General features: G+C 44.0%; 1 protein-coding gene and 2 long non-coding RNA genes across 7 annotated transcripts; 1 reads left to right on the top strand and 2 right to left on the bottom strand.

Moving 5' to 3' along the window:
- The first annotated feature begins 91,462 nt into the window (after positions 1-91,462).
- Positions 91,463-211,407, top strand: HMGA2 (high mobility group AT-hook 2). Of its 4 annotated transcripts, XM_084759881.1 has the most exons (6): positions 91,476-91,623; positions 91,756-92,704; positions 95,353-95,439; positions 105,948-105,998; positions 198,697-198,729; positions 208,309-211,407. In XM_084759881.1, the coding sequence occupies exons 2-6, from the start codon at positions 92,594-92,596 to the stop codon at positions 208,351-208,353; spliced, it is 327 nt and encodes a 108-aa protein (XP_084616007.1). In that variant the 5' UTR covers positions 91,476-91,623; positions 91,756-92,593; the 3' UTR covers positions 208,354-211,407. The 4 variants fall into 4 exon arrangements, with proteins under 4 accessions (XP_084616006.1, XP_084616004.1, XP_084616005.1 ...); XM_084759880.1 differs by lacking the exons at positions 198,697-198,729; positions 208,309-211,407 and adding an exon at positions 111,877-112,043 and having other exon boundaries at positions 91,463-91,623; positions 92,369-92,704; XM_084759878.1 differs by lacking the exons at positions 198,697-198,729; positions 208,309-211,407 and adding an exon at positions 111,877-112,043 and having other exon boundaries at positions 91,463-91,623.
- Positions 134,375-141,276, bottom strand: LOC311584061. 2 transcript variants are annotated; one of them, XR_014774774.1, is made up of 5 exons: positions 140,835-141,276; positions 137,678-137,940; positions 137,332-137,463; positions 137,151-137,221; positions 134,375-135,579 (listed from the first exon to the last, which is right to left on the bottom strand). It is a non-coding gene; the product is annotated as an uncharacterized lncRNA (long non-coding RNA). The 2 variants fall into 2 exon arrangements; XR_014774775.1 differs by having other exon boundaries at positions 134,375-135,483; positions 137,678-137,903.
- On the bottom strand, positions 202,615-208,420 carry LOC311585095. The gene is made up of 3 exons (XR_014775097.1): positions 208,290-208,420; positions 206,290-206,419; positions 202,615-202,859 (listed from the first exon to the last, which is right to left on the bottom strand). It is a non-coding gene; the product is annotated as an uncharacterized lncRNA (long non-coding RNA).
- Positions 211,408-246,744: the final 35,337 nt, after the last annotated feature.

Below are 246,744 nucleotides of genomic sequence, written 5' to 3'. Positions count from 1 at the left end.
GACAGTGTTTCCGGCCAGTCTCGGGGTTATGAAGCCCATATACCCACTATTTAGTTTTTATTTAAAGCCATCAGCACAAATTCCTACTTGAGGATGGGTGGAAGTAAGCCCCACACCCGCGTGAAACATGTTCAGATCCCTTCCTGCCTTCACCCTCTGTTTCAAGATCCCAGAAGCCTCCACCGTGTGGAAGTGGGGTATAGGAAGTGAATGCACCTCCTCGCCAGCACCAGCTGCTGGGTGACCTCAATGTGTTCTGTTTGTGTGTGACTCACGAGAAGTTGGGAAGAGACACACGTTTTTACCTCATGTGCATCTTCACCCTCAGCTTAAACGGAAACACAGCAGGAACCGTGCCACGTGATCAGCACCTGAACCCGTAACTCATCTTTGGGTTCATATGAAATCTGCCCTTATCTAGTTCAGAGCTCCAGGCAAGTTCACCCAGAGGTCCACCAGTCTCAGCACACCTCTCAGCAAACTTGACCCGAATTTGAGATTTGGATTTAGAAGCTCAGCGTTTTCATTCAGGTGTGCTGCCCCATCCTCTGCTATCTGAGCCGCAATCTGAAATCCCATCAGGCTTCACTTCGGAACATACGGAATAAAGATAGAGGGTTCTGTGCCTCAGACCGGCCACACATTCACTCCGGCATTTCTTATCCTCAGCAGGCCCAGCTAGACCAAAAAGGAAACTGTTTTCATTTTTTTCTGGGGTGTGTGGGGGGGGGGGGAGGAGAAAGAAAGAAAAAGGGAGAGAGAGAGAGAGAGGGAAAGATCGGATATTAGTCTCAGTTGCTAGAGCACAAACTAGTCAGGAGCCTATCAATTTCCTGACAGGCCATTACATATGCTGAGGGGCCTCTGCATGAAGTGTTTGCCTTTCTGACGTCATCAGATATGTGTGCTGGTTCGCTGCACAGTGGTGGCTCGCTGCAATCCCTCCTGACTACATAATGTACTCAGAGTTTGAACTGTTATATATGTCAGAGAGTGCAGACTGTAGCGAAGTTTCAAAATGGTCTGATAACATAATTTTTATTCTGAGTGTCTTAACACAGCATTGAAGCCCTTTAAAGCTTATATATCTAGAACATTCAAGAAAAGTATTAGAAAGAGCAGTAAAGCACTGTGTGTCTTATACATAAGACTCAGGGTTTTGTATCACTGATTTTCTTTCTTTGTGATAGTGGTCCCATTAAGAGAACTGATTTCCATTGCACTTTCTCATCTCTAGCAAAATGGCATTATTTTTGAGGGGACCTATATTCGGTTAGTGTGCTCAGTGTAGGTACGGGTATAGTCTAAGATGGACTGGAGGAAACCAACATAAAATACAGAAACTTGCATTCGTCTTAACAATGGGAGAGAGTCCCTTTCCTTTGGGGAGAAACACGGAAGGAGGCTTTCCTTGGGTAAAGGCTCTGAGAGACATCTGGCTGCAGAACACTGGGGCTTTTTAGGGGAGTCTACTGTACAGTTGCTTTCCGACCTATTTCTAAATCCTTGGAAACAGATTAGCTTTGCAGCATAGCCTTATTTATTCAGACATATTAGAAATCAAAGTGGGCTTGAACTGGTAAAAATGTCTGAATTGAAGATTATTTGTACAGAAATGCATCTGGATTCCTTTTAAGGGCGTACAGTCACTGAAACATGGCTAATAAAGTTTCGAGGCCAAAGCCTTTGAAGGAAACTCTTTCATGAACTGAAGAGGCAGCTGAGAATAAATTATAATCAGCAAGCCCTTGTTTCTAATACGTGGGGTCTTGAAACCCATTTGTTCCTGTAAGCTTTCTCTCTCAAGTCTAGTTTTCGCTATGGATTTTTTTTTCTGGGTACACTTCTTGTTCCTAGATAGTATTTTAGCTCATGGGCTCCTTGAGGAAATGAGGGTTGGGGGTGGGGTGGGGAGCACATCCTGGCCCAGCTGCTGCTTCCGAGGCTGGTTCAACTCTCGAAGCAAGCATCACTCTTTTCTCTGCCGTTGTGTCCACAGCCCAGGCAGATAGAGAATTTCCCCAAGCCCTGTCTCCTCTCTTCTTCAGTGGACTCATCCCGTCCACACCCTAACAGTATCAAGTGGGGAAAAAAGTCCTGTTTTGTTCTTCTGAGAGGACGAATGGGCCCACAGTTTCACAACCATCTCGCTGCCTTATTTCTGTGCGCCCATTGCCTTGATACAAAGTATTAGCAAGGCTAATCGCTGATTTCGTGTTGCCCCCTATGGGCGCAATTCCTCAGCACCTTTATCCTCTTCACCAGCCTCCTGTCAGTCAGTCCATCTCTGGAATGCTGGGAGACTGACTCTCTGACCTCACCATTCCTCTGCACTCTTGCCCCTATGGCTCACTGGCCACACTCTGGGAGCGGACTCAGTACTGGCCCTCAGCTATTTTCAATGTGGTCCCCAGCTTCTCCGCTGAGTGAACCTTGTGCTTGGGCAAATTGGATGATTTGCAGTTTTCAAAACACTCCATAGGCTTAAAAAAAAAAAAAAAGCCCTTGGATCATTCTCGTGCCATTCTGTCAGACTGGCATGCCACCCTGCCCCCCCCCAATTCTCCTCTCAAATTCCTACCAACTTTTCAGAATCTAAAACAAATACAATAGCCTCCATTTGTGTGTGTGTGTGTGTGTGTGTGTGTGTGTGTAACAACTACTTATGAGCATATATTTAGAAGCGCTAACCGTCCTTATAAGTTCATGATCAACTATGTCATCAATGTGTATGAGATATACAGAGATATTGGGTATATGAATTAATATATATTGTACTCACGAAACACTTTATACTTTTTCACCCATATCATCTCACTTAATCCTTGTACCAAATTTATGGGATGGACACTACCATCAGCTAGCAGGCGGAGGTTGTAAGTCTCAGGGGTGGGTGGATTGGTCATTGTTGCCCAGCTGAAAAGTGACAGAGGCCGAGTTCACACCTTAGACTTGTAATAACAATTCCAGGGCACTTTGAGACCATATCACAATGACCTCCATTCTAGTGGGACAGTGATGTCACTGGAGTAATTTCTGCAGCAGATGGGGGAAGAGGCCGGGCTGAGGGTCACTAGAGGGTTCTGAGCAGAGCAGAAGGCTGATCAAAGGACTGCTGAGGGAAGATTAATCTGGTGGCGCAGTGGCCTGGACCAGGGCAGGAAAGTCCTGCTGGGAGAACCATCTTACTCCTCTGGACTCCTGTGGCTCTTTGTTTACGCTCCTGGCGGAGTGTTGATCTGGTGTTGCAAGCTGACTATTTATTTATTTACACTCCCTGCTGCAGAGTTGGCAAGACTTAAGGTGATCTTAATCGCCTTACCATTTCTTAACCAGCTTCATACAACTGTATCTTAAGCATGTCCGTTGGGTTGTAAGCCTGGAGCAGGAACAACGTCAGTTTTGAAATTTTCAGGCTCAGCCGTGTGTTTGACACACTGGGAGTGATGTTTAAAATTCAGTGATTGAACTAATGAGAGGAAGGGAGTCTGCTGACGACACACCGGGCCAAGGACATGGTTAAATAGCGCAATACTGGGCTGCTTTGAAGTCGTATGCAGCTCTTCATGGGATGAAGCAGATTATATGAACATAAAGGTAAGAAGGCTGTGATCTATATACTGTGGACACATAGGATACGTATGTATCATATATGCAATATATATGGAATAAAGTGTGCGTGGTGTGGTGCCCACTGTTCATTTACAAATATTATCATTGGTTGCCTCTGGAAAAAGTACTTGGGTAGAGAAGACCCAAGTGTTAGGTTAGAGTTTGTATCCAGGGTTATTTTGTAGAGACTAGAAAGTCCATTTTCCATGGACTTTTATGACTTGTTTGTCCAGAGAACTTGGGAAACCTAAGGTTTGTATTGTTAAAGGTCCAGACTGCAGTTGCCCAACGAGAAATGGAAAGCGCCATTTACTTGTCTCCTCCACACTAAAGGTTTTCATTCTGTTTAATTCTGGAAAGGCTTTCTAGCTTATACCAAGATCTACCTTTCAGCCCTGCTTCCTTGCCCGGACTGCCCACATCCGCTGCCCGCACTCCTGTTGCCCGCACCCCTGTTGCCCACACCCGCCGCCCGCACCCCTGTTGCCCATACCCCTGTTGTCCGCACCTCTGCTTCACAGGCCTCATACCCAGTCTTCTTGACCCCTGCCCCTTTGATGTCTTCTTTTCTAAGAATTTTAACTGCTGAGCCTCCAGGTTTGACTCTGCTTGGAAGTCTCCCAGGGTCCAGCCCTGGCAGCGTCAGGAAGCTTAGTGACGCTGTCAGGGCCTTTCCCAGGCAGCTCACGCCTGTTGTATCCAATCCCCTCAGCTATGTCTTTTTTAATTCAAAAGAAAGAACGCTGGTGTCACATCTGGTTCATTCTTCTTATCATCTCCCTGGTTTGGTGACCCCTATCAAAAACAACAACAACAACAACAATAACGACATTATTTTTCGAGGCCAGCCTGGTCTACAAAGTGAGTTCCAGGGCAGCCATAGCTACATAGAGAAACCCTGTACCCAGGAGAAAAAAAGAAAAAAAAAAGCATTTTATTTTTCAGAAGTCATTTAATTATTTTAGTGATAGATCTGTGCTCTCTATCCATGAGAATATAGGTTTGGGGAATTACAGTGTTTTATATATCTCTCTGTCTTTTTAAATTATAAATACTCAGATCCTAATTAGAATTAAGATCTCCTTTACTGGCCAGTCCTCTCAGATAAATGTTATTCCCCTGTAAAGTGAGTTTTCTACCCACTGATTCACCACCAAATCCCTTCCTCAATGGCGTTAAATACCATTTATGTTCAGTTCTCCTAACGTTTCAAACGTGATCAACAGTCCAGCTTCCTAAGAACATAGCGTATAGAATCTTGTCTTATATAATCAGGTCAACTGCTTCATTCAAACCTCAGTGTCTGGATAAGCCTTCGGGGACCCAAGGAGACCACAGCTACTAAATGCCTTCTATAGTGAAAAACCACCAATCCCCCCCCTACCCCAACCCCCACTTCTCTCAACTTCTTTTCGAGCGTAGTGGAGGCTTCGAAGGTCAAGTGTGAGACTAACGTCCCTTCTTCAGACGCTGTTGGAAGTAAGGTGCAAGAAGCATGCCTACTGTGTGCTCCACGGTCGCTGTTCCTGCCCTTACCCTATGCTGCCCCATCATTTCTGATGTGCTCCTGGTCACACACATGATGCAGAGAACCAAAGAGTGAGCAGTGAAGAAAGCACTGACAAGAAGTCACCCAGACCATCTTAGAACTGGGCCTAGAGAGATGGCTAAGAGCATGCAGGGCTCTTGCAGAGTTCCCAGCACGCACGTGGTGGCTCACCACCGTCTACACCCCCAGCTGCAGGAAATGTGCCTTCTTCTGACCCTCCAAAGTCACGGAGTATGCACATGGTACACAGACATACACGAAGGCAAAACACATATAAAATAAAATGGATGGATTTAATACAAAATTTTAAATAAAGATTAAAAAAAAAAAAACTCTGACAGGATTGGAGAAGTTCGCAGTGTATGTTTGTATTGCCCCTGGCCTCACAAAGAACCCACTTTCTAGCAACTTCACTCTCTACGCCCCCAGATTTGAAGCAAGCCACAGTCTTAGTGTTTTATAGTTACCACTTCCTTAAGAACCTACTGAGAACACAGGGGAGGCACCTCTTTTTGAAAAACACTAACAATTTCAAGGCATCACACCCTCTCTGTTTCTCTCCCACAGTCCTTTCTGAGCTCCAGGCACAAAATGAATCTTCCAGACCAAAGTCTGGAGTAAAGAATTTCTACGTGGAGTCCATAGATGCCTCTCACACAGACAAGGGCAGAGGAGGAGGTGGAAGGTGGTGGCAAAATGGGAAAGGAGATGTCGGTGGGATGAGCATAGACATACATGTGTAAGGTCTACAGTACCCTTAAACTTAGCCACCCCCAAACCTTGCCATTCTCTCCTGTGAAATGGGTACAGTTGGTATGGGATGGTGTAATAAAGGGGGCGCCTATGCAACGCTCTACAAATGCTACTGTTAATCTCACGTGGTTTCTGTTTAGAGGCATGGAGAGGATTCTAGCTATGTAGGTCACGTCTACTCTCATGAATAAGATGCTAGATCACCGAATGCCTATTTGTGCTTTGAACTCTTTCTCACGGTAGCAACTCACGCCATCGAGCATCTGCAAAAAGAGGGAGAGGATGGGTACACGGTAAAGAGGGAATGCTACCTCAACATTCTCAGACTTGTTTCTCTGAAATAGCTAAGCCAGGCCTGGGGGTGATTAATATCGAACATACAACATAAATTATAGTGTAAGGGGGCACATCTGTTCCCGGGGCTCAAGTCCTAGGTATTTTGTGAACTGTATTTGAACTCCACTGTTAAAACATACACACAAGGTTGGAAAGATGGCTCAGTGGTTAAAGGCACTGTCTACTCTTCCAGAGGACCTGGGTTTGTTTCCTAACACACAGGTGGCGACTCACAACTGCCTGTGACTCCAGTCACAAGGAATCCAACTCCCTTTGTGCACACACATACTACACTAGCGGGTCACACACATGGTACACAGATGTACACGCAGGACCAACACCCGTACACATCAAGATGTTAAGCACAAAAAGCCACATATACCATCAGCTGCATGCCTGTTGTTGTTTAGTCACCTGGAAGAAAGGTCCTGTGGCTTAGCCCACAAACCTAAACTGAACCAAGGTAACCACTTCATGACCCGAAAAATACCGCCTTAAATTACAAGTGTGCCAACGCTACCTCCTTAGCCAGGCCGTGTCGCAATATTGTAAACGCAGTTGATATAGTACAGAAGTGTTAATAATGAAGTAGGACAAATGTCAAGGTGATCTGGGATGTGGCTGAAGTCTTGAGGTTTATAGGTACTGGTGGTTAACAGTGCTTTGTGACAGGCCGTGCAATATATGATCCCACCGCTGCTTGTAACAAGACTGTCATTATTGTGATGAATAGCCTGGTTAAAACAGCCAACCCCACAGCCCCTCACTTAGCCCTGCTCCATCTTTATTATAGCCTGACTTCCATCGTGCCCAGATGAGCTTATTACCCACTCCGTTAAATCTCCAAGGGGGGGCACACAGAACCTTTACGATGATGCAATAGTGATTCAAGGAGACTCCAGCATTTACTATCAGTTTTTTATACTGGAGAACCACAGTCCCTTGGATTATATAAAGATTTTATTTCATGTTCTATTCAGACAGACCTGCCTGTAGCAGTGGCATATAGTCTTACAACCTTGGAAAGGCAGACATGTGTACGCGCGCTTATTGTTTGTGAGTGTGCACACAAATCACAGACATGTCAAGCTGTTGGATGAAAACTTGTGTCTCTGAATCTCCCTTTAGTGCCAGTGATGGAATCTGAAACAACTCTAAAAGTATTTGAGTAGACTGCTGAAAGCACCACATCGATTGTGGAGCTCATTTTCTGAAATATCTCAGGGCACCTGAGTTGTTTCCCTGGGCAAACAGTTATTTGATTTCTAACTGGAGCTGATCTTCATTAACGAGGAAAGGATGTTCATCTCCTTGGATGAAACAGACAAAGGTGCAGAGTCCTGCTAAGACTTTCCTGGTCCGATGCTCATCTCTCCAGATGCACGCTCCCCTAGTGGTACCCAGGGAGGGGAGGAGGGGGGCGCAGGACTGCTTAGCGCTTTAACAGGATTTGTCTACTCTTGGCTAGTCTTTGGGAATCTTCACTTTGCTGAGAGCCCCAGGGTTTTGTGGGACAGGGTGTGATGAACAGAGATGCTCAACCAGAGGACGTGCTAAGTAACCTCAATTCCTTAGTGTCTGGTCCACATGTTGCTCTGCTGCTTCTTTGATTGGTTGACACGTCTCTGAGATCAAGGAAGAGCGTTTGAAGAATGAAAGGTCTCCTTCTAGGGCATGCCTCACTGCCTTGTGAATGAAGGGGGCAGTTAATGGACGGAAGAGGTAGGCTGCATTTTAAATCACTGTTCATTTAGGTGGAACTGTTAGCCTAAGAACCAAAACATTAAATTACCAGGTATGTTTTTCAGTGTGTTTTTCTATCTTAGAGTTCCGCCCCCACCCCCACCCCCCAAGGCAATCCCCCAAATGAAGGGTATGTTTGTTTGGCCAGGCTTTTGTTTTTCAATATTTTTCTATACAACTCCTCTCCTGGAAAGACTTTTTGTGGAGTTCTAAAAAGAAAACATATACAGCAAGTTTTACAGAAGATCTGATCCCACTTTGAACACTCACATCGCCTTGCTGAAGTTACTCGAAACTGTCCTCTCGTCCTGCAGTTTTCTATTTTATGAACTTATTCTCAGATGAGTGGCTTTGTTTCCCGCTAGGTACACAGTACTGCAAGAGGATAAACGTCCAAGGGAGAGAGGGCGGCAGCACAGGAGAGTGGCCCACTGTAACGTGAGATGAGCCTCTCCCTCCCGTTCCCATAATTTAGTAAGGTTTTGGTTTTCGAAGCATTTGCACCCTTAATTTTGGAACTCATTATTTCAAACTCCAATAATCCTAAGAATGAAAACTGAAACTTCAGGATTTTTTATGGTTTTAACTTGATCATTCCCTTTCACCTCCAAAAGGGCAAGAATGTGCCCCCGAGTAAGCCATATTTATGGAAAAGCTTGATAAAAAAAAAAGGTGAATGTTTTGTGTAGGCAGTGATGGCCACAGTGGCACAATCTTTCCTGCCTTCAAGTTTTATTATAAGAAACGTTTGTACCACCACCGCCTCCCCCCCCCCGCCCCCCGGAAATGCCGGCCTTATTTTTCTAAGGCTCCTTTCATTTATTTTTTCAGTCAAAAGGAGGGAAGCAATTTGCAAGGAGTTCAGGGTTGTGATGATGTACAGGAGCTCAAGTCTTAGAGTTCACAACTGAACTACAAGTGCAAGCATTCAGAGTCCCTCTCTGTAGGAGTGCAGAGGAAGCTGCGACTTACAAAAGAGACACCATGTCCTTGCCCCTCAGACCCACTGACGTACAACAGGGAATTCAAAATATGCATGGCATGGTAAAAGAATCAATAAAAATTTAAATGTATATGTTACATATGAAGAGATGAAGGTAGCGGGAATAAAATAACCTAAACAACCAATTTTATATAGATTAAATATGAGAGACAATTAAGCACTCTCCTTTTGAGGGGACAACCAGAATATTCTAAAACAGAAACGCACAGAAACAAACGTGTGTGGGTTGAGGCTGCAGAAGTTTGGCTTATCTTGGAAGTTTAGGAAAGATCAAGTTTGTGATGTGCACACATGCCTCAAATTCCTGCGTGTTCAAAAATGGCATTGAGAGCAGTAAGAGGATGCTCCTTCGTTGTTTCACCCCAAACTGGGTAGTCTACCTTTCCCCCAGAAACTCTTTAAGGCAGATAAGGACTTTAGGCATCTCTTTCCTTTCTGTCCTTCCAGGTTTGTCTCCTCTTTCCCTCTGCTCCTCCTATGTCAGGTTTGCCCTTCCTATAGCCAGGCTTTCTGTCATGCATGGCTCCAGCTAGAACAATATGGAAAAGAGGGGAACAAAGAGACAAAAGCGTCAACCAGTAGGCAGGAACAGAAAGCAAAGATTAAGATGACTGTGCTAGGACAGCAGAGAGAAAGTGGGAGAATGTGAGCCGTTAAATATACCAGGCTTATAAATCAGGTGAGCTTTTCAGAGGACAGATGGGAGAGAAAGGGAGGGAACCCGGTCAACAAAGAGGGAAGCCTCTGCTAGCCAGCCGTTAGGCAGCTACCTATCCTTAGGACTAGGCTCAAAGGCCAGATTTATGGGCTCAGAGTTCCCGGGCCACACTAGCCTCAGGACATGTCTTGTTTGAAAACAGTAGCATTTACTAGGATGGTAAGAGAACGCCTAGTCCCCCCTCTAAAGACCACCAGGGTGACTCTTAGGACCACTTGGCTTTCTTCACCCTTTTCACACAAACTCAACTCAAATCCAGGAGTCCAGGGTTTGAGAATACAATTTGGGTTGTATAGCTACAATCTTTCTAGAGCTCCCAGCCTGGTTCCAGGACATGACACCTGAGTTCAGAAGGCTGAACCATATGCTTCTTTTGAGATGTTTTCAGGGGACATAATTTGCACCTGCTATCTGAGCACATCCATCGCTGTCAAAAGAGATGGCTGATGAATGTCAAAGTCATCCTGAAGTTGCAACTGTGACATCTTTAAGATGCCCAATATCCTATTTGCCCCTTTCAGTTAATAAATGTGGGCCAGAAAAGCTCACAAGACAGCTGAAGACATCACCTCAAATCTGGGGAGTCGCCGGCTAGAATCGTCCCATGGTTGTCTAAAATTTCAAGCACCGATGCTCTACTGGTTATACAGCAAAGAGAGCACACACAATTCTCTGCCCAAGGACTCTCTTGTTTGTGGGCGTGCATTTATGTAACTTTTAGAAACTGTGGTTCCTGGATTCTTATGGCTCACTGAGTCTAAGTTGGGTCCCTGTGGACATCTAGTAGGAAGTAAGCAGTTCACATCCAACATCCAACTAACGTCTTAAGACAGTTCTTCAAGACTGTATTTACTCAACTTCTCAAAAAGCAAAAAAATAAAAGCATACAACGAAAAGCGAGTCCAGGCAATTAAGAAATGGCTCACTGGGTAAGACTGCTTGCTGTGTTAGCGTGAAGATCTGAGTTCAAATCCCCCATACTAACTCCCACAAAAATCCAGACATAAGTATGCATTCCTATAGCCCAGTATTAGCTGGTGAAAACTGATGGCTCCTGGAAATTCACTGGCAGAACCATAGAGAAAGACATCTTCTGGCTTCCCCATATATAAACACAAGCACACTCGTGTGACTGCAACAGACACACGCACATGCACACACACACCCACACACGTGCAAAAAGGTACACTCTCAGTCTTTAGTCACTTTTGGAAGAAGCTATCAAACTCAGCAATAAGCAATCTAGAAAGCCATTATCCATTACATAAATGTGAAGAAGGATTTTTTTTTTTAAGTAACAATTACCTATTTAAAAAATGTAATTTGAGCAGCAGACAGATGGCTCAGTGGTTGAAAATGCGTATGTTTTTGCAGAGGACCAGAGTTCAGTTTCTAACACCCACATCAGGCAGCTCACAACTGCCTGTAATTCCAGATGCAAGGGAATCTGATGCCTCTGCCCTCCACAGAGCAACTGTTCCTCCCAACACACACACACACACACACACACACACACACACACACACACACACACACACACACTAAATTCTCTTTTCAAAAGTATGCCTTTACTTTTACTGTAATATTTTTTATAATCAAGACAGCTTATCAAGTAGGAATTATGAAAATGAAATTCAGAGGCTTATATATGGCCGACTAGTCAAACAAAAGGATGAATTCTAGAAATACTTTACCAAAGGAAGAATAGAACGCAATCTCAATGGGGTATACTTCGCATTTCCTTTCTTTCTTTTTCTTAAAATTTATTATTATTATTATTATTATTATTATTATTATTATTATTATTATTATTATTATTATTATTTCCATGTAGAACTGCGCAGTAAACAGGCAGAAGGACCTTGCTTCAGCCTTCATCGCCAGTTAGTTCAGAATATCCCGACACATACGGCAAGATAACAAGGACTGAGTTCAATCTGTCATCTTCGTGTCTCCCACTCCAAACTAAAGTTCCGTTTCTTTACACTAAATCTTTTGACTTGCCTTGACTCCCGTGTTCAAACAATAAATAGTTCCCCGGGGCCTATTCCTACCCAGCGTCCTCTCCGGGGTTGTACACTGAACTCCTTTAACACTTGGGGAGAGAGGTGTGTTAAGGTGGGCTCCCCATGCTTCCCTCTGAGAGGCGATAGCGCCCCCTGCTCTCTTTTCCTGGGGCTGACTCTTGCTCTAACGCTAAAGGCAGTCTGTGAATACTGCCTGGCAAATGCACATCCCCAAGAAGCATTCTGACTCTGAAGATCCAACTGATTTTCACTTCTTATTAGGAGGAACATTTTTAGCTAAATTAGTGCCCCAGAAAGAGAGTTTCTTCCGTGCCTCGAGGAATTTTAACAAGTGTTGCTGTTGTTGTTTTATTATGTAGAGTTAAAAACCTATACCTGGATTACTGATGAACTTATGTTGTTCTTTATAAACTTTTTTTTTTTTTTTTTTTTTTTTTTAGTTCTTCCTTCCTTTTTACCATCCTTCACCCCCCTCCAAGTCCAGCTCACCTTAGAGGAAGGCTCCGGCTACTCAAGAAGAGTAGCTGTCGATGTAAAATCTGACCTTCTATTTCTTTTAGAGCCCTCATTAGTTTGTTTGCTTTTGTTTGTTTGTTTGTTTGTTTTTCTTTGTCAACATTGGAGAGATGACTCAGTAGTTAAAATCTCTGGAAACTCTTGCAATGGGGCCCAGGTTCAATTCCCAGTTCCTCCAGGGCAGTACACACTAGCCTGTAACTCCAGTTCTAGGGGACCTAGTGCCCCCTTCTGGCTTCTCACACACCAGGCATGCTCTTGATACGTAGACATTCATGCAAGCAGATCACCCCCCAACACACACACACACACACACACATACACATTAAAAAAAAATATTTTAAGAGTTAAAAACGGTTTTCTTTGTTACTAAAGTTTTACTTAAAACACAAAGGTTGGGGGAGGGTGCTGTATTTCTGTTTGTCAGCAAAATATCAACTGACCAGCTTGAGTTAATAATATACTCACGACTACTAAAGTTGGAATGTGATTTACATGTAACTAAGTAACTGCACGGGTGTTTTTTTTTTTTTTTTGGTAAACAAAAATAAAATCTTAACTTCCCCTCTCTCTAGTGAAATATCTTTTTTAAAAAATATCTTTCCAGATATTTATCTTGTTGTTTTATTTTATATGTAGGTGTGCACCTTAGTCTATGTTATGTTTACCAGGTGTGTGGGTGTACACGGGGAGGCCAGAAGAGGGCGCCAGGTCTGCAGGAGCTGGGGTTAGTGCAGGCAGTTGTGAACGGCTGACCTGGCCGCTGGGAACCCAACTTAGGTCCCACAAAGGATCAGTTAGTACTCTTAACCGCTGAGCCATCTTTCCAGCACGTAGATGAAAGAAATATGTTTTAAAATTTCTGATTAATGATTATATCCCTTGACTGTAAAAGAATAACAGTTAGTCTTAATAAGCCAGGGCACACATTCAACTGAATTTCCCTAAGGGTTCCAAATAGAACAGACTGAAATATATTTAAACACCGGTAGGGTCAATTTTCAGACTTGGGTGTCATTCAATTCAACTTTATTTCTGTGCGAGAAAAATTGAATCAGAAATAAAACCCAACCCCCTCCCCCAATCTCCAAATCCTTTCTCTTTAAATACCCCAAAGGAATAATCGTGTTAATAATTCTTATAAAGCTGTGGTTTTCTGACAGGGACAATTAGTTTACACTATTCAGGGTTATTTATCCCCACTGACTATACTATTGTTTAACTTGTCAGTCCCAGGAGACTGCAACAGCCACAAAGAGCTAATAAAACAATCAGTATCAAAATATTTGGTGGAACAATTTGTCCGTATTCACATAATATCCTGTCACCTCTATGCTTTGCCTATTATGCGAATCAAATGTGCCATTCCTGAGATTGAATTCCCTGGCACCATTTAACTGCTCCCGATATGGCAACTTTTACTTGGTATTTTTAGGCAAAGAGCTGTCAGGCTAATCTGAGGACACCTGGGGACCACCGATAAACCGCCACAGGCTCCTAGCGTGTTAGATTCCTTGTGATTTGGTAGAAATTGTTAGCACTGGGCGTGAGATGTGGCTGAGCTAAAAGCGTTCTAGACTTTTATGAATTTATGAGGAGGTGGCGCGGGATCCCTTCCCCTGCATCTTCCAGGAGCAGCCCCAGCACCCTCGGGCGGGGGTGGGTGGGGTGGGGGGGTGGAGCGCCCCATCCTTCTTAGCTCCGGTCATCCCTTGCCTCTTCTCCGCGAGCCTCCTGAAATGGAAATGAGGCTTTCTGTAGCCTACAGGATAGCTGGGATCGTAGGCTGTACGGAGGCACCCAGAGTGGGGCGGAGCCACTCAGCCTAGGGTGTCCCTATGCTGTCTCCGGGTGACACGTGGAGAGGAACACGGAACCCGCCGCTGGCCTGCTCCAGTGTGCCTGGGTGACACTGCTAGTGTCTCCTCCACCTGGTGCAGGACCAAAGCAGACCCTGAGCTCTGCACAAGGGACGGGGAGGGACACAGAGCTATTTTAAGCACTCAACCAGGCAGCTCACCCGAGGACTACCAATGTACTGCGCCAATTCATATACAGTACTGTGTGTATTTAGGGTTGATGACTTCCCGTCTTAATATATCTCTCTCTCTCTCTCTCTCTCTCTCTCTCTCTCTCTCTCTCTCTCTCTCTCTCTCTCTCTCTCTCTCTCTCTCCTCTCCTCTCCCCAGCAGCTACTAGGTTTTTTACTTCAGAGTGGAAATTAGCTGATAACTGCTCTGGAAGAGAGTTCTACTTTTTTTTTTTTTTTTTAAATATCTACTTCAAATCACACATGACAGTCATACAAATTGGTGTTTTAAATCTTGTCTTCTGGGACGGTATCCCCAAATTCAAAATTTTGTAAATTCCCATCAGTTGAGACAACTAAGTGCGGTAATTTAGGATGGGAAATTAACGACCGAGCTAATGTTGAAGAGGAACAGAAAGGACTGGGTTTACGGCTATAACAGACAAGAACAAAGCCCCGGGAGGAATGTCACAGACTTCTTAGATCTTGCTAGCTATCCTTTCTGGGCAAGGATCCAGTGTTTGACACTACAGAGAGAGGGGCAAACCTGTGCAGCAGATCCCAAGAGTGAGCAACACGTGCAAGGGGGCCGGTCCAAGGAGCATCATTTATTTAGTTAGTGAACGGGGTGTCTGTTTTTTTCATCCAATGAATATTTGAACCACCTGTTTCTGGTGAAAAAGGCAACAAAGAAATCCTCTGATTTCTAGAATGCACACAGGCACAGGGTCCCTGCCCTCAGAGCTCATCCAGTCTGGTAACAGGCAAGAAAAGGGAATTTTCACCAATAAGTGATGGCAAGGGGTAGAAAGCCTTGATTCCTCCAGACAGGGTAGAAAGAAAGCCTGGGAGATTCCAGTAGAAAGGAGATTATTTCCAGCTGAAGGGCTGTTCCAAATTAAGCCAAGTCTGGCCGAACTTCAACTGTTTTGGGTCCCACGTAAGGGAAGTTCATGGAAGGTTGCTCTTCTATCAAATGCCTCCTTGGTATAGAATAAGTATATTGCTTCTAGACCTTTCTGTATGCTTCCTTTCACCAGCTTAAAGCTGTCCCTTTGCTCCCTTTATAATCTCTGAAATGCTCGTTTTTAGGAGTCAATTTATTTTTTAACCAAAATATTTAACAATTCACTTTCTCATCCCTCCCTTTCCCCCTCCCTCCCTCTTTCCTTCTTTCTTTTTTTTTCTTTCTTTCTCTCTTGTTGTGTCCACATACAAACACATGTGTGTGTATGTGTGTGTGTGTGTGTGTGTGTGTGTGTGTGTGTGTAGACTGTCAGATGTGAGTCAGTTTCTACTTCACTGTATGGGTCTCGGATTGAACTCATGTTTTCAGGGTTGCCCGACAGCCCCCTTACCAGCTGAGCCAACTTGCAGGCCCTTAGGCTTGATTTCTGTAAGTGAGGTTGAGCTGAGACGTTCCAGTAAGGAGAAAGTAAGGGTTATGAGCTAAATACACTTTACTTATGACTTCTCCAAAAAGCATCTGGGTGGTCTACAACCAGAGACACCCTATGCAAAATTAATTGGTCAAATCAAAATAGAAGCCCATGAAAGAAAAAAAAAATGGGAATTTGAAATGAGCCAAATCTTCAGGTTGCCATGATGGGTGAGATTTGGTTTCAGGTTTGGGTCTGAGATTCCCAGCAGCCAAGAGAAAAAGGCGAAGAGAAAAAAGGGTCTACGTGATGACAGTCTGAGCGGTGGAAAGAGTCAAGAATGCTCGTCTTGAAATGAAATGAAATTACAGAAGGGGTTCACAATATAGAGCACCTATAAATGGCACGGGGATGTAAAAGGCAATGCCCTAACTTTACTCTTATAGAAAAGTGAAAGGTGCATAATAGCCCTGGTTCGTCTAATAACTCCCCGTAAAAAACAAGATTCGAGTGAAAACGAGTTTTTGCAGACTATTCCTGATTTTAGGCATCTACTTTGAACAACAAATAGCACTGGCACCAGGCAGCCTTCCTTCAAGATAGTCTCTTCAGTGGGGTCTTGATAAGACCCAATTACACTTTTAATTTTAAATCAAGCAGGAGGAGCCCAGTGTGTTGGTATTGCTTTTAGATTATCGAGGACAGCTTTTCGGGCACTGAAGGCTGAAACTGCCAGCTTTCTCCACAGCGGCAAAATCAAATCAATGTTTTTATAGAGGAGGAGCAGCCTAGATTACCTGAGAGGCCGTCTTGAGGGTGAACCAAAACGTTCCTTAGGAAGTTGATGTGAATGAGCTCCAGGGCTTGAACAAATGTTTAACTGAGTCCCAGGAGCTCCGGGCGTACAGTTTAGGCATGGGGAAAAATTTTCAAAGCTGCTGTTTCCTGGTCACCCGCAGTGGCTGGCTGGTGGAAGGCCTGAGCAGCACTCCCACAGGCACCTATGACTGAACAGGCTGCCTTTCCCTTTATACTCCAGGGGGAGCTTATGGCAAAATGGAGTCAAATGCTGATGTTTGTGTCCACAGTTATATACTACAGACATGTGGTTTTTGAGGACATTTCTACTTTATATTAATGAATCAAGGAGAACCAAGGTTTCATTTGTCTTCGTATTTACTGTGACAGAGGACAGCTGAAAGAGAAAGCATCCCATTTTATGCTCCTAGGACCATGTGATATTTTTGTTTGGATTGACTGTAATGGGGATGTTGGAATGAAGAATGTACCATTTCAACCATTTAAAAAATTTTAGTCATTTTATTTTTGTACATATACATTTATATTATTACACATATATACAATAGATTACCTATGGCAAGAAGAACCGTGACACAATCAGGAATTATATAAATGTTACATTCTTAGTGTTCTGGCTATTTGTATTTGACAGCCTTGAAGAAGAAATCTTTCCTCTCTTGGTGCATCTAAATTTCTGAATGTAAATCAGTCTTCATCACATATTGTCATTATCAACTTAGAACACCTACCTAGACCTAAAAACATCTTAACCCCTAAACAACTAAACTTCATTGTAAAACTAAGCTACCTGGTCTTCAACTCCCTCAGAGACTTGAGAAGGAGTAAACTTGATTATCTGAGTATGCTGGGAGTGCAGGTTAGTAGCTTTCCAAATGAAAAGATGACAGAGACAGTTTTCTACCTGAATAGTTACCCAAAACTCTCTATAACTTTGGAGCATCTTCTTCAGCCTTCTGGTCTAATACAGAATTCTGCCTAAAAAAAAAAAAGGGCAAGTGTGGATGCAGGCAGAGTCTACTGCCAAACTCTGCCAAGACAGGGTAAGCAAGTCCTCAATGGCTCCTGCCTCACAAATATGTCTGTTAACCATTTTTTTTTTAATTTAAAGAAGAATTTGTTGTTTTGGCTTACAATTTGAAAGGCCACAGTTCACTTTGGTGGGGAAGAAACAATAGCAGCAACCTGAGGTGGTTGGGCGTGGCCTCTGGTGAGGAATCAGCCACTGGTTAAGAAGGCATATTTTTATTCCTTTAATTGCACATCTGTGTGGGGGTGTGTGCATGTGACTGTGGGTGCCCTCAGCAGGCCAGAGGTGTCAGATTCCCTGGAACTACTGAACAAAGAGTTACAGATAGTTGTGAGTTCCCTGACCTGAGTGTTGGAAGCCAAATACAGGTCTTCTGCATGGGCAGTAGGTACCTTTTTTTTTTTTTTTAATTAATTTTGACAGGATTTCTTTGTGTAACAGTCCTGGCTGTCATGGAACTCTCTTTGTAGACCAGGCTGACCTTGAACTCTCAGAGATCTGCCTGCCTCTGCCTCCCAAGTGCTGGGGTTAAAGGCATGAGTCACCACGCCTGGCACGGTAGGCACTCTTAACTGTTGAGTCATCTCTGCAGCTCCTGGGATCAAGCACTTTTAAGTATCTGGGCCTTGTGGTATTTCCATTCATGGTATTAACCAGACCTCACCTGCCCATTCCCCCCAAATCTTCATCTTCCTCAGCAGAAATTCTATTCATCAAGTACAAGTCCCCCTTTAAGCTTCACCCATCCCTGGAAGACTCCATCTTACCCGATGTCTCTATGAATTTGACCATTCTTGATAGCTCACGTGAATAGCAGTGTTTGTCTTTCAGCCACTGGCTTATTTCACTTAGCACATTGTCTCCATGGAGATTGTTCTTAAAGAAACATTACTAACAGTCTATATTAAGATCATGCACTGTGGCCCATGACCAGTTCTTATCCAAAAAAAAAAAAAAAAGAAGAAGAGTTGGTGAAATTTACAGGCCTATTTCACTATTCTTGGCAGGTTTGTCCACATAATAAGAAGGAAGCATTGGACCCATATAAAGGATTTAGAATATTTATGCGAAATAGTTAAATTTATGATCTGTGAGGTGCAGGGAGCGGTTGATAGGCACTGAGTAAAAACAGGCTCCTCCCCAAGCCTAGTGAGGAGACTCTCAAGGAGATGGCTGACAGACTGAAACTGGCAGAAAGACAATTTGATATTTGCTTCCTTTATCGAAGGAACAAGATGAAGTTCAAGCAATTTTCAAAGGCCAACAGAGCAAAACTGGGGCTTCTTTCTTTGAAGTACCCTGAAGTGAATAGCCATACTAGATTAAGCCTCTTGTACCTCCAATTCAGAAAGACAGAGCTCTACCGGCAGAACCCCAAGGAGCCCTCCCAAAATGACAACCCCAACGCCTGGCTCCCTGAAGTGTTGGAAGGCTTGGAAAGGCTCACACTTCTTCTAGCTACCAAAGCAGAGATGGCAGGTCACAGGATTCCTGACTCCCTAGCGTTGGCTCTGTTTTTGTTAAATGCTTTTCAACTTGCTTGTTGGGAGAGGGGGCTGTTGAGTTTTTATGCCTATAAAATGGGAGATTAATAGTAAAGCTGGCTACTCATAGGAAAAAGAGGAGGAGGAGGAGGAGAAAGAAAAGAAGAAGAAGAAGAAAAAGAAGAAGAAGAAAAGCTCCTATGAAAGGAATTGTTTGAAAGAAATAACTTGGTGAAACTGCCTCCTGTTAATCAGAACAGGCCATATATAATATGTCATTTATTGCTGTGAACAAATACATACTAAACCCAACAGCTTGAAACAGCCATTTCCGTTCACTCACAGTTTGAGAGTTGGAAATGTAGGGGTGCCTCCTCACTGACCTACTTTTAGAAGTGACTTTTGCCCCCTGTTGGGTCAAGCAAGGTTACTGGGTGGTTGGGGAGTTCTCAGTGGGGAGAGCAGCAGTGGTTTTGCTGCTGTTTTTAACTCTCCTCTTTCACATTTACATTAGCAAATTGCTTTAATCTAGAGTTATAATTAGCTGCATGGTGACCAGGAGCCTTGTAGTACCGACCGCAAGAGAAATCAAAGATGGATGAAAGGGTCCACCATCCTTCTGTGACCGGTGCCTCTTTTTCCTTCTTGTCTTTGACAAAGATACAATGGCTGTAGCTCCATCACAGATACAATGGCTGTAGCTCCATCACAGTCTATGAGGCAATCTTGATCCCCTAGAAAATGTTAAAAAAAAAAAGAAAGAAAGAAAGAAGAAAAGAAAGAAAGGAAAAGAAAAGAAAAGAAAAAAGTCTCCAAGGACTGGGGAGCTATCCTATGAGTTCTGGATTGCCTCTGTGAAAAGGAAAACAGCCAATCAGATGATTTTCATCTTGTTTAAGACACTGCATCCGACTGCCCGATATTAGCATCTGAGAGCAATTCAAATGCTGTTTCTCCCTCCCACACTCTCTGGCCTATAAAATTATAAATATGAGAAACATGGAACAATGAGGAAAAGTAATCATTTCCATGTAGCCAGGCCTAGTGTTTTTTTTTTATTTTTGTTTTTTGTTTTTGTTTGTGTGTGTGTGTGTGTGTGTGTGTGTGTGTGTGTGTGTGTGTGTGTGTGTGTGCTGTGCACACATGTGTAGTCTCAGCACTTTGGAGGTAGAGACAAATGAGACCATGAGCTGATGGCCAGCCTGGGGCTACATGGAAAGACCTTGTTTCTTAGTTAGGGTTTCGGTTGTTGCAGTGAAACAGCATGACCAAAAGCAAGTTGGAGAGGAAAGGGTTTATTTGGCTCACACTTTCACGTCCATGTTCATCATCAGGATAGGAACTCAAACAGGGCAGGTACCTGGAGGCAGGAGCTGATGCAGAGGCCACGGAGGGGTGGTTATTGGCTTGCCCAGCCTACTTTCTTAGAGAACCCAGGTCAGAGAGGCAGCACCCACAATGGGCCGGGCCCTCCCCCATCAATCAAGGAAAATGCCCTACAGGCTTGCCTACAGTTGGGTCTTATAGAGGCTTTTGTTTTGTTTTTCAAGATAAGTTTTTTTGTGTATCCTTGGCTGTCCTGGACTCGTTTTGCAGACCAGGCTGGCCTCGAACTCACAGAGATCAACCTGCCTCTGCCTGCTTGAGTTCTGGGATTATAGGCATGCCCCACCACACCCGGCAAGGCATTTTCTTTCTTTTTTCTTTTTGAAGATTTATTTATTTATTATTTGTTACGTATACAATGTTTTGCCTGAATGTGCACCTACATGTGCCAGAAGAGGGCACCAGATCTCATTATAGATGGTTATGATCCACCATGTGGTTGCTGGGAATTGAACTCTGGACCTTTGGAAGAACAGCCATGCTCTTAACCTCTTGGGGTATTTATTTGTTTAGGTTTTTCAAGACAGGGTTTCTCTGTTTAGCCTTGGCTGTCCTAAACTCAGTTTGTAGACTCGAACTCACAGAGATCCACCTGCCTCTGCTCCCAGAGTGTTAGGATTACAGGTGTGCACTACCACCGCCTGGCTGCATTTTCTTAATGCCTCCTCTCAGATGATTTTATCTTCTGTGAAGTAGACAAAACTATCCAGCACACCTAGTTTTGTTTTTTGTTTTTTAAAGAAGAAAAAAAGAAAGAAAGAAAGAAAGAAAGAGTAGTTAAAGACAAAGAGAGCTTTCAGTGTGGTATTAATCCTCAAATACAGCATTAATTAGAAAGAGACTCTCAAGTATCTAAAACTCCTTTAATAACATGCTGATTGAGTACTTTCTACATTGATAAAAGACAAATAAATAAATAATTACAACCTGAAGTGATAATGCTAAACTTAAAAATATATCTCATAGTGCAGGGGGACAGACTGAAGTATGGTCTCTTCACAGCACCTTTTATTTCAGTGAGAGTTTTGTGGGTTGGGTTGGTTCTAGAATGATGTGTGGGAGATTATAAGCTAAGGAAGAAGCAACAGAAAATTCCTAGAAGTTGGACTACCAGACCCCACAGCATGGAGGTGAGTACAACATGGCAAGCCCCAAGAGTCTGGGGTTTCAGGGGAAAAGGCCCAGGGTAGCAGAACTGTTACAGTTGCTGCAAGGGTGAATGAAGGAGGAAGCAGTGAGGTTAGAAAAGCTAGGGACCAAAGAGACTGCTACAAGCTGGGACACAGTGATCAGATGAGAAAAGTGTCTCAGTCACTGTTCTATTGCTTGACCATGGCAACACTTAGTTAGGGCTGGCTTCCAGCTTCAGAGGTTTGATCCATTGTCATGGTGGGAAGCATGGTGGCATGCAGGCTAGGAGAGGTAACCGAGAGTTCTTCATCTGGATCCACAGGCAGCAGGAAAAGACAGTAAGCAACTGGGCCTGGCTTGGGCTTATGGAACCTCAAAGCCCACCCCCAGTGACACACTTCCTCCAACAAGGCCACACCTCCTAATCTGTACCAAGTAGTGCCACTCCCCGATGCCTAGGCATTCAAACATATGAGCCTACGGGAGCCAATCTTACTCAAACCACCACAAAAGTGTTTTTGACAAAGATGACGTTTGAGAAAGGGGCTGAGGACATAAAAGAGCGAATTGTGTGGACATGGGAGGAAAGCACTCCCCAGAAAAGAGGAACAAACATATGGAGGGCCATCAGAAACATCCACGTTTTGTTGCTGTAACAAAATGCCTGAGCAAGACAACTGCAAACAAGGAAATTTTTACTTTGACTCATATTTTTCCCCCTGAAGTGTCGGTCAGTGCTTAGTCAAGTCTGTTGCTTTCAGTCCTGTGATGTGTAGAGGAATGTTAATTCAGAACATGGCTGCTCTGGCAAGACCAAAGACCTTCTAGGTTTGTGTGATCCAGTTGGGATACAAACACGCCTTTAATCCAGGAGACAGAGGCAAACAGATCTGCGTTCAAGGCCAGCCTGGTATAGAGCAAGTTCCAGGTAAAGAAAAGCTTAGGTTCAGGTATGAGGTACACACCTTTAATCCCAAACAAAGGTAAAATTAGTTTGTAGACGAACTTACTCATGTTTGAAAGTGATGTCTAATTGAGTGACAGAAAAGGTGATGAATCAGAGAAGATTTGACAGAATAGGATACGCCTAACTCTTGCAAGAACAGAGAGGAAAGGGAAGCTACTTAAGAGGCAGTTTTACAGAGAGAGGAGGCAGTGTTACCAGGTCAGTAATAGAGAGATGAGCTGCAGAGAAAGAACTCAGGTGAAGATGGAATGAACCAGAAAATGAGAAGCCAGAAGATTAGAGCAGATTGATGAGTTAGTTTAAGGTCAAGCAGAGCAATTCTGGGCTGAGAGAGAAGCCAGATTGAATAAGTTAGCTTGGAGAGGAGTTTGAGCCAGAACAGTTGAGTTGAACCAGCCAGCCCAGAGCTCAGAAAGAACAACTAAGGGTGAGCTTATTAAGCAGTAAGTCTCAGAGGCTGAAAACATTCTAGGCCTAGGTTAGATTGTACAGAGGCTAGAAACTTCCAGGACTAGGTCTAGGTTAGCAGAAGGAGGCAGTGAGCCTCCCAGACAACAACTGAGCCAGGAGAATAAAAGTTACATTTACAGTGATCTTGGTAAAATCACATGTCATGGAACCCTTGGTCATCTCACCACGATACAGAAGCAAGAAAAGAAGAAGATGCCACGCCTCAAAACTTAGGCTGCACGTACCCAACCTCACCTGTTGAAGGTTCTACTAAGTCCTGATGGCACCACATGCTGGGACTGACCATTTAGCACATGACTTTGGGGGGGGGCTCCAGATGCGAGCTATAGCCAGAGACCAGTGTGGTAACCAGGAAAGAAAAAAAGGAGACAGATCGGGGGGGGGGGGGGGGGGGTGAACTGTGCTGTCCTTAGGAGGATCTGGCTGCAGGTAAAGTACAGCTGAGAAACGCTGATAACGTCAGTTCCACATTTGGGGCTTAACTCTAGGCACCCTTTGATGTTATAAATGTGCAAAGCTGCAGGAAAACAGTTGTCCGGGCCCTTGAGTGACAGCTGACAGACCCTTCCCTCATGCCTGGCTGGCTGCCTCTGAGCATGGGCATGCTATAAGCCGAGCAGCTTCTTCTTTTTTGCTTCCTTATTTGAACATTCCGTGGTTGCCCCAACGCAACGCCACTCTAGCTATGAGGCTCAGCTGCTGTAGAAGCCACGATGGTTCCTGCTTTAGAAGGTCTTATTTTAGCCACGACTGCTGCTGGCACCTTTCATCTGCTTTGGACGACTCCACCCCAGGTAAACCAAAGCTCAGTGAACTCTGGACGACCCTACCCTTTTTTTTTTCACTTAGGGAGGGAAGGTAAACACCTGCCCCGCCCACTGGCTAATCTAAGAGTGGGCAACTGGTAGAATTGGAAGCCAGGTACAATCTGAACACAAGTGCGTCTAGCTCCTTTCTAGCCACGTATACAGGCTATTTCTGCAAGAGGCTTCCCTCCTGAGTTGCAACCTTAGACCACAGTAAGGCTTCCTTCCAAACGGCCTTGTCCTTCTCCGTGTCTTTCTTACTGGTAGAGCTGCCTGAGTGCCTTGCACAAAGAACAGACCCCAAACCCTCCAGCCCTGAAAGCAGCAGTTGAGGAAGCTGTTGTAAGCCTCCAGAGCCATAGGAGGAGCTGAGGTCCTTAATGCCCAAAGGTCGGAGCCAGAAAAGCAAAGAGCCACTGAGTAGTAAGGGCCCGGTGCCCACGGTCTGAGCCAGAACACTGAGATGGCTCACGAGCTCCAGAGAGTGACCAAGGACAGAATCTGCAGGAAGCCAGGACTATGGATGGTCAAAGTGTGGAGGGAAGAGATGGTTGGAAGCTGAGGTACTGAAAAGGAGAGGTTGGTAAGCAAGCAACGAAGGCAGGAGCAGGGGTTGTAAGAGACACAACCTCCAATTCTTAGAATTGGGTTAATTTGCCAACGGTCCCAACACCGGAAGCTCAGGCTGTCACTCTAGCCAGTGAATGTTAGGACTTTTAAGCCAGAGATATTTTTTTTCCTCTGCCTTAAACTCCTGGAGCATTAAGCCTCCAGCTTTCTGAGGCTTGAAGCTGAGATGGTGAAAATTGTCAGTTGGGCAGGTGCTGGAATCAACTCAGAGGTGAGCCACTGGACAGTCCTACCAGGATGTTTTATCACAGCAGCAGGTAGAATGAGCATGCAGATCAGTAAGCCTCTATTTTATAAACTCGGAGCTATGAAGCCTGGAGAGTCGGAATCTCTGGAACTAGGACTGTCAATGCTCAGCGCCTTGGCCACTTGCCGATTCATGATTTCTGTCTGCCAAGATCAAAAGAACCCAGAAATGACCATTTGTGACACTAGAAAGTCCTGACTCCGAAAGGACAGAGGGGCAGGGGAGAAAGACACGGATCCTGACCATTAAAGGGAATGGCATGACGTTGAAGATGCTAGGTCTATGGGGAGAAATCCTGCCTGATGGAAAGGTTTCTAGGTAGGGCACAAGTAGAGGCACCGTCAAAAACAGGAGGAGCAACCCATAATGAAAGCTTGGTGGCGCATTGAGTCTGGTATGTCAAAGAAAATGTCAGAAGTGGAGCCCAGTACTGAGATGTTCCCCAGCACAGTTTGGTCATCCAATCATTGGTTTAGTTAGCTAATACTATGCTAGACCGTGAGTTCAGAGAAAAGACAGGGCTCTCTCAGAAAGCAACAGAGCAAAAAACTGAAAAGTGGTACAAATGAAACAGTGCAAAGAGAATGTGGGTGGACCAATTCTGGGGACAGCCTCTCGGAGACTGCCTTCAAGCTGACAGCTAAGGGAGAAGCCACCCATGCAGAGTGTGTGGAGGAGAAACCAGAACACACAGTGCTCAGGGGCAAATACCCAGGAGAAATTTAGAAAGGTCAGCAGATGGGCATAATACAGATGGAAGAGGCCAAAGACACAGAGAGTTTTGAAATGAAATGTGATAGGATCCACTTATGGTTGAGTAGGATCTCCTTAGCTGTGTCTGTGTGTGTGGCATGGGGTGGGGGGATGGGGGGGAGGGGGGAGCGCAGGGGAAGTGTGGATAGAGTGGGAAGAGGGGAATGGGGGAATGGCAAGAATGCGATGGTGGAGCTGATAAGGGCCAGGAAAACCAGTAAGCAAAGGCTAGCCCAACCTTCCTGGTGAAAGCAATGGTGTGGCTATGGCAGGACACAGAAGATGGAACTGGGTGAGTCCTAGGTGTAGGTTAGAGGTTATGATAAATAGGATGAGGGACCCTGAGCTGAGAAAAGAAGATAACAAAGTGGGTTTTTGTTTTGTTTTGTTTTGTTAAAAAAAAAAAACCTAATAGTTTAGCAATATGAATATTTTGAGATAGCAAGTTGGGGTAAAGGCTACATGATAACACCATGGGAAAGCTCCCTTTTCGATGTATTTTTCATTGCATTTATTTCCTTTTTTTTTTTTTTTACCGAATTGCATGCCTCATACAACCTATAAAGATAACCGTTAAAAAGAAAAGGAAGTACCAGCTCCTCTTTACTCCATGGTTGGGTGTTGCCGAACAGAAAAGGAAATGGTGGTGGAGATAGAAGGCTTCTGATTTTTAAAAAAGAGCATGCAGTTTACTTTCAAAGCTTCCGTGGTTACAATTTCACAACCATCATCCGCATGCTTCCTTTCTAACTTTAATTCCAATTCGTTGCCGTAAGGGCAGTCTGTGTTGTGTGTGCACCTGCGCGGAGGCTGGTGGACAGTGTCCTGTGTCCTCCTCTTCCGGTCTCTACCTTTTCAAGCACTTAACCCACTGAACCAATCCCCTGGCACCAATACATACCATACATACCATTACAATAGTATCTATGATAAGGATGTATTTGCTGCTACAGATCAGCCACTTTTCATCAAATAAAGTTAATCTGAAACAAACTGTATTATGAGCAATTGTCTGCAGCATCATACAAGAAATGAACTGGTCCTGTGTTAGTGGGTTCCTTTTTTCCGAACCCAGAGGTAGGTGGATGAGGAGAAAGAAAAATGTGACCTACATCAGGAATTTGAGAGGGATGAGAAAGGAAGGAGGAGGGGAGAGAAGGGAGAGGAAGAAAGAAGAGCCATTTACACCAGGTCTTGGGTTCAAAACCCCTGAACTTTAAACAAAAGGACCACTATGAGTGCCCCCCCCAGCACAGCAATCTTGTAGCAGATGTCCCTTGGGGCTACCATCACATCCATCAGTGCAAAAACCTTTACCTGTGGCTGCCTAAGGACACAGACTTGAGTTCTAGCCTAGCCAAGGCGGGGGACATCCTTTGAGTTTGAGATCACAGAAGGCAATTTTGTGAGACTCCCTCTATCAAGTGTCAATCACCCTCTTATTTAACGTCTTTTTGTTTTTACTGTGTCAATTTGCTCTATTCAGTATTTCCTTCCTTCACTTCAACACTCTGTTCCTTACCACGTCTTAGGAAATTCAAATTACTATGCACCCCAAGATCACATCCTGAACAAAAAGAACGAAATAAAATGTAAGTGGGGGTTGACCTAGGTAACCTTTAAAACTCCTTCCTGCTCGTCACAGGCTGTCTCTCCAAGGTCTCAAATCTCTTCTATGCTACTTTCACTCCTAGGTCAACAAATATTTGGTCCGTTTGAACAGATGTCTTTGTAACTGACATGAGAAGCCCATGAGAAGTGAGTTAGGGAGAAGGAGAAGTCGTCTCTCTCTCTCTCTCTCTCTCTCTCTCTCTCTCTCTCTCTCTCTCTCTCTCTCTCTCTCTCTCTCTCTCTCTCTCTCTCTCTCTCTCTCTCTCTCTCTCTCTCTCTCTCTCGGAAGCCTTTAGCATGGAATCTCCATCTAATGTGCCTCTGGGATGATAATGATTTATGTCCAGAAAAGCTGGAGGAAGACTGGAGGAGACACAAGCTCCCTGGGCCTCGCCGGCCAGCAGCCTCAGCTCTCTCCAGGCTGGACCAGAGGAACCAAGCTGGGTCCCTCTGTGCTACACACCGTGCTCAGGTCGAACCACAGAGGTCGATCTGATTAGGGCCCAGGCACGCCTAGCGGTGATTTGCAGCCCGGCTGTGACGGCGTGATGCCCATTGGCTTCAGGCCGGCGTCGTACAGTCTGAGAGGGCGGAGCCTGGAGGGGTGGGACCTAGTGGGGATTTGGCCACCGCCCCCACCCTTAGAGATCCCTTCTTTGGGGGTCCCTAATTTGGCGGGGTTTTTGTCCTTTTGAGAAGAGAGGGTAACAACTTCGTAGCTGTCGCTGCTCTCCATCGCCGCTTCCGAGAGGTCGGGACGCTCAGCGGTCCTGGTTAGAGACCGGGAGCTACAGACAGTCATGCCTCGGCCAGGTTCGCCTTTAGCAGCACGGAGCAGACACGCTTCAGGGTCCCCTCTCTTAGCGCACCCCTACCCAGCACACTACCATCTCGCCATCCTCTCCACCTTATGCATGGTCCTCTCATGCGCACCACCTTCACTTTCACGGAGGCTCCCTAGGTCTTATCCCTCCTGAAGCCTCGCGCCCCAGCCTCCTCCTCACCCCACCCCAGGTGGCACCTTCCCTGCGTTCCGTAGGGACCATCACTCCCGAAATCTTCTGGCTAACACTGAGGGACCGTTCCCGCGGCGCGCTCCCCCTCAGAGATCACCCACATGCGCTCATTCGCATTCCGCCCCAGCCGCCGCCCGCACTGCGCGGTGGCCCCTCACGCCGCGGATCGTGGGAACCCGGAGGGGCCCTTTCGTCCCTGTCCTTCCTAGGTCATCCATCTCCCACCCAGTCTGCTGCCTAGACTTCAAAGGCGCCCCTGTCGGCGCGGGCCTTTTGACCCCTTGCGCAGCTCAGACGGCTGGGGCGCTCGGCGCGGGGGAGGTCAGTTGGCGCATCCTGGCATGCTCGGTCTCGCAGGCAGATGCGTGGGTACCGACATGGCCTTTGGTGTAGCCACAGGACAGCCCCTGACAAAGCTGTGCTATGCTCCATGCTCTGGCCACCTAGACTTGTTACACCGCAACCCCAGCCCAGTAACCGCTACCCCCCCCCCCACCACACCCCGCAAGCTCCTTAACTCGTTTCTTCCGGAAGGAAATCTGGATCAGGACTGACTCCTTTCCAATCAGAATAAGAAAAATCATTCCTAGCCCTTACCCTTCTCTCCTAAAATAAAAATAAAAATAAAATAAAGAATCTCCCCCTGGAGCTTAAGCCACACTTCCTTCTTTTTTCCCTCCCTCCCATTCGGACATCCCTAATTGACAGGCTCTAATCCTCGGATCGGAACTACTTCTGCCTGGAAGATTTGGCCGGCTTTTCCTTTTCTCTCAGCATTCCTGAAAAGCCAATTCGTTCTGAGCTGCATTGATGGAGGGCTGGGGGAGGAGGGGTACTTCCAACTCTGGCACCACCTGGGTGGTCGCCATAACCCAGCGGTTCCCTGTCGGCTGTGTATTCTTCTCCACTCTATAAAGACTGGTTCGCGGGAACCGTTAAAGTTTAAGTCTCTTCGCCGTCGATGCGGGGGAGTACATGCATTGGTTTATATTTATATATACTCAGCCACAGTAGGATACTACTTTGAGGGTGATGTTGTGATCCCTGTGCATCGAAAACTGTAGCTCTTCAGTTATCTTGGGTTCAGCTTTATGCATGCAGCTTTCTAAACTCTGTTTCACACACTGAAAAATGTTAGGACTGAGCTCCACAACTCTGCGTTTTGATTGGCTGTGGTTTTCTGCAGGTAAAACAGGTGTGTGTGTGTGTGTGTGTGTGTGTGTGTGTGTGTGTGTGAGAGAGAGAGAGAGAGAGAGAGAGAGAGAGAGAGAGAGAGAGAGAGAGAGAGAGAGAGAGAGAGAGAGAGATTGGGGGGGTGGAGGGCAGCGTCTCAGCATCATTACGTGTTCTTTGAAAGAAATAGATTAAATGTATGTCTTCAACACTAAAGGCAGATATTACATATTACATGTCTAAGTGAGAACACCGAAGCCCTGAGACCGCCACTAAACGACTCAGGCACACAATGTTCTCCACCGGAATGCCTGCCTTCTTTAATACATTTTCTCTGAGTAAGCGTTACTGTTCTTTCCCATACAAGTCAGAGCTGTGAACACAGATAAAACTGGACACCAATCTCAAAACGGGTAGGTCCGTGTGGTTCTTTTGGGACCCGGGATGGTTCTGGCCAGATGAGTTGTGGCCCTGTTGTTGTCTGGCTTCCTGTCTCTTCTTGTGATTTCTCCCTCTCTCCCAGGCATTTCCTCTAACGCCATCTCCTTGAGATGACAAGCTTAAGGCTCTTAAGAGCCCAATGAAGTTACCTGATCTTGGAATTTCAGCTTTCAGAACCTTTAGCCAAATAACACTCTTTTCTTTATAAAATAACCCAGCCTGGGGCATTTTGTTTTTGATGCTGTGAAGGAGAAAAGACCAACCCAGTAATTTAGGGTCTTCCCCACTTACTGCTTAGAAATTGCTTCCCAGGAGGGCATGGTGCTGTATGCCTTTAATCTCAGCTCTTAGGAAGCAGAATCAGGCAGATCCCTAAGAGTTTGGGGCTACCCTGGGCTACATAGTGTGTTCCAGAATAACCAAAGCTAGAGACCCTGTCTAAAAACAAACAAAACAACAAAAAATAAGTTATTAGAATTGTATCTCATTTCAAGTATGAACAGAAATTATACAACAAGATTAAATTTTTAGAAAAATTGGAGACGACATGGAACACAAACTAAAATGAAGAATAATTCAGGACAATATTCGTGAACTTAAAATACCGTCCTGTAAACCGTTCACAAGCTAGACCATTTATTTCATTCAACAGTGAATTTCTACTTATTTCTTCTGAGGCAATATTTGTCTTTATTGTGTCTATTTATTCGCCTCCAAGCAAATAGTTCTTACTCGCCTCCCCTGTCCCTATTGGAAATGGTGACGTAATTACAACTCTTACAGTGGGGCTCTCCTGGCTTTCATATGAAATTGTGTCCCTTGATTTTGCCCCTAGCAGTGGAATTTGCTGAGGTGGGTCTTCATCTGTTGCCCTTTTCTCCTCAGGTGCTGTAAGAAGACTGCCACCTCCTCCCACTTTGGAATAGGAAATAATATGCTATTTTAATTTAGTTTTTCCTAATCACAAATCCAAATCTTTGAAACTGTAATTATTCAATAGACTATCACAGGGCGGGGGGGGGGGGGGGCGGGAGGTGGTGGTGGTGGTGGGTGTGTGGTAAACCTGTGTTCCCTTTCAGGGTTTTCTTTCCATTTTGGCCAATTTTCTAAATTGCCACCTAATTTCCTACAAAGGAAATCTCATTGTGTCAACCCAACCCCTTTCAAGTAGGACAGGCTTGCAGAAGTCTAGACTAACCTCTGGTTTATTGTCTTACCTAAGCATAACGTGTCTTGTGTCTCTTTCTCCTCTACTCTATGCTGAATTCATTCTGATTGTGTAATGCATATTAGAGATTATGAGCGTGCGATCTTTTTAGCTTCATGTCACCTTTCCTCCTATCACCTGCTTACCCCGTATCTTCACTTTTGTGTCTTCCCTACTGAGCCTTGTGATGACAAAGCCGTTTTCCCTCGTTCATTTCGTATCTCTAGTCCCTACCCTAGAGCTGGCTCAACAGCTGGAGCCCACATCCTGGGTTTGCAACTCACTAACTAGCTGTCCAATTAAATGATTTATCCCCCAGGGGTTTTCAATGTCTTCATTTGTAAGTGGGTAATAAAATTGTGGGGAAATATTGAGAATTAGATTTTTTAAAAATGCATATAAAGCTCTCAGAATCAAGTGTGAAGTAGAGCAAAATGTACAGTATTGTACCGTGTTGCTATTAAAATTAGTTGGTATTCTTAAAAGTTGCATAGTGGGTAAAGAAGCTTGCTGCCCAAGGACCGGAGGCCCACCCCCAGGACACACATGGTGTTTGTGGGAGACAACAAGTGTTCCTGTGAGATAGATGTTTTCTAGCTTGAGGTTACACATGAGAGTTGAAATGACTTTGCCCTTTGAGATGGCAGGATTCACTCAGCTTCAAGCACTTTGAAATGATATTATTGATAGCTCATCTTCGTCTCCAAGGCAGGTGCCCTCTTCTCATAGCTTATCCGCGTTTTAGCAAAGAGCTGTGGCTCATAATAGCTGCCATTCAAGTGAGACGTTCAGACAAGAAAGCATATTTATCTCTCCGGCTGTTGCCGTATTACAGAAAGAGTCACTTGCATATAAGCTGCTGCTTGGGTCCAGGCAATAAAACCATCTAGCTACAGAGTGTTTTACCTCATTTTAAAATACATGTTACTTTATATACAAATCTCTGGTTGGGGGATAGTAGAATTTATGGCACTTTCTGGAGGTCCCACAATTCACTCAAAATCAAAGGCAAATTGAAATGTCAACCTAGATAGAAGAAATGAGGTGTTGGAACTCCTTGGAGTAAAAACAAAGTCTCTAAGTCCAAAGGTTTAGCATTTTCCCCTCTTCATAACTAAGTGGCTATTAAGTCATCACAAGGTTCTGAGAACTGATTGTATTTCAAAACCCTATGAAAATAATAGGGAAGATTTATATAGAATCACAAATTGAATTTATTTGTGGGCATAAGGGATAACTGGTGTACTAGTCAAAACCAAAATTAAACCATCCATTCCATAAGACTTTGAAGACAGAGTACATTGTACAAGCAGATATACCCTGTCGCCTGGGGACCAGTCTAGGGAAGTCCCCATTGCACATCTCAGACCTCTTGTTCCAAAACTATGTGAGCTATGTGGAAAGTGTAGCGGGTACAGGAGGGAGGACACAGTTGACAAGCTTTTGCTCTCAAGAGGCCCAATGACTGTAGTAGGGGCTGATATGCTTTGATAGGTCCTCAAACAAAATAGAGTGAACGCTTTGAACAAAGGACACCTACACAGGGTTGAAACAAAAAGCCCTGTCTAACAAGGTTCTGGTGAAACACTACCTGAACAATTCCGCATTATCAGCAGTTGAACACGCTCTCTAAAATTACAGCCTATCATTTTCTACACTCTGGCCACTGGAAGTCTTAAGTTCTCCTCTCGTCACTAAGCCATCCTCTGTGGTTACTTGGCCCCCAAAGCCCGAGGTGACACCATTCAGTCATGACAGAAAAGTGGCACTGAGGTGAGCCAGACTGGCCTTCGAACAACACACATGGCGCCTGCTTCCCTCTCCCTCTCCTTGTTCAGGAGGCTGGCTATCTTACCTTCTTTATAGTATCTATAAAGCCATTGTCAGCAGGCCATACCAGGAATTCCTTCAGTTACTCTCTCACAAACCAGTGCAGGAGAACCCAGTATGTGTGAGAGACCATCTCACACAGCAGCTAACAGCCTGTGTGAGAGCATCTTGCTTCCTCCTGAAAGCAAGGAGGCATTCTGATTTTGATGCAGAACAAGAGGCTTTCTTGACATCTGAGTGGCCTATGGTTGGGGCAGTGTTCTGTCAGAGGTTCTATGATTTATGTTTGGAGGGTCTTCTCCTATGTCGCCTTCATGCTTTTTGTGATGGCTTGAATTGTCTTAAATGCTGGCTTCCTAGAGACAGGCTAGAGGCGTGCTCCTCTCTAGTGAGGCACAGTACTGTCTATGTTGGACGGCCCAACCCTCACTTTCTTATCCTCTCTTCCTTGTCCTTATGTAAAATGATGTCAGGCCTTGGAGTCTATTACAGATTTCTGCAATCCTTTGCTAGGGTGAGAGAGAGAGAGAGAGAGAGAGAGAGAGAGAGAGAGAGAGAGAGAGAGAGAGAGAGAGAGAGAAAGAGTTTTCATGTGTGCTGTGAAATCCTGTTTTAAATCTTTAAGGTAAGAATTTTAATGAGAAACAACTGTCAAAGGAACTCATTTTCTGAACTTATGTCACAATTTTATTGTGAAAAATGACTACTTGCTAAAGCCCCGCTTTGACTGAGGTTGGCCAAAGGAGGCCTGTTTTTGAGTACCTGAAAAGAACTGAAAAAACATGTGAAGACCCTTAAAGAGAAAGGACACGCTCTCTGTAGTGGAGAAACAGGAGAACTCCCGGCGGCCTCCCACTGGACCAGTGTTTTCCCAGCTCTGTAGCACTCTTGTACATTTGCCAAGGTGGCAGCGACACATGACTCTTAGCTGGGAGGCATGCCAGCTATCAGAAGCCCCCAACGCTCAGGAGGAAAAAGGGAGCCGGTGCTCAGAGACCACCCTGGGTTATATTTGGTGGGGGCTGGGGGGGGGGGGAGACGCTTGCTGGTACTGCACTGCCATCAATTTCCCCAGGCAGATGCAGCTCACACTGGAATGCCTTGTTGAGAATTCCATCAACTCCCGAGCACGAGAAGGAAACCTTAATATTACCACGAAGGTAAGTCCAGCCCTCTCTCTTTGGCCCCATGTGTCACCTGATTTTTCAGGTTCTTTTGTCCCTGAACCCATCTTACCCGAAACACTTTGTTTATTCTCTGTGGACAGAAACCCATAATTCTTACCCATTATATCGATTCTCCCCCTGTTCAGGAACCCCCTTCCTTCCCCTTCACTCCTGCTTACCTCACTGTCCCTCCACCTCCAGAGAGTCACTTCACACCCATGGGCCAGACTGACTAATGTCCCTGGTCCCCAAGGTGTGTGTTTGGTCTGACTCTGGCTGACCGGTGAGATTCTGAGTCATGATCCCTCCCCGCCTTTCCCCCCCTTTTTTCAAAAAATAAATTTATGCATATTGTTAGTCCTTAGTCTGAACCTGAAGAAAAAATGTTTTTAAGCCTCTTATGGTCTGGAATATTCCTGAGGTAGGAGGGAGAGACTGGGTTTCTTTTACCAGACGCAAACCTCTCTCTAATCCCTGACCCTTGAGAGGGAGGGATGGTTTGAATTCTATTTGTTATGGAATTTTAATGCAGTCTGTCTCAACCTGGATGGTCTCATCAGAGGAAGCAGCACACTCTGGCCGCTGAGGAGGGAATGCACTGTCCCCTGTCACCCATCTCTGTGCCTGGGGAACTCAGCAGCTTCCTTATCAGAAAACCCTGAAGAGCTTGCAGTTTGGCAATGGGGGGGGAGGGGTTGATGATGGATTTAAGGTTGTAGACAAGTCAAGTATTGCGTTTTCCTGAGGAGGGAGGGACAATAGCGTTCGCTTCGGGCCACCTTAGTGCCTGCCACAGCTTTACCCAACTTAGTTCTCCACTGTTTGTGAAGGATCCAGAAGAGTAAGTGGTTCTCTGTTGCTGAAAAGCAGCTAGCGGGGCTTGATGACACTCATCTTCAGTCTTAGTGGCCTGAAGGTGGGAGGATCTCTGTGAGTTCAAGTCTAGCCTGGTCTACATAGAGAGTTTCAGAACAAACAGGACTACACAGAGAGAAACTTTGTCCCAAAACATACAAACAAACCAACACACACACACACACACACACACTCACACACACACACACACACACACACATATACACAAGAAAAAGAACTAGAAAGAGAGAGAGAGAGAGAGAGAGAGAGAGAAAAGAAGAAGAAGAAGAAGAAGACAAAGAAGACGAAGAAGAAGAAGGAGGAGGAGGAGGAGGGAGGGAGGAAGAAGGAAGGAAGGAAGGAAGGAAGGAAGGAAGGAAGGAATAGAACATTTGTTGAGAGCTATAGTCCCTAACACTAGGATGGGTTCCTAAGGAAGTGTCTGTGACTACGTCTCTGCTAGTTCTTCAGGCATTCCTGAAGCTGCCAAGTCACACTCAAGATACTCGTCCTGTTCATGAATGTTAATCAGAGATGTGAACTGTAACAGTGTATCTACCAAGGGAGACTTGGGATCGGATCTGAGGACCCTGCACACTGCTCCCTGCCCCCTCCACCTCCTCCCTTCTTATATCTTACTCCACTGAACCAAAAGAAGCCAGTGATCAGAAAGCATCCAAATGTGATTTTTTAAAAAAAAATTCTTCCTTGGAGTTCTGGAGTGTACATTACACATAGACACTCACAAGCATACATATTCTTACATTGCAATGGGTCCAACTATTGCTCATGCTAGGCTGAGATTCAAAACAGTGTTCTCTTGCGTTAGATCAGCGGTTCCCAGCCTTCCTGATGCTGCAGCCCTTTAATTCCTCATGTTGTGGTGACCCCAACCATAATATTATTTCTGTTGCTACTACATAGATGTGATCTAGCTACTGTTATGAACTGTCATGTAAGTATCCGTGTTTTCCAATGGCCTTAGGTGACCCCAGTTAAAGAGTTGTTTGATCCCTGAAGGGGGTCACAGCCCACAGTTTGAGAACCACTGTTCTGCACAGTGAGTGTCTAGTTTGGTTCGCTTGCCTTGTTGACTGGGCAGTTTAGGGTGAGTGGAAGTGCTTGTCCCAGTAGAAGACGGATGAGAAAGAGAGCTGGAGGGACAGCAGAGGCAGCAGATCAGGAGGAGCATCTTTTCTCCATCCTCCTGTGCTACCTTCCGCCCTTGCTGGGTGGCACACCTGCTCTGTCCAGGTGAGTACAGGGCCTTAGAATAAGCCTAACTGCAAAGGCGGGAGAAGGGAAAAAGTTACAAGATGATGTTGACAGCAGTATTGTCACTTCATGTAGACAGGGCAGCCTGCTCATTGCATGAATGCTCCTGATAAGCTTTACCTTAATCCAGGTATCTGCTTTAACTTCCTTGCGTATACTTACTAAATTAGCCAGGTCACCTAAAAAATAGATTTTGAAACCACATGTTCCAAGAGTAATGTCAGAAATGAGACCCAGGTGTTTTGTTTTGTTTCACTAATAGACAAAAAAAAAAAAAAAAAAAAAAAAAAGAGTAAATTATCAGACAGATGCTTCAAAGAAGTCACAGTGAATATCTCTCTTCTTTCTTGTTCTCTGGGGACACTTGCTGTTGGAGCCCGGAGAATAAGCCAAGAAGAAACCACTAAGCCACATGAAGACAGCCCTGTGTGGGTTCCAGTGGGCAGAGCTGGCAATGGTCTTCCCTATCTGTTCATATCAGTCATTGGTGACCTTGAAGTGGGTGCAGCCCCCCCCCCTCTTGCCAACGTCATCCCCAGCATTTGAGTGGCTCACCCTGCTGAGCTCTGCCCAAACTACCCACTTATGAGAAAGAAGGAAAGGGCGATGGCATCAAATCACCAGGTTCTGTGTGTTTTCTTACGTACTTGCCCTGTGATATAAACTTGGTTTCTTCTCCTTCTCTGGGGCTTTGCTGTTGGTTATTCAAATATCATCATAGAAATATCCATGTATCGTAAAACCACCTAAGGCAGTGAAAGTGGAAGTTCCCTCTAAAATGAGGGTTAGGAACTAAGAAGAAAATAGCAGTAAGGACAATGGAGCGGCCATTAGAAATGCAGCCACGGGCAGCTGCAATGCACCGTCTACTGGCTGCACTTGAACTGGGACAGACAGGGACATGCTCTCTCTAAATAGAGACAGCTGCATTCAAAAGATCAGAAACGGAGGCAGATGAAGGAAGAATTGAACAGACAAAGAAAGTGGTACAAATGAATTCTCAGATGCAAGATGAGGCTGGTCTTTGTACCATAGATCATAAGAGGCTAATTAGATTTGGCTTAATTTACTGCTATCACCAAACCCCCTAGTCTCATCTGTGATGAAAAATTCTCTTGTTTCTGGCTAGCTGGCTCTGATGCCACTTCCTCAAAGAACTACTTAGACACGTCCTCCTCAGGTGGAGCTAGAGGAAGCTCCCTGCAATGTTTCCCTTGTGGTTCTGTTGCAAACTAGCCTCTTTTACAGGAGCTTTGCTTCTAAACTCAACACGAGGCATCGGGTGCGAATGGCCGAGCTAGTTCAGGCGAGTCCCAAGAGCTACCTGGCAGCCCTTCATTCTTTGGCCAACATTTCCCTGCTGTTGGAACTGACCACGGATTCTTTGGCTGAAAGCTGAGATGGTAGTCAGCTTACACTTCAGAGACAAATGGATAAAAAACAGGACCTTATTTTCAGGGCCAAGGCTTTAGCTTAGTGGCAGAGAACACAGCTAGAGTATGCAAAGCCCTAAGTTCAGTCTCCCAGAAATCCCCCCCCCCATTTTTTTCACAGCTGGAATGATACTGCTATTGACAAGACGCTCATGTTCTGAGGAGGGAAACGACCTGGAGGAAAGGAATTTGTGCTCACTCTGGGGCACATAGACTCTAATTAAGTGGAGTGGTTTGAGGTGTGGCTCACATTATGTAATTGCATTTTCTTCTTAAAAATTAGGTTATTTGTGCAGGGCTTACGTAATTCAATTTGTTTCGACTAAAGACATAGACAACACCACTGGTGAGCCCGCCTTTTGAAGCTGAACGGAGAGCATTTGACATCTTCCCTGGGAGAGCCTTTTGAAGGCGGGTACTAGAGTTCTTGAGGTGGCTCCACTTAATCATCGCTTCTTCAAAAGTTTCCCACAGAATGTAGCTGGGCTGGGAGCCTCTTCTCTTTTCATATCTCTCCTCAGAACAGATCTGAACACATGTCCTTTAGTGCAAATCCCAGGTCTGATCAAACTATGGACACGGGCGTGGGGGGTGGGAGAGTGGGGGGGCAGCGATAACCCCCATCACGCTAAATCCTCACTTCTGTGCTTCCAGCCAAAACTCACATTTGGCAACTCATTCCTGTCGTTGGGCTTTAAGGTTGCAAATAGCTAAACATTCAGAAAGCGGAACTGGAGCTGTCCACCAAGTCATCACACAGAGTGAGGCGTGAGCAGCTTGTCTTTCTTCGCTGGAGGTTACTGTGCCTTTCTTTCCTTCTCCCCTTCTCTGCCTGTAAGAGTCTTGCTGTCGAGCCTCGAACCTGCAGTCTTCCCACCTCAGCCTCTCTCAGTGGTACATTACTGACATGCGTTAGCATAGCCAGCTGCAAAGCTTCTGTTATATATGTTTGTATCTGGCCAGGCGTACCACGTAGTCTGCATCTGCACCATAACATCCTAGAGAACTGTCGATTTGGGAGCCTACAAGATGCCTCAGCGGACCCTCAGTTTGATCCCGGAGACCCGCACAGTGGTAGGAGATAACAGACTCCCACAAGGAGTCTCCGAACTCTCTACCTGTGCTGTGGCACACACATGCACGCAAGATAATAAACACACACAAAACAGCTAGGAGTTGTTTGATCTTACGATTATTTGCAAAATCTCTATGCCCTTTCTACTCTCTTTTGTTGTTGCTACTAAGATTTGTTCTTCGTGTCATCAGATTCCCATTACTCACCGATTTTACCCTTCCTAGACGACACGATTTTGCAACAGATGAGACACCTTGATGACAGCTCTGTGACCCACCACTAGTGACAGTGTTTTGATTTTTTTTTACATGTAATTTATTTAAGATAGGGTCGTAGATAGCCCACGCTGGCCTGTAACTCGCTATGTAGCCAAGGATGCATGGAACTGATCTTCCTGCCCCTGCCTCCCCAGTGGATTATAGACATGTGCCACCACCCTCAGCTCCCTGAAAGGATTTTAAACTAGTTGAAACACCACTGTTTCTGATGGTGCTTTTTTTTCTTTTTTCTTTCTTTCTTTTTCTTTTTCTATTTTTTTACATTGTTCCTTCTTCCCTTCTTCTTCCCTGTAATTCCCTTTAACTAATCCTTTGAGACTCAGTATCACTAGCTACCAGCACCTGTCCCCAAGTGTCACCTGCTATTTTAGTTTCCTTTCTGTTGCCATGATAAAAAACACTCCCAACCAAAAGCGCCTTGAGGAGGAACGGGCTCACTAGCCTTAAGATGCCAGGCCCCAGGCCATCTCTGAGGAAAGTCAGGGCAAGAACTTGAAGCAGAAACTGTAGAGAAACAGTGCTCGCTGACTCACTCAGACCCACGCTCGGCTTGCTTCCATATCCAGCCCAAGAAAACCTGCCCAGAGACTGGGCCCTATCAACTAACGTCAATCCAAGCCCTACCACACGTGTTCCCACAGGCCAATCTGATTTGGGCAATCACTCAGTTGAGACTTTTATCTGATGACTCTGGACCGTGTCAGGTTGACAGCTGAAGCTAACGGGCACACTCACTCAGTGCCCTGACTCTTGAGTGTTGCTGTCATCGCACTGTGTCCAGTTATCTTTCCATCTCATCCTTAAGTGTTTCAAAGGAAAACTACTGGTGTATTTATCTTCATACGCTTAAGCCTTTTCAGTGTGTCAGAACTAAGGAAGCACTAGTTCATACACAGTGGGTGCTCAGACATGCTCGCTAAGTAAACACAAGGCGCCTGCTATGTAGGCAACCCCTCCGCCCTCCTCCGCTGTGAACTTCTTTCCCTCCGTTCTTCCAGCTGGTCATCCCTTTGTTCCACAGGGAAAATCCTGTTTTCATCAGGAGTGCTTTGGATTTTGCCAAGTCCTCCCTCATACCTTCCTATCAGTTCCCTGGGCAAACACTATCTTCTTCTCTTCATCAGAAAGCCAACCAAGTCTCTTCTCTGACCATCAATAATCCTCTTATGGTCCTCAACTGGTGAGCAGCGATATTAGTGAGTATATGCGATGCACGGTTCACCGAACTGGGAAGACCATTTGGGCACTCAGGACTGAGGCGCTTTGAGGGCATTACATAGAGGAGTTTTACCCTGAATTCTTTCCAGAAGCTAATTGGGGCCACGGAGCCCACAGAGCCCACAGGTGTTCCATGTTCTCTACAGCTCAGATTCCTACGTAAACACTCCGCTACTTTCTCCAGTGAGGCGAGCTCCTGGGTGGTCCCAGGGCTGCCTTCAAAGTGGGGAATGCATTGGCCTTCTCGCTCTCGTTACCAATCATCTGAAGACCGAGTTAGAACACACAACTGGACTTTATTCTGGACTCGGTGGTGACAGAGCCCATGAATTCTCACTCGAGGGAGAGCCTGCATGACCATATCAGGCCCCAACCGTAACTGAGCCAAACACAGAGGAAGGAAACGTAGAAGCAGGTAAGTTCAGTGGGAGGCTCAGCAGCTTTTGCTAAGCATCGAGCGTAATTGTTACTTAGCAAGATGGGTGCAATTGGCAGTTTCCCTCAGGAGTACGGAAACACCAAAGAAATGGTCATTTCTTTAAAATCCCAGCTTTTGTGGCTTAGGCTGTAGGTTTTTTCCTAAATGGTAAACAGTTGGCAAAAGTCTGTAACAGAGTATCCTTTGTGCCCTCAGTCTAGAGTGTCAGCGCTTCTTACGTGCCAGCTCCCTGCTAAGTGCTTTGTGAACTGTAAGTGACACCACCTTCTACCAGTCTGGAAAAGAAAATATTAGCTGCACTTTACAGAGAAGGTATGGTAGGCTCAAGAAAATTAAGAAACCATGCCAGTTGTGGAAGAATCACTAAGGTGCTTAAATCAACCAAACCCACGTGTTCCGAATCCCCTGTGCCTTATACCTGGCCATGTGTTTCTTTGTTTCCAAAATCAGCTCCACCTGGTATTTGAGGTTGGGCACTGCCCACACTTCCTGATCCATCTCTCTGCATCTTCTTTTCTGCCTGTGACTAGGGACCATCCACTTACCTTACAGTATCCTTACCTCATCAACCACAGCGAGTCTACTCTTCCTTAAGTGATAGCTTCGTCCTTAACAGCATACTACATGAAGGTGGTAGTTAGGATGCACTTTGGTGCCTTCCTTTTACCTGGATTTGGGATTGGCAAAAGGAGAGTACAGTAGGGAGTGATGGGGGATGATTTTTATTTAGTCAGATCTAACTAAAGTATGAAGTGCCTGAGTCCTTGGGGTCAGGAAGACAGGAACAGGTGTCTTAGCTCTTCCTGCTTCCTGTTGAAGCTCTTCACTTCATAGCAGATTCTGTCAACCAGGGGTTGGCTGAATCCACACCACCACTTGATTTTTACGAATGGGGTTTTAATCGAACACAGCCGTGCTGCGGTCCCTGTGTGTGGTTGTGCGCACAAACACAACAGAGGTGAGTGGCTGCTATGAAAGCCTTGCAGCTCACAAAACCTAAAATGCTTTCTGTTCTTTTGCAAAACTTGTCTGTTGACCCCCGCCCTACGGCACCTATCCCCGATGCAATACAGTAAGGACGTTCTGTATCTAGACATGTATTTGGAGGAATACTTATGTCTGGGCTCTTACAACTTTTCATGGTAAAGACTTAAAACCGGAGCAGCAACATCTATCTTTCTTTCTCTAAAGCAGAGCTTACGAGTAACAAACGAACAGGGCGACAGATGTCAGTGGGCTGCAGCCAGTACGTTAAAGACAGGCATGTCTGCTCCACCGATTCTGACTATGCTGACGTACAAGTATAGTAAATTTTACTTGAAGCACATTAGTTCAGTCTTGAATAGTCTCTGAAGACACTGGGAAGTGAATGCATGGAAACGGGCCCCCCGCCTGATTATACGCACATCAACAAGTATAGGAAAGAAACCTAGTCACGTAATTGTACCACTTTGCTTGTCGGTGTTTGTAAAATACTATAAGTGTCTTCTGTGAAAACTCCCTCTGCTTCATGGAAGCTTATAATTTTGTGGATATTTTATTAATTTATTTATTGACCTTCTGCACACGGCCACATGAAACAGAAGTGGGGATGTGGTCTCCTCCCTGGAGGACAGCGTTGCTTGGACCCCATGCCTCAGGACCTGTTATAATGTTTTGATTATTTTAAAAAGAACTTCCATGTGATTAAGATGCGTGCCTGAAAATTTTATGTATAACGTCAGGGGCCCCAAACCTTGGGACTTACAGTCACTTATTCCTCTTGGCATCCCTGGGAATTTTGACTGCATTTTACAGAGAGGATACACCATTTGAAATGACAGGTTTATAAGCCCTGGTATTCTCTGTAGGTCTTCATTTGGCTCAGTCACTAGTCACCTGGTCTTTCAACTTGAGCCAAAATTTCTCTGAATACAAGAAGGATTTCAAAAGTAGATATTTAATGACATCCAATCCCAGCCGTACTGTTCAGAATTATCATATATATATATATATATACATGCATATTTTGAAATGTCCATTTGGTATATTTTCAAGCCATCTATAATAGGAAATGCACTGAATATAAATTATTTTTCTGCTGAGTTTAAAAATCACAACAAACATCTGTGAGTCACAGAATAGAAATACATATGAAGATTTTTAATTGGTTTGCACATTTAAAAAAAATACCTATGATTTCAAAATGAAAAGAGATCCTACCTGCTAAGGAGGAACATTAATTTAGGGGGAAGGCTTTGTTTCATGAATGCACAGAGGGACTAATTGTAGACACCCCTCGGCAGGAAATAGGATCTGCCATTTTGACACTGTTCTGATGAAATTAAGATGGTCCCCATAGGCTCAGAGGGAGTGACACTATTGGGAGGTGTGGCCTTGTTGGAGGAAGTGTGTTACTGTGGGGGCGGGCCTTGAGGTCTCCTATGCTCACGGCACATACACAGTCTCCTTCTAATGCCTGCCAGTCTGGATGTAGTACTCTCAGCTCCTTGTCTAGCACCATGTCTTCCTGCATGCCACCATGACAACAATGGATTAAACCTCTGAACTCTAAGCCAGTCCCAGTGAAACTCTTTCCTTTATAAGAGTTGTCATGGTCATGGCATCTCTTCACAGTAATAAAATCCTAACTAAGACAGGATGTTTCCTTATCGTTCTCATCAGCTAAGATAGGAATATTTTGTCTTCTTCATGAAAAATGAAACAAATATTCAGCATACCTTTTAAAGCACTTTGTCTTTTTTTTCCACCTAGATGTGTACAGTAAAACGTTTTAAACTAGGTACTTTGTTATTTATTGATAGGTGACTTCACTAGCCATCAGCTTACCCAAACAATAGAGAGTTCTTAGAGACAAGGAAATTCTTGGGAGGCAATTTATAAGATTTTAGAATTGTTTAAAAGAATGCTTTGTTTATATGTTATACTTTCTGGCAATTCATGATTATAAAATGTATTTAACACAATAGCAATTTGACAAAAGATTAATGGGTACAACGACCCATTTGTTCATTTAATGAATCATTTTTTTTTTCCCCTAACAACTTACTAATGTAACAGAGATTTATGTTTGGGCAAAGGTAGCTGATAAGCAACTTACTCTGGAAAAAGAAAATTCTTTCGGCTTTAAAAAACTGAAGTGTGGGGAGCTGGAGAGATGGCTTAGTGGTTAAGAACACTGGCTGCTCCTCCCAGAGGACCCAGGGTCAATTCCCGGCACCCACACTGTAGCACAGAGCAGTCTGTAATTCTCGTCCCTGAGGATCCAATGCCCTCTGCTGGCTTCCTGGAACACCACACTCATCTGGTATTCAGACTTTGTAAAATAAAAATAAAGGGAGGTTTTAAAAATTGGGACTGAACACAATAAGTGGGTAAAATATTTAATACTGTAAAAAATAGATAAAATATTATACAGGGAAATTAAATGGCACAGGTCCACTTGAGTATAAGAGGGTGTGTGTGTGTGTATGTATGTGTGTGTGTGTGTGTTTGTTCACACGTGTGTATAAGTCGGTTTGAATGCACATATGTATGTGGAGGCCACAGAGGTCAATGTTGGACATTCCCCAATCACTTCTACCCTAGTTTTTGGGACATGATCTCTTACTGAGCCTGGAGCTCACTGGTGTGGCTAGACTGGCTGATCAGAAACCACCAGGGTCCTTCTGTCTTTGCTTCCCCTGCCCTGGGGATTACAGGTACTTTCTACCTGATGGTCCAGTGTTTGTGTGACAAGTACTCCTTCCATCTCCCTAGCCCCACGCTCGGTACTTTTTAATGCAGGTACACACTCTCGCAGGACACAAAGAAGGCAAGAGGTATGCATGCACCAAAGATGAAAGGTCTGCCCCCCCATCTGGCCATCTGTCCCCAGATATGGTAACAAAGAGTAGAAACAGATATCAGCAATGCCCATGGGTGCTGCTCTGAGCACACACCTTAGAAATCCAAAAGGGAGCCAGAGACTGCATGCGGATCCCTTTGGAACTGAGGGAGCATCACTCCTCTGGTACTCACAGTGGCGGCAGCTGAAACTAATGAGGAGAAGGCGGTAGAAAGGACCAGCTGAGTAACAAAAAACACAACTGTCACTGCCAAAACACTGATCTATGTTTTCGTTTCCTTTCTTTCTTTCTTTCTTTCTTTCTTTCTTTCTTTCTTTCTTTCTTTCTTTGTGCTTTGTTTTGTTTTTCTCTTAATTAGACATGGATACCAACCAAAGAAAAGCCTTTACAGGAAGCTCTCAAAGATGCTGGCCTACATGTAGACACCAGGGTTTTAAATGGATCGTGATGCACTTTAAACTTCAAAAAGACACTGATTACTTTTACATTTCAAGTACCTGTGCAGAGTCCTCCCAAAATCATTTCTCCAGCCTGCACTTCTAGCAGAGGAAGTTAGTGCCGGGTTCACAAGCATTCCCTTTGCTTTGAGTCTTCTTTTCTTTTGTTTCCTTTTTTTTTTTTCCCCCAGAATGAATCCCATGCCTTTCTTTGCATCAGGCCTCTGGGATCAGGAAAAGGCTTTTTCATCTCCATGATTTAGGTAGCAATATGGACATGTGGCAGCAAGGACTTGAGTAAACCTCTTCCCCTCTCTCTTGCCTCCTGTTTGGAATGGAGGCCCTATTTCAGGTGGAGGCCACCAGTTAGCATTTCTAACGGGCATTGAGCTTAGCACTTTCAAGACCTCTGTTGGTGATTAAACCAAATATTTTAAAAGACATTCTTTAAACAAAAGCACGGTCTGCATTCACGAAGCTTTTTTTTTTTTTTTTTTTTTTTTTGGTAAGATCTCTCCTCTCAAGCCATCTGCTTGCCATCTTATATGTTTTTTTTTTTTTAAATATTATTCTGTCAAATATATACTCTGTCAGCACAGGTAAGAGAACAGTTGAAAAATCTGAACACACAAATCTATGAGTCCAGATGACAGGAATTCTAGGGTCTGGAGGGAATTGGTGAATGGAGCCTTCCTTGCAAGTAATTCTCTCAAGCGGAGCCATTTCACAGAACAGTTTCATCAGGCCACTCTCCTGAGAGCAACTATGCAGGTATTTTAAGAATAGCAATTCACATTTTTACAGGTTCCACTGATGCAAACCTTGCAGACTGTCTTAGGTAGAGTTCTTACTGCTTGTTATAAAGACCATGGTCAAAAGCAAAGCTTTACGTCATCTTAGAACCCTCAGGCCACTAAGGGAAGTCAGGATAAGAGCTCAAATTAGGAACTCGAAGGCAGGAACTGAAGAGGAGGCACTGTTGACTGGCTTGCTCCTCATGGCTTGCTCAGTTTGTTTTCTTATACATCCTAGAACCACCAGTTCAGGGATAATGCCATTCCAGTGGGCGCCCCCCCCATAATTAGTCATTCATTAATTGGGAAGATGCCTTGCAGCCTTGCTCACAGTTCAACCATAGGGACCTTTTCTCAATTGAAGTTTCTTTTTCCCAAATGCCTCTAACTTGTATAAAGTTGAAAAACAAACAGACAGACACCTAACCAGGAGAGAATGACAGTTTTTCTTCTATAAATAGGGTACTTTTAATCTTACCCTAAGCATAAAAATAAAAGGCAGCATAGCACTAGAAAAAAGCAAAGAAAACAAACAAGCAAAAAGCTTGTGAGATAGTCCAAATGTTTCTACAGATTATGGAAGATGTTTGTAATGAAAAGGAGACGCATCAGGGCACCAGAATAGTGCCAACTGTGACTCTGGCTGCCACCTGTCTATAAACATGCCATGGACCAAACCTGAAAAAAAGGGCCAGGAAGCTGCCCCCTATTTTTGGCTACTGAGATGTTGTAGACTCCTGTCGTATGAGTACAACAAGGCCGTGTCATCTCGAAATCAAAGTAGTTGTGATTACCTCCACAAGACCTCTGTGCTCCCTGTAGAAGGAGCTGGGGAGGATCATGTGGGATTAGATGCAGCTGACAAGAAGTAGGGTAAAGAAGAGAAGGGTTAGTAGTTGGCACACCACCTTCTGCCAGCTGCCTGAAATCCTGTAATCCCCAGCTAAATGTGGTCTCGGGGTGCTAAGTGGGCCTGTGGGAGATGCAACTGTCTTTGAGTCATCCCTGCCCCTGTAATCATTCATCCATGCTCCCGTGAGTAGCACCAATAAATGTGTTGATTCAGCAAGCTAGATTTGTGTGCAGTTGTTTCTTTGGTCTGTTGGTGTCCTGGGTTAAGTAGGCATTTCTGGGTCTTTCCTTAGGAGGAAACATGCAACATGGGATAAGTTTCTAGTGGCTCTAACTCTTTAGCTCGGTGAATAACACACACACACACACACACACACACACACACACACACACAGAGAGAGAGAGAGAGAGAGAGAGAGAGATACACATGCGCGCGCACACACACACACACACACACACACACACACACACACACACACACACACACACACCTCCAACAGCATATGGCTGGCTCCGTTCAATAGCCCAATGTCACAGATTCCCCCCCCCACCCCCCCCACCCCCCCACCCCCCCCCCGCTCTTAACTGCCAGCCTCCAAACACATCTAAACATTTCTACTGGCAGTAAATGACCTCATCACAAAGATGTCTCCAGGGAATTTGTGTCCTTCAAATAGCCTTTTCCCCATTGCTTTCACATGCCGTTTCGGGGGAGGCTCCATGTCCGTCAAGGCAACAGCTCTAGGTTTGTCTTCTTGGAAGTTAGCTCGCAGAATATTCTGGAAATGTAGCTTATTCGCCTCCTAATTTATATGTTGTCAAGCCGAGGCTTCAAGGTACTGTATTTGGTGCTCTGACAGCACACCTGAATGAGCTCTGGGGATAAAAGGCGTCCAAAGAGACTTGGTGAGAGCAGAACAGCTGACAGAGTTTTACTCATAAAATCCATATTTTCCGAATGGGATCAAGATGGCCAGTTTTGCAGTATGGCTGAAACACGTATGCATCTGATTTCAGAGCAAGAAGGCCTTGCCTTTCCTCAACGTCTCCTTAGGTGATCACATGCACGCATGCACTTCTGCTCTCCTCCCTAGAATAGCTACAACTTATAATCTTTCTTCTGATAGAAAGTTATGCCAACCCCTCCCCTCTCCCCAGCATTCTCTTTAGATTTTTACTTTGGCTACCCAAGTGTGGAAAATGACAGAATTGAAAGAGCTATGGACCCTGCTGAGTGCTGGGGTTGTGGGGGGGCGGGAGGGCTCTATCCTTCCAGACCTTAGGCTCTGCAAAGCCCTCTCCCTCCCCTTCCAATGAGGGAAGCAAAGCCTTCTCCAGCTCCTATGGGAGACCAACAGAGGCACCTGGAAAGTGGGAGGGTGCGGTGTCTGCCCTCGGTTTACAGTTCAAGGCGTGGAGTCCAGATGAGACTTGCTTCAATTCCCAGAACACAGTCACTCGGCCCACCTCATCTTTTGCCAATATCTGCCTTCTAGAGTCTGTCCTGTGATGTTGGGTTTGCCTAGAGGAGCCACACAGGCTAAGGCTAATCTCTATTCTTCAAGCATATTCAGATCCTAGATAACAGTCCCCTGCCCCATCGGAATGCCCTCTCCTCCAGGGCAGGTAGACTTTGCTCCTACATGTAGACTATTGGTGTAGCCTCGATTTCCCACAAACCCCTGGACCAGTCAGGTTTTGCCACACAGGCTGCAAACAAGATGGAAGTGTTGTCTCAGCGTAGAATTCTAGGTCGGTGCTCCATATCTGGCAAGGTGTTCCATAAGACTTCAGACCCGGGCTGAGTCCATCTTGTGGCTCTTCCAGATGTAGCTTCTATATCAAGGTCACTGTGCTGACAACCAATTCTAAGCAGCAGGATGGAGGAGATGGAGATGTGTGGTGGCAGGGCACCTACGCGCTGTCTCAAGGAAAATCTCTCCACAAAGAGCCATTTCTGCCATCGTCCACCCAAGCTTAACTGCACCAGCCCTCAATTCTCTTTCCTTGTTGCCACCCTTCCAGAGACACATAGAAGTGGGATAGAGGTAGAGACAGTTCTGTGTGGGTTCTGTGAACTGACACATATATGCCTCTGTCCCTGTGGCATCACCGTGCCCAATGGGAGATCCAGCATGTCCTCCAGTACATGTAGGGGGGGAGGATACCCCAGTCATTGCCTTCAAAGCCTTGCGCATAAGGGTCCTTGCCAAATCTGGGATAACAGACTTGCCATCTGATGCACAGGTCTCCTGTGCGTATTGGACAGCTATTTCTTTCTATGACCCTGTCCCCTTCCTAAGACTGTAGTCTTGCCTTCTTCCCAGGGCCAGCCCTTTCTGCCCCTGTAAGGCTCCCAAACACACCATCTGAGCTCTCCAAATCCAGATCGGTCCAATGCCATAGCTTAGGTTTTGTTGAGATAAGGATCACGGCCAAAAGCAATCCGGGATGTGTCTTGGTTACTTCTCTATTGCTGCGATAAGACATCATGACCGAGCAACTTACTGGGAAAAGGTTTTACTTGGGGTTTATGGTTTCAGAGGGTTAGAGTCCATAACCATCATGTCAAAGAGTATGGCGGCAGGCGGGGAGGCACGACACTGGAACAAGCTAAGAGTTCACAGCATGAGTTGGCAAAGTGGGGGGGGGGGATGCAGAAGAGACAGAGACAGACACAGACACAGAGAGAGACAGAGAGACAAATTGACTGGGGATGGCTGAGTCTTTGGAAACCTCAAAGCCCACCCTCAGGGACACACCTCCTTCAACAATGCCACACCTCCTAATCCTTCCCAAACAGTTTCACCAACTAACTAGAGACCAAGCATTCAAATACATGAGCCTATGGGGAGCCATTCTCTTTCAAAGAACCACAAGAGGAAAGGGGATGGGATTTGTTGTTGTTGTTGTTATTGTTGTTGTTTGTTTTTAATCCCACATTTCCAGGTAATAGTCCATCAGCTAGGGAAATCAAAGCAGGACCTCAAGACAGGAATCTAGAAGCAGGAACTGATGCACAAACCATTAAAGGCTTATTACCCCCCACCCCTGCTTGCCCAGGGGTGATACTATACATAGTGGCCTAGACTTGTTCCATCAATTATAAGTCAAGAAATGGCCCTGTAGTCTTTCCTACAGGCAATCCAAGGGAGGCAGTTTCTCAGCTGAAGTTCCTCCTCCCAGATAACTTGTCTCACGTTGACTGAAAAAAAAGCCACTAGGGCATGATAGTTCAGAGGCCTTAAAGAAAGTACTTTTGTGAGCTATGATAGAAGGAAATTCGGGACCAAGTTTTGTACATTGTTATGAGTTTCTTGTCTTATTTACTCTTACCTAGGTATAGTTTATAACACTATCTCAGACCACACGGGCCATTTTCACCATCAATTATTTTTCTCATGGTATCAAAAACTGACTCTGAGGAGGTTAACTAGTTAGGGGGTCTGTTCCCTCATGCATAGAACGTCCTACACAAGTTCAGCCCAGACCAGTACAGAGGCTCCATAGTGACATCAGGGACTCGGTTCCCCTTTGTCTCTCCACTCTGCCACCCTGACTCATGTCCATCATCAGTAACCCAATACGTCTGCTAGAGTTCCAGCCATTACCTTTAGATCCAGGCAGGAAGAAGGGGTCAGGGCAAAAGTTAGTAGGATGCTGTTTCCCAAATCAGTCTTCACCTTTCAAATAGCTGTGTTTAAAAATACTGGCAAAGAATTCCCTTTATAGTTCATTGTCTAAACCTTTCCACAAGAGGGCTGGAAGGTATAGTCTTAGCTAAATACATTGTTATGCCAAAAGCCCTGGTTTTATTATTAAGGAAGAGGGGAAAATGGACACGGAGTGGCCACACAGTATCTGTTGCATGTCCTAACTTAGGCCAGTGCCTGTGTTTTAGAGGGTTAGGATTTTGCAGTTAAGCAAAGTGCCTAATTTTCTTCAGATTGAGTTATCTCAGCTTGTGACAATATGCTTGGCTTCTTATTACTCTCCAGAGCTAAGGTATCATTAGCTGAGATCTCAGCATCTCCGCTGCTGAGATGGATCTTTCACTGGTTCTATGTGGGCTGTCGACTTGAGAAGATGCTCTGCTTCTGGCCACTTCCTTCTGTTGCTGTTGCAGCCTCAGGGAGCCCATTTCTCAGTTCAGCACATCAAGAGATGTGGTTTTTAATGAAAAAAAAAAAAACCAATACAAACAAACAAAACAACAGCCAGCCCCAGGCTGGAGAGCTGCCCTCAGACCCAGGCTCCTCCAACTTTCAGTTCCCAGAACTCAGGTTGAGTGATTACAGCTCCATCCAAGTGCCATGCCTTGGAGGGCACCTGGCCACATGGACACAGACACACAGGCACACAGACACACATGTACACACATGTACACACATACACACACAATTAAAAATAAAAATATGAATAGCATTTCATTAAACTCTCAAAGAAATTTAAAAAGGAAGTTATTTTTGTTTAACTCCTTTTCTTGTCAAATTCTATCAGTCTGATTGCTTCCCCAACTCTTTATGCAGGTAATGAAGTTCAGAGGCCTTAAAGAAAGTGTTTTTGCCTATCTTTTGTGGACTATGACAGAAGGAAATTCTGGCCCAAGTTTTGAATCTCGTTTTGAGTTTCTTGTTTTATTTACTCTTACCTAGGTACAGTTTATAACACTGTCTCACACCACGTGGACCATTTTCACCATCAATTATTTTTCTGATGGTGTCACAAACTGACTCTGACTTGCTGGGAACAGCTCTGATGAGGAGGTTAACTAGTTAGGGGGTCTGTTCCCTCATGCATAGAATGTCCTACACAACAAGTTCAGCCCAGATCAACACAGGGCCTCCATGATGTCATCAGGGACTTGGTGGCCCTCTGTCTTTCCACCCTGTCACCCTGACACTGAAAACTTGAGTAACTTTTCAGAAAATACACGAAGCCAAAAACATAAGAAAAAAGGCAAAAACTTCAATACTGTTTGTAGGACAAGTTTGCCCAGTCAGTCTTCTGGTATTCATAGAGACCTTTGGGGTTGTCTTTGTCAATGATGGCATCATTTCTTAATTTAGACACTGTAGGTAGGCGCCCCCTACCTGAGTGCGATGATTTTCTCAGCAAAATTTTAGCTGGGAGGTGGTGGCACAAGCCTTTAATCCCAGCACTAGGAGGCAAAAGCAGATGGTTTTCTGTGAGTTCGAGTCCAGTTTGGTGTACAGAGCTAATTCCAGGACAGCCAAGACTACACAGAGAAACCCTATCTCAAAAAATAATTTTTAAAAAACCTGAATAATTATGCCATTAATGTTGTTTCTGATTTTGAGGCTTCAAACTATAAAAGCAATGGCATTGCAGGGCACAGCAGCAAAGTGTTATTTGGCCCCTAAACTAGTAGTAAATCTCAGAGAAGTTAGTCACCATCCCTAATTTTAGTGTTCATATTCTCTCCTCGTCTTTCACAAAATTCTCTTTTGAGGTCTTTTCTCCCACTGTAGGGACTATGACCCTCTGCAACCTGGAAAATAGGAACACTCTGCTGAGGGTAAAAGGCCCAGCAATCTCCCTGAGGGAAAGGAAAATTCCTTACATTCCTTCTTCATTAGTCTCTCTCTCTCTCTCTCTCTCTCTCTCTCTCTCTCTCTCTCTCTCTCTCTCTCTCTCTGTGTGTGTGTGTGTGTGTGTGTGTTTGTCTCTTTGTCTCTATCATTTCTCTCTCTCTCCCTCTCTCTCTCTCTCTCTCTCTGTCTGTCTCTATCATCTCTCTCTTCCTCTCTCTTTCCTGGGTTTATCGGTATTTCTTAGGTAGGATCTCCCCCCTTACAAGCTTAGATCCCAATTGTGAGACTAGCTACTTATTGCTTGTGAGCATTTGGGTGTAAGGAAGCGTCTGCTTCCTTATCTATTACATGGTGTCAGTAAGCCCAGTTCTGCAGGGTTGTTTGGGTGGATGATGTAGATAAAATAAGAGGTAGCTGGTATAGGTCACCCTGGAGGATGCAGCAAGTCAGATGAGCTGGTAATTATTTTTTTTCCTCTGTTATATTGCTCATGCATGAGGTGGAGGTGGTTTGTTGCATGCCACCTCATAATAGTCAGAACATAGAAACCCCTGGATCTACCCTGGTAAGCTGCAGTTAGCTGTGCGTGGGGAAGGCAGTTCCTGTTCCGATGTTAGCCAAAGTCTCACAGTGAACTCCGAGGAAGTAGAACTCCAAGACCCCCTCTGTGTCCCACAACCCTGTGTGATCTGGACCCCTCCATTGTGGGTGACACTTTAGAATGGGATGGGACAGTTGCCCCTGGGGTGGCATTACAGTCACCTCTGCAGAAGTCAAGGGAGGAATGCCCCATCCCTGACTTTATTGAAGATATTAGCTGCCATCAGATGCCCGGGTGCAAGGATCTTGAAGGTTGGTGTCTTAGCCAGGGTTACCATTGCTGTGATGAAACACAGTGACCAGAAATGAAGTTGAGGAGGAAACGGCTTATACAGTTACACTTCCACATTGCTGTTCATCATCAAAGGAAGTCAGGATAGGAACTCAAACAGAATAGGAACCTGGAGGCAGAGGCCATGGAGGGATGCTACTTACTGGCTTGCTTCACATCCTTTGCTCGGCCCTGCTTTCTTATAGAACCCAGGACCGCCAGCCTAAGGACAGCACCACCCACAATGGGCTGGGCCCTCCCGATCAATCATTAATTAAGAAAAAAGTCCTACAGTTGGATCTGATAGAGGCATTTTCTAAATTGAGATTCCTTTCTTTCAAGATGACTTGAGCTCATGTGTCAGATTGACTAAGACTAGCCAGCTTTGGGAGCAAACATTGAGCCCTGATCAACAGCCAGCAGAACCTTGGTTGTGTACTGTCGACTCTCTGGATTCTAACAGTGAGGCTGGAAGAGAGCAGAGAGCGTGGCTTCCTAGCATAGTAGCACAGCTGCGCCCTTAACTCCAGCCTTGTGAAACTGCAGCCACTCAAAGACTTCTGACCTACAGAATTGGTAACATAATGCGTTCCTGTAGCTCACTGTGGAAATTTGTTCCATTGTCACAGAAGACTAATTCCTATTTTTCTCTCCTAGGCTCTGCTGGACCCAAGGTCAAGCAGTAGGAAGTTCAGTTTTTCCAATTCTTGTCCTTATCACTGTTTTAGCTAGGATCTTGCTATGTAGCCCAGACTGGTCTGAAAATCTCAACCTTCCCGTGTCAGGCTCCTAAGTGTTGACGTGGGCACAGGACACCGTACCTGGTGCAAATTCAGGTGCTTTATAGTGTTCCAGGTTTGAGCTTAGGGACCAGAGAAAATTCACTGGTAAAGAGGAACCAAGAATTCTTATCTTTTCCATCTAGGCAATAAATAGTTCCCTTGTGGAATTTGGTGCTGCCAGAAGGGATGTAGGTCCCTGGTGCTTTGCCTGCATTGTGTGAGATCAGAAACATTTCAGATTTCAGAGTTTGTCAGACTTTCAAACACACGCAGAAAGCGGAGCATCGGAAACTTTAATTTGAGATTTAGAACAGTTGGGATTTCAGACTTTGGGTAGTGGGGCTGCTTAACTAATACTAACGATGCTTAATAACTCCTGCAGTGCTTGAGACAGATAAGCAGAGAGCATGCTGGGTATCCGCAGAGCCCTTGTGCTGGTTATACGGGAAAGTTTGGTTAGTGCAGATGGAAACCACACTGCCAGGCTCAAATAGAGATGTGTGAAAACCCAGGACAGGGTCAGGCACGAGGGAGGTCAAAGTTACAAAGAGGACCTCTCCACTCAACACCTCCTCTGGATGTTTAGCATTTTGCCTTTGTGTCTCATTTCCTTGAAAGCTCACTTTCCCGCAACCCCCGTGATGTCTGCACCACACACAGCTCCAGCACAGAGGACCGGGGCTCTCTCCTTGTACTGTCCTCATTTCTGAGATACGATGACACCGCTTGGTTTTCCCTACATCTGCTCCAGAGAAACAAAAATGGAGAAACCCTGGGATGCTCAAATTCAATACCACCCTTTGAGAGGTGAGAGGTCATTACTTTCTTTTGTACTGTCACTCACGTTTATTCAAGGTGACTGTGCAAATGCAAAATTTGACCTCCGGGGTTCTACTTTTTCTTTCCTGGAGATTACTTTCCTTTCCTCTACATTTCTCCCTGTATCCTTTCTCAGGCCCAAGCATCCCAAACTGCCCCAGTTGCTTTAGTGGCCTAATTGTGCAAGGGGGGGGGGGAACATATTTAAAAGTCATTATTCTCATCATCAATTAAATGTAGCCCAGAGATGTTTAAAAACTTGGGTGAGGCATTTTTCCCCCCTGAGAGCATTTATGATGTGGGCTGCCAAGGAATGTGCAGCTGGGGGGAACTTCGCTCTCTAATCTCCGACTTGCAATTGAAGACGAATCAAGGGTGGGTACCTGTGGAGAGAAACCAACCCGATCTCCCAGGAAGCAGGCGCACTGGAGAGGGAGAGACATTTGGGTTGGACGTGGTGCATCTATTAATCTCGGTGAGCGTCCTCTCTATTTGGAAATGACCTAGCTCACCTTGGCCTGCACACGCTGTTCTTTACAGCTCCGAAGAGAGAATCCTTAGCACCACTGAGCCAGTGAATGCTTAAGAGCAGGCTTGGGAGTCTGGAGAGCCTGGTATGTTCTGTCTGTAAGTCTCCTTTATGTAAAGCAGTGGTTGCTAATGCCATCTGTGGCCCCCATGTTGTGGTAACCCCCAACCGTAAAATTATTATTTTTGTTGTTGTTGTTGTTGAGGATTCATCACTGCAATCCCGCTACTGTTATGAACTGTAATGTAAATAGTTTTGGAGAGAGAAGGTTACCAAAGGGGGCCCGACCCACAGGTTGAGAACTGCTGGTGTAAATACAGCCATCGTAGCTGATTGCAGACTGTTAGTGAAGCCAGTGGCTGCAGAAATGGGAGGCCATGGGCAATGGCACACCGTCACGTGACATATGACAGAAGCAATGACATAGGTCTCAGGAGGGAAGGTAAGCAATCACACAACGAAGTAAAATGACCCGGAAGTGATGATGAGCTTTGAAATAGAAGACTTAATGCCAAGTTCCAGTGTGAACAAGGCAGGAGTGCGTGCATCTCAGAAGGAGATATAGAGTTTACAGTCCTTCCCCCCCCCCTTTAATTTATACCATTCCCCTGGGAAGCAATATTATTTGTGATTTACTATTTTGACTGAGAATGGGGTTGGGGCAGTTTCACTTGGCCTTTCTTGGGTCTCTTTGATACTCTGACCGCACAGGCCCAGCAAATGAAGGTTGGGATCAGTCAGCTGATACACACACACACACACACACACACACACACACACACACACACACTGCAGGGTCTTCTTCTTGGGACTTGGGTTGGTTAGTCTTTGGGTACCAGGATCAGACACCAACTCAGACTCAAAAGCATTTACAACATGGCTGCTGCTGTCCTCCTGATATCTATCATCCATCTCTCATTTCCTTTGTTTCTATGGATTGAGCAGCATCCTCGTTGGCTGCCCATCTATTTTGCCACAGGGACTTTGTTCCTATGGACAGTTTTTGTGGTTCTTTGAACAGGAGACCCTTCTTCTTGTCTGAATGACATTGCTTTTCCTTCTGCTCATTGTGTCTATCTGGGCATGTTGTTGTCTTCACTGCTGTTGAGAAGGGCATCTCTACCATTGGCTCAACCTACAGGGAATGGTCACTTCTTAGGGACCCTGTTAACGCCCTCATCAGCATGTCCTTTGATGCTAGGAAAAGATGTTTCACCCCCGACCTCCTGTGGACCAGTTGTTTTCTAGCCAGACATATACCAACTCTGGCATGTCAATTTCTCTTAAGTTTTTAAGCTCCTACTCACACCACCATGGAAGTTCTGGTCTGTCTACACACGTCTAACTTAGTGAGCTCCTTTGAGTTTTCTTAGAGTCATCTTAGTCCCAGGATCCCCGCCAAAGTGTTAAATCCTGCATACTGCATAAACAGCTAAGGAGTCAGCCGCAAGATCCACCATCTCAGAAGGAGATGGCCCTATCATGATCAGCATCAGTACTTTGGATAATAGCAGTCTTGAGCTGCCCTGAGCCAGAAAGGCCCAGCCAAACTGCTAAGTGCACAGACAACTTAGTTAACAATAGATGATGCAGAACAAAAAATGTTTCTCTTTATCGGCTGACCTGGAACCGGATGCCATGTTCTCACAAGATGTCTGTTAGCACAGCACTTCTTTCTAGAGTCTTGGTTTTGTTTGTTTGTTTTGTTTTTAGTGTCATTGCCATGTGCGATGGCTTGATAGGTTTAATCCCAGCCCTTAGAAGGCAGAGGCAGGTAAATCTCTGTGAATTCCAGGCACTATAAAGTAAAACGTCGTAGAGCAGACAGTTAATCAAATAACATAATTCATGACAGATACTTAAAAAATAAACTGTCAATCTGTATTTGTTGTATCAGTTACAAACAGATTATAAGGAAGTCTAGAATTTTACAAAGTTCAACAAATGGTTCATTAACAATCAGAGTGAACGCAGGGCTAGCTTGATGGTAGAGCCACACAGGCTAGCTGATCCAAATACCACGTCTAACATCTTTGTTCTGTTAAAAATGTCACCTTTTTTCTTAGAAACTGTTGCCTTCCCTCTTAGCTGGATATTCTTATGTAGATTTAGTTACTCAGGAGGATCACTTGAATTTGGGATCAGCAATAACAATACAGCAAGAACCCAGGTCATTAAAAACAAAACAAAAAAAAAGAGTAAGCCAGGCTTGGTGGCTCATGCCTTTAATCCCAGCTGAGGAGACAGAGGCATGCGGATCTCAGAGTTCTAGGCCAGCTTGGTCTACAGAGTGAGTTTCAGGACATTCAGGGGGTAGGCAGAGAAACCCTGTGTCAAACAAACAAATAATAACAAAATAGGTAAATTAATAAATAAACCAACAAATAAATACACAAATAAAATTATACTTCAGTTCTTATTATGTAAGCATATTTCATTGTGCCTCATTTAAATCCATTTCTATCAAACACAAAATCATGAGTTAAATAGTTTTATGTGTAAATAAAGGACTTGAGGATTTCTTAAGAGTCGCTCTTTTTCTCTCAAAAAAAGAATTTTTTCCCACAATACAGACTTTGTGTTCCAAGCAGATGTGTATCGTGAGCCTATTCAAAGCACATAGTCATTAGCCTGTATTGTCTGCAGAGCTGCTTATCAGAAGCCTGTGGCCAGGATCAATGCAGTTAGCGTCGCATCTGTTAGTTCTGGCTTTCTAGACATTTCTATTTTCTTTGCTTAGTTTGCAGGAGAGGGATCGCTTGAAACTCAGTCAGCACCCTAGTCCTAGGAAGTTTTGAGAAAACGCGAGATTTTCACTAGTTAAGGAAAAGCAGATACTTTTTGCCACGTGTGGGTTCACGGGCGAGCTAAGCAGAGAAACAGAATGCAGAGATGAGTGGCTTGCTCTGAGCCTGGACCAGGATGCAGAGATGGGTGGCTTGCTCTGAGCCCGGACCAGGATGCAGAGATGGGTGGCTTGCTCTGAGCCCGGACCAGGATGCAGAGATGGGTGGCTTGCTCTGAGCCTGGACCAGGATGCAGAGATGGGTGGCTTGCTCTGAGCCTGGACCAGTCCTCCTCAGTGAATCCATCTCTTTCTTCCAAGTGAATCTCTAGACTGCCAGGCACTTTCTTCCAAGTGAATCTCTAGACTGCCAGGCACGCAGATCTTCAAATATAAGAGCCAAGCACAGCGCAACACCAAATGTCCAGAATGTTCAGCCTCACAGCTGGTTCCCATTAACCGAACCTGCGATCCTTCCCAAATAGTTTGAATAATTGAGTAGATCTAATTGACAATTAAAGCCTGCGATGTCTTTAACATTGGGTAACTTTATGGAGTTCCCACTTGTCAGCTTCACAACCAAAATAATGGCTACATTATAAATCTATATTATTTATAGCCCAGAGCATCAGGATTGGATGGGTCCTCGGCTACAGTGAACAGAAACAGAGCTAAGCATAGAGTTAGACTCTTTCCCTGTCATCTTTCCCCTGAGAGAGGAGACATGTCTGGATATTTCACAGAAATATGCTCTAAGTGGTAATTTATATAAGAGATTATAGTTGAAAGTAGATTTGCCCTGAGATCAGAATCACGAATAACTGCAGGGATCATTATTTTATCCCTCTTCCCATAATTTTTGGCCTGTTAAATTTAAAAGAATGGGTTTGCAGTCTGTTCTTTAATCAATGGGATCATTACCTATTGCACCAGATTCTATTCTGAAGACAGAAGTTGCAATTTCCTTAGAAGATTCTATCTGCTTCCTGTTGTTCCTTGAAGCATGGCAGCCATATCAGCTCTGCAATCATCTCTGATAATTAGAGAAACAACAAATGCCCCAGAGGGAGCATTTTCTAGTGATTATATCATAGATACATAATAATATCTTTATAAGCTAAGGAGAAAACCATTCTCAGAAGCATGTTGTTCAGGTCAGTGATTTTAAAAGAATTCCATAGGGTGACTAGGCCCCTCTGTCAGGACAAAAGCTGTGGTGTAAATTCCATTATGATTCTTTTTTCTCAGTCACTTGGAACCTTTTCAAAAAGTCTCTTTCCAGGTGTCCCTGGTGGCTGCTTCTCCAATGTGATTTTTTTTCTTAAGTGAAAGGAAAATTTGTTTCGCCATCCAAGAAGGAAATAGTGTTTCAACCACTTTTTAAAGAAAAAACCTTTAACTATAAGTACTTCAAAACAGAAATGTTCAAATACTGCAACTTTTATATAAAATCTGTGGCACTCAGTGGCTGCTGGGTTTTGTCAGATCCATTACAAACAAACCATATCCAGAACCCCAAGCAAACGTATCTAGAACTTTACAAAGTTTAACAAATGGTTGGCTTATTAAAAATAAGAGTAAAGGCAGAGCTAGCTTCAGGCAGCTACCAGTTGACTGCGCTTGGCTATAAACACTCCACTGAAGTTTAGGACACTGTGGTTTGTCTACACAACCAGTCAGAGTCACAATTAAGCACCAAGCTTCTGTTGTGATGTCGTGAAGGCTTGGGCACAGCTGCAAGCTGACTTCTTAGGCTTGGCTTCTGTCCTTCATGATGACTCTACTGAGGAGGATCTTCATGAAGGTGACCTCAATGGTCACCAAGGATCTATAGAAGCCTGGCTCGCCCTCATCTCCTGAACATCCTCACTTGGTCCAGAGCACCTGAGAATGGAGAATACCACAGCTTCTACACATGAACGACTTCCTAGGTTGTTCACATGAGTACAGATGCGGGACAAAAAAACAAAAAACCCAAATACCTCAAAACCAAAAACAAACAAACAAAAAACCAACAACAACCAAACTTGCTAAGGTAGGCACAAGATGTATTTAACTATGCTGTTTCAAGTGAGTAGTTACCTGAAATATCTGGAAAACTAGAAAAGGTCACACATTGTAGGGGGAAAATTGGTGCCACATAATTACAGGAAAAGTAAGCCAAAAAGCAGATTTAAAAGTTGTCAAAGTTCAATGAAGTTCTGATCACCTGAGTTTGTTTAAGAGAGTTTTAAAGCTAAAAGTGTGCTGGTAACTGGTATGAAACTTCATAAGCAGCGAAGATGATTGGATGTGTTATGAAGTTGTGTTGTGTTTTAACTAGGTTGGTTTACCTGCAAAATAAATAGATAGAGAGATGATGGATAAGTAGATAGATAAATAGGTAGAGCCAGGTGTGGTGGTGCACGCCTTTAATCCGAGCATTTGTGAGGCAGAGGCAGGTGGATCTTTGTGAGTTCGAGGCCAGCCTGGTCTACAAGTGAGTCCAGGACAGCCAAGGCTACACAGAGAAAACCCTGTCTCAAAAAACCAAAATAAATGAATAAACAAACAAGTAAGCAAACAAATAGAAAGAAAGATAGGTAGATGAATAAATAAAAACTAATAAAAGCAGTTTTAACAAGCTGGATACAGGGCTGAGGAGATGGCTCAGCCATTAACAGCTAAGCTCACAACCACAAGGAAAAGACGTGGCTAGTGTAGCGCCTGTGCCTGGAGTGTGAAGGTGGTTAGCTGATCCTGGCCAAAGGGCTTTCTCAGACACCAACCCCCTTCTTCGTTGTTGCCCTGCCATAGATGTGAACCTTCCAGTTCAAGAGAATTTTCTGTTCAACAATGGCAGAAAAGCTCAACAGGATGCCTCCAGGCTAGTCTACATAAGAAAGGCAGCAAGAGGTTGGATGTGTTAGCTTTTCAGTTCTATTGAGTAGTGTCTTAGGTGTGGTTTCTATGACCATGACCAAAAAGCAGGCTTGGGACGAAAGGGTTTATTTGACTTACACTTCCACATCATTATTCATCATGGAATGAAGTCAGGACAGGAACTCAAGCAGGGCAGCATCCTGGATGCAGGAGCTGATGCAGAGGCCATGGAGGAGTGATGCTCACTGGCTTGCTCCTCATGCCTTGCTCAGCCTGCTTTCTTAGAGAACCCAGGACCACCAGCCCAGGGATGACACCACTGACAGTGGGCTGCGTCCTTCCCCATCAATCACTAATTAAGAGAATGCCTTCCCAGCCTGCCTCCAGCCAGATGGTATAGAGGCGTTTTCTGAATTGAGACTCCCTCCTTTCAGATAACTCTAGCTCGTGCCAAGTTCACAGAAGGCCCAGCATCTAGCTTAGCCAGCACAACCGGAACTACTCAGCAGGCCACAAGAGACACTGGAAAACATGTCTCCGTTCCAGAAGGTTGTGTGGCCAGCTAAGAGACGGGACATCTCTTTGACTAAGAGAAGAACGGTGCTTGTAAAACTAGTCCTTTCAGCCACATCAGTTAATGCTGTAGCAGTAACTGAAGTAAGGAGCGATAACAGGGAGCCAGTTTCAGACTAGAATCCTTGAGCTGAGTTAAGCAAAAATGTGATTACTGTGGGCTGCCTCTTTTCTTCTTCTTCTTCTTCTTCTTCTTCTTCTTCTTCTTCTTCTTCTTCTTCTTCCTCTTCCTCTTCCTCTTCCTCTTCTTCCTCTTCTTCCTCTTCTTCCTCTTCTTCTTCCTTCTTCTTCCTTCTTCTTCCTTCCTTCCTCCTCCTCCTCCTCCTCTTCCTCCTCCTCCTCCTCCTCTTCCTCCTCCTCCTCCTCCTCCTCCTCCTCCTCCTCCTCCTTCTTCTTCTTCTTCTTCTTCTTCTTCTGTTTTTGTTTGCATTGTTGTTTGTTTGTTTCGAGACAGGGTTTCCCTGTGTAGCCTTGGCTATCCTGGACTCACTTTGTAGACCAGGCTGGCCTTAAACTCACAGTGATCCGCCTGCCTCTGCCTCCCGAGTGCTGGGATTACAGGCGTGCGCCACCAGGCCCTGCTGCACTGCCTCCTTTTACACACTACTTTCAGTGGACTTACCGGAGGCCTTGAGTGTTCGACTTCTTGAATGTTAAGATCTAGAGTGAAGACTACAGCTTCACACTTCAAAACAAAGTGGGTATTTACCAACTGGCACTCAATTCAGATTGCGTGCTTAATAATCTAAGGGTTAAAAATGTCTCCATATTGCCAGAGACATAGCTCGCTAAGGAGAGAGCTTGTTTCATTCACACAAGGCCATGGGTTTGATCACACAATCAGCCTACAATTCAAAAACAAAACTACATCAAATCAAGAATTTACCACATTTGCTATTTTATCATCTCCTATACTTATGCTTAAATATTTCTGATCTCCTGAAACGGTCCGATTCCTTAGAAAATATGTGTAACGTCATCCTTGCTATTTAGGACTTGGCTCCACGGTGCATTGCTCAAATACTTTAACAACCTAAAGTCCCATTTCTCTCTCCATCTGTCTTTTTTTCAGCAGGAAAGCAAAAGGTTTTGTTCATCTAAGCGTAAAGATAGATAGGGTGACATTTCAGAACACGGGTGATATCAAGGAAACCGAAGATGGGTGATTTGAATCCATTTGGAGACAAAATGCGGGCTGTGGTTAGGAGAATGAGACCCGCCTTTTACCTGAGCTGTGGTGGGAGGAAATGTGACTTCTCTGAGGTTCAAAGTTGGCTGTTTGTTATAAAGTATAGGAATTTTCTTCAAAGAATTAATGAGCTAAGACATGTGTGTTTTGCATACAGCAAGACTTAATAAAAGCTGGTGATGTTTTAAAGACTAAAATTGTCAATTTCTCTCCAACTATTCATAATTTGATGCCCAACCCTCAGATTTTTTTTAAATAAAAAATTTCCTTGATTGATTTAAAGTTTTCAGTTGAGCTGACATAAATAAAATGTGTGTGTGTGTATGTGTGTGTGTATTTTTTTCAGTCAGGATTGTGGCTTATGTTTTAAGGCCAGCATGCAGGAGTCTGAAGCAGGAGGATCACCACATCTAGGCCAACCTATGCTACACAGCTGGCCTGGACCACAGAGTGAGGAGAAAAAAAAAAAAAGAAAGAAAAAAACAAAAGTCATGATGTATTTTTGCTTATATTTAAATGCTTTTTAAGTATGAATAGTGGCAAAGCAAGTTAAGTAAGGGATGGGTATGTGGGATCACCCTGAGAAAGATGTTCATTCACAGAATTGTGATTCAGATTTTTTTTAGAATCACATAGTCATGATTTTTCTCTGGGCTGCTAAGACTATGTATAGCCTGCAGAGACCGCACTATTGTCTTGAGCTGCTGTGCAAACGTCCGTGTCCCCACATACACTTCTTTATTGAAAAGATCTTGCCATTTGCTTAGAAATTGAGTCTTTTAGTAACTCATCAGTGGTCTAGGAAGTACAAAATAGTTGTCAATAAATGAGAAGCCTGTGCACGGAGATTGCTTTTTAGCTTTTGTTTCCCAAGTCCCGCGTGGACTTCCCTCACGGCAGTGCAGGAATACATTATCTGAAAATGTCTTAGCTGAGATAACACAAAACTCTAAAGAATGACCATATCACAGCGGAAAAAATGGGAAAATGTGAATTCTTACATCATTGTTTGCATTTCATATAAACATCAACATTGCGGCTTCCAAAGAAAATATGTAGACTATTAATTCTGACACAAGGAACTATTGTTAATGAGCCAAGCATGTTAGATATTTGTTTTACAGTTTAGTTAAATAAGAAGCCCTACTGCATGAATTTTGTGGTACTACTGGGTCCTGTTCTGCTTTTTTTTTTTTTAATGTAGGCACAAGTCTCTCTGCATTCAATGGGAGTATACATTAATTAAGCATAATAAACATAGTTCAAATAAGGTTCCTATTTTATGTGTCCCCCCCCCCCAGTGCTAGTGTTTAGATCAGTAAAGAATGACATAGTTTTATAAAAGGGCCCCATTCTGTGTTTCTAGTAGTACATACCTGTAATGTCGGCATAGCCAATAATTCGAGCAAGCATTTTTGCACTGAGATCACATCAATGCCAGATGAGTAAAAGCTCATAAAAGCTCATGTCCGTTTGCTGGTGAGGCAGAGTGTTTGGATGAAGCAGAAGTGTGGGTATCTGAAGTGGTAGATGCTGGGGAACACCCCGTAGTTGCATGCGTTGTATCTTAGTTGCCCTGGTAACTGTAATCGTCATCCAACATCTCCCATCTTTGTGACTGATGACAAAACGTGGTCACTGAGTTATCCTCCGGAAGCATTCGATTTCCAAAGGTCTTCTCTGTGTACAAAGTCAATAGCGGAGATTTCAAAACTGCATAGTTAGGTGGGGGTCTGCGCTTCAGAATGCAAATGCATTTCACTAAAACATGTATTAAAAATATCAGTTGTAAAAGGGCATGTGCGAAGAGCTATTAGCAGTGGTTAAATTGTACCCTCCGCGCTGCTCACAGAAAACACTCATCTTTAAAAGCTGCTCACAGATCCCAGTCTCCATCCTAAATCAGGGTAAAATATGATACTGTTCATTTGGAGACTTTCTGACGGTTAAATGAAATCTACCATTTTATTTTTTGTTTAGAATTAAAGCAATGGCATTTGGAAGATTTGTTTTTCAAGCTGACCATTGGATTGTAGTCTTTGAGCTGACTGAGTCAGACAAGTGTGGTGACACTGCCTTCAATGCCAGCATCTGGGGCGCAGGGGCAGAGGTAGGAGAATCTCTGTGAGTTCAAGGCCATCCTGATCTATATAGCAAGTTCTGGGGTAGCCAGGACTTTATAGAGAGGCCCTGTCTCAACCATTCCCATTACCCCAACACCCGGATTGAATAATTTTTCCTCTTGATCATCCTCTAAACTGTGCCTCTTGTGTAACCAAGGCCCAGTTGCAGAGCACGTGTTTCCCTTCCTTCCTTCCTTTCTTCCTTCCTTCCTTCCTTCATTCCTTCCTTCCTTCCTTCCTTCCTTCCTCCTTAGCCCCTCCCTCCCTTTTCCCCGCTTCTCCTTTCCACTCCTCACTTCTCTTTGATTCCTCCATTTCTCCCTCCCTCCTGTCGCTTTCCTTTCCTTCTCTTTTCTTTCTTTGATACTTTTTTCTTCTTTTCTTTTTTTCATACAGTGTTTCCTCGTGTAACTGAGGCTCCACCACACTTATATACAGCAAGACTCTTAACTATAAAATGTTTTTTACTAAAACCATCTATATTGTTTTTCTTCTTGTCATCATTTTTAATTTTTTAATAAAACATTTGAGGAGCTGCACATTTTCCTCTGTCAAGTTTCTAAATGGCTGTAAATGTGGTATGAGCACTTAAGGAGAATAATCTCTTGTTTTATTTTATTTACTTAGCTTTTTTCTTAAACAATTACTTTTTAAAAAATAATTTCACAGAGAAGTACTGTATTTACATCATTTCTACCCTATGTGCCTGTGTGTGTGTGTGTGTGTGTGTGTGTGTGCGCGCATAAGTAATAAACTCTCTGAGTTCATTTAGTCTGCTCATATGCATATGTGCTTGGGACTATGTGTTTGGGATTGGATAATTTGTCGGGGGCTCATTCATGAGAAAACTCTCCCTCCCTTAGCAGCCAATAAGAACCTGTAGTTCTTCATCTGGGGATAGGGCTTTGTGAGACTTCTCCCATCCACACTGGGATACGAAGTGTAGCTGACCATGTTATGGAAACTTCATGAGCGTCACTCCACATCATACATGGAGGGTGCTATCTCATGTCAGACATCCTGGTCCTCTGGCTCTTACCATCTTCCTAACCCCCTACTCCACGATGTTCCTTGAACCGTACGTAGTTGTATCAATCCAGGATCGACACCCCACAGTCAGGTTTTTTTTTAACACTGCAACTAGCTCTTTACAAAACTTAGTAGACTTCACCCTACACAGCCAGATTATGAACACAATAGCACGTGTGTGCTCCTTCGTTAGACTGCAAGTCATGAGTTCATTCTAGAGCTCAAGGTTCGTGGCTTGTTGGCTACGTGCTGCCTCGGCATTGGAGTAGCTTTACTGGTGTGAGTGCTTTTGTCAGGAAGCAGTCTCCAAATGATCCATCCAAGTCTTGATGTTAGCCGTACTCTCTATCTGCAGCAAGTGTTTCTGAGTTCTTGGAGTCTTATTCAAATCACTGAAGACTTGCACACACACACAGGAACACAGCAAGGGTTTTGAGTCAGAAGCAAAGCAGAGATACAAAGTAGCAGTAAGGAACAGTGGATAGAGTGATATTTTTTTTCAAGAGCCCTGGCTTGTTTCCAGCTCCCCCGTCATCCACCTGGCCCAACCCCCAACCCTACCCCGCTTCATCTTATGAGTCGACCAAGAGTTGGTAGCTCAGGATGAAGTGTGGATGGTTTTCAGTTTTGACTGATAGGTGTGGGTTATGTGAGCCTCTGTTCACTGTGCATGCATGATCCTATACATGCATTTGTGATCCCACACAGGCATTCATGATCATAGACAGGCATATGATGGTAAGTAGAGAATTTTCCTTAAAAGTTTACTCAAAGGACAGTGTGGGTGTATAGACCTAGACCAGGCTAAGGGTAGATACAATGTCTCTAGTTGGTATTATGGTCCACAGTGTGTCAGACAATTAAATCGGAGTTGTTAGAGAGCTATTAGGGTAGAGTGACCCTAATAGCTATTAGGGTTGGTTTCTTTGTCTAGAGAGATGTGTATATGCATAGATCAGTGGGGTGTGTGTGTGTGTGTGTGTGTGTGTGTGTGTGTGTGTGTGTGTGTGTGTGTGTGTGTGTCCCTGGTTGCTAAGCTACCCCTACAAACTACTGCCTGTTTCACTAATTCCTGTGACTCCCCAGACCGGGAAATAGGAATATCCAGATGTAAATAGGGGTCTCCAAATGAAGTTAAACTGGGTAGAAGGAATGCCCTAAATGTAATGACTGGCGTCTAACAGAACAAAGAAAGGAAAGTTTGATGTACATGAACATAAAGTCAGTGTGAAGACGGAGAGGAAGATAGAATGAAGAGAAGACGAAGCCAGCAGCCAGCAGGGCTGCATGGGGAGCACAGCACAGGTTTTTCCTCAGATCAGAAGAAACCGTAGGCTTCTTGACCTGTGATTTCTCATCTTTGGGGGTAGGTATGAGAAGAGATTTTCATTGCTCTGAGCCACACAGCCCCCAGACAACTGATACACAGTGGGAACATCCTGTGTGGCACTCCTGACAGTTCCTTTGTCCCCAGTGCTGTCAGAATATGTTAGTTACGGCTACAGAAGATGGAATATAGCTGCTGTTTCAGCAGCTGCTTCCTCACAGAGATGGGTACCCCTGCACTCATCTACTGGCTTCAGCTGGTGGATACTTCTGGCCAGGGTTGCCTTGAACGTCTCATGTTTAGGGATGAAAGGCTCAGCTTACCACCAGTGCCCTCCCCCCCCCCCCAAAAAATAGATTTCCTTGAGAAGGTATGTCAGCCCTAACAATGTACAGTTTAAAAGCAATTTAAGATGAAATCCTTCACTCGGCGACAATATAAGCTAGATGCCAGCATTTTGCTTTTCCCAAGAGTGGCATTTGATTTCCTGAGCCGCTGGAATCTTTGCGTGCACGATATGAAATGACTTACAGTAAGCATAGAAGGAACAGAGAGAGGAAGAAACTAAGAAAATAGAATCGAAATAAAGGAAAAAGGAAAGGGAGAAAGGAGGATGGGAGAAGAAGAGGAAGCAGTGGCTGATAGGGAAAACAGACTGGTAAGAAGGGAGGGGCCAGGCAGATGATTATTTGGCATGTGGAAAGCGTCACATGAACTGTTAGAATCAGACTGCTTCTGGGGAAAGTGTTTGCAGCGTTGTTAAATGCTTCTCCTGTCTTCTTAACCACATAAAGGTATACGCTCATTGACAAGGGAGACCCACAGCCTGGCCTCTGTGAAACAGCTGAAAGTAGTCTTTACCCCTGCAGTCCACACCCAGCCCTGGGCAGCGAGGCCAACAGAGATTGAGTGCACCCCAAGTTTCTCTCACGCACAGTTGAGATGCATGCTGTCTGTGTTCCCATTGCAGAGAGTGAGGGAGCCACAGCCTCCTCCATCAAGAAAGTTTTTGACTGGCCAGAGATAGTCTTCATAAGGATATTTATGCTAACCTCTCTTTTTTTTCCTCTTGTTTTAGGGGGGACAGGGCTTCAGTAAGACAGAATTTCCTCTTCTTCCTTCTCAGGAGGGGGAAGGGCGAGCCACAGGGACAGGATGTCTGGCTCCATGCCAGGACGTCCTGCAATTGAATAGTCTGCAGATGAGCAAAAGGATGGCATTTACGAACAAACAAAAGGAAAATAGAAATCCTCCAGGCAGCAGATATGTGTAATTTCGTCTAGTTTTCTGTTTCAACTTTTAAGGGAATCCAAGATCTTAGACAATAGCGACCCTGAAATCGGCTAGCTGCTACACTAAATCTCCCTCGATTAGGCTCATAACAAAAGCATTATTTATAAACATATGGTGCAACTTGATGGGTTTAAATGAAGGTGGATCCAATTTGCTATCTCTGTCGACAAGGTCCCAGGAGTGGTGGAAACTGGCTCCTCCTCGAGCCGGCTTGCATTCTCAGAGAATCCTCCAGACTGTGGATTCCACAGAGTAACCAGGCTCTCGTTGTTGACTTGTGTTCATCTCTTCCTTGTCTGTCAGTTTCCGGCTTTATGGAACAGTACCATTCAGCAGTGTACTAGTGCTGGCAAAGTCATACATGCTTAAGGAACGGCGTTTGCCACAGCCTCATTGGTAACGCTCTGTATCTCGTCATCTGGTGTAGGATTCTAACGCTAACGATGCCTAAACCTCAGGCTCAACCATATCAATTCCCACAAAAGCCCTTCAGCCTTTGTCTAGAGATACATTAGTTCTCCTCACCACAGCGAAATAGCCAACACAGGCTATCAGCAAGGAGAAAAGCTCTCTTTTCTTCACAAACTGGAAGCTCAGTGGCAGGTTACCAGCGTCAGCGTAGATATGGTGGGGCTTTGTGGCGAAGGACTGAAGGAGCGCATGTGTAGGAGTGAGTGCTGAGGTGAGCAGTCACAGCTCACTCCAAGAAGCAGAGTTGATGGGGGGGGGGGCTTTGTCCTTTTAATGCAACCTTCTTCAGAGACCTCAAGAGGCCACAGGATACCTGCTAGCCAAAGAGCATGGCCCCTGGCACTTGAAGACCTCCCACTGGAGCCCACACCCCAAAAGTTCCTGATGTACCACCACTCTGTGAACCAAGCCTTCAATCATAGCGAAGCCTGGATGATATACGTAAACCACACCCAAACCGTAGCAGTTACACTGTGCTTTTACTGGCTTCGGAACCCTCCCTGGCCAAACACCAACTCTCTCTCCTTCCTCTCCCTGATCCTTTCACACCGTCTTCCAGATGGAATTACTGAGGTCGCCACATGGTGTTCTGTGTCCCTCTTTGGCCAGCCATTCCTTTGTTTGGACAAACTGCTCTTTTTTTTTTTTTTTTTTTTCCTCCCTGCCTCTTATTTCATAGCTTCTCACCGTGTTCTGAGTTAATTGTCTGTTGAGTCTTGCTCCTCCTTGATAGTAAGCCTTGTTGGCAAAAGGGCTCCGTACCCGTTCCCGCCTCATTATCAGCACCAAGGGCACTATTGTGTTCACAGCGCACCCTTTGGAGTCATTGTTTGCCTGGATATGTGGACAGAAATGGTGAATAGATTACAAATCAGAAGGTGAACATTACGCGATGTGAATAATGGCATAACTGGGGGAAATCAACTTGAATAACATGTAATTAGCATGTTAAGGGGGAAAAAAGGACCATCTTTTGAGTCATTTTATATCTTTACCATGTGTTAGAATTTAAACTGGGACTATCTGTGTGCGGTACAGAGTTCCAAGCGAAGTCATATTGGTAGGAGACTTGTTTCTTTTGTAAAATGATACTATGTCTCATCCATATTAATATAATTTTATGGTATCTTCTGGAAATGGGAGCTTGAAGAAATGTATATCTTAAGACAAAGATTGCAGCCACCAGAGAAATTTGATCCTGGAAATACTGATGCCAAATCACAGAGAATTCACTGGCCTACACTGTCAAGTCGTTCAAGCACCTGGGCAGAACCCGTCCACCCCCACCCTCGTGACTGTTCATTGGAGCACAGGAGGAATGCTGACACCATGGACATATTTGATGGGAAGACTTATTCAGGAAGGAAAATACTGAAAAGTATAAAACAGCATAGGTGCCTCGGAGAATGGTTGAACTAAATATAAAGATAATGCCGTTACACTGAGTGCATCTTTAATAAGTAAGCCAGCAGCTGCTTGCTTTTCACAAACAGTGTTTTATCAATTAGGTTGAGTGTAAGGCAAATGCGGGCTACAGAGATGGCACAGTGCTCACCACACAAGCATGGGGGGGGGAGGCCTGGAGTTGATCCCCAGAATGCACATAGAAAAGATGGATGAAGTGCACATGCTTGTAATGCTGGCATGGGATGTAGAGACAAGAGGGTCTCTGGGCCTCACTTAATCAGCAGACTCCAGGCCAATGGGAGCCCCCTGTCACAAAACAAAAGGAAGGGCAGAAAAGATAGCTCAGTGCTTACGGGTGCTGGCTGATCTTCCAGAAGACCCACATTCAACTGTCAGCACCCATGTAGTGGCTCACAACTGTTAGGCATGAGTGTGGTGCACAAACACACATGCATATAAAACACCCAAACACAGAAACAACAACAACAAACAAACAAACAAATAAAACAAATAAGCCACATGGAAGGCAGCTTCTCAGGAATACTAGGCATTGACTTGTAGCCTTTGTAGGCACCTATAGACAAATGCTCATGTGGCTTTGTAGGGACCCACACATATACACACACATACATATGCACGCGTACATTCACACACACCAGTATGTTGGATTATATAACTGCATAACCTAATGCTTTTTTAGTGTTCAAAGAATGTATTATTCTTTCAATTTCTTTCTTTCTGATGACACTATGTGGACCTTTGGGCCTAGGAAACTCTCTGCTTTTTATTCCCAGTCTGGCTACCTATAGTTATAACTAGGTCCTCATTTTCTGTTCTGTCACAGAAAGGTAGATATGTAGTTTAAGCCAAAGTCTTGAATTTGTCATCCCATATGGTCAGATTTGCTCTGGCGATAATCCCATGACCAAACCCGGTTTTGAGGGCGTCCAAATACCTTGATTATTTCAAGCCAATTACCGATCATCCCTGAGGTTGGATGGGCCTAGTTCCATCCGGATAGATTTCTGAGCCATAAAAAAGGTAGAGAGGGACTGGCGGTGGCGGTGGCGGTGGCGGTGGCGGCACACATCTTTAATCCCAGAACGCAAGCAGCAGAAGCAGGCAGATCTCTTGAGCTCAAGGCTACACAGAGAAACCCTGTCTCAAAAGTCAAAACCAAACAGACAAACAAATGAAGGCAGAGAAAGAGAGGAGTGTTGCTGAGTTGGTGTGGGTTTTAGAAGCCTTCAAGCCCACTGCCAGTGACACACCCCCTTTAACAAGCCCTCGGCTCCTAATCCTTCGCAGCAGACTCCTTACACTTGGGGGACTGAGCATGCGCACATATGAGCATATGGAGGCCAGTCACATTCAGACTCCCACAGATAATCACCACACACAGGCTAATGCTGAAGCATTTAACATAAGCAAAAAGCAGTTCATAGATTTTTGGCCTCAAGCTCCATTTTGGAGGGTGAGTAAGTCTTTTGCTTACCTTTGGTTTCTTTCTTTTCTTTCTTTCTTTCTTTCATTCTTTTAAAAATAATTTATTCAGATTACATCCTGATTGTTATTCCCCTCACTTGTATCTTCCCATTTCCCTCCCCCCTCTTTTATCCTCCCCTAGGCCTGTGACAGAAGGGGACCCCCTCCCCCACCATATGATCACAGCCTATCAGGTCTCATCTGGATAGCCTGCTTCCCCTTCCTCTGAGTGCCACCAAGCCTTCCCACCAAGGGGAAGTGGTCAAATAGGGGGCACCAGAGTTCATGTCAGAGGCAGTCCCTGCTTTCCCCACAACTGTGGAGAACGAGCTGTCCATTGGCTAGATCTGAATAGGGGGTCAAAGTTTACTGCACGCACAGTCCTTGGTTGGTACAGCAACCCGTGCAGATTTCTTACTTTCAAATTGTGTATATGCCTGTGTCTCTGGGTATAGGTGTGTTAATGTGGTTACAAGTGCTCTTGGAGGCCAGAGAAGGCCATCCCTTGAAGCTGTTGTTACACATGGTTGGAAGCCGCCAGACACGGGTGCTGGGAATTGAACTCAGGTCCTCTGCAAGAGCAAAGCATGCTCTTAATCTCTGAGTCATCTCTCCAGTGAGTCATGTGAGGAGCCCCACGAAGGATCACATCTCTAGGAAGGAGCTCACAGTTCTGACAAGAGTTAGGGATGAGAATTCATTGAAGATGGCTTCTATTTTTTTTTTTTAATCTTAAATATTGATGAGACTTTAACTTCACATATGGAATAGTTAGTTTTCTGTTGCTGTGATAAAACACATGACCAAGGTTACTTAGAGGAAAAAGTATGTATTTTGGCTTATGGTTACAAAGTACCTTTAACTGTTTAAATTTAGCTAAATTTACTTAAACTTTCTCCCTATTAAACAGAAAGTGAAACTAAGTTGTAAATAGTCTGGCAATATCCCAGGTAAACTATGTTTGTGTCTTTTTTTTACATATATATGAATATGTATGTATTTACTTATTTTGTGCATATGTGTGCTGTGAAGCACACACATACCAGTCAGAGGACAATTTTCAGGAGTCAGTTCTCTCCTTCAGGGTGTGGATTCTGGAGACGGACTCAGGTCAACAGGCTTGGTGGCAAGTGCTTTTTACCTGCTGAGCAGTCTTGCAGCCCAACACAAACGTCTTTGAAATAAGTTGTGATGGAGGCATCTTGTGCTCTTGAGCTGCACTTGGTAAGGATTTCCTTAAAATTGAGCGGCATGACATAAAAGACATGAAACCTATTGCTGTCCATATGTGTGCCTTTGCTGAACGGTAATATTAGCATTCTAAGAGTTCATATTCATGAGCCCGAGATTGCATACAAAGCCATAGGTAATAAAAATGTATAACATCCAGGATCTGAGTTAGTAGCTCTTCTTGATGCCCAGTTTTGATGTAGGAAACATTTACAATATGGTCAGACCAAGCGGCGGCTTGGAGGACACATTACCCCACCCCTACAATCATGCTGAACTCCCGAAGCCATACCAGGCAAGCGGCTCACTACCAGAGCGGGCAGCGGGAGGAACGCAGACCCTGCTTACATTCAGCTCGCCTCTCCTCAGGGCTCCTCTCTAGAGGGGCTGTGCCTACCACTGTTTGAATAAGTCATTCTAGTGCACCAATTTTCCAACATAAAACAGTATACTACCCTTAGGAGTAGCTAAACCTCTGGTTTGGAATGACTTTCTTGTATAAACCATGTATAAAATCCATTCTTATATTCTGAGGTAGAACATGTCAGTTCAGTTGGTTAATGTGGCAGCTTCTACTCTGTGTCTGGCTGAGTGGCTGAGAAGTAGCTCCTCCAATCCCTGCTTTCTTGTGTGGTGCATTTTCTCTCTTGCCACTCTTAGTATTGGGCTTCTACCAAAAAAAAAAAAAGTTTAAAAGAATCATTTTTGTCCCTAAAAAGTTAATGATTTTTCAGATGTGCATTTTCTTCAACTCCACATAGAGCTTAAGATAGACCTGGTTATTAAATGCTCCTAAGGCCTATAGGCCAGTGGCCTGGAGGCCAGCTTGTGAGATTATTGGAAGTGAGGAAACCTTTCAAAGTTATAAGAAGTTAAGTCATTTGGTGAGCAGACTTGAAAGGGATGGGGAGACCTTGGCCCCACCCTCTCTCACGCTCTTTCCCCCTCTGCCTCTGGGAGGTGAACAGAACTCTTCCATTACATATGCCCACCTTGATTTGTTATGGCATGGTTAGCCCAAAGGTATGGGGCCATGTGACTATGGGCTAAAATATCCGAAATAGTGTGCCAAAATACGTAATTTTTCTTTATAAGTGCAGGAACTCTGTGATTTTTTGCGACAGCCATGGGAAGCTGACTAACACAACTAGAAAAAAAAAATCTAGGAGGAATTTTCACACATGTGCTCAAGGATAGATCAAAACGTCTCCATTAAAATTACTAGCTGTGAATCAATAACAACCTAGCGTTCTTCAGGAGGGAGAAATCTAACTCATCTATGGTATAACCATGGCACAAATTATCATATAGCTGGTAAAAAAAACATTCAGAAAGAGGCTGGAGAGATGACTCACAGTAAAACACTTGGTGTGCCAGTATGCAGACCAGAATTTAGACGCCAGAACTCACATAAAACCTGAATGGGTTTGGTGGTCGACCAGTAATCCCAGCATGGGAGGCAGATACATCCCTGTCTGAACAAATTCATTGGCCAGACTAGATGAAACAATGAGCTCCAGATTCAGCAAAGACCCCTCCACTATATACATATATGTATACATATACATATACATATTTATAATATACACATATATACATACACATACATAAACAGACATAGACGTGTGTGTGTGTGTGTGTGTGTGTGTGTGTGTGATGAAGAGTGACTGGGACACCCAATGTCAACCTCTGGCATCCACATGAGCACATACATGTGTGCACATGTACCCACAACCTGCATGTGTGCACCCCCATGTCAACAAGCATACAGCCACACATGTATACCACACACACACATAAAATGCATGGAGATGTCTTTGGGACATGTAAATTATCTTAGTCAGTGTTTCAGTGTTGTGAAGAGACACCTGACCACAGCAACTCTTATAAAGGAGAACATTTAATTAGAGCTTGCTTATAGTTTCAAAGGCTTAGTCCACTGTCATTATGACTGAAAGGATGGAAGAATGTAGGCAGGCAGACATGGTGCTGGAGAAGTAGCTGAGAGTTCTCCATCCAGACCCGCATGTTGGAGCATGTGTCATACATGTTGCAGTGCATGTCAGGACTTCATTCCCTTTTTAGTATTGCGTACTATCCCATGTCATGAATGGACAAATATATTTTATTTGTCCAGTTACCGGATTGCAAACATTTATATTTGTGCTTTTTCCATGTTTTAGCTATTATGTTTATGTGGATGTATGTTTACTTTTTCTGTATATGTATATATGTAAATGATATGATGAAATATGAATAGACGTGTTGGGTGACGGGACTCTAGTAGGCTTAGCATGACAAACATGTCCCTGGAAGGCTTTTCCCTTCCTTATTCCCTCTTCTTTGCTAACCATCATTAGACAACGTTCCTAAACCTAGCCACCAAGGTCTATTCCCTTATTTGACTACTTCCTCCAACTGAGGAAGGCTGGCCAAGGTCCAGCTTTCAAAGTATTGAAATCTAGCGATCAAAAGTCCCATTTTGGCCACTTTTTAAAACCCCCAAGACAGGGTTTTTCTCTGTAGCTTTGGCTTTCCTGGACTCAATTTGTAGACCAGGTTGGCCTTTAATTCACAGGATCTACCTCCGTCTGCCTCCCTGAGTGCTGGGATTAAAGGTGCCACCATGCCTGCCTGCCTATTTTCGGCCATCTTAATTAACATGCACAATCAAAATTAACCAACTCATCCTAATACGGGGTTTACCCTTTTATCTTTATAACTTCTCACTTGCTTATTGGCCACATCTATCTCCTCCTCTCTATCCAGAGGAGTCCTTTGCTCCCCCATATCCCTTCCCCCTCTCCTTTGCCCATCTTCTCCTCTCTCTTTTAGTTCCCTTCCCTTTCTCTCTTCTCCTCTATCTCCTGTCTTTGTCCTCTGCCAATTCTCTCTGTTCTTCTGGGGCAAAAAAGCCTCCTTTGTGCTGAGAACTTGGTCTTGGGGTATTGTGAGAAGACTCCAAGGTCCCTACAGTTAAGTCATGTAGAAATTGTACTCTTAAGGTTCGAATGACCAGTCCCGTCAGACTGTTTTCTCAAGCAACTGTATCACATCTCAAAAACCACAAGCAATGTGTCACTGTCCCAGGTTTCCTGCATCCTCACCAGTGCTTCTGTCATCTGCATTTATGACCATAGCATCCTAGTGGGAGTAAAGTCATCTCCCTATGCTCCGGAGGGTAAGCACCTGAACCAAGGATGCTTCCCTCAGAGAGCATTATAAGCAACCACAAAAATCCAAAGGTATCAGCTGCTGGCATTCGGTCCTCCCTCTGTGGGGGCTAGGCTGGGCATTCATTCTGATTTTATTTCATGTGTCTTCATTCCAGGACTGAGATTGCTTCTTTCATGGTGGAGGGTCCGCTCTCAAATGACAAGCGGAAACACTCTGTGGCCAGCATCTGGCACGTGACGCTTCTGCTTCCAAATTGTTGTCCAAAACGTTCCTGTCACCGAATTCAACTGAAATATAGCCATTAAGTAAACTTGGCACATGCAGAATCGAAGAGCAAGAGAGTGTGGTTTTATGAAGGAAGGAAGTGAGTTATTGGGAATCATCAGTTTGCCTCCCTTCTCAGTTCTGCCTCAACTCCACCTTATTTCCTATTTACCATCACTGTAAATCCATTATTGCACTCAGACTTCAGGGCATCTCCAAATCTCAGAAATTCCATCCCTTCCTCCAAGTAGTGTCTTCTCCCATGTTCTCCATTTGTGAGAACATATTGGAATTTGAAATTATTAGAAATCAAAATGATTAAGAATTAAGCACACTGGATGCCGTCAAAGCTGTTCTTTTCTATCAAATATTGCTACTTGCTACCCAGAATTCACTGGTTTTCCTCTTTGTATACAAATCACTGAGTCTAGGAGCAGCAAAGCATCTGCGGAACAAGTGTGAGAAGTGGCATTCATAGTCCCAGAGCCCTGAGAGATGCTGAATAGGCCCGGTGCCCACTTGTGATCCCAGCATGCAGAGGTAGAGTCAAGGGGTCCCCAGGGCAAGCTCGCTGACTAGACTAGCAGACACAGTCTCTCTAGCTCCACGATAGGTGAGAGAAGTATGGGAGTATAGGGAAATAGAAGGATCCAGAGAGTCCTAGAAGCCTACAAGAAGACCATCATGATGGGCGGATCTGGACCCAGGGGCGTCTGCTCAAGCTACTGTACCAACCAAGGACAATACATGCAGTAAATATTGAACCCCTCCTCAGATCTAGCCAAGGGACAGGACATTCTCCACAGTCGTATGGAGAACACGGACTGACTCTGACATGAACTCTGGTGCCCCATATTTGACCACTTCCCCTTGGTGGGGAGGCCTGGTGGCACTCAGAGAAAGAATAGGCAGGCTACCAAGATGAGACTTGATAGACTGTGACCATTTGGTGGGGGAGGGGGTCTCCTTCTGTCACAGACCTAGGGGAGGGGAATAGGGTGAAAGAGGGAGGGAAGGAGGAATGGGGGGGGGACAAGCAAGGGGATAAAATTTTAAATGTAATCTGAATAAATTAATAAAAAAGGAAACAATAAAGACAAGATGGACAGAGAGAGAGAGAGAGAGAAGTCCTCAATATAAAACATGGAAAGCCATTAAGGGAATTATGCAGGACCCATAGATCTGACTTCCACAGGCTTGCACACATGTGCACATGTACACACAGGTGTACCCCAAACATGTGAACACTTACACACACAGCATGTGGATATACATATGAAGACAAATTCCAGTGACTGACTCTGAGTCACATGGCACACGGCTGTCATCCCAACTCTTATAAGGCTGAGGGAGGGGTACCACAGGTGAAAGCTAGCCTGGGCTACAGGGAGTCCAAGATCTTTCTGACTTGCATAGTCAGACTCTGTCTCAGCAAATGAACAAGTCCCAAGTGATCTTAATTTAGAGTAGTAAAACATTTTAGTTTACATTTTCTTCTTGCAGCCTCTCATCTGGAGCTGACACTGACCTTGGGAGAAGTCGGCTGTGGATTCTGAACGCCTCCAATTTCTTCTTTTGCTCCCGCTTTGTCTGGCACATGGTTCTTGAACCTGATGGGTAGTGGCCATATTTTAAAGATGAGGTGATGATGCAAGTGAAAGCAGGAGCCTAAGAATCTGGGCACAGCATGGAAGGAGCAAGACAGACACATGGGACACTCAAGGACTCCTGCCCCACTAGGAGGCCACTGAATGTCCCATTCGTGTTGATAAAACATCACTGCCTTTAAGTTTCCTACCACGTAATTTAGAAATTCTGTAGTATGGCATCTAACACTCCTTCAGGTTTCTATTCTTTGGTCTCTTATCAACTACCCACTCAAGATGGTAGTTGATAAGAGCCCTCGTGACTGGGCTCCCTGTCCCTGGGGAGATGCGAACACACGTACACACCCCTTAGCTCAGATATGGTGCCAAACTATAGTGTGGCTTGGTGAACCCATGAGTTTAATTGGGGTTATTTATAGGCACATGGATGAGAGGTTATCCACAGGACCACAGGCAACTAGCTTACAGGTGACTATACCACTAAAGAGCAGGCTCTCCCACAAGTTCTTAATGGCTTACATATCCCTAGGAAGAAAGAGGACTGCCTGCATCTCCTGGGTCCTTCCGTAGTTAGGGAATTTTCCTGGGCCAGCCCAGTCTTAAGGATTTCTTCTAAGTAATCCCAACCCAATCTAATTTCAAGACATCCACAGCCAAATCATGTCTTGAGAACATTTTCCCCACACTCATCCTTCTATGCTTTGTCCTGTCCTACACTAAGAGCAGTGGTTCTCAGCCTCTCTAATGCCTCGGCCCTATAATACACAGTTCCTCGTATTCTGATGACAACCTCCCCGGCAGCCATAACATTACTTTCATTGCTACTTCCTAACTGCAAGGTTGCTACTGTTGTGAAATTCTAATGTCAATATTTTTAGAGCTAGAGGTTTGCCAAAGGGGTCGCGACTCGCAGGTTGAGAACCTCGGATTCCGAGGCTCTTGCCAGTGGTCTCAGTCACCCAGTGGAAGAATACTTCTCACTCTGTTCCTTCTCTGGAACCTCGGCTCTGCCACTGGTCACCTGTTCTGCCAGCCTGGGGCTCCTAATATCATGGCTCCTCCTCAAGGAGCGTCTACTTCTTCAGCTCTGTGGTGACAATAGCTCCTCGACATGACTCGCATATAGGCACCTTCAACACCTCTCTTTTGTGAGATCTCTATACTTGCTCGTTGCGTTTTGGTGCTGCATGGGGGCCATCTGCAGTGAATTGCTTCCAGCTGCCACCCGTCTTGCCAAAGTAAAACTCTCTGCTGTGTGGTTTTGGGTTTGCATTTCAGTAACTTTTTTTTTTTCTCATAATCCTCCGTTCGCTTGAAATCCCATTGCTCCATCTCTGTGTCTAGCTGTCTTTCAAGACCCTCTTGAGGACCATTACCCACAAAGAGACTACCATGTCCCCCACACTCAACACATACTTGACAATGTTTTTTCTTTTCTTTTTCTGCTTTACCTTATACTGGCTTGTATACATGTGACATTTGACCACCTGGTCAACTCTTTGAAGTCGGAACCCACGTCTAGGTCTGACGAGTTTTCATTTCCCTTTTTCCATTTTTGCTCCATCCAACCTTTGGCTGTTCTCCAAGGCTTGACAGCAAATGGACGCTCAATCATTCGTTGTTATCAGGACTTCCTGTTTACTGCTTGGGGCTACTTCCTAAAACTAGGATATGTTCCGGTTGTGATGGACACTTTTCTACAAATACACACATTTTTTTTTTCAGCAGTAACACTCACCTCTGTTATGTGCAGTTGCCTCCTGGTATCTGAAAAAAACAAACAAACAACTTTTTCTGGAACTTTCTGCAGATGGTAAAATCTGCTGATGCTCAGGTCCCTTATAAAATGGTGTATAAGACCTATAAACACCTTCTAATATGCTTGAAGCATCTCTCTATTGCTTATAATAACAACATCTGACACAATGTAGCCACTTTGTGAGCACTTGTATACTTATTATACTGCATTGCTTAAGGAATTAGTGTCAAGAAGAAAGTCTTTTCATATTCTGGGCAGATAAGAAAATTCATATTAGTTTTTGATTGAATGTCAGGATATGAAACTCTTAGTGTGGAGGCCTAACTGTCTCTGGTAGAGGGTTTTATTAGTTACTGTTCTGTTGCTGTGGTAAAACACCATGCCCAAGGCCACATGCAGAAGAGTATATTTGAGATCATGGTTCCAGAGGAATAATAGTTTGTTACAGTGGGGAGGCACGGCAGCCAGCAGCAGACATGTGACAGGAACAGAAAGCTAAGCACTAACATCTTTAGCCTCGGTAAGTAGAGAGAACAAACTGGAAGCAGGTTGAGGTCATGAACTCTCAAAGCCTGCCTCCACTGATACACTTCCACCAGCTTCACCTTCCCAGACTCCACAAACAGTGCCACCAGCTAGGAGCTAAGTATTCAAATACCCAAGCCTACAGGGGCCATTTCTCATTCAAACCATGATGATTTTATTTAAAGATTTTCAGGTGATACATTTGATTTTCTTTTTTTTAATTTATTATGTATACAGTATGATCAAATCACATTATAGATGGTTGTGAGCCATCATGTGGTTGCTGGGAATTGAACTCAGGACCTCTGGAAGAGCAGCAGGACCTCTTAACCACTGAGCCATCTCTCTAGCCCCTTGATTTTCTTTTAATACTTCCCTTAGGTGTTAAAAAGGAAAACCCATGTGTGCTCCCACATTCTCCTGCATCTGAGGGTACAGACCTGAAATCCCAACACCTTAGAAGGCTGAGATAAGAGGATTGCAGGCTCAAAGCATCCTTGGACTACAGCATGTAGCCAGCTGTGCCGGTAAAGGGACCGTCTCAAAATAAATGTCAGAGACTAGAAAGATGGGTAAATGGGTCCCTAGTTAAATGATTTGTTTCTACCATCGTTGTCTTATTCATGGTGTCTCTTCATAGCAGCAGAACAGTAGCCAAGATAAAAATTGGTACCAGGAGTCGGGTATTTCTGCGGCAGGCGCCTGACCATGGTGTTGTTTGGAGCACTATGAAAAACTTTGGGACTTTGAACTAGAAAAGCAGTCGAACACATTAAGCAGAGCTTCCTGGGTGGGCATGTGGATAATGTTGAGGGTGATGTGGACTATTGGGGTCTGGCTCAAGAGGTTTCAGAGGGGAAGAACATTAGAAAGAGGCCCAGACAATATTCTTGTGATATTTGACAAAGAATGCGGCTGCTTTGGGCCCTCGTCCTGAAAATCTGCCTGAGGCTAAATTGAAGAGTTTTGGATTGGTGGCATTGGTAGAGGAGATTTCAAGACAGCCTAATACTGACTATGCTATGTGATTGTTGGTGGTCACTCTTATGTAGATCTACAAAAGGAGCAAACAGGTCAAGAAAAACTGCAAAATGTACAGTCTGAAGGGAAAAGGAGCACCGGAAAGTGTTTTGTTGTAGCCAAGTCCTGTGCTCAAAGCAATAAAAAGCTTAAAGAAAAGCCTGATGCTAAATAGAATAAAGGGAGCGGTGATTTCAGGGTAAGACTCCATCTTGTAAAAAGGAATTAAAGGAAATATTAAGAACAACAGAAAGGTGTCAATGAAGGACAGGGCCAAGATTCAGCCCTAGCAAATGGATGAAATCGGGAGCTTTGGCCACAGAGTTCTGGCTTTAGAGTCAAGGATATAAAGAAAGGGCTGTGGCATCTCCCTCCATAGCTAAGGAAAACCACTGGACCCAGGCCCAGAGAGGCCACTGTGTGACGCTTTGAGGAGGGTGAAGCCTGGGTTGTGTTGGATACCCCAAGATGTTGGAGATGGCAGAATCACAAGATGCTTGCCAAGGAAATCTGGAGACAGAATGTGGAACTAGCTCAAGAGACAGAACTGTGTGGCAGTCAACAAGGCTGTAATGGGTTGGAGATCTTAAGGTGTGGAGCATCAAGCATGGAGATGCAGAAATTGGAGTTTTCCCTGCTGGCTTTTGATCTTGCTTTGGTCCAGTATTTCCTCACTGTGCTCCCTTTCCTCCCATTTGGAATGGTGATGTATATTCCATGGCACTGTATATTAGAACAATGTGATCTGCTTTTTTTTTTTTTTTTTAATTTTGATTTTACAGGAGTTACAGTTAAGGGATTGCTCTGAGTCTCCTAACTTCTGACTTGCAAAAACAGTGCTGAGACTGTAAAAAGCTATGAGGACTTTTAAAGGTGGCCTAAATGCATTTTTGCATTATGGAGGCCTGGGAGTGGAATGTGGTGGTTTGAATGAGACTGGCCTCATAGGCTCATAGGCTCATATATTCAAATGCTTAGTCACCAGGGAGAGGATCTTTTTGATAGGATTAGAAGGTTTAGGAGGCGTGGCCTTGTTGGAGGAAGTGTGTCACTGGCTTTTCAAAAGCCCATGCCAGACCTAGTTACTGCTCAGGTACCTGCCTGTATGCTACTATGCTCTCCATCATAATCACTGACTAAGGCTCCGAAACTGTAGGCATTTTCTAAGCATTGCCTTGGTCACGGTGCCTCCTCACAGCATTAGTACAGTGAGGAAGATAAGCACTGGTAGTCATAATTGACTGAAATGTAAGCAAAAATTATACTCTTCGGACTACAAAAGGATCAAATACGTGTACCTCTAGGTAACAGAATATTATTCAGTGTTAAGCCATAAAAAGACATAGAAGATTCTTAAATGCCTCTGACTAAGTAATAGAAGAAAAATAAGAAAATGTAGAAAAATCAAAGCTGAGGAGACTTACGGTTGCCATAGGTTACTGGGGAGAGAGGGCTAACAAGGCAGACCACAGAGAATTTTAGGACAGTGAATCTGCTCTTCAGGAGATTATAGTGATAGGAACATCCTTACATATTTGGAAGAAGAAAAACAGCAGCAACAGGATACACACGAGTGTCACGGGCACAAGAGCTGGCTTTGTGTAAACCCTGTTGCTAATGAGTCATTAATTCATTAATATAGGTTCATGGCTGCTAATACATTTAGCATTGGAACCAATGTCCCTAGGTGAGAAGATTGTATGTACGTAGAAGGACAGAGAGGCTTTTCTGCTCAATTCTACTATAATCACAAGACTTTTCTAAAATAAAATGTATGCGTTAAAGGGGAAAAGAAAAGAAAAGAAAAGCTATGTCATAACTTATGCCAAGCACGCGGTGACTGAAAGAAAGGAAAAGAAAAGAGAATCTACGTTGTAACTCATGCCAAGCACTCAGTGACTGGGCCTATCAGTTACCAGTTACATTTCGTTGTACCTGCCGGAGACTGGAGACTCCAAGAGAATTTAGAAGCGCCTCAAACAAGATCAAAGTACTTGCCCATAAATTCAGTGTAGAGGTCAAGCTGGTCAGGGCCGGGGACAGGGACCCCGTAAGTAAACAGAACCGCATCGTCTTTCTCCATTTCCTCTCCACTAATCTTCCCGCCCCCCCTCTCCCCCGCCCCTCCCCCGTGTAGCAGCTTCATTGTTTCAGGGATGGTTTCTGGAGCGTTAGTTATCTTGTTTGCATTCCTAACTGGAAACGGAAAGATGAGACAGGACGAGGCGAGGACCCTCCCAGCTGACCCGTCTGTTTGAAGGGCTTTTGCAGAAGTGCCTCTCAAAGACTTCTGCCTCTGTCGCTCCCCCACCCCCACCCCCAGGACCTCAAAGAAGCAGGAGACACAGCTTTACAGCTCTGCCGCTCTTTGGCTCTTTGTTCGTATCTCCACCGCAGCACCATGGGCGTTCTTTTTGGTAAACTCTATAGACATACGTAGAAATACATAGTAGGGTCTGGTTTTCTATCTTCTGGGTAATCATTGAGATAGTTTTCAGGTCTCTTTTCCACCCAGTGCTGGCATGCCAACTTCCCTCATGCTAGGAAACCAATAATATATACTACATTCTTTTTCTTTTTCTCTTTCCTCCTTTCTTTCTTTCTTTCTTTCTTTCTTTTTTAGACTTTATTACGGTTGGTTGAAAGAGTCTTGACTCTTAATTTGAGCGCTGGTAGAGTTAGTGATCCTTTCTGCCTCTAGGACATCTGAAAATTTGAAAATTATACCAGGATGCTGATAAAAAAGAGACCACCTTTGAAGTCAGTGTCAGCACGAAGCAATGTGCAACAACCAAGTCATATTTCCTTACCTCGCCACAAGGATGTCATAAACACTTCTATTAAATGCTTACTTAATTCCAGGTGCTGTGTTCTAAACGTTCTGTTTTATATGTAAATTACAACATATACGATGGGGCCATTAGAAGCAGTGTTGTAGATGAATATTTATTAATATGAAGAACATGGCCAGCATGTTATCAAGATGAAAACAGGCTCTGGAATCAGAAGCACAGTATGAACATGTATGTGTTCACCTAATTCTAGAAGGGCTAACATATGTTTTAGGGTTATCTCAGAGTGATTAGAATAATGTTTTTTCCCCTTTTATTTTCCTGTCACCTCTATTTTCATCAATGCATCTTCCATTAAATCTGTGATAAAAAAAAAACCAAATAAATAAAAGAACAAGAAGAAAAATTAATCAAAGCCAGGTGCAACAGAGCATGACTGGGGAATAAAAAAATAAGACTTGGAGGCTATCCTGTGCCACACAGTGTGACCCTGGGTCAAAAATAAACAACAGCAAATTATTAAAAAGAGATTCTTCTAGAAATGACATGACATTGGGTTTACAAAGGATAAGACTGACAGCTAGATTGGGGACACTGGTAAGGAAGCGATCCCAGTGTGACTACAGAGTCCCTAACTGTGGAGCACACAGAGCAAGGGCCATCTAGAAGGCAGAGCTACAGGGGGATGGAATGGAGACTCAGACAGATTCCTGGCCATGTGGAAATCCCAGATTAAAGCAATATGAGATTTTTTTTAACCTTATTTCCCTTTGGGACTGCCAATTGGGATGGTGTGTCTATCAAATATAGTTTTTAAGAGACATAGTCAAGATTCCGTACCTAATAATCCATCCAAAAACATAGTTCTTATACAAAAAGTATATGTGTGCATATGCACGTGAGTGAGTGAGTGTGTGTGTGTGTGTGTGTGTGTGTGTGTGTGTGTGTGTGTAGTGAGGCAGAGCTCATCACTTCTCTATGTCCCAATTCCTATCATCCTGCTGTGGTTTTTAAATGCAGGGCTTGGCTTCCTCCTGTCTTTCTCCCCATGCCCCCTTCCATGATCTCTGCAGCTTGCTGGGACATTTGGCCTCAGGCTTCTGAGGCGTATTGAGAAGAGGAGGGAAGATTGGGGTCAAGTAAGGCGGCACTGTTCTTCCAGTCTTGTTTTCCCTAGAGTCACACAGTCTTGGTTTTACTGCCTTTTATTTAGTATAATAGTGGGTGAGATCCACACTTGGGGAGGGGAGGGGGTTGTTGATTAGGTTGTTGATGTGGCTTTTTTGTTTGTTTGTTTGTTTGTTTTGGAGACAGGCTCTCACTGTATAGTGCTGCCTGTCCTAAAACTCACCCTGTTATAATATATAAATAAAGGCCAGGCTGGCCTTAAACTCACAAAGGCCTCCCTGCCTCCTCCTCCCAGGTGCTGGGATTAAAAGCCTGTGGCACTCACTGTGCTTTAAAAGTCCCATAGATGAGGATGAGCTGGAATTTCTGCATGCTTGGTTCATAGACAATAGACTCTGAGATAGGGACCTGTAATATCTTATTTAAGTGAAAAGAGACGTGCAGATGAGGCCAGAAGGGGCAGAGAGCAAATCAAGATGACCTATTTTCTTGCTGGTCACAGCTTCCCTATGGGCTCAAAGGGAGGAGGGCACTATAGCAGGGAATATAGCCCAAGATAGAAGCCCCAGTGAACAGTTGATGGAAGAGACCAAACTGCTCTGTTTTACTTCTCCATTTTGGTACAACAACAACAACAACAACAAAAACTACAAAACACAGTGCCCTACATATTAGTGACTAGTGCATGGTTTCCTAAGTCTGAAGTCAGTTTACCCAATGGCTGAGGTCCCTGTGACATCAACATGCTGGTCCAGCAGAGTTCTTGTCAAGGCCATGGGGAAAATGTTGGCCCACTTTCAAACTCACTCTTGCTTTCAGAAGAACTGACTACTTCCTGCTTGGAGAACCCTTGTTGGGGAACAATGACTGGTGTTTCCCAAAACTGCCCCCAGCTCCTAACTACCACATAGCCCCTCTGTCCTCAGAGGGCAATAGGTTTGCAATAACATGTCACGTCTGCTTTGCACTTCAAATATCTACTTTCATTTGTTAAGATGGGACAGAAAAATCTATTTTCCTTCTATGACTTTTGCCAATAGCATGCTAGGCACCCAATAAATAGATTTTGAATGAAATATGAAAGACAGAAAATAAACAGTAGGGAGTATTTACCACAATGCACTTTGAGTGTTTTAAAAAAGATTCTCAATGTCCTTAGTCATCAGAGAAATGCAAATCAAAATGACTCTGAGATTCCATCTTACACCCATCAGAATAGCCAAGATAAAAAAACTCAACAGACAGCACATGCTGATGAGGATGTGGAGAAAGGGGAACACTCCTTCATTACAGGTGGGAGTACAAACCTGTACAACCACTTTGGAAATCAATCTGGTGCTTTCTCAGAAAACTGGGAATAGGGCTTCCTCAAGACCCAGCTAGTCCACTCCTTGGAATATACCTAGAAGATGCTCCAGCACACAACAAGGACATATGTTCAACCATGTTCATAGCGGCCTTATTCATAATAGCCAGAACCTGGAAACAACCTAAATGTCCCTTAGTTGAAGAATGGATAAAGAAACTGTGGTACATTTACACTATGGAATACTACTCAGCTATTAAAAACAAGGAAATCCTGAAATTTGCAGACAAATGGATGGAACTAGGAATGATCATACTGAGTGAGTTAACCCAGAATCAGAAAGACTCACATAAGTATATACCCACTAACCCAAAAGGGATGTTCCATGAAAATATCCACTTACCAGGAGATTGGGATAGATGTGGGGACCTCCTATTGGGACTCTAGATGAGAGAAATATGGAAGAATGGGGAAATAGAAGGATACAGAGGGTCCTAGAAACCTACAAGAAGAACATCATGACAGGAGGATCTGGACCCAAGGGGGTCTGCTCAAACTCCTGCACCAACCAAGGACAATACATGTAGTAAACATTGAACTCCTACGCAGATCTAACCAATGGTCAGGACAGTCTCCACAGTTGTGTGGAGAGCGGGGACTGACTCTGGCATGAACTCTGGTGCCCCCTATTTGACCACTTCCCCATGGTGGGGAGGCCTGGTGGCACACAGAGAAAGAATAGGCAGGCTACCAAGATAAGACTTGATAGGCTGTGACCATATGGTGGGGGAGGAGATCTCCTTCTGTCACAGACCTAGAGGAGGGAAATAGGGTGAAAGAGGGAGGGAGAGAGGAACGGGAGGATACAAGTAGGGGACAAATATTGAGAAATAATCTGAATAAATTAACAAAACAAACAAACAAACAAAGATTCTTTAATTCTGTATAAATTATATCTCTGAATCCCAGAAGAATAATAGGCGAAAGCTCTGCAAAGCCAAAACAATATGAATTCAGTTCACTAAAAACCAACATTTGTTCAATAAACACACTTATTTTGCTTGGTAATTCTCCTACTTCAGGAACAGGGACTATGTCCAAATAGTGGGGACTTTCACCTCCAACAAAAGCCTAACTTGGTAGCAGCTAGGCTTTCACTGTGACACCAGGGGAATGGGCAGAGGTACTTTTTTCTACATTTCACCAGATACTAAGCATAAAGAAACACAACTGGGGTTGAGCCATGCAAATGAATTCGTTGTAAACATTTGACATGATTTTCAGCAAAATTATAATGTAAGCTCCTAAAGGCAGGAATACATACATTTAGTAAATATTATCTTTAATTTGTGACCCTATACAGAGTTACTTTCAAAATACCTAGTTATAATAATCCCATATATTAAAATGCATCCATAATGAATTCAGTTACCTATGAGGAAAAAATCTATAATGTATTCTTTTGTCATGTGAATATATTAAATTGTAAACAAAATATGTTAGGTAAGTCTTCAGATTTTTTTTAAGCCTTCAGAATTTTGACCACTTCATCACCAATGACTCTTCCTTTAAGAATATTGAAGATGTTTTATTGCAGGATACTTTTTTATCCTGTGTGGTATATTTTATAAAACTGTAATTTTATTAAAATCACCATTGTCTTAGTAATAAAGTAATAATGATCACCAAAGTTTTTTTTATGAACCACATAACATCTAGATAAAATGAGGAAGACAAAAATATAAGTGACACATTGAGAGTGCTCCTGTCTTCGGGGACTATGCATGCAATTTTCACATATCCATGACACAGTTTGAAAACAAGACACCACACACATCTCACAGAGAGTTGGGAGGACCTGATCATTCATTTTATAAAGAGTGCAGACATACAGAGTGTGGAAAGGACTGACTAACCATCACACAGATAGTCAAGATAGGGTTTAAAGGAATCCTGATCTCAAACTCTCTAACTCGGGTGCATTTAAAAGTGTCTCATTGTAACCCGTGATAGCAAGGACTGCTCATACATTTTAGATGTACATATCAAGTGTACCACTAAAATTGAAATTATTTTGCTTACTATACCATAGCAGAGTACTAAGGCAACATGAATTCTGAGTATCCTAATCTTTCTTTTTCCACCCCCACCTCCCCAGTTTTTTGAGACAGGTTTTCCCTGTAGCCTTGGCTGGCCTGGAGCTTGCTCTGTAGACCAGGCTAGCTTTGAGATCTGTCTGCCTTTGCTTCCTGAGTGCTGGCATTAAAGGTTTACAACCCCTCCTCCCTGCACTCCAATTTCTAAAGCCTGGGGCAGAAGATCTTAGAACAATTCTATGTTTTTGCAGAGAATTAAATGAGAAGGATTTGGTCCCTAATTTTCTTTATCATTGTTGTTGTTGTTGTTGTTGTTGTTGTTTGAGACAGGGTTTCATTTGTGTAGCCTTGGCTGTCCTGGACTCGCTTTGTAGACCAGGCTGGCCTCGAACTCACAGAGATTGGCCTGCCTCTGCCTCCCTGAGTGCTGAGATTATAGGTGAGCATCACTGGGAGCCCAGCTGCTTTCTGTTTATTTTTAAACCACATTCTGGGTCCACTCATTTGATTTTACTAACCATCAATGTGCTTAACTGATCTAAACACCAATCTATGTCATGAGTCACAGATCAGTAGAAAGCTTGTTGGTATATGCACCTATGTGTTAATGATATATACGCCTATGAGCTAATGATATATACACCTATATGCTAATGATATATATACCGATATGCTAATGATATATATGCCTATGTAGTAATGATATATACTCCTATGTGCAAATGATATATATGCCTATGTGTTAATGTTCAATTTGATAGCTGGTTAAGAAAAGAAAAGGAACAATTTAATGTGAACAGCAACCTTCTGGAAGATTCTCATATTAGAATAGGAAAAGCTTAACCTAGAATTGATGAGTACCACAGATCAATATAAAAGAGAGTGAATGATTGAGAAACTTAAATTCGGGGGAAAAACCTTTTCAAATGTGAATGGAAAAAATGTTTCTTTAAGAAGAAAATATAACCATTGTGCTTAATTAAAAGATTACCATATAAAAATACTACTTCAATAATGAAAGTCTTCATAATTTAAAAAATAAAAACAAAATTTTATGCTTTGTCTGCAAAAAAGCATACAGTAATTTGAAAGGATTATGGGTTCCAAAGGATGACCATATAATAGGCTCACCTTGATAAAACCTAGTATAAAATTTGTGTCTATCCTTCATCTACAAATTCAAAAGGGTCACTTCTGAGAACAAATGGAACGAAACGAACTGACTGGATTACTCAATTTTTATGTGTTTCTCTTAGATTCTAGGTTAATGGAAAAAAATCACACAGACACATACAAACAACAACAGCAAAAACAAAGAAAAAACCATACACACACACACACACACACACACACACACACACACCCCACAACACCCCCAGAAGTTGGAATTTTCTGCTTGCTAGACTCTGTGCATTAAACAAACAAACAAACAAACAAACAAAATCAAAAATCCAAGGAGATAATGGATTTCCTAGTATAAAATTAGCTGACTGAAATCCTGGGTAACTTTTGCCTAAATCCATCCCCAGAACTTTATCTGTCCTTCTGGCAAAATGTAACCAAATAAGAATCAAACCAGAAGCCCATGTTATGGATATTATGGACATATGTAAAAATACATGCAGGAAAGTTAAGTATGTGAACACACACACACACACACGCACACACGCACACACACACACACACACCATGCAAACCTGGCAGCTAGGGAATGTGGGTGCACTTGTTAGAAGGTGAAATTTCAGTCCGTTTGACGAAGGTACCATCTTTCAGCCAAGCCCTGACAAAACCTCTGGTGCCTGTTAGACCACTCCCTCGCGATTCAGTTGCTGGGCTCCAGCTGGAGGTATGGGGGGTGGGGGGTGGGCTCTTCCTCCCCATCAGAGCTAAGCGTTCCCAGACCCACCACCAGCCCTGGGTTCCTGCAGAGCACTCAACGTACACAGAAGAGTCCCGACATTGCAAAGAGCAGCTGCAAATGGATTTAAAATGGCAACGCCGACCAATCAGCATTGTCGCGCCCAAGCAGACATTTACACGTGCCTCAAATACGGCGGAACCTGGTGGCAGAGCTTAGCTCCCCGCTTTAGGGCTGCAAAGTAGGCATTTTTATTCTACGGTGGTCTATATCTTTGTAGGAAAATTTCTTTACTGGGTGAACAGTTTTTATTTTGGAGTCAGTCCAAAACAATTTTTGGGCGCGATGTGTGAAAATCTGAACCTAAGTCCCACCCCCAACCCCCTTTTCCAGTTTTGTATTTTTCAAGGATGAGGAAGAAGTACATTTTAGAACATTCTCCAACGTTTAAAAACTGACTGTGGCCACAATGGTGTTCACATAAACAGAAACAGCCCTGGCTATCAAATTAGGACTTAGCAGAAAGGAAATCTGAAGGGAGAAGGTTAAATGAAGGTAAAAAAGGAAGAACTAGGCAATTAGTGCCGTTGTGAGGTAAGGCATCTGTGGGGTCCTTATCCTTTATGGGAGTCCGAAGACGGTTGTGCAGCGCCAGCTTCTCCAGTAGTCAGTGCCGGAGGAATGAAACGCTCTATGAAGAAGCTGGCACATTCGGTGTTCCTGGGTGCGGTGTGTAAGTGTGTGTATTTGTTGTGAATGTGCTTGCTGGCCCATCCATGTGCCTAGAAATGTGCGCAAGCATGCGTTTGTTTGCGTGTGTGTTTACCAGTGCACTGTGTGTGCACGTGCATCTGCGTGCAAGTATGCGTGTGGTCACACTTGTGGGCACATGTATCTTTGAGCTCGGCGTGTTTGTGCGCCTGGCCCGTGCGCTCTGTGGTAAGGGCACCTCTGAACATAGCAGGGCTGTATGCGGGCGTGCTGCCACTCCTTGGCCGCCCTTTCCGCGGGGCTGAAATAGAAGGCGGCGGTAGTTGGCCCCGAATGCTTCCGGAAACCTCTGGCTCCACTCTGTGGAAGCGCAGGTAGAAGCCAAGCTACATAGAGGGGTTCTGAGGTACTTATTTTCTCTTGCCTTCTCGGGACAACCGCCTTGGTGTGGCCACCGGTGGCGAGCCGGCTGGAGAGCCAAGGCCCTGTCTCTTTAACCCCACCGCCGGCGGGAGCACGTGAGCCAGGGCTGCGGGTGCCACCCGGGCGCCGCCACCGCCGCCGCCGCCGCCGCCGCGGCCGCCGAGGCAGTTGTGTTTCGAACGCTGCCTCTCTGGCCGGCGGCCAGGCTTCTTGCTCGGCGGTCCGCCTAGACTGCCCCCTCCTCTTGCTTCTCCAGCAGCCCCCTCCCCTTTATCCGCCCAGGATCAGAGGTGGGCACTCCCCGCCTCCCGCCACCCCCTCTGCAAGTGGGAGCTCGAGAGCGTACGTACACACACACACACACACACACACACACACACACACACACACACACACACTCATCCCTCTTGAATCTTGGGCAGGAACTCAGAAAACTTTCAGCCTGGGCAGTGCGCACCGGGCGCAGAACTCAAGAGGCCAGCAGCTTGTCCCTCAGCGTCTCTGCAGTGCCGCCGTCGCCTGGCCCCGCCGCCCGAGGAGGCGCAGTGCCACCCACTGCTCTATTCCTTGCTGGAGCTGAGCAGAGCGCCCTACCCAATCCCGGCAGAACCTTTCCATCCTCTCCTTGCTCTCCGACGACACAAGTCTGTCTCTCCGTCTCTGGCCCTCTGTCTCTCTTTGTCTCTCGGTCTCTCAGTCTGCTCTTTCTGTCTCCCAGCCCACCCCCCTTCTCTCTCACTCTCTGTGTGGTGGGGGAGAGGAGGAGGAATTCTTTCCCCGCCTAACATTTCAAGGGACACAATTTACTCCAAGTCTCTTCCCTTTCCAAGCCGCTGCCGAGCGTTCTCAGTACCCACAACTCCCGATCCTTAGAGGAGAGAGGAGCCCTCTCCACCTTCAACTCTCCTTTGCTTCCCGCCCCCTCTCACTACCTCCACCTCCACCTCCGCCACCCACCGCCCGCAGCGCCTCCTCCTCCTCCACCTCCTTCTCCTCCTCCTCCTCTTCTCCTCCTCCCTTCTCTCTTTTTGGCAGCCGCTGGACGTCCGGTGTTGATGGTGGCAGCGGCGGCAGCCTAAGCAGCAGCAGCCCTCGGCGCGCGCGCCAGCTCGCCAGCTCTCGCCGCCCTGCCCTCTTCAGCCTTCTTCATCCAGTCTCCCGAAAGGTGCCGGGCGGATCCAGAGCGGCGGAGGCCAAGCGGTGGTAGCGGCGGTAGAGGCGGCAGCGGCGGAGGCAGCGGTAGCGGCGGCAGGAGGCAGGATGAGCGCACGCGGTGAAGGCGCCGGGCAGCCGTCCACTTCAGCCCAGGGACAACCTGCCGCCCCAGTGCCTGAGAAGCGAGGACGCGGCCGACCCAGGAAGCAGCAGCAAGTCAGTACGCCAGCTCGGAGGGGCCACTCAGCCCACCCGCGATGCCTCTGCCCCGGGGCCCCGCGACACTCCAGGCGACCGGAGCGCGGGAGTGCAGCGGCCGCGGCGGCGGCGCTAGCTTGCCCGCCAGCCACTCGGGTGTAGGTGGGCGGGAGACCGATTCGCCCCGGCGAGCGCTCGGCGAAGGCTCCACGGTGCCCGCGCCCCACGGCACCGGGAGATGGGGGGCCGGGGACTAGTCGCAGCCACGCGGCGGGGTGGTGGGGTCGTTCCAAGCGCAAACCCAGACTTTCGCTATTGTGCGCAGTCCCAGAGTGGCGCGGCATGGCTTAGGGGACAGCGAGCCTCTGGGGTCCCACAGACTAGAAGCATTGCTTTGTCAGCCGCTTTTGCGACTGTGCAGCTAGAAGGCTTGCGGGGGGACTGGGGCATTTAGGAGGGTGGGGATTCGGTAGGTCGGAGGCTCAGAGACCAGCGGCACTCTCCAGCTTCCCGGGACTGCCGGCGGGCGGGAGGCTGCTGTGCCGCGGCCGCCCCCTCGGTGCCCTCCCTACACTTTATGGCCCAAGGCTCGCGCCCTCCCGACAAAGAACGCGTGCGGAGGCGACTGCCTGCCGGATGCTCCTAGGGGATCTTTAAAAGTCTGCCTAACTGCAGCCGCCGGAGCGGGCGGGGAAGGGAGCCCGGGGTATCCCAGGCCCCCGCGGGACCGGCAAAGAGAGTCCTAGAGAGTGCACGGTAGCTAGGGTCACTTCCCCGCCTGGAGCCCTGTCCCCTTTTGGCTCCTGAATCTCGCGCCTCCGAGCTGCAGAAGTTTAGTATCCTTCTGGGCGAAAGGCTGGGGGCTGGGAGGGGACGGTCAAGGGGCACCCAGGACGCCGCGGAATGGAGGGTTTTGTCTGCGGATGCAACCAATTAAGCGTGCAGCCGGCTTTTGCTGAGCTGAGCGCTGCGCCCAGAGCTGGGGGCTCAGGGCGAGCAGGCGGGGGTGGGGGTGGGGGGGTGTTGTTCATCAGCAATTTCCAAACTCAGGGACGCGACTATTGAGTACAGTTAAACTCCGCGCTTCCTAGCCTTTAAAAAAAAAAAAAACTTTCTTCTTTTGCCTTAACTCTCTTTCTTCAAGGAAATAGACTGATTAGAAAAGTCCAAAATCTCCCAGAGCGTTAGGAGGGCAATCGAAGGATGTTTGCCGGAGTGTTTTTAGAAAAAACGAGGGGTGTACCCTTTTGAAATCATCAAAGGAAACAAACCAATCTAGAGGCCTCCACGTTTCCCGCTCTGCCCTTAGCGACACTTTACAGTGCATTTGGATCCTGTTTTACACCTCCCAAGAAGTCTCCGCTCTACCCCTTTACTTCCCACCAGCCACCCAGCTTTTTCGAATTCTACTAATCACATCTCCCACCCATCACCCACTCCCAAGTCCAAAAGAAAACGCTGCGGGATCCGGAGGTGGCCTGGAGTTTTTACCTTTGAATTAACGCCGAGTTCACAAAGAAAAATGTGTTTCCGATGTGTTTGCTCTAAGTGTCCACTGGCACTAGTACCTATCCAATGGAAGTTTCTAAGACACCACCACCACCACCACCACCCTACCCCCACTTACAGGCGCGCACGCTCTAGAATGCGAACTTCCATTAAGAATGTTCCTGAGTTGTAATTAGTCTCATTTAATCACCCAATTTGAATGAAACGAGAGTAGGATTCACTGGTCGCTGGTGCGGTGTGTAGCACCGCATTCTCTTAACTGCCTAAGTATTGGCTACTTAGCCTAGCACTCAAACATTAATATATCTGGTGACCTCCTGGTTGTTTCAGCTTCTCCTCCCTACTACTCACTCTTTTCCATTTCCCCCACCGAAGTTTCTTTTTTAAAAAAGTTTTTTGAAGACAACATGTTTATTTTTGTTTATTTTTTTTTTAAAGACATTTAAAATTTGACTGGAGACCATGCCTGGCACTCCAAAAGGAAGCAGAGAACTGAAGCAATTATCTAGACAATTCAAGCAAAACTTCCCACCCCCAGAGTTACCGTACTTATTCGGAAACTTTAGGGGTGTGGAATTATTCTGAGCTGAAGAATTTGGATAATCGCTCCAATATTTCACTCAGAATATATGGGTTGAATCCTAAACCACCTGGAACACAGGTACATGGAAGTGGTTGCAAGCCATTCTTGTTTCCTTTCTTTCTTTCTTTCTTTCTTTTTTTTTCTTTTCTTTTTTTGTCTCCATCTATCTTTCCAGCTCTCCTCAACGATTTCTGTTGTTTGAAATCCTAGTGGAATGGGGAGTGGTAGTTATAGAAAATGTTTATTATTTCTGTGAGTTGCCAAGTGCACAGCCATGTAAACTTTGTACCTTAAAAACATGACTTTCCAGGACATGCAACTTTCCCCAGGCTTTGGCATCATTTTGATTTTGAAATATAACCCAGTTTTCACATGTAAAGCAGTTTCCTCCTTGAACACTGGATTCAAGCTATGGTCATAGCCGCCTTTTTGTAAACGTCACTGTCTATGCGTGAACTGAGCGCCTTCCAGCAGGCTGCTTAAACAGCACATACAGAAAACACAGCCTGAGTCAGGGTCAATTTCTTTCAGCCGGTCGAGCCACAACAGCTTTTCTTTTCCTCTCTACAATTAGGAGCCAACCTGTGAGCCCTCTCCTAAGAGACCCAGGGGAAGACCCAAAGGCAGCAAAAACAAGAGTCCCTCTAAAGCAGCTCAGAAGGTGAGAATTTTCAAGTCAAGTTCTCCTAATGTTCCCAATGACCTCCATATGATTTTTTTTCCCATCCTAAATCTACACACAAGTAACTCAAGACATATTTCCTATATTTGTTAGACGGGTCTTAACCGCTTTTGTTTTCTTGTGATGGATGCTTAGCTTAAAAGCTTCGTGAAGATAACGGCGATTTTAGACAAACAAAAAACCATTGAAAATAGTAAGAGCCTTGGGGGGGGGATGAGGGGGGTGAGGGGGGGAGTGGGGGAAGGGCTCAGTGGGAGTAGAAGTGATATCATTACTATTTACCCCCATGGTGTACTAGTTCAGAATAAATCAAAGCTAGAGATTTTGACAGGTGGTGATGTTCTGGAAAAAAAATAATTAAGATTAATTTACTCAGTACTTATTTATATGGTGACTAGAAGCCAAGGTACCCTATTAAAGTTAAGAATGTGTCAAGTAGATGCTAATTAAAAAGAAATCCAATTATGGGTTACTGAAAAGAGATCTATGAATTTACAGCTTTAACTCTGGTGATAAAGAATACCTATTCGCATCAAATCTGCAAGATAATTTGTCATAATCACGAGAATCTTTACCCCAAAGTGCTAGACAACGAGAAGTTTTAAAAATAAATATTTGTTTTATTTAATATTGGGGGTATAATATAACCCAACCAAGTGTGATAATCATTTTTAAAAAAAAACAACAGATTTTAAAGTTGCACCTTTAAAATCGTTATTGTGTTGTTTCTGTGTAGTAGCATAGAGGAAGTATTTCACAGTAAATGCCTATATAGAGTAGTGGTGCAGAATATATGTCACTCTTTGGTCTTATAAGCTGGAAATAGTTTGTATCTTATTTTTAAGTGTGTGTTGCAATTGAAAGTTATAGTTCAAATATTAGATAAATCTCTACATATCTTTTCAGAGGATTTAAATATACAGCATTTGTGTAAAATGACTCTTTGCTCACCTTTGGTGAGGGGGACCAATATTCTGTGTGTATTTTCCTGTGAGTGAGAAAAGAACACTGATCACATTATATGGGGGTGGTTCTAAGTGGTCAGTCCTGCCATGGATACTAGTGATGTATAAAATCCACTTAGGATGTAATTATGACTTCTATCTGTTTTATTTTAACAGTTTTGAACAGAACTGAAAGAGTAGATTTCTCTATTATTTGAATTAACTGAATTTTTAAAATATATTTTATTAATTTATTCATATTACATCTCAGTTGTAATCCCATCCCTTGTATCCTCCCATTTCTCCCTCCCTCCCTCCCATTTTCCCCCTTCTCCCCTTCCCTATGACTGTGACTGAGGGGGACCTCCTCCCCCTGTATATACTCATAGGGTATCAAGTCTCTTCTTGGTAGCCTGCTATCCAATTAACTGAATTTTAAAGTTCAGCTAATATTTAACCAATTAGTCCTCAAGTATCTCTAAATAACCTTGTTATTTAAGTAATGATACATAATGTGGTGTTCTTAATATGAATGCTTTCTCTTTCTTCTATTTATAAATGACTTGAAATGGACTTTTTTTTAAACAATGAGATATTCTACGTTGTGTTTCTGTGGCACTTACTTTTGCTCTCAGGGACAGCACAAGAATGTTTTGGTAGCTACTAGCAGATAGTTAAGATATTATATAATCACTCTGAAAATGCCTTATAATATTACTTAAGGAATCTTTAAAACTCACCATAAATTAATGATTTGGAAGCTAATATTAGAAAGGAAGGTGGAGCATCTTCTTAATGTTACAGTGTAACAGTCCCCCTTGACTGAATGAGTAGCAATGGTCCCATCCAAGAGAGGTGGAGCACCTTCTTGATGTTACTGTTTAACAGTCTCCCTTGACTGAATGAGTAGGAATGGTCCCATCAAATGGAGGTGGGGCATCTTCTTGGTGACTATGTAACTCTCTAACTGGCGGGAATTGGCAGGATGGTCCCATCATGGCCTCTTCACTTTAAAAAGTGTATGATTGACAAAAGGAATGTTAAGACTTGTGCCTGATTTAACATATAAAGGGAAAAGAAACCCCAGAAAAAGCTGATCACATGATTTCCAAGCATGTTTGGTTTTCAGTGACTTTGGCCATAAGCCTCTACAGCTGGCCCTAGTAGGCTGCCCTCTTCCTGTAATTCTTGTACATATACAGACTGTGTAATTACTAAAACACAATTACTTCTCACCAAAGAAAACCTTTTCCTGAAATGTTTCATTCTTCAAGGCATACCTACTTCACACAAATGTCTTCCTATTTTAGTAAAAATGAATACATACATTAGTCTAGAATATGACCATTATTTTTCTTCAGCTCTATTTTCACTTGGGGAAAGTGATAATGAGGTCATTGATAAGTCATTCCTGGAATGGATAAAATTAAGGTGATAAAATTAAGGTGCTTCACTTTCGTACGTTTTTATTGAGGATGTTCCTATGCCTTTATACACATGACTATCAACTGTGTATTGTAATCTAACAAGGCATGCACTCATTATGATCAATTTTGAACTGAAAACCTTTTTAGAAAGAGTTATACAGTTCAAAAGACACAAGATGAAAATACCTCACCAGACTGAGCTGAGCACATGTGAAAAATCTGCTCTGTGATTAATGAAGTATTCTTTTGTGCTCTTGGAATTATAACACACACACACACACACACACACACACAGACACACACAGAGAGAGAGAGAGAGAGAGAAAGAGAGAGAGAGAGAGAGAGAGAGAGAGAGAGAGAGAGAGAGAGAGAGAGAAAGAGAGGGCACTAGTAAGTACTTGAGAGAAACAAACTCTCAAATAAAGGAGATGCAGTGTACACTGAGCCCTGGTGATGCTGTTTAAATTTTCTTGCTGCTGTAAACTTTTTTTTTCTTTTAAACTAAGTTTATGCTTGGACCGAGCAACTGGCCTTGGGGTGTTTCAAAACAAAATTGCTGTTGAAAAAATTAACAGTGAGAAACTTGACAATACATGCAGAATGTTGTAAGACCAGGTGGATGAACAATTGCTAAGTTAGCTATTCTTTAAATTTCAATAGAAAGTTTATTCTGTGTCATATACACAAGAAACAAATTAATAAAATTATTCTTCCATCAAAACTAATTCTATGGATATAACCCTTGTGTGTCCATTATAGTCATTGCCAGGAACTCCCCCACTCTGAATGTAACCTTAATAAAAAGAAATAAGAAGTTGGTGCCTTCTGCAGTAAATGATTTGTCTGCATGTGTACTCGTGTGTCGTTACCATGTGTCATTACCATAATATTTGTTTGTTTTCAGGACCAGGGTTACCTCCTAATCTTTGTGGTCGTGTTCTGCTTTCAGTTTGTGGTTGAACTTCCTGGAGATGCTTTTTCTTTTCACAGTTCTTATGCGTGGAGGGAAGGAAGGTAGCATCTCCTTTACATTGTGTTTAGGGTTTTGTTGTTTTCTTTTTAATCAGGAGAGAATGCTGAGGGCAGGGCTGTCACTAAAAATCTCTGCCTCAGGTCACAAGTCAAATTGGTCTTCAGGCTTCAAAGCAGGTCCCATTCAGGGGCTTCTCGCGATGATACGTGTCCCTCGGAGGGTGAGCTAATCTTACCAGAAGGATTCCAGACATGAGGTAGCCCTGTTTCATAATGTTAGCAACTTGGCTCCCCTTTTGTTGTGTATGCCTCCTTTTACTTGAGGCGTAATGGCCAGACCAGAGAACAGAGTACAGAATGCAAGCTGCATCTGGGTAAAGAATGTACACTTCAAGTAATACATGCAGAATAACCATTTAATTCTGCCTTTATACCCAATGTAAATAAGCCCCAGCTAACTGGGTACCCTGTAGACTGAGTCCATGCCATTTGCATTCCTGAGAGTGATTGCCCCCGCCCAATAAATTATTACTAATATCAACCACAGACACTTTAGGATTGGAGAATGAAGGTGGGTCTTACCATTCCATATTAACTGCAGAGGCTAGTCTAGTCACTGTGAGGAGCACGGAAAAGCGTGGAAAAGAGGGGGCAAAGGCACCTTTGATGATTCAGTCAAAGATGACACTGAGGGTGACCATAAAGTTCCAGCCTGTCCTTCCTACAACATTAATATGAATTAATGTGCTCCCTCTGTGTTTTTAATGGGCAGGTAAGTTCTAGTGTAAGATTGACCCCAGCAGAGTGCGCGTAGAGTGGATCAAATGAAGGAAAGTGCACCTGTTGTCTCTGCCATCTTGATATTTGGAGCTGATTTACTTCAACAGCGAACCCAGGGAAGAGAAAGCCTTAATGCTGCTGTAAATCTCATAAGCTAGTGCCACGAAGTCATCCCAGATCATACGGATAGGGAGATTCAGACACATCACTGTTATTTTATGCAGTAACTTTGCTCCAGGGATGCCAACAGTCATTTCTCTGAGAACCGCCAACCCTCTTAACTCTTCCAAGACTGCCATTTGTTTAATGACGTTTTAATGTATTCATTTATTTTAATGCGTATCTGTGTGCCTGGTGTCCTCACAGGTCAGAAGAGGGCATTGGACCCCCCCGACCCCCCGGAACTGTTGTTAGGATGGTTGTGAACCACCATGTGGGTGCTGGGATCAGAAGAAGAGCCAGTGCTCTTAACCCCTGAGCCACTATTTCGGCCCAACCCCCACCCATTCCTTCAGCTGGCTTGGCTCTCAGCAGATCATTTTGTGAAGGAGCCTGAATGCTTCCAGTTGGGTTTCTGTTGCATTTCAGTTCTTTGTTGAAAATAGGTGGGCGATGAAGAACATTCTATGCCAGTTAGGTCATTCAAACCTGTCTTGTCTTGTGAGCTGGCTTTTTAACAGTCGTCTCCAGAGTTCACCTTAGGACCACGCGGCTTACTTGAGGGCAGAAGCTGAAATTCAGAACTCCAAAGCTGCAGTTCTTGGTCGAGCACCTGTTGCTCGGCTAACCAGGAGAAAAGGATGAGCATTCAACCATCAATATTTATAAACCGGGTTATATTTATTTATATAGCTTCAACACCCTGAACAAGTCTGAATGGCATATTCTGTTGTTTGTTTGTTTGTTTATCTTTTAGGCCTGGGGATGAAATCTAGGCAAAAGAAGTAGAGAGACAATTGAGAGTAGCAAAGTCTCCAGCTTTGAACATGAGAACTCTTCTTACAGTTTTGGCTTTGGTTTTAGCTTACTGTGTATGTATGTGGAAGCAGGTGTGCAAAATAATGACTGGGGGGCTCACAGAAGTGTTTCCTTGAGTAAATGAGTGTTAGCTGCAATGGATGATGGGGTTTTTCTTATCCATACCACTGAAAATATATTATGTGACCAAACTGTAGCATCTTTCCAAGACTGAAAATGGTTGCGCTTAGCCTTGGGGAACCGCAGAACTGGTTATAAAAAAGATGAAAGGAGAATTTATCCAGTGTTTAGTCCAAATGATTGATCCAGTTGAATTCAATTCTAATGGATGTTGGTTCACGTTGCTTATAAACTTACTTTAAGGAAAAGCTTGAAGAAATAGTTTACTTTCCCAGATTTTTTGACTAGATGTCCTTATGGCTTACAAACTCTTGGAGTTCAAGCGTGGTTTTTAGTCTTTCACATACCGCTGTGTGTGTGTGTGTGTTTTGTTTTGTAATTTTCCTAGTTCTTTTTCTGCGTTCAAACACGTACGGGTTTGAAGTAGGGATTCCTGGATTGTATGTAACATTCACTATAGCATAAAAAAATACGATGAGAACATTTGGAACTGTAAAAATTGAATAGCTATCCACATGCCTGAGCTTGACATGAAGTTAGACTTGAATTCGCCTCTTGGTTCCCAGCCACTGGCTTTACTCATGTCCTAATAGGAATGTAGGAATATTGAAAATAATGTGCTTTAACTACTTATTTATCCTAAGGTGCTTTCTTTCTTTTTCCTTTTTTTAAAATTTGTTTCCTTGGCCTTTTCTCTTTTTTTCTTTTTAAGTTCTTTCTTCTCACACCTTGCCTGTGGCCATTTTGTTTTGTATCTGAGACCATCTCTCTACGAAGAAAACAGCTCTCCTGTTGTGACATCAGGTTGAGTCAAGTTCTGCTCCCTGAGGAGGTTCAGCACGTCACTGGGTCTGCCATGAAGCGGGAAACTGGGGAAGGGAATGGCTGCCCTAGCTAAAGAGAAGTGTTTTTGTAATATTGCTGTGGAGACCTACAGACTCAGGGGGTACTCTTTGGAAGGGCATTGTTTCCAAGCAGTAGTTATGTTCCATTTGAGTGCCTATTCAACACTGTAGTCTTGCTGGGCCCTTCACAAATAGATTCACTATTTAATCCTCACTGAGGTCTTCACAAATGGATAAAACTGATTCCACATTGTAACCTGCCACATGTCCAGTGTTCAACCCCTCTGAAGCTGGCCCTTCCACTTCTTAGGATTCCTCAGTGTGTAGACAATACCAACCACGAAGCTGATGTCTATCATCTTCTTTAATTACTTAAAATACACACTGAAGTAAATGTGTGAGAAACTTGAAATGTGGCTGCCTCCAAGATGCGAAGGCAGAGAAATGTGTGTCTTGGGCCACTCACTAATGCTCAGAGACTTTGGGCCCCAGAATAATTGACAAGGTTTGGGGGTTGCAGTGGTCCAAATGTTTCCATACTTGTTAAATGAAAGGGCTACAAGAGATGGTTTTAAAATTGTACCAAGCTCCTGAGGTTTGATGGAAAAGGAAGACAACAACAACAATAACAATGACACACACACATACACACACAGACACACAAAACACTTCTCACCTTCCCATCCTTTCCCTCTCCTCACTGTCTCTCTTCTTCCTCTCCTCTCCCCCCTTTATCTCTCTCTCTTTTCTTCCTTTCACAATCTGGTAGTGAAAACTGCTTCTACTACATCAGCATCAACCGTAATCACCATCTTCAAATTCGACCGAGATGTCCAGAAGATACATTTTCTTGTTTTAATTTTTTTTTTGAATATAGAAGTAATGACAAACGTGGAGTACTCAGCACTTCTTAAAGAGAATACATCTTCCACTTAGCGTCACCCCGCACTTTTCACGAACTGGCTTCTGAACATCTAAAATTTAGGAATACAGTTGTGAATTTTGTGCTTGACGGAGGCGTAAAGAGTACAGTGGGGACCATCAAGGGAGAAAGCGCCTCGAGATCTGAGGGATGCGGATGCTAGTGTAATGGGGCTGCTGAGTCTGAAGTTTTGCTTGTCTCAAGTGCAGAAAGCCTCCTGGTTCTGACCGCTTTCCTCCTTAAAAAGCAGAAAACACCTAGTACTAGTTATGTCTCTGTTATACATGTATATGAAGGACAGACCCCCAAACCCAGCAAAGGCAAGGCAAATACGCCGTTTTACAACATTGTATATGTTGATGTTTTAAAATGGCTACCCGCAATGTTTTAATTGTCTTCGTTGAAAGACAGCACCCCAAAGGACGCTAGAGACACATACACAAGACTGTTAAAGCCACAATTTTCCAGTACCTGAAAATGCTGGGAGCTACTCTGGCTTACAAACTAAAATCCCAGCTTGTTTTGCAGCCTTTGTGGAGTTGGGTCAGAATGCTTCATTAGTGTGGGCTTTAAAGAGCAAGCAAGCCTCCCAGCTAGAGGCCACACAGAGCAGCTAGCATGCTTCTTCTAGATGTCATCTCAGAAGAGAGTTTCAGCTTACATTGGACACCAGCCTCAAAGACCAGGGGAGCAAGTTTACTTTTTAACAAGTCAGAGTGATGATCGTGATCTCGCGCCCCTTTCGTTAATGGCATGAATTTTATTTCTCAATGGGCTTTTTGTAAATGGGATACTTGGTTAGAAGTTATCTTATTTGCAAGGCTTTCGCTCCCTCCTCTCCCTTTGAGAGATCTGTTTTCTCGGACTTTAAAATGCAGGCAGACCCTTCTTTTGAAAACTCCTTCTCTTCAGTAGATTTTAGATACAGCTGGGTCACCTCACACAACCCCTAGGATGTAAGAATTGTACAGAAATACCTGGTAGAGCACTGTTACCTTCAAGGGTAGTAGCAGCCTCCGCTCTTCTCCAAGGACCACCCCAGTTCCCATGAGAAAGACTTCCTGTGTTTCATGTTCCTGGCAAACTGTGCCCTCCGACAGCTGCTTCCAAACATGAACTCAGATGCTGCTCTCTCCCAGGGAACTGTGAACCTTTGCAACTCTACACCAGGCAGGCATTTCTTTAGATTTTTTTTTTCTCTAAAGGAGGCGAGTCGAATATACTTGAATATTTTTGCCTTGACTCAACGGCCTGTGGAATTGGACTAACTTAAAGGAAAACTTTGCCTTAAGCCTTCTGCCCTGTTAGGTATGCACACATTTTTTGAGCATCTTGTTTAGGGTGGGCACTTTCAAGTACCTTGATGTTCCTCCCTCCCCCCACCCCCCAAAAGCAGAACTTACCTGCGCTTTACTGAGGAAATCAGTAAATTAAGGCTTCTGGAGGTCCTGTCCCAAGTCATAAAGCTAGACAAGCAGAGAAGGGTCTTGGACCCTCAGCTTTATAAATCGTGATACCTTCATCCCTCTAGGGGACAATTTGGAAAGGCTTTGTGGTTTTCTGAGTGTCTCCAGCTTTCGCTTACCTTAAAACCCATGCTCTCGTGACTAAAGGTGAAGTGGCACACTACTCTTGACCATAACGGAATCCTTCGTTGGTCCCAAACAAAGCCAGAAGCCATTGACAGAGCCAACCCTGACAGCTAGGCAGAGATCTTAAGAGCTACTGGATTTCAGTTAATTTTCAGAAATGAGCAAAGTCAGTGGCTCTGCGCACAGAGCCCTCTCGAGCGTGGCTAAGAGGGTAGCAGAGGTCTCAGAGGTCAAACAGAGCTGGATTTGAACCTCACGCCTATCACTCACTGGTGTTATGTGCGCCCTAACTAGGATTTTGTTGCTCATCTGCAAACTAAGTGGAATAATGATGCTCCTGTTACAGGGCTGCTCTAAAGATAAGAGTAATGTGTGTACCTAACGAAAGCTAGGGTATTTGAAGTGCTGACTAAATCAGAGCTGATGTTGTGATCATATAGAGCTTGCGCTAATTACAGGCCTGGATTAACCCATGGCTGGATAGCGTATTGTTTATCTTATATCATATAATATTATATCTATCTATCTTTCTATTCATCTATTAATCTATCTTTCATCTGTTTATCTATCTGTCTATCTGCTTATCTATTTATCTATCTATCATCTGTCTGTTCATCTATCTACTATGTATTTTCTATCTATCCATCTATCTTGTCACTTATATTCATCTATTTTTATTAGCTAAGTTGAAGGGAAGGAAGGTTTTATTTGGCAGTACAGGCTTTTAATATCTCATTTTAATATCACAGTATCAAGCCCCACTGACCACAGTACAAGTTGCTCTGATTCAGTCTGCCTGGATTTTTACATTGAGGGGTCTTAGGATGATTCTTAAACGTGGAACAATATGCCCTCAGCTTTCTTTTTTCAGGAAAGTATAAACATGTGCTTTTTATAGAGGGTAGATGTGGTGTATGTGTATATATACATATATACATACATACATACATACATACATACATATTGGTGTATTGATGTGCTTAGGGAAGGGAGTGAGGATGACTAAGGCTAATTAATTACTTTATGAATGTTAAAATTGGAATCAAAATAGAAATAACCAATATCAGAAAAATCTATGCAGTATAGCAATGAAACAAACTCTTAAGACAACAGGAAATAGATTCATGTCAAACTCACATTGAGGGTGCAGCTACTGTCAATGGTGCCTTTTAAAATTAATAATTATGTTTATGCAGCTATGGTTTAAATCTCTGGGACACACATTGGTGATTTTTACTGGTGTTTTTTTTTCCTCTCTTTTTATCTCCCTCCCTCCCTTACCCCCTCTCTAATTTTTCCTGCTTTAGACAACTGATTGACAGGCGATTGTTTGGGGCATAGAACAGGAAATTGGCCATTCAGAAGTTGGCAGATATTTATTGATTCATATTAAAGTGTTTATGTAATATTTTTCACATTCAGACTTGCTTTCCAAAGTAACACAGAGAGAACTCTTATTATTTAAAATGAATATGTTAATATTAATTTTTTAACTAGTTGCAAAAGGAGAGTCCTGATCATTGAAGGAATGTTCATTCTGTAAAATATTAATTTGCATAAATTATGGCATGTGGGAATATTTCTTTTGTATGATCAGAAACAAAGGCGAAATGGGTTTAACAAAAGCGTATTCATACATTTCTGAGGCGGTCACTCTACGGGAGTCTTTTATGGGTGAGGGGTTGCGTAGATACGTCTTTATGTCATGCCGTGAGCAGTGAAGAAGAGCAGCCACTAAACCCCACAGAAGGTGAAGTGTACAGAAAGAGAGAGAGAGAGATTGCCAAGACATTCTTGATAACCTCATTTGCAGTCCAGAATGTTCTAACTGGAAATGCATTCCTTGGTACAGCGCTCGTAAATGATGTCCGGCAGGAGACTACATGACTTCCTTTTTCCTTTTGCAGAAAGCAGAGACCATTGGAGAAAAACGGCCAAGAGGCAGACCTAGGAAATGGGTGAGTGACAAGACATAATTTCTATTCTTAAACAGCAAAGAATGTCTTTTTAAAAATTAAAATGAAAACAAAAAGGTTTATTTCATGCGTGTCATGAATTGATAACTTTTGGCTTGATGAGTCTTTGGAAGACTGGGTCACGAGACCTACAATCACTTCTTTACCATCTGGCTCCGGACTCTACAGCTTATTTTCCCAGGACATGACTCCTTCCTTCTGTCTCTTTCTGCACACGAACGGAGTCTCCACTCTTTTGTAAAGAGTAAGAACTGGATGATTTGTTTATCGGTCAACTAACTAGAGTTAAAGGAATCCTGAACTCTCAGGGGTTGATTACAATGGTGATAACATTCAGATGAGTCATGAATAAGATTATTTTTTTTTTTAATGTTTTTCTCTTTCTAGTTCCCTCTCTGGCTCTTCTTTTGGACTAGTCTCATTTTCTAGATGGTCTGTATCTTCTTTGTCACATTGGTTTCTTCAGGAAACAGGTGTCATTTCCAGTGTTCCCAGCAAACCTTAATCGTCATCCTACATAGTGACAACAGAGGCGCTGGCGCCAGGCGCAGACCCACGCTCTCCTGGAATGCCTTTCCCATTGGCGTCTCCACGGAGGCAAAAGAAAGCTGTTTCTCAAGAAGGTGGCTGGCATTGTCTGGCCCCAGGCTGTCTGGGTTGCAACTTTGTCTCTCCTCCCCCCAAAGCTCTTCCCTGGTTTGCTCCTGCTCCCTCTGCTTTTAAACGTTCTCCTTTCCAGTTCTTTTGGGGGGGAGGGGGTATTTCCCCTCTTGGTCTGCTGTTCCTTTCCCCTCAAGCTTGACATCACTTTCTATTTATCCTTTGGTATTGCCTTTCACTTAATTTATTCATCTTGTATCTTCCCTCTCTGCTCCACGTGTGCTAGGATTAGATTTCTTAGCACAAGGAAATAGGGGTGATCTTTAGATTAAAGATGTTTTAGTGTTGCAGTGCATGTGACCTGAAAGCCAACACATTTTATCCAGCCTGTTTCCCAATAAGTGACTTCTCTCCAAAACTCGTCTACACGGCCATCCTCCTGTCTCTGCCCCATTACCTTAAACAATGGCATCACACTGCCCCCTAGGCTGCCTCTTCCTTCACCAGAGAATCTTTCACTCCAGTTTGGAGACTCCCCCTACCCCCACATTTCTATACTGAACCCCTGAAATATGCAAAGCAATTGTTTTCACTTTAATCCACAGTAAGCCTTCAAATACTTGAGGACAATAAACACATCCCCTTTGCTCTCTTTTCCGGTATGACTATCTCCAACCCCCCCCCACCCCACATAAAGGAACATTCTTATTATTTGGTTCCCTTTATTTCTGAGCACATTTTTTTTCTGTCTTTTTTGTTTGTTTGTTTGTTTTAATCTTCTGAAATGCGTTCCCTGGAGCTAAATATCACATCCCAGGTGGGTGCGGGTTCCATAGGCAATGGGTCTACCTCTCTTGGAAATGTGGTTCCCTATTGCTGCTCAGTCAGCTTCCCTTGGACACACTAGTGTGAAACAGCAACTATTTCATCAAGTCTACCTGTTCTTTGGCTCAAGAGTATGGCTAGGGCGGAGCTAGAAGCATCTACCTGGAGCCGTCGGAAGCCTCCGCTAACGAGAATCCCCACATTAGCAACATCTTTAGAAGTCCAGGCCTTCTAACAGCTCGCAAGGTACTCGCGTGGTCTCTTTAGTTTGAAGCTCTTTGGCCTTCTTGTCTTCACCCCTGGTTCTGCAACTGGGAAGGAGTCACAAACTTACTCCAGGAAATCAGAGAGAGTCGCCATGCTCTTTTCAAGGCAGTGAAGGGGGGGGGAGGTGGGGGGGCAGTGCTGACTATGTTGCTAGTACAAACAGACTAAACACAGGCCTGCTATTGCCCTATTTCCCGAGCCCCCAGGCTCTGAAAGCACGCCCCCATCCTGTTGATGAGTGAACAAGAAAGGCCTGCATGCTTTTTCTAGTAGTCAATAGGAGATATTTGAGGCCATAGGGTTAGTAAGACTAAAATGAAGTAAGTTGTAAGCTGATGAAAGTTAACCAGGCAGATGCTCTGCTTCTTGGATCCACTACCTTTGAGGTACCCTCTAAGGTTCTTAGTCATGTCTGCTCTTCTCAGAAACTTTCTGTGGTCCCCAAATTGGTTGGTGAATTGATTACAGCCCTACCCCAGTACTTCAGAGCCACCGCCCCGCCTCCCTGCCCCCAGTTTATGCCCACTACCTCAACGGCTCGTGAAGCTGTTTCTACCAAATACAGACCACTTAAAGAGGTTGTATAGTTTGTTTATACTTAAGGGGTTCTTGTTTATTTGGAGGGTACCTGGTTTCTAGACATCTGATCATCATGCTGGGTAAGAGGTGCCTGGGAAACAGCAACCATGGAGACCCTTGCTTCCTGGAAACAGCTGTGGGACCTCCATTGACTTACCTGGCTGCTCCTACTTTTCGCTGATTGTGAGACATTAACCATGTGTGTGGTGCATGGTAGCAAGTCCTTGATTTGATCCTCAAAGAAAAGTGTCTCAACTTAGGAGAGAAAATAAAAGGAAATGGTATATATTTTTTTCTAGACAGCGTGTTTCCTCTTTGCTTGTAAATCTTCTCTTGGTGACCGTGTGATCAGTCACAGTGGTGGCATCATTTGCTGGGAAGTTTGTATGGAGAAATAAATCACCGCATGTTCCATAGGAAACAGGCTTTGTGCTAAGTGCGAGTCTTCCCAGCGGTTGCACTGCGTGATTTCCTTGAGTTGGAGATGTATTTTTGAACTGACTGGATTTACTTGGCATTTGGTTTAGAGGCCAAATTGTTCTCTTTACTCTAGTAGCTTGTTTTGTTTTAAAGCTCTTTCGTTTTGTTTTTAAAATGTGTCCCATAAGTCTTTAAAAAAAAACAAAAAACTAAAAACAAAAGCAAAAGCAAAAAGTTTACTTAAGTAACAAAATGCTTAACTTGAAGGGAATTCAAAGGTCTATTTTTCCAGTGTAATTTGTCTATTCAAGACAGACTGCCCTTCATGTAATATCTATAGACAAAAATGTCACAAAAATTGTCTGTGCTTTCACAATGATAAGGGAAAACATTCTAATTCTCCAAGTGTGCAAGGTCTGCAGAGAGTTAGAGTTGATGAGCCTCTTTTTCTTTTCTTTTCTTTTCTTTTTACTAGTATAATAAAATATTTATTAAAATGTAACAAAGTACGGTAATATTAAACAGTGTTAACTCAACCAGAGGAAAGACTTAAAGACTCAACCACTTTTCTAGTTTTCTGGAATCTCCCAAAACTCATCATCCCTAGTGTCAGAATTTAGGAAGCCCCGTTGCTGACAATCACCCATATCACTTTCTTCACTATTTTCTTGTATGATATTATGTTCAGTTCCATCTAAGGCTTTGCTAATGCCACACTTTTTGAATGATCGTACAACAATTTCCTCCTTCACTGACTGCCATGATGCTTTAACCCACTCACAAACCTGAGTGACAGTGGGGTCTCCCTGGATGGGGAGGCCTGGCGGCACTCAGAGGAAGGATAGCAAGTTACCAAGTAGAGACTTGATAATCTTAGAGCATATATAGGGGGAGGAGGTCTCCCTCAATCACAGACATAGGGGAGAGAAGAAGGGGGGAAGTGGGAGGGAGGGAAGAATGGGAGGAAACAGGGGAAGGGCTAACAATCAAGATGTAATATGAACAAATTAATAAAAAAAATGGTAAAAAAAAAAACAGATTTAAAGAGGTGAAGACTCATCTAGCTACGATTTCTGGGAGTCTTACCAGGCAGTTGCAACCTCTCGATGTTTCAATCAATAAACCATTTAAAGTCTTTGTGAGAGAAGAGTGGAACAAATGGATGGCTGCTGGGAATCATGATTTGACTCTTTTTCTTTTTTTAAATCAATGAGAGCAAAACACCTTACCGGATTATTAAGATAAGAGCAGGAAGAAAGAAAGAAAGAAAGAAAGAAAGAAAGAAAGAAAGAAAGAAAGAAAGAAAATACAATATGCTTGTGCACACACACCAGTTACCATTGTGTGTAATCAAGGAATAGGGAAGGGGAAATTCAAGAATAGAGAAAACTACACTGTAGCAGCCAGGATGTAGTGGAAACAAATTGAGTCTCTCTAATTGAGAATGTCTTTTTGTCAAGGTGTTTTGTTTTGTTTTGTTTTGTTTCGTTTTTTAGCAGACACCTCCTGTCTGCTGCTGGAACACATCAATCCTGTCTCCAGCCTCCGTTTCCCCACTGGGCAGGTGTGTCTGCTTCACAGAGTGTTGCCTACAAACTACAATCTCATGTGCTTCATGACAACCCCTGCTGGTCACAATAGGCTCCCATTAGTTTCCTATTGGTTTCTGCCTCTTAATCTTAACCTTTACCCCCACAACAGCCCTGCCCACCACTTTCAAATTAATGCGACTGTTGTTCTCAGTCTCGAGTCCTTCTTTGGGTTTCTCATCCACTTTGAAAAGCGCTGGAGTCTCCTTAGCTGCCGCTTCACAAAAGAGGTATCAGGTACACACTTTGTCTCACTGATCTTACAGGTCCATGTGACTTGCCTGGAAAAGAGCCTTTAGTGTAACTGGGATCAGGAGTTGGCTGTTTAGTCAAAAGCTGGTTCACCAAAAACCATGTAGATCTGAAGAGAGCTTGGTCTCAGTCCAGCCTCTTAGGAAGGGTGGGGGAGGGGCCAGCCATGCCACGAGCATCTTAACTAGAGATAGTTAGGAATACTGCTACTGTCTACTTCCTCCATTCGTCTACTCCCCCCACTGGTTTGGTTAGATTTCAGATCTATTATTTTGATAGGAGTTTTCTGGATTTTTTCAGTCTCATCTGTGCATGTAAGAGGTGAGAGGTAAAGAAAGGAGCCTAAATTTCCTTCGTAGCTAAGAGCCAAGGACCAGGAGGTGGATGGTTTGTGCTCAAGTTTTGACCCACCACTTAACTATATCATCTTGAGCAAATTACATGATTGTCCCAAGGCCCCATTTCTCATCTGGAAAAGGCAGAATTCTCAGAATTCTCGTGAGTGTTAAACGGGGAAATGTGCGCAAAGGCTCAATGAAACTCCTAACACGTAGAGCTTCGTAGATGTTAGAGATTAAGCTTAATTCCATTGTATGTTTTCCTCTTCATGCCAACTCTAAACTGCACCTTAGTCCGCCATAGCCACCAGCAGTTACGCATGAAGTACAGCGAGAGGCCCGCACTACAGTGACCACAGTTCTTCGAGTGGTACCACATTTTCAATGTGTCTCTGTTGCATATTGTCACGTTTAGGAATTGCTTATTAGTAATATCAAAGTGAGTTTTATGTCTGCTCACATGAGGGGAAAACTTTACATTGATGCTAAAAGCATGTTTATTTATAGTACAAGTTTGATGCAATGCCTTCTTTAATTTGAAAGGTGCTTTTTAACGCTGTTTTCCTTAATATGTACTTAGAGAAACTCAGTGGTCCTCAGACCATTGGTCAGTCATCATCCCGTTGGTTAGTCAGTGCTCCTAGGCGCTGAGTTCAGGTAGTAGCTGCATTTCTCCCCTTTGCCTTGAAGAGGAGGTCATCATGTTTTCTGTGAGGGGACAGATAATGTTTGGTAAACACCTGAGAGTGTGGGGCTCAGGCTCAGGAGCACAATAAAATAGTAACGATGTTCTCTTCATTCACAAAGTACTCCATCCAGATGTTTCCCCGGGAAAGCCTCTAGGGCTTCTGGGAGAAAAGAAGCAAGGGCTAAGAACAAGGAATAAGTGGGTGAGGGCAAGCAGTGCCCTTAAGTGTTTTGTTTTTCAAACATTTTCCAACAGAAAAAAATATACCTTAATAGAAATTCATGCTTTTTTTCCTCCCAAAGGAAAAAAATTACTCTGGAGATCATGGAATTGACCCAGAAGTTGACCCAAGGACCAGGTGCCGACTTAGATGGCCACTGGAAAGCCACTAACAGGCCCAGCTGTTTCCTTGGCTGTTGGTTTTCTTTATTTGGCAGCGTGGCGTGTACAGGATGTTAAGTTAAAAATATACATTTCCATTTCACCTCCTTCCAGGGCCACTTGCTTTTATTAAAAATGGGCTTGTGGTACACAGGAAAATGATGCGATTGTGTTTGTGCGCCACACGTATGAGGAGGCTAGATGGAGGAGAAGGGCATTTTAGTCTTTTCCTGCTCTGCAGTGATCTAGAAACGTAAGAGAGGACGTGAGGACTGGCCAGGAGATGCTAACTCAGAGTAAATTTGGATCTCCTCAGACCAATTGAAAGTGTTTTCTTTCAAGGATTCTAAGCGTCCATGCGCTGAAGAACCTGGAAATCTATTTGGAAGCAAAGCACTGCGTGTCTGCTTCCATCTCTTCTCTCTCCAGATGGCTCTTCCCTTTTGAAAAACTTGTACCCACTGTGACTTAACACTTGCCTTGTTCACAATGAAATATAACCTCAGAGTGTGAGAAGGCACATCCAGGAATGCAGAGTGCAGGTAATCTGAAGTTTGTTCTGAGGTCAGAGGGGGAAGAGATATAACTGTGATATAATATAAAACAAAAACCAAAAAAATTGCCAGCCAAATGGAATTTGTAAAAGCAAGAGCATTTTTCCCTTAAAAACTTGCAATAATAACACACTTTTTAAAAAACCTGTGAAACGTCCATACTGCCCAGCTATTGCACAAGAAAATTCCATATCTGCCATAGAGACAGTTGCACGTCCACATTTTACTGCCACTCTACTTAAAATGGCACGGAGGCGGCATGAGCCTAGTTGTCCGTCAATGGGTGAGTGGGTAATGAAAATGTGCTACATTTACGCAGGAAGAAAAATGAAACCAGAGAGTTTGGAGGAGTCTGGATGGACTCGTAAAGCATAATATTAAGTGAGGTGACCCAAACTTAGAAAGAAAATGACATAGTCTCCCTCATATGCAGACCCTAGCCTGTGATGTATAGATGTATATGTAAACAGATGAAAGTGTGGGCATAGTGTAGTGCCCACCTTAGCATCACCTAAGCTATTGGGTGATGGAGATGGAGAGGATGCAGGCAAAAGAACACAGCCATGAAAGGAGGACCTAAAGCTTATATTTCAGTATCATTCCATCTCTGTCATAGTGTCTTCTATTGTGTTGGGAAAGTGAACAAAAATGCAGTTGATAATAAGGTATGAAACCCACGTGACACCCCATGGCTTCAGGAGTGTCTAACAATGCGCATGTTCCCTGAAATGGACAGCGTTTGAAAGAGGGCAAGTGTTTGAGTGACACCCTTCACCTAGCTGCTCCAAGTTTTATTTCTGAGTTCATTATAATAAGGTGATCTTATTTAGTTATAAAAAAAAAAATAAAGACAGCAGTGTCATCTATGTTCTTAGTAATTAAAATGCATAAAGGTCATGGCCAAGCATGATGGCACAGGCCTTTAATTCCAGCATGTGGGGAGCCAGGGCATGCAGCTCTCCGTGAGTTCCAGGACAGCCAGGCCTACATAGGGACATGCTAGCTCAAGAAAAGAGAAAAAAAAGTACCATGTTGATTCTATTTATGCACTGTGATCACTTTCACTGTTTTGTGTAGAGCCCCGTATGACACCACACACACACACACACACACACACACACACACACACACAGGCACGCACTTCAGCATTTTATGACATTAAATCAAGCTTCTGTTCTGCATTCCAGTCTGACGTTAGGACCGCTGCACTCTGTGATCTAAATTCCTTTGGGCGGGTTCTTTATGTATTCCTGCGTTTTCTCACGCTTAAGGGCCCTGTATCTCATCTTGAGTAAGGAGCTCTACCCATGCATTACTAGCTGTAAGACGGAGCACCCCCTGTTAATACAGCCAGCTCTGTCAGCCAGGGATAGGCGACTGAGTTTGAGGATACTGGGGCCTTTGGGCTCCTCCTCTGCCTTGTTTTTCCTGTTGTCACCCTTTGACATTTTACCATTAGCACCTCTACCAGATGGGAGCAAGGACAGGGGCCCACTCTGTAAAAAGCTCGGTGAGGAGGAACCTGGAAATCGTGTCTAACAGAAGGTCTTCAGATTAGCTGAGTGTCCCGTGTCCCGAACACTGTCCGCAGCACTGCTGAGTACAGCCACGACAGTGCAGTTTGTTTTGCACACAGCCTTTGTCCATTCTCATACTAAATAGGATTGTACAGCTTCAGCAGGAAGCTTCTTTTCAGGACTCTATAGCAAACCCCCTCATGGGCATTTCCTCAACATTGACCGGTAGCAACAGATCACACTTGCTCTAAGGCGTTCTGTCCGTATTTAAACTCAGACAATTGCCCAGAATTTGTTACGATGCTAGATTCGGGTTGTGAAATAACAGTTCTCTAAATTCAGGCAGCATGCAGCTGTCCTCTGATGTTGAAAAAAAGGTCTTATTTGGTTGTTTAAAAGTTATAAAACTTTCATCCTTTAGCCATGTAATAATTTTTTGTTTTTGTTTTCGTGTTTTTGAAGACAGGGTTTTTCTGTATAGCACTGGCTGTCCTGGAACACACTCTGTAGGGCATCAACAGTCTGTGACAAGCTCTATGGGGGAAGGAAAGCGGAGTTAGAAAGGCCACAATAATTGTATGTAGGCAAAAAAACCTTCAATACAGATTGATCTCAGTGTTACTGCTTGTGCTCGCTGCGTGTGGTTTATGCTTATGGAGTTACATTTTAAGTTATCGGGTCTTAAGGAAGCGTCACTGTCTACTTGAGTGTGTCTGGATACACACCCTTTGTGTTTCAAAATGAGTTTGTTGCAGGTCAGAGGCACAGCATACCTAGCTTCTGACCCTTAGCACTGGAGACAGGAGAGCACCGAGCGGAGTCTGCGTGGCTTAGACTATCTTAGGCTGCATGGGTTCAGATAGCCACATCATCAAGGCATTGCTGCCAGCCCCCAGGCCCATGCGTGCAAGGCAGAGCTTGTCCAAGGGGTGTTTAGAAGAAGGAAGTGAGACTACAGCAAAAGCCTGTCCAACAGGCACGCATGTGTTGCACTGTAGTTCCCGATATCAACTCCATTTCAGGCCTACAGCAGTGTCTGACTAATATATAGTGACTAGACTACACTCTTTCTTTAGTGTATATGAACTTTATATTATAAAGCAAATTCTTTGAATATTTGTTTTCCAGGAGTGAATGTTAGATTGAGATTTCATTCCTTGGCTTTTTGCTTTCTTTTAAACCTGATAGTTTGTGTTTTTTTTTTTTTTTAAAGAAATTACACTAAGTTTAGGCATACAGCCTCTAGTCATTAAAACAATGCCTCCAAATAGTTCACATGCCAGCTCATGCCTTGCCACTTCTTAAATTGGTGGGACCTCCACTTCACAGGCCCCAAAGGGATTCTGACACTTTGCCTCATGTCACTACCTCTGTCTCTTCCCTTGGGAAATGACACCCTGCTTTTTAAGGTGGATGTGAGCATGGTCCCTCGAGAGGACTTTTTTTTGACCCAGTGTTGGCTCATCCCTCAAATAGATGAGCTCGCTCGTGGTCTAACCCTCACTAGTTTTCCAAGGTAGTTGCTCACGCTGTTGACAGAAACTCATTTGAATGCCCTGTTTGTGTTCCCTTCCCCTTCCCCTTGAATGTTACTATTAGCATGGAAATTAAAAAAAGAGGAGGGGGGAGGCGGGGTAATTGGTCAATAATGCTTTTTTAAAAATTCTCCCAAGGGTACCCTGCAGAATTTACATCAACATAGGGAGGCACTGGACTTACTACCAGTGTTTCATGGGGAGGTCTTCGAAGCCAGAAAACTGTTTTTACTTACTAACTAGCCTTCCAGTGCTAGCTTGTGGGAGTGTATATGTGTGTGTGTATACGTTAAAATGTAGAATCTGTGTAGATAGTGGGTGAACTGCACAAAACTATTTGAAACCTGCAGTTTTAGAAACAACAAAATGGCACACTTGTCTAATAACCTTCATGATTATTGAGTCATTACTTTTGATAGAGATCAGCTGGGACCATTCTTAAATGTCACTTCCCCTAGGGATGAACGGATACAGCAGGCAGTTGCCCACTTGCACTGTAGAAGGTCCTTAGGGGTCCTTAGAAATGAAAGAATTAATTCCTGCTATGCCTATTTGTCTCATACAATTTTCTGGCACCTATGATAGAACAACTAGTGTGCACATTGATGTGTTAATAGAAGGCTCAGTGCACACAAGTTGTGAAGACTGAGAGGGTGTGTATACAGAATCACAGTAAGAGGAATTCTCCTGTGGCGGTCTTCCTTATGCTTTCTGTTGCAGTGATAAAACATCATGACCAAAATCACTCAGGGAGAAAAGGGTTTCTTTCATCTTCTAGCTTGTGGTCCATCATTCAGGGAGACCAGGCAGGAACTCAGAGCAGGAACTGAAGTGGAGACTCGGGTATTTGGTTTGTGTGTATGAGGGTTTTGCCTGTACTTCTCTCTGTGTACCACTTGTGAGCCTGGTACCTGCAGAGGCCAGCAGAGGGCATCAGATCCCCCGGAGCTGGAGTTGTGCGCCACCATGTGGGTGCTAGGAATCAAACCCAGATCTTCTGCAAGAACAGCCAGTGAGTGCTCTTAACTGCCGAGCCACCTCTTTAGTCCCGTCCATTGAACTTATGAGGTATTAATTCTTAGTCCACTTCCATCTGTTTTTGTTGTTGGAAGGTTAAAGTCCTGACATTGGAGGTGTTATTTGTATGTGGAGTTGGGTAATGTTTAGAAAGAGCCAAGTGACGTAAGCGAGAGCAAAGAGGTAGAGAGATGAAGGCTGGACACGCAGAGGAAGGCTTGAAGAGTTTCACCAACTGTCAAGGTCTAACAGAACATGCGATTGGAGCTTACGGGAAGTGGAAGGCAACTTCGCTTGGCCCACTAAGGGTTGTTTAGAGTGATAGTGGCCACGCAATTATAGGGACTCCAGACAGCAAAAGGTATAGCCGTGTTTGCAGAGGTATACTCAAGTGGGAAGGTTAGGAAAGGAGGTTGGCCTGCTGACGAGAAGACGAGCAGTAGCTGGGTGGTGGCGGCGCTCGCCTTTAATCCCAGCTTTTGGGAGGCAGAGGCAGGTGCATCTCTGTGAGTTCGAGGCCAGCCTGATCAGGAAAAAAAAAAAAAAAGAGGTAAAGCTGACCCCTTCACCTGAAGCACACAGACTGAAATTGGGGAGCAAAGAAAGCGAGCATCCTAGTGCTCAAGGAGTTATCTACATGCGCGATTGCTTTTCCATTTTAAATCGATTAAATATACTGCCAGGGCTCACAAAACAAGCCTCCTTCCTCTATGTGTGTCTTTGGTTTTGTTGTTCAACTTAGTTTCGTTTCACATTAACTATGACCCTGAACATATACACGTTTGGGTATGCTACATAGTGTCCAGTGGTCCAGTGTCCCTGAAGATGCTCTGCACGCTCCCATATCCTAGGAGAACCGTTATCATGGGGCGGCTGTCCTTGAGAGAGTCACTCACAAGGGCTGCTCTTCTGAGGTCTTTTCTCCATGGTTGCCCATGACCTTAGACATTGAATCACTTAATTGTTTCTGGCCTCCCAAGCCAGCGATTCGGAGCAGGCAGGGTGGTAGGGTGATGCTATGTCTGGGGCCTGAGCCTGCATCCTCACCACACATGGGGCCCACCCTTCCTGCTCTGAGCAATTCAATGCATACTGCTTGGCACATAGTGAACACTCAATAAATTGAGTTGTTTTTCTGTCTCTTTTGGGAGCTGAAGGAGAAACATTCAAATCTGAGAACGGCACCCCCACCCCCACCCCCGCCAGCTCCCCAGAGCCTTAGGTTCCCTGACTGAAATTCACAGAGAAAGCTGGGGACAAACGTGTGTGGATGTGGTCCAGTCAGTCAGCCCAGGAAAGGTCATCATCCTGGCTTTGTAACTGGGCTGACTTGAGTTCAAGGATCTTAATTCAGTTTTTGTCAGGATGAATGAATTGTAACTTAGGGCAGCGTTTCTAAGCTAGGTACAATATCATGGCAGCTCGAAATGCTTTTTTTTTTATGAAAAGTAGCTGATGGGGTATCATTCCTGAGTCACCCCATGTTTTGCCTGAATTGTTTGTTTTATCCACTGCCGACACCCCACAAAAACCAGCAGAATATCCCTTGACATTTCTCCCAGTTCCTAGCTGAGGAAAGCATGGGGTTAGAAGAGCATCTTCTGATAATTTCACCCATGTATATTTGTTAAAATCAAATGGTTTTCTTGCCCTTTCTTCCTCCTCTCTCTTTACTCCAAGATCCAACCGGATTAATCTTGTCTTCCTGAGCTAACTAGAGACTCACTCCTATGCCATTGTAAGAAATGACTTTTATATTTGTCTAGTTCCCTTCACTGGTGGCTTTTTTCTCTTTCCTAGTTTTCTTTCCAGCACTAGGGATCAGCTCAAAGCCTCGACTACTACTGAACAATGCTCTAGCCCATATAGACTGTAGTCACACTAGCTCAACAAGGCTGCTGCTGTTAACCCAGGGTCACACTCTGAGTCCCCAGTTTTATGTATAATTATGTTTAATAACTGATTATGTCATAAACAGTTTTTAATCACACATAGGTTTAGAAATCTATCATCAGAAGTATTATGTTTTAAGACAGTTGCTTGAGATGCATCATGTATCTTTTAAATATACCAGAACATGGCTGCTTGTAGACACCTCGGCAGGTGGATCCTGCCTGTTTCCAGCCTTCGGCTGTACGGGTGCTCTCGCAGCTCCGTTTGTTATGAATAGCTGGCTAGCCCATTGCAGAGTCACAGGCGGGCTTGGCACACAGCTTCTGCCTTGCCTGGACTTTATCGCATGAAGAGTTCTGCCAATTTGAGAGGCCAAGAAGGGGGCCTGGTATAGGAGTGCAGCACACTTGCCTTCCCTGAGGCCCCACACACCTTGCCTAGTGTTCCTGAGTCCCGGTTTGTCTTTTGAGATGTTTTCAAATATGTCTTCAGAGTCCTGAAGTTGTGGGTAAATACATTTAGTCCCCTTCAGAACTACAAGCTGGGGATGCAGTCCCAAAGTTAAACATGTGCATAGCATGTACATAGCCTTGGGTTTGACTTCCATCCCTGAACACAAAATAAACAAATATATAAATAAATAAAAATTAAGCCAGAAGTTATTTGTTTTATGTAGTTTTTTTTATATGTCTACGAAAGCAGATATTCATTGGGCAAGCTATTTTGTTAATTGTACTTTGATCATCTATCCCATTCTCTAGCATGGACTGCATGCAGTAAAAACCTCACTGCTGTGACAGTGTTAGGAATACCCACACTAGATAGCATGCGCGCGCGCGCGCACACATACACACACACACACAGAGAGAGAGAGAGAGAGACAGAGACAGAGACAGAGACAGAGACACAGAGAGAGACAGAGACAGAGAGACAGAGAGACAGAGAGACAGAGAGAGAGACAGAGACAGAGACAGAGAGACAGAGAGAGACAGAGACACAGAGAGAGAGAGACACAGAGAGAGAGAGAGACAGAGAGAGAGAGATACACAAAGAAAGAAAGAAAGAGCAAAACCCAGTGAAAGCCTGTCTCTGGCTAAGTATCTCTACTTTGAGAAAAACTGGATTCACAAATGGTCGCATCTGGGATCTCCATAGTTAGCTAGATGACAGTGATTATATTTGAATATAATGACCAATGAGCCAACTATAAAAGTGACTGCTACAGGGGCCTTTTAGAGAATATCTTGTAGCATTTGGGCCCCCCCCCTTTTGGAACCTAAGTCCCCACTCTGTAGTGTCCTACAAGAGTGACTTCCCTCTCTTTGGGCTAATACATTTCCTACTGGCACTTTAAAAGAAAATATTTCTTAATTACAAGTGATGGACTATTTTGTTTTTATCTTACTTAAATAAAAGCTCGCTTTTAAACTAGCCAGAAACAGTTTCAGAGAATCTTAGAATTATAGGGGAAAACAAAAGCAAAACCAACATCATAAATAACAAAAATTACAAGGGAGTGCCAGAACAGGACACTGTTATTTCCATAGTGGCTTCTTTGGCTCTTACCTTGCTCATGTCAATGTGTGCAGACTGCTGCTATGGATATGGCTAGTGGCAGATAAAAATGCAGCTGTGTTCCTGTGTCCTGCCGTCTGTCACTGAGGCCCACATGGTGCCAAACCCCGGACTGTGAAAGCATTCATATGTTTTGTTGTGATTGGTGCTCAGTCTCCCCAGATACAAGTAAGCCTGGATTTGCTCTGTAGCGTATGGAGTCCCAGCCTTTCATGTTCCGCAGGTGACAAAACCTAAGCAGAGGGCAATTATTGGTCCAGCTCCAGGTCACAAGCCTCGTTATCCCGACAGGAACCAGGTTTCCTGACTTCCAATCCATTGCTTTTCCCTCTAACAAACGGCTTCATCTGCTGGCCCGACTTTCCTTGGTTTTCCATTAGTGGTGTTGGCGCCCTGGCTCTCCTGCTCCCCACCCCGCCCCCAATCCTGTATAAGGTTTTCTGAGGGTTGATGTAACAAAGTACCACATGCCTGGATGCCTTCGCACAGTAGAAACTTCCTCTCTCACCTTTCTGGGAAGTAGAAATTGTACATCTGGGTATTTACAGGGTCATCTTGCTCTCCCAGAAGCCAGTCTAGCACTCTCTCTCTCTCTCTCTCTCTCTCTCTCTCTCTCTCTCTCTCTCTCTCTCTCTCTCTCTCTGTGAATGCCTGTTTCTGTCCCCCATACTCCCCCCTTCCCCCCCTCCTGTTTCAAAAGAGATCTCACCTGAATTGGCAGTGCTTCCCCCTTTGGAGCCCCCCAAGTGCTGGGATTACAGGTGTGAGGCATCATGCTCTAGAAGTTTCTAGTTGAGAATCATTTCCACGCCCTTTCCTCAGCCCTTGGGGTCACCCACTGTCATGAATGCTTCTTGGCTTCTAGACACATGACTCTGCAATATGTTGCCACACGATGTCCTTCAGGAATGTGTCACTGTAGAGAGGTTAACCACAGCCTAACTTGACTGCATTGTACAGAGACCCTATTTCTGAATAAGGCTTCATCCCTGTCGATGTAAAACGGCTTGGAACGTCAACACATCTTTTTGGGGAAGCGATTTAATCTGTAACAGCCCTGCTTGGCTTCAAGCTCATTGTAGAATAAGGCAGGTATCGCTAACACATGAGGAAATGTTCAAGGGGATTCATTAAACCTAGAGCATCGTGGCCAACGTTTGTAGTGTGTTATAAGTACACACTGGGAAAATTTATAGGCTGTTTGGAGTGTGATTTTTGGATTAATTTTTTCTTTTGAGCCATTTCCTGGGTCCAGTTTTAAAAGTAGGGAGCAAATAGACTTGAAAGCATCTAATTCCCATTTTCAGTGAAGCTCGTAAACTTATGCATTTTTCAAGGGGGAAAAAAAAAGATATCTAAATACAATAGCACGGAGCACCAGGAGTATGTGTATTGGTTTTCAAGTCTCTTTCTCACTTGCTTGCATATGTGAAGCCTCTAGTTAAGACAAAAGCCAGAACTTCAGTTGGCTGTTTACTTGCTTCTGTAGTCAGAAAGTGTAGAACAAAATGCTTGCGTCAAGTATTTCATGGTGAATGCCTACGGATTTACTAAGCATTAAAAGTAAAGAAATCCTACCTACCCACCCGCCACTCTTAACTACATCCATTTCCTTAAATTTCACTGGTTAGATACAATTCTTTGTGCTCATAATTATTCTCTTTAATGTTATGCATCAGCTTAGGAAGAAATATATATTTGTATATATATCCTTAATTTGAATCTTTAAAAAATATTTTAAGACTATGTAATAGGAGTAAATTGCCTTGTCCTTTCTCCCCCCCCCCAACCACTAAGTTTTATATATGTGATTCAAATCTCCCTTTAAATTAATGTGGTTTAGCTTCAACCATACCCTTCCCATAAGGCTAGTCCCATTTCCTATAATCTTACAGGCCTAGGAGAACAATATTTTCCCTTCTGTCATCTTGATAATTACGTGCGCTGTGCTCAGTGGTGGCCTATTAACTCACATGAATACTGTGGGCTTGCAAAATAGCCTCAGATTTCCATACCCTGGAACTGTGAGAATTTTCTGTAATGGTGCTTTAGCAATAATGATGGAGGTGCAGGCATTTCCTGGGGATTAATGACCAGCTGGGAAGAACCAGTTGGCCCTTGGCTCTGCCTCCCAGCCAGCCATTAATTCCAAGGAAATGTCTTTTGCTGAGGTCGTTATTGCTATTATAAGCTTAAAATGGAAAAACATAGCAGACATATGAGTTATTTTTATGGTTTGATGCCGTGTCCAATAGTATGTACCAATTCGAGAGATGCGTATGTATATATGTGTACAAGTGTAGGTCAGGTCATTTGACTCATCCCCCAGTGATCTATGTATTTTATGACTGATTTTATAGTTCTCAGTCATTCTTTCCCACAAAGAGAAAGAAAGAAAGAGAAGGGAGTGGGGGGGAACAGAGAGAGGGAGAGAGAGAAAGAGGAAGGAAGGAAGGAAAGAAAGGAATTAGGAAAGCAAACAAGCAGTCTGGTTTGGTAATTCCTGCCTTTGTCCGAGCTTTCAAAGTATAGTACCCAGTGGCCCATTTACTCTTATCTTCTGCAAATAATATTTAGGTTTCACATATGAAGGGACTAAGACATTATTTTCTGGGTAGATTTGTGCGTGCGTGCGTGCGTGCGTGCGTGCGTGCGTGCGTGCGTGCGTGTGTAATTGTTTTTCTTCTAGAACAAAGTCCTCCATGAATGAAAAGGGTGGAAAACACAACACCCACCCCACAATAATCTCTCCGAGCCTCTTCGTCTTTTCCCTGATATTTAACAGCATTCTTATGCTTATCCTTTACATGTTGGATCCACAAGGGCGTTATCCAGCCCAGCAATCCAACATTCCAGGGGTTAAAGAAAGTATATTAAATATTGCGGTGAGGGGGACCCTTTAATGCAAAGCCACCTGAGGCCCAGGCCAGAGTCCGAACACTGTCCTCCTGCTCCTCTGGGTTTTTGTCCACGTAATTAGCCACCACGGGCCAAGTCATTTGAGGCTAGATTACTAAAGGACTCTCTAGAAATATTCATTATGGCCATAGAGGGGAGATCTTGACAGCTCTAGAATATTGGTCCCCTTGGTCTTAAGGAGAAATGGGAATGGCATTGCCTAGCTGTGATGCTGGAGACCATTTTAAACCCTTTTATCCGTCAGTGGCTCGACATTTATCAAGCATCAACTACAGGCTGCACCTTTTGGAAGACTTGAAAATAAAAAGTCACAGTGCACAGGTTGCACCAAAAGAAATGCAGGTGAAGCTGTGTGCTCAGGCTGAAGCCCCTGTCCCTCCTCTCTGTCCCCTGTCAGCCTCAGCCTCCAGGACAAGCACCCATCAAAATCACCCATTTCACCACAAAAAGGTTTTCTCTTTCTTTGCTTTCTTTCTTTCTTTTCTTTTGTTTTGTTTTGTTTTTGTTTTGTTTTTTTTCTGAAACAGGGTTTCTCTGTGTGACCATAGCTATCCTAGGTCTCGCTCGTAGACCAGGCTGGCCTCCAACTCACAGAGATCCATTTTTGCTCACCATTGGCCAGCACACATTTTTCTAATGTGAGTGCATAAGTGGTGTTTTCAGTTCATCTACAAATGGTTCTGATTCCCTTAGTCAGTGGTGGGCAGCCTTATAGAAGAGGCAGGGATGCACACTAATGCCTTGCCCGTGGCATTACCAGTCTTCTGCTGTAATGATTATTTTGGATCATATTTTGTATTTGATGCCTTCTGTGAATAGAGGGTGTGTGTGTGTGTGTGTGTGTGTGTGTGTGTGTGTGTGTGTGTGTGTGTTTACTATCTAGGTAAACAGTAGCTACTTCATATACATTTGTTGAATAGAAGAGGAAAGAATGTACTGGGCTACTCCAATCTCACAAACATGACCTTTTTTTTTAAATTATTTATTTAGTATGTATACAGTATTCTGCCTGCATGTACACCTGCAGGCCAGAAGAGGGCACCAGATCTCATAGATGGTTGTGAGCCACCATGTGGTTGCTGGGAATTGAACTCAGCACATTAGGAAGGGCAGCCAACACTCTTAACCTCTGAGCCATCTCTCTAGCCCCCCAAAACAACTTCTTAAAACCATGCAATTGAAGGTCTTAACACTGTAGTTCTGCAGTGTTGTGTTGCTAGTGGCTGTATCTCCTGGCTCCTAACACTTAGAGGCTGAAATGTAAGTGACACTAATGCCACTCGTTTGCAGCAGATGTTAGAAACAAACTTTCCTTCCTTCTTTCTTTCTTTCTTTCTTTCTTTCTTTCTTTCTTTCTTTTGTTGTTGTTGTTTTGATTTGTTTTGTTTTTGTTTTGAGACAGGGTCTCTCTGAGTTAGCCTTGGCTGTCCTGGACATGCTTTGTAGACCAGGCTGGCCTCGAACTCACAGTGATGCACCTGCCTCTGCCTCCCGAGTGCTAGGATTAAGGGCGTGTGCCACCATGCCTGGCAGAAGCACACTCTTTAAAGACAGAGATATAGGCTTTGCGCTTAGGCGTTGCTCAAGAGCGCAGGCTTAAGATGAAGCTGTGGAGGATGGAGTGTTAGTAACATGGCGGCAGAACTGGGAGGAGATGCGTCGTTTTCAGCAATTCATTAGTCAGTGACTGAGTAGAGGAAAGGGGGCGTTTACAGAAAAGAATATTTGCTGGCCATAGTGGCGAAAACAGAGCTCCCATCTGGCAATCTTGTAATGTGGACATAGTTATTGTATTTTGTTCATTGCTCTATGTATGTAGCTCACTGTGAAAATACATTTTTTTTCAAAATACTGTATTTAGTATCTATCTATGTACCATCCATGTGTATATCTATCTATATGATTTAAGCATCCTGTGTATCTGTTGTGATTTTTAATATTTATTTTATGTGTATGGGCATTTTATCTGTGTACTACATGTGTGACTGCTAGAAGAGAGTGTCACAGCCCCTGGAACTGGAATTACATGTAGTTGTGAGCCAGCCAGCGGGTGCTGGGAATCGAACCTGGGCCCTCTGAAAGAACAGCAAGTGCTCTTAACCCCTAAGCCATCTCTCTAGTAACCAAGATCTTAAAGAGTAAAAACAGTAAAGAAATATGCGACTTTTTCTCTGAATAAACCATACTTTAAAAACTAACATGCCAGCATAGGTTTTGAAAAAGAATCAGCTTATACACAAGCATTTTCCCAGCTCCACAATACACGATTTCAAAATTTAAGGAGTATTAACACAAATAATGCATTGGGTTTAATTTTCTATTTGCAGAATTTCACAGCAAACATGTAGATTTATGCTGTAAAAAGAAAAAGTGAAAATTTTTGAAAATTTTGAAAATACTATTTTAAATTAATAGGTATGATGTATACACAAAGGAAACTAGCTGTTAGAAATCTGGAAGGTTGAGAAAAAAATAAGGGAAACATCTGTACTAAACGTATGGCAAAGATATTACACCTAGTCCTTAACTAAGGGGCTACAATCCTGTAGAAAAATAATAGACATGGAGTGTTAGGTCAACACTCACATACCAGCTGCATATCCATGGAGCTTAGGGGAAGGAGCCAAGATGAAGATTTAAAACCTGGGGTCACTAGGGGAAGAGCCAAAGCTGTGGTTGAGGGTAGAGATCCCAGGAGACTGTTGAGAACAAAAGCAAGTAGACCGTGGAGAGGAAAGGTACCACGAATGCGGAGGAGATGAGGAAGCTTGCAGGTTGCCACTGATGAGGGCCACCATGTTCCGCGGTGACCTCACTGTCCATGCCCTCCCCATCCGTGCCCAGCTCATGACGGTGGCTTGGTTCTTACTTTCATCAGCAGTTGAGGCCAGGCTCCCTATTGAGGTTGATCGTATGAGTCGGCAACCCGGCTAAACCGGCAAACGAACCTGGAGAGAGTCCTGTGGGGGCCAGATCATTAAGTCACAGTTAGTGACATCCCATTTGCCATCTGGAAAAGATAAAGTTTTGTTGTGCAATTATCTTTATGGGATGGAGTGTTTCTGTTGGTTTACTAAAGTCATTAAGCCAAAACAGGGCACAAGTGCAAGCCTCGGTCTCCCATGTCGTCCGCACCTTCCTCCTTGCAGTATGGAGTGAGCATCTGTGAGGAGGAGTAACATGTCCTGAGTGTGTTTAAACTAACCGCTCTGACTTCAAGGAACATTGGACTTCAAATAGTTATGTATTTGAAACTTCCTTTGCACGGATCAGCTGTTAAGAAAAGTCAGTTGTAATTTGGGATTCGTTCAGAAGAAAGGACCTGGAAGGTTTTCACACGAACAGGTAAAGATTAGGACTGTGAGGCTGTGTGCCCTGCCAGTCTCCATGACTTCCTGCAGGGCTCTTTTCCCCGACTCCAATGGGTTCTGAACTCTGCACGGAGCAGGTGGTATGAGGGCCAGTTTAAACCTTCCGTGAACTGTAGTATTTCTAGGTGAGTTGGCTTGCCACAGAAACTGAACTCGGGGCCCTATTTTAGCAATCTAGGAAAGGCACCCCACTCAGTTCTGCAAAACCGGGGTTTTGTTTTTTTTTTTTTTTGCAGAAAATAAGACCTTTACTTCTCTAGACAGATAGCAGTCGATGCAAATGTGGCCAAGGAAACAAATAGTTCCCCACAGTGGGGCTCTGCCATCTCTAAGCACTTCTAGAGCATTATGCATGTGCAGTAAACATTTATGACCGTGTTTGGGTCCAAGCTGCACGAGGGATTCTCTGCTACTGGTGATGGATGAATATGCCATGTAGGAACCCTAATATCTAAGGTATCCGTAGTATACCATAGGGCCCCCTTCCATTGTATCTCCTAGCTCCCAACTTACTAACCAGGCTTAGGTGCTGTGGGCTCCTGGACTCCTAATTCATATGACACCCCAGAGAGAAGGTAAGTACTATTCAGGAAAGGCAGACGTAAGTAAGGGGCTTTGAGACGTTTGCAGAATGCCACATAGCAGCCAAGTCAGTAATTCTTGGTCCAGCTGTCAATTTAATTGAGTAGTGTTATACAGATAAAAACCACACAGCCAGAAACAGAATTATGACTAACAAGAAAACAGTAGTGAGTTTTTCTTAACGCAGAGAATATTTAATACAGTAGGGAAATGGTTTGAATTCATGACCAGTATTAATGTTGCGGTGTTGCTATAATCCTCTTTCTCCAAGAGCATACTACAAATTCTCTCTTGTGCTTCCATTTAGCATGCGTGGTAGGCTTACCTTTGGGTCACAGTGCAGTCAGAATAAACTGCAGCATGAAATTATATGATCTCTAGTTCTTAATTTTATTGGCCCATGACTAGAAATATCTTGATACATTTTATGTTCACTAGCTCATTTACACATTAATATATTTCTGATATCATGAGACCGAGCTTTTACACTATATGTAAAGTCCTCTAGTAATTTAGCATATATTTACTAAAAATCACCTGAGGATACGCTCCGGGTTATATCTGTTCTCTCTGTGATGTTTGTGTACCTATTTGAAGTTTTTTAAAAAATGAGATAATTATTATCTTTCTTCACCTCTCCCACCTCATGTTCCTCACCACAAATTTTAGGCAGTATTCCAAGTCTATATTAATGCAAGCAGCCATATTTCTTTTCAGTCGTGATGATTCGCAAAATAACACACACGTAGCTGAGATGTAGCCAATGCGTACCAACATGCCATTGTGTGCTCTCCACCGATTGGACACAGATTGTTTCTGGGGTGAGTTAGAGAGGGATGAGGAAGAGGATGGGAGTTCTGGTTGGTTCTTTGGTTTCTAAATTCTGCGCAACATAGAGAAAACAGTTTGCATGGAAAGAAGTAGAAAGAAAACGAGAGTTAACTCTCTACAGATTCAGGCTCTGCCCTTCTCGTTAACTGATATTTCTGAATGTAGCCAATGACATGGAGCTGCCCTGTTTCTGTGACCAGAAGAGGTCAAAGCCACTGTAGCACTGAGGAGCTCTTTACTCGCAGTTTGCTCAGCCGTGAACATCTTTGCTTTTGGATAGACACAAGGGCAACACATGCCTTGTTAGGAAGGGGACCATCTAGGAATTGAGTCTGTGAGGGAGAGAGGCAGGAGGCAGGTGGAGAGGCCTCTGAGCAGGAGTCCTCCGAATTGGCCGGCAAGACTTCCCTGAGCGTGTGTTTACAGTGCCTAAGCTACGGAAGTAATGACTGTACAAAAGACGGGAGAACGGAGAAGGCGGAAGCCCCACCCTCAAGATACTGACAAACCGCTGGACCCAGAACACACGAACCAGCCAGAGAACACTGCTGCCAAGTTCAAGTAGTGCAACCGTGGAGAACGTAAGTGCTGTGGGGACAGAGTCAAGGCGAGAGCCACTAGTTGACTCTGTAAGGATGGCTGGAGAATAGGAAGTTTGCATGCGGTTCCGAAGAAAAATGAAAAAGATATTACTCAATATATTGTAAACAAAGGGGCCCTCAAGAGCTGGCACACAGTCTCTCTGCCTCATATGGTCCTGCGGTTCCTTTTTTTTTTTTTTTTCCTTGTTAGACTGTGTCCACAGCAGAGCTCAACAAGAGCATGAATGGCTAGGCTTGTGTACCACGTTGCTAAAAAGACACAACTTTGCTTCTATCTTCCTACACTGCTCACAAAGGAGCCTTTGCATCCGAGAAGGGGCAGATACCAAGTCACCTCCTGTAGTTGGCCGCACAAAGAAAGGGGGTAAATTTTGCTGAATGCTACTGGAAACGCAAGAATCTCTTGTATCAGTCAAGTCCCCGGAGGAAAGACTAGTGGGTAGATGGCTGAGTTTTGTAAGCCTGGAGCCTCCTTTTTCCCCCAAAAAGCACAGATAAGTGCCTGATCTTGCAGGATCCTGTTTCTGACCCCTTTGTTTCGCCTTCAGATTAAAAAAAAAATACCAATTTCGTTTGTCCTTTGAGTTCAGAACATGTCAGAGTTTCTCTGAGTGGTAGATGGTTTTTCAGTGCATAGGGAGAAAGAAAGCTGAGTCTCGTTCCTGGCAGCTGTCCAGCGAAGATCCAAGAGGGGTCAAGTTACTTCCCAGTGGTGTCTGAACATGAAACTGGAAAGAGGTAACTGAGGCGCAGAGCTATATACCCTTTGGGCCCAAAGCATCATTTACCTTAGTGATAGAGAAAAAGTGAAAATGAGAGTTTATTTTTCTAGATACTATAGAGATCATTTCTTTCTTCTCCTGAGTTCTCCAGTTCGGATCATCTCAAAGGATAAGTTAAACAGTCAACAATGAGATGTCAGAGTAACCTAGGACCTATTTATTTCTGCCAAACGCTTGCTCTGAAATCCCCACTAGACTCAGTAAGAATGCTCATCTCAATTTTAGTAAGTTGTCAGTTCAGTGGCTAGCATCCTTTATTGGTTATTAACTCCGTTTTGTTTTGATCTTCAAGTAAAAACAAATCTGTCATAATTTTACCTAGGCTGGCCTTGAACTTGTGACCACCCAAACTTTGGCTTTCAGAGCTGAGCTTATGAGTGTGGCTACCACACATGGCTGTTAGTTGTACTCTTGATATAAAAACAGAACCATGACATTTTGAGGTGGAAACTAGATTAAGAACTGTGACAAAATATAGGCATTGTCATGACTTCCCTGGCACTGCAAGTTGACAGCGCATAGGCATTTGTGCAAGGCTAATGGAATTCCATTGGTTTTTTTGTACTGTGTGCTTTAAGAGATTGGCTTTCCTAAACTCCTACATCTCTTTGATCACTGAGGCAAAACCTATTTCTGAAAAATACTCAGAGAGAGAACTTGGTGAGACTGTAGGTAGGGGCAGTTTTCCAAGGATTCAACTCACTCCATTCAACACTAGGTTGTGATTAATTTTGTGTGTGTGTGTGTGTGTGTGTGTGTGTGTGTGTGTGTGTGTGTGTAAGACAACTTGGGCCACATCATTCAATATAGGGGAGTACCATTCCCATCACCGTCACCCTGCACCTTCATAGTCAAAACTGGAGAGGGAAGATGGTAGGTCATTGACTCAGAGAGATGACAGTCATGACTAGAACATGAAAGATCTCTTAGTACACTTCAGGGATCTTACTCAAGAGCTGGGTGGACTCCTAAAGCCCCTCCTGCTAGCTGCATGGATTTCCAGTCAGCTCTGAAATCATAGCTCATGTTTGCTCTTGCTGTTTGCTAAGGTTCGATGCTCAAGAGGATGTTGTCTAGTGTTGATTATCGTCCATTGGATCAACCCTCAGAGCCTGCAGGGAAACACCTTCACTTGCCATGCTTTTTCCCACAGGAAAGACCTAGAGATTTGGTGCCTTCTTTCTACACTTATAAAGTAATGGAGGAATACAATTTTCATTTCATTCAGGCTCGTGCTATTTTGAGCATTCTCTCCCAGTGCTGGCAATATAAATTGGCCCTCTTAATATTCTCAGTCTATATGTACCAAAATCCTACCAGATAGAAAGAAGTCTTGTAGTAGTCTATAATGTGCCTTTAAGACATTTTTATTGATGGTTTTATAAAAGAAGAAACAGAATATCAGAAAATTTAAGTGACTTATACATATACACAAGCTAGACAGTAATCAAACTGACTCCTGGTCCTGGGTTCATGAGACTCACAGTCCGTGATTTTTTTTTCGCCATACAGACAACTCAACTAGAAAGTCAAAGGAATCATGGGTTTTAGCTCCTCTTACACTTAGCTTTAGAATTAAAAACATAGATTTTGGTTTTTTAAAGAAGATATAGTACTTAATATTCAATTTATATTTAAGAAATGTTTATTAAGGATGTAACAGGTACATGCAGGTCATTATAAGTTCTGTGCAAGCAAAGCAAACATGGCTTTTTAGCACAAGGATTTATAGTTTAGGGGTAGGTAAAATGAGGCCTCTGTTTCTGTTGAACTCCAGCTATATTTCAAACATCATGGTGGGCTTTATTAACACTGTCTTGCCTTATTATGTAATCCTTGTCCGAGTCCTATAAAGTGATTATTTAATTTATGTGTCAAGAGGCAAGCCATAAACTGTGATCTATGCGACTCTTATTCCAACCACGTGATACATGGAAGGCTTCATGCAGAGGAGGCGCATGGTGCTTCAGCGGAGCACCAAGGGATTCTAGTGGGCAAGCTTGTAGAGGAATTTCACAGAGAAGGCCTTCCTTCCACGCCGTGTCAGACTAGCACTGGATCAGTGGAGGCGGGAAAGTTCAGGGCGTGTCCAAGCAAGAGCTGCGCGTTTGGTTTGGATAGTGTGAATTGGGGACCACAGCATAGGGGTGGGTGTCGAAAGTAAGCCTCCAAAAGCAGACAGTAACAAGTCAGGAAGACACAGGCATGCTGTGCCTCTGGGGATCGCGCATTGTGGCAAAGGAGAAACCATCAGAGATTCTAAGCAAGGGAGTGACCAATGCAATCTGAATTGGCTTAGAGGAACTGTGAACACAGCAGCCTGCATCATCAGCCATAATCTAGTGACCCGAGGGGCACGACTATTGGCTATACCAGTTTTGTGCTTTAGAAGTCTGTTTTTAAAATGTGCTCGTAGGGCTCGGTGCAGCCCGGCTACATCACAAGGCCACGGGTATGTGCATGGAGACAATCTGCAGCAGAGCAAAGCCCTGTCTTCCCAACCTCCCAAAATACGCGTTTGTAAAGCAGACTTTTGTGTTCGCGAAGGATTGAAGAAAAAACACAATAAAAACTAGCACTTTGCTGCATGGAAATGTTGTGCGTTCCCGCGCTGACAAAAATGTGTTCTGGCCCAACCACTGCTTGTGCACACAGTGCTGGTGGCAGCCCTTTGTCTGTGGTGACAGGATGGTACCTGTCACAAAGACCATCTAGCTAACATAGCCTAAAATATTTACTATCTGACAGCAGACCTTGTTCGCCAACACCTGCCCTGGTGTCTCTTCCTGGGCCTCCTAATCCGTTTAAATGGATTCCTTCCTCTGGTGTGTGAATGGAAAATGAATTTAAGTTCATTAATAGAAGCGAGCGACCTTTGGCTTTGCCGCCAGCTATTATTTTTTCCCCTTCTCTGGAGAATTCTGAGCATTTCCCGTGTCTAAATTCTCAAAGCTAGAAGGTAATGACGTAATGTTTTCTCCATCACCATCTTCCTTCTCCTATGGGGATTCTGAAAGCATGGCTTTCCCTTTAGGTGAGAGGGCACATTCTTTTTCTAGACTGCACTCTGGTGGTCGTAGCCTGTGTGGAGCTATGTCAACTGGGCTGCTGGGGTACGTTAAGACCACCACATGAATTGAGTTCAGTGCCCCCCCCCCCATGCCCTGGAAGGCTCAGGAATAGAGAAGCAACTTTTGATATTAACGGCATACTTAAACTTTCCTGTTTGAGCTGCGCAGGTCTCACCGACCCACTGATTGCTCGATGGCATCACGCACTTGCAGTGTAGCGCCAGGACACTCCTCAGTGTGCGGGGTTTGGGGACAGCAAGAGGAGCCAGCACACCCTGCCCTTCCTAGGTTGGAGGCATTGCATCACAGCAGCGGGGTAACAAGCACTAATGGAAAATACCAGTTACCTCTTTGTGTCTTTGATGCCAGACTCTACTCTTTGTCCTTCAGAGACAGTTTAAATGAGGCTTCTTGTCACCCCAGACTGAAAAGGCAACAGCGCTCCACAGTCCTCTGCTGGTGTCTGTTCTGAAATGCTCAACACACGCATCGAGCGTCCCCGTTTCACATTTTCACACCTTAGATCCCAGAACGAAAGTTTAATTCCTGTGTCTTCCTTGCTCCTCCCACCCTGGCTGCCCTGTGTCCTTTGCTCATCTCCATTTCTGAGGCAGACCCGCTCTAGTTTTCCTTCCACATGTCCGCTCTGAGTTAGCTCCACACGCCCTGTATTTTAGCTCCTACTTGCATCTCCATGTCTGTGCTCCGGCTTGGACAGCGTCCTCTTCCACCGATGCCCCTTTGACTCATCCTGTTTCCAGCACTCAGGGGGCATCTTGCTCATTCCTCCGAGGTCTGCCTTGGACCACATGTCTGCAGCTTCCTCTTCCTCTTCCTCCATCCACACACTGCTTCCTCACTGTCCTCACTGTCCCGCTGTGCTGACTCTCGTCTTGTCTGCCCAGCCTACCCCGATTTACTCAAGTGTTATTGTCGAAACAGAACCCTATTTCTTTCTCCTGGCAAAATTTTTCAATGGCTACTATGCTCCCAAGGGATAACATTTTATGTTGATAGGGCTCTGGGTCTGTCGCCCACCAGCAGCAGCCATTACTTCCTTATTCATAAAGAACACTTTGGTTTTGTCTTTTTCCATCTCACATCGGCTCCTTCACACTTGTAGTCATGTTGTCTTTTCTTTACCCTTCCCCCCCCCATCAGAACAAATCCCAATACATCTCCCCAAAACAAGTTCCAATATGGCCGTCCCCTTTCCGAATCGCATCGCTCCTTCATCTTGGCCATCAAGGCAGTTGACATGTACCTGAAGCATAGCACATGTCACAACGTGCTGCGATTGTTCACTGATGCACTTTTTCTGCATGTCTCATAGATCATTAAGTTTGGAGTGCAGAGCACAGTGTTCATCATAAAAATCATCTGACACATGAATGTGTCCAAGTTATGGGTGTCCGTGTCTACACCAGGAGCCCTGCGGATTCTGGCGCCAGGCACATTAGGAATGAATGGCACCGTGGACACATCACAACACAACTACCGACAAAAAAAAGCCCCATTTCCTCTCAGTATCTTCTCTTTGTGGCTTTGAGTCAGGTTAGTTATAGATACCAGTAGTTACATCAGGTGTGCTTTTCATCTTGGAGGATGGTAATCATTATTGGGAAGAGGAAACTTTCAGTATCACTGATAATGAATCACATTTATTGAGATAAGTTTAACTTCCCATAGAAAAAGTAGATAACTTAAGGCTGGAGAGATGGCTCAGAGGTTAAGAGCACTGACTGACCTCTTCCAGAGGTCATGAGTTCAATTCCCAACAACCACATGGTGGCTCACAACCATCTATAATGTGATCTGATGCCTTCTTCTGGCGTGCAGGCATACATGAAGGCAGAGCACTGTGTTCATAATAAATAAATAAATAAATAAATAAACAAACAAACTAATCTTTAAAAAATAGATAACTTGGTAGAAAGTTAGTACCTTATTGGACATAAAAATTATGCACATACATATAAGGTATAATGCATGTAATGTATAATGCATCTTCTATAGCCCTAAATATCCACATATGCTTATGTGATGACTACCACGTTACTTTGGGTTTTATTTTGTAGCATCCATCATTAGTAAATAGTCATTGCAAATCCAACCGTGAAGATGAGGGTACAGGGACACATTTCCAAGTCTTGCTTGTGGTATCTGGCCATGCTTATACAATAACAATAATGACAGATTACTTTATTAGATGATTACCATGCAGGATATAAATAGGGCTTAACATATGGTGCCTATCCTTGTGAAACGAGAAGGCCATCAGGAATGTAAGAATTCACCCTGCACATTTTCACACATTCCATTTAGTTTCTACAAAGCCAAAGCATTTTCTTTTGCATTTAAAATAAAAATCAGTAAGTATATTTCAACAACAAGGCTAAATAATATGTAAGGTTAATGCACATGTAAAATGCATACTTAAAGCTATACAATCTATTATTTAGTTGAACACATTGTTGGTTACGCTGAAGGAAATAAAAGTGCATAGCTAGGTCTCTGAGGACATCAAAGCACATGGGAAATTTTAATCATCTTATGGGAACAAATCACATTCACGCCACAAGTCCAAGGTCACCAATGGGGAGGTGGTTCCTTCTAGAAGTTGTTTTAGTTGTCTTTTCCAGAAAGAGGCACAAGACGCCCACAGGTGCTGAAGCCATCTTCACGGGAGTGGAGTGCAGGCGCTGTGGGTCCTCTGAGCAGATGCACTAAATGTGGGGCTGTCCAGATTCACTCTCAAGGCTCCCTGAAAACTGAGAACGGTATTTTTTCTTTATGTGTAAAATTATAGACAACTGTGGTTCTAACGTGCCCGTTTCTCTGAATCTTCACATGACAATATGAAGGCTAACATCTCCTCAAGGGATTCTTGAAAGTATGGGCAGCATTTGAACCGTTGGCCCGAGCATCTTCTTTTCCCTTTCCAGTTTGTAATGTCATTTCAAGGAAACAGAGCACATTGTGGAAGAGGCTTTTCTACATTTTTTTTTCCACTGCATAAATATTAGGCTCTCACAGAGTCACACGTGCTCATAGGTTTTTAATCTCCCTTCATCCACCAGAAAGATGCTTTTCCTATAGTAATAAAGTTTTGGGCCCACTGTGTAGCTTAGCACTGGAGCCGTAGTCGGCTTTGTTTTTAAGTTAGAAGTGTGGAAACGTACAAAGGATTTCACATGCTAAGTAGCATGTAGTAGTTTGTACAAGAAACAATTCCTTCGATGTGGTCCCAGACTGGATCTTCAGCCCTCTATTCTCACCCTAGAAGACATATCCACAGTGGCGTACTATATCCATCTCGGGCTGTGTTAATGATGCTTATAACCAGGTTATCTCACTATTGGAGTAGTTTTGACCCTGAGTGAATAAATGATGCTATTTTCAGGTGATTTATTTACATGTACTAGAAATTGCAAATTATAATAGCCATTGGTCCCTTAGTTCAAAGACCGTTGAATACAACTCATAACCCTTCATAGAAGCTTTCATGTTTCATTTGTTGTTTTTCATATTAAGACAGCTATTGGCCAGCAGTCTGAAGTGCTAATTCTGTGCACACGCTTACTTTCCCTTCTATTTCCTCTTTTCTTTGAACTATTTTTCTTTAATAGTCATTAGAGAATAAGTAAGCTTAGCAAGGAGCAAGGAGCTCAGCTCTGCTTCTCCAGCTGGTTTTAGAATATTAATTTTAGAATATCCAAAATAAAAAGAATTTGGAGGGAAGAAATAGAACCTTTTTCTATATTGATCTGATCTGTCTGATTCTGGCCTCCCTCTCTGTGGAAACTAGGAAGGGACTTTATCTCTTGTTATTGCCTTTCGTTGCTGTTAGTTTTGTTTTGTTTTAGAAAATGGTTTCTTTGGAAAATCTATTTCTCTTCTAAACGTGTTATATATGGATGTAGTGGCAATAATTCAGTTTGTCATAGGTATATCTGCTTACAAATAGTTTACCTGGCTGTTGTGGTCCACCCTACTGCACATGTAAGGTACTTATAATGGGAATTCTGTGTCATGGCTTCTGCAGAATGGAGTCCAAGTTGCTATGAAATTAGAGTGTCACTTGCATTTAAATATTTCCAAAGTTTTTACACTCAAAATGTAGATAGCATACTCCTTCACAAATCACAGTGCAGCGCTCAATATATTAAGACATGGGCATTAAACTTCTCCGTTGGTTTTTAGCATTTTCCTGTAGGTCACTGTGCATGAGACCGTGATGAACGGTGCCACTTCGCTCCTCATTCTTGCACATATGAAACAACACATCATTTTTTTAAAAGTAACCCATGTCCTGTGATCCTCAAAAGGGATTCTAAATTAGTAATTTTCAACTTCACTTTATGTCACCATAATGCAGTCAGAATAGTTTCTATTTCGGAATGGTCTTAGTTGGTTGAGACATGTATGTAGCCCAGGTTAGCTCAGAACTCATGCTTTTCCTGGCTTTGCCATGTAGCCCAGGCTAGCCTGGAACTCGAAGTTCTCTTGACCCTGGATTATGATTTATGACACCTTAAAATAATTTTCACCACTGAAGTCCAAAGTCTCTTAAAATCACGTTGTTACCTGAGAACAAATGCTTTTGCCATTTGTAAACTTCTAAACTAAAGTTTCAAATAGAGCTCTCCAGGCAGCCTTTAGAAAAGGAAAGCCAAATGAGCATGCGTCCCTAAAGCACATTAAATTATATAGTATCCTACCATGTCTGTGCAGTATTTGCCACAGTAGGTTGGGGATGTGTGTGTGTGTGTGTGTGTGTGTGTGTGTGTGTGTGTGTGTGTGTGTACAGGTGAACCTTTTCAAGGACAACTGGAACAGGGTGAGTGTGAGGGCCTCAAAGTCTGAGTTATGTCCGGGTGCCTGCCTTTTTCTTTGTAGTCCCGGCTACAAAGTGATTTATGGGAGCTGCTTGGGCCATAGATCACCTTCCTGGTTGCCTTTGTTGACACCTTGTCACATTCTTGTGGGCCTGAGGAATTCATTGTTCTTGTTTGAACTGATAAGAGAGAGAGAGAAAAAAAGTGGGTTGGGGGAGAGAGTTAGTTAAAGGCAGGCTTTCTGAACACCGCCCCCCCCCCCTGGAAAAGGCAAGAGACAAATGCTGACCTGGGACATAGGAGTGCTCCTGTCTCTTGAAACTCCCTCTTTGAGTCTCTGTCCCCGTACTGGTAGCCTGCTGAAGCTTTGTCCACCCTCTGGAGAGCTTTCTTTTTGCTGGGAGGTTTTCCACAGAGGACTCTGAGAAGGATAAAGAGGGAGTGGTTTTCTTTAAGACCAGCAGATAGAACCGCCAAGGAGCGCTGGCAAAGCAAGTCCAAATGACACCGGATCACTGGGAAAGACTAAGTAAGACGCGTGCTGTAACTTTTGATGTGAGTTGGCGCGTCTCTGCGAACAGTTCACTCTACTGTACAGTGTGCTTTTTGGGCACAGCGCCACATTGCCCTCTCACCTTTGATGTGTAGCGCCCTGTGTTTCACTTCGTATTTTGGCAGCCTGCATGCAGAGGCTGGCACTTGAGTCCACTGCTTTGAAGGCAAGGAGGAAACGGTTTTGGCATAGGTACTCATCCATCTACTGGCCAGAAGTTTGTGTAGGGTTTATTTCTGGTGTTATCTCCCACTTCAGTAAAGTAGATGATCCAGCTGGGTTTTTAGATCTTTTCTCTGATCTCTTCTCTTAGGAAAAAAAAAAATAGGTTATATTCCTCTGCACCTAAGAAAAGTAAAAGATCTAATCAACATGCACCACATCATGGAACTGGAGAGACTCATATTTCCCTTTGTAAAAATGCAGGTTTTTGTTAAAAAGCAGTGAGGCACAACCGTTCCTCTCACTAATATTCTGTCATGGGGGTTGTTGATTGGAAGAAGGACCCTATCTACACTACCCCCACTACTCCCTCAACCTGGCGCGCCCCCCTTCCCACACACTTAGCAGTGAGGTGTTTGGGTAGTGTGTGTCCTTTTGTGTTTAAAAGTAGCTCCACCTGCATGCACCTGTCATGCCTCTGGCTGTGAACCTCACTTGAATTCTAGTCATTCAAAACTGTCTTCAGCCTTGCAGAAACGGATCTTTGCAACACTGTTGGTCTCCGACTCTGTACGCGTAAACTGCTTTTCCATTCCCCAAGCCTTTATTGGGCTGTCAGCAAAGGATGCAGGAAGAACTTCAAAAGTAGGTGCCTGGCTTCCAGGGATTAAGGCATTAAGATGATGCTGAATGCAGGCCAAAGCCACTTTTGGAAGACATTCCTTTTCCTTTGAATTATCTACCTTATTTCCAAGTGAAATTAATTTTTAACTGCCTAAATATATGCAATGGTGTAAATAATTCCAGTGCATCAGAACATTTTTTTGTGAACATCTATGTTCTAAATCTGTAAATGCAGTTTCTTTGTGAGTCTGATGGACTTGCCAGTTCTACTTTGGCGGTCCCCCTAGCTTGCAATCTTCTGTGGTTTCCAGAAGTCGGTTTATTAACAGTGTTTCACTGCTCTCTGCTGGAGAAGCCCAAAGCCAGCCCAGGCATTTAGGGTGAATCACTTTCAAAGAATGCAGGTGTGACAGCGGCTTGCCTGATAAACTCCTGGTCTCTGCACTTAAATTCAATGCAAGATTTTTTTCCCCCATACCAGCCAGAAGCTAAAAGCTCCAATCATGTTGTACAGACTGCAAGATTCAAGTGCATAAACCATCCAGACTCTAAGCTCTCCTTTCAAATGCTATCCTCTGCAGACATCCTGTGTAGGCATGCACAGAGGCTGTGGGGTTTCTTAGGTTATTTCTTACCGTTTCATTCCTGACAGAAGAGTATAGTTTATTCTGTTCTATACATCTATACCAATAATCCCCCAACTCCAAAGAAAGTCAAATTCTTTTGAATAAACTGTATTGTGTTTGATATATATCACATCTATCTTATATCTGATATATCACATATATCTTATCATATATATCAATTTTCTATACATTTTTAGTATGTACGTGGATAGAGGAAATGGGCGGAGAGCATTAACTTAGTAAGCATAAAATGTGTGGGGACATGCTTCCCTCCAAGATTTCCTAAGCAGGAATAAATATGAATTTAAACCTTCATTTGCATGGATAAAAATTGTCGTGATTTGGAAGCTACACTTCTCAAGTTTTAAATGAAAGTCCCAGGACAAAAACCAGTAAATGCTCTAGAGGAGTGTTACTTCAGATATATGTTAAGCATGCATGTAAATGTGTTTATACACACGTGCACGTCCACACACACATGTACACACTTTCGTACATTGATGGGAGCACAGAGCGAAGATGTTAGTTCAACACATCTCCAAGGTCTCTTCAGTCTGGCATCTCTTCATGTAAAAGCAATTCAATGACTAGAAGTCATAAAAAGCCAGCCTTGCAGCAGCATTAAGTATAATTCTGTTCCTCAGCATTCCAAGTGAATTACTGCTGCGCTGTCAAAGACAACAAAAACATTTGGGAAGGACTGTTTATTTTACAGTGGTTGACCAAAAGTATGCAAGTGGTTACAAAAAAAAAAAAAAATGTAGACAGCTAAAGCTGGGAGGTGCCCCTCACACATCCTGAAATCCATTCAGGGAGCTTTGATTGTCACTCTTGATCACTGCAGAGAAATATCAGGGGAGAATCTGATCAATTTCAGAGCAGTTTGGTTCAGAGCAAATTACTAAAACCTCTGCCCGTGGTCCTGTATCGCTGCCCCCTCGTCTCACTCCTAAAACTTCCTGCTGTAGTTTTCCTTTGCTTTTGCTGTTGTTTGTTTTATTTTGCTTGCCTTTCTCTGGCAGAGCTAGGAAAACGTTGTAAAGAAGATTTCGTTAGTATTTTTGTGCAGTGAGGGCCTGTGCTGCCCTTGGCATTTAAAGGTTGAAAGGCGTCACAGTATCATTAGAGTCTCAGGTTCAAATATTTCATCTTAGAACTAGACGGGGAAAATAAGAGTGCCCAATATGGTCCCTGGGCATTAAAGATAATAATATGTATATTAAAGAGGATCCATGTCTAATAATAATAATAATAATAATAATAATAATAATAATAATAATAATAATAATAATATGTATATTAAAGAGGATCCATATCTTGAATAGGGTGTCAGCCATGGCTGTATGGAAGAGTTGGCCAGAAATAGGACACACACACACACACACACACACACACTGTTTTAAGACTCTGGATCTGGATCTTGAGACTAAGGTTTCTTTTACTTTAAAAACAAACCCAGTAGGTCGGGATCCATTAACTTTATGGTGGGCTCATTAGTTACATTTTTGAGAAGTGCTATTCATCATAACTGGGTCCATGAAGTGAAAGAGGGACGCTGATGCTAGGTATGAACTTGTCACATAAAGTCACCCCGTAAATACTGATGGACAGCATTCACTTAAAGGCATGCTCTTACGTCTGGCCATTTCCATACGGTCCATTCAAACATGGCTTGTCTGATGGTTGCTCTGGGAGTCTGGGAAAGCACCTAGTCTCTGCCTTGGAACTAATAAGGCAGCGCACCAATGTTGGAGGTTCCGTGGGCACCCTTCTATCCTGAGGGAAAAGGAGGACTCATAAAAGCACTGCTAGCCTCTTCAAACCTACCTCCGCAGCTTCTTGTCCCAGAGTGTCTCTCCACTTTGTGTTCTGTTGGGGCAAGAGACAGCTGTCCTGTTCCTCAGTGCAGATGTTGTTTGTGCCTCCTGAATGACACAGCAGTGTCAGCATTCCCTTCGCCTTCTCTCCCCGCAATGTCCCGGGTTAATCACGTGCTTGCTGGCCAGGATATGTAAATAACACTTGGCTAAAAAACATTTAAAGGATTAGGAAGCAGTCTTGCTTAATAGTAGCAAAACAAAACAAAGCACCACTCCCACCAATCCTCTGGTGTGCTGCTAAGCAGTGGAAAGATCCAGTTATGACTGGAACTGTCCAGGCCCCAGCCTTGTCCTAGGCCAGGGGAGAGAGAGGGGGTGGCGGAGGGAAGGAAAGGGAACTCCCTCCACATCCCCCCCCCCACTCCTGCACATTGCGAGTGTTGGAGAAGGGGCCCTGGTGATCCTAGGACCCTGTCTTGCAGCTTGTGTTGGGGAAGAGTATAGCTACTCTCCCTCTCTACCCCTTTGCGATTGCACCGTTTTCCCTTGGCACAGACATGGCTCGAGGCAGCCCCTGGCAAGGCTGGTTTTTGCAGCCTACATGGAGGTCCAGGCAGCGAGGTTGGATGTGGCTTTTGAAGAGCGGTGTTTCCATCTCCTGTCCCTGGGCGGTCAGCTGCTGGCATGGGACCACAGAGCATTCGTTACCTCCCAGCCATCAGTCTCTCACCAAAGCTGTCTGCCCTGCCCAGAGGAGAGCAAGCACAGACACCGCTGGTGACTGTGTGCCCAACGCAACCTTTACAGTGAACTGGGCAGAAGGCACGGTTGCCCTTCTGTGGCTCCCGGGAGAACCCTGCTGCTAGTTGCGCGCAGCTCTGCCAGTTGCCCCCTCCCCCCTACCCCCCTTTGGTTCATACTGGAACAGCCAGCAGTTCTGGGAAGGAGGGAGCCTCTCCTGGGCTCTTCTGCTCTGTTGCCAGAACTGTGTCTGTACTGGGTCCAGCAGCAGAAACAAAACAGGGCAGAGCCTGAAGAGACCCAGCCAGAGCAGCTGAGTGCTCAAAACAAAGCGGCCCTCCCCGAGGGATGCCGCAGCCGGCGCCAAGCTTGAGGTTAGAAGGGGACCTAGAACGTCCCAAAGTTGGGAAACTGAGGACCAGAATAGATACTGCATGTCTGGGCAGCGGCTCAACTTAGACTGGAAATGACCTCTCCCAAGGGCTCGCCTTTATTTCTGTTGAGTTTTAAGAGGACCAGTTGCCAAGGTTTTTCAGTCACCTTGGAGGAGTACTTTAATCCACTCAGCCTCCATCTTCTCATTGGTAAAATAGGGTGGCCAGTAGTAACTCTTAAGAGTTGTAAGAGCTGAGTGAGAAAGTGTAAACGAAGTATGTGGCACAGTGCCCGTCATTGTCATTGGAACTCTTCAGTAAGGTGGCCTGGTTCCCTTTAAGGCAGAATTTTCAATGCAGGTAAAACCGGAAAGACAGGGATCTGTTAGGAAGAGTTTTCTAAGACAGAGTAGCTTTCCACCCCGACCCCAGCCACCCCCCCCAGAAGGAACACATTAATGGAGACCACAGTGACTGGGCAAGCAAGATGACTTCTCTGGTAAAGGAGCTTGCCTCCAAATCAAATGGCCAGAGACCAGTCCCCAGAGCTTATACAGTAGAGGAACAAGGCTGTCCTCTGGCCTCCCCGCATGTCAACTGTGGTACCTGCATGCCTGATGCATACATGTTTCCATGAAGAGCCCTGCTTGAAGTAGGAGGATGCTGGTTTATAGAGCAGTGTCTGTCTTCATGCTTCTCACACACAATGATGGTGCCTAGAGCTTTAAAAGGTCAAGTTCAAAGTGATATTCGGATGGAAGACGCTTCCTTGAGGGCAGAAAGGTTGTCCCAGGAGTAGAAGGAGAGGAAGATGGAGATGGCCATGCATAATGGTACCTGAGGAAAAAGCACTGTTGGTAACAGGATTTTTGTCTCCTTAATCCCAGCTCTGAGTAGGGATAAGAAGAGCAGTCCCTTACTCTACAAGTATTCAGTGTCGGGTTTAGAAACCAACTGGTGAATTGCTGAATAGTGATCAATGTGACCACAGTGGGCATTGCCTCGGCCCTCAGTGGATGTCAGGCACTGCACACGCGCTCTACTGTAGCTCGCTGGATTTCTGTAGCCCACTGAGATGCTCTGACAGCACAGTGGGGTTGAGAGGTTTGGTAGCTTACAGGGAAGGGATTGGTGATGGCCAGTAAGTGCCTAGTGCTCTTAGCTCCTGCAGTAATTCCTGGCTGCCTCTCAGTCACGGCCTTTTTCTAAGAGTGCCATAGGTGAGTGAGCATCTCTGTGTGCTGTTTCGTCACCTGTGAACAAAGGGCTGGATGGTGGTGTTGCCAGGGCTACCTTCAAAGGTGGAAATATTTCCAGCGAAGGCACAATGAACAGTGGCTAATCTTGCTTTCAAGCAATCTCTCGGACTCTCTGGCTTTGTTGTCCCTGCTACAGGGTGGAATTGATAATGCTATTGACTGTGGCTGTTGAGGCAATTAAATTTGTCGGTATATGAAGTGGTTCGGGGTGTGCCTGGAGCGGACCAAGTATCATAGAAACGTTGACCTAAAGCATTAGCCACTTGTGATTTCCAAATGGGAGTTTTCTTACAGTGTTTTCAAACCCACATTGAGCCAGAATAAACTGTATTTTTAGATGTTGTCCCGTTGAAGAATCTGTCCCCTTCTTTCTCTCTGCAGGATGAGTTATGTATGCACTGAGAATCTTTTCTTTTAAAAGTATATATATATATATATATATTTCTCTGCTTTGTCTTTCTGGCACTATGGCAATTCAATTCTGTTTTAAATTTAATTAGAGTTCCTTAAGATTTTTATCTGGAAAAGCTTTTGCTTTTAAACTGCCATATAACTGGGTGAACTTCATTCATTGGATTTATTGTGTCTGAATTACAAATTTGGTCCTGGAAATCTGTCCTTGGATTTTCTTTCCTGGTGCCTGAGTTGCAGAGAGACTTGTTTCCAGGGGGCTGTGTTCGTGATAAATACTGGGGTTTTAAATGACATCACGAGATACATAGTTCGGAGACACAAAAGTTTGTTGTGCCGTCTTTTTGGCTGGAGAACACAGTTCTTCCTGGGAATTGTAGCCACAATGCTGGGCTTGAGTTTTATTAATATCCTTGTAGATTGAAAACAAAATGTTTTCCTCCAAGTTTTTGTTCTCTTCCATTTGGCAAATGCTGTGACTTGTCACATGAGCTAATGCATGTTCTCATTTGCTTGTTGTGCACCAGTGGCCCTGGTGACAGCCTTTGGAAGGTGTGCACCCTCTGGGAGTAAGGAAAACACTGGCTCACTTGTGCACCTCACAGCACACACTCAGTATTGCATAGGTATTTGCAAGGCTGGCTGCCCCTCCCGGATTCCCTGCCTCAAGTCAATAACAAAAATATTAAGAATAATAATGATAACTACTGGTTAAGGTGAAATTTCAAAACTATGTGATGTGACAAGTGTCACTCTAGGAAATCACCTACCCCTGACCCCCACCTTTTTTTTTTCCAAGACAAGGTTTCTCTGTGTAGGCTTGGCTGTCCTGGACTCACTCTGTAGCCCAGGCTGGCCTCGAACTCACAGAGATCTGCTTGCCTCTGCCTCCCCGAGTGTGGAGATTATAGGTGGGTGCAGTGCACCCAGCTAAGATCAGATTCTTAAGCTTGAATTACAGGTGTATCTTTGTTTCTCTATTGTTTCCACTTGCAAAAGAGTTGGCCGTGGAGTAAGTGGCTTGCAGAGACAAGAATGAGATGCTGAGGCAATAGGGATGCTGAGCTGAGCAGACTTTCGAGGGTACCATTTCCGTTAAGTTGAAGGTTCTCAGTCCCTGCGGCTGCCTCCTCCCAGTAGGGAGGTCCTTTTGGTCCATCTTCCTTGCAGGGCATTATAGGGAAGGAGACTGGCTATGAGACCACAGAGAGCTCCTCAGAGGAGGGGGGTGTGGATTCAAACCCACCCTGGCATGTTACTGAATTCAGTGTGGTGTGTGTATATGCAGCAGAGGTCAGAGGTCAGATTATAGGTCTCAGTTCTGTCCTGATAGGCTTAGCCTACTCAGCCCTATTCTTCTGAACTTTATAATTGTCCTTGTCACATAATTTTGAGTACCCTAATAGGTAAGATTTTTCTTTTTAGTCTTTTTTTATTTAATGTGCATGGGTGTTTTGTCTGCATGTATGTATGCCTGTGTACTACATGCATGCTTGGTGACCACAGATGCCAGAAGATGGTGTCAGATTCCCAGGGACCAGAGTTACATATAGTTGTAAGCCAAGGTGTAGATGCTGGGTATAGATCTCTGGTCTTCAGGAAGATCAGCTGGTGCTTTTAACCACTGAACCATCTTCCTAGGCTCCTCTCATTTAGATTTTGCTGACGCTGGTGGGACAGCATCATTGTCATTTTTCTCCTCTCAAGTCCCCACCACTACCAAAAAGGGATTTTTGTTTGTTTTGTTTTGTCTTGGAAATCAGGTACACACGGTGAACCACAAGCTGCCAGTGTGGCCCAGCATTTGCTCCTCTTACAAAGTGACGTCGGCCCTGAATCGACTATGCTCAGAGGGGCTGTAGAAGTGCGTAGACAACTCTTGTCAGTGGCCGTGTACAAACATAGTACACATGTGCCTCATGAGTAAGTGTTCCAACACGCATGCCTGAAAGATAGAAGGCAGATAGGTGCATGGTTCAGAGAGCTTCTGTCCTGAGACCACCGTGAAAATGCAGTCCAGGAGGCTAGCAGGGCATCAGACAGAACACCGCAGCTGACGCAGAGGCAAGTGGATCGGCCTGCGACTTTAAGGCCGTAGATAGATGGTTGTAGACAAACCCGAGCTAGGAAGTGAATTAGGTCATGGGAAAGCGCATACCAGGGCTATTGTGAGGATTGTGTTTCCTTTGAGAAATAAACCCCAGGAGATAAGCATTGCCCTTGTCCTGCTGATGAAAAAAAGCAAGACACAGAGATAAAGTCACTAACAGCCGACAACGGCAGAGCAGGCAGGGCAGCTGGGCTTCAGAGTGGCGTGTTTTACCACCGGGGCCTTGAACTCACAGCGAGCCGCCTGCTTCTGCCTCCATGAGTGCTGGGATTACAGGTGTGTGCCACCACGCCCGGCTACCTGCTTCTTCCTTTAAAAAAAAAATTAATTAAATTTTAGAAACACGCGCCAAGGGGCAAGTGTGGAGGTCAGAGGCCATCTTGCACTAGTCACTTCCTTCTTTCTCCACGCCGTGTGTATTCCCAGGACTGGACTCAGGCGCCAGCTCACCAGCTCTCTCATTCCTTTGTTTATTTGTTTGTACTTTACCACCCTTTTCCTACATCCTTGACGCACTTGTGTGGCCGGTCACCCTGAAAAAATTCTTCTGCCTTCTTCTCTAAAGAAACTCCAAACAGCCTTTCCCATTCTTTCCTACCCATGTGTATTTCTTCCGTTATCACCGTAATAAGAATCCACGGAGCAGTAGCATCACCGAGTCACAGAGAAGTAACAAGTCCTTCCGGGTTGGTTTTTAATCAGCAAAACAACTTGGTGAAAGGAGAGCTGCCCAAGTACCACCCTCCCAAATATTATACTATTGAGTTAGTAGTTATCAATTGTAGGGTGCAGTTGAAATGATTAACTTGGAGCTTTGTATTAGCTTAGTAACCTCAGCTCCACTAGGACAGCAAAGAGTGTTTTATGTATCTCTGTGTGCCCAGCTCTTAACACAGCCTGAGACGTACTCTCTGGATAAGTCATGTTTGGTGAGTAAAGTGGACTGAGTAAATTAGTAGGCGTTGGCTTGAGTCCCTTCAAAATCCTTCTCATTCGTTTAGAAATATATTCTTATGACTTGGTTAATCAAAAGGAGAGCAAAGCTAACACCTGGTGTTATTCCAAATACTATATCTCTAACATTCTGTGTGAGATATAGAACCATTTTGTGTGTGTGTGTGGGAGGGGGGTGGGGTGGAGCTGGGGACGGCTGTATCATACAGCGATCTCAAACTAGGCACACGGGCCATTATTTTCCATACTTCCGCACAGATGTTTGTCCTCTTGTGAAACAGAAGTCTGTGTACTACCGAGTTCCACACCTCCCCCCCCCCCCAACCCATGGAGAGGTCCACATAAGTGCTTCCTATGTGTTTTCTTCAGTCCCTTCATCTATCCTTTGGCAAGACATCTTTGTGATGTAAACGGCGCCTCTGGTGCCAAACCCTAGTACCTAACAGGCCAATTAGGGAGTCTGGGATGGACAGAGGCGTTGCAACTCCAGACACCCTCCCGGCTTCGCCGCAGATATAACCAGAGCCAGAAATGAACACAAAAGAAAACACGGTGGTAAATAGAGGATAAGCCCTGAGAGGTCCCATCAGAAGTGATTCATAATGTGAAAAAAAAAAAAGAAAGAAAGAAAAGAAAAGAAAAAGAAAGAAAGAAAACCACAATGTTTTTCTTCATACACTCCCCCTGGTTTCCATGGAGATGCTGGAATAGCATTTGGGGTGACAGTAAGGTTTAAAGATGGTTCTGGGACAAGGAATGTCTGTACAAAAATGACCCTGTGATTGTTAATCTGGGTGACGGATACTTGCCTACATACGGTGTGTCCTGTTGAAAGAGGTACCCTCAAGATGTAGGCAGCCCGAGATGGGGAAAGAAGCACATCCTGCTGCTCCAAGTTAGAACTGATGTATGAGGGGCCACAGCCCAGATGGATAAGATGGCTAGACAGGCTGGAATTCCAGCCCTCTCTGCCTCCCTCTGCTGTATTCCTGCAGCAGGAAGCCTCAGTTTCCTCATGCGAGATGCCGCCGTCTCAGCGGGAGAACCGGAGGACTGAACTTCAGAAACCCGCTCCCATGCCAGCCCGGCAGGCACCACCTTTCTGGATCAGCAGACCCCCATCCTGCACATCTCATCCTTTCTGCTACTGTGTCTCTTGCGCCCCATCTCTCAACTGTCCCCAGCCCCTTGCCCCTTGTCAGATCAGCCAGTGCAGTGTTTACAGTAACGCGCCTCCTTGTCTCCTGGCTGGAGCAGAGAGGGCTCTGCCTCTCTCTCCATCAGCACTCACGGCGATGGTCTTGGCTAGGGGACAGGAGCTGCTGGCAGAGACCTAAGAGGGAACACACTGTGGTAGCAGCATGAAAGAATTTGGCAATGCAGGGCTCGTCACATGATTGTGATTCATACTGTACTCTTGAAATGTGGCAGGGGAGCTGGGGGGGGGGAGTGCGGCGGGGGGGGGGGGTGCGGCTTTGAATGCCAGCCCAGCGCAGAGACACTAGTTTTCAAACATCACATTCTTTTTATAGTTCAGGCATGCCTCACAGGGAAAATATTGAACTTGGCCTGCCAGCACCACGAGAGTGGCCGCGAGTGCGATTTTAGTGTTTGAGTCATTCTCTGAATCAGATACTGGCTGCATGGAGGAAATCTTCTATTAGGGATACTGTGAAACGGTGTTTTTAATTAATTAACACTCACTCTGGGCTGGGTTTTGTTTTTTTTCTTTTTTCATTTACTGTTAGCTGACTTCTTTTTCTTTTCTTCCTTTTTCCCTTGCTTGAAACATTGGAGACATTCCCTGCAAGGTCTCAGCTGGGTCATTTTTTAAGTTATCTCTGTGACAGTGTCGTCTGTGTGCGGTGACAAAGCCCGGGAACTCTTCAAAGTGTTGGGGGGCGGGGAGTTGGTTTTCTTGGGGTGAACCTGATACAGGGGGGCATTGTGGCTAGGGAGAGGTTCCTGAAAATCTGGCATCCTGTTTTTTGTGATCTCTTCCATGGTGCTCCATACATGCATCCTGTTGTTAAAACTTGAAACTGGGGCTGTTGGGGAAAGTCCTTCATATTTATTTCAACCAAACGATGCTGCCTCCTGGGCCTGGAAGGAGCCTGGCTTCAAGCACAATTATAAATGTGTAGTCCTTTGGAACAGCGGAAACCTACAAAATGGCCCTGAGTCGCAGGGGCCCCTTGAGCTCAAAGACTCTCTTTCCCGAGAGCCATAAATCAGTATCCGCATCTGAAAGTGTAAAGACGGCAGTGTGTGGAAGGCCTTCTTCCTCTGCAAGTTTGTCTATGACAGATTTACACCGATGGCTGCGCAGTGCCCCACTCACAGACTCCTATTATAATCGTGCCCCACTGACTCAGGCCCCATTTCCTGGTGAAGGTGAGGCAGGGTCCTGTGTGAAGCGGATTGAAATTACATCTCAACTCTTTAATTGCTGTTAATACAGGGGGATCCTTCAAGAACCATAGCAAGACCCGCTTTGTTCATAGCAACAACTACTGTCTTCACAAGGTGTGGTCACAGCTGAAATCCCAGGCGTTTAGTTTCATGACAAGATCTGCCATGGCAGGGCACCCTACAATTCAACTCTTTGTGAAAAGAGGTCAAAGGGATGCTTTTGAAAAGAACATACACCCTCTTTTGTTGTAAGATTCATTTCTTCCATGTAGTTCTTTTTTTTTTTTTTTCTTCCTTCCTTGACAGTACAATCCTAGCACTTTGGAAAATAATCTTTTAAGAAAAGGTAGCATTACAATTTACAGTTGGAGAGACGGCTCAGTGGTAAAGAGTTCGTGTTGTTCTTGCAAAAGACCTGGGTTAAATTCCCAGCACCCATAGGTCAGCTCACAGGCATCCATAACTCCCAAGCTCAGGGCACTCTATACCCTGACCTCCAACTGCACTAGGTGTGCGCATGGTGTACACACACATACATGTGAACAAAACACTCATGCACATAAGATAAAATCAATAAATCTAAAATAATGTGTAAATATTTTTTTTAAAGATATTTGTAAAGTAGGACTTGTCTTCAAAATGGCTAAGAAGCCTGAGGCTGTCATTCTTGCAAATGTGGCCATGTCAAAGCCAGTGGCTCCTCAAGACCTCACTTTTGATTTCCGGACTCACTCTAGAGCCAACAACGTGACAGTCACCGAGCAGCGAGTCCTGCAGGCAGCAGCACACCAACGCTGTTCCAGGGGATAAAGGATAAAATTCATTTGGTCTGGTTTGAGGAAGAGGATCGAGAAAGCCAGATATTAGGATGAATGGCCTGAGTTTTTAAGGAGGAGAAACAGTCACTGTCCTGGGGTCCCTTCCTCACAGGGCAGCTGTTACGTGTCCCTGTGTGAGGTTTTGCTCCGAATTTGCCAATAAAACAAAACAAAAACGACAAAAATCTCACCAGCTGAAGGATACTGTCTATGTTGCTATTTGAGTGTTGAAAGATTGGAGTACTATTAAGATTATCTCAAAATATAAGAAATGTACATAAGTAATGCTTGATAGTGGCTTTTTTTTAAATTTTCAATTCTTACTATTTCTATTGTCCGACTTTGTGTGAGCATGCTTACGCGCCCCTGGTGTCGGCGTGAGGCACACTGCATTTGCTTAGTGCGCTGAGGACTCAGGCTTAAATAGAAAAATCAGATTGCTGTTTGCAGAGCTTACGTTTAAAACGCTTACCATCTGCGAGGTTTGTGAACGAGGGATCTTGTGAATGAGAACTGTGTGTATGTGTGGTTTGTTTTATTGGCACTGCGTGTTTCTTTGATGATCCATTTTCCAAGCTCATTCTTATCTTTTAGGAGATGTGTTCGGGATTTATGCGTTTGGCAGCATTTCAGAGGCCTCTAGAGTGGTGGAGAGGTGCTCTCCGTTTATAAGTTATCCCAACTGGGGCCGTGTTGAACATGTACTTTTGCTGTACTTTAAAGTATTTCTTCTCTGGACATTTCTTTCAAATGGATTTTTTTTTTTTTACATCGGCAAAAACTAAGGGTTTTATTCATGAGCACTCTAGTAATAAAGCTATTTCAGTCCAGACCTAGAAGGAAATTTGCTAAATGCATTAGGACAGTGTGTCAGTTGTTTTCTTAAACCGCCATGTGTGCTTCGAAAGTATTGTATTCATTAACGTTTGCAGAACATTATGTTTAATGATGCAAAGGCCAACTTGAACTCTCTCTTTTGGTGTGCAGATGTATAAACATTATAGGGGTGCACCCCCAGGTAGAGACTTATTGGGGTAACTCTTAGAAAGGGCAAGGGTGGCCATAAACAGGGGTGCAATAACCTCACAATTATATACACGTGATTATTTGTGAGGGAAGTCTGGGGGGAGGCTCTTATGTGGTTATATGGTAAAGCTGGAAGTGAGCACTGAAAACACAACCCAAGGCTTGCATCTGTTGTGTGTACCCACAAATAGCATCCTCCTTCGGGTCTGTAATGCAAATCCACCGGTACCAGTAAAGTGACATTTAAAACAAATTGTAAAATGAATGACATTTGCAAAGCAATAAAGACACCACCTTTGCGAGCCCTTTCCTATAGATTTGAAAAATGTTAGTGAATAGCTCTCCGAAGATGCAAATAAATAATATTTTATTAGATTTCAGCCCAGGAGAAAGGGGAGGAAAACCTTCAAGTAGAATTACATGATTATTACTTTGCTTCCCCTCAGCCCAGCAGACATTAAAATGGAACATAAAATAAGTCTATAACAGGAGTTATGAGGAAAGGCACTGCACTTAGGGGCACACTGTGCAGAAAAGTCATTAAAATTGTTTGGGCTGTAGGAAGCAGGGGTGGGGGGGGAGGGCGTCCTTTTCAGAAAAATGAGAAATTCAGATGTTTAAAATGTCTTTTCTGAGGACTACCTAGATCTTCAATCTTTAAAAGGAAGGAAACAAAGAAAGAAAGAAAGAAAGAAAGAAAGAAAGAAAGAAAGAAAGAGAGAGAAAGAGAGAAAGAAAGAAAAAGGAATTGTGTAAGATTCTCATTAATCTCTGTTACACTAGCTGCTTCCCACCAAACAAAACCGGAAGAGTTTGTTTTCCTGGGAAAGCATATTGAGTGAGGCGGTACGGTGGTGATCCCATAGACCTGGGCCATCGCACAGGCAAAACAATGCAGGTGTGTTATATCTCACTGGTGTCATAGGGTTCTGACTTAGAAACACCGCTCTTGTGTACAGAAGTAATCTCAAGTGCAGCCACCAGATGCCCAGGGTCTTCACATCTTATCTGCACTCCTTTACCCTATCTAGTCGGCCTGCAGTTTCTTTCTCTAGTTGCTTATATATGTTTGGATGGCCGTGATAGTTTAGCATATTCTTTCTTTTTTATTTCGCTCTTAAAACGGTTACTATACCCAGTTTGGTCTTAGATGCCCCCTACCCTTGACTTGCGTGCACCCCACTGCTTTCCTGATATGCTAAATCTCAGTTTACTCTGCTAGTAAAGCTGTGTGTGTGTGTGTGTGTGTGTGTGTGTGTGTGTGTGTGTGTGTTCCTATCTGTAAAGCTTTAACCTTGGTTTACTGTTTAACCAGGAGACTCAGCAGGACAAGGGAGGACTCAGTAAAACTATATTGCAACTGTGAATTGCCAAGGTTATGCTGTGCTATAAATTGGTGCTTTGGATAGAAATTCTCTGTCATTCATCTTTATCAGGACTTTTTTTCTTCTTCTTCTTCTTGGGAGGGGGTTGAAAGGAATGTTTCAAGGAGGTCTTTGAAAACCATTTTCTTCAAATGTTCATTGCATCTGAGATCCCATTTTTGTCCTTTATTTGCTCCAGAATACCACCAGACTGCCAACAAAGAGGGGCCTGTGTGCCCAGGAATTTTCTGCATTCCTCTCCGGAGTAGGCATTTTTCTCAGCTAGAAAGGCCCTTTGGCAAATTCCCTCTAATCATTGGATTTACCCTGGGCTCTGATAGGTGCCATTCATGGACTTGGTCTGCTGTTTGATGGGGCTGAGGCATTAATGGGGTCTTTTCATGATAAACAAAAACTGGGTAACATTAGAGAGGGGGTCACAACGCTGCTGTTGTTGGGAGGTGTGTTGTACGCATGCGCTCTCTCTCTCTCTCTCTCTCTCTCTCTCTCTCTCTCTCTCTCTCTCTCTCCCTTTCTCCTTTCTTTTTATGAATGTACATCTTGTATGTGTTCTGTGTGACCATTTCTAGAAGCAGATCTTCTGACCTCTGCTGCTGGTGGTTTGTCAATAACCTGTCGCAGGCCTCTGTTGGCAACGGGACAATTCTAAACCCTGCTATCTAATAGCCCCATGGCCTGGAGGGAGATCTATGTTTTCCTAATGGATTCAACATCCGAAGAATGAATGCTGCACAAAGAGTCTAATTTGGATATAGCCTCCTTACTCCCCGGCATTTAGCTGCTGAAAATAGCTAGTAGTTGAGATGAACAGCGTATGACCTCAGGCTGCCCTGGCAGGTTCATCTTTGCCTGTGTGGCCAGAATCATACTCCATGGTGCCTCTGAGGTCATTACCCTTACTGTCTGCCTTCCTGTTTGTTTCTAAGAAAAATAGAAAGCTCTTTAGTTGGAAACTGGATTCACTATAGCAAAAAAAAAAAAAAAAAAAAAAAAAAAGTAAGAAAGAAAAAGAAAAAAGAAAGAAAGGAAGGAAGGAAGAAAAATATTCTTCCTGTTCAAAGTGATTTTAGGTTCCATAGCAGCTAACACATGCAGTTGGATTTGTGTTTCTAGGAAAGGTTTCGTTGTTTGTTTGTTTATGTTTCTGGGGTAGATAGTTTTAAGCAAGCTAATGGTTATTTTACTTATTTTTAATGTTTTTTTCCTTATGTTTAAGTTTGGCTACTAAAGCCCAGACAAAGGGGCTTTTAAAAACTAGAATAAAGGAACACAAAGGCAGCAAGCATGAAGAGCAGAGTTTGAAAATTCAAAGGAGGTGTTGGGTCAACCCAAATGACTTCTCCAGGGGTGCAGATGACACTGTGCCACACCATGCCATAGCGCCCAAGGTTAACGCCCCATGTCCATCCTGATGTGACCTGCCTATACATGGCCATCTCCCAGGGACTCTCAGGCTCCTTGTGGGGGAACAAACATTATAGCGGAGCACTTTTGAGCCCAAGTGTGGCCGTGCTGATGTTTATATTTATAGCCCAAGTCCTTCTAGGTAAGTCTCTAAATACACAGATGGGTGAGGAAACATCCAACCGCAGGTAGAAGGGTAGAGAACTGCTCTCTTCCATACAGCGTTGTTTTATGTGTTATCTTTCAGGTTCTGTGTTTTGTTCAATATGGTGGTAATTTGTGTAGTACACGCTATCATAGACCATGAACTTTGGGTTCAAGTCTGTTGTCAGTGAAAATTTGTACCTGCCCACCTCAACAGACGCAAGGATTAGCTACAGATTCCTGCAGAACCAGGCTACATCCAAGTCCTGAGAAGGTGCTATGGCGGCATTGTTTTTCTCCCATGGTCCGGGGGTCAGGTGGCATGGGATGGGGTGGGTGAGAAACTGGGGGTTCGGGGATGAGGGAATCTCACATTTGAAAGTCCCTGTCATTTAATACTCAAGGGCTTCACCCTGGGCTAATGGAGCGTGTTGGAGCCCTCAAAGGCGTCGCTTTTGCTTACGAGCATGGCAGTTCCAGTGGGGCAATCTTCACATATGTTAAACGTCGCGCAACCCCGGTTCTCAGCATCTGCTGTCTTCTTAGCGATCCTGCACAATAGTACTCGGGTCATTCCCACTCTAACAATGGGAAAAGTGGGGCATGGGGGCACAAGTGTTGAAATACCTTCGGAGTTGTATTACCATCCTGCTTGGCAGATGATTTGGGTTTTCAGCTCATTATTCAGGTTCTATATAGACGTCCCAAGAGAACTTAAGAGGCCCATCGAGTCGCCAGCATTTCGTAGCTTATGGTCCACTGGAGATGGAGTCCTTTCCAACTTTTATATAGTCGCTTTTGTACCTACATTGAAGGGATTTCCCCATATTTTTTTAGCATATGGAGCAGGGGATGTGTGTGCGCATCTGTGGGCACCTGAGGAAGACATTAGGTGCTTTCTTCTATCGCTCCTCACCTTATTTTAAGAACAGGCTCTCCCGCTGACCACGGAGCTTTCTGTTTGGGCTAGGTTAGCTGGCTGGTGAGTGAGCGGAAACTCCCCACGCTGATTCCGTTCACGTTTCCCCCTACTTTGTTTTCCCTGCCTTTCTTCCTTATCATGGGGGCGCATCACTTTGGAAACTCCACCACATGATATGAGTATCACGGGATTATTTTCCGAGTTGCAGAAAGCGTCGATAGAGGAAGGGAAGTGCTTGCAGTTGTCTCTGGACCAGCAGGGTTCTAATTTAAGGAATCAGATGGAGATCTGCCATGTTTCTGGACCCCAATTAGGGACAGGCCTCGCCCATGACACACGGCTCCTTACATTCCACACACTTGGCTTGACCATAGCCTGTGCTATCTTCTAAGGAAGAACATGGCTTTCCCGGCTTGTGTTTCTTTTGGCGTCGAAGCTCTTTCATTTCTCGCTACAGATACCCCACTGCACACTGGGAAGGTGCCGGCAATTTCTGTTCTGTTGTGAATTTATTCACCAGTTACACTTTAAATGTGCCACCTACATAACTAACTTGAGGACACTGGAGGTTCCTGCCACCTGTGAAGCCAGGGGTTGGAGGCAGGTATGTAGGAAATGTTACAAATAATAAAATCAAAAGAGAGGAAGACCTTTTGTGTCGGTTATATAAGTATTTTGTGTTTTGTAGAAGCCCCCAAATGGGGTAAGTACTTTATTATTTTGGGTTATTTTGGATATGTGACTCAGAAAAAAAATCAGGTTTCCGTTAGATTAGGTCATGTGTAATCTATTGACAGTGAAAGTAATTTTGGCTTATTTTTAGTGGCTGCTCTGCCTCTTTTATCTAGTTGGACCTTACTGTACTCTAAATCATTGTGTGTTATGTTTCCTTTCAAAGTGCCGTGTGGTATGAGTCTGTCAGGAGAATGTGCTGTCTGAAGGGCGTGGTTTTGTTGTGACCCCAAAGGGATTAAGTAGGGATTCTCTAGAGGAGATGAATAGCTATTGCAAAGGGAACTTCATAGATCAGCTTACAGGTGTAGCCTGAGTAGTCAAGCAATAGCTGTCTGTGCACGGCAGAGCCAGAGATCAAACAGCTGCTTGGTCCAGGAGACTGGGTACCTCAGCTTACCAACCTTACACTGAAGGTCTGGTTTTCAGTCCATGCTGGGAGGGAGGAAACACTTGGTTGTGTTGCCAGTGAAGGATGCGGGCAGCGAGGGCAGCTGCAACAGAATGGATGCACTTGTCTGCAAAGGTGGACAGGCAAAGCATCCCTGAAAATCCACAGACGTTTTTATAGCTGGGCTCCTGAGAAGTCCTGAGCACTCGAGGCAAAGCTCTTTCCCCTCTGTTAGTCCTTCCGTGAAAGGTTCTCACAGACCTGCCCAGAGGGTGGGTCTCTTGGTTGATCCCAAGCCAATCAAGCTGGCAACAAGATTAAGGAGCGCAGGTATGGCCTGGCTCACCTCCAAACTTTTCCAGGGTGTGCTCAAGCAAGAAGGTCTGTTTCTTGATCAAAGCTTACCGGACTAGAGCCTTGAGCATGCTAGGAATCAGACTAGCATCCTTAGCATTTCCTATGACTAGCCTGAAGGAACTCACAGCAGGCACTGGACACAATGTGTCAAAGGAGGCTGAGCAGCACCAAGGTTGCAGCCCAGGCAAAGGACACAGCACGAAGAGTACAGTAACTATCCTGCAGTATGTGAAAGACAAATCAAAGAACAAAATTGGTTTAACTTTATAGTAGAGGCATTAGGTCACTTCAAAGACTCATTAAATCCACCCGTGTATAAATAAGGCTAGCAACACCGAAACTAGCCAGAACTTTTAGATTTTCTTGTTGTTTGTTGGTTTTGTTTTTGCTTGCTTTTTGTGCAGGAGAGCCAGTTTAGAGCCAGTTCCTACGTTTTCAGAAAGTTTGTGAGCTTGCTGCTAAACACAGTCATTATTTACAAATTAACATATAAATTTACAACGAAATCAGCTTAAATATAAAAAGTAATAGGCAAATCTCACTGTTGTTAAATTATGTTTCTGCTTTGCTGTCACTTATGGTCTGTGGGTTTTCTTGTTTATTACATCTGTCTGGGTAAGACATTGTATACTAGTGTTACCACTGTTCATTTCTTCCCACCCCTGGCCAGTGGGGACACATTGGAAGAGTAAAATGCACCACAGTGGGAGCATTTACCCCACAGACATTGGCAAGTTGATTTTATATGGCTATCTAAGAATGTCCCCAGGAACATTTTAATCCTTCCAGTTAAGCTGGAAGTGTTGTGCTCGTATCACTTGCACTGTGATGGGATTTTAAAAGTTAGTGTTCCTTGAGTGTTCAAAACCTCTGCCGTAATTCAGCCAGGAATCAGCACTGATGCACGAGGAAAGTTTTCACTTAATGGCTTTTGCTTTTTTGAGGTTTTTTCCAGTTTGCTCTTAGGTGTTAAGTTCAAAAAATTATCAGCTATAGTTCATATTGAAATTGTACTCATTTGCTAACAACCTAAGCTCTTTACCTTTGTTGAGTTGCATAACAATCAAGCATTTCATTTGTGGTAGAATTCACATTATTGCTGGCCACGTTATTAGGGGAACTTAATAGTGAATTCCACAAAAGTAGCAAGTAACACTGATGTCACATGTACACAGAACCTACCGTGCATTGTGATTTAGTATTTATAAGATGTTTGCACTCCTTTACAAAGCTTGCAATATACTTGTATAAATATATATATATGCGCACACACACATTTCCTTTTCCTCTCAGAGAGCCAGGTGTTAAACATTTACTAGATACTAGAAGACAATGGAAGCCTTATGGCCTGAATCCATAAATCCTTCAGGCTTCTTGTTGACTCTAGCTTTTCATTTCTTGTTCCAAGGACATCAGCAGAACCTTTGAAACAGAATGGGAAACATGCACGCAAGCAGGAAAATATATACTGGTGCACACACATGCACATGAATGTACAGTCTGTACGCTAGTATTCACACACGTGTATGTGCGTGCACACACGTGAGTATACAGTATGTACACTAGTATACACACAGGTGTATGTGCGCACACACACATACACATAGAAGAGAGAGAGGAGGGGAGACAGAGGAAGGGGAGGAGCAGCTCCACAAACCTATTTTGGGATCAGAAAAGCTACCTGAACTGGAGTATCAGAAATATACTGGATATAAAACTATTTTATAGGAGGCCCCCAAAACCGTATTTCAAATACAGCCAAAATTGATGTTAATTAACTTCTTTTCATAAAAAGAAGTATCGATTTTCTGCTTATTTACTTGTTTCTTTTCTGTCTCCAGTGGGGTCTCATGGTCTAGCCACTCACCCGACCCTCCTGCCTCCTGCTCCGCCGCTGGAGTGCCAGCAATGCTCAGCATTCATTTGTCTTTTTGAGAGCCAGCGGTGTATCAGACTGTGTCTTTGTCTCTACATTATCAAGACATAGTTCCTGCCTTCAGGTCAAACTCAGATGCTCATTTTGCAATATGGATCGGCCTGCTTGACAGATGATGTCACCGTTCTGTTTTGTTCTGTTTTCCCCATTCCAAATTAATAGCAAGGTACCAGGCTGGTCTCATTTGTTAAGGGAAGGAAGAAGCCATGAAGGTTGATGAGAATCTAAAATTAGATCCCGTAGGACAGGACTATAAGGCTAAGCAGCGGCTCCAAGTTACAGTCTGCATGAGCTCCATTCTTCAAAACTCATCTTTAAAAAAAATTTTTTTTTAAACCTCATATTTTAGTGACCCTTGAGCACCAGATTCTAATATCTTCCTTTTTACATAAGGACAAAACTATAGCGCAGCTTTTTCCTGGTAATAAATGACAGAGGTGAGACCCGAGTTCCCGTCATTCTGACTTAAAGAAAAAAAAGAAAATCTTGCAAAGAACTTTTACCCCCAAAAGCCTCTTAAAAAGAAAAACAAGCAAAAATTATATCCCTTTGTATGTTATCACTGGCTATACACTGAGCCTGGGGAAATGCTTCTCAACAAGTGTGAGAACAAAAGCAAGTGACAGCTGGGTGGCCAGATCTTTTTTTTTTTTTTCTGCAGCAGATAGTGCCCCAAAATGAGGAAATGGAGCAGACAGCTGAATGTGTCGGTATCTTTTTACATTTGGAGGGAGAGAACCATGTTTGCATCTCTTCTCACACGATCAAAGTCATTCTGATGTGCATGCTGATGCTATGCTGTTTAATTACCAAAGCAAATTTTCTAAGAAAAGTCCAACTTCTTCAACTTCTGTCCCGATGCAAACTGGTGGTATGCTACTTCCTGGTAGTCATTCGAAACTATACACCTCAATGTTGTAGAGTAAAATGGTACACATGAGCCGGGTAGTGTGAGTAGAAAAAGAACAAAGCAGTGCTCCAAGTTAACATCATATGTCCAGACCTCAGTGTTTGTATTTGTACCTCGTTATTAAGGAAAGCGGCACCAGGAAGGGAGGTGTCACAGTCAATGCCATTTATTTGCTTCATATTGCACTTGATATGAGAAGTTCCTGTATCTACCTCCCACAAACCGCAGAGTTTGGATCCAGTGGCCTTGCTGATTAAACAAACAAACAAACAAAAACACCAAAAACCAAAACAAAACAAAACAAAAAACACGAAACTTGTGCCATTTCACTAAAGCAATGCCCAAAATACCATGCCACAAAAATTGAACAGATCTATGGGTGATGCGTGCCTGAAAGGAAAGGAAAACAGGGGATTTAAATGTTTATATTTTTATTTTTCAGCCATTCTCTTTTCATGCATAAAAATGACAACACACTGGAGAACTTCTGAGATATCTAAGTGCTAAGAGTAAAATCAATGATCCAAGTGGGAGAATTGATGCCTCCTAGGACAGGCTGTAAAGAGTGAAGTCACACATAAGTGAGCGTGCTGATGCAGCTCGGGGAGCGGAGGGGGTGGTGGCCATGGGTCCCTGGCTACGGTGTCAGAGCGAATGTCTGTTTAGGTCAAACGGACGCACAATGTTTCTGACAGCCCTGCCACTCTGCACGGGTGGACCTAGAGAGACCATCTGCCTTCCAGTGCTAATGCTCCTTCATCCCCAAATACGGATCGAGTCGCAGATTGTGTGAACCTTCAACTATATCACAGCTGTAGGCAGATGGCTTCGAGGTCAAAAAATAAAAAATGTCCCTTTTAGGGGCTCTATTGAAATGGGACCCAACACTGACGGAATAGCTTCCATGCTGCCCATGTCGAGGAGCGTGATTCCCTGCTGGAAAGGAAGAGAGGGTGCTCTGTTTGATGGAAAGGGGGAGTTACACTAAATAAGAGAAAAACAGATGCGTCCTGTATTGATAATCACGAGTAATCACGGTGTCTTGAATCCGTAACGTGCAAAGCGCCATTTGTTCACCCAGAACTTTACATCAGTATCTTTGCTGGCAAGAAGACCCTGGGGAGAGCAGTCGGAGAGGTTTGTCCCAGGTCACAGAACTGGTGGGCTGAGGGAGGGGCTGGGGCTAGAACCTGGACTTAGGGCCTTGCACCAGTCTGTCAGTGTGTTGGTGAGCAAAGCCCCATGGTAGTTTCTGACTTAGACTCATCTAAGAGCAGCAGGTTGTGGGGCATTTCACTTAAGAGGACTTCTAGTGTGAATCACAGCGGCCCAGTCCAATCTCTTTCAACAGATGGTCATGGCTTACCCTCCTGTTCTAGCCAGAAGTATCTAGAAGTATCTAGAATCCATAGTGCCAGCCACAGCACCCCATTCCAGAACTCTTTGTCCTAATTTTTGTCCAGATTTTTTTGTCCTAATCTTATAGTTAAATATTACTCTTTTGTAGGTGAATAAAATAAAGTACAGAATCAGCTTGGTCACATGTTTGGTGGTTTTTTTTGGTTGGTTGGTTGGTTTTGGGGGTTTTTTGTTTGTTTGTTTGTTTGTTTGTTTGCTTTTGGTTGGTTGGTTGGTTTGTGGGTTTTATTTCTCCAGCCTTGACTATGCTGGAAATTACTCTGTAGCCTAGGCTGGACTTGAACTCACAGAGATCCACATACCTCTGCCTCCCAAGTGCTGGGGTTAAAGGCTGCGCCACCACACCTGGCCAGTTAGATGATTCTAACTGGTGCTATCTGCTAAAAATTTCAGCGATCATTTTGATGTCTGGAGGATTAGCATGTCTGCTAGTCTGAAGACATGTCTTATTTTAAAGCTTATAAACATTTTGAATACATATAACTCTGTAGCCAACTCAGCTGTGTTTTGGATGAATAATGAACTGAAAATAGCATTAATTGTTTTGCATTACATATGGGGTGGTGACGTAGTCAGTGATAGACTACCTACATGTCTACCATGTGTGAGGCCTTGGGTTCGGAGTCCAGTATCCCACCACCCCAACTGCAAATGAATCATCTCATATAGCCGACTTTGAAATGTATGTTCTATTATTTCTTGCAAAATTGGCTTTATGATGGTTTGGGGAAATAAATGATAAAATGACTGCAGCTTAAATATATGCATGATGGTAATAAACATAAACATTAAAATTGATGTTTATTATATGTAACTAGCAATAAGGAACTATTCAATTAGACTAAGCAACATCGCCATTTCTGTTGGTTCAAAGAGTTTGAATGTTATCTGTTTCTTAGGCTTCAGCCAATGTGCTTTTGCTTACTTTTTTTTTTTTAACCAAGCTTTCTGGCAACACATTATTTTAAAATAATAATTTTCAGAAACAAAATCAGGAAAGAAAATATTATCAGTGATGGAAGGCATTGCTTATATATTAGTACAGTATTCTAAATTGAAAACTAGAGGGAAAAACGTGAATAAAAAGCTAGCTCATTTCAAAGCCACCACCTATGTTTCATGGGTGTCCCAGCCTTTGACTACACTTGTTCCTAGACTATCTACACAGAGTCAACAATGTGTGTTATTATATTTGCTTATGCCTATTCACACACAGGACTTTCAGCACCCATATTTATCTCTAGAGTATTTTTCATTAAAAATCCACTTCCTTGGATGATTCATAAAACGTACAAGGATTAAAATGTAATTTTCTCTTAATCCTACTGCTTGACAGAAGTCAGAGATAATATTTTAGTATGCATTTTTTGGCTTTGAAGTAAAGAACTTTGTTTCACTATGTGCAACGTGGAACCTAACTCATTCAGAAACGTCTGAACTTCACCTTACATATAACTTGGTGTTTGACCTTTTTACGTTTCCCATATTGTTGGATACTCATGGAAGAACTATACCATCCCAGAAGCTGTTCACTTAAGACAGTGAACAGGCTGTTGTAAGCCTCAGCCAGAGTCTTCCCAAATAGCTGGTGCTATGAATACCAGTCATAGCCTGGCCAGTGCTCCATAAGTTAATCTAATTTGACAGGGTAGGAGGCTTTGAAGTCCTAATTCTCTTTTGCATCCAATAAACCAGTTTTTATAGTGACTGAACTTTTAGACATCAGCCTGAGGCTAAATTCATGTCAGGAAGTTGCCACGAGGTCACATGTAACAATGGCTAAAAGGGAGTGTTCCTTTGGAAGTCTTGTGAGAGAGGCAGACAGACAGTCAGGGGGTTTGTTGCATGGGGGACAGGGGTCAGTGCCTCAGCAGATAGCATCTTGCAAGCATACAGATTGTCGCCGCCTCACGAGAACCCTCAGAAGGCCATTCCTCCACGTGTGGGCCCCCTGAAGGCCAGCAATATTCATTACTGTGTGTTTACATACATCTTTGTGCTATTATTAGTGGGCTCTGTGGCTTTTGCAGAGAATGCGTAGGCAGAACCCTCTTGATGGGATGCGGTTGGTTTGGTTTATTATATTTCAATGGGGGAAGGCACATGCAGGCTCCACCAGTAGAATTTCCATTCAGAGCCATGAGGTGGTTCACTGAACAAATCTGGTTCTTTGAGGATATTTTTGTTTGATGTTGATTACGCTGGGGGTACCGGCTAAAGGGGGAGGTATGGGGCGAGGGGTGGGGGTGGGGCTGGGAGTGGAGGCAAGAGTGCTCAAGAAGACCAAAACCAACAGACTATGTCAGACACCCAGTTCTGTAGAGTAAGGGCTTTATGGCTCTTTTATTCTTTGTTTAGACTGTACGTTCTTTGAAGGCTGAAAACGCTATCTATAAGGCATTGTAGGCTTAGGGTAAGAATCCATTGTCTGAAAGCCAGTCCAGTTGACCAACCTCAGATGACAGTGTTGTGATGGCTGGGAGCATTAAAGAGCAGGGTCTTGTCAACTTGAGTTTCTCTCGCAATCACTGATGAACCAAAATGTGCCAGGACCCAGGCAAAGTTAACTGGGGCTACTAGGGCGGGAGGATAAGCAGGAGTCACGTACTCAGACTGTCTCCAGTAAAAGCAGAAGTGGCCACACCTGAGAGTTTTGAGCCTCAGAGTTTTCGTCCAAGTTAGGGCACCACTCGGCACTTAATAACCATGGGGGTGGGGTGGGGGGTGGAATGCTACAGAAACTAGAACAGCCCGTGTATCCCTCTTTGGAAGCACCAGGAAGCCCCTCGTTCTGGTGAGTTCTTCGTGAATGACAGTGGTTTGGGAATAGAAAACAGAAAGATGGGCTGGCAACTCGGGAGACGCCTAAGACAACATTTAGGGAAAGTGGTCGTTAACAGGAAATTATTGAACCTACACTTACTCCTCAGCGCCCCCACCCCACCCCACCCCACCCCCCACCCCACCCCACCCCCGGTCTGGACGTTCCTAGGTAACAACCGTGCCATGGCTGAGTGGCTCTGGGAATAGACTAAACGGCTGCCCTGGATGGTAGTGATGGAACTGAGTTTCCAACACCATCCCCAGGCTTTCTCCTGCTTCTGGGTGGCATCAACTACCACCCAGTGCCCAGTGTGGCCCAAGTGCCATTTCAGCAGCCCAATTAACGTCTTTGCTATCACTCTTGGCAGAGGAAGCCCTGCTGTCCATCCCTCTACCCAATGTCTTGAGTCCTACGCTCTTACACAAAACAGATGATGTATTGACAGTCTGCCGATAAAGGGCCCGGGGAGGGGGGGAGGGAGGGGGAAGGATGGGGCCAGATCAAACAGCCAAGTAAAGTAAGAATTTGCCTAAAATTTGCTTTAGGTTTGGAAGACCTTGGCTTATTTATTTATTTTGTTTTAAATAGTGAAATATGGTGTAATATAAAAAGCATTGTTTGGGTTACCTGAAGCTAGCCCTCATACTGCGCTGGTGTATGAGTGCCTGTATCCGGCCAGGACCTAACCTTGCTCCCCCGGCAGGAGAGCAGGCAGGCACCACTGAGAGCTGGGCACAGGAATCGGCCCTTGACTTGGGCTTGTCTCACAGGCGCTGTTTTCCTCTTCAGTCTCCCCGATCGCTCACTCTTTTGGATGTTTTGGTCCTACATTCCATCATCTCTGGGCTTAACCACCACTTTAAATTTTTTTTTCTTGTATTTTTTTAAATTAATTTTAACATATACATTTATATTATTACACATGAATAAAATAAACTACACACAGCAGGAAGAACCATGAGAGAATCAAGAGTTACATAAATGTTACATTCATAGTGGATTTGGCTATTTGCATTTGTCAAACTTGAAGAAAGCATCTTTCTTATCTTGTCGTGTCTAAATTTCTGACTCGTGCTTCACATATGGGATTTGTCCAGAGCATCCTTTCTTCTTTACATTTCTTTGTCTTCTCCTTCACTGTTTCCATAGGTGGGAGCACAGGGGGCTGGGAGGCAGCATGGCCGGTCTGCTGCGCTGTGTGAGTGTCTGCGAGGACTCTTCGTCTTCAGCAATGTCTGCGCACTCACTGGAGACCAAACATGTCCTTGCTACTTTTTACCTCTCCTAATTTCAAAGAGAGTTTACTGTGTTTTCTAAATAGTCAATTTTACAAAGAAACTTACTTCTGAAACACGACAACTCCTCGCATAGATTGAGGACTTCCTGCAACATGATCACTTACAAAACCAATCTTGATGCGCTGTGGCCCCACCTGAGTTCCTCTGTGATTGCCTTGGCAACATGTATCCTGCCTTCATCTCAAAAAGCTTTCTCTCTGGACACATTCGCTGGCAGAGCTCTCACTTGCTTCCGTTCCCAGGGAACTGTCACTTAACGAACTACTAGACTCTCTAAGTCAAGTTTTTCTTACTTTTTAACTGTTGATCTAATTTTTTTTAAAGTAAGTAAATAGATTAACTTGTTGGCGCACTACCATTAATAATCATGTTAGCAACTAAATAATTTTAATTCCAAAATGTGCATTCAGGCCTTCTGTTTGTGTACATGTTGGCCCCATCCCTGCACAAGCCACAATACTTTCAAAAGCACACATCAAAGTAATTGTTTTGCCTGGCGCCAGTACAAATTTTTGCTGGGACCTGCCCCATTTAATATAAATTATATTACCTGTGGCATTTAAGATGGTGTAAGGTGTAGTGTGCCCTGCAGGCAGGAAATTTAAACTGTGGGTTGGTTTTTTTTTTTCCAATCTCAGATATGTTCCTGTTATGTAGAATATTTAGCGTCTCTAGTCTTCTGCTTAATCTTTTATGGGCATATTTTGAATTTTGCCTACATAGGAAAGACAAATTCAGATTTTCTTACATCCTCTTAGGCTAGGAGTGACAATTCCTCAAGTTACTGATAAACATTAGGAAAAGAAGGGAGGAAGAGAAAGAGGGAGGGAGGGAAGGAAAGAAGGAGAGATGGTAATGACGTAAAAACAGGGCTCTCTGACCAAATTCTTGTGCTCCTAGCATGACACCATGCGTCTGCTTTCTCCACACAGACATGATGCCAAAGTAGAGCGTCTATGAACAGAAACTTGGAGACACAATTGTGTGCAAACCCATTTAACTCAAATCGTATACCCTACTTATAAGTCCAAGATGTTAGCCTTCAAATGTGTGGCAGAACGTGTGGTCAGTCAGCGTCTGCGTGGAAAGCAGCCCCTCTTCACATGAGAACACACTCGGCAGGCTCAGCATTGCGACTGATAGGTGGCCCATGAGCCCTTTGGTCGGAGACTGTGCGCACTGCATTGTGGGTACTGAACGTGAGGACTGCTCACTTTCAGTAGGACAGACACAAGAGTAAATAAGGTTAACAGCGGAGTAGAGGATATTTGAAAATGGGTAGAAAGGAAAGAAAGAGAGAAGAAGGGAAAGAGAGCATTAGAGGCGGCTAGGGAAGCTCAGCCAAAAGCAATCAAGAAGCCCCCCTAATCTACTCTCCTTGATATTCTCACATGTCTCCACTACCACGGACAGTTTTTCCAGGTCCTTAGAAAAAAGAGCCCTCCGCGACCCAGGTGCTTGTGAGAGAGGTTTTTTTTTTTTACTTAAAATGTCTCTGCTCTATCTTCACATCTGGGAAACAGAAACTGATTTGTCCCAATTTTATAGGACGGTCCCATTTTCCTACATCTTTCCCTTTGCTTTAAAGAAAAGGCCGAGAAACCATTGTTCCATGGACTGATTCAATTTAGCTCAAATTCAATGCCCAAGTTTCTGAAATACAGACTAAGAAGAAGTAGCAATGGCTAGCCACTGGGTGCCAATCCCAGGACAACTGTTTGCTAAGTCTCTTAGACCCTTGTCCTCGTCCTCCGTGGACCCTTACAGGCTCTGCAGCAACGGGCAGGAAGAGTCTCACGAGGAAAAAAAAAAAAACAGCACTAAATCCTGACACACAGTAATAGGCATCACACTCTTTTATTTTTTTTAAAAAGGTATTGTTTTATTTTATTTTATTTTTTTTACAAAAGGACATTTTAATACAAGCCTTACATGCATTGCCTATTAAGCATGTTCTTTCTGTACTGTCTCTGAATTTTAAAAAGAAACTGATAGCTCTGGCCTAGACAACTGAGTGCTCGGGCAGCTGTATTTTGACACCCAGACTTCCTTGCTGGCATGGTTAAACAATGTTGGCAATGTGTTTAGTTTCTACGTCTGGATGGACCAATGATGTCACTGATGGCTACACAGAGGCCTCTTATTTTTTTTCCCACATTTTCCACAATTTAAAAAACTTTTAAGTTATTTAATATATAGTACAAGCACATGAACATAGTAAATAACATACATTGCAAACTTGATAAGACAATAATATTAAATGTTCTCAACATAAAAATATAAAATATAACTTCTTGAATAATGTATTTTAATTAGCTTGATTTAGTGATTCTATTCATAAGTCATAACATCACTCTGTACCCTGTAAGTGTATATTACTCTAATTTGCATATTTAATTTTTATCTCAAGATGTATATTTTCCAAATGCGTATGGACTTACTTGCTTATTTATGATAAACTGCACACAGTGAGAACAGTTATGGAACAACCAGGAAAGCCATACGTAAAAGTTACAATCAAAATGTTTAGCTCATTTGTATTTGGCAACCTTGAAGAAAATACTATCTATCCTATCTAGGTGAGTCTAAAGTTTTGTACCTAAATCATTTTCTACCGTATCTTGTATTTATCTACTTAAAAAAAAAAAGTCTTCCTAGAACTTAAAATACACTCTTTTTAGTGATATGTATTAAAACACAAAATAGCAGGTCTTATAACTTTTCTTACATGTTCCACCTCACTTGGGAAATTTGATAACCATAACATCTAAGGCCAAGTAAAGCTATTGTGGAAAATGCCTCTGGTCCCCAGGGCTGGATGCAGAGGAGATCCGGTTCTTGTCACAGAAGATAGATAGTCAAAAGTTAGAATAACAAGTGTACCACTTCTATCGCTTAGCATTAAAGTTAGTTTTCAGATTAAAGGATAGCTTAATAATGGGACTGGTTGTTCAGAGAACTGGGCTTCTAAACACCTTCCTGTGCTTCCAGCCTTCCCCGGAAGCAGGTGACAGAGTGGTCCCCTTCACATCCTCTGCTCCTCAGAGAGGCTTCGCTGCTGGCACATGGCTTGGCAGAGCTCCAAGGAAAGCTGTGCAATGACAGCGAGATTAGAATGCAGGAAGCAGGCTGGGTCACAGTCACTAAGCTCTGGGTCTGTTCCTCCTGCTGGCTTAGCATGGCCAATCCCACCACCACTGGCTGTCCCTAAAGCCAGGACTCCAGATGATCTCATGCTCATTTGAATTCCCGTCAACAGCAAGAGGACCTCCATTTAGAACCTCGCATGGTCTCCCTTGTCACATTTGACACAGTGAGGTCTCTTATATTATAAAACATCCCCACATTTCTACACACACACACACACACACACACACACAGGGCATCTTTGGGAAAATAGTGACACTCCATGTTAAAGGCTCTATGTCAGTGACTATCCAAGATTTGGGATTCACTACGTTTAGCTGTATGCTTATTAACAATTTCATGCTTGAAATTATTTAACAAGCGTGACCAAACAGGAATGAGGCGACTGCAGTGGCGTTCTGCAGTGGCGTTCCTTCACTAAAGACTATGCTCTGTGAATCGCGGCACACACATACACATATGATATGCACAATACACAGACATCCATACGCATACACATATGCACATATTGCATACAAATATTCATATGTATACATAGATACATACCACATATCTCTACGCACAGGCACAAGTATACATATTACATATATACTCAAATATATATGCACATACACATGTGTACATATATGTGTATTCATATGCACATTTCAGAAGCTTTCATGTGCAAGCCTGCAGTGGTGATCCCTGATTTAGACACTTACTATGTGTCCCCCTCTTTAGTCTTTTTGCTCTTTTAAAACCCCTCAAACACCGTTGCACGCCTTAGCATACTCCATACAATGGTTCTAAAGGCAAGTGATAAATATTTAAATTATTTTTTATTTGTGTCCATGAGCTAAATAATTTTTAAAATTATGATAAAAGTGAAACTGGTATGTTCTTTATATTCAGGAATTAGTTTTTGATGAAGTGCACTACTTGAAAACTTTTCAGCACGGCAAAAAATAGGCCCAACACTGTGACCTCATCTGTGTTAAATTTGAATAAATGAATGAATAAACAAATGGAGGAAAGAATGTTCTCTGGAAGCAGAGGAGGTTTCAACAAATAAAGAACGAAGCTTTTGGGCATCGTTTCTCAGTGTGTCCAAAGCCAGTCCCATCACCGCGTTTGCAGGATGGCATCGGTGGCCAAGATGCGGGGCTCCGTTCGGCTCTTAAGTTGCTCAGCATCCTTAGTCGGGTTTATCGGTTCTTCAGCCACACAACGAAGCAGTCTCTAGAATGTACAGTGATTCACGCAGAAATGAAAAGAGTGAGCTGAGGTGGTAGGGCTGACAGGTAGCCAGCCCCAACAGTGGGCTTGGCAGAATAGGCTTAATCCCAGGGCGGGGGGGAAAAAAATCTTGGGCTTGAAATATACTCAAGGACTTAAAGTCTGGCCTTAGCACTGCTGCCTCTTAGCTGGATGGTACCTTAGCTTCACTGGGCCACTGTCCTCACAAATATACATCTAAAACGCAGATTGTCATAGTATGATGTTTGGTATACAGCGGGACATAGTGGGTCAATACAGTGTTTGAAATGTGAACATTATCAAACCTACCTAAAGGTAAAGCTTAAAAAAAAAAAATTAACTCTTTTGAAAGTATAAAAAGTCCCTAAAGTGCTCATTTAGCCTTTAATGCTCTAATGCTTTCCTCTGTAGAAGCAGGACCATTCTGAAATTCTTCCATTCAAATAAAAATCCATATGGTATAAAATTATCTTTGGAGAAGCAAGTGCTGTAGGCATAGCTATACCAGACATTTTCTGGTGGTAGCAGTGTGTGTGTGTGCGCGTGTGTACATCTATGAGTTAACCTAGGGTATCATTCTTCAGGCATTGTCCATCGTGTTTTTTGAGACAGAGTCTTCAAGTCAGACTGATTAGGCTATGGTGGCAGCCAGTGAGACGCAGGGACCCTCCTGGCTCTGCTTCCCCGGTACTGAGATTGCAAGCATGCTCCTCTAATGTGGTGTGGTGTCTGCCAGAGAAGACTGCCCAGACAGGAATTCAAGCCAATAGGAAGCCTTTACTAGATGGCCAGTGACTACACTGAGTGTTCAGGATCCCAGGGCAGCACCAAGACCTTATTGAGATGAGGTTTTAAGCACAAAAACCATGTTTTTGACACACTTCAGTTAACAAGAACAGTTAGCCGGAAGTGGGGCTACAGAAGCTAGAGCTCAACATTAGTACATTATGAGACTTTCCCGGAATTCTATGGACTTTGATGGATCGGGCCTTTGTTTTCGTTTTCGTTTTGGCTACATGCTGAGTTTTACAGCCTGGATAGTACTTCCACCATGGAGTCAATTGTGCTGAGGTCCGAGGGCCTCTAAGGTCTGGGACCCTATAACAGTATACGCTCAGCTTTCTGCGGTACTTGGGGTCAAACTCAGCTCCCAGTGACTGCATGGGAAGATCCTTACCAACAGAGACAGCCCCATGCTAGATGTACTTCCAGCTTTTGTTAATATCTGTAACCATGACTCCCATTTTCTGGGTTGCCCGGTCCAACTTTCCTCCAAGTGCTCAGTTCCCTCGCCATCTGCGCTGCTTTGGCGATGCGCTATCCCCAGGCGGATTTTCCTCCTCTTCTTTTTCTCTCGTCCACTCCTCCTTTGTTACAGTCTCCATCTGGAGAAACTCCACCTCTCATCTCTTCTGGGTCAGTCATCTTGACTTGCACGGGATGAAGCTCCCACTGTGTTTCTTGCTCAGCAACTGACTCCAGAATGAACGAGAGAGCCTTCTGGTAAGGAAGCGCCCTTCGTGCGGCAGCCAAGGCCCATTTCCTATCCCTCTTTCTTTCTTGAGAGCCGCTTTCAAAACAGCTGGTTACCATCCCTTTAGGTTACTTCTTCCTAGACAGTTCTTCAAAAACAGTATATCATTTCCCAGTCTTTTTTTTTTTTTTTTTTGGTCCAGCATGAGTTATAGAACTTCCTTTAGCGCTTTCTCACAAGGCACACCATCCAGCGCTTTAATAAGCACCGTGGTGTAATTGAAAGAACATGGCCTGCAGAATCCAACCTGAGCCTCAGCGGCAGCCGCATTACCCATGCGCTCAGCCCAGTCGGAGCCCCCAACGTTTCTGAACTTCTGTTTCCTTGTCTGTGAGGTGGGGCTTACTGAGAACTGTCTTTCTTTACAGGGGCCTTGCCAAAAGTTATGATGCATGCAACATTCCTGGCTCAGTCTCAGTGTTATGATAAATGTTGATTCCCTTCCTTTTTCCTTCTCTTTGTGCCCCTCCTCCACATCGGGTCACCGTTTCCTACTTTACAGGCCTAGATCTGAATAAATGTTGAGAATCTGAAATAATTCTGTTTGCCTATTGCCTGTGAAACATCCCCTTAAGTATCTTCTGGGTTGTTTTTTTTTTTTTTTATCCATTAATAGTTACTTTCATACAGTTCCCATACCCCCTACACACACACACACACACACACACACACACACATAAACACATACACACGCATGCTCACGCCTCTCAGTGACCAGTTCTGAAGACAGCATCCCAGAGAAGCAATATTCAAAGCAGTCACTTAACTGGTGTTAGAGTGTTTAGTGTCTCTACCTCATATTTACCCTGAGGAATTTCCTATGTTAGTTCTTTATTTACAGTCTTTTCCAAGATTAGGGGCTATTTGGATCACTTTAGGATAGCTCACTCACTCTCAGTTGCACTGCCATCTTATATGGCAGCCTTGTGCAAACTTGATGAAGGCACCCACTCTAGGCAGACACAGGGCTGTGCTTGGGAGGACGGCTTACAGCAGTCTCAGGTGCTGTTTTAACTACAATAACCACAGCGTTGGCTCTCGTGTGACTTAATTTCATAACTAAGATGTTCAAAATACATGCACTGCCCCTGCCTCTTTAACATGCATCTTTCCTTCCTTTCCTTTCCCTGTATCTGTTACCTGCCACGGGACTTATCAACAGCACTTCATCCCTTAGTCAGGGTAGCTCCGGTCCCACTGCACCTGGCTGCACCTGGCTGTTTCTCTGTGTGCCTTCAAATGCCTACCTTGATGCTCATAGTTTGTGGGGCTCCCCCTTTTCTGTGTGTTGACACGTTGTGTCGTGCAGCTGGGGATTACATAAAACAGACTTTACTAAAGTCTGTTAACAGAGTCTTGACAAGTGGGAAATTGGCAAGAACTTGTGTCCGTGTTGTTTGTATTCCCCTCTGCCACATAACAAGTGTCTTGACTGAGGCGATAGGAGGGAAGGGAGCGCTAGGCTTAATGAACACACAGGCACTTTTTATTGGAAGTAAGAGGTCTGTATTTACAAGGACAGGGTGGGGATGGGGGCGGGGTATCTCCCTGAGCACGCTACACCCAGGCTGAACAGAGGAGGATGCAGGCTAAGTTACATTCCTCAGGAGCTGGTCAAATCCGTTGTGCTGGCCAGACTTGACTAGCTGGGGCTCATTCTTGGCAACTCATAGGCATTCCTACATTGATCTCCAGCAGCTAGAAGGCTGCTTGGAGTCAAAGGAACAGAAAGCATAGAATGAGATGGGAATGAAGAACTGGGAAATGTGAAGATAAAACAAGGTGAAATTTACCGACATCTTACTGTCTCGCAGGTATATCTTTTGATGGATATGCTTGGAATGCCATTCAGTTTACCTTGCATGGATTTTTCTTCCTCAACAAATTTGCACTAGGGTGCCTGGGAACCCAATGATAACACGACCATCGAATTAGCAAACAGTAAGAGCTAATATATAATCACATAATTCCATCTTCAAGCATTTCTTTATGCTCGATATATCAGCAGACAGCACGTGACAGGAAGCGTCCCTGGTCTCTCTTTGAGTACACAGAGGTCCCCTAGAAAATGTCCTTATTTATGACTTCTCCTTGAGCATGTTAGTAAATAAGGCAGTTAATATCTAGAACAGCCCTTTGGCTATGGAAATTAAAAACAAAAATCCGGAAGGGCCAGGTGTGGTGGCACACGCCTTTAATCCCAGTTCACAGGAGGCAGAGGCAGGGGGAATCTCTGGGACTCTGAGACCACGGTGAAGCTGTAGAAAGACTGTTTCAACACCCCGTCCACACAAACACACACACTGATCTGGAAAAATAGTATAGAAAAAGATCTAGCGAGTCTCCATTGAAGACTTGAGGAGAGGGAAGAACAGGAAAGGGGGGAGGCGCTGCGAGACAGACCCCAGAACTTGGGCACTAGGTCTTGTAGGGCAGTGAGGGGGTAGCCAGCAGTGTCTCTTCTGGGAGGAGAGCTAATAAAATCTGGTCCTGACACGTCTGCTGTAGACGGCAGTGAAATATCTACTCTCTATATTTTCTCGACATCAAGAAATATGGGCCTGAAGAAAAGGATGAAAGGTCAGGGCGAGCGATAGGAATCTGGGGCTCATCTGCCATGGGTGTTAATTGAATCCATGTGGGTGCACTGGGAATGTATCTGGAGAAGGAAAAGACCAAGCACCTTTTGGTTGGGCCCTGGAGCACTAAGTGGTACTGCAGGAGGGAAGCAGAAGCGAGAAGGTAAAAGCAAGAGAAAGCGTCTGAGAAGGCAGACCCTCGTGTTCCCACCAGAGGCCCTGAGAAGGTCGCCTGCCCATCACTGTGGGTCTTCAGAATGTGTCCGGTGGCCTTCATAAAAGTCAAGGGCAAATGCCAAGCCCTTTGGTGTTTTGTTTCTCCAACAGGCAAGCCTAGGGCACAGGCTAGGGGACTTGGTGTTTCCTGTGACCTATCACAGTGAGATAGCTTGTTTAAGGAATGGCTGAGTGAGGAAATGTGTACACGTACCAAGCAAATGGGGTGATACACATCATGGTTTTGGTTTTGTTCCATGAAGGAGACGATAAATGCCTACCTGTAAATGTCACTAAGCAATCGACAGAGTTAAGCGGGTACAAAGGAGAAATGGGGTAGAGGAAGAAGATGTAATAGGAGAAGGAAAGAGAAGGTATCAGTAGAGTGGGAAGGGCGGTCAAGGTCTCCTGGCCTGTGCGGTCTCTGGATACACCATCTTAATGTATGGATTTGGCCTTTAGTTCCTTTATATATCTAGCTGGTTTGTTGTTGTTGTTGTTGTTGTTGTTATTGTTGTTGTTGTTTTTGTTCATTCTTCTTTCTCTGATGGGACTTTAAGCTTCTCAGGGAAGCCAAGAATTACTTCTGAGATTCTCTGTAGACTCTAATGAGGCTCCTCAAGAACTTAGCCTACATGGAACGACAAACTGACAGAGAGGAAGGTTTTCACTGATTACAAAAAGGGAATAATTACCTAGACAATTGATCAGGGAGGACTTCCTGTTTCTATACACAACATGAAAACATTCTCCCCCCACCCACCCACCCACAGAGAGAAATGTATTAGATTGGGATTTTTTAAAAAATAATTTCCAAACAAAATAATAGGTTATGTTGCTTGTGGCATAGCCTTTCTGAGTTGCCTCACAATGCCCCTCATGATTCCCGAAAAAGAAAGATTTGAAATGTCTCTCTCTCTCTCTCTCTCTCTATCTCTATCTCTATCTCTCTCTCTCTGTCTTTCTCTGTCTCTGTCTCTCTCTGTCTCTGTCTCTGTCTCTCTCTCTCTCTCTCTCTGTCTCTGTCTCTCTCTCTCTGTCTCTCTCTGTCTCTGTCTCTCTCTGTCTCTGTCTCTGTCTCTCTCTCTCTCTCTCTCTCTCTCTCTGTCTCTCTCTCTCTCTCTCTCTCTCTGTCTCTCTCTCTCTCTCTCTCTCTCTCTCTCTCTCTCTCTCTCTCCTGTTTTCCTAAGAGCACTAGTTTGTAAGTGACCTAACAACTGAGTCAGTCTTGCAGGCTATCATGTTGTCATTTGATTTTATGATATGGGGATTAATGAGGGAAAGCAATCTTGGCTGCTGTGGCACATGTGTGTTATGAAGGCACAAGAAGGGCCTCTGGAGGTCAGCAGTGCCTGGTTGCTCATTTTAAATCTAGAAAATATTTCGGTATTGTCTACAAGATCTCTTTTATTCTGGAGACTTGGATAATGTCACACACACACACACAAAATTAACTAGCCCGTATGCTGTAGTGATAGAAAGGTGGTTTTCAAGATGTCAGAAATGTCATTGTCTACCTTCTTATGCTTCAAAAGCAATGAAAAATAGATAGATAGATAGATAGATAGATAGATAGATAGATAGATAGATAAATAAATAGGCCGCCACTGGGGAAGGTCAAGGAGACAGATGGCAGGAGATTGAGGACTCTGAAAACCGTCTCATGGATGACACCTGAGGGTGATGTGGCACGGCTCTACCATTCATCTACAGTGTCATCGGGGCTAAGGGGAGTGTCCCAAAGGGCCATGGGGGTGACGCAGATATGATAAATTATATATACACAGAGAGGTAAAGATGGCTGGATAGATAAAGGTAGAGGTGTGTGGATGTTTTATATAATAAAAACTATTTATATTAATATTATCATTAACATATACTTCTGTAGGAAAAGAAGGGTACCTGTGTGGTAAATCTCTTAGCAGGATGGAAAAGAAAAAGGTCAAGCCAGTCTTGATTCATCTAGTAGAATTTTCTTTTTACAGAAACAGATTTCTATCAGATAAGACTATTTTTAAGGTCTCATAAAAATTGCAGCCATTGTCCCTCTGGAAACTTTACGCCATAGAGATTTGGTTAAGCCTCCCAAATAGCAGACAGAGGACACTATAAAAATACAGACTGGTTTCCTGAACAGAACAATAGGCCGTCTTTGTTGCTCGCCCTGATAAACACATTGGGAAATATGGCAGTCTTGCTAAACAACACCACACTGAAAACAGAGCAGCATCCCGGAAGCTCTTGACTCCAAAGAATCAGACTGAAGCAGGAAAGATGTGTAATAAAAATGTGACCACCGTGCTTTTCACGGAGAACAAAGTATACACTGACCTGCTTCCCTATTTCAGCTCTGATATGGCTTGAATAAGAATGAGGAAAGCATCTGGGCGTGGTGGCACACGCCTGTGATCCTAGCCGTGGCGGGCAGGTCTCTGAGTTCGAGGCCGGCCTGGTCTACAAAGGGGTTCCTCGATAGCCAGGACTACACAGGAAGCCCTGTCTTGAAAAACAAAACAAAAACGAAACAAAACAACAACAGAAAGAATGAGCAAGGTGGAGAAGCCTCCCTTGAGAGCGTACAGCTTCACAGAAGCAAGTGTGGAAGATCTGGAGGAACTCAAGGAGGAAGCGAGCGAGCGAGCGAGTGATATGTGAGCAGAGTTCTGCACATGAAATAAAATCGAAGAGATGTAAGATTTTCCCCGCCCCCCCAAATGTTATGTCAAAGGGTAAGCCAGTCATTCTCAGTTATTTGTGTAAGTCTGTTGATTTTTCTTCACTTGGAAAGATAAGAATAATCATTAAACTGGCGAGGCTTAAGATGCCTGTGGCCCAGGTAATCTAGTACTCAGGAGAGAGAGGCAGGAAGGTCAGGGGCCCAAGAGCTTGTTCTCTTCTGCTACAAAGAGAATTCAAGGCCAAACTGGGCTAGAGTCCCTGTCTCAAAACAAAGCAAGGCCATTATTCCGTTGCCAACAATGAAATGCATGCCAGAGAATGATGCTAATAGTAAAGCAGTCGTCATCATCATCATCATCATCATCATATTAATAGTAATAATACCACCTACTCATTAGAGGATTTTTCAGATCTGCAGTTTATTTGTGGCTGAATTAATATTGTCATACCACTCCACTGTCCACAAAGAACTCAAAATGGCTTACAGAAAAAAACAAAACAAAACAAAACAAAAACAGAAACAAAACACACTACAGACTTTGGGCAATCAGTGCTCAGTGTTTAAAGATGGAGCCTGATGTCCCTGGCATTTACTCATTTGTTGGTCCTCTCAGGGAGGAAGGCATACCTCCTGAATGCTGGAGTTTGGGAGAAAATAGTTTGGTTTGTGACACAACACATTACCTATAGTCACATCTCAGTAGGGCTCTGGTGATTGCTAGTTTGAGTTTTACATCATAATGCCCTTTAAGAGTCAAAAGTGGTGTTTTAAACATTTTGTTCATGCAAGTAGCTACTACGTGGGAGGCGAGTCCTGGTCAGTGTGAAAGGGGGTGGACCGGTGGTGTGGGTACTCACAGGAAGCCTGTGCCTCTAGGTAGTAATATGGTTTCAGAAGAGATCTCAACAAGTGAGAGAAATAGTACCTGGATTCTCAAATTTAGAGGCTGTGAATTTGAGAGTAGGCCAAGTCTTCAAAAATATCAAGAGCATACTAAAATCTAATAGAAGACTCTTGAGAAAAGAGGAGGGCCAGGCAGGAGAAAATGGGAAGGCGTGACTTTAAAATGTGTATTTTATATCTAGCTCTCCTACGCACCACTTCAGGAAATGGATTCCCATGGTCCTTCCTCAGTCTCCCCTCTTGGAAATTTAGATGAAATTGCATATCCCCACTAGCCACCAGAAAGGTAGCTTGCTCTTCTGGTTGACATATTGGTAAGCTTGAGCCCAGTCAAGGAAAAGAGAAACAGAACAAAACCTATAGTCATCTATAAAGAGAGCTCCAAAGATGCCACACATACAAGAGAATGCGGGGGCATCTTTTCCTCTCCTGTTCCCCTTTTTCCACACAGTTCCCCTTCCAAGTTACCATGCCAGAGGGATAGATGATAGGATAGGTAGGCAAGTAGGTGCTAGGTAGGTGGGTAGATGATTGATAGGTAGGTAGATAGATAGATAGATAGATAGATAGATAGATAGATAGAGATAGACAGATACATAGATACATAGATAGACAGATACATAGGCAGATACATAGATAAGCAGATAGATAGGCAGATAGCTATAGCTACAAGATAGTTAGATGGATTGATAGACAGATGATAGGTGATAGACAGACAATAGGTGAGCGATAAGTGGATGATAGATGACTGACATAGATAGATGATCAATTAATTGATGAGAGATGACTTCACTGACTGATGAGAGATGATAGGTGTGATATTTGTCTTTCTAAGTTTAGCCTTTTTCTTTTAACATAATGATCTTCAGCATCATCCATTTTCCCACATAATTCCATTCTTTACAGCTGAGTCAAATCCCAGGCTCCTCAATACCACCACCACCATCCGTGTGTCTGTGTGTGTGTGTGTGTGTGTGTGTGTGTGTGTGTATGTGTATGTGTGTGTGTGTGTGTGTGTGTGTGTGTGTGTGTGTGTGGAGAGAGAGAGAGAGAGAGAGAGAGAGAGAGAGAGAGAGAGAGAGAGAAGGAAGAGAGCAGAGGAAATGAACAACATCCATTCATCTGTTAATGGTCATCTCATCTGGTTACATGTATTGTCCACAGTGAATCATGCTACAGTAAACACGCGTGCATCCATGTGGTGTTCTGACATGCATGCCTGTGGGTATTTTCCCAGAAGTGGTATGCTGGATCATACATATGATAGTTCTATTTTCAGTTTTGCAGGCAACCACCATTTTTTTTTCCCACGGTGGCTGCATTACACAACCAGAAGTGAGGTTTTAGATGAACCAACTTCAAATTAACGTATAAAATGATTTTTAAATTTCTTGACCTTTCCCTACCTAATTTCATTGTTCTTCATTTTGTGTTTGAAGAGAGCCTCAAACTTCCTCGGTGTATTAATAGTTAGTTGACCTTTTAGTTGCCTTATCTACCGTAACACCACGCCACGCCACACCACACCACAACACAACACATACACACACACACAAAGAGAGAGAGAGAGAGAGAGAGAGAGAGAGAGAGAGAGAGAGAGAGAGAGAGAGAGAGAGAGTTCTGAGTCCATTCAGACAGTAACTCAGGGTTTGGCAGAGGGTGTTTGCTTTGGAATCGGAGAGAATGCCGTATGGCTCAGAGGTTGGACTCCCTCTGCCTTCACATCTTTCTAGGCTTTATTCTTGCACAGATTTTTACCCCTACAAGTCTCATACCCTTTTCCCCTTTCATCTTTTCCAACTTTCTCCAGGTCTTTGGGCACGCAGTTCTCCCCCACTGCATACCTCTTCTACCATCTTGTCATATTTCTAGAGTGGCCCTGGTAATAAATGTATCAGAGAAGAGAGAAACCATATGTGTTGAGGTAAAAATTTAGCAGAATAAAGAATGTCATTTATCTTCAGCCCTGAGAACACCCAGGAGTCTCCATGCAAACCCTCCTTGAAAGCTTCGGCCCACTGTCTTTTGTTAGATCCTGGTCTTCCTCAAACGTCAAGTCCCAAGGTGAATTTTTAAAATTCTCTGTAAAGACTTTTAACTCTTAATTATGCTGCTGCTCAAAGGTATATTTTTCGGCAGTTTCTTATATAATTGTGTTGTGATTTAAGTGGTAAGCCTTTGCCACCTTGCCTTAGAGTCTACCATATTTTTCAGACCATAAGATGTACTCCCCCCCAAAAAAAAGTGGGGGTGGGGGGTATTAGGGTATGCCTTATGGTCTGATTGCTGTTTTTACTGTTTTTCTTATTTTACTGCTCTAAAAACTGGGTGTGTCTTATGGTCAGGTGCGTCTTATAGTCCGAAAAATACAGCAACTACCACCAGCTTCTATAACTCATTCATGGTTCCCAAAGTTGAAAAACATTCATGCCGAGGTAAGTCACCATTGTGACTGCATCTATTCCAGTCAGGATGTGGTAGGCCTTGCTTGAGCAAGAGGAAATGCCCTACTGGTTCATGAACTACACTGAGGAACACACACACACACACACACATACACATACACATACAACCTCTAGGGCATTTGATCTCCAAGTCCTTGGAAGAGCAACCTAACCCACACCTCACATACATGGCTTAGATAGATATGAGGCAATTTGGACGCCATCTACTGCCATCTTCACTCATTTTCTGGATGTCCTGCTTCAGGTCATCCCACTCTGTGAGCACCGTCCTTATGTGCCTTTTGTGTCTGAGCTGACAGGGAGCTTCAAACACAGTGGGCACATGGTAATTGCTCTATGAACCATGGTTAACCCTAGGCTGGCTTGTGGTTCACTCTTCTTCATTATGGAGTGAAAGTGAAATTAAACACAAATCCTTACAAAGTGCTCAGGTGAAAAATCATGGCATAGGCTCCTTAGTGTTCCAAAGACCTCATAGGCATCCTTGGGAGGCTGCTGGCTGCAGACCTCGGGGAGGGGGGAGAGAGGGAGAGGGGAGGGAGGGCGGTTCCAGCTCTGTGCACTGTGATGTGGGTGTGTGTTGTCCTCACGTAGATTCTTACATGGCAGGAGGAAGGAAGTGGAGAAAGAGGAGAAAATGGAGCTATTGACCGAAGGCCCATAAAGCTGTTTTTAGAAAGACTGCTTCTGTTGTACTGGGGGGCGCTTCCTTAGAGCAGGGGATATTATGCACCCTCTTTCCATTAAGTCTATTTTGGGAAGAAATTACAGAGGATAATATATTACCGGCTCCTAGGGATCTCTGAGCAACACAGTCTCTATTCTCACTGCACACTTGCTCAGCTCAAAATAATTACTCTGTTCTCAGTTCAATCAACAACCCCACTAAATCACAGTGTTTATTAAGGAAGCACTGCTTTTTTCTCTCTCTCTTTTCTTTCTTTCTTTTTTTTTTTTTAAGTGTTAATTTTTCCCCTAAAAGCTGTAAGTGAGAGGGAACAACAGGGCCCCTGCAGCTCCAGCCTTCAATCAGTCCCCACAGGGCCAAAGAGGAGCGATTGTTTTCAGAGCGGCATGGGGTTTCCTACTCCGGTTGAAGATTTATCTGCATTTGGCAACTGCTCCGGTTACTGCAGACAAGAAGTTTACTTCTCAATAGCTTTACAAATTATGTGTTTAACTTTGTAGAATCAATTCCTGGGAGGTAGGGAGAGAAGTGGAGAGCAGGCTCTGGAGCCAAGTTCACACTTGAGATTTAAAGTAATAGCACCCCTTTTCCCTCCCGCGCACCACAGTGCAAACAATTTTTTCTTTGTTTGTTTGTTTTTGTTCTTTTTTTCCACCTGCATACAGTTTGCATGTCCTGTATGGGCATTGACTTAAACGTTAAAAGATAGCGACTGAGATGTTTAGTAATAAAAAGGTTGTTTAATGATTAAACTACCACCGTTTTTCTTTTGCCCTTTAAACTCGCCTTCAATCACTTGGATGATGGTTTACAGTCTTATTAAGACAAAGATCACAGGAAGAGTTGGCAGGACAGCGGGAAGCTCTGACGCTGCCCCATCGGCACAGGAAACCTCCAGCGAACCTCCCTCCTGCTGTCCCCCGACACTGGCTTGGAGGGGGCATTGGTGTAAGAAAAATGTGCCACGGGATTCCAAAAGCAGCCTCTGGCTGCTTCGAGAAAGGAAATGAAGGTCTTCTTGCATCTAGCCCCTGGCATGGCCACGCTGGTCATTGTCAACTGTGGTAACCTCGTGGTTGCCTGAGTGTAAAGAGAGCAGGGGTTGTATCATGGCAGTTTCTGGGGGAGCCTCACCCACTGCACCTTTGCGTAAAGCCAGTAGGTACTGCGGTGCTTTGTGGCTTTCAGTACTTTCGAGTTTTCTCACTAATTAAAAAAAAAATTTTAATCACTAATTTTTAAAGAATACATAGTGTCACTGCCCCTGAATCTCTGGGAGAGAGGAAGCCCCGCCCCTAGGTAGAGGGCAGGCCATGCTAGCCACGCCCTGCAGCAGGACCTAACACATGGCACAGGTTTTGAACCAGCCTTTGTCCAGACCTGAAAATGCTTTTTACAAATGGCTGCTTCTTCCCTCACTTCAAGAGGGCCACCAAGTACCATACTTAGAGGAACTGAATTCAATTCCAACAAGACAATTTCCCAAAATGTCGTCCTGTGAGGTACCATCTTGAAGGCAAGCCAGGAATCCCAATTTCATGAGGAGGTGGGGCGCTCTCCATGCAGCTAATGTGCCTTTTTTGACTCCTGGTGTTCAGTTCTGCTGCCCAATGTTTAAAGCACACTGGAAACAAGCCTGAAGTGGCCCAGTGAGAGATTGATGATTAAAGAGCAAAAAATCTGGGGCGGTGGTGGCACACACCTTTAATCCCAGCCAGTAATTGGGAGGCAGAGGCAGGTGGATCTCTGTGAGTTCGAGACCAGCCTGGTCTACAAAGTGAGTCTAGGACAGCCAAGGCTACACAGAGAAACCCTGTCTCGAAAAATAAAACAAAACAAACAAACAAACAAAAACTTTAGCCGGGAGTAGTGGCGCACGTCTTTAATCCCAGCACTCAGGAGGCAGAGGCAGGCGGATCACTGTGAGTTCAAGGCCAGCCTGGTCTACAAAGCGAGTCCAAGACAGCCAAGATAACATAGAGAAACCCTGTCTCGAGGGGGGGAAAAAAAGAGCAAAAAAAAAAAAAATGTATTTTTCAGAATTCAAAAGTTATCTCCATTTGCTTAAGAGAAGTGGAACTGGGAGAATTTAAGAGATTTGCTTAATGAATGGTTTGTGGACTCGAAAGCAGAAAATGTGTTAGAAGCTGGAATCCTTCCTTGTGATGTGGCTCTTCAAGTGTCTTTAATAGATTAGAGTAGATGTCTTCTGACTTCCTCATTTAGAACCAAGAACTCTTTGACCACACATTCATGGTCTCTCTCTCTCTCTCTCTCTCTCTCTCTCTCTCCCTCCTTCCCTCCCTCCCCCCCCCCCAGATAGGTCACATTTGCAGACATTCTGACCTTCAAACTAAACAACCCAACTCCTCATGTACTTTTAAGCTTTTTCATTTTCTAAATTTTTTAAAAATTTAAACGCAGTGTGTACACAGCAATCTTGCTGAGTCTAAAACAGAACATCCAGGGGATTGTTTTGGGCCCTGAGCGGACAAGCACTCCACTCTCTACTCTCAGAGGAGGGGGCCTGAGCTAACTTCTGACAAGATGTCTCCATCTGCTAGGTGGCAAGGTGGCAAGGTGGTGCCCTCAACACAACTGGCTTTGGGAAGCAGCAATTTACGTTCTGCACTGACTACACAACTTCACATTTGACGATGAAAGGAAGATATCGCTAATTGTTTTGATCGAAAAGAATTTTTCATGCCGTGTGCATTTTGATGATAGTCTTTTCCTTCTCCCGGCTCCTCCCAGATCCCAGGAAGCTGTTGCTAATTTTAAAGACTCACCTTGGCTTGATTTAACACAAAACAAAACAAAAATCTATCTCAATTTGTTCTTTCTAAAAGAATATATATTTAAGTAGCTAATCCACATAGGGAAATAAGTCTTTAAGATAATTTCAGGTAATTTCCGTCAAGCAGGTATTTAAGAAATACCTGTTTCTAGTCACGTTTAGACTAAACACAGCTTACAGTGGACTTTAAGGAGGCTATTCAATCAGGGGCCACCTATCCTTGCTTAAGTAAGTCTTTGGTCCATTAAATGAGCTTTCGTAAAGTGTCACGAAGCAGCACACACGCACAAGTGTAGGGTGTTAGGCAGGAAGTTGCAGTTAGTCTCTGATAATGAGCAAGGACCATAGGTGGGAGAAGAGATGCCAGGGCAGCGCGGTGACACTTCAGGGAACCTGAACTGACAGAGGCTATTTTGGGAGCACTGGGTTTTGTGAGCCCAGATGCAGTTGAATGCTTCTAAGAAGGGGGAAAAAAAAACCCGGTGCCTCCAGGAGCTCCTTTGCTCTTTGATGTACGTCGTCCGTCTGCACAACAGGCTTCTTTCCTGTGGCTGGACGTAGGAAGCAATCTATCTTCGCCCTGTTTGGTTTTAAAATAAAACTGCGAAAAGGGGGTCCAACTGAACTTTAGACAGGCGGTCTCCTCCGGGCGCTCCCCTTGTTCTTGGAGTTAAGTCAAAGGGGCAGAGCTAAGAGCAGCACCTCAATCCTTCTGAGACTGTTTACAAAAGACAGGGGGAAAAAATGTGCCCATACCTGCCTTTCTGCAGGTCTCTAATGGGAGCCTAGGAGAGAGCTTGGGGGAGCCAGCACTTTCCTCATATGCTCTCTGCCTTCCTTGGCGGGCTGAAATTGCAATGCCTGTGACATTCGGCGGGAAAGGGGGAAGCTGGCTGTCTCACCTTCTGGCTGCTCCTTTGCAGCTATTGGGATTCTGTGCCTTGGAATGACGATGTGGACTGTCATTTCCTCCCTTCAAATAACGAAAAAACGGAAATGCAAATTTCCTGTCCAAGCCCTAAGTATCAGGTGGTGTTTCCTTAATATATTGTTTTTGACCTTTGGGAAAATTCATGTTATAAAATGACTTTGGAAAATGAAAACGCCACCAAAGTTCTATGTTTTAAATACTCAGTATCTTAATTAAAAAAAAATTTTTAACTGTAGTCCTATAACAGGAAATGGCATAAATCTTATGCATTTAACTTTGTAACATGAGAAGGACAAGGATGACAATATTGAACAAAGGAGCTCTCTAATTATCTCAGACTTTGGAAAAGAAGGGGAAAGGAGCAAAGGTTTACTGTGGAGCCTTAGTGACAACTGGGTATTTTGATACTTCTCATAATACAAAGAGTTAAGCATGAGGCTGTTCAGATGGCAGATCTGAGCTGCACTGAAGGTAAAGACATCTGCATTTTTCATTCACTTGCTCAGCGGCACTAAATTTTCAAGCTTATTTTCTGTTCAGCATCAAAGAAAGGTTGTTTTATAGTTACTGGGTTTTCTTTTTTCTTTTTCTTTCTTTTTTTTTTTTAAGCCCACATGTTTCATGAAAGGGGCTTGGAGTCACTGGGTTTTTCTATTTATTCTTTGTAAAGTTGCTTTTTTGCCCATGGACCTTCTGCATGCCATGGCATTGGATAGGAAAACATAATTTTGTTCTTTTTCGCTTCCTTTGAAGAAAAAAAAATTAAGAGGTTTAAATACCATTCACGTTTTGGAATTTCCTTCTTTATTTCCTCCCTAAACCACCGCCTCACAACTATATAAAGCAACTCAATGTTGAAAGAGTTTTGCTCCTATAAAGACCTTTTATATGATTATACCTTTCCTGCTTATCAAAGGCTACAAGAATGGAACCCAGGAGCTGAGTTTATAACTATGTGAATATGAATATACATGTATGTGGGCGGAGAGGTCTACATATGTATCCCAAGTGTGTCCAAATGCTCACAGCCTTTTTAGCATACAAATTGCCAATTAAACATCTGCATGTTCTTCAGCCCCCCTTCCCCGCCCCCTGTAAGATGTTGAACGTGGTGGGACCCATTAATTGACAGGGGAAAGACTGACACAATCCGTGGAGGGCTGAAGTGTTTTAACAAATCCAAGATGCTGAAGCCTGTCTGAGTATCTACCCTTGGATCAACTAATTACACTTGTGTCATTTAATTAGCCTCACTCTTTAACTGTTCTGTGGTAGACATTTTGGCTTTGGGGGCCAGGTTCTCCAGCAAAAGGATCAGCCGATGAAGCAGAACAGTCACATCTGCAATCACAGAGTGGAGAGAGAGGGAAAAAAAAAAGAGAGAGACAGACAGACAGACACGATTGCTGGCCCCTGGTCTCCTGGCTCCTCCTTTTTCATTCAGACAAGGATCACAGCCCATAGAACGGTGTCACCCACCCTCAGGGAGCATCTTCCCTCTTCAGTTAAATGGTTTTTGGAAACACCCTCATTGAGCCACCTAAAGAGAATGTGGTGTGAGTGTTTTAGTTCTGACTCAGATGAGCGAACATACGGGAAGATCTACTCCTCCACACAGCCCGCAGAAGTGGGGTGGCACAGCTCCTCCACAGTGGTGGCTCTCCGAGCATCCATAAACCACAGAGAGGATAAAGCTAGCATTGCCCGAGCAGCCCAGGGACCATTTCCTTTGTCCATTCCCTCGGCGTTACAGTGTTTAATAAGGCTGGCTTCTTTTTACGCTTTGATGTTTTTGCTTCTCATTAGGGAGCTACTGGAATTCGTGCCAATGAATAGCTCCTTGTATTCCCCCAGCTCACTGGCATGTTTGCGTTCCCGTGTTTTACTATCTAGTATGTTGTAACTGGAGAATGCATGAATTGCCTTCCGAAGAACCTTGGCCCCTATATTTTTACCCAAGTCATGCTTTGTCGTGCCCCCATTTTCCCCACTGCCACTGCAGCAGCAATGAGCATAACTGGGGAGTTTTTTTTTCTCCTGATTCATAACCTTCTTCATATAATCGGAGGTCTGTAAGTTGAAGGCAACCTGCATATTGGTTGACGGACTAGAAATGGAAGTCCCCCACCTTACAAGCTGGCCGTTGTCACACTGACTTGCTTACATTCTCTTTTCTTACCCGCAAAGGAGCCCAAGCATCTGTGCAGGTTTCAGGAGGGCAGACTCGGGCACTCCGTGACAACCACACTGCTGCTCCCTGAGGGACTTACGGGGGTTGCAGGACAGATGGAAGGAGGATTTGTTCTTCGTCCTTCCCCTCGCAGGAATCCCAGCAGAAAGTGACATGCTAGTCCAGAAGAGGGTGTGGGGTCCCCCAAAACTGCTCCAGTGTGGGTGCTGGGAACCAAACCCAGGCTCTCTGCAGGAGCAGTCAGTGCTCTTAATAACTAAGCCACTTCTCCAGCCACAAACCTAATAAAATACAAGCTTCTTTCTGAAGAAATCCCCTACATTTTAAAAACTGCTTCCCTTTCCCAGAACCCCCAGAGCTTTGTGGATAGGAGAAGAGGAAACAGTTAAGGCCTTGCAGGCAGCAGGTGAATGCTTAAGGGGCTGCATTCTTGATGCAGCGTTATATCAATGCTGGGGAAAAAGCTTCATAGAATTCTAACACAGATCACTTCGATGTTCGCTGACTAGATCCACACACAGACAAAACTTATAGGTCACATGTAGTTTGTAAGCCACTTTTAGCAAGCTGTATTACTATTAAATACTGATTTCTTGTGACTATTGTATATTTAAGAACTCTCTCTCTCTCTCTCTCTCTCTCTCTCTCTCTCTCTCTCTCTCTCTCTGTGTGTGTGTGTGTGTGTGTGTGTTATGCTCCATTCATTTTTTTTTCTTCCCTTAAGAACTATTGGGGTTGGGGAGGGGATCTCTATCCACTAATCAGGTGCTTTAAATAGCCAGTCTAGGGCTGAATCAAGGAAATCAGTCAGATAATATCTCTGTGAACTGTGTTGCCTGTGAGCTTTGCATCACACAATGCAAAGGAAGCTGCCCTGGTCCTGTGTGAGGTAAGTGAACAGTGCACGTGAAGCACTCTGTTCTGGTGGCCCAGGCATTATTTCTGTACAGCTAGAAATTAGAACCCTGAAGGCCACAAAAGTGACAGGGCTCAAGTGACAAACTGGCAAACGGGAGGACTGTGTGGACTTTAAGTGTGCAATGCAGAGTCCTACGATCACTCCCAAGGGTGCCACCAAGGTCTTTGATAGTGAACAATGAAATCATAAACACTGACGCTGCCCCCGGTGCTGCTGCTGCCGCTGCCGCCCCCTCCGCCGTCCGCTCTAGTGCTATTAAGTGGTGTTTATTACATTCCCACCGCCGGCAGTTGCACTGTGCAGTTTAGTGACTTCCTATTTAGTCACCCCCCTCACCCGACAACCCAGTGAGGCATCCACATTACACAGATGAGGAAAGTGACATTTAAATTGCTAAAGACTCACACTGTGGTGTGTAGTGAGTCCCAGACCTGATTGCTGGTTTTCCTTATTCCAAAGCCATATCTTCTAACACTATCTTGAAAGTCCTTTCCCAGCAGAACTCCTCAGGTACCGAGATGTTATTACCTCTAAACTTTGCAAAGTAAATTGGGTTTCTGGAAGGGAACCCCGCCATGACACCAAGGCCCAAAGCTGCCTTATAATAGCTCAAGCCAACTAACCTCCACTTCCTGATGGGGTAACCACAATCAGTGACTTCTAAATACCCTTCCTTAACTAAAAAAAAAAAAAAAAAAAAAAAATGCTACCCGCACTAACATCCCCTCCAACGTCAAAGGTGCATACACGTGTCTGGCAGCAAGTCCAGACATACCAAGGCGTGTATTAGCTAGAGCCTAGGACTCGAACAGCACTGTATCTTCCGGGGAGACAAGCTTCTCATTTCAATAGACAACTTGCTCACACAGTTGGGCCCCTCCCGCTGAACTGACAGGGAGTTGTAGTCGGGAGAGCAGCATAAAACGAACAGAGCAGTTATTGCCCTCACAGAGGGGCCCCTGCACACCCCGGAGGGTCTGAACCTCTCCAGTGTTAACTGAGCAGACCTCCGGTTGTCTCTCTTTTAAAAGCCTGGAAGACAGTAAGATTCCAGAATGTGAGCAGAAGCTCCTGTCATTTATTTGCTCCCACTGTCTCCAGACTTCTCTTTGGACACAATCAATGAGTTATAGCCAGTTTTGTTTTTGTTTTGTTTTTTGATTTGTTTTTAAGGCAGCATGGCACTTCCACTCACCGGTGACTGGGAACAGTTCCACTCTTTGGTCTGCGCTCTAGCGAATGATCTCGCATTGCAGACCAGGCCAGGGAAGCCATCTCACAGTAACTGTAAAGCTGAAACTTGTACATTGTACAAAGAGGACTGTTCTACACCACCAGACGCAGCCCACCCAGACAGGGCAAAGCAACAGATCAGGAGAAGCCTGTGCTCTCATTTCAGAGCTGGGATGGAGTTCCCATCAGCCATCACGGTCAGGACAGCACAGTGGAAGCCAAATTGGATGCAGCCAACCTGGTTGCTCCTCTGTCTCTGTTCCTTATCATGCTCGGTGACACAAAGTGACTTTTTTCAAGGCTCAGGGGTGGCTCAACTTGCTGGAGCTGATTGCCTTACCTCACAGGGAAATTTGCTCAGCGTGAAGGAAGAGTGTTCTTGTTGGTTGGTTGTTCCTTTGGCTCAGTGCTCCTCAACCTGTGGGTCTCAACCTCTTTGAGGGTCAGATAACCCTTTCACAGGGGTTGAAATATCAGATATTCTGCATATCATATATTTACATTGTGATTCATAACAGTAACAAACTTACAGTTACGAAGTATAAGTTTATGGCTGGGGTGGTGGTGCTCACCACAGTATGAACTGTGTTAAAGGGTTGCAGCATCAGGAAGGGTAAGGACCACTGTTTGGCTGGACATTTCATTACTAAAGCCATCTCACCACCCATTTGTGTGGCTCTGAGGGAGAGAGAGTGGGAGGGAGAGGGAGAGGGGGGCCATGTAAGATAACAGGATGGAAAGATAGTCTCTGAGCAGCTTTTAGCCCACAAACTTGACCACCGTGGAAGGTGTATCATCGTTAAGCTTGCTGTGTTAGATAAATTATATCCTTCCTAGTCAGTTGGAGTTGGGGTTTCCTTTTATTCCAGAAGCCTACAGTCATTTTCTCTAAATTATTTGAGACTCATCAGAATTCATTATCTAGGTTATTGGACATTGCTTTAATTCTTTTTTAAAAAAATATTTTATTAATGTATTCATATTACATTTCAATTGTTATCCCATCCCTTGTATCCTCCAATTCCTCCCTCCCTCCCATTTTCCCCTTACTCCCCTCCCCTATGACTATGACTGAGGGGGACCTCCTCCCCCCGTATATGCTCATAGGGTATCAAGTCTCTTCTTGGTAACCTACTGTCCTTCCTCTGATTGCCACCAGGCCTCCCCATCCAGGGCACGTGGTCAATGCTTTAATTCTTGTTAGCCCTCTTTAGCTCAACATTTTGGACATTGCTGGCCAGAGGTTTGGCACCTTTGCTTTGAAAAGGAAAAAGGTTTCTTCCAGGCAATGAGGGCATTTAGAAATTGGCTGGAAATCTTTTATGAAAATGTATTCCACAAAGAAGATGACAAGTGTGTTGGGGGCCAGATCAAGAGGGTGGACAATGTCCCTGGAAAGAATCTCACTGAAATTCGGCACTGGGGCTGTGAAGTGTTCTGAGTTGTGAACTCAGCTTTCTCTGAAGTTGGGCAAGAAGTAGTCAATGTTTCGGTCTTTGACAAGAATTGTGCCTTAATATAAATAAGTGTAAATACTATATGCATAAGTAAGCTTGAAGTGGGTTGCTCTAAATAACTCCTTCTGTGCAGCAATGCAATGTACCATGGGTAAAAATTACATGTCATGGGTGGTCACGCTCTAAAGGAATCTGCACATCCCCGAAGGCATCATCCAATGAGTACAGAGACCATGCAGAGTACAGAGACAAGGGATTAAAGGCAAGAAATTTCTTGGCAAATTTAAAGGCAAATTTCTTTCACAGAACAGCATGGAGATGAGATGAGAAAATTCTGATGTAGGTGGATGCGGTTGTATGAGGACCTGTATGACATCCATACAGAAGACAAGCATCTTTAGCCCTCCTCACATTTTGGTTCCAAACAATAATATATAACATGAGATTACAAACTCCATAGTTGTAGAAACTATGTCTTACATTTTCTATGCTATATATAGTACAGAATGCATAGCTAACATTTGTACCATAACGAAATACGAGAGGAAGTGACAAATAAAAATAAAACAAGGACATACTTCACTAGCGTTAATCGTGGGTATTTTTGCATTCCCCTGAATATTTTAGAGTTTGTAAGTAATCAAAGAGAAATAAAAAGATTAAACTAGGCATACAGATAGCACTAGGACCCTAAATTGATGAGGTACAGTTTCTACTTTCATAGAAATCTGAGGAGAAAGCAAGTGCTATTCCATTGTAAACCATTTGTCCCTGCACATGTAGCCTACACTAGCCTCAATTACTCTTCCTGTGTCAGCATCCCTAACTCCGAGATCCCAAGCGCGAACCACCTGGCTTGACATCTTGAGTTTACAACAACCAAAACCTCTTCTTTTCTGAGCCTAACTGTTACTATAAGAATAATTTCCTAATGCTGAGTTCTCCTTAAAATATATCGGAGACATTCTTTCTAACGCTGATCTTCTGAAATTTGTTACTTTAAAATACAATTTTCTCATTTGATCATTTTTTTTTCCTCATGGTATCAGCCTTAGAAATACTATAATTATATATTATTTAAATGACGCTTTGTCAAACAATAGTTGCTAAGACACTGGATTTTCATTTTTTAAAAGTTAAAAGCATGGGGGTAAGATGAACGATTACCCAAAAAGCCCCTGGGGCCATGTGGTACAGAGCTATAATGGGACGTGGACCAGGATTTCCTTATGAGTGGCCTTGGGACTTTCTGAAGGTCATCTCTCACCTTCGCGTGTGAATCTGAATGGGACGGCTTCAGATGGCCATCCATTGGGCAGTGTGCATTAAATCACTTTATGAAATATGTGCTGCACTGTCCCCATCTGGGCAGTGGAAATACAAAATTAAGACAGGCCAGTCGTCATCTGACCTGAGTTATAATTAAAGACGGTCTTGTTCAGCGGTGTGCTAAGCAGCTTTTTGAACTACGTTTCAGGCGAATTCGTAGCTGCAGCATGAGAAAAGGCCCATTGGAGAAACTGAGGTAGATAGCTCCGGGGCTGACCTGAAGTTTCACTTAGGTTTGGAAATTGAGTAAGGTGGGAAGCCAGCCACACGGCTTTTCTAAAAGAGGAATGGAGACTCTGTAAGTCACAGATTCTAAGAGTCACAGATGTGGAGGAAACTTCAAGGGAAGGTCCAAGAGGAAGGGAAAAGCCGGGATGCCGGGCCACTCCGGAAGTGTGAGAACGTGGAATTGGAAGAACTCAGTTCCACAAGTGTTGAAAATGTTTCTCGGGATAAGCTAACTCGTTCGGGAGTAGTTAACATTTCTTGGATTGAATATTAAGCTTCCTCTGAGGAAAATGACTCTACAGCTGAGGTCAGCCACACATCAGTGCCAAGAACACAGCGCGGAATTCAGCGTCCAGGAGAGATGTGAGTCAGTTAAGTATCACAGGGCCCCTAGCTCGTAAAGCACCCCTTTGTAGCTCTTGAGAACATGGGAGATTACCAGTAAATTCATCCTTTAGGAAAGGAAATGCCTAAAATCATGATTCAGCTTTTAAAAATAGGTTTCTGTGACTAAATGGTGTAGCTTCGAGGAAAAACTTAGGTAGCCTAATGAATCTGTAAAAGCCATCCATTTCAGAGCGAGGTGTGGTGGCACAGTGCGCACCCATTATGGGGTACTTAGAGTGAAGTCAGGGGATCAAGAATTCAAAACCAGCCTCAGCAACATAATGAATTTGAGGCCATCCTGGGCTATATAAGACCCAGTCTCAAAAAAAAAAAACCTTCTTAAATAAGTATATAATTAAAAATTCCACACGTTTCAATGTAAAGACCTGAAACCTAAGACCTGAAACAATGATTTCAGGTCCCATGAAGTAAGTATTGATTTTAAATATTTTATGAAAGTAAAAGGTAATGAAAGTAACCACATTATTTCCTCACATAAGCGTACAGGAAAGTATACAGGGTACAATACACTTTATACAGAATATTACATATATAATATATTTAATGTAACTGATGTCTAGATAATTACAAAAGGCATCTTAAGTAGACTTTCAAATAAGACATTCCAACTAGCAAGCTGGAATGTTGACAGTAAGCTTGTAAGTTAATTATGCTCGCCTACAATAGTGTTTGATCCTGCTCCCGTTATCACCTAGATGAGATCACCTTCATCAAACGTTGTACATAAGTCTTTCTACCTATTGATCTTAGGTTGCTGGCACTTAAACTTTGGCAATGGCGTGCGCCTTGTGTCTGTGTTGAGCAAACCTAGCGACACACTTTCCAGACATCTGCACACTGTCCGTTTTTTCTAGGACTGCATATCTCCACGGAGGAGCCCGTTGGGGTGGGCCCTATGGCTGCCCCTCTCTCTCTCTCTCTCTCTCTCTCTCTCTCTCTCTCTCTCTCTCTCTCTCTCTTTGTTGTTCTCTGTTGTCGAGGAGCATGTCCTCCCACACGTATGAACATCCTGTAGGAAAAATTAGTTTAAAATTGTATTTTATTCTCCAACGTTTATTTATCTCCCCACTTCTCTACCTTTTTAGTCTCTGGATTCCTTGACCTGTTTCTCATCGACTTTTATTCCTCGACGGATACATAGCTTGCGAAATACCGATTTCTGATGGGCCAGTTGGGTAGGTTCACTAGGCCAAGATTGCCGGATGGACTGATTTTAAAGGGTTTCTTATTGATCTGTCCCTTCTTCCTGAGGGTATATTCAAGACAACAGAGAGAAGGCAAAACCCCAGTCTTATCATGCCTTAAATCTTGTCCTATGAGCCACCATGGCTACAGTCATACACACGCACTGTGATGCTAATCAGCTTCAAGGTAGATTTGGACTTAGACTCTCTGGGATAAAAGATTGTATTCGAAGAGGGTTAGGGAACTCCTTCACTCCATACAGGTAGGATGGTGGACTACTTCCTACCTACAAGATCCTTTGGACAGTCTTAAAAATAAAAATACAGCCGGGCAGTGGTGATACACATATTTAATCTCAACACTCGGGAGGCAGAGGCAGGTGGATCTCTGTGAGTTCCAGGCCAGCGTAGTCAACAGAGCAGTTTCAGGACATCCAGGGCTACACAGAGATACCCTATCTGAAAACAAACAAACAGAAAAAGAAAAAGAAGAAAGAAAGAATACAATGTGAACATTAAAACTACAAAACTAGATTGGTGTGTGGTGGTGTCTGCCTTTAATCCCAACACTTGAGGGGCAGAAGCAGGCAGATCTCTGAGTTTAAGACAAGCCTGGTGTTCATAGCAACTCCCAGGCCAACCAAAGGTCATGGTGAGACCCCGTGTCTGAGGGGGGGGATGGGAGGGCTTTGCTGCATGCATCTCAGCATCCCCAAAATATGCCCTTTCTTTTTCCATTTGTTCTATGGCGTCATAGGATCCGGACTTCTAAGCTGTTTGCATGGATTACCCAACACAGTTATTTATTGCTTTGTGTGAAGGTTGGCCTAGCCCTGCATAAGCAAACCTGTAGACAGCACACTGAAGGCTGTGGGGTTAGAGAGCCCCTCTCTGTCTCTACAGGACATGTCCCATTGATAAAGTTTGGGGGATGTCACGGTTTTCCTTTCGTAGCATTTCTTCTGAGCTTCTTGATGTTGCTGCTGGTGGTGATGGATGACGTTTTTTTTGGCCTGGGAGGAAGTTTTCATGAATCGAATTTTAGATGTTTAAATAAGAGTCCAGGGAGATGGCTTGGTGTGAGTAAAGTGACCAATGAGTCGATCTGAGGCCCTGGCTTCCGGATCTAGCATTCATGTAAAAGTGTGTCTGCTCACAGCTCTAACTCCAGCACTGGACAAGTAGGGACGGGTAGGGCCCTCAAACTGTCTGGCTACCCAGCCCAGCCAATAAGTGAGCTCCAAATTCCTTCAAAGTCCCCATCTCCGAAAGTAATACAGCTACCTGATAAAGGCTACTTGCTGCCAATATGAACATTCTAAGCTCCATCAAGCCCACACAGTAGAAGAGAACTGACTCCCACAAGTTTGTCCTCTGACCTCGCGTGCATGTGATGGCACCCATACATGTGCTTGTGTGCATGAACACAGACATAAGACAAGTAAGTGTTAAAGCATTGGCATCTTGATGTGCACGCACCGGCGAACATGTGCACCACACATACACATGCAAGAGGTTTAAATGAGAAAGTGTTCACGCCAGCTCTGTGGAAGATGTCATGGTGTCTTATGGTGAGTTCTAATTCTCCATGCATGTAGAGAAGGCTGCATACCAGCTAACTGCCTCCACTAAATAAGCCCACACACTCACCAGAAACAGAACCATCAGAATCGTCTAAAGAGGGAACAACTTGACAGACACGGCTGTCTCTTCAGTAGAGCAATCATTGTGGAACCCATGCCTTTAAAAACATCTCACTGAGATAAAAAAGACTCCCCCTGTGTGGTGGGGCACCTGGAGCTCCAAGGCCCCTTATTACCTCAAAAGAGCTGACTTAGCTGGGCTTTGGCGTCTCAGTGACTGCCCTGGGAGCTCCTGAGAGACAGGCAGAGGAGAGTGACCCCCCACCCCAGGTGTGTCAGGAAGCACAGCTCTTCCTTCTGGGCTGGCTCTCGACTAGACTGCTTTGTTCTGTGGAAGTGAAGGGCTTTCCTCAGGAGAGAGAATTAATAGGTTGTTTCAGTTTCAGAAATAAACCCAAGGAGATTAGAGTTCCTATGCCTTAGTTTCCTGGTGAGAATAGGAAAACAATAAGGCATATGCCTTCCCAGGCACAAAAAGGCAGGTGTTAGAAATATAAAGTATTTTTTTTTCCTTTCTGTAGGGTGTGTGTGTGAAAAATATTATGTATTTATTAAGATTTATGAAAACATAATGTTCACCACTCCAGAGATTAATAAGCAGAGTTATCTTTCAGCCCTTATGAAGACACAGTGGCCAAGTGTGTTTGCTGCCAAGAGCCGTAAGAATCCCGCTTCCCTGTCTTAACATTTAGTTCTGAGCTAAGATGCCGCGAGGCAGATAAGAAGCTTGCAGTTTATTGTCAGGAAGCTTTCCAGCTGGCAGCTTGCTTCCTCTCTGTTTTTATGAATGGCTGTAGTATTATGATTTTGGCCTGCATTTTTTTTTATCGAAGCCATTCATAAAAATAAAAACAAAATAACAGCACCACCACCAGCAGCAGCAGCAGCAGCAGCAACAAAAAAACTTTCTGGGCACAGTCTGGAGCCATTGGGTGCCAGAGGCTGGGAAAACATCCCCGGCAACCATAACCACAACCAGCGTTGAAAACGTTCAAGGGTCTGTTTGTTTGGTGGCCTGAGACGTATGAAGTGCTGTGTCTAAGTGTTAGCTGGGAGAAGTTCTCTGACACGAACTAGGCCGGGAGCCAAGGCTGGCCGAAGTTCAGACATTGTCTTTGCCCTCGCTGAAGTGTCAGGACCTAATTCATGGAAAATTGGGTGAGCTGGCAGCCCTTTCAGAGAGCTTCATTGAGACGCACTGTGCAGGACTCGCATGAATGGAGCCTCCTCAGCCAAAAAAAAGGAGGGGGCCCCCGTGAGCAGCAGGAGCCAGGCGGCCTGCGAGAATGTGTGCGGATTTGAAACGGTTTGGGAGTAAATGTGTACAGGTGTAAGCCGCAGAGGAAAAGAGGGGGAAGAGGCGGTCTCTCCTTTAAAGTGACCTTTTGCAAACAAATACTCTCTCAGCACACACAGGTTTGAATCCTGAGAGGCACTAAGCCCTGGGCTTCCTGGGTTCAAGTCTGCCTGGAAAAAAAAACATAATCTCAAAACCTGAGCTTTGATGATGTGGTCATCAAACTGTGGTTCGATTCATGAGGCAGCCCCCCCCCTTTTTTTTTCTTAGAGGTAAAAATATCTTGCCAATTTCTCTCTCCCTCCCTCCCTCCCTCTCTCTCTCTCTCAAATCTCATTCATCTTAAAAAATATTTTGCTAATTTTATATAATATTTTCAATGTCCAAGAAAACATTACTTCATTCCAGACATGCTATATTCTGGACCCAGTGAGTTTACTTGTCCTCCTGTGTTTCTGAAAGGCGGTAGCAATCTCATTTCTTTCACTTGAATCTCTGAATCAAGGCGGCTCAGTTATTTTCAGAAACTTCAGGAATGTGTAAATGGAATTAATAGGGCTTATAATCAAACATAAACATGTTGTCAGGAAGCAATATATCAAAGGGCTGTGGCTTCAAATCCACCTTTTGTGCCCCTTGAAGAATAACAATCATTTCTGGAACTTCGTTGGAAAATTAATTTAGGTTGTAAAAAGATGTCAGAGTTTCACTTGAAAGAGAAAGAGTACAAGTAAATAATTAATGTAGATAAGAAAATAAATCATCTTAGGGCATCATCACAAAAGTGGTTGGATCCACAGAACAGGAGAAAATGTTTGGAAACTATAGAAGTGATAAAGGAATATATTCAGGGCGTCAGAAGTGTTCTGGGTCTTGCCTTAGTAAGGGTTTCTATTGCTGCAATGAAACACCATGATCAAAAAAAGTAAAGGGTTTATTTGTTTTAGACTTCCACATCACTGTTCATCACTGAAGGAAGTCAGGACAGGAACTCAAACAGGGCAGGAGCCTGGAAGCAGGAGGTGATGCAGAGGCCATAGAGGATGCTGTTCACTGGCTTCCTCCTCATGGCTTGCTCAACCTGCTTTCTTATAGAACTCAGAACCACCATTCCAAGGATGGCACCACTCACAAGGGGCTGTGCCTTCCCCCATCAATCACTAATCATTTTCAATTAGGCTTGCCTACAGTCTGATATTATGGAGGTATTTTTCTGTTGAGATTACCTCCTCTCAAATGTCTCTATCCAGTGTTAAGCTGACATAAAACTAGCCAGCACAGGTTTCAGGTCTCAATGTTGAAAAACAAACAAACAACAAAAAAAACAACAACAACAACAACAAAACTCAAACGTTTGTTTTGTTTTAAGGAGCAAAACATTTGAATATGCATTTCCTTACAAAAGCTAAATGGATGGCTAGTATTTCATGAAAAAAAAATATGCCGTGTAATAGTGGAGAGAGAAAGTCAAATTGGAGCAATGGCATTTAACTTCCCACCCAGTTTAAAAGTCTAGAATGAAAACAGACTTGGAAAAAAAATTAGAACTCCCCTACATCACTGGTAGGTCTGTGCGACAGTGTGACTGCTTTCTATCTGGCAGCTGCTCAGTTGTTGGGGTGGGATGTTGTTGGGGGTGGGATATGGTCAATATCATTCAGTGGTACCGCCCCTAGGTTACCCAGAGTAAGTGGAAACTACCACACTAGAATATGTTCATGAAAGCGCATAGGAGATGCTCACAGTAGCCAAGAGCTTATGAACATCCAAATAGGTAAAATATGGGTTGTCCAAGGAAATGCTACTTGGCATACAAAGCAATTAACTGTTGATACTATAGGAGTTGTTTTTCCCAATGTTATAAAAAAGATCTGACAAAGGTAACTTAAGAGAGAAAGGGTGCGGTTGGGCTTACAGTTGAGGGAGACACAGTCCATCGTGGTGGGAAGTAACGGCTGCAGGAGCCTGAGGCAGCTGGCCGCATTACTGTCTCTGTTTGGAAGAAGAGAGATGAGAATGGTTGTTCAACTTGCTTCCTCCTTTTTACTCACTCTGGAGCCCAGACAATGGGATGCTGCTGCCACACTTTCAGGGTGGGTCTCCTCGCCAACGTGTTTTTGGAAACATTTTCACAGATGCACCCAGAGGTGTATTTCCATGATGATTGTAAATCCAATTAAGATTAGTCAACTCAGATATTACAATATGAATTACCCTCTTCACCTGGAAACTAAATGTTCCAGTGAGAGAGAGAAGACACACAAGCCCTGTCAGATAATTCTTCCACCATGAAAAGTCTGAAACAAGGCATTGTATGTAACAGAAGGTAGACTGATGATAAATTAAGCTCAGGAGGTGGACTGAGGAGGTGAAAACCACGGGGAGTGGTTACAAATAGATACAAAGTTTCTTTCATGGAAAATGAAAATGTTGTAAAGTTAGGTTGTGGTGCTGACTATGCACCTGTTGTATAGTAAAGAGTCCCCTGAATTAAACATTTTAAATGAGTTAATTGTGTGGTTTGTAAACTTTATCTTGATAAAGATGATATGGCCGTAGACCTAAAAGCCAAATTATTCCTGTAGCCAGTTTATTTCAATATGAGTACTAAAGAACTGGCATTCACAAGCGGAGATTATGAATAAACATCTTTAACTTAGAGGAACTTTTTGTTTTGTTTTGCTTTGTTTTGTTTTTCGAGACAGGGTTTCTCTGTGTAGCCTTGGCAGTCTTGGACTCCCTTTGTATACCAGGCTGGCCTCGAACTCACAGCAATCCGCTTGTCTCTGCCTCCCGAGCGCTGGGATTAAAGGCATGTGCCACCACATCTGGCAGGTGAACTTTTTGAATATTGAATTTTCTCCTTTGCTTTTTGGATCCTCATTCGTATTTAAAGTACAAATGCTCAGGGTTTTTTTTCCCTCTGTATGTTTTCTTATAAAAAAAATAACACTTCTTTCATTTGTTTCTTCCTCAGCCACAACAAGTCATTCAGAAGAAGCCTGCTCAGGTAAGACATGATCCTTTACGATTTGGCTCCCAGAAGAACTCAAGTCAAACAAGAACTGAAAAAAAATTTCATTTTCTTATTTTTATTATGTCAGCATTGAAAAAGTCTTTAACATTTGCTGTAGTCTTCAGAGCCAGGAATATATATATATTCAGAATATATATATATTCTGAATATATATATATATATATATATATATTCTGAGATTATATTGTTAAATTGTTTAAAAAAAAAAAAACCTAAGGAAGGACAGTGAGCTGACACTCAGTTAGGAAAAGGCAGACATGATGAACTGAGTTCAAACCCCAAGGTCCACATGTGACCTCCACTCACATGTCAGGGTGTGTGTGTGTGTGTGTGTGTGTGTGTAACTGAAACACCACCAAAACATTCAAAGTCTTCAGTATAAAAGAAGCATCAGTAATATACAAAATAAAACTGTGTCTGGGCTGTAAATAGACGTTTAATTTTATAATATGTTTTGCCAACTCATTCTTTTTTAGGTTTTGTTTGTTTGTTTTGAGATAAGGTCTTTCTAATATAGTCCTGGCTGTCCTAAAACTCACTATGTAGACCAGGCTGCCCTCAAATTCACAAGCACTGGAATTAAAGGTGTGCACCATTATTCCCGACTTGCCTTACCAATTCTTAAACACTAAATTTTTACTTCTCCTCCTGACTGTCCATCATCCTTTGGCTTGATACAGAAATTGCTACATCTAAAATTATTCTTGACATGTGACTGAAAACAGCTAATCATTGAATTGTTCTGCAATATTTGATACCCTGAACACCTCCAGTGAGGCTCATCAACTGGAAATTATGTTAAAGTTTACCGTTCCTGAGCTCTCTTGTCGTCTTGCTTAAAATATTATAACTCTGCAACATTAAATTAAAAGTTCCCTTACTTCTTTTGGCTCATTAAGCCTGGAGTATCTTATCTAAGCTACAAGTGTATACACAGAAACATAAAATCCACATTTGCTAAAGAAACAGCTCTTGAAGAAAATATAACTGACATATAAGTTATTCACAGTTTCCAAGAATGTGGACCAAGAAAGTGTAAGAACGCCCTGGGTTTTTGGAACAATTCAGCAGTAGAAGGTTGCCTAGCATTGATGAAGAGCTGTGTTCAATTCTCAGCACCAAACACAAAACAAATGACAATAAGAACCTATTAAAGTAAATCACTAGACAGTGTCATGAGTCATGAAGTGCTCTTTCATGTAGTCCCTACTGCAGCTTATGCTTAGGGACGATTCACATGCAAACACGAAACACCTCAACTCTGTGAACCAGTTGTGTGTATCTCTTTCGAACTCTGCTTTCCTGGGTGAGTCTTTGTCCCAGGTGTTGGCATACACCATCTATCCAGACCATTGTTTTCCTAGAGAGCAAGTTTCGAAACACTGACCTATACCCACTGGCCACGCACATCATCCATTTTGGTTTGAAGACCTTTGCATAAGTATTTTCCATGAACTCTCTATGCGATATTGATAAGCATCCAAGAATGAACATAGTGGTGAGAAGAGAAAGGAGAAGAAAAAAAAAGGCAAGAGGTTTGAACATTTGCTTAACGAGCAAATGGTCACAAAATGCCAATGCTTCTGTGACTGACAGGAGACACAGATGAATGGGTGGGGCATGACTTATTAAGGGACAGATTCCTGAAGAGCTGACCCTTAGGGTTTTCTTTGATTTTGTTATTACTGTCTAGTTACAAAGGGAAAATAGAGACATAGGAAATGTTATAAGGTGAAATGAATTATGTGTACAATAGTAGAGTATTATATAGTACATATAGCATGTGTACATTATGTATAGCATATATAGTAGAATAGTGTACAATATTATGTAGCTATAATATCTATCTATCTATATCCATATATACACTGTTCTACTATATATAATAAAATATAGAGAGAGGAGAATAGCAGATGCATATGTATCACAAGTAAAAATCATTAATGTGTCTGCAAAGGATTATAAATATAAGCAAAATCTCTCCTCTCTCTCTCTCTCTCTCTCTCTCTCTCTCTCTCTCTCTCTCTCTCACACACACACACACACACACACACACACACACACACACACACACACGAATCTTAAAGGCCATCACTTGTCTGTCTGTCTGTCTTTACAGACCTTGTTCAAATTTTCCCATTAGGGGAACGCAGCTCAGACGGAAGTAGAGCAGAAGTGAGCAGAGCTCACGGATGACCTAACTTATAATGTCTGGAGACACAGTGATGAGTGGTGCAAGCACGGGGACTGCAGGGAAGTTCCTGGAGGACACTGTAAATTTTACAGAGCCGAAGACCCTCTTCCCTTTCCGTCTGTTTCTTTCAAAATACCCTCCTAGACTTGTCTGGGAGGCGGCCTGGATCGTCTCAGGCTGCCCTGTCTTCACCAAAGCACCTGCTTTGAGGTGGTGACAATTAGCACAATTAAGTGTGTCACATGTAGAGCAGTGAGACAACCATGCATCTGACTCACGTGTTTCCTTCTGGCCACTTCGAGACTTTGTCTTGTGTATCCATCTGGGGAAATGCCTGGTGAGGATAACTCGTCTCTAAATCTCAGGAAAAGCATGAGATATAGAATTATGTATTTTTAGCTACTAAGTTTCTCACATCTTAAGATTTACATTTTAAAAAATTTTTTAGAGTTTTTATTAATGCAAAAATGTCCCTCTTTTGCTTCCTTGTGTTTTCATTGCAGTTTGTGTGTTTGTTTGGTCGGTTTTGTTTTTTGTTCTTGTTTGTTTGTTTGTTTGTTTGAGGCAGGGTCTCTTGTGTAGTCCTGGCTGTCCTGGAACTCTCTTTGTAGAGCAGGCTGGCCTCGAGTTTACAGAGAGTCACTTGTGTCTGCCTCCAGAGTGCTGAGATTAAAGGCGTGCACCACCATGCCCACCCTCACGGCATGTTCTTAAAATAAGATTTTTTAAAAATTTATTTTCATTCGCCTTACATACTGATCATAACCCTTTTCTCCTCTCCTCCCTATCCCACCCTCCATCCCAAGCACCAGTAAGGTTTTTTTTTAAATTGGGAGAAATTATATAGCAATTGCTAAACCCCACCATTAAGATGAAAGCCATCTGCATCACCTTCCTTGTATGTATGTCACATGACTATTGGATCATAGAGGCTCTGTGGTAAAGAATGCTTGCACACTCTGGGATAAAAAACATCACTCTGAGAGGGCGAAGTCAGCCTGATGCTACGGCTCAACATCTGTGTTTGTATTTATAAGCATGTGTGTTTATAAAAGTTTAAGGCAAGCTCTATTATGCAGGGCCCTCAGTTTGGGAAATGCACCTGGTTCCATGAGTTGCAAGCCTCAAGTCTGTCCCTGAATTCTTATGGGCGGGAACTCATCTGTTCTAGTCTAAAGGGGGGAAGTCTGCAGTGTTCTCACTGAGTCTCCTCAAATTCTCAACCCCCAGACAACAAGGCTTACTAGAAACCTTACTCTGTATTTTAAAGTAATGAAATAAGCAATAAGTAGAAACTGGTTAAATAGAAACGAGCAAATTCCTCAACACTCTGAAGGGAGTCCTCACCACATACACTCAAAAGTCAGTTTTAGAAGGAAAGGTTCATAGGTTTTTTCCTTCAAGTTATTATTATTAACCAAAAGAACTTTTTTCCCCTCAAGCTCTTGTTTTTAGCTCTGCCCTCTGAGAAAGCTCTGCTAGGCTGTCTGTGCCTTGTTTTTTAAGTTCTCATCTTAATGCATTGAATCAACATTAGAGGTGGCCCCTTATATATAATACAGACATTTTGCTTATCCAAAGGAAAGCAGTATTTTTTGTTTTGTTTTGTTTTGATTCTATTGACATTACACCACTCAGTGCCTGTTGTCCAGTTGAAAGCTTTCCCTGAGCTATTAAATTTCCCATCAAGACGACTGAATACTGTTCAGTTCCAGAAAGACTTGAGACCGAGCATTCCACTTCAGAATAGATTTTTTACCTGCAGCCATCTTCTGTGTGTGGGGTACAGCAGGCAGGGGGATCTCAGGAAACCTCTGTTGTCATGTGGTACTTGCCCTCTTTCAAAATGTTGAATGTTTTCACAGAAACTTCCAGGGCAGCTTTGAAGGATGTTTAGATTGCAGACAACCTAAACATTGTTTGGAGCAGACTGAGAGATTTCGTTTTGGGGAACAAGCAAGTTGATGAATTAGAGCTGGCATGTCCCTTCTCAAAGAAGGCATTTTTACTGGGCACTTTAAGTCTAGACACACAAAGGAAGGAAGGAGAGAGAGAAGAGAGCATTCTCACTCCAATGCTCACCTTTTACATGGTACCTTGGCTAAAATGCAGTAAATAGTTCATAATAAATCAGATTTACAGTCACCGTCGGCTCACTCGGGTGCCTGTGACTTACGCCCCTAAGTCATAAAGGGCACTGATTGATTTATTTCCCTGCTTAGATTCTTCCAAGCTGGTAAAACATTTTGTGGGCCTATAAATGTTTGGTACCAAGTGGCAAACACGAAGGATCCCATCAAAGACTTCCTTGAGTATCGGTGTTTACTTGAATAGGAAATACTTTTTTGTCTTCACCTCTGACCCCTGGCATGGCAAAGGTCAAGGGAAAAGGAGTGAGCAAAGTTGAAACCCATGTTTAGCCGAGCTCGAGGGCATGGAAGCACAGAGGAAGCCAAGGGCAGAGGAAGCACAGAAAAATGATCACCAAGCACCATCAACCCTCAACAGAGCGGTGATTCACTTAGCTGACAGTCCTAATACAGGAGGCATAGCAAGGTAAGGCCAGCTGCTCCCAGGCCAGGATAGGTGACAGAGATAATGTAGTCCCTAAGGGAAGTGAAAGGGTGTCACTTAACAGGGGCAATTTCCAAAACTCCAAAAGTCAAATTCAGTGTTTCTAGACTTGACAGGTTTGCGGTAATAATGTTGTTGTTGTTGTTGTTTTTGAATTCAGCTTCTTAGCTACGTGAGTTAGCCTAGGCATGAAAAAGCAACAACGTCTTCCTGGTCACATCGCAGAGAGTCATTCCTTTGCACTTTGATATAAGTTGGGCCAAATCTAAGTATTTATCACATACCTAACTTATCTTCCACCCTCGTCAACCCACATTAAATATAGAATAAATAATAATGAGCATTCAATTATGGATGGCCTTTGTGAGCAAGTCCTCCATGACAGAACAGGCTATCAGACAGGGAAGGGTTGCTGCACCCTCAAACATCTGCTGAATAGTTACTTATTCATCTGCTATAACTATTGATATTTATAGTATCAGAACTGAGGAAGAGGGCTCAGTAGCTAATGTGCTCAGCACGCAAATGCCATGACCAGAGTTCAGATCCCCAGAACTCATGTAAATGCCCAGTGGGCACTAGCCTGCTGGTGATCCCAGCCTCTGAGGGCAAGGATTATTACAGAGTCTTCCAAGTAGCAGGTTAACAATTAGCTATCTCAACCAATACACATGTATACTTTTGCACATATGTGTATGCACAGATATATACCCAACATGCATGCAAACATACACACACACACACACACACACACACACACACACACACACCATATTCCACAATCACACATAAGCAAAAATGAAATGGAAAGAGGAAAAACTCAAGATAATGAAAAATATTGGTACAATTGTCATTAACATTCAGGCAATGTTCAGTTGCCTGCCAATGAATAGAGCAGCCAACCAGAGTTTTATACAAAGCAAATGATGGGAAAGAAAGGTTTGTCCTGGCTTGTGCTATCAATAAGCAAGCCTATGTTCCATCCATTGGGCAGACTTCGCCTGCACCACATTTTAAAATTGCTTTGCATTAAAACAGGAACATGGGTGATTGGAGGAGTTTTTCCTGGGTGCTTCTTTCACACACAAACCCTCTTGGTGCATCTTCAGTTATTTTTCACACACACACAAGGTTCCTGTCCTAAGAACGGAAAATTTGGCTGACCCCACGGTCCTCAGAAAGTATAGCTCCCGAAGTTCATAAGTAGCTTGTATGTGAAATGATTTCTCTATGTGAAAAAAATGTGAGTTCCAGCTCAAGATTAAAAGAGAGAGAGAGAGAGAGAGAGAGAGAGAGAGAGAGAGAGAGAGAGAGAGAAAGAGAGAGAGAGAGAGACTTTCCATGAGAGAACTACGTGAAGATGAACATTCGTGCATTTTGTGCCTGGCCCATGGAGCAGGCCTGTGATTCCATGAGAGTGAAGTGGGCTTGCCTGGGCTACAGACAAGCCTAGGCAACTTAGCAAGGTCTTGCCTGAAAATAAAAAGTGAAAAGGGGGAACACAGCACAGGGTCCTAGGTTCAATACCTAGCACCGCAGCCATTGTTTTTTAAAGAACCTGGGACATCTTTTTCTCTTCTTGATAGAGCATTAGTAAACAACCGTCTTTGTTTTTTTCTTCTGAAGACTCTACTCTTCCCAGGTATAGAAGCCAACACAGAATGGATGACTAGGTAAATAGCATTCTACACCCACACCTAACAGGATGTTTAGCCATGTGCCTGACATGCTTCTCTCCCAGAGCTACACAATGCAACAAGATGGATATTGTCCTTGCTCGTCTCCCACAATGAACATAAGGCACAGCACACAGCCATGTCTGCTATGTTCCTAAAGATGGGTAACTGCGGCGGCTGATGGGAGTTTCCCTGTCGTGGAGGTGGAATGGCCTCATGGGACAGCAAAGACAGCTGTTTATCCCAGAAACCCCATGTTTCTCTCTGTTCTTTGCACACCACGAGAGCCCTGGGTTAAATTTAGTGAGATCATAGAACTAGAATCAGTTTCCCAACTGTACCCTACAGGACTTTTTTTTTCTTCTTCTTTTAGTTGTTTTCACTGTGGGATTAGGGTGGGGGAGGAAGGAGGGGCCGGCCACCTATAGAGCAAAACTCCAGGTCACTTATAGAGAGGTGCAAACTGAGTCTGGTGTGGTTGGGAAGTGCCATGCCACCCGCCCTGCCAGTACCCCCCTCTTGGCCAAGCTTGGCCTTGTTTTGGAGGGAGGCCAGCCAAGGCTAGGCCAAGAAATAAGCTCCCCACTAACTAAGCCTTTGAGAACTCCGCCGTGCTGCATGGATGACAGCCACATGGCCAGCCAACGTTTAGTGGAGTAAGGCTTCCCACCCGAGCTCCTCGCTAAGTTCCCAGTGCTAACTGATAGTTGCCAGCGAAGAATTTCAAGGTCAGCGGAAAGATACATAAATAAAGCTACTCCCCATGTTGTGTTAAGAACTGCTAAGTAAAAGAAACAAGGGACCGTCTTTGGGGGCCCGAGTTGTGTCTAAGGGGTTTGACAATCAGGATTTCCAGGCGCTCACATCAAAACAAGGCTCGGGGGAACGTTTTGAAAAGCAGGTCCCAAGGTCTCTGTAAGTTCATGGCCTGAGAAATCCTATTTCCTTCCCAGTCTTCAAGTATCTGGGCTTCCAGAAAAAAAAAAAAAAAAGACTATCAAGCTAATAGAAATAGAAATCATAGTTCTGTCCAGGAGGTTTTCCAGCCTATTAAATCTGCTCACTGTGAGGGGATGGGGCAACACGTACCTTCCCGCTCCTCTGCTGTGGTCTCCTTCAGAAGAGCACCCCAAAGCGAGTCCACACCTCATGTCATAATGAGAAGTGAGTCCTTCAGGAGGGGGCAAAGAGGGTAACTGCCAAACCGTGTAGTGACTTTCTGGAATTTAAACATTAAGTGAAAAGACAGGGTCAGAGGGCGGCCGATCCTCAGCTTGTCTCTCTTTCGTCTGCCCACGCCTTTGATCACGCTACAGCCTCCTTTCTGACCAGGACTCCACAGAGAAATCACAGGGTCATGGCCCGTTGCCTCGTCAAGATGTGAAGGCCACGGTGTGGCGGGCCGGGGAGGGGAAGGGAAGGGAGGGTAGCTTCATGCGTCCCACATTTCCCACAAAACCAAAAGCAGACTAAACAAAACCGATGTGAACTCCTGTTACTTGATGCTGCCGTGATTCTGGTTTTTAAGCCGTAATCCACTCATTTGTATGTGTGTTTACTCCCAGTATTGACGGCTCTCTCGGTCTTTAGGGGTGGGGAGAGAGTGTTTGAAACCTTCTGCGAAGGACTTATAGAAAAGGGGTGTGTGTGTGTGTGTGTGTGTGTGTGTGTGTGTGCACGCGCGGGCTCTCACAGGAGAGCAGGCAGCAGCCTCCCCTTTGCTACTCTTGCAAAGAAATGTCACACGTGGTAACATTTAGAAGGCCCCTTCACAGCTGAAGTGTTTCAGACTCTAATGAATGGAAGTTGAGTTGTGGGGTACAGGCAGGCTGGAAGGCAGGCTTTGCTGAGCGGTGTGCTGTAAGTGACCTGGGAAAGGAAGAGAGGTATAAATTGTGTCAGTTAGCCACCCAGACAAAATGAAGCCATGTGGAAAATCAGATCTATTAAAGGACGAAGGCTGTTTTAAGCTGGCCGTTCTTAAAGGGGCTCCACCGGCTGCCGGAGCAAATGTTTACCTCTCTCCCAGATCTGTTGCACATGCTGTCTCTGGAGTCGGGCAGCAGCATTTGATAAAAATCATCCTCCCGCTAATGACACTTTTTATCGGAAATGTTTATTGTCTCGGCTTTACCACCCATGTCCTGAAAGGTATTGCAGGTCTGTTAAATAAGCAAAAGCTAAGGAAAAAAAAAAAAACTTTGTAGCTCACACCAGCTTGCAGGAACCCCAACAAATTCCAGAGCCATAAGGAATGAGGGGGGAGGGGGAGTTAGATTTATGTGGAGCGGAGGCCCTGAAAAAACATATATATTAGTTTTCTCTGCTTGGCTGGCCCACCATTGAATGTTTGCCTGATGCTGATGGATTTAGTATTGAGACTGAGCAGTTATGTCAAACTTCGCTCATTGTTTCAAAATGTGCTTTAATAAATGGAAGAATAAGGAAACAGCTCTCCGAAACAGTGCACCCACAGTGTGGCTCTGCCGTTGTCTCTGCGGCGGGGTTCACACCAGTCCAATTTGACCCAAACCTGCCCCTGCTTGCCTTGTAACCTTGTCACGTGACTTGTCCGGGAGCCAAGCTTTTTTAGCTATGAAAATTCATCTAGCAAACACCAAAAACAGCATCAGCCACCATTGCAAGCATCTGGGTTTTACTCTTCCTTAGCACTGTTTTTAAGACCAGTCGTGCCAGTTTTTAAAGCTGATGACTGGCGTGCTGTCTGGGAAAATAAATCTCTTTCTTGGTGGGTGTAGCTTCCAAGGATCCCACAGTCAGTCTCGGAACTGCAAACAATTGAATTTGCTGACCAGCAACCATGATGCCTTAAGTCAACAGCGACTAAAGGGAGCCCTGGGAAAAGACAACCCCTTGATTCCTCAATGGCCCGGTTCAGGAGCCTGGAAATGGAGGGCAGGCTGTTGTCATTGCCATCTTCTGGTTAAGCCAGCTCAGCTTGTGCCTGGTGGAGGCGGGGTGGACAGGCCCTAGCTGGTGCGGGAGCGGTGCGGGAGTGGTGAAAGCGCGGGGGTGGGGGGTTGGGAGGGGAGTGGCAAGCGCTGGTTCCAGAACAAGACCTAACCCACCTGCCCTGGTATGTTGCAGGAAACTGAAGAGACATCGTCGCAAGAGTCCGCCGAGGAGGATTAGGGCGTGCCGACATTCGATTTCTACCTCAGCATCAGTTGGATCTTTCGAAGGGAGAAGACACTGCAGTGACCACTTTCTCTACTGCCACGGTCTTTCCACTTTCTGCGGGGTGGGGCAGGGGAGGGACTGGGCGAGGGGCAGGGGCGGGGGCGGGGCGGGAGAAATCACATAACCTTGAGAAGGACTATATTATTAATCACTTTCTTTGTAATCCCTTCACGGTCCCAGGTTTAGTGAAAAACTGCTGTAAACACGGGGGACACAGTTTTAACAATGCAACTTTTAATGACTGTTTTCTTTTTCCTTAACCTACTAATAGTTCGTGGATCTGATAAGGAAGGGTGGGGTGGTTGAGGAAAAACCCTGTGGTGCCCTTAATCAGTCACTACATTGCAAACCCTGACCCGGCACCCTGGTGACCCGGGGCATTCGTATAAGAAAAGCATTGTATGTGACTCCCGGCCCACATAGATGCCACTCCACCCTGGTCATATAGTAAATCTTCTACTTAGGACACCAAAGATAAGGACTAGACACTACTTTCCTTTGTGTATAATCTTGTAGACACTTACTTGATGATTTTTTTTTCTTTTTAATTCTAAATGAAACAAAATGCTGGTGTGTCTTTTCATACAGCTAGCAAACCAGAATAGGTTACATTCATTTTTTTTTTTTCAAAAAGGGAAGTAAGCAAATAATAAGTGTTGACTCCTCTGTGTATGGCTTCACACACAGCAGCAGGAGTGATAACCCCGCAAGCTCTCTTTCCTACACAGCCGAAAGCCACTTAGCAACAAATGATACTTGTCCACCTCAAAGCAGCCAAGATAACTAGACAAATAAAATTATCCTTTTTGTTTTTTTTTTTAATTTAATGAAAAGGTACAATACCTGATTAACTCACCCAAGCGATGAGGTGGGAGGAGCGAAATATAAATTTCTTTTGCTATATAGTTAAAGGACAATATTTTTTAAAAAGAAGGAAAAAAAAAAAAGCTCCCGCTCGCTCTCTCTCCCTCTCTCCTCTTTTCCCTCCCCTTTTCTTTTTATCTCCTGCCTCTCTCTCTCTCTGTCTCTCCCTTGCCTCTCTCCTCTCTCCTCTCTCTGTTCTCTGTATTACCAGTTTCCGTGAAAGACCGCTGTAACATTTACCTCAAATGAAGACTGTGTGTTACTTCAAGTAATACATTTCGTTTTGACATAAGATGGCTGGCCGAGGTGCATTATCTTGATTCGGTCTGCCATCTCTGCATTCAAGCTGCACTTTTAGCCAGAGATGCAATAACCCCACTACTCACCACTACCTCTGAACGCTACAGTGACTTCCCAGTCCTGCACTCGTGCGTGACAACGCTGCTAGACACAAACCCTGCAAGAGACAAACACTTCCTGGGTAGGCATCTCTACCATTCACGGTTCTCTGTCACTCTTGTCAAAGAAGTACCCTTACTCTGTCTCAGCGTGGCTATGCATGTTTCTTTTTTTTTTTATTTTAATTTTTAAAATTGTAGAGATGCTTGTCCCAGCTTCCCGGCTAGATTGCTACATTAATTTGAAACAGTTTTTTTTTTTTTAACCAAGTCGCTCCTAGGTTCTTAAGGATAATTTTCTTCAGTGACATTACATTGTATCACACCACACACACACACACACACACACACACACATCTGTAGTGTTCAAATATTACTCTCCAAGTCTGTACCTCAAATGAATTGTTGAAAGAAACTTAATTGCCTTGCAAGGACCTACCTCCAGACTTCAAAAGGAACGGACTTGTAGCCTGCAGCATTCTTGGATTTTTTTTCCTCCAGTGTTTGAAATAGTTCAAACGTCACCTATCCCTCATCAAAACTATTTTTGTAAAAGACACTTGATAGAAAAAAATCACATTTTTACATACTTTTGCAAAAATAAATGAATAAATCCAGCCAACCTTCAAGGAGACTTGAAATTTTGTAGGTGAGCTACAACCAGCTCAGCTTTTTGCCTAATGCAATCAGAAAGGAAAAAAAAAAAAATAGGTTTTTAAAAGATTAGTTGCCTATAAGAATGTGCTTGACAGATATTTTCATGTATTTTACACAATGTGATTTTTGTAAAATGTCTCAAGCAGATTTATTTTGAGCGCTTCTTGTGTAGAGTGTTTGTGCCTTTCTCTCCTAATGAGTGTGCTGACTTTTTCCACGGTGTTAATCCACTGGGCCAGGAGGTAGTTTCTCATAGTGGCTTGTGTCAGTATGAATTTTAATACTGAAGCCAAATGAAACAACAAACAAACAAACAAACAAACAAAAACCCATCTCTCTTCCAGCCGTTTTAGGGAGGCCATTTCAAAGGCCACATTACCTCTCTGAAACTGGCCACTCACACACTGCTGTGAGTCATCAAAGGAGCTATGGAGAGAATTAAAACTCAACGTGACTGTTAACTGCACATTAAATAAGCAAATAAACAGTGGCTCATAAAAATCAAATTCCCATTCTGTATCTTCAGATGGGCCTTTTAGAAACCTCATTGGCTGGCTCATAAAAACTGAAGCAGTTTCTCATGTTGGCCAGACTCGGCACACCGAGTGATTTCCATCTCCAATGAAGCTTATTCTTTATTTCCTGTATGTTGTACAATCAAAACACACTGCTACCTCTTAAGTCCCAGTATACCTCATTTTTCATACTGAAGAAAAAGAAAAGAAAAAAAAAAGGCTTGTGTCCAATGGAACAGTGAGAACATCATAAAATTTTATATATATAGTTTATTTTTGTGGGAGATAAATTTTATAAGACTGTTTTTTACTGTTGTTGGTCACAGCTAAGTAAGACTGGACATCTGACTTCTCTACCATTTCTGCAAGTTAGCTACGCTTGCAGGAGAAACGTATCAAGGTGGTTAGCTGCAGCCGACATTCTCCCCGTTCCTTTGCGCGTCCTCTGACTTTATCCTCTGTTCCTTGTGTAGAGTCGCTGTCTGTGCTTGTACTTTGACAGCTTGCTTGTGGCAATGCTCCTCTAGTGGATTATCACTGTCTGCACAATAAACATAACAGCCTCTGTGGTCCCCGTGTGTGTGTCCAGATTCCTATTCTTTGTCACAATTCCATCGAGTGAATAATAAAGTTTGGTCGAAACAGGGCACAATGGGAGAGGTTCACAGGCCATCTGGTCTACCCTGAAATGTGCACACGCTGTCTTGGAGCGTGATTCGAAGTGAAGTTCTCTTACACCACCTCATGCCTAAACTTACCTCGACTGATCTGACCTCGAATTCCACAAAAACCAGCTGGGAAGGCGTGTAAAGGAAGAATAGCTGTAGTTTAAAACCACCCAGTCTCCCATGCTTCTCTCACCTAAAATCTCGAAGGATCCAGAGGGTCCTAGAAACCTACAAGAAGAACATTATGATGCGCGGATCTGGGTCCAGGGGTCCTGCTCAAACTATGGCACCAGCCAAGGACAATACATGCAGTAAACTTCAAACCCCTACCCAGATCTAGCCAATGGACAGGACATTCTCCATCGTTGAGTGGAGAGTGGGATTTGACTTTCATGCGAACTCTGGTGCTCCATATTTGACCACGTCCCCTTGATGGGGAGGCCTGGTGGCACTCAGATGAAGGATAGCAGGTTACCAAGAAGAGACCTGATACCCTATGAACATATACAGGGAGAGGAGTAGGGGGAAAGGGGGAAGGAGGGAGGAATGGGAAGATACAAGGGATGGGCTAACAATTGAGATGTAATATGAATAAATTAATACAAAAATAAAAATTATAATAAAAATAATAAATAAAATAAAACCATCCAGTCTTAGGACTAGTGCCTATAGCACTTGTGTAAAGAAACGGACAGCGTGGGGCCAGGGAAGAGGCTCAGTTGGTAACGTGTCGGCTTCCCACGCACAAGGAGTTTGGATTCCCCCCAAGCACACATGGAGCTTTGAGCTGGAAAGACTCCGTGAAAGCACTTGCTGCTTTTGCAGAGGACCTGGAGTCAGTTTGCAGAACCCACATGGTAGCTCAGCTGTAACTCCAGTTCTAGGGACCCAGGGCTGTTTTCTGGCCTTCTCTGGCGCCAGGGATGCACGTGATGCACGTACCTGTAGGCAGGAAAACACCCCCACGTGTAAACTTTTACACTTGCGCATGCCTGTAAACTCAGCCGTAGAAAAGCGGGAGCACAGAGATAGGCCAATCTCTTAAAGCTCATTGGTCAGCCAGCCAGTCCGGATGAGTGAGCTTCAGGGTCACTGAGAGACCCCCGTCTCGAGGAAACAATGTGGAGGGGCTGGGGAGATGGCTTGGAGGTTAGCAGGACTGGCTGGCTTCTCCTTCAGAGGTCGGTGCTATTTCCAGCCCCCATGTGGCAGCTCACCGTCCTCCCATCACTCCAGTTCCAAGGGATCTGACGCCATTTTCTGACCTCCTTGTGCACCAGGCATGCAAGCAGTGCACAGATATGTACGCAGACAAAACATCCACATATAGAAAATAATTTATAAGCATTAAATAAAAATAAGTAAATAAATATATAATAATACGATGAAGAGTAATAAAGGAAAGACTCCTGACATCCATTTGAGTTCTCTATATGCGTGTACATGTGCATACGTATTTTCACCCATGTGGACACATCGCACGCTCACTTGTACAATGTGATATGCGTACCATACCGACTCCCACTCACACCAAATAATAATGATAATAATGATGATAATAGTAAGATAAAAATAGGAACTAGCCAGCCCAGTTTTCTCTGAAGTAACACTTAGAGAAACCCGCAGAGGGTTAATGACATAAATAAGAAACAAAAGTCACTCAAAGAAAGAATAAGCAGGCTACCAAGATGAGACTTGGTACCTGATGACCATATAGTGGGGGAGGTCTTAGACCTAGGGGAGGGGAATAGGGTGAAAGCGGGAGGGAGGGAGGAATGGGAGGATACAAGTGATGGGATAACAATTGAGTTGTAATCTGAATAAATTAATAAAATTTAAAAAAAAGAAACAGAAGTCACAAAAGTTCTCCACAATAGTTTTGTAACTCTAAAAAAAAAAAAAAGACAAAACAAACAAACAAACCAAAACAATAAAAAAAAACCACTAGCAGATCAGCTGAATCTGAATGATTCCACTAAAGTCAAGGCCATCTCTACGTTTCAATCCCAGCACCTCTGGTTGGTGCTACAGTCATAGTTGCTAACTTCATTTAGCTCCTTCAAAGGGAAGTTTGTTTCAAAGGATGTACCCCATCTCAGATAGTGGGAATTATTTTTCAATCAGACATATTCCTTCATTCACTGATTCATTCTCACAGCCGGGTGTGCCCAGTTGTGATAGGGCCTCAGAGCAAAAGGTATTGTTTCAAAATACTGCATAATTGGAGCATTGTGTAGATGTAGAAATAGTTACAAAACAGACCACATGTGAAAAGAGTCAGGAAAACTGTGCTGGGAAGAAGGTGTGAGAATTCAGAGGGAAGCCATTCTTCCTAGAGTGATCGCTTACCTCAATCATTAGTTCAGCCCCAAGGCAGGGAGTCTGGCCAAGCCCATTTAACACAATCCATATTTAATCTCCTTATTTTTGCTACGACAGCATATAACGAGCAGTTACTTCTTTTAAAACAAATGGAGAGGAGATCATTGGCTTGAAATGAGAGACTTTCAAAGAATACATGACGTCCGGATCCGGATAAATGCATGATTAAGATAAATGTTTATATTCCATGGGTTTGGCTCACTAGATCTCTCAAATGGGTGTCTTTTAATTGAAAAAATTACATTTGCCCAATGAAAACACGTTTAAGGCAGTTATATGCAAGTTATGAGCAAGACAAAGTGAACTTATCCTTGAGTAAGTGCTTTTGAGATCCAAGAAGTCTGGCCTCAAAATGAGGAAGGAGCTCTTTCAGTCAAGATCATTCTAATATGTATTATGCAGGTAGACGATGACCATAGTCAAGGCAGAGGTTACACCTCTGGTCTCAGCTTAGCTGACAGTAAATCTTGCAGTCGGCTATAGACGTGAGCCTCTACGGTCAAGACCTTACCCAGCCTAAGCCAGCCATGCATCTGTTGTTCTGCTATTATTCCAGCAGTCAGTAATGGCCTCTGAGAAAACGTCTCATGTCAGTGAGCCCTGCCATTCTGTATCCAGTTGACAATAGTTGCAATCTTGTTTTATTCCTTTGAGCCTGACTCAACACACTGATGAGTGTCCTCCACCTACCCATTGGTCACAATTGAGCCTTTGTCTTACTTACACCAGCCTTCCCAGGCCCCAGCTCATGCCTCTAAATTTAGCCAAGCCTGGGGCTGAGTTCTTGCGACTATCCATCCACCCTCCCTTTCCCCCTCATCTGATGACCGATTTTCCGCACTCATGTTTTGTCTGTCCCATGGCTGCATTGACATATATTCTTGGAAACATAAAATAGCAAGTCTCAACAATAGTGAACCAACCAGCAGACCCCAGGTCATTGAGGCAGCTACCTCCATGATAGAAAACTGCCGTGGGATGAGAAGGGTACATAGAGAGATCCAGTTGTGGCTGCCACCCCTGAGGACCCAGAGAGATGGGAGGAAACTGGAGCCCTTTACATACCGAGGCTTTTTCTAAATTCCGTGTGACCTCAGCTCCCATCCATCTAGATGGCATCCATGAGCAAGTTCTGTTTCTCTGCTGACCTGGCAGGTCGGGTCTTGGAGGAGTCTGACTGAAGTTGAGTTGTTGTTAAGTGTCCTGGTGCCAAGTCATGCTCTGAACAAGGAAAAATGAAATGCACACGCTTCAATCCTTCTCAAGAAAAGGAGACACGATTTGCTTAAGAGACAGAGGCAGGTGGAGCTCTGAGTTCGAGGCCGGCCAGGTCTATAGTGTGAGTGAGTCCAGGACAGCCAGGGTTATACAGGGAAACCCTGTCTCAAAACAAAAGGTGACGACAGAAGCCTAAAGGCATTGGTCAAATCACCTCCCTACAGCATAGGATGCCAAATGTTTGTCTTGAAAATTAGATAAGCCAATGCAAGAAAAATGCTTCTAAGAATTTGGTGTTAAGTATTAGCCAGCATTCACGTTCCTAGTTCCTATGTAGGTTAACCTTTCCCCCCTTCTGTCATTATTGACCTTGGTACATAGAGACATCCAAAGATAATGATCAGAAACTATAAGGTTTTCAAACACCATGTAGCTTGAGCACCGCAAGGATGTGCACACTCTTCCCCCCCCCATACGGTTTGTACTTATGATCTCACTGGAATTGGATACTACAAAAAGTCAACCCCTGAAAAATCAGCAAAACACCAGCCAACTCCCCTACCATGATAACTATTAGGATCCGGGATGCAGAGGAGGCTTACTCTCTGCCATCCAATACAAGCTGTCCTCAGCTTTGACAGCTTCAACCTCCTGACTTTGGTTTTGCTTGATCATCATCATCATCATCATCATCATCATCATCATCCCATTTCAGGATAGAGGTTCTTGATGGTCCCCTCCTCCTGGCTAATGTCATTTAACTCCTGTTAGCCTTGAGATTCCAGCTTCCAGCTGGAGCCCACCTACCTAATGCGGCTTAATCAGCTGATCTTACTTAGCCAGGCTCTGCCCTTTGTTGGCATTCTTTAGGCCACCTAATTGGCCTGTCCTGTCCAGTCCTCATTCACCAAACTTAGCCTGTCTGGGGTTACCAAACAGATGCTGAGGACCCTGGACCCCTTCATAAGGAATAATCGAATGCTTATGCAAGCAGGGAAGAGAAAACAAATGTGACTGAGAAGGCAAGTGTCTCTTCTATTTTTTCTTTTTTAATGGTCAAACTTGGGATGGGATTGGGGGCTACCTTCCTATCTTCACTCACACTACCACATACCTCTATACAGTTCCTGGGCAAACTCAGTAGTCAGCCTTTCCTTGAGTGCACATCTCAAGTTTAACTTATCCTCTGGGCTGAAATTCAAGTTTTCAAAGTTGGCTTCTCGGGAAACCAGTTAAAGAAGAGCTTCCTTAATCTACAAACACATCATGAGCGCACAGAGAGAGAGGGAGAGGGAGAGGGAGAGGGAGAGGGAGAGGGAGAGGGAGAGAGAGAGAGAGAGAGAGAGAGAGAGAGAGAGAGAGAGAGAGAGAGGAGGGAGAGAGAGAGAGAAGGGAGGGGGAGAGAGAGAGAGAAGGGAGCAAGGGAGGGAGAGATGGAGGGAGGGAGGGAAGGGGGGAAGGGAGGGAGAGAGAGAGAGAGAGAGAGAGAGAGAGAGAGAGAGAGAGAGAGACCACCCCCTAGTGTTATCAAATGGAAAAGGATAGCCCATTGAGGAAGCAGCCCTAAGCACAAGAAAGACATCCTCAACCAGGTGATCTGATTGCAGTAAGGAGGCTGGCTGCAGGAGTCACGGTGTTCTCCAGAGTTCAGGGTCTTACACCTTCACCCCCAGCTTAGTCCCCAAATCCACAGACTCAACACAGTTCCCTGTGGCCTTGTCTCTTAAATCAGGCACCAGGCAGGCTGATGTACGGCTATTATTTATGACAACGGGATGCACTCAGCCATAGAGCCATTATGTTTAGCTGACTCTCTGGCCAATTTGTCACGAAAAATAAAACCTGCAATTCAACCAGCTAATGAAAATGTGCTGCCTAGCCAAAATTCCCAGGATCGACGGTACTGAACAGTCAACTGATGTAGTACTTGCAGCTTCAAGACCCTCAAAACCTTTGAAAACGTCCCTGCTTCATTTTCAACTTAATTGCCACTGCAACAAAGCAGGCCCCCATCACCTCCGTTTCTTCTGTCTCCTGGCTCCTCCTCCCCTTAATTCTTTCTCAGCTCACAGTAGACTCTTCTTCCCATGGCTACTGGTGCAGGTGAAATTTGGTCTTTCTTTTTTTATGGCCCAGATGGCCCAACTGTTCTGATTTCCTCTTCCTTTTTGAACTTTATTTTTGACTCTTCGTTTTTGACTGTTATTCCAGGCTCCAAAGAAACAGGAAAATGTGTGACGACTTCCCTCACTCATCTGTCAAGGGACGACAGAGGCATTTGGCACAAGTTGCGCTGAAAGCATTTTGCTTTCTCCTTTCATGGGGCGATAACACTACATGGCACATTCTTGTTTTGCGTAGGAAGTCATTGAGGAAGATGCTCAGGTCCCGTGGGAAGAGAGACACATGCCCAGCCCCCTTGCTTTACTTTCCCTCTAACGTCTGGAGTTAGGTCAATATTTTTAGCTCGTTAGCCCTTTTTTTGGGGGGGGTGGCAAATGATCAATCTTTTCACTTGTCTTGATGTGTTCTTGTTAGACACATGATACAGGTACATGTTTAAAGATGGCAGTGTGACATTTTAGTGTGCATACATAATAAATGATCAGGCCAAGTAATTGAGAGAGTTATCTTGTCACACATATATCAGATTTGTGTGTGTGTGTGTGTGTGTGTGTGTGTGTGTGTGTGTGTGTGTGTGTGTTGAGAACATTGAAAATCCTCTCTACTATTTGGAAATATTCTGAGTAATTTTTGACAATGATAGTTACCCTACACTTGATATGTACATCCTACACAATTACAGCGGTCCTTAATTGTCCCCTGTCCATCCTTTTAGAGCTCCACATATGCCTTTTCCAGACTCCAATCTGTTTTACTCTTTTCTCCCTTTGAGAATAACTTTTCGTATCATTCCGTAGGCAAGAGCACGTGACATTTGTCTTTCTGTATCTAGGCTTACTTCAATCAGAACCCTTCAGCACCTTCCTTCCAGGTAACTGCAAATGACTGAATTTCCCACTTTCCATGTGGCTGAATAATATTCCGTTGTATATATTTGATGTATTTTGTTTCTGCAGTGGACACCTAGCTTCATTCTATACCTTGGCTATTAGGAATAATGCTGCAATAACAAGAATGCCATGGCTAGTGTCTCTTGGAAACTGGATCTCAGTTTTTAATAAGTTTTAAAAAGTACCCACAGTGGGCCAACTGGCTCCTAAGGTAGCCTATTGCAAATGTGTTGAGGAATGTCATTCTTTTTTGTAGGTGCTGCATTTATTTACATCCTCAGCAGTTGATGACCTAGCAATTGTAAAGCACAAATGCCTGGTTGTTTGGGATCCCTTTTCACAGATAATCAGTAAGTGAGAACTGAAGTGGAACTGTACTATTGTGACAATGACTTTCATCCGTTTGTTTGCTCATTCAGCAAAGATTTGATGAGCATCTGCTACATACGAGGCACAGAACCACATTTTAGCAGTAAGAAAACTGGGTCTAACAGAACGGCCATCTAACAGTAATTCCACAAAATAAAAAACGGAAACAGGAAAGGGAGAGGCACCACTCACTGTATGTTGTCCAGGCCAGGAAGTTGTTCCTCTGACCACACAGAGGAGAATTTCTCTGTGCTAGCTAGTTTTGTGTCAGTCCAACACAGACTGGAGTCACTTCGGAAGAGGGAACCTCAGTTGAGCAAATGCTCCCACCAGACTGGGCTGTAGGCAAATCTATGATGCATTTTCTTGATTAATGATTGATATGGGAAGAAGCAAGATCACTGTGGGTGGTGCCGTACTTGGATTGCTGGTCCTTTACGTTATAAGAAAGCAAACTGAGCAAGCCTTAGCGAGCAAGCCAGTAAGCAGCACCCCTCCATGGCCTCTGCATCAGTTCCTGCCTCCAGGTTCCTGCCCTGTTTGAGTTCCTTCCCTGATGTCCTTTGATGATGGTCTGTGTTGTATTAGTATAGATGTAATAAGCCCTTTCCTTACAAGGTTGCTTTTGGTCAAGGTGTTTTAATCTCAGCTGTAGAAACTCTAAGACAAATGTCCAAGAAGGATGGTAGCCCAGAGAACAAGGAAATGAATACTGTTCAAGAAGAAAATGCCCCCCCTAACCAAAACTAGGTGAGTCTACGCTGTCACTCAGCATGCTGTCGACACTGGTGAAAACAGGCAAGCTAAGAGTATTGCCAGGAGGAGGAACACGCAGAGTGAGTATATGAAGCACGCAGAGCCAAGAATACATCCTGAATGGGTGAAGAAAAATCAGGAAAGGATGGCAAAGCAAAGGATACCTGGGTTCAGTGGAAACCCCAGCCTGCTTCACCCAGAGGAGCAGGCATTGTGTGGGAAGGAGCTGGAGATGCTAGAGCCATTCCCTGTAAACTCATAGCCAGCAGATGTAGAAAATGAAAGACTTCTAGACCATTTGAAAAATATAGTCCAGTCTAGCCTTTGTGTCCACGGAAAATGAAACAGTAAACAAGTGGCAGTGGCTGCACCTGTGTGAGATGACATACCAGCATGGTGTGCCAGGAGCTGAGGACAGTTGCAGAATGCAGAATATCCATATAGACATTGTGGTTTTCTAGAAGGGAGGGCACATCTCACTGAAGCATGAAAGATAGACTAGAGGTTAGACAAGCACAGAGAAAACAGGAAGGGAAGGCATCCCCCCAACAGATCTGTACTGTAAACAGCAGATGCTTTCAAACAAAAGACTTGTGCCAAGAAAATTCTTTTTAAACAAGCCATGTTATGTAAATCACACTGTAAGACTGACTGAGGACCGAGCCACCATGGCTATGGGCTCTGGTGCTCCTGAACAGCCACAACCGTTAGCTGGCCATGTTGTGGTAGCATATCCCGACACAGGTCTGGTGGAGTAGATCGGAGCCAGCTAACGTTCCAAGATGGTGTCAGAAGCTATGTCACCCATGACAAGCTCATTAATTTCCTGAATTGGAGGTCATTACACTCCAGATGAGCTGACAGGGAGAAAGATGAAAGAGAGGCAAACAGATGATACTGACAGATGTTTGCAAACGGAGTCGTGCACGATTTTCCTTTCGTTCTCTGTACTTGCTAGGGCAGCATGTCTTGATGACAGGACCAGTCTGCAATCCTACAGAATCCTACTCTTTCTCCTTCCATTGTGAGGATGCGGGCAAGCACAACATTCATATCTGTTATGAGAACTCGTGAGCAGAATGTATTCAGTTGGGTTTATGTTATTGAATATTTGTATCTGGAGACTGAAGTTTTTCTTCTGCATAGGTTAAATACAGATGTTTCCAATCTATGCAAACTGACAGCAAATATGTAATATGTTCTTTAATAATCTATACATAGCTTAGCACAGTGCCTAGCATGTAATAAGTGCTCAATAAATGTTAGCTGTTATTGTTGTTGATATGACATATTTACAGTAAATACGTACAAAATGTTTTCAGAGTCATGCACAGTCTTTAAATCAACAATATACACATCTGGTGAAAAAGCAAATCATTTGCAAAAATCTTATAATGAAAAACAACAGTGGCTTGCCCCCTCCCACCCCTAAACTCCCATGCTGGTCTTCAGATGCATCTAAGAGCATTAACTTACCCACTGTCCCTTGCAGTGGCTGCCACCATAGTTCTAAATTATAGACCTAACCTGTTATCGCGTAGTACACCTGAATGACATCATTCATTGCTGACATCTACTCAGTTCCCTTGGGTCATTCACTCCACTAAGACTTTTGAACACGCACTGTGCTAAGCACGAGCAATGCTTTGGGACCATGTTCTCAGCTTTCCTGATGCTGCGACCCTTTAACATAGTCCCTTGTGTTGTGATGACCCCCACAACCATAAAATTACTTTTGTTGCTACATCATAGGTGTAATTTTGCTACTGTTATAAATCATCACATAAATATCTGTGTTTTCTGATGGTCTTAGTTCACCCTTGTGAAAGCATCATTTGACTTGCTGTGCCACCCCCCAACACACACACATACACACACACACACACACACACACACACACACACACACACACACAAAGAGTTTGCAACCCATAGGTTGAGAACCACTGAATTAGAGATTGGTTCTATATTAGATGTCTATATATAGCAGTATAAGGACGGCTTGTCAGTCCTCAGCAGTCAAGAGTTGTCATTTGGATGGGAAAGCAGGCAATACAGACCCTAAAAAGATGCCAAAAAAGAAATAGAGGAGCGAGACAGAGATGGGGCAAAAGAAATCCAAGTGTGGCCTGAGAACTGATGCTCTAGGGCAACACTGGGGAAGAGACTGGTACTGGACCATACCTGCAAGAAGCTCACCTTCCAGTAGGGAGAGTGAACCACAAAGACCTACAGCACACAGCAAGTCAAATCTGACACACTCAGTGAGAAACTGAGTGGTGTGGGACACACACACACACACACAGGGAGACACAGACAGACACACACACAGGGAGACACACACACAGACATATACACATAGACACACACACAGACACACACACACAGACACACATGCACAAACACATACACAGACACACCCGTAGACACATACAGACAGAGAGACACGGACAGACAGACACACAGATGCACACACACAGAGACACAGACAGACAGACAGACACACAGACAGACACACACACACAAAGAGACACACAGAAAGAGACAGAGAGGACATGATAGACACTGAAAACAAAAAACAAAACAAAACAACAACAAAAAAAAAAAACCTCCCAAAGAAGAGCTATACTTCAGATGACTTGGGAAGAAAGATGGCACTTGAGCAGCCTCTAAACTTGAAATTTCTCTTTTGTTGTTTCTTTACCTTGGCTGTCTCAGATCTGTCTTTCTGAATTCCCTGTGGGTCAGACAGTGATCCTGGTGGTTTAATCCTCTTGAGCTTGGATTTTCTTCTGTGTGTTGTTGGTTTGGTTGGTGGGTTGATTTTTGAGTCAGGATTTCTCTGTGTAGCCCTGGCTGCCCTGGAACTCACTCACTAGATCAGGCTGGCCTTGAACTCACTCACTAGATCTACCTGCTCCTCTCTTCCAGGTGCTGGGCTTGAAGGCATGTGCCACCACTGCTTGGCTTCTCTGTGTTGCCCTACCTTATCTTATCATGCCATTCTCTGGGAGGTTCTCTTGATTTGTCTCTGCTTTATAACTCTCATGGAACAGGCGTGTGGACGTCTTTTTCCTCAGAGGCTTCAAGACTCTTTAAAAGCCACATGAAACCCTGGCTTGGGACACTTGCCCAGATGTTGACGCCATAAGCCTGAATAAAGAGTTGTCAGTTCATTGAGCCATCTGATCTCCCTGATTTTAAACCTGAGTCTAAGTCTCATACAACTGGGCCTGGAATTCTAGCTCCTGGGATTCTTCTGGGCAAACCTGATTTCTTTTGCCTTCCTCTCCATGCCTAGGCTAGCAAGGAAACCATTAGATCTGATACATATCCCAGAAAATGTATGTGCTTCAGTTCTAACACTTTTGCCATGAATCTATACATCTTATGGTCTAATCTTGATTGTAACGGAGACTAGGAAATTAATGCATTGGTTGATCTGCTATCTATTAGTAACTATCCTTGTACAACTAAGGTGTGTTAATTGATTCTTAAAATTTCTATCATATACACAAAAATGAGTGTATACGACTCATATATTTGTCCAAAATATATGCTATATTACAAAATCTCTCTTTCTCTCCTTAATGTATCTTATCTTCATCTAATATTACTCTCTCTTAGTCTTCTTTCTAAATTTTAGATTCTACCCACATGTACACATGTTTACGTAGATACAGATGTACATTATAGACTAAGAACTGCACATGAGGTAGAACATCTGTTTTGTTTTGTTTTTGTCTTATTTTTCTGAGTTCAGGTCACTCACTTAATATTAAGCTTTGTGCTATGTTTCTGCAAATCCCATGATTCCATTTCTCTTTATAGCTGAATTATATTCCATCGTGTATGTGCAGCATGTGTTTGGTATACACTCACCTGCTGCTGGGCCTCTAGGTGGGTTCAGTTTCCTTGCTGTCATAAACTAAACAACAAATAATCATGTGCCTAGATATTTTCGCTACTGAGAAGTGAAAATGGCAAAAGGGAGCTAAAACACTAACCTCACAACAGAAACGTGCAGAGGCTTCAGTGGCTTCGCAGTCGCTCCATCCTGAAACACCGCAGATGTCTCTACTTGGCCACAGGATAGATGAGTGGGGAGTGCATCCATACAAAGGGATACTAGCCAGGGATAAAACGGGGATGCAACAAAGTGAATAGATTTGTAGTACATCACCAAGAGAAGGAATCCCTACGTGGAAGGGATAGGAAGTAGGAGGGAGAGGAGAGAGAGAGAGAGAGAGGGAGAGACACTGTTGAGGTCTTTTTACCGGGTCTCTCTGAAGCATTTCCCAAGGAGATCAGTGAACCAGGAGTCAGGAAAGCCAGATCCCAATGCCAGACAGTGACAGCCACTGGCTTTGTGATTTGACACAAATCTCTAAGTCCTTTGGGACTTCACTGCCCTACTTGAAATTGAGAATAAATGACCCAGTCTACCTCACGGTGTGTTATGACTACAAAAAACAAATGGAAAAGCTCCATTGAAGTACCTGCCAAAGCTGTTTCCTTCTGCCAGGGAGTCCGATCCCTTTTCAATTTTAATAGCTTTCTAATACTTAAGCAGTCCCTGACTTTGTAGCAACACAGACCTTGTGTATTTGATGACTCAAAATTGTCACATAGTCTAGCTGGCCTTACTACTGCAGAAACTCTCACTGAGAGGTAGAAGTGGACATTTCAGCTCCCCCCCCCCCCACCCCACTCACAGCAACAAGTAAAGCAGAGGCAGAATTCACCTGACTGCCAGACCTCTGGCCTTATTCTTCATGCTAGTTTTGCTTCTCTCAGAAATGTTTTCAATTTGGAGCCATCATGTCCAACTTGGGGTATTATATCTATAGACAGAGTTATATTGGCCACAGCTATGCTTATTATAGACACATAAGACATATGAGAAAGCTAAGGACCTACAAAGTCACCCAAGGTTTTGATCAACACAGATATAAAGGAGAAGAAAAAGAGTAGAGTGAATGAAATCAGCATTTTTTTAAACCTGATTGATAGAAATATAAGAAAGCCAGGGCAAAGTAAGGGTTGCTTATTTACCAATACTGCGCATAAACTATAGATGATATCTCACTCTGGGCTCCAGATTCCCTCCAGTGACTTACGCACTCTCTTGAGGTAAATGGTGTTTATTTACAGTATCCTTTCAGAGGACTAGTTGAAGCCTTAAACGTATCTTTGAACCACTTTAGATATGCCCCCTAATTTCTAATATGCATTTGTGGTTGTTTAGATTTTTAAGTACGCTGTGATTTCCAATGTCATTTCCTCTTCCACTCATGAATTGTTTGTAGGCACAGTTAACTCAGATGGGAATCAAAGTGTTCCTCGCTCTGGATTGTTATTGTTGGTGTAGAAGTGGAGGGGGAAGTGGCTTTTAAAGTGTAATCTATATGTGATCAGAGTGTGGGGAGATTTTGAGCTTTCCTTTATGGCATGGTACATGGTCAGTGTTAATCAGTATTATATGTGTGCTTGAGTAGAAATGTGTGTGTGTGTGTTGTTTTGTTTTGTTTTGGAGAATAAAGATTTTCCCATGGCTCTAATTGGAGGGGAAAGCACTTGTTTAGAGAGCTACAAGGCTGAAGCCTGGGGAGACAGCCACATGTGACTTAACAAGGAAGCCTGTGAACCAACCAACGCCTTAGGTTATGTTCCCTGTGGTATTTGGTATACAGGTTTAGATTTCTTATTATTCCATTATTACATTATTGTAGAGTTGTGCCATATTGCTGACATAATATTAATATATTACTACCACCTTCGTGGAGCGACACATTTGTGTTGCATCCTTCAATGAAATGTGATGTGTGCGGCTTTGTAAAAGGATGCCTCGACCTACACAGTGCAGAACAATCAGAAGCATCAGACACGTGGGACCAGGAAGCACACGGATCAGTGGAAAGAGAATCAGACCACTCAACTGAAAGCCCCAGTGCTCCAATTACGTCTTCAGGGGTCTTTCCTTCTTCCTCAGACTCTGTTTTCTCTTTGTGGTCATTATTTCCCAAGCATTCTCTCGCATAGGCTGTTGAGCTGCTAATCACTCCCATTTGGCCTCTTCAACAAAACCAGAACTTCGATATTTTGACTGTGGTGGTGGCAGCTTAGAAATGAACACTCATTTGCTTCTTTCGTTCTCTCACTGATCCTGATGGACGGGGATGACAGGACCTGGACCTTCAGAGATGGACGTGACTGCCCTCTGGTAAATACCTTAAATACATATATTGTAAAATACAGAAAGAGGTGAGGAAGGCGTTTTTTAAAGAAAAGGTCAACAGAGAGTGAGAGTAGGAAGCAAATTAGCACAGTGGGATTGTTCTCTCAGAAAACAGAAACGAGCAAGAGCTGAGTGTGAAAGTGGTGTGTGCTGGGAGTGTTGAAGAGACAGTAAGGGGCCATGTGTGTGAACTACAGTGAGCCAAGAGCTGCCAATAGGTAGGGAGTGATGAGAAAGGAAGAGAGAGGGCAAGTGAAGGACAGGCCGTAGACCGCAGCAAGGAGGACAGATTGCGTCTTAAAGTAGTATGTCTATGAGGGTACTTAGGTACAGGACTGGCACAGTGCTGCTTACATCTTAAGAGGTTGACTACCAGCTCTTCAAAACGTTCAGAGGAGCAAGGAGAAGAGAAAGAAGACAAACAGATGAGCTAATGGGCACAGGCTGCCAGCAAGAGACGGGGCCAACCATGGAAAACGTCACACACAACCACATCTAAGACAGCATCTTTTGAAGACAGCATCAGTAGGATGAGGAAAGGGGTTGGATACAGAACGTGAGAAGGAGGATACTGGAGTGAGAACGTAACCCCAGTGCTGGCGCACAGGAGACCAGAGCATCCATGGAGCTCACTGGCTAGCCAATGCAGCCAACTTGGCTAGCTCTATATCCAGTTAACAGACCCTGTGTCAAAACATACAGTAGAAAAGTGACTGAGAAAGACAGGCAAAGCTGGCCTCTAGCCTCCATACACGCACACACACACACACACACACACACACACACACACACACACACACCCGAAAGCCTCAAAGAGCTTTCCAAACCACTGGTCCAGGCATGTTTCTCTGTTGGTAGGTACATATGCAGTGTTTTTCATTCATAAATTGGGAAGTGAGGACAGATGCATTCATCTGAACACTCAATGTCTGAACAAGGCTGAATGTGCCTTCGCCTACTCATTCCGTTTCAGAGGACTGACACTGGACCCAGGGACCAGCAAGTTACGGCACTGACCGGTAGCTTCCACCGCAAATCTGACTTTCCTTGCCAACCTGTGTTCATGCACCTCAGATGCACAGTCCCATTGGCTTTTGTTCTGTTTGGGCTCTTAAACACTCCTTGATGGGCAAGTGCTGAAGGTCTGACTCCTCACTCGTGATCCTATTGGGAGGTAGTGGAAATGTCTGGGGTGGGCGGGCTTCTGTAGAGAACGGAAGACATTAGGGATGGTGTCCTCAATAGATATGCTGGGAATCTTGACTCCTTTTTTTCTGACTCTTCCCTTCTGGCCACTATGAACTGAGCAATTTTGCGTCACACACACTCCCACCCTGTGCTTCTCCCCTGCCAGAAGCCTGTAGAATACTGGTTCTCATCCTGTGGGTCACGGCTCCTTTGGGTCAAATGTCCCTTACACAGAGGTTGCCTACAGCCATCTGCACATCAGATATTTACACTAAGATTCATAACAGCAGTAAAATTACAGTTATAAAGCAGCAACTAAAACAAGTTTATGGTGTGTGTGTGGGAGGGGTCACCACCACATGAGGAACTGTATTAAAGGGTCACCACGTTAGGAAGGTTGAGAACCGCTGCTGCAGCCTGCGCTAAGCAGCCACATCAAGAAATTTGGGGGACCATGATGCAAAGTCCATCTCCCTCCTTTTCGTTTTCTCACAGTCGTGGAAAGCTGGGTCGCACAGCTTCGCACAGCTTCCCCACTCGCGTTTGGCTCTGTGGCGTCACCACGGCAGTTTTCCACTGACGTAAAGTTGTTTTTTTTTTTTAACCCATTGATAAACTCAAGTGTGTTCATCACTGTCTCTCTCTCCTCCACTTTGGAGAAAATAAAGTAGAAAAGGAAGTCAAACTTGACTGGAAAAGAGGACAATACAAATGCAGGCAGGGAGCTGAGCGGTGGTGGTGCACGCCTTTAATCCCAGCACTTGGGAGGCAGAGGCAGGTGGATTGCTATGAGTTCGAGGCCAGCCTGGTCTACAAAGCAAGTCCAGGGCAGCCAAGGCTATCATAGAGAGACCCTGTCTCGAAAAACAAAACAAAACAAAACAAGCAAAGAAAAACAAAAACAAAAAACAAAAACACAAATGCAAGCAGGTTGTTTTCTACTTACTCTATCTGCTCTCCAAAAGCCTTGCACTTTTCTGGGTTTCAATTCCTGCCCCTGCCCCCACCCCCACTCCCCATACAGAAGTTAGAGACAAGGGTTAAACAGCACAGAAGGGTTTGAATGGTAAGTTAGCATTAATTAGGGCAGGCAATGAGTGTCCTTTGAGAAATCTGCACTGAGCTGCCCCTCGTGGTCTGACTTCTACACTACACTCAGTCAAAGGGCTCCAGCCTGCCTCTCCCGCACCCCCACCCACCCCGTCTCTGTGTCTCTGTGTCTCTGTGTCTCTATCTCTCTCTATCTGTCTGTCTCTCTCTCCTTCCCCCCCCCTTCCCCTCTCTCCCCTCACCATGTCATCCCATTTGTTTCCAGTATTCTCTGAATGGGGGAAGGAGGAATGGTCCTCAGCCATGGCTTGTTTTTCCATTGAGATGATGTTTAGTGAATGCTTAGGTCCAAGACACTGTCCAGAAGTGAAAGGTGAAACCGAGACAAATGAGCACTGTGTATGCCCTCGAGGAGTTACGGTCTAGAGAAAGCACTCAGATGTGTGGTCAATCATTCAACACATATTTATTAAGTACTTGCTGCATACCACTAACTGCATAGCAAACACACTCTAGGCATAGGAACACCATGGAAAACACAGAAAGCCATTGTGTATTCTAAAGGAAGGAGATGAATAATGAAATTGCTGTATAACCTATTATACTATGACCAACAGTGCTGTTACCACATATTTCTGGGTCTGCCTGCTGGGTGGATGATGACGTCATCTTTTCCTTTGTGACATTAGATGGGACTTATTATGACCAATGACTTAGGTGTCGGATTTTTGTATGTCACTTGCAGGGAGAAGCTTTAAGGGCCAGTGCAGAAGCTTCCATTCTTCCCCTCAATGCAGCAGTGACTGTGAGAGCCTGCATTAAAAGATGCTTCCCTCCCCCCTTAGCTGGGGAGGCACAGACCGTTAATCCTACCAGAGGCAGAGGCAGGTGGATCTCTGTGAGTTTGAGGCCAGTCTGGTCTACAGAGGGAGTTCCAGGATAGCCAGGGCTATGCAGAGAAACCGTGTCTCAAAAAGTCAATAATAATAATAATAATAATAATAATAATAATAATAATAATAATAATAAAAATAATAATAATAATAAAAAATAATTATTACACAGGAAAGAAAGAAATGCCTCTCCCCTGTGACACATCATCAGCTTGTGAGTCCCCTAGAGCTTGCACTGGGCATGTGAGAGAAAGGCAACCTTTTGTTTGCTTAATCACAAACATTTCAGGACTATCAGGCACAGTGGGGCCTTTAGAAGCTAAGAAATCAGTAGAAAGAAAAATCTATGGGTAAAGGAAGCTAGGTAGCTCAGTGAGTGAAAATACACAAGCTTAATGGTGCGAGTTCTAAGCCTGGAATCCACATCATAAAGAAAAAAAAACTCTGCACGTGGTGGCACACATCTATAACCCCACCCCTGCTGGGAAGTGGAGACAGGAGACCAGCCCCAGAAGCAGCCGGGACAGCTAGGTTGTAACAGGCAACACAGTGGACTCAACAAGAGAGATGCTGTCTCAACTGGGTGAAAGGCAAGGATGGACTCCTGAAAGTTGTCCTAATGGTCTCTGTGTGTGCCACTGTGTATGCATTGAGTAAGTGCTTGTGCGTGCACATGCGTGCACATACACACATGCACAGGCGTGTACACATATGCTCTCTCTCACGCACACCTCAGTGATAAATAAGTAAAGCCAATCAATCAAGGATAGTTTAAACAAGAACGGCAGCGGGTAAGGATTCTGTTACATACGGAAGAAGGGAAATCATTTCTAATAAGTTAATATTGGAGCAGAGACCTGAAAGAAATCAGAGTTGGCATAAGACATGTGAAAGAGCGGATGGGACAGACAAGTACAACGCCTTTGAGACAGGAGGATGCCTAGTGTACTGAGGAGGCCAGTGTGGCTCAGGGCATAAGAAATGGGAGAGTGAATGACGGAAAATGGCTTTGAGAAAGCTGGTGGGGAGCCGCAGGGGATGTGTAAGGTCCAGTGCAAAGGGACCTCAGAGCTTGAGAATACCAGCACATGGATGGCACGTAGATGACACATAGATGGCACATGGAGGACACACAGCTCCTCGTGTTTGACTCTTGCCACTGCCTCATTATTATTATGTAACTCATCATCAAATCTTACTTATACATTGATGCCCTGTGTATACCATGCCCTCAGCCCTACCTGCCACTACTTTGGCTCCAGCCTTAGTCACCTGGATGTGAACCCCTGCAATAGCTCTTTAATTGGATGAGTCCCCCCTTCACTTTCTTTTTCTTTCTTTCTTCTTTTAAAGATTTATTTATTTACTATGTATACAATGTTCTGACTACATGTACACCTGCACACCAGAAGAGGGCGCCAGATCTCACTATAGACGTGGTTGCTGGGAATTGAACTCAGGACCCCTGGAAGAGCTGCCAGAGCTCTTAACCTCTGAGTTATCTCTCCAGCCCCCAGTTCCCTTCACTTTATAAAACTGAACATGAATCTTCTACACCGTTTTCATTTACACTTTCTCCAGGATCTGATCCTTTGAAAATTCCAAACTGATCAAGTCATGTGCCCTGGTCATAACACACCAATTATTTTCTATGCTCTGATGAAGCTCAAAGCAAATCCATCTCTTTCGCAATGAAGGCACAGCCCCTCCCCCCATCACATGCTTGCCTGTGGGTGGGTCTTGACTGCAGGAGCACCTTCCAGAACTTTCTCGATCCTATAACTCACTGCACACTGTGTTCATGCATGTGCCTGCTTGTGGCATTCTCTTGGTACTTTTCACATCTTCCTCTGCCAGCATCTGGCCTCCTTTTGCTATATGTCCCAGGACACTGGACAACAGGACATTATATCTGTGTTTGCCCAAAAGACCTAATGTGTGTTTGTGTACAGGTACTGTCATGTCTCATATTGCGATTTGCTGTTTTTGAAGGGACCTTGCAGACTTCTTATCCTACCATGAGGTCCGTGTCTCCTTCGAAAACACTAATGAGAGAGCTGTTCAGATTTCCAGCCCCAGACTTTGCACTGAACACTCAGAGCATAAAATGTCTGCTCAGTTTTGGTCAGTTCTAATAAACTTGGACAATTGCCCGAGCCTCATAGTTCATCCATTGGTGAGCCTCATACTCACCATGATAGCGCAGTGCAGCAGCTCTTACCTGGCACAGCAGCACTAAATTGGCAGGGGTGGGGCAGGCGTACAGAGCTGAGTTTCAGCTCCTGAGTCCTTCCCCCTGCACTTGCTTAAGGACATCCAGGAGCCTCCTACAGTCTGCACCCAACCTCTTTTGAAATGACACAAACGTGGGAAAGGATGGAAATGTGAGTGGTAACAATTTCCTGGCAGCAGTTTGGGTGGTCCCACGGTGGCGGGGTGGGGGTGGGGTGAGGTGCATCTTTCTTAGCCTCCCCCCATCCTGTGTCTGAAAATGGGTTCAGATCATCACTTAGCAATAGATGGGCGAATCTGTCCAAGCCTGTCTGAAATTGGGGTACAAAAGCCACAAGAATGAAGTTGTGCACTTTCCATTCTTTAAAAAAAAAAAAATACTTGGCAGTTTTTAAATATGCATCGTGATGTGGGTGAGAGGTCCGAATGAACTGTACTACATGCCTGATTCTGTTAGTGCAATTTTTTTTTCCTGGGGCCATGTTGCCTCAGAGAGTATGTTTCGAATCTTTTCTGTCCTGAAGTGTGGGTGGGGGTGGGGGTGGGGGGTGGAGACCCACAGGAGCTGTGAGTAAGGCCAGTGGCATGCAGGGGCTTGGTGTGGGCTGGGACCGTGCTTGCCTGCTGGCAACAAAAGCAACATTGTGGCAGGAAGAATCTCTGTGCAAATTTGATACCAGTGAATGGAGGAGGTAAAGCGGGTGTGAAGGCTCATGAATGAAAGCTCGGGTTGGTTTCCTTGTTTCTCACCCAAGACGGTTACTCCATGGCTGGGAAGAAGAAAGCCCTAAATGAAGTTTTGAGCCTGTACTGTCCATGGCACCCTCATATCTTAAAGGTAAGAGGTAATTAGGACCCAGACTAAAAGAATTTGACCCCAGACACATCAGAGATGTTATGGATAGCCCCGGCCTCACAATGGAAAGGAAATGATGGGCTGTGGGTCACAGAATGAGTGGGGAACCCCTCCCCCACCCCTTGAATGTGAGTGGCACCATGCAGTAGTCCAGGGCCCAGAAAAGGAGAAAGGATGGAAAAAAGGGGGACTTCACTCCTCTCTCGGCCTGTGTGTGTGTGTCTGCCTCTCTCTGTGCCTCTATCTTTGTCTCTCTGTCTCCCTCTGTCTCTGTCTCTGTCTCTCTGTGTGTCTCTGTGTCTTCCTAGTGTTGCATTCTTACATTTAATAGGTGTGGGCTTGTTTCAAGACAGCTAAACTCATGTATATGTTCACGTGTTTGATTCACAGTTGACTCCGCCTCTGCATTCAGATATATTCTAAGCTAGATGCTGGGCAACCATGGCCACTGCATCAAATCCTATCTACTAGACGGCTCTGAAAACATAATCTTCTGGTCCTCTCATTCGTGTTTGGTCCCTGCCAGGCCTTGTGCTTTCAAAGGCTGCAGTGAGTAGTAAGTCACATCACTTGCCATATGGCTCACAAAGCAGTACACTTACTGTCCGAGTTTATACAGAAGGTGACCAAGCTCCAAGCCTCTCTGACCAATGGCTGACTTGGGAATGGGAACATGAGCTCTTACTAGTCAATCAGCTATGATGAGGCTGTTACACTGTCCTAAGAAGACAGACGGGGACAATCTATCATTCTCTGACTGTTGTGTTGTGTCAGAGCTGACCCACTGAGGATGTCGGGGAGGAGGAGGATGTCAGGGAGGAGGAGGATGTCAGGGAGGAGGAGGATGTCAGGGAAGGAGAAGATGGCAAGAAGGAGGAGGATGGCACACCAGGAGAGGTTCTGTACCGAACTAGAACCCATAGGATGTATGTGCACATCATGAAAACAGATTTGCTAGATTGTCTTTGGTCATTCTGACATTACTACCTGCATTTCAGAGAGACAGGTGGCTACGAAAACCAACAAATAGGATGCCTTAGCAAGTCACAGTAGAAGGCTGATGGCCTGGAAGCTCCCAGAGAGTCACAGCTTTTCAGCTTACACTGAAAGGTGAAAGAGCCTTGAATCCGATGCTAAGATAACCATGGCAGAAGCAAGGATAGCCATTCACTCAGAAGGCAAAGGGGTTTCACACATATGTGCCCTGTCTTCCTCTCATCTGAGCTACCAGCCTTTCTAGGGTGCCACCCACATTCAAAGAAGTCTCCCCCACCATACCACTATACCAGCTGTCAATCATCTACTTCTATGAAACACACACACACACACACACACACACACACACACACACACACACACACACACACACTTCACCAGCCCTGGCCAACCCTTAATTCAATCAAGTTGACAACAACCTGGGTCAACCATCAGAGAAAGAATTTGAATTATTTATTATACAGTTGAGCCTACCAGGCAACTCTGCAGAATGTTTTTTTAGGTTGGAAAAGGATGGTGTGTCTTAGTTTCTTCTCTATTGCTGTGAAGACACTACGATCAAAACAATAAAAGGAAGCATTTAATTTTGGGGCTTGCTTATAATTTCAGAAGGCCAGTTCATGATCATCAGGGCAGAAAGCAGACAGCCATTGCTCTGGAGCAGTAGCTGAGAGCTTTACCTCTGGTCCACAGGCAGTCGGCGGAGGGAGAGAGACTAGGTCTCCTATGCCCTTTGAAACCTCAAAGCATACCTATGGTGACACACTTCCTCCACCAAGGCCACACTCCTAGTCCTTCCCAAACAGTTCTAACAAATAGAGACTAGACATTCAAGTATATGAGCCTATGGGAGCCCTTCTCATCCAAACCACAGATGGTCTTAGTATGTTTAAAGATGAATGGATACCTTACATGTTAAGAGCACAGCCAAACCTGGAAAGTGATGCTTAAAAAGATAAAGTAGTCGTTGTGTGGACTATGAGATGATGTTAATGAATTTGACACTTGGAAAATGTATACTAACTTCCATATATATTTAAATAAGATGTTCTATAATATAGCATTCAATAACCAAAAGCCTTTGTATCACTACCCAAGTCTTTAGATGAATATTCAGTACTGGTAGACTGAATTTTTTTTCTGGTAGCTCAGAAATGTTTTCAGTAAGATCACTGCACCCTTGAAAAGCAACATTTTTATTATTAACACCAAATACCACCACCTCTTTCCAATGAAGCAACAATCTTAGTTTTCCTTTGAGATTGTATTGTAAATTAATTTATCCTTCTAAACCCCCCATATATGCCCCTCCTGCTCTCCTTCAAATTCATAGTCCCTTTGATTAGCTGTTATTGTCTGCATATATATACATATATATATATATACATATATACTCCTGAATATAGCCTGTTTTGGTCTATATGATGCTATTGGTATGTATGCTTTCAAGGATGACTGGCACTAGAGAACCAGCTAGAAAACTGCCTGGGAAGAGTCACCTCTCCTGCTCCCAGATTTTACTCCCAGCTTTAGTCTACCAGTAATGAATATTCTTCTTATGATTTAGGTAGTGATATAAAAGCTTTTGATTGCTCAATGTTATAGTTTATATATATATTTACATATATTTACATGTATATATATATTAAGCTATTTAGATATATGTAGAAGTTGGTGTACATTTTTCAAGTATCAAATTTATTAACCTGATTTTATATTCCAAACAACAACCACTTTTTTGGTTTTTGTTTTGTCTTTAGATTTTTGAGACAAGGTTTCTCTGTGTAGCCTTGGTTGTCCTGGACTCACTCTGTGGACCAGGCTGGCCTGGAACTCACAGAGATCCACCTGCCTCTGCCTCCCCAGTGCTGGGAATACAGGTGTGTGCCATCGTGCCTGGCACAGCTACTTTATCTCTTGTAAACATCACTTTCCAAGTTTGGGAGTAAGCGTAAGATCAGATGTACCTATCTATCAGCTGCCTGTAGCTCTTTGTACTCTTTGGTGCCTCCCACAGTAAGTACACCAACCATTGGGACTGATATGTGATGGGGCAGGCTATTATTTTCATATTAAATACCTTAAGTCAAATACAAATTCTTGAAGTTCATTCAGGAACGACTAAGCTCAAAAGGGAGGCAAAAGTCACAAATTTAAATCATTAGCTTAGCCCAGTGATGTAGACCGATAAACTTAGCTATGCAGGAAGCTGAGGCAGGGGCATGAGAAGTTTCAGAGAAGCCTGGACAACTTAGTCCCCATGGAAGAACAAAGAGAGTGCCCAGAGTAAGGTGGTAGAGATGCAAAGCAGCTTACCAAACTTTTGAGGAACAGACAACACTTATTGTATAGTAAGTACTTCTATATAGTTCTGGAGGCTAGAGAAGTAAGAAACTCCCTGATGATTTGCATGAAAGTAGTAGAACGTTGACATTAAAGCCACTCAGTGGGTGTGGAGTGCAGAGATGGCCCAGTGGTTAAGAGTCTCCTGCAGGGTCACCAAGAAGAGACTTGATACCCTATGAGCATATACAGGGGGAGGAAATCCCCCTCAGTCACAGTCACAGGGGGAGGGGAATAAGGGGAAAATGGGAGAATAAATTAATAAAAAAAAATAAAAAAAAAAAAAGAGTCTCCTGCAGAAGACTCGGATTCAGTTCCCACAACCCACATGGTGACTCAAAAACCATGTAACTCCAGTTCCAGTGGCTCCAACCCCATCTTTTGACATCCGTGGACACCAGGCATACATTGGTCCACACACATACATGCAGGCAAAGCATACATATACACAAAATTAATACACACATTTTTTAATTAAAAATTTGCCCACATTAAATTATAAGAGATATCCAAACCAACAGATGCACATACTGCAACATAAACGTGCAAGCTATGTGAAGAAGCAAGGCAGCATGACTCCTTCAAAAGAGCATAGATCCCTCAGCTAATGAATTCAAAGGTACTGAAATAAACAAAAGCAAGGGGAAGATAAAAAGTTAACTAGTAAAAATAATCAACTAACTGAAGGATTGCAAATGAGCAATCGACTTCAACCTAGGATGTGGAAAGAAAAGTCAGCAACACTGGGCAATGTCAGAACAGAAAAAGGAAACCTAACAAGGAAGTGTGGGGTTTTTTGTTTTTGTTTTTGTTTTTTGAGAAAACAACAGTTAGAAATATCATAAGTTGGGCTGGAGAGATGCTCAGAGGTTAAGAGCACTGTCTGTTCTTCCAGAGGGCCTGAGTTCAATCCCCAGCAACCACATGGTGGCTCATAACCATCTATAATGTGATCTGATCATACTGTATATATAATAAATAAATCTTTAAAAAAGAAAGAAAGAAATGTCAGACATTAAAAACTCCAAGCCAGCACTTGAGAGGCAGAGGCAGGCAGATCGCTATGAGTTCAAGGTCAGCCTGGTCTACAAAGTGAGTCTAGGACAGCCAAGGCTACACAGAGAGATCCTGTCTCAAAAAACCAAAAAATAAAAAATAAAAATAAAAACTCCAAGACTGGTCCCTGAAGTTTCTTTCTGGCCTTAGCCTCTAAAGGGCCCCACAGCCCACAAAACAGCTCTACCAGCTGGTGAGCACATGTTCGGTGAGCCTGTGGGGGACACTGTGAAGACATTGTAAGGACAACAGTTACCAATGTTCCAAAATGAATGAAAGATGCTTTGATGGCCTCTCCAAAAGTCTGCACTGAAACCCTAATCTATACCTCAGAATACGACTTTATTTGACGTACAGGTGCATTGAATATGTGATGAAGTTATAAGGGGACATCTGAATGACTTTAATCCAATCAAACTGCTGTCTTCATTACAAAAGAGGTTTGGACACAGAGAGACCAGACATGTGCACACAGAGGATGCTCATCGGCCAGGCAAGCAGGGGGCCTCAGAGTAGCTGACTGCCTGACACCCTGGTCATGAGTTTTTAGTCTCCAAGACTCCTAGAGAATAATTTTTGTTGTTTCAACTACACAGATGATAATACTTTGTTGTAATAGCCCTACAGCCCACATGACAGAGGAGAGAAACAACCCTCAAAAGTTGTACACACACACACACACACACAAAGTTCAATATAAATAAAGAGAAAAGTAGGAATAAATGGGATCATCCACCATTTGGTAAAAAAGGTAACTATGAGAAGCTCATAGCTAATATAATATTTATAAATGAGAAATTGGCTCGGCATGGTGGCACACACTTTTAATCCCGGCACTTGGGATGCAGAGGTAGGCAGATCTAGTGTGCAAGGTCAGCTGGTCTACAAAGTAAGTCCCAGAACAGCTGGGCAAACTTAAAGAAACCCTGTTTGGAAAAAACAGAGAGAGAGAGAGAGAGAGAGAGAGAGAGAGAGAGAGACAGACAGACAGACAGAGAGACAGACAGACAGAGAGACAGAGAGACAGAGAGAGACAGAGAGAATAAATATATGTTCATGTGTGCTTGCATGCATGCACACACATTATGTCATGTACCTATGTGTGAACATGTATTCACATGTGTGTGGAGACCAGAGGTCACCATCAGTCATCTCGCTCAGTCAGCATCTGCCTTAGCTTTTGACAGGGGATCTCTCTCTCTCACTGAACTTGAAGTTCCACGATTAGACTACATCAGCTCACCAGCAAGGATCCATTTTGTCCTCACCTCCCATGTCCTACAGGAGCATGCCACCACACCAAAGCACACCAGCCTTTTACATGAGAGCTAGGGACAATATTCAGGCCCTCGTGTCTTCACGGCTAGCACTTTAGCAACTGAGCTATCTCTCTAGACTCTCCCATACCCAATACTTTTATTAAACACCATGCTAGAATGCAGTGAGAATTGTGTAATTTTGGTTCTATAAAAAACAAAAACACCTCCAAAAAAAACCCAAAACAAAACAAAAACCACACATAGAAATGGGAATATGTCTTTGTTTTAATCCCAGGTGTGGGGATGACAGGCTGCTTCGCAGCAGGTGACATGATTTGCCTCACACTTCTGGTAGGGACAATGGCTCTGCCGGCTGCAGATAGTTTCTGTGAGGTGTGTGGCATTTGGGATTCTGGAAACGTTTCCGGAGGGTATATAAATGCGAGAGCCCCAAGAGGCAGAGCTGCTGCTGTAGGTGGCTGGTAGGCTGGTTGACGACTGGTTGCTGTTTGCTAAGTCATCGTCTTCATCATCGTGCGCAGAGCAATGAAAAGAAGAAATTAGATATCCTGACAGCGAAGACCAAACTTGTCCCAAGGATTAAGGACGACCAGAATCATCAGAAAATAGTCTAATGATAACATCGCCTTCCCCGCGCTCCCTGCCCCCCCCATATCCTTTTTTCTCTCCTATATGCTGATAGGGGGTTAGTAAGGGTGAAGAAGAGTGGAAGAGAGTAAGGAACCCACAAAGCAGTCAATGCTGGCTACACTAGAACTTCTAGCCAATGCAACAGAGCATGAAAAATTAGCAAAACGCTTGTAATTGGGGAAGAAAGAACTAAACTGTGAAAAACTATGTAAGGGGGTCTCCAATTTTACTCTACTTGCAAAGTAGTAAATCAACTGCCTTTTGTTTCATGGGTGCCTGCAGAGGATATAAAGTCCTTTGATCAGAGTAAAGTAGTTTATTTCTCACAGCAATACCAGTCCCTGGAGCATCAGCATTTTTTTTTCTGTTGCTTCCTCCCAACACTTTATACATGTAGTATGAAAAGGGGCCCGAGGACAACCGTACGTGGTAACAGCACCCACGTATTTTGTAGGAGTCGTCACTGACGGTCTGAAGCTGGAGGCCAAGGGAGGGTCTGACTATGAGGGAACAGTGATCTAAGAGGCATGGCAGAACTACTTTATATCTCAAGTGAGGAGGTAGTTGTGTAAGGCCAGTGGCTGGAGCAGTGGCTTGGTGGGAACCGTGATTGCCGGAAAAGTACTTAAAGCATAGATTTTCAGTGCACTCATGAAAACAGGGCAACTTTCACAGCATCTAAATTAGGCCTTCATATTTTAATAAATGCACGATTGAGAAGAATGAACAAATGTACTCTCTAGACAAAAGCGGGTCGCAGTGTGACAGTCACCATATTTTAAGCTTGCTTCAGTTCTAGTTTTCCCATGGGTATTTATAATTCTTTAGTTAGCGTATGTGTTTATCTGTTTTTTTTTTTAGAAACAAATTCACTGATTTTATTCCTATAATCCCCTAAATTCATGAGCACTTCTCCATTAATGACTTCAAATACAACACTAAACTGGCCCCCATAAGTCCATGACAAGGAGAACCAAATACAGTCCTGAGGCTCATAAGTTGGGCAACTTTTTCCATCATGTTAAATTGGCTCGTGTAGATTAGTCCAGCTGAAAGGCACAGGCCTCCAGTCCTACCCTCTACAGTTCTGTGTGTGTGTGTGTGTGTGTGTGTGTGTGTGTGTGTGTGTGTGTGTGTGTGTCTGGCTACTGTTCAAGGTCAAAGACCCACAAGCCAAACCTGGCGGGCTAAGGGAGAAATCCAGCGTTGGAGTAGGATTACCATGCTGGACGTGCAACCACAAAGACCTGAGACAAAGCAGACACCATCAACAGGAAGCAAGGACGATGGCCAGAGCTTTGGAAGTCTGAAGCATGCTTTTAAGTCCAAAGGGTCAAAGAGGAAGCCCTGAGGAAATTCAACCCTTCAGGCTTTCTGCTGGGAAAGGATGGGGTCAGAAAGGCCAACTGTGAGAAGAGGGAGCCTGAAGCTGAAAGATCTGCCTTAGCTCGGCACGTCTTCTACTCTTTCTGATCCAGGCTCAGCAATAACTTTGTGGTGCTCAAGTTACTCACCCTGTCTCCCTACAATAGCCCAAACTGGTCAGTAAAATGATTTTGTGAAATGAAACAGCAAATGTCAGCAGCTTGTCAGATGTTTTGGGTGTTCTTTGGATCAGCCTGATGTTTCAAATCACTGTTTTATAGTCAAAAAAGAAAGGTGAAGTAAGCAAGAATATGGATGTAGGCCAGCGTGTGCCACAGTGTGCGTGTGCCCCAGTGTGCGTGTGCCCCAGTGCGCGTGTGCCCCAGTGCGCGTGTGCCCCAGTGCGCGTGTGCCCCAGTGCGCGTGTGCCACAGTGTGCGTGTGCCCCAGTATGCGTGTGCCCCAGTGTGCGTGTGCCACAGTGTGTGTGTGCCACAGTGTGCGTGTGGAGGGCATGGAGCTCAGGGGACACCTCTGTGGGGCCTGGGACTCAAGCGCAGGCCATTGGGCTTCTGCAGCCTGCTGAGCCATCTTGCTGGGACCAAAAGATTTTCTTTGGTTTAACTGAACCATCTTTATAAGAACACTATTACTGTAATTCTTGTTCCAGGGGCTCTGACACCCTCACACAGACACACATGCAGTCAAAAACACCAATGCACGCAACATGAAAATAAATCAATTATGTTTAAAAAAAGAGCACTATTACTGTTAATTGATATTTCTGGGGAAATACAGTGCGATCTGATCCAAGATGTTGAAGTCTGAATTTCTATATGAAATTAAATAATTTTTTTCCCCAAACAAAAACCCTCAATATTACTGACTGAGCTGTGGAGACTGGGCTTGCTAGCTCAGGAGCACTTTGGAAGTCTGCATTATTTAAAAAAAAAAAAAAAAGCAGTCCTGTAAGCAATCCTGCACCCTTTTTTCTTGGGAGCTGCAAAATGTCAACCACTAAGGCGTTTTAATCCTACTTATTGGCATGTATGTTGTTACGAGAAATCACAGTAACAGCCATCTGCCAAGGTGAAGATCAACTGGTGGATGCCAAAATCTGAGGAGGGGCTCTCACCCAGCTGGAATGCCAAGGGCAGTGGCTAGCATCTCGGGCCTCCTCTCCCTCACACTGACACATGGAGAGGCTTGTTTGCAGTCAGAGACCCTGTGTTCTCTCTCAGCATGGCAGCAACAAGAAGCACATCTGTAAAGTGCTTGCCAGCATGACAAAAGCAGCAGGACTCTTGTGAAGCCATTTCAAATGTCATACCAACGCTTGCGAATAACATCTTTAAGGAAATCGCTGTTTCAGAGATCTTAATATTTAAAGGAAAGAAAGAAAGAAAGAAAGAAAGAAAGAAAGAAAGAAAGAAAGAAAGGAAGGAAGAAAAAATTCAATACGTTTTTAGCCACTTAAAAAGTGGTATTCTTTTTCACTGAGCAAAGCTGAACCTTCTGAAGCTTCTTTTTACCAAACAAGTCTCTTTTTTGGTGGTGAGGAAATAAATTAGCATGTGGGTCCTAAGTGCTCTTAAAATCATGTTACTATAGACCTGTCCAGTGTTTATAATTCTTAAATAAAGCTGAAAGTTTAAAAAAAAAAAAGCCTCTCCGGGAAGGTTTATGAGCATTTTTTTCCCCATGAGGCAGAAGTCAAATAGAAGATCAAAGAGATTCAACAAAATACTCCAAACGTGGAGTGGGCTAGGCTGAGGGGCCGTGTAAAGAAACCACCCTCTTCAGATAGTTTGGGAGATATGGCTTGTTATTTCAAAATAAAACAAAACCAAATCATGATGGTCTGAATGCATCAAACTGCCATCTCCGAATGGTGTGGTTGGAAGCACGGGGCTTTGATATTCTACCCAGAGCATCCCAGACGTTTTTAAAAGGCTAGGTAGCCACCAAACCAAGTGGGAAATATGAACAGGATGGGGTGGGTTTCCCACTCCTCTGCTCCCCCTCCTCACTGAGCCTTCAGAAAGAGGACCTTTCCAGCCTCCTGGGGACTGAGGTACACTTTGGAACTGACTCAAAAAGTAGAGCGCCTTCTGAAGTTTTGAATACTGTTAACTGACACCGAACTATCTTAAGCACACCCCTCACAAAGTACCTACTCGCCATCTAGTTTAAAAGAGACAAAATAAAAGGTAAAATGATTACTTTTGCCTAAAAGGCATGAATCTATTCAGCCAAGATTGAGTGCCCCCCCACTCCGCCCCCGCTGGGATAAATCTGTTTCTCATCACCCATCGGTATTTAAGTAACTACTCCATTACATTTAGTTCTCTCTTTTTAATGACAGTTACTCTGCATTTAATGACAGTTACCTGAAAGATATACCCACAGGTTATTAATAACACCTTAACAAGATTTTTAAACTGTAGAACGTGAGTATGAATCTATCGAATATCAATAAATCAATTACTGTTTCATGCAGAATGCCTGAATTGTTAACACGCATCCAGGTGAGAACAAAATGACTTGAAAGCATTTCAGTAAAAATAATAATAATAATAATAATTTGCCAGGGGAAGAAATTTCATCTGTCAACTGAGAGTATTATTTCAGAATAAAATTGAGGATACATAACTTAAACATTGACATGGAATCACGTGTTTGAGGGCACATGTTAAAACTTTTTTCCTTGGGAGTTGATGTTCTCTGTGATCCATAGGGACACCATAAGTCAAATGGCTTTAAATTTGTCTTTTTCCAATTAAATATGCGCTAAGAGTGCTCACATCCTACTTTATTCTGGGAATTCACTTTAGATTAAATGTGAGAAAGCATCCTTCTTTCCAAATTCTGGTACCCAGCAAGTTGTCATCCACTTACCAAAAGAAGGTACTTATTTCAAATACAATTCCTCGCCCAGCTATTGACATAATTGCTTCCCACCTGGTGAGCTTCTGTCGCCTTCTGGTTGAGTTTGAATGGACCACACCACACCATGTGCCCTCTTCCCTATCACGGAGCCATTTACAGGACCAGAAGTAGAGGCTACACAATCCTGCTGACCCACGAGCCCCACCTATAAAGTACATCCGTAGACACTTTGTAGCATGTGCCGTTTATCAGGGTTTCCATTAAAAGTATTATGTTCCCATACTTTACAGCCATAAAAGAGTAAATAATTTCAAAGGGTTGCTTGATAGGAGACTTCTGTTTTAGATGGAACTTAGGAGGATCTGGGAAATCACTGCAATAAATGTACTTAAGGGACCCAATGCTGTGAAGCTCTTTTCAACTCTTTTCTTAAGCACATAAAAGATACACCATTTCCTCTGACATTTTTGGAAATAGGTTTTGGTTTAGGGTTTCTCCCCTGTTGACATTTTTACTCATACATATTTCTTACAATGCTTTTATTGTCCTCTTCTTTCTTTCTTTCTTTCTTTCTTTCTTTTTTCTTTCTTTCTTTTTTTTTTTACCATCCCTCCTTCCTCTTTCTCTCCATTCCTTCCCCTTTCTCCCCTTCTAGCGTAAACGTTTCTTAGCATCAGTAGGCTCTGTTCTGCTTCACCACTCTAAATACAGGATAGCTTGGGGCTTAAGTGCAGACAGCAGCATGACACACCACTGAGGAAAGTCTGTGCCACAGCCCGATAAGCTGGAAGACACATGTTACACACCCTATGGGGAGATCTTCTTTTTAAAGGGAAGCAAATTCCACCCGTGGAACTAAGCAAATATCTCATCAATCTATGCCGTCCGGGAAGCCTGTATACACGGCATTCTTTGCATGGAAAAGATTAGATCACATCAGTTTCCAAAATGGAATTATTTTTTTAAAAAAATGCAACCAACATCGACATTTGAAGAAAAGGTAATTGGCCTATAAAATACTCAATTTAGAAGCTGATTGAAACTGTCGGCATTTGCTATTTCCATGATCTTCATTGTCTGGGAAGTAGAGGGAGATCCTCTTTGATCTTTCCCATGTAGACATTACACTGGATTGTGTCCTCTTTTAGAGTTACGGTTTAGGGCACCAGGCAAAGCCCGTTAGCCACCCCAGCCATCAGACACAAGCTGACGAGTGAGGGCCACCTGAGCTAAAATTTTGTTGACTGTCTCACTGCACAAATTAGAGGTCTCAACAGAGGTGAAGATTAGCTTTTGTAAACTAAAAAGGAGCTCTCTCAGCAAGAAGCCTGGGATGTGAGGAGAGCAAGCTGAGAGCACTCAGGCAGTTTCACTGCGTCTGTGAGGAGGACATGTAGAATCCACACTAGAAAACATCAGGCTTGCTTACCAGGCTTATACTTGATTCTTGGCCTATATCATATTAGTGTGTGTGTGTGTGTGTGTGAGAGAGAGAGAGAGAGACAGACAGACAGACAGACAGACAGACAGACAGACAGACAGAGACAACGACAGAGATGGAGGGAGAGGAAAGAGAAAGAAAAGGGAGCGGGGAGTTCATGTGTTTATGCGCATGCGTGTTTGCCTATGTGGAGAGACCAGAGGTGGCCATCAGCTTTCTCCTTTGATCACTCTCCACCTAATTTTTTTTTTTTTTTTGGAAAGGGTCTCTCACAGATCCTACAGCAATTCATCCATGCCTATGATGAGCTCGAGGGATCTGCCCTGTCTCCGGATGACCACACTCATGCTAACCCCAGTTTTGGGGTTTCTGAGTTGCCCAGCCTAAAATTAAGCCATCATGCAGTCTTTTACATGAGGATTTGCCCTCACCTAGCAGGCGCTTTGCCAGCTGCGCCTGCTCTACGCCAGTAGGATTTCCTGTCCATCAACCCTTCTCATCCTCAACGCCCAGATGGAATAGAGGCTCATCAAGTTTGCTCAGGTTCCTCCAGACCAGAGTTAGTGCTCTTAAACCACAACTGTCTCATCCACGCCACAGTGGGGTTTTAACCCACGTTCGGCTGAGTCTCTTGACTGCCTGGCCTGCCTCAGAAGAAGGCAAGGCCAGAGGGCAGAGCCACAAGTCAAAGACAAAATGGCGTCAAAGAAGGAGTTCCACAAGAACAGCAGAGGTTCTCAGGGCCACGATCCCCCTACACCAGGAGGTCTGGGTAGCAGTGAAGGAAAGTGAAGTGTGTACCGGCTGCCTCTTGGATGTGGAAACAGCTCCTTTCCTAGCGATACCCAGTGACAAGATGAGTAACAGCTACATATGTGCCCCCTAACCTCCCAGGCACTGACCAGGTTTAAGTATCTGAGCTGTATGAGCTGGCAGCTTCCCTTAATGGAAGGAGGCAGATCAAGAGGATTGAGAAAGAGCAGGGAAAATGGCATTGAGGTAGGTCTTCGGGAGGTCATGACCTTAGAGGCCACAGAAGTCTCACAGCATCACCACAGAACGGTGATGTTTTGGAATGGGAATAGGGTGAAAACCCAGGACAGTCAATACTTCTCCTGCCCAGGAGGTTCAGTGCAGAAACCAAAGGAAAAATGGGCTTTTTTTTTTCCCACGCACCACCCAATGTCCTGAAAGAGACAGCCTAAAGAGGGTTGGTATTTGCCAAGGATGACTTCTAAGTATTTAAACTAGCCAATAACACCCCACAGATGGAGAAACGAATGCTAGTGGAAGTTGGTGATCTGTATCACTGTCACTCAGTGAGCCAGAGCAGAGGTAAGGCCCCAAACCTCTGGATTCCCAGATCGACATATGAACCACCCGAAGAACACACCGTCCAGCCTTGAAATCTGCTTAGCTCTTTGTCTACTGTGTGGTCCCCTGCCAGCCTCCCACCCTGCACTACAGAGAGCAATTTCTCTCTCCATACACAGTCTGTGGGGCTTGACTAGCCGCAGGACCAGCTTCCCGTGTCTCGTCTTCTATCTCTTCGCTCATATGAACGTTTCTGAGGGGTCTAATATGTGTCAGGTACTGGTGTAGATGATCTGTTCTGCAGGAGTGAGGATTGTAGGAGTGCAGGCAGACAAAAAGCCAAAAATCTTATGAACGCTCTTATAGAGAAAATCAAGGAAATAAGTGCTGTAGGTCTAGCGTTAATCACGTGACTAGCAAGTGCAAGACCTGGGTTCTATTTCTAGCGTGTGTGTGTGTGTGTGTGTGTGTGTGTGTGTGTGTGTGTGTGTGTATTATATTTATGTGGGACCATAATAGTCCAGGGTTACAGAGAAAGGGTTAAGGAAGCTTCAACTATGGATACCTCAAACATGAGGATGGCAGGAGTTGGCTACCTCCCTCCTCTCAACCTGGCTCCCTAAAGCCAGCACCCCCACCGTCAACCCTAGTAAGAAGTTATCACCCTGAGAGTTATCAGGCTTCACCTCTCATTCAACTTTATAAGGTGCCCCCCACATCCGACAGCCCTTGAATATTCAGATGACTCACCCTCTATAACACCCCTGCCCTGGCCACTGGTGCAGGCCACACAAACCTTGACCCAAAGACACTGGCCATGGCCCCAGGGGCATAAATACCCCTTCTCCCCTACCTCAGTAAACTCAACTGGATCCCTGTGGGTTCTCTGCCAGCACATCCAGGGCTGACCTAAGGCCCAGCACTGCACTCACCTGCCCCAGCCAAGCGTCCCTCCCTCCAATCCAGTTCAGTGCCCTGTGGGCCTGGCTATACATTAATACATACTAATAATATAATGCATTATTAACACATATTAAGACAGAGTGACAGGATGGAAAACAATGCCATAAACCTGGGTCATAAAGCTGGACTCGGGAGACTTTGGAGCCGGACACACGAAGACAGAAGGAAAGAGATGCTTTAACCAAAGCAAAGCTCACCAGGCTTCCCCGTTATGTCTCCTCACCCTGGCTTTTATCCACCCTAGAGATTGCAAGTGAGTGAGAATGCCACCCTGAGGAACGGACCCAAACCACACCTTCGGAACTGTGACATCTGCCAGTAAACTGGCCTGTTTTGCTATTCTTGATGGCAATATGCAATTCCCTACTTTGTTGTTGTTGTTGTTGTTGTTGTTGTTTGTTTGGGTTTTTTTGGGTTTTTTGTTTGTTTGGTTGGTTTGGTTTGGTTTTTTTGGTTTTTCATGACAGGGTTTCTCTGTGTAGCCTTGGCTGTCCTGGACTCCCTTTGTAAACCAGGCTGGCCTCGAACTCCCAGCGATCCGCCTGCCTCTGCCTCCCGTGTGCTGGGATTAAAGGTGTGCGCCACCACCGCCTGGCCCCTACTGGTTTCAGAATGAAGATCCAGCAGTCACAGCAGGTCAGAGAGACTCACATTAGAAGAAGAATGAAGAGCCCAGAGCAAAGCTGAATGGCAGGACAGACACAGAGGATGTCTGGATTCATCCATATCGTGTCCAGTCTGGTTTGCCGCCATCCCCTTCTTCTCTCCT

The sequence above is a fragment of the Acomys minous genome, assembly GCF_964271855.1.
Source record: "Acomys minous genome assembly, chromosome: 15".
Taxonomy (NCBI): domain Eukaryota; kingdom Metazoa; phylum Chordata; class Mammalia; order Rodentia; family Muridae; genus Acomys; species Acomys minous.
This window is presented reverse-complemented; position numbering and strand designations above follow the sequence as displayed.

What these genes read in the sequence shown, in the direction of transcription:
- HMGA2 (XM_084759880.1), top strand. Translation starts at nt 92,594, where the DNA reads ATGAGCGCACGCGGTGAAGGCGCCGGGCAGCCGTCCACTTCAGCCCAG. An exon ending in CCTCTAAAGCAGCTCAGAAG is followed by an intron (nt 95,440 to 105,947) that starts GTGAGAATTTTC and finishes TTCCTTTTGCAG; the next exon opens with AAAGCAGAGACCATTGGAGA. An exon ending in GAGGCAGACCTAGGAAATGG is followed by an intron (nt 105,999 to 111,876) that starts GTGAGTGACAAG and finishes TTCCTCCCAAAG; the next exon opens with GAAAAAAATTACTCTGGAGA.